This window comes from Neolamprologus brichardi, chromosome 3 (assembly GCF_056152115.1).
Source record: "Neolamprologus brichardi isolate AB-2024 chromosome 3, ASM5615211v1, whole genome shotgun sequence".
In the NCBI taxonomy this organism is placed as follows: domain Eukaryota; kingdom Metazoa; phylum Chordata; class Actinopteri; order Cichliformes; family Cichlidae; genus Neolamprologus; species Neolamprologus brichardi.
Genome location: NC_142106.1, coordinates 22329573 through 22617930, shown reverse-complemented (window position 1 = coordinate 22617930; position 288358 = coordinate 22329573). Strand labels below are relative to the sequence as shown.

At 40.4% G+C, this 288358-nt stretch overlaps 3 protein-coding genes across 4 annotated transcripts in view; 1 reads left to right on the top strand and 2 right to left on the bottom strand.

Annotated features, from left to right (window-relative positions):
• Positions 1 to 29044, top strand: part of LOC102798181 (dachshund homolog 2-like) — a 112654-nt gene extending 83610 nt beyond the window's left edge. The window contains exons 4-12 of one of the 2 annotated variants that reach the window (XM_006803428.3): positions 1405 to 1632; positions 3950 to 4119; positions 4986 to 5091; positions 5558 to 5632; positions 10689 to 10789; positions 11584 to 11731; positions 11883 to 12059; positions 12645 to 12710; positions 27256 to 29044. In XM_006803428.3, the coding sequence (XP_006803491.1) occupies positions 1405 to 1632; positions 3950 to 4119; positions 4986 to 5091; positions 5558 to 5632; positions 10689 to 10789; positions 11584 to 11731; positions 11883 to 12059; positions 12645 to 12710; positions 27256 to 27293 (1109 nt within the window). In that variant the 3' untranslated portion in view covers positions 27294 to 29044. Of the gene's footprint in view, positions 1 to 1404; positions 1633 to 3949; positions 4120 to 4985; positions 5092 to 5557; positions 5633 to 10688; positions 10790 to 11583; positions 11732 to 11882; positions 12060 to 12644; positions 12782 to 27255 lie in introns of those variants that run through there. The other variant, XM_087834907.1, reaches the window with a different exon arrangement.
• Positions 29045 to 55398: 26354 nt separating this feature from the next.
• Positions 55399 to 61466, bottom strand: cnpy3 (canopy FGF signaling regulator 3). Its single transcript, XM_006803429.3, has 6 exons — positions 61228 to 61466; positions 60355 to 60478; positions 59382 to 59478; positions 58414 to 58536; positions 58171 to 58288; positions 55399 to 57814 (listed from the first exon to the last, which is right to left on the bottom strand). The coding sequence occupies exons 1-6, from the start codon at positions 61328 to 61330 to the stop codon at positions 57522 to 57524; spliced, it is 858 nt and encodes a 285-aa protein (XP_006803492.1). The 5' UTR covers positions 61331 to 61466; the 3' UTR covers positions 55399 to 57521.
• Positions 61467 to 84447: 22981 nt separating this feature from the next.
• On the bottom strand, positions 84448 to 280730 carry trpc5a (transient receptor potential cation channel, subfamily C, member 5a). The gene is made up of 18 exons (XM_006803430.2): positions 280320 to 280730; positions 195662 to 195703; positions 193310 to 193412; positions 189875 to 190125; positions 180901 to 181017; positions 180701 to 180763; positions 179481 to 179618; positions 178699 to 178905; positions 135562 to 135699; positions 132756 to 132954; positions 127057 to 127196; positions 117910 to 118110; positions 113480 to 113601; positions 100318 to 100513; positions 99643 to 99852; positions 92197 to 92238; positions 89104 to 89193; positions 84448 to 86296 (listed from the first exon to the last, which is right to left on the bottom strand). The coding sequence occupies exons 2-18, from the start codon at positions 195692 to 195694 to the stop codon at positions 85268 to 85270; spliced, it is 3279 nt and encodes a 1092-aa protein (XP_006803493.1). The 5' UTR covers positions 195695 to 195703; positions 280320 to 280730; the 3' UTR covers positions 84448 to 85267.
• Between the last annotated feature and the right edge of the window lie 7628 nt (positions 280731 to 288358).

Sequence of the window (288358 nt, the reverse complement as noted above, 5' to 3'; positions counted from 1 at the left end):
CATGCAGAGGAGCTACATTATGCTGCAGTCACACCAGCTAAAATCTGAAGGTTTGAGACTGTGGCACAAGCAAAAATATTGCGACTGTGTGCAATTAACTTGCAGTCTTGTTGCCTTTAAAATGATTACTTCAAAGACAGGGACCAGGTCTGCAACCACTTGCAACCAGTGAGCTAAAGTTCGCGATTAAAATTGGGTCAAGTAGGAAAATACATTGCAATCCGTTTGTGATTAACTGTGAAAAATATTTGTAAATTACCTACCTGTTGAAATTTACACTTGCTTTAAAACAGAAATTCAGAAACTCATCAACAAATAGTGACGTAGTTGCTGCAGGATGGTAGTTTATCTGCAAAATTATACAGGTGCTCTGCATTATTCCTTTTATAAAGGAATATAACCAGGATGCAACCAGGATGCAACCAGTCAGCGTCAAGCTGAGTCGAGTCCTGTGCTGTAAAGAAACGTGTCAGAGACTCGTTGCAGTCATCGCCGCAGACTCGCTCAATTTGATTGCAACTTGTTGGCAATCTGTCTAAGAGTGATTACAGTTAGAGGTGGACCACCAGTCGCTTCTGATCTAAAGTGGTTGACCAGTTGGTCACTGCAACTACTTGCAATCAGTCAACAAAAGCAAAACAAATCACTGGGCAACCAAACATTTTTCCTGGTTCCTGTCATATTATACTATAGTGAGCCATTAAGTACAGGGTGCCACTAGCTGGTTGAGCTGGTGATCTATATATTGAAAGAGTACTTGCTGCACAGGCTTCAGATAAAACAACCATACTACCTATTTAATTCATGGCCTTGGTAAACATTTCCTTGAGAGTCCAGGGTCTCAGTAGCTAATTTTAAGTCTAACTAAACAGGAAGTGATGTCCAGTTTGTACATTATTGTCCACCTTAGGGTAAAAAAGGATGATAAAGCAGGGCATGCTTTACAATAGGCAGGTTATTGAGATCTACAGCCTACTTGCTGGTTTCACAACAGTAAGATGGCAACAACAAAAATGCTCAACTCAAGATTTGTAATGCCTTGCTAGCCAGTGGGTGGCTTGATAGTAGCTACATCTTTTATTTACAGTCTATGCTGAACACAGTTTTGTAACAGGTGTCATTATGAAATGTCAGTTTTTCTGTTTAAAGGTTTAAAGGCTGTGGTTACAATTTTGGAGGGCTCTAAAATAGTGGTACCCTGTCCGACGCTGTTGGAGACGGTAACAGAAATTAACTTTTAGCCACAGTACTAGATACTAGGGTCCTTCGTTCCCCAGAAATGTACCCAGAGATGGATGAACCGATGAACTGTTGTTTAAAAATGAGGAAAAAAAGACACACAAACATGTATTTGTTTGTTATTTTTGGACCATTTGGAATAAAAATATCTCCATCTCTACCCAGGAGGAAGTGAGTGTTCCTGGGATAAGGAGCGTCTGACCAGCCCCCCTGCTGGTGCCCACAGCGGAGGGCCGGGAGGAGGAGGTGGTGGTGGAGGAGCACCACCAGTGGGAGGAGGAGGAGGAGGAGTAGCTGGTACTGGTGGTGCAGCGGGAGGTGCCGGGAGGGGGCCCGCCTTAGGAGCTGTCAATCAGCAACAGCAACTCCAGCAGCAACAGCTACTGGCAAACAGTGAGTGCTCACATCCACGCCACGAGAGACAAACCACATGGAAAAAAAGGACAACACACACACACATACACTGAAGGTCTGTGAGTTTGTGTGTGTATGTGTGTTTAAAGGGTGGCAATATTTGTTAATGTACGCCATTTAATCTGTTCCCATCTCCTGTATTAACACTCTGCCGGGATTAATCAGCACACACTCTACTAAATGACTCAATTCATCAACACCACACACACACACAAAAACAGAGACACACTCATACTCGCTCCTTTTCTAACTGCAGAAGTAATATATTTACACACAAACAAACACATACACACACACAAAAAGAACAGCGGCAGCAACAAACACTCACATTGATTATTCTATCACTTCAATCGTCACGACAACAGCAATCAGTGTTATTGTTTCATTGGAATGAAAGCAGCCGCTGCACATTTGTGTGTGTGCGTGTGTGTGTGTGTGTGTGTGTGTGTGTGTGTGTGTGTGTGAGACAGCTGAGGCGTCTGCTCAACGGTGTACATCTAGCTGGGAGCTCGTCTTGGAAAATAAGTGGCCTTTCTGAGGGTCAAGGGGGGTCACTGAGGTTGGAGGTCAGAGGTCAAGGTTGGACTTCTAAGAGGTTTTCGGGGGGGGGGGGGGGGGGGGGGGGGTTAAAGGATGAATCGAAGCTAATGGATAGTCCTAACAAACACGGTGAAATGTGTGGTTGGTGATGTGCATCTGTGCATGAGGTAAAGAGAGGAAGACGAGGGGGAGGGAAAGAGGGCAAACGGAGAGGTGGATAAGAGGAGGATAAAAAGGAGAGCTGGGCAAATAAATGTAAAAGTGTTGCTAGAGATAAAGTACAAAACCTGGAGACAGGACATGCACCAGTACAGGATGTATTCAAAGAGAGCAGGCAGAGAATAAAACAGAAAAAAACCTACAAAACTGACCTTACCTTTTTCCCTTCTTTCACCTCATCACCCTTCAAACCTCTGACCTCCGTGTTTTATTGGTCTTCTTGTCTTTCTTTCTCTCTGTCCTCCTCTGCTTGGTTAACTTTTGTTAGCGAGACATTCGACACTGAAATGACACCTCTCCTTCTCCCTCTCTCCTCAAGGTTAAGGTCAACCTGAGTTCACAGACACAATCTCAGACTGTGTTACTATCTCGTTTTCACCATCAAGCTTCAAGTAACCAAATGTAAAAAAAAAAAAAAAGATAGAGAAAAAGATCTCGTATGTAATATTTTACTTGGGTTAAAAAGAAAACATATTCGCATTTTCTTCATTTCATGTCATATTTCTGCTGTTACACTAGTGGATGCTCCTCTTAAGTTAAGCTGCTTTAAAGCAATGATTTGCAAGCTTTTTCTGGGAGGCCGCACTTGTGTTGTGCCTCACCACCTTTATAATTTTTTTAATTTTCTCATTTGTTTTTATTCGTATTTCATGTTTTTAATCCTGTTTAATTTTAGTTCTTTGCCAGGGTGGATTTCCTTGTTTTAGTTTGCTTTTTATTGCTTGAAAATGTTTCGTTTTGCTTTAGTTTTTATTAGTCTCACTGTTAGTTTTAGTCTTTTTTTAATTATTATTGCATGACGGACAAATGTCAGAGGAACACGCAAATTAAAAAAAAGACTACCCTCAATAAACGTGAAATTAATTTTAAGTGAATATGCAACTGAAATATATAAAACCAAAGGCTTATTTGTGTATTTTAGTTATTAACCATTCAGGAAAATATGTAAAAATGCAAATAAATGTGTTTTTACAGATTTTTGTCTGTATTTTTTAAACAGTTTTTTCAAAGCAGTGATTCACAGTTTTGTAGACTACTAACTTCTCATTAAACATATCCATCAGTGCCTCATCAGACAAGTTGTAATTGAATTTTTACCAGTTTTATTTTCATTTTATTTTATTTTAGTTATGTTTTCCAAGTTCACAAAATCATTTCAGTTAGTTTTTTTGTCTGTTTTTTACCTTCGTTAAAAGTTTTTTTCACATATAGCTTTGTTTTGTGTTTAGTTTTGGTTAACTATAATAATCTTCTGCTCCACAGCCAACAACTCTTACCCATCACTATTTGCAAAAAAAAAATCTCAGTTTCATTTAACTGAAATCAACGTCAGCACAATAGCATCAGCAAGAACTTTTCTCTGAAAATTTAATAAATGAAAATAAATGATATGGATTCATCTTGGTTTCACTTCCTGTCTTTCACCTAGTTATTATCCACGTCCCACCAGTGGGGTCCACCTCACAGTTTGAGACCCCCTGCCTTAATGTCAGGTTGCCTCAGAGTGAGGAGAGTTTATCCTCTTTTTGTGTCTCAGGGTTGGATCTGCCTTTTATGATGATGCCCCACCCTCTGCTGCCCATGGGGCTGCCGCCTGCGTCTGTTGCCATGGCAATGTCACAGATGAACCACCTAAGCACCATTGCCAACATGGCCGCTGCAGCCCAGCAGATACACACTCACGTACACCGTGCACCTGTCATCAAGGTAACACGACACGCAACTGCAGAGGGTCCGACTGGGATCCATGAGGAACTCCTGTGTGAAAAATCTTTTACATCTTTACATAAATCTGTTATTCGAGAGTTTGTCTGCCATTACAGTGCTCTTTAGTCTTATGTGTCTACTGCAGTCCACCAGATGATTACCATATACCCTACTTTTCTAAATATTTAGGCTGCGCAATAATACAGTACACCCAAATATAAAGATTAAAGCCTTTTACAGAAGCAGATTGAGTCCTTAAATTGTTGAGAAAAGCTCATTTGGTTTAAATTACAGTGCAATCAGTATCAGCTTTAATCAGGGGTTATTTTTCTTTTGCTCTAAATGTACTTCACATTACACAGACAATAATAACACGTATGTCATGTTTATATGCATACATGCAGTGGTGCAGAGTGTGAAGATGTTGGAATAGATGTTAAAGTTTCTAAAGATGTGTAATGATGTATTGTTTCATAATATTAAATACATCTTTTAAGTGAAAATATCCGGAGGGAATTTGGATTTGGGAAGCATGGCTGTGTTGTTGCCAGTTTGATATCTTTAAGTTTAGGATTTTTATTTTATTTCATCAAATTTCGGACAAAATATGAATTAGTTGTATTTCTACAACAAATACACATTAATTTAATCATCTCACGTAAACATCTGTGCAGCGGACCATCCAAAGCCATTCTTACTCGACTTTGTAATTATCAATGAAAAATTTAATAAAGTTTATCTTTATGACATGTTGAGAATGATTAGAGAGAGAGAAAGCTGTAATCACTGGCAGCCAGTTATAAGCCAGTGTAACATCATGTTTGAATCTCTCCACTTACTTTCCTTCATTGCCTCTCCTTCTGCAGGAGAGAGTGTGCGACAGCCCCTCGCTCTCCCCGTCTGTTGACGAAACCAATACTCCTCTGCAGTCGCAGCCCAGCAGCTCAGCCTCCAGCTCGCCCGAAAGACTGGGTACACACACACACACACACACACATACTCATCACACACACACAGCAAAGAGGCAGATTAAATGCAAAAATTGGAGAAACCATGCAAAGTACTCACATTTCCGCCTCTTGAATCAGAGGATTTGCTGCTTTCTTTGTCACATCAATGTAAACTGTAACTTTGAGCTTTTTTTTAAGTGATTTGCTGCCTGGTTATCATGAAAGTAAGTTTTTAAACATAAAAATAAATCTTTAATGGTTTTAAGCATCTTAAATATGTCTAATTTGGTTATGCTGTCTTTCATTCTTGAACACAGGCAAAACATAAGTTTTTAGTAATTTTCTTACATTTTTTAAAACAAAGCAGCATGTGTAGTAAAGATCTTACACACTAGACAACACACAAGTAGGAAGATGTACATGTATGCAAACACGTGCGTCCACACTGTAATGCCCACACATAACCAGAGCATGCTTTCTTTCAACAGGACTGGTGTCAGCTGATGCAGATGTTGCGCTGACCAACTCTACTCCACCCATCAAGAAAATAACAAAGGACAAAGGTTGGACCACACACTCGCACGCACACTTAAATATAAGTGAGGATATTCCATTACTCGCCTTAATCTAAGCCCTCTCCCGGTTACTTCTGACATCTGATAAATTTCCTCACTTAGGAGGGCTTTCCTCATCTACTGTATTTACACACACACATGCAGAGACAAACACACACTGAGAAACAGAAGAGTCAGGATGTTCTGCCCCTCATATTGATCACCTGTCTCCAAACCATCAATCAGATGAGCAAGGGAGGGAGAGATGGATAAAAGATGGATAGATGGATGTGGGGTGGGGGTGAGCGAGGAAAGCTAAGTGAAGGAAGCGTGGCTAAAAGGGGTCAGGAGGTCACGCACTAAAAGCAAGCAGGGCCTCTCCTTCCTCCTTCACACTCTTTCTTCTCCACCCCCCGTCCGCTGTATTTTCCATTCTTATAACACATTATTCTTGTAATTCCTCCTTCTCCATCCTCCCTCCCCCTCCCCCCACCTCCACCTTTCATGCTCCTGAAGCTCCACTGCAGACATCAGCAGGAGTGCTACTTCCTTTAAAATCAATAAGAGCTAAAGAAAAATAGATAACTCGGTCTCGAAGATTGTCTTCTTAATCCGATATCTGCGGTGGAGTCAGGCCACGTGATCCCCCCGCGCCAGCCCTCCTTCATAAATGTGATGGTGTGTTGCCTTTTATAGTAGGCTCTGTGAACCAATCAGAACTGAGGCTTTTTAGACTGTGTTGATGGTAGCTAGTGAAAGCATCAGAATTACTTTAAGAGCTTTAAGGTTCACAAACACAATTTGTTTCACATAATTCAGTTGTTGCTTTTTATCTATCAGAGAAACTATCTAACACATAAACACTCTGCCATGTATGGATGAATGTGAAAGTTTTCCCAGATGGAGCTTCCTAATACAGTTAGAAAAGTGTTGATTACAGGTGGCAGATTTCACATAATCTTTAAAATGATTCATTTAAAAAACGCTTTTTACCCCTCAGCCATTAAAGGTTGATGTTGTCGACACCTGCCTTTGTGAATACGATAATTGACTGGTTCTTATATAGAGCTTCTCTACCTGAGTTCTCAAAGCACTTTGTCCAACTTACCTCATTCACCCATATAAGCACTTTTTTTTCCCTGTGCTTAAGTGTTTTCTATCTAACATTCACACTCCGGAGACCAACTTGACTTAATATTTTCTCCAGGGATGTTTAGACTGAATGAGCCAGGGATCAAAGCGCCAGCCTTCCAATTAGTAGATGACCTGCTCTACCCCCTAAGCCAGGGGTGGGCAATTCCAGGCCCTGAGGGCCGGTGTCCCTGCAGGTTTTAGATGTGTCCTCGAACCAACACAGCTGATTTAAATGGCTAAATTAGCTCCTCAACATGTCTTGATGTTCTCCAGAGGCCTGGTAACGAACTAATCATGTGATTCAGGTGTGTTGACCCAAGGTGAGATCTAAAACCTGCAGGGACACCGGCCCTCATGGACTGAGATTGTCCACCCCTGATTTATACCATAGATGAATCTACTAAAAATCACAGATTTCACTAGCTGGGCCTACGTCCTCGTTTTAGGATTGACAGCGTTTTAGTAGGTAAAGGTGAATGCTTGGACATGAATTGAGCTGCGGTTTGGGGAAGGCCTCGAAGGGGACTGGCGACGGCTCCCGGGCCAGGCAGATCCTCATGTAATAAATTGAAGTGAAGAAGTTAAAGAATTGAGAACAAGGAGGGAGGGACGGTGGGGCACGTAAGCGAGAATGAACAGTTGCAGAACTGGGGGAACTTATATAGATGGCAACCGGAAGGAGCGTGTTTAGAGGCGTGGTCCCGCTCCTGAAATTCAGATACAAAATCTCCAAAAGTTTGAATCTTAGGTCAGAGATCAAATTTTTTGAAAATCTTGAACATGAAAATCTTCAAGAACATGATCATTCGAAAGATGTCATGTAGGATTTTCAAACTGATACAACAGGTGTATACAGTAAAAACCTTGGATGAGTTTGAATCTTGGTGAACTTAAACTCTAGTCGAGGTCAGTGATGAAGTTTTATCAAACTCTTAATGAAACGGAAATTAAATGTAATTTATTCAACTTCCGCTGCATTTTGTGTCCGTTTGCAGCATTTTTCTATTTGCTGGTGTTTTCTTAAGTTACAGTCTGTTTAACCTCTCAGGACCACCGTAAGAAAAACCTAACTTTGTGAACGTGATAACTCCAGAATAAGGCGATGTAGGATTTCCAAATTGTTACCATAGGTGCTTGTAGTAGAAGCTAAAAGGGAAGCACTGATGGCCACCTAAAATAATGGGTGGGAATAAACCAGGTGCATTAAGTTCTAGCTACAGTGTCGCTACCAGAGATGACTCAAGACGATGCTTGTGATTCCAGAAAAGTGATTCCAGAAGAGTCTACTCTTTTACGGAGGCCGCATCAAGCTGCTTGCTATGAAGTTTGTCTGTGAAAAAATTTTTTTAAATGATGGAGCAGCTGCACTCCTGCGTGTGAAAGGATGAACCCTAACCTGAGCGTCATTCTGCAGAACGCTTTACAGAACCGGGTCATTTACGCATATTTACTTGACTCTGAAATTCTCAAAGACTGCTTTTGATGTCGGTAAATGAACGGGGTCGTCTCCTTTCCTGTCTGAAGATTATCAGATGTGGGTGAAAGAGGGGTGATGCACTGCAGAGGACGCTGGAAAGCACAAAAACTCCATCAAGCAGACTGTTTTTTGTTTGTTTTTTTAACAGCTTGTTGTGCTGTTGCATTTTGACATTCTAAAAAAGGACATGTTACAAATCAAGTTGTTGAGTTTGATTGGATCTACTAATTGGAAGGATGGTGGTTTGGTTGTGGTTCCTCCAACCTGCATGTCAAAAAGTCTATGGGCAAGATCCCGTGAACGTTAGATTCAAAGTTCTTGGTATGGAAAAAATGTGGCTGAATGAGCCTTTTGTAAGAAGCTGCTTTAAGTACATTTACCATTTAATTGAAGTTTAGAATTATTCTATATACGTTCTTTATACATTAGTTATAAATAATAAACCTACATTTTCCATGTATATAATGAATTCTTTGCCTTCCGGTAAATTTAAGATTGTTAAATGCCACAAAAATCAAATATTATACAAATGATTCACTCTAGAGCAAAATACATATGTTAGGATAATTTGACTCCTAAGTCTTTAGGAGTTTATGTGCTAAAATAATTTTTTAGTCTATTTTATGTTTTATTTTCAGATAGACAGAAAAGTAACCTACAATAGTTACTGTGTCTGTAGTGTAGTTGGTATTGTTGGAGAGTGATTCAATAAGAATTTAAAAAATTATGTATTGAGTAAAAAAACTTTTAAAAGCCACAAAAAGACACAGGAAGTGCTGCCGCTCCTCTCTGGGGTGTTAACAGACCATAATGTTCCCTGTGGCCTCGCTCCATCTGGACGGTATAGTGCAGTAATTACTGTAGCAGAGCAACATAATAAACCAAACTTGTTATCAAAAATGGCCTGACAGCGCTTCAAATCCTTGGTTGTATTTTTATTGTGTCTTTTCTTTAAATGGAAACTTGGAAGTTGACATGAAATTTCATAGTGTTTTTTATTCTTTCTTTAGTAGTATGAGCTGTAGTATGAATGGTATAAACTTCAAATTGTAGCCAGCCAACAATGAATCTCTTTCACCATCTATAGATTTTTCAAAATAAAAGCTCAAATATGTCTAACACTGATCCAACCATTTCCTCCAGCTCCTGTTTTTCTTCCTTTACTATCTCCTTGTTTGTGCTCCTTATTTAATCTACCTTTTTTTCTTAAATCATTCTCTGCTCTTCCACCTCTTCACCGTCTCTACCCTTTATTTATTCATTATTTATTTTTTGGCCAAACATATTTTGGTGAAAGAAATCAGGGCAAATATATGAAAAGCCTGGCCGTTTTCAGTGTTTGATAATGAAAGGGGTGGCAGAGGTCAGAGTGAAAAGCAGAGGAATAAAAAAAAATGGAGGTGATGAATCAGTGAAGATGGAAACATAATAAGGAGATAAAGCAGAAAAAGAAGCATTTTGAGGCTCAAAGCAGCTATAAATGAGAAATAACAAATATTGTAGTTAGTGTAAAAGGGCTTGCTCATAGTGGCAAACTTGCAGAGCATTATGAGTTGATCATTCAGAAGTGACAAAAATGTTCGTAGGGACCAAAAACAGAGCTAAAGGTGTGTCAGTACTGGACTGGCAACTGGAAGATGGTCAGTTTCTACCTTAAAGCTTGTTTGCCAAAAACCACAAACTAGAAGTTTAACATAGAAGGAGGAACAGAAATAAGGAAATTAATTGCAGAGTAATTGCAGAGAAATAAGGAAAGGAGCAGGGAAGAGAAAAAGGGTTGAAACGATAGAAAGAATAACCTGACATGGATTTAAGGAAATGGGGAAAAGAGTAACGGAGGGAAAAAAGAAGCATGAAAAGATGAAGATGAAGAAAAGAGATGAGCTGAGGTGGAGAAATAAATGATGAAGGAAGATCTAGGAACGATGGGAAAGGTAGTCGAGGGATGTGTGGATGAAGTGGCAGATAGGGGATGGAGATTTTTTTTGTGTGTGTGTGTGTGTGTTAGAGTGCATCTTAATCAGCGTTAATTTCACAGCAGAGTTAACCCAGTTGTCAGTGTGTTAGGCATTAAAGGCTGAGCAGACACTGTGACGCACTCACAATGAACACACACGCATACACACACAAATCAAGGATGTCTTTAATCCTTGCCAATTAGTACCCCACATGATTGTCTGAATACTAACGACCTCAGAGTGTGTGTGTGTGTGGGTTTGGTGTAATTGATTTCTGTGACGCTGCTTCGTTGCCTTTTATACCTTAGTAAACATTTCATAAACTTCACTCCGACTTCGTGACAAGTACTGTCGAAGGAACCTTTCTTCTTTTTTTGAATTTGTGGAGCAGGGTCCTCATAAATTAAGACAGCATCTTAAATGAACCAGGCAAATAAACCATTTCATCAGGTCCAAAATATTTAAAGTTGCCTGCTCTGTTCACTGTTTCTCACAGAGGAGTCTCCGCTCGGACAAACCCTGCCGCCCGGGTTTCCTGCTCCGTTCCTGTTCGCTGACGGCCTGTCGTCAGTGGAGACCCTCCTCACCAACATACAGGTGTGATGCTGTTCTCACTGTCACTGTCGCTTTAACAGCCACTGGGAAAAGGCAGCAGATGGACTCCAGGAGTACGAGGGACTTATTGCACTTTTTTAATGCTACTGCAAAGAACACTACAGCAATATTACATTAGGTCATATAATTCTTATGGTTGCATATGTTTGGAATGAGAAGCAAGAAGAAATACGTGTGTGTGAATGAGAGGGAAGCAGGTGGTAGTGAGGGTGGATGAGTTTGAATACCTGGGGTCAACAAAGAGAGGTGACGAACAGAGTGGGTGACGAGGAGTGATCTGAGAGAGAAAGATGAAGAGGATGTAGATGGCGGTGCTGTTAAAAAGACAAGGTGGACACGATTAGAAATGAGGGACAGCTCAGGCTGAGTGGTTTGAAGACAAAGTTTGGACATGTGCAGAGGAGGGACAGTGGGTTAATGAGTTAAACATTCACTTGAACATGATGTAACAGAGCTGATGCTTTTGTAATGAGCACTAACTAAAGTAAGGAAACAAACATGCATGGTCACAGTCGGTAATCGTGATTTCTCTCCTCAGCTCTCTGTTTCACTAAAGAAGTCCTTGAAAAAATTAAAAATGGGTAAAAATAATATAATTTGGCAGATTCACTTTAACTTATACAAAAGAAAAATTCATATATACAAATTGGGATTTAATTTCTTTTCTTTTTTTTCTAAGTACTCCTAATTTAAACACTGACAACACGGCAGGTCTTTGTCTCATCTGCACGTCCTGAACAGTGTTAGAGGTTATAAACGCCAATCTGTGCACTCAGGGCCTGCTGAAGGTGGCTGTGGAGAACGCCCGGGCGCAGGACAAACAGATCCAGGCGGAGAAGAGGGAGCTGAAGATGGAGCTCTACAGGGAACGGGAGATGAGAGAGAGTCTGGAACGACAGCTCACCTCTGAACTACAGAGCAGAGGTTAGAGGAGGAGGAGGAGGGGGGCATTTGACAAGTTCTTTGAAGATGAGCCTCAAAAGCAATGTTAGAACATAAAGGGGCCGTTAGAAAGAATGGAAATTTGCCAGTGAGTTACATGGTAGATACAAAACGAGCTATCTTCTTCCTCCAGCCTCCATCCAGAAGCGGCTGAAGAAGGAGAAGAAGGCCAAGAGGAAGCTGCAGGAGGCGCTGGAGTTCGAGTCGAAGAGGAGGGAGAGAGTGGAGGACGCTCTGAAACACTCGTCCTCGTCCTCCCCTTCTCCTGAGCCGCTGCACGCTGCCAACAACAACAACAACAAAAAGAACGGTTTGTTTTCTCGCCGCCTCCTACTTCTTCTTCTTTTGTCTTTTTAAATTCTTCCCTTTGTCGCTTTAGCTCGAACTGCCTGCGTTTAAAACTGCTTAAATGTTTGCCTGTTAGATGAATGATTTCCCCCCCTTCAGCCTCTTGTTTACCCTAACAAGCAGCTTTAAAAGCAGAGTTACAGGCTGCTGCTGTTTTTCTGTCGTCCTTCCATAAAATTCGGAATAATCACCAGCAGCAGTAAACGTGCAGTTAATCTGTCTGCGTGGCACCGCTGCAGAAAAACAACGCCAGCACAGTTTGCAGCACTACGTCTCGTAGAAGCAGCTCCACGTTTGCTTCAGGTTGGTGTTCCTGTGCAGGCCGATGGCAGTGACTATGTCTGTTTATCATTAATAAGGAGAAAAGAAGCATAGCAACGCCCACCGATGTAATTCTCACGAAAAAAAAAGAAAAAAAAAACACTGTCTGGGGCTGGACCCTCTGTGGATCCGGTTTGTCTTTCACCTGCACGCAGTTACAAGGTGCTGTTTGTTTTTTATTGGCCGACCCACTGAGACTCTGTCTTGTCTTTGTGTTGCAAACCAGACGCTGCTGTAGCCGAGGACAAACCTGAAGTTAATGGGAACCAGCAAGACAACGGCGCTGTACAAGGTATCCACACACACAAGCGCGTGCTCATTCAGACACAGTCACGCCGATACACACACGCGCAAACAACATGACGCAAAGTCCCATACGTTAACAGACACACACATGGCAGGCACATGTGTGCGTTGGGGCCCATTTGAGATCAGTGGAGACGTTAAGCAGGCGCAGTGGCCTCCCTTTGATGTGCACCTCAACAGACACGCATGTGACGACGACTGTAAATATTTCACAGAGTGTACGTTTAAGTGTGTGACAGCTGCGTGTCAATACGCAGGGCTTTAAGCTCTCTGTGCTGGAATTCCAGCGTGTTTTAGATTTGACAGTAAATAATATTCATGGGAACTAATCCTGCTTTTTTTTTAACTGTCCTGTAGAAACACGTTTTTCTATAAAAAGACTAAAAGAACATGTCATTGAGATACCAACAATAACAAGAACAGAGTGACTGAGCTACTTGGCAAAAGCGACTTTGTATCAAGGCTACTTGTTTGGAAAGTTCTTATTGGCCCGTTATTCTGCATAAACACTGTTGGGAAACCAACTGAGCAACAAACACTGAAAATTATACTTGCCAGCCACTTCTACTAGCAGGCTGGAGCTCCTTGTACCTTCAGAACTGCCTTCATTCTTCATGGCGCACATTTGTCAAGGTTCTGGAAACATTCCTCAGAGATTTTGGTCCATTGACATGACAGCATCACACAGCTGCTGCAGATTTGTCAGCCATGATGTGAATCTCCCACTCCATTTAAAAACGTCTTCACTTTAACTTTATTTTAAAGTTCTAAAGCCCACCCTGACCTTAATGGCTGAGAACTTGCAGGCTTTCAGCAGGTCATTTTGACTATGTCTGTATGCGATTGGCTGATTAGAGTTCTGCATTAGCAAGCAACTGACCAACTGTATCCAGAGCCATTAAATGGAAGAGTTACGTCATCTCCGTTCATTCCAGTGGAGTTTTGTTTTTGGTTTTTTTACAGCAATGGCAGATCCTGGAGCCTTCCAGTAGTTCTGAAAGTTATCGAAATACGCTAGGTGCGCGATATATATAGCACAGAAGTTTCAGATGCAGTGTTTCAACTGCCTTCTATGCACCCATACATGACCCACGTGACAACCCTGAATTCTGAACCCCAGCTGACACAACTCTGACTTACTTAAGGGCTCTGGGTGTACCTGACAAAGTAGCTGGTGAGTGTACTAAGTGTATTTGTGTGCACATCTTCTTGTACTTCCATCTTTGTCTGGACCAGTTTAAGGTTTTTAAGAAATGTATAAAGTTTTAGAAAAAGATAAACAATATTTTTTGATTATTTTAAAATCAAACTATAGGTTGAACAATTAAGAAAATAGGGACATGCCTGAGCAAAGACCACAACATCACTGTTTTACCAGCGGATAAGGGAAGATGCACGGTGGTCCTAAACACTACAGATTACCATACAAAGATCACTACTATCCTCAGTGACAACAATACCTACGAAGCCTTAAAGCGAGACCCCACAAGCAGCTACAAAAAGAAAGTTATAGCTTGCCTTCAAGACTTGGAAAAGGACAAAATCATTGACCGCCTTACATATCACCGCCTTTATCCAGGGGATGCCATACCCTGCATTTACGGACTTCCTAAAATCCACAAGGAAGCCGTTCCACTCAGACCCATAGTCAGTAGCATAAACTCAGCCACTTATAACATTGCAAAACACCTTGCTACCATCCTTGCTCCTCTCGTGGGGAACACCCCACACCACATCAAGAACTCCACCGACTTCACTGACAAGGTCCAGAAACTTACCCTGGATCCAGATGAAACCATGGTGTCCTTTGATGTAGTCTCTCTCTTCACTTGCATACCCACCACGGAGGCAGTGGAGACTGTCAGAAAACGACTACAAGAAGACAGCTCCTTGGAGGACAGGACCAACTTCACACCCAATCAGATTTGCACACTGTTAGACCTCTGCCTCACCACTACATATTTCAAATACAACGAAGGCTATTACAGACAAAAACATGGCTGTGCCATGGGCTCCCCCGTGTCACCTATCGTAGCCAACCTTTACATGGAGGAAGTGGAAAGGAAGGCTCTTGGCTCTTTCAAAGGAAGAGTACCCAGCCACTGGTACAGATATGTAGACGACACCTGGGTCAAAATCAAGACACAAGAAGTGGAATCCTTCACTGCGCACATCAACGCTGTGGACAAAAACATCAAGTTCACCAGGGAAGACACAAAGGACGACTGTTTGCCTTTCCTGGACTGCGCTGTGCACATTGAAGAGAATGGCAACCTCAACATCGAAGTTTACTGGAAGCCCACACACACGGACCAGTACCTCCTGTTTGACTCCCTTCACCCTCTGGAACACAAACTTGGAGTAATTAGGACCCTACACCACCGGGCAGAACATGTTCCCTCTAAGCCTGAAGGGAAAAAGAAGGAACACACACATGTAAAGGAAGCACTCAAAACGTGCAGCTATCCTAAATGGGCGTTTTTAAAGTCAGCAAAGCGGCACAGAAAAGAAGATCAGACACCAGTGAGGGAGGTTAAGAAGGACAGACGCAACAACATTGTCATCCCCTATGTAGCCGATGTATCAGAGAAACTCAGGAGGGTTTTCTCCAAGCATGACATCCCGGTGTACTTCAGACCCAGCAACACACTCAGACAGAAACTGGTTCACCCGAAAGACAAAACGCCAAAACACAGACTTAACAATGTGGTGTATGCCGTACAGTGCAGCGAGGAATGCCCAGACCTCTACATTGGAGAGACCAAACAGCCACTTCACAAGCGCATGGCACAACACAGAAGAGCCACCTCCACAGGACAAGATTCAGCTGTCCATCTGCATCTTAAGGATAAAGGACACTCTTTCGAGGATGCCAATGTTCACATTTTGGACAGAGAGGACAGATGGTTTGAAAGAGGAGTGAAAGAAGCCATCTATGTCCACTGTGAGCGACCATCTTTGAACAGAGGCGGTGGTTTACGACACCAACTCTCTGCCATCTATAATCCAGTTTTGAGATCCCTTCCCAGACGCCTTAAGGCCCACTCACACCCTGGGCCATCTGACCTCAGGAATTCGCATGATAAGGTGGGGCCAGGTTTCACAATGAACTCACCCGAAACTCTGGTTGATTGGGACCCACACACAGTTCCACACCTTCGCTCAGGCGATTAGAGGATCATCAGGGGGTCCTTTTGTCCCTCTGTGGGGGGACACTCCCACTAGGTTTATATCTGGGACTCTCCACCATTTGACCTTAGAACTGAAGAAGCTTCTCGGATGAGAGGTGAAACGTCTTCAAGTAACTTAAAGAAGTCCAGACGCTTTTCTTTGCAAGCTCCTTTGACCACATTGCTCTTCCTGTCATTGGGGACTTCTTTCTCCCCACCATCATCGGGAGCTTACTCGGGGAGGTGGGGTAAATACAGAAAGTAAGAGGAAAGAGACCAACAACATTAGAAACATCCTTGACAATCTTTTGGAAATTGTTTCCATTTTCAAAGACAAAGGACATTATTTAACAAAGATTTTGCAAAGTGAAGCAAAGAGAAAGATCAATCTTTAAGTCAAAACTTGCATTTATTTGAGTTTACATTTCTTCAAAAGTAGTGAGCTGTTCAGTTGGAAGACATTTTAATAGAGTGCAGACTTTCTTAAAAGCTTAGACATTTTGAAAATTCTTTGTTATTACTCACAGCAAACACATTTTAAAAGGACTGTAGTAAGGTTAATCAGCATATTTTGAGAGTTGCAGAGTCTAAACATATGCCGGGTTATTTTTAGATGCCAGCAGCACTTGGTTAAAGAAAAGATCCAAGTCTGGTTTAAAGACAAATTCCAGAGTGAGTTTATTTATATTTCACTAAAACCACAGTCGTGTCTAACTCAAGCAAAACTGATTTCGTCACCTGCGTTTAACTACAGCCTGGGCTCAAATGAGAGAGTCGCAAGCTCTGCACTCCTCCTGACAACTTCAGTTCAAGCTGCCTGAAAGTGAGACGACGGTTTAGTCAAATAGAAGGTTAAAGTGGGATTTGGCAGTTAAGGAAATAGTGACATGCCTGTTTTCTGACCAGTGCTACTGCTGTCGCTCTGGGGGTTACTAGACTTTGTGGATTTAGCCAGCTCCGTTCTGTGTTGTATGGTGGGAAAGCTTGTTTGCACAACTGTAAGAAAAAAAATTACCCATCCACAAGTCAAAATTTCAGGTTATTATCTCAAAGTTTCAACTTCCTCACTCTAAATTTCGAGATAATAACCTAAACTTTCAGCTTATCTATGCAAACAAGAAACAAGCCTCCATAACTGTCATACTGTCACTGGACTGTCGTAGCTTCATGGCTGCTTTCCAGCTTAAAATGAATAATCAAATGCCATCATGATCTAACCTAACCAATCCATTACCTCACATTTTACTACAAGAACTTATTAAAAATTATTAATACGCTCCACGAGCCTTTAAATAACAAAAAATTGTTCATTTAAAATATATTTTTCAATGTAAAAGAGCCAAAATGGAACTTTAACAACACATTATATAGCCTGTCTGATTAATGTAACTCATAAATAAATGGCAATACTCGTGTGGGCTTTAAATTTCTCCCACTTTGTTAGATTAAGTTGATGAGCAGACTTTATCCTTAACAGCACCACGACATCCTCTGCTGCCCTGTCCTTCTGGCAGCTCTCTCCATCTTTAAAAGTAAAGTTTACATCCAGTAATGTTGTAAACTCTCTGTAAATACAGCTACAGTGCCGCTGTGTAGCAGAACAGATGGACACGCATTTGTTTGGTGATGTTTGTTGAGTAGATTAGATTTTTTTCCCCATTGAATTAGGGCCTCTGCACATCAGACGCATAACAATTAGGCAAGCTAAAAATGTTTTAGACTCACCTGTTAATCACACGAACCACGTGATGTCACCGGACAAATTCAGAATAAACGGATATGCCCAATCAGACCACTGCATTAGGCAACAGGTGTGCTCGTAGCTCAAAACGTGCAACAGTACTGATTATACCTCTCAAATCGCTCTCTGCCTCCTGAAATGTGGTCCCAACTCTGAGCTCAAAGTGCTCCACTGACATCCTGAAATATGTACGAAAGCTTCAACTGCTGGATCAAGCCATCACTGGATGAACCCAGAATCTCAGTTTCTTAATTTTCTTGTTTAGAACCATCAGGACCATCTCATTAATGCTTGATGTCGATTTCCTTTTTTTATTTGTGTGCATTTTTGAGGATGAATTTTTAACAAAAACTAACACTTTTGGACAACTTCGGATCCGAAAAAACCCCCAGAATTTAATGTTCTTGTTTTCTTCACAATGCGCTTGGTGTGTAACAGCCGTTGATGCTGAGGTGGTGGCAGTAAGACATGCAAGCAGCCACACCCAAAATGTAAAGAAAAATACATAGTACCACCACCTCCACAAAGTCCACCTTCTTGGACTGATGGTGCTCCTGAGTGTCGCTCACTAACGCTGCAAAGCAGAATAAGTACCACCACCATCTCCAGCTGTGGTCCAGGATGAGAGACTATAATGGCGACCTGATCAGATGACCTTAAGGAAAAACACAAGACAGGAAGGCCTGGAGCTAGGTGGTTAAGTCTAGGCTCTTTCAAAATAAGAGCATGGCTACTGTTGGGATTAAATAGGCGATAGTAAATCGGTGATGTCTTTGGCACACATAGATGTAAATGGATAAAATGAGTGCCGACTGTTAAAAGGACGTGTGTTGGTTGCGGGGTGGGACAGTGGGGTGACATTAGTTTCTGATTTGTTGAGCTTCTCCGTGGCCGCGGGTGGAAAGAACGGCAGGCTGTAGCACATGAAAAATGAACTTGCTTTACTTTATTATTTATGAAACTGCCAAACAGACTTATTTACTTATTAATCAAAGGTGCACCTCTGCGGATGGGTCCGGCCCACTTTAACCTCCGGCTGCAGATGAACATAACTTGAAGGAAGCGGCGCTGGAGTCTGACTGTTTTCAGGTGGAGGGGGTTGAAAAGTTGAGCTGAAGTGCAGGAAAGGTCCAAGTCCGAGTTATTGGTTTGGAAGTGCATTATGCCAATGAGGGTCCTCACAAGTACAGCGCCGGTGTGTGCGTCTGTGTTAGTATGCATGTGTTGTCCTCTTTCCACCAGCTGTGCTCAGTCCTCCCTGACATTGAAAACCTTCACTTGAAACTCAGCGTGTGTATAAATGAATATCTACAGGCGCACACCGTGTGTGTGTGTGTGTGTGCTCTGTACCTGTAGTTGTGCATTTCTGTGTGTGTTTGATCCACACTCTTGTGAGACAGGGAACTCTAATTAGCTCTCACTCCTCTTTAGACCCCTTTTAGATCCCCTCTCTTCTGCAAGCCAAGCACTCCGACAAAAACACACACACACACACACACACAGACCCACCTGATTTCATTAATGTTGATTGGCCCAGTAGGACCCCTTTGCACACACACACATAGACAAATACACACTCATCCCTCCTGCCATAAAAGCATTTTGCACCTATGGTGGTTTACTTACACACAAACACACACACACCTCTCCCCTGCCTCTCTCACCTTCCACACTCTTAATTAACGAGTGAGGAAGAAAAGTGCTGAATACAAAGAAAGACATCGCATTACAATCAAAAAGAGAGAGAACGAAGGGAGGGAAAAACGATAAGCAAGGGAGGGAAAGCGAGAGAGGGTTAAAAAGAAAGGAAGTGAGATCCGTTTCATTTGGTTGTTAAAAGCTGACCAGGCTAATTGGCCATGTAAAAAAAAAAAGAATGGAGGGAAATTAAGACAGAGAAAAGGAAGTTAGAAAGGGGGAGAGGGCGAAGAAAGTGGAGAAGATTTAGAGGTTGTGGGGTGGGAGGCTCTGAAGGAGGAAGTTAAATGATTGAGATGGTGAAAAGGGGAAAACTGAAGGAATATAAAATAGAAACATGGCCAAAAGTAGGAAGAGAAATGGGAGAGAAAGGGAGATTTGGGAAAAAGAGAGATGTGGAAAGGGAAGGATTTGAGAGGGAAAAGGCAAATATGGGCTGGAAGAAGGGTGTGGAGTGAAAACAAACAAGAGAAGGGACAAATAACATGGAGGACGGAGAAAAAGGAGAAAGGTTTGACTGAGATGGAGAAAGAGAAGAGGAAAATGATGTCAGAATGAATGAAAAGAAAGGATAAGGAAAGGTAAGTGGAAGAAAGGAAGAGGATGATGAGTTAAAAGCAGTAAAATGAAGCAGGGAGAAAAGGTTGATGGAGCGAGGGGAAGAAAGCAAAGGAAGACAGGATAAGAGTAAATGTATGGAAAAAGAGGAGGGAAAAATCAAAGGATACCACATGTTAGGTGGAAAGAGCAGGATGAGAGGGTGTCCGTGCGTATATGGACATCATTTTTATATGGCGTCCCGGACACGTGAAGGGGGAGCAGAGGAAGGGTTAGAGAAGAAGTGAAACAGTGAGGATTAAAAAAGATGAACAAACCGGAGAGGAAATATGGGGTGCAGTAGAGGAAGAGGTGGGAAAGGAGGGCAGCAGGAGGAGGAGGAGGAGGGGAGAAGGTGGAGGAAGACTAAGCAGGTTCCTTGGGACGGAGTTGAAAAATGTGACCTTGTTCCGAGACCTGGTGACATTTTCTCCACCCTGCTGATAGACTTTTAACAAGGCAGGTCAGCGTCATTTTTAACTACGACAGCAGACACACACACACACACACACACACACACACACACACACACACGCACGTGGGCTGGAGGTGTATTTTATAGTGACAGATAGAGGTGAGAGGGAAATGTACCAAAGCAGTTACAAAAAGGCAAGACTCAGACTCACAAAGACTCAGCTACTTCATGTTTTGTTATTTCTTTTATTTTAGCAGACAGATAATTTGAAGAAAAGAAATCAGTAATAAAATGTCAGAGAAGAAAAAGGAAAAGCGAGTTATTCTTAGTCTGGAAATGAATGTTTGGAGCAGAAACAGCCAGTAATTCACAGCTTCCTGGTTTTCTTTTGTCTTCTTTGACACTGAACTGAATATTTGGGCGTTTCGTGAACAAAACAAGTGATTTGTTGATTTGGGCATTGGGAAAAATGTGATGGACACATTTGGTGCTATTTTGTAAAAATGATTAAATACTAGACAATTCATTAAGGGCTTCAAGTAACAATTACTTTTATTACAGATGTATTTTTGTTGATTATTTGGTTTTTCTTTCCTCGAGGAAAATATTGGAAAGTATTTTTGCCCAGCATGATGTGTTGGCCTAAGGTTTCATTTGGTTCCACCCAACAGTCTAAAACTCAAAATACATACACACAGTGTTGCAACAACATACTGTAATATTGATGTTTTAAATGTTTGCATATTATCAGATTATCAATAAAAGTTTGGCGGTTTGCTTTCTTCTGAGCATCCACATGCTACAGCTGTGTTGACTGCACTTTGGAGGATTCTTTACTTCCACCAAAGGAAAAGTACCAAGACTGTGAGGAAGAGAGTCAATTTAAATTAAAGGTTAAATTTAATCCATACATATGTCTTTATGAATTATGGGCCACAAACTGCATCTATAGATTTATGCTCAGGGACACACAATGTAGTATAATTTGACCCACAAATATCCCTGGAACATGGACTGATTTTCCTGACTGTGGGCCTCTTGTGCTCTTCCTAAACACACACAGTTCAGTCAAACAGTAATACATCACGTATTACTTTGAACTTACATTTGCTATTCTGAATGTACAGTGGGGCAAAAAAGTATTTAGTCAGCCACCGATTGTGCAAGTTCCCCCACTTAAAATGATGACAGAGGTCAGTAATTTGCACCAGAGGTACACTTCAACTGTGAGAGACAGAATGTGAAAAAAAAATCCATGAATTCACATGGTAGGATTTGTAAAGAATTTATTCGTAAATCAGGGTGGAAAATAAATATTTGGTCAATAACAAAAATACAACTCAATACTTTGTAACATAACCTTTGTTGGCAATAACAGAGGTCAAACGTTTACTATAGGTCTTTACCAGGTTTGCACACACAGTAGCTGGTATTTTGGCCCATTCCTCCATGCAGATCTTCTCAAGAGCAGTGATGTTTTGGGGCCTCAACCCCATAGATTTTCTATGGGGTTGAGGTCTGGAGACTGGCTAGGCCACTCCAGGACTTTCAAATGCTTCTTACGGAGCCACTCCTTTGTTGCCCGGGCGGTGTGTTTTGGATCATTGTTATGTTGGAAGACCCAGCCTCGTTTCATCTTCAAAGTTCTCACTGATGGAAGGAGGTTTTGGCTCAAAATCTCACGATACTTGGCCCCATTCATTCTGTCCTTAACACGGATCAGTCGTCCTGTCCCCTTGGCAGAAAAACAGCCCCATAGCATGATGTTTCCACCCCCATGCTTCACAGTAGGTATGGTGTTCTTGGGATGCAACTCAGTATTCTTCTTCCTCCAAACACGACGAGTTGAGTTTATACCAAAAAGTTCTACTTTGGTTTCATCTGACCACATGACATTCTCCCAATCCTCTGCTGTATCATCCATGTGCTCTCTGGCAAACTTCAGACGGGCCTGGACATGCACTGGCTTCAGCAGCGGAACACGTCTGGCACTGCGGGATTTGATTCCCTGCCGTTGTAGTGTGTTACTGATGGTGACCTTTGTTACTTTGGTCCCAGCTCTCTGCAGGTCATTCACCAGGTCCCCCCGTGTGGTTCTGGGATCTTTGCTCACCGTTCTCATGATCATTTTGACCCCACGGGATGAGATCTTGCGTGGAGCCCCAGATCGAGGGAGATTATCAGTGGTCTTGTATGTCTTCCATTTTCTGATGATTGCTCCCACAGTTGATTTTTTCACACCAAGCTGCTTGCCTATTGTAGATTCACTCTTCCCAGTCTGGTGCAGGTCTACAATTCTTTTCCTGGTGTCCTTCAAAAGCTCTTTGGTCTTGGCCATGGCGGAGTTTGGAGTCTGACTGGTTGAGGCTGTGGACAGGTGTCTTTTATACAGATGATGAGGTCAAACAGGTGCCATTCATACAGGTAACGAGTGGGGGACAGAAAAGCTTCTTACAGAAGACGTTACAGGTCTGTGAGAGCCAGGGATTTTCCTTGTTTGAGGTGACCAAATACTTATTTTCCACCCTGATTTACGAATAAATTCTTTACAAATCCTACCATGTGAATTCATGGATTTTTTTTTCACATTCTGTCTCTCACAGTTGAAGTGTACCTCTGGTGCAAATTACTGACCTCTGTCATCATTTTAAGTGGGGGAACTTGCACAATCGGTGGCTGACTAAATACTTTTTTGCCCCACTGTATATACTCTTACATTATTTACATTCTTAAGTGGTCTGTAATCAAAATAAATGAACAGTGAGTAAAGTGCTACCTAAGGTCTCAGTCACGCAGGCCTAGAGACTGGTTGGCAACCACCTGACAACCTCTGAGGAATTTCCATGTTGGCATTTGCTGAGTGTTGATAGATAAAATCGGTCACCAAGGGAGTGCTTACCAAAAGTCTCCTTAAGATTGCTTTGGTTGGAAGCAGATTGTCGCTTCGATAGATTACGTCTGCAAACACTCGCTGAGTGGTAGCAAAACTGGGAAAAGTGGGTAATAGAATGGAGACTGTTGCATCGAATAACGCACAACTTTTAGTTTGAAGCCAAAGTCACAAAGAGGTTGTGCAACACTGTATACTTCTTTGCAACCAATTTCATATAGTGACTACCAGCAACCTCCAAGAATACACATTTTATTCTAGGATAGTTGCCAGTTGGGTGTGTGTGTGTGACCAAAACATAAAGTAGTGTTTCAGTAATGTCCTACTGGGAGGAGACCCCGGGGTAGACCTGTTTCTCAGCTGGTGCAGAGATGCTCGTGTGTTTCCCCACATGAGCAGAAGAAGGTGGCTGGGGCAAGTGTGGTCTGGGCTTCTGGACCCAGACCCAGATAAGTGTCAGAAGCTGGATGGATGGATGGACATTGAATTTACCAAACACTGTTATACTTTCAAAAAAGCCCTTTACTTCAATGATACCGTACATAAAAAACAAATGCCTGCTTTTGCCCTTGTGGGCCACAAATGCAAGGTGAATAAGGGCTCGTTTGGTATGAATTCGCCTGCGGGGCCAATAATTTTGCACTTCCTTATGCAGAATCTTTACACATAAGTTCAATATTCAGGCAAAATCTCAAATTACGCTCTGGGTGCAGCTGCTCAGACGTGAGGCTCTGCTGCTTTGCCTGTTTTATGTCTTTTGGACCGCTAGATGCACAAAACAAGACATTTATAGAGATTTCCTGGAACTGTGGGAACCTGGAATTGACATTTTCAAAATTTCCACCAAACAAAGAATAAATAACAGGTCAAAAATAAAACAGATTAGTTCCAGTGGACAGTGGAAAAATGAGCGCAGCCATAGAAAAGCAAGCTGATGTGAAAGTTTTTGATATTTTAACTGGAAGAAGTTACAGGTTCGAGTTTTAAGGACAGCACTGTCGGAGGGGATGAGCACGGCTCTCCACTCTTTAAGTTGCAGGACAATTTTTAAGCACCAGGCCAAACCTGCTGCCTAAAGGAGAAAAAGAAAGGACAGGAGAGGACAGAGAGAAGAATGGGGCGGGATAAAAATAATATGAGAGTAACAGATAGAGGACAGGAGGGAGCAGAGGGGAGGTGAGGAGGAGGAGGGGATGCATGTAGAATAGAGGGATGAAAGAGGAGGAGAGGAGGGGGTTTGAGTGGATTGTGGAGTGATAAAAATAGGGAAGGGCAGGAGATGAGAGGGATGAAAAGGAGGGAAGGCAGGGAATATGAAGGAGGAAACGAGGGGCGAGCGCGAGATGAAAGAGAAAATTTAAGAAAGTTTCTCTTTTTTTAAGTCCAACACAGAGACCGTGGGTCTGTTTCATATCCAAATAACAAAGAATCATGAGCAGAGGACAAAACGAGAGGGCAGGAAGATGACTAAGAGCTTAAAAAAAAGTAGTAAGGTAGTAGAGGGCAGGAGAAAGAGAAGTGCAGGGTGGAAAGAGGAGGGAGGGCAGGTTTATGGTTGCTGTTATGCAGAAATGTAAACACTTTGCAACGTTCGCAGAAAACAATGACACCGCAGGGAGAGGAAGGTTTGCACACGTGTGTGTGTTCCTGTTGTATGCATGCGTGTGTTCGGGGTTTTAGTGTGCGCACGTGCTCCTGTGTGGGTGGGTGCAGCAACAGCACTACGGGGAGCGGAAGGAGAACGACGGAGGTGAAATGAGAGGGAGAGAAAAAAGAGAGGAGGGAGAGTCGACCCTGGCAAAATTGGAGAGACGAGATTTCTGTCGTAAATGGCATAAAGGGAGAACAAGTGAAGAAAAAATACTTCCTGCTTTAATGATCATAAAGAAAGGGTGAAGTTCCTGTGCAAACGTCTCATTAGACTTTAAACTCTGCATTTTTAATGCGCTTAAAGACACTTTAGCTCAATTTTAGTTGCTACAAGTGGAAATTTTAATTCATATGGCCAATTTTTGGAGGAAAATGTTTACTGAGTTAGTCTTCAGGGAGTATAAATATGAGAGTGGAGGTAGGAAAGAAAGAGGGATAGTGTGTCACCACCTTCTGGATTTCTGTTTTGGGTTAGTGCAGTCGTTCCCAAGCTTAATATTAGCCAATTTCTCAATCTGGAAATAAAAACAACAAAAACAAGTTTTTTGGCCATACCAGCTCCCCATTTTTACCTGCTGATGATTTACATACTGAGGTTGATTCCCAGCTTTATTGTCAGCAGTTCTTAGCCTCTCCTCCCTTTAGTTAATTATAGTGTTCAGTCTTTGTTATTGTCATCACCCCGCTGGCATCACCAAGATTGTGAAAACGCTAACTCAAGAATGAGTATTTTCAAATTAATAGCATAGATGCATCTACTGAAAATCACAGAAGAGTTCAAACCTCATTGACCTTGAGTTCAAGTCAAGCTCAAGTTTTCTCAAAATCTTGTGAAAATGATGACTCGAGAAAGATTTTTAAACTGATACCATGGGTGCATCTACTAGAACCATGTTTGAACCATGATCATAGTGCATCATATACACACTGTACAGCTTACCTGTTGCTCAATAAAGAATTTTCAGCTCCTTGAGCAGTTTTGCAGTAGCTGGACGGGGGTATTTTCAGTATGTAAAATCACTGCATTGGCACATTTGACGGTCAGACAAACTAGCTCAAGGTATTGCATTAAGAAGGTAAAAAAAACATCATTACAATTTAAAACTGGCTAACCTTTTAGCATTCATCTGCTCTGTAGCAATGCATTTAGAGTTAGGAAATGGGTTAAGTCCAAGTCACACAGACCCCTAAGTGATGCCATGACAGCCAAGAATCCTCACAGACTTCAGCAACTGGTGAACAAAAAAAAACTTTCATTCACGTGGGCTGTTGGTGTCAGGGGATACACATCTTCCCCCAATGACTGGTGGTTTCCAGGAGGTCACAGACTGGTCTCGAGGCCTGTGTAACAGGGGCCTTAGCTTCACATCTACCCCTTTATAAGGATTTTTTTCCACATTTGGCAGACTTAAATGGAAATTTCATAGCAGAAGAACTCTAGTCAAGAAGAAGAACTCTAGTTATTTTCCAAAACAAGTTTTGGATAATAACTTTGACCTTAAAGAGCAACTTATCTCCAACCTTATCCCTAAGTGTTTGGCCTGGTAGATGTTAAGGGGTTAATATTTTGCCAGTTGTGTGTGAAGCTGTTTTTTTTCTCATTAAATTATTCCATTAATGTCATTTTAAAGGTCTGGCAAACAAATTATTGTTCTGCCATCTAAATGTATAACCTGGGCTTTTTGCAGTCTGCTGACCTAGGACTGAAACATTACTAAGGAGACAGACACAAGATGCACATAGAGCTTCTTCTTTATGATCTGCATGTTTGATTTTGCATAGGTTTTATGCCAGGTCCCCTTTGTGATGCAGCCCTCCCCATTTATCTGGGTTTGGGATCAGCACCATCACTGGCTTGTGGCTTTCCCACATGGCTGGGTTACAAGATACAAATAGATAATGAAAATAATTAAAAAAATAAAATAGTTGCCTAGTTTCTTACAATCACTTCCATAACTTTATCAATGGTTTGTTTTACCAAAGAAACAAGTTCTTCAGTTATTTTAAGGCAGTATTTAAATTTATTATCACTGGGATATAGGGATTGCTGGAATCACCAGTCAAATATGATAGAAGCTGAGAGTTTTCTGACTTTGTGCCAAAGGATCCCCCCCCCCCCACTCAGTTTTTCTACTTTTACCAAGATATTTGCTGTTCTAGAATTTTCCCAAACATTTTGGTTGTGGCAGGCCTGGAGACTATCCCAGCAGTCAAAGGACGACACATGGGTTACACCCTGGGCAGGTCGCCAGTCCATTGCACCCATGAATTCTGATAATTGTTGATTCAGGAATCTTTGAGTGCTATGCTAGCTGCTTGTATGCTACCTTTTTTTTCTTTTTAAAATGACGTGTTTATGTTTTTGCCTAGAATCGCGGCCGTTTCTGAAGACTCCCATGATGTTCTAGAGGGAGACTTCGCCTCCAGAATCCCGGCCCTGCACAGAAGAACTCCACCAGCCCACTTCCACGGCAGCCTGGATCACCACAGATATGACCTCCCCAGGCGGGACTCTTATCTTTGCTGCAAAGCGACCTTTTTTTGACGTTGCTATGATAAAAATGGGACTACTAAGAGACAAACTCCCTATCTGGACGTACTTTGGGGCCTGTCTCTCTACCTTCTCTTTCTCCTTCTTCTTCTTTTTAGACAAACTTCACTCCATTCATTCCCCTTTATCTGTCCTTGCAGCAGAACTTGTTCCTCATTTGTTTCCGAAACTGAAAACTGAAAGTCATTCCCAAGGATTTGAAAAAAAAAAAAAAGAGGCAGAAAGATGTGAATGGGCTGGATGACTTCAACATACTCTCAAATTCGGACAGATGAGAATCAACATGGTTGGACATAATTTAGAAAAATCAGTTAAAAGAAAAAAATCCAAGGCTGTTGATGATTTGCAGGAGCTAAAAAGTTTCAACTCTCGCTCTCTGAGTGTGTCGCTGGACAAGAGAAACAAAAAACACACAAATAAATAAATAAATGAATAAAAAGGAGGCATGTATAAAATATCAGGAAGGAAAGAAACTGAAGATGAAAAGAGGAAAACAACTTTGGAGGCTATTTCTGTCTTGTGTTTCATTAATTTTTATTTTCCGTACGGGGACTGAAAAGAATGCATGGGAAAACTTTTGTGTTGTTGTTTGGCTTATTTTAACCTCCATACACTCCTTAACTTGAACTCTCCGTTTTCTTCCCCCTCTTATGAACTCCCTACCACCTCTTCATTTCATTTCTACCTCTTATTTTTTTTAAATCCTTTTTATTAAACCCCTCCCATCCTTCTGTATATTCCCACTGCCCGATTCCTCTCTTTCATACTTGTTTTTTTTCCCCTCTACCTCTTCGACGTCTTCTCTCTCCCTCTCTCTGTAAAGGAGGCATTACTCTGAAAATGTTGGATGCAGCTTTTCGATGTATGAAGTATTTTCTATCACCCTTAAAAAAAACCTATGGAATCAGTTTCTGAAACGATGCAAGAGTTGAAAAAAAAAAACAAAAAAAACAAAAAACAAAACAAAATGCAAAAAAACAAAAACTGTTTTTTTATTGCAATGGAGTGATTTTTAGACACATACTATCCTAAAAGTATGTCGAATTCTCTTCCTCTACATTTGACCTTTTCACATTTTGATGCCCGTTCCTGTTACCAGGAAGTGTTAGTACAGTTTCTGTTGTTTGTCAAACTAAAGATGGGGAGTTTATTTTATTATTATTATTGTTGTTATTGTTATTATTATTTTTAACTGCCCTGAAAAAAAAGGTTTATGAACTTTCTATAACTCATTCAGTTTTGCTCCTTTTCTGTTGGATTTGAGAACTTTTCAGTGATCAAACGTACCGCAGGTGAAGACGCTCTCCTGCAACATCAAACACCAGAAAGCGTTCACTTCCTGATTTTCTGACCTACTAAGAGTGCAGACTGTGTTGAAGTTTTGTTTATTCCACTGCGTGTTTTGTTTATTTGTTGAATTACTATTTGAAAAGTGTACGGGAGGAACGAGGGAGGGCTGGGCCAGGGTGGGTGGGCTTAAAGGGATATTAAGTGTAGATAGAAATGACATTCAGCGTTTTCTTGATTTTTGTTTTATTATGTTTTTCTCCTGATGATCTCTCAGTCTGTCACTGTTCTCTGGGTTTGAGCTGACTGCAAATATACAGTATTATAATGACTGCTGTCTCCTGGTGTTTTACACACTTTATGTGAACGGCATCATAAGCTAATACAATCTAAACACTCTGCAGAGTTTTGAACCGTAAAGTCCTACGAACTGTGACACCACACTTTTTTGTATTGAGTTATCCTTGCGTTTACAGAATTTAATGCTCTATCATTATGTTTTTAACAGACATGGGGGAAAAAACTACGCAAAGCAATTGTGCTCAGTGTATTTCTGGTGGCTTGAGTATTTTTAAATTGGATGTAATGAACGAACAGCAAGGCATTGCGTCAAGCATGTCTGATTACTAGGAGTTAAATTCAGATGAAAACAATTACGATTTCATCCTAGGCACCCATGGAGAAAATAGTGGGTGAGGTCACAACGGCTGTGTAGGTCATTATTATGCACTCCAGGACAGAGGTGAGTAATTAATTTCCCCATGAGGGCGCACATGAGAAACTGGGCCGCACTAGTAAGCTCAACTAAATTCTACTTAATATTAATTTGATCTCCTTATGTTGTTTGTGCGGCCCTCCACAACAGTCCACATGGGACTGTTGTGGAGGGCCACACCATGTTTCTAATGTAGGCCCTTGAGAAAATGAACTCTGTCCTAGAGTGTGGATAAATCATGTAGATAGCTACACACCTCACACAATGTTTTCTTTGAAGCTTCAGTTGCAGTTTTTAAGTGACTGCAATGTTAGTTTTTTTAGACAAGAAGTTTCAGTAGTTGAACAGTGTAACAGACTGATCAATCAATCTAATATAATTAAGTTGAGAAACTTTCCAAGCTTTGTTTTATAATTAAAAGTGAATGTCTGAGAACAAGGAGAAAGAAAGAGGTGAGCCAGAAATGCCCAACGACAGATACAATTTTTGATTACAGATTTGATCATTATGATCCAACTTTTTGCTTTTTGTATTCATTTTCATCACAAAATTTTATCTTGTTATAAATCAAGCACACCCGCCCTTTTCAGAGGAGTATTTTTACACTCACTCACTGTTTATGTCAGCTTTAGCCCATTTGAAAATGGAGAAATCTTTGAAGGTTGCCTGTTTGGGTCTGTCTTGAATCTTTCCGTTTGTTTGTGTCACTGATGATTTCACACCACTGATGATTTCACACCACTAGAAACTACTCAGTTAGATTTGGAAAAAAAATCATCACAGATGGTATTAAAGTCAGACATAGGACATGAAGTTTCACTAACAAGTTAATTGACGTGTAATTAACAAGTTGTAACTTACATCTTGTTAATTAAAAGTCATCAGCCAGCGAGCACACCCTGAATAGTCCTCCTCAAATTTAAGATAATCAAAATTTTAAAAATTGACTTCATTTTTTATTGAGATTCTGTGTTTATAGATGTAGGGCAGTGGGCGATTTCTTCCATAGACTTCTACAGGACAAGAAGTCTTTATGCATCCACAGCCATCAGCCCCTGCTCACCATTAAAAAGAAAGCAGGTGTAAACCATTTGTTTGTTTGTCAGTGGTGAAAATACAAGAGTTTCCACAAACCAAGCATGGTTATTGTTATTGCTATGGTGCTGCTTTGCCTCTTAAAAGCCTCCAGACCATACTATGTGCTGCAGATTGTCAGGACTAACAGGAAGAGTTTTGCTCATGAGCAAATAGGTTACTGTTTCATTAGCATTTCATGTTTTGCCATGAGAACAGGCTGGCTTTGGTCTTCAGATGTCTGAGCGTCTCTCATCCGATCTGCTTCTGGGGTCACACGACTGAGTTGTTGGTTAGTTATGCTATGACTCTTTGCCTTGTGGCCTTCTCTTTACCATCTAAAACACCCACTGTTCTGGGCATCCACACATTATTCGGTTTGAAGCCAGACGAGCAGAGACCATAGGACGTCAAAGACATTCAGCTACTAAGAGCGATGACATACATAATAACCACGGGCAACGCGAGGTGGGCAGGTTTTGAGTTAACCTTTTATCAACTTTTAAGTGAATGACTGACATGAATACCAATGACAGTGAAGGATAACATTGATTGACATGTTACAGGGTAGTAAATATAGATTGGCACTTAGGCAACTGGAAACCGGAATGTCCCTAGGGACCAACAAAGGGATAAATGACAAGGAAATCACTTCCTGCGAGGACCATTACTCCTCCTACTACTACTCCTTCCACCTCTTCTATTAATTTGAAGTTTGAACTTTAAATATAAAACAAAGAAATTTGTGTATGATGAAACTCTTCAAACAGTTCAGTAAATCTGTGATTAATAATGATTAAGGTTTTTGCCATAAACATGCAAGGATAAAGCTCTTGGGTGACATCTGATTCCAGAGGACAGAAGAACAACTATCCGGGATAAGAAGGCATTTTCACACAAACACTCTGGTATTTCAGAAGATATTCACATACTCACACACAGATAACCACATAATACAAATACAGATTGGCACTTTGGTATTCTGGTAATGTATTTTGTGGCCATACACACACACACACAAGCGCAGAGGGCTGACAGTAAACACACACACGTCGTCTATGTTCCATTTAGACTGTATATTTACTCTGCATTACGGGGTTAATGAGGTGAAGCTTTCCCCTCTCTCACTCACTCTCTCTTTAATGGATCTCTCTCGCTCTCTTCCTGTGCTTGTCTCTTATTCTCCTCTCATTCCTGCCTCTGTTTTCTTTCCGTCTCTGTTTTCCTTTTCTCTTTTACAATCATTCCCACTGTCACTCTTCTGACCTTTGCTTTCCATTTTGCTGCCCCTTCTGTCCTTTGTTTCATCTTCTGTCTCTTTCTCTCACCCTCCATCTCTCTCCGTTTACCAAATAGCTGATGTCACTTTTTCCATTTCCTCCTAATGGAGGCAGAAACACAGAGCGATGGACGGTGAGGAAAAACAGCCAGAGATGAAGAAGGATGGATGGAAAGCGAAGGAGTCAACAAGGAAGGATGAAAAGGTGACAGCCGGGGGAAACAGAGACTGAAGAACCTGGGAGTTGACGTGGGAGAAAATTAAGGAAGATTGAGAGAATGAGGGGAGGAAGCAGTAAAAGAAAGGCAGATGAAATGATGGACGGAGAGTGTAGGGAGGTGAAAAGATGATGGAAAAGACGATGGAGTAAGAGAGTGGTGGATTATGGGTAAGAAAAAGATAGTGGCCCATCATAAAAAGGTTAATTATTGATTTTCCTGAAGGAGAAATCAACCTGAAAACATCACTGATGCTCAATCTAATGACTCAAGTCTTCTGTTTTATTCCAAACAGGCTAGTATAGCTCCAGCTGGCAGAAATGCTGTCAAAGTGCAAACTGTGTGGTGCATTTAAAAAAACCACATCATGGCTAAACTGTAAATACACACACTAAACGCAATCAAGCATTTTTAACTGAAACCGAGTCTACAGGAACATTTTTGCAACTATTCTAACATATCTGAAATAAATTTCATTACGTTGCATAAAAGCTACAGCAGAGTTTCATAAAAAAAAAAACATTACACACATAATTATTCTGTACATATGCAGCCCAGTCTTACAGAAAAAAATAAAACGGTCACAAAATGATTGCAAACAGTTTTCAGGTGCATTAGCAAGAAAGACAGAAGCACGAAAGTACGCCGAGTCTGAAATACAAAAGGGTGGGGTTAATCACAGACGCAGATAGAGGAGCATGGCAGACACAAGAAGACCACGACAGACGGCGTGTTTCCATCAGATTTGATGAGATCTCCAACAGCATTGACTGAAATGCAGCACAAACCATGACACAGCCTCCACCGTGTTTCACTCATGGCTGTAGACACTCACTCTTGCACCTCTCCTGACCTCCTCTGGACATATTCATGATGATTTCAACCAAGAATTCCAAATTTGTATTAATAACTCTACCAGACCTGTTGTCACTGATCTTTAGGCCAGCTCTTGTGTAATCAGACCTCAGCCGTTTGTCCCTTCCACTGAGAGCATTTCTGATGAGGCTTCAGTGGTCAGTAGATGGATCCACTGAAGGTCCTGATGCATCTCTCAGGTCGTGTGTCAGCTCTTTGCTGGATTTCTTTCTCTCTGTCTTACATACATGATGTTTAGATACCATGTATATGCTGTAGATATTTTTCTTTTAGGCCCGTCACTTCCTCTTTCTCTCCTGTAAGTTTCCAGTTAACAGTTCTTTGGGAATCACTTTGTTGGTGCAAAAATACTATTTTATGTCTGTCAAACTGTGTTGTTTTTGACCTTTTTCATAGATTCAAATACAGAAATGGGAACAAATGATCTGTTTTTTTGCCTAAAGATACAATATAAAATCAGTTCTTTGCCTGTGAGTTAGGTGACTTTTTTAATCTTGAATGAAAGCTTGAAAGTCTACTTTAACAAACAAAAACACATCCCTCTTAAAATGATCACTTACAAGAACTTGGACTGAAAGGGAGTGAAAAAGCTGAAAGGAGCCTCGGGCCTTTTGCACAGTGCTGTATGTGTCTGTATACAGAAAACAATAAGTCAAATCCAGTACTAACGATAATGTTCGGGTTAATCAGTCCTGAATTATATGTTCCAGCCAACCTGAAAAATGTAAAAGGCAGAAGAAAATACATCAAAGGGAAATAAAGGGCGACTCAAATGATGGAGAGATGGAAGGAAAAGAGAGCGAACAGAGACATTCCCAGACAGAGCAGCCAGGCTGTTAAGACACACACACACACAAACACACACACCTTGCTCCATCATTAGTCTTCATTAGGGCCTTTATGAGGAAAATTAGAAAGGGAGTTTCCTCCCAAACTGAACCCTGGGGTCCAACCTGCCTCTGTCTGTGTGTGTGTGTGTGTGTGTGTGTGTGTATGTGTGTGTGTGTGTGTGTGTGTGTGTGTGTAACTGTGGTTAATTTCTACATGAGGTTTAGCAGATGAAAGAAGAAACAAAACGGTAACTCAGTGTGTGTGTGTGTGGAAACTATGTACTAGATATTTGATACAAGCAGACACACACACAGACACACACACAGACACACACACCGACACACACACACGGATCTGAAAATGTTCTGTGTAAAAATGATGTAAATCAAAAACTGTGTGAGGATTCCTAATTTTTAAAAATGTATTACTGAACTAAAAGAGAAGGAGCACATGGGGTATTACCGGCTAAGATAGGAACAAAAAGTCTAAAACCCAAAAACAGCAGACATGTCAAAAAATATTGTAAAATTGCAGTGTTAGTTGTGCTGTACCCACCTGCAGTATCTCACGGTGTGAGTCAAGGTCAGAGAGCTGTTTGGCGTAGGCCCTACAGTAGGTGGAGCTCTGGAGGCTTCACATACACCACTGCCAGTATGACGAGCGAGACAAGACAGCCACATATTTATATCTATATATCTATAGATATATAGATATATAGATATATAAAAATATACACATTAGCTAACATTAATCGTTATATATGTATATATAACATGAACTAGGTGGATGATTGTGGCTTGTGTCTAAAGAAAAACAAAAATCTTAAAAACTCTATCCCATAAACTGTATATAGAAGATGGGCATGTCTACCTTTGTGTTACCCACTGGTTTCTGAAGGCCCGTCTTGAATCCTCGAGATGCACATTTCCATGATTGCCATCATGGTTGGAAAAGAAAAACAGCAAATAAGATACAGCGACTGTGACAAGAATTAGTTTGTGGGCTTAAAAAAATCATGCCTTTGTGCATCAGTGCTGAATGTTACAGTAGCTATGTCTTTCATAAATACAGAGAGCAGTATTCATAGGCCATCCACAGAATGTAACCAATCAGATAATATTATGGGAGGGACATTAAAGTGTTAGCTGTTCAGAAAGAGGCAGCTGTATCACTTAAAAGAAAAAAAAAAGAGTCAAGCCAAGCCATTGGTTGCTGCCTAATTGGCACCACCTGACACCTGGCTTATTCTGTCTTCTCTAAAATGCAGGATGGGATAAAGAAACTGAGGCACACAGACTGTTTTCAGGCCTGTGACTGAGTCACCGTGTGTGTTTATGCGACTGCCTTACAGTGCGTGCGCAAATATAAGGTGTGTTTCTTTGTGTAACTATTAGCGTGTGTGTGTCCTGTCCTCTTGGTGCTGACAGCTTCTCATTAGCCACAGACAGCTGGAGGAGGTCATCATTGCCCCGTCTCTCTGTCACGCAAAAACACACGCACACACACTCTCTGTACTGCTGAGGACCCTCAGTGGCATTGTTCATCCACTAGTCCACAACCCTGACCTAATTAATTCATTACTCTCAAAAACTGTCTCTAGTTTGCTCAATGTGTTTTTAATTTTCCAGGATGAGCTTACTTTCCACAAAATGTCTTCCTTTAAAAAGTCATAAAATGCCTTCAAGTCATGCAGCACTACATTTCTCAAATACAACCTTGAGGAAAATAGAGCAGTATGAAAATAAGAGCAGAGCTTGTGCAACTTCCTAAATCTTACGCGCTGACAGGACTTTGCAAAGTAGGGTTAAGTGTGCTATTTTAACTTGTTTCTAAATGTGGGCTAAAACAGCAAAACCATTACTAATGGATCGACCACAGCCAGTAATTTTAAATAAAATAAGCATTTCTCATCTGACAGCTTTACTTCTGGGGACAAAATGTGGATATTTAAAAAAGCTAGTAAAAAGCAAAGTTGTCACTTTTAGACAGCAGACATTAATTTACAGACTGAATTTCTGTCTATAAAGTCCTTACTTTACACAAACACTGTTACATGCATGAAACCAAAGCATGCTCAAATGGGATTTTTCAATAGCAGTAGGACTAGTCAGCTACATATTCATATCTTTTTTATACAGATTAAAAATACAGTGGTCCCTGTTTATCACAGGAGTTATGTTCTAAAAATAACCTGTGATAGACTAAATCTGCAAAGTAGCCAGCTTTATTTTTTACAGTCACTATAGATGTTTTAAGGCTGTAAACCCCTCACTACACACTTTATACACTTTTCTCAGACAGGCATGAACATTTTCACACTTTTCTCTCTTGTATAAACACTCTCAAAGTTCAAACCTTCATAGAAAAATAAGTCCAGTATTATAGAATGAAACCAAAGGTACATCCAGGTGCCTTGACAGTACGTTGTTGTGTTTGTTGGGGAGAAAACTTACAAACATACAGTACAGCACTTCAGAGTCATGCTGCTACCGATCAAAGATTTATGTAAATTTGACAAGCTGAACGCATTCTGTACTGTACAGGAGACACAGCACGGGACTGATTGACAATGGTCTACAGCCAATCAGGACACAGAACACAATGTGCTGTAAAAAAATAAAATAAAAAAAAAAAGCATGCAAAATTGCACAAAAAAAATCTGCGAAACACCAAGGATGTGAAAGGTGAACCGCATTATAGTGAGGGACCACTGTAAACCAAATCAGAATTACAACTGCAATCCAAATTCCTTCCAAATATTAAATGTGTTGTCATGAGTTCAGAAACTAGTCATACTGTTTTTCATTAAGCAAAAATCAAACTGAATTCAGGTTTTTATACTCAAGTTTGAGAAAGATGTCAGAAATTAATCAAACATAACATTCAACCAGGTTCAAGAATCCGTAAATGAAATCTGGCATCAAAAAAGTATAAAGCACTTTACTATTAAATACTACTAACTGCTGCAAAACAGGAAGTGTGAAAATTCATGGCCAACAACTATAATTAAATTTTAGCTTTAAAACATTTGAAATAAAAAGCTTGGGCACAGTGGTGGATTTACCATTACAGAAACAATTCAGGGCAGTCTATAACTTTTAAATAAACTTGACATAAAGTTATAAGCTCATAAACTTTATGGATTTTTGATGGTGGATTAATACATTTGTTATGCACTCTGTGAGTATATAACATTATTATTGTATATTATACATATATTTCTTTAATTAATTAATTAATTTAAATACATATGAGACATTTTGATAAACAACCTTATTCTTAATGGTCTGTGCCACATTCAAGATTCAAATAGCTCCATATAGATTTGTCTGTGGCTCATTCGATAGTAAAAGTTACCAAAGCTGACCAACACAGTTTCACTGTTCCATCTACCTGTACCTTCAAAATCAAAAAAAAAAAAAAAAAAAATCTCTCTTTTTAAAATTTCAATTGGATTTGTATTTGTGAATATGTGTAATTCTGCTCTGTCTCACAATGGTGAACCCTTCCATCAGCCCCTGGATCCAGATCTGGACAAATTCCAAAAGGTAATCATTTCTAAGTTCGGCCAAGCCCTGATAAAAAAAATTAAAAAATTAAAAATATCATGTAAATGCATCCATAAATTCTGAGTAATAACTGAGCCAATTGCACAACGTCCTTGGCAAAGATAATTAAGGCCACATAAAAATAAGATCGGGAAAAGTGGCTCATGTCTCATCCATCCTGAGAGGAAATTATCATCCTGCGCTCCCTCAGAGTGACTGCTGTGTGCATCCTCAGAAAAAATAAACTCTACACGTTTGCAAGATGTAATTAAACACCTGAAGCGTGGGGGTAGGATGTGAAGTAAAGTCAGCAGCTGACTCTGAACAAACAACAACAAAAGGAGGTGGGGGGAGTTCTCTAATAGCAGCACTCTGATAAATGTTGTAGTGCACTGCTTACAACTTTGATCATCAGGACTAATCTCTAATGTCTTTAATGCGATCAACATTTTCAAGGGAGAGGTTCTTGTGTCACGGATGATTTGGCCCTCCAATTCTAATGCTCTAAATGCCCCAAAGCATGTGAACATTTCCTTTCATTAAAAAAAAAGTAAGTATATCATGAGTCTAACAAGGATTGAGTGGTCGAATCGGTCAGGATGTGTGTGTGTCCGCCTACTGAACTGGTAAAACAAAAAAACCATCCCATTCTCCTTTCTCCATGTCTCTCAACACTCATTTGCTTTGTCCTTCTCTCTTTCAATTTCACCCACACAATCTCACAATCATATACGTACAGCCGAAAATACACACACGCACACATCCCTTCATCTCTCTCTTTCACACGCACACAATAAACACTTGTCATTGGTCGGCATCACTCGTTTATTCTTGCCCGAGCGAGGGATTTGTTTTTGTTCTTCCTGTCATTCGCCCATTTGACTTGATGGATGGTGGGTGGTGACGCAAAACACCTGCCACACGCGCACACACAGATGCACACAACCTAAAATGGGCCACAACGCATGCAATCAATGCGTGCAAATATGCTTGAAAGAAGAACGCAGCAAATAAACACACAAATACTGTCTATACACAACATCTGAGGTCACAAACTGATGTCCACATGAGAGTATAAGCACACAAACAGACACACCACAACACAAAGCTGCCATTTCCCAACACTAGCCAAATCATTAAGTACTTTCTTGTTAACTTCCAAGGGTTTTTTTTATTATCTAGTCTTGCGAGGACCAAATTAAGGACAGCAAGCACACATGCAGTCGACACCAACGGGGCGTACAGACAGATCCCTCTTGCCATGGTTGACTTCCGATGGCCTGCAGTGTAAACAACAGTTTATCTCCATAGAGGACAAATGGACAGCAGAAGCACAGAGAACACGAGAAGCGGGGGAGGATTTGAACCCCGAGGTCATCACTGCAAATCCCACAAAGGAAGAAGAAGAAATGAGTGAAATCTGAGGATTGCACTCCTAAACAATTTCTCACCAAAGAACCCTTGGTTCCAACACAAAGCTAAATGAAGAGCATACTTGAGGATAAGGTAAAGTAAACAGAAATGACTCCAAATGACTGCTGCTCTGGGCCTTACAGATGTATAAAAAGACCATTTAAAAACTAAAAAATTTACACTTAAGCACCTATTTTAGCAAAGATATGGAAATGGTTGTTTTTTCTGGTTACTACTTGGCCAAACATCTCAATTAACTGTATACAAATAACACCACAATATTTATCTGTCAAATATCTGTCAATCATAGATGCATTAACATTTGAATTAAATGTGTAAATGATTATTTTGTTTGCTTTTTTATAATTAACGTCATTAATGTGATGTAACCCTCTCTATTTGTATTTAGAATCCCGTTAATTTGTTAGGACAACACAACAGTAGCAATTTCGCAGGGCAAGCAAGGCAGACTTTGCTTGCCCAGTGAAATCTAAAAACAATTAAAGGACAATTAATAGGCAACAATTAATACACACGTGCCAACACGAAAGCATTCTTTTTCCTTGCATCTGAAACAGTCCTAACATAAAGTTATTGTCAGTTCTACAGATCTTCTGGCCTGTTTGCAGCCACCTTTAAAAATGTGTCTTTGGAAACAAGCTGTGCTCTGCTTGCCTCTAATTTCACTGAAATCTGTAAGTGAGGCCAGTATTTGGATGAGCACACGCATGCCTCGTTAGCAATGTCAGACCCAGAGAACAGCACCCTCTTCTGGTTCTCTGGTCTTTGACAGAAAATTGATGGAAAACTACCATGCCCACAAGCTGCCACTGGCTTTGCTTTCACTGCTCTGGGATCAGTTAGTTACAATCGACGTGTATTAGCATTAGCACATAACCAACTTCTCTGTGATTTATGGGATTTTCTGTGAATTTGTGATTTTTTTGGCAATTTATTTCAGATAATATGCACGATAAAGCTCTAATCTAAGTATTAAAACATGTTCAGCAGCTCAAATAGAAACGAGAATGATGTGTAGCAATAACCTGCATGTGTCTTAAGCTGAATTTAAGGTTTAGGTTAGCACATTTACACTCCACTGATAGTCTGGGGACCGCTATTTGGTGCAACTGGTCTGTGGGACACTATTGCTTGTGCTGCTGTTGGTCCATGAGCCAGCCATGAAGAAGAGTGAAGTTATAATATACAAAGACTTGAAGCGAAACTGAGTGTTAAAAACAAAAAGTTTCAACTTCAGCCACTTTTTTTTAAACGTTTACAAGTGAACTCAGTTGTCAGTAGGGATGGGAACTGACACGAATTTAGCTATTTTGATTCCATTATCAGTAGCAATTATTGATTTGATTCTTTGTCAGTTCCCTCATCAATTCTCATTGGATCCACTTTGAGAGTCCCCACCATCTCCACGTAGGAGACACATTTGCGGGATGATAAATTACACTTTGCGTGGAACAGCCTTAAGGAAATTTGTAGGTCATCAAAAAAATTTGGCAAAGGACATGAATGTAAGCTACAACCTCGGGTAAACACCATATCATGTGCAACCTTTTTCACATGGAAAAATTACTTAAGTTGTATACTCATAAAACTGATGCACAATAACAGTCTTAATTAGGATACATGATTATGCCTAAAACATAAATAAATCAACATATTTTGTTTTTTTAAAACCCTGATGTTTAGGCTTGCAAGTGGTTATCTGAGGTCAGCAGTTAGCTAAAAAAAAAAAAAAAAAAAAAAAAAGTTTGTTTATGTGTTACATCCTCATTTCAACCGATAGTCTGCTTCACATTTCCACTTCTCTCTTCAGGTCAAAATGACAGATCGATAAACAAGGCCATTTTTACATTAAGTTATATTAATATTCAGTTTGATGCTCATAAGAACTGAGATTATGTCAAATGTGTAAAATTCAGATTACCTTTCATGAAAAAAGTATATAAAAAAGTAACGAGCATCATTTATAGTGCCACTCACAAGCTAAATGCTAAGATTGCTAGATAGCCTAAAAAACAAAACATGCACAAACACACACGCACACACACAAAACAAAACTCTCTGTGCACAAATATTGATATAAGATAGCCAAGGACACAGAGGGTAACTTTAAAAAGCAACGTTAAGGGAGTCTGTTGTCCATTTAAAATGTTCCAGTACAACTAAACAGTTTTAGAACTTGATGGATGGAATCATGATAAAATAATCACGAGTCCAAAAACATAATTAAACTGATTATTTCAGATGTAAAACATAAGGGAGATAAAGACAGAGATAAACACAGACACTGATGTAAACACGGACAACAGGATGTGAATGACGTCGGCCAAAATGCTGGAACAACTATTTCTGTCAGTTGCGATTCTGGGGGTGGGAACGTGTGTTTGTATTTGTGTGTGTGTGTGTGTGGCCCATATGGTATCATGGGAATAAAATGAGAAAGCCGCGCACACTCAGACTCTCACACACAGGGCAATGACAAAACTGGACACAAATTGATACCAAATTAGAAACTGTGTTTTTGTTTTTCTCCAAACAGACCAAGAGGAGCTTGGCAGGCAGGACAGACACTTGACGAGAGAAAGAGAGAGAGAGAAAGAGAGAGATGAGGATAGAAAGAACGTGAGAAAGAAAGCAGAAGGGAGAATGGAAGGAGGAATTAAAATAAAAGTGGAATGAGGGCTGGTGAGGTGGAAATTGATCCACAGGGAGTCAGTGTATATGTGTGTTGTTTTAGCTGGATGCTCTTGGATTCTTCACTGACCTTTACAAAGATAGCAGCTGGCCATCTCGTATGGTTTTAGGATTGGTTTGTGTTCTGGTTCTCGAGCGCAAAACGAGCTAAAAAGCAGATGGAGAGCTAAGGAGAGAGCAGCGGCAGAAAAGAAATTCTCCTGTCTCATCGACCTCTCTGGAAGAGAGAGGGGAGCTGAGCAAAAGCGGAACTGCTTCAAGTGAACTGAGAGAAACAAAACTGGCAAATATTTATTTTTTGTTCTTGTGCTCTTTCATCCAAATAAAGCTTTCACTTCAATTGAGAACTGCGAGTCTGGCCGAGCTGCGTCCTTTCAACTTTTATGCCAAGAAAAATCACTTTGAATTTAGTTGAAGGGATGAGTTTTCACAGTAAGTTAAGAGTTGGTCGACTTTGGACAAAAAAAAACTTTTCGCACACACAAACTTTTTTGTCCGTGTCACTGGTCTAATTATTTAGGGATGGTCTCACCAAATGGTTACAGTTAGGCACAAGCTGAAGCCTCTTTGAGCCACTTCACAGGACAGTTTAGCTTCAACAGCTAGCTTCAGATGTGTTTAGAATACAATTCCCCACACTGTCAAAGTGAGTGAAATCCAGAGTGTGGCTGTTCACGAGTGTGGTGTCAGTGTTTCTACAGGTATATAAACAAGATGCAAGACTGGGGCATTTTGATATTTAGTGTGAAGCAGCTTGGATGAGAATGAGCTCCCCAAAGTCTGAGGTCTGAAGAAACAACTTGAGGTGATTCAGACATCTGAACCTCCAAAACAAGGTTCTATGAGGTTCTATTTCAGGCAGGTTCTAAAGGAATGATAGTGTCTGGCCAGCTGATTTGGGTCCTTGGTGTGCCCAAAGAAAAACTGTAGGTGGTGGCTGGGAATCTCTATTTAGACCGCTGCTCTCTCAAACAAGACCTGGATAAGTGGATGCATGGGCTGAGGGGCAGATGGCCAGACCAATTGATGAGCCAATGGATGGACCAAACTTCAAAATGAACAAAAACCTTAAACTTAATTATTTGACCAGTGTCTATTTTTGGCCAGTTATTTTATGCAGAACTTTTGTTTTGATTGGTAATGTTAGAAAATAATGTGATTGCAATTTTTTGCACTTTAATGTAAAACGATACAACATTTGATTGTAATTAGATTATTTCTAAACTCGACGTAGATTCCTTTGTAAAATTTAAAAAAGTAACATACAAGTCTCACAGTCGGAAGTCCAGACAAACAAAAGTCAGAACACTTTTGTATTAAAATATTCTGCTGTTTCATTTTCTCTCTTTCTTTTGTTCTTTTTTACACTCCTTTATTTTTAACCACTGACTCAGCCCTCCTCAGCATCCAGGATATCAGTGTTATGAAGTCCTCCTACAGTATTTGTTTTACTTTTCAGAGTAGAAACAATAACATTATTGAAGCGTGATATAATTGCTGTCAAGCCTGACGCACCAACAGTCACCAAGTTTGTCTATAATTGCTAGCAAAGCACAGAGTTATTTATTTTTATATATAAAATATAGACAGTACTTTTCCATTCTAGTGGGAACATACTGGGAGGGAAGCACCATAAGATGACTGGAAAAAGAAGCACCATACTGGAACTCTAGCAGAAACTGCTAAAGGTCCTGGATGTAGATTCAAAGAGCCCAAAGTTACATTTTTCTCAAACATCTTTGCTTTTCTTATCTGGAGGGGTGATCTAAATATTTGTGGCTTACATCAGATGGAAAACTGTCAGTTCGATGGAGCGTCCGGTATGTTGGAGCAGTTCTTCTGTATGCTGTTTATGACTACAGAAATTAATCACATCCAAACAATACGAGAGCTGGAGTCAGAGAGTGATTGGGTGGTTTTGCTTGATAAATGGAGGAAGTAATTAAATTGTAGTAAAAGTTACTGCGGACTAAATTACTGTCAACAGGCTGGAGCAGCGTAAAGGATGCTGCGTTCTGTATTCCAGGAAAAGACTGAACAATGCAAAACGAAACAAAACAGCCTCTATAATTATAAGGGATATGTGGCAGAAGTGATGGGGAGATGGACGGAGGGATGATCTGATCAGAAAGATGGATGCGAGATGGATGGATGAAAGATGAAGGGAGTGCCGTCCTCAGATCTGTTTTACTATCATTTCACAGCCTAAACGTGCAAAGGTCAGCTGTTATTAATGGCAGGCCCCGAGGAGAGCAGATGAGTGTGTATGCAAATGTGTGTGACAGGCAGCGAGTGTGAAGGCTTGCATGTCACACCTTTCTGCTCTAAATGCCATGCAGGCTGCCATTAGTGTCGTTGCTGAATCGTCCCCACGGGGCTTGAAACTCAGGGTGTGTTTGGAAATGTGACCTGACACTCCCTTCACTGCTTTATTCGACCACAGAAGAAGTTTCATTTTTCTATTATGAGCTAATATCTGCGCAGGAGGAGATGCATGTTGACACATAAATTTCTCCCTGGTGCATTTCTTCAAATTGCATGAGTATAAAACTAACAGAAGAGCTTTGTAGCATCTATTTTTTGTGACAAGTGTCATAAAATCCTTGGAGAGCACATCTTTATGGTTACTTTGTTTACACTATTCCACTTTAAAACACCAGAATATGCATGTCTCTGTTCACAAGCCGTTTCTTTCTTCTTTCAACACACTACTGTGCTCCTATGTCCTGTGTGCACTTCAAGGTTTCGGCCTCATTTTACCACCGGACAAATGCAATGCTTTTGCCACCAAGTTAGCTTTGTTAGCAGTGTTACTCAGGACTGTTTGGTCAGCAGCTTAGCTGTGAGTATTGCAGGGAGAATGGGGAAATGTCCTCTGTGAGATGTGTGATGAGAGCACACAACATGCTATCAGGCTCTTTTTGCAGACCAGCACATCTTCAAAAACATCGCCACAATACCAAACAGATCCTTTACCTTGTCTTGCTGAACTACACAGAATCCATAGAGACTGCATGTGGAAGCGCCTTAAACAGTGCATTCTTTCTAATGGCCAACAGGGGGCGACTCCCATGATTGTTTAAATGGGTCGTATCAGAAAGACAACTATTGTAGTTTCTGACATCATTGCGTTTTCCACCTTATTGGATACGATACAACCACATGTATCGGCTGACCAAAAGATTCTCTGAGTGACTGCTTTGGTTGCTAGGAGATCACCGTTTCCTGCAATTTTTCCATGTTAGTCAACAAATACTCGCTAACTACTAGCCAAGCAGTTGTGAAACTGAAGGGTGCAACACAAATTTCACTTTCAAAGTAAATGTTTTTGACTGCATGCACCGATTGGCGAGTCAATGGCGTCACTCGAGGAGTCATGAGAGTGACTCTACCCACATTTTAATGGAAAGTGACCAAACTTGAGTAGGGTAGAGCTGAGTAAGTGTTACTCTAATCAGAGATGAGGCATAACAGTCATGGGTTGGCCTCCCCCAGAGCACGGACCTCAACATTATCAAAGCAGCGGGTATCATCTTGACAGAGAACAGAACAAAAGGCAGTCAACATCAAAAGAAGAATCTCACTGAATAAAACAGGAAGTTCAAGCTGTACATTAACGTGTTCATTAGCGTCCAGGAAAATATTAAACAGATGAGCCTAGTTTTTAGTGACAAAGTTAAGGTTTTGCCAGTATAATCTCTAAAACATTATCTGCAAAAAAGAAGATTTTTGATAACAGAGGCTTTCTGGTTTCTGTTTGTAGTTCAGTTTTAGTCAGAGTCAGTCTGCTGACGAGTCAAGTTTTGGGAAGAATAGGTTGATTGTAGGAAAAGAGCGCAGCTGTAATAAATTTATACATAAAACCAGGTAGACAATATAGAAATTGTTGGCTTGGATATCTGCTGTCTACAACCAGAAACATCGAAAAATTATTCCAGAGGCCATAATGGGTTGCCAACTTGGTATGCCAGTATTATCTGATTGGGAAGTACTGTTTAATATACTCGCTACCAAAATTCCTAGAATTATTGCAGTTTTTGTCAACAGCTACAATATAACTGTTTGACCCAAACAAACTGATAAATGCCTCCTGCAATTTACCAAAAACACATTGTGAAAAGTTTGCCTTGAAAATATACAGGATGAAGTCATTTAGATTTCCTTAGATCAAGTCTAAGGAAATCTAAATTACTTTTAATCTGCCCTGCTACACAGGTGGACACTGTGTGGACACAGTAATTTAGCACAGTTCTCTAAACTTAAAAGCAACTAAATGTCACCTCGTCCCAGTCTTTGCTTCTTCCAAAAGGACAACAAATGCAGCGTAAATGCAGAACGAATGGGGTGCAAATGCATGCAGAGGTGCTGCTCCACTCCACCTAATGTATTTTTGGCTGAAGCTGTGTCCCAGTTGTGTGCGGCTCCTTGGCGTTGGGAGGCAGGTGAAGGGTGTCTGGTGACAAAATGCCTGGTGTGTAGCCTATTTTCCGGGTTTTGACCTTCCCTGAACACACCGCTGTGAGGAGAACGAAGATGAATTGGAGCGCTGAAGCTGTCCACTCACAGGAAAAATAAAAAAGGGAGGAAGAACCGATTGATAATAAGTGTTTCTTTCAATTTCTGTTTCAGTTTGCAGTTTTCTCTGCAGTTTTCTTTGAATGTCATCTGTTTCTCCTTCCCTCTGTTTCCTGAATAGGGAGTAATGGAGTGTTTGATGTACGTGGAGAGGTTTGGGACAAACAGCAGGCCAGATTGTCTCCTGTTTAACCTGCGTGACATGGAAACACAACAAACCGCCAGCAAACTAAATAGAAGAAAACAGATTAGACTGAATGGGGGAGCCAGCGAAAGATTTCAATTTTAACCTTTAGACATGAAGGTGTTTGTTCTACCAGGCCATCCAGGGTTAGAATATCACTTTTCTTTTCATAAATCTCACCTGACTCCTTCACACACATCATTCTTCTTCATTTTACTCCCTCCTCTCACTGTCAAACATTTCTCCGCTCTCTTGTAATTACTGTCACCTTCTTTGTTTGTACTTCCTTTGTGTCACGTTCAGGTCACATCGCAGCAAGCTGGAGAGAAGGATGACATTTTATTGCTCTGGCTTAAAAGTGTTGATGTGAACAAGTTTGAAATAGCCGCAATGTCAACATCCGAGCTGACAGAGATTATTTTTAAGCTACTTGATTTTTTTTTTTTTTAAAGTAAAGGAAAGGATGATTTTAAAAAAAAAATGCTTCTCTGGAGTTTATTTTGATTTCTTGTTTACAATTTGGAGCACAAATGGATGCAATTTTCAGTCATACAGAAACTAAACATAATATTTTTATACTGCATTTAAGTTTTAGTTTTTTAAAAAAGAAATATCATTAATTATCTAATCAGGGTGTAGGCCAAAAATAATGAATGAGATTTCTTTTGGACTCACAGGTTACTGTCAGCATTTCCTGTTCTTTAAATACCTTTGTTTAATTTTGTTAGTCACTATTTAGTTTTGTTTTATGCGTGGTCAAATAATTTATTCAGATTATTTTTAGACATTTTGCTTTTGATGTCTTTTAAACAAATTTTTTAGCCCGTTGTGTCTGCCATCTCAATTAAAAGAGGAAATTTTAGTCACGTTTTCAATAACTATATCTATTTGATTCTTTTCTTTTTTCCCCTTCTTCTTCTTCTTCATAGTCACATAACAAAATGATCCAGATGTGCTATACCTAAAACATCTCCTGACAAGAGGTGAGCTTAAGTCTTTGTAGACTTGCCAACGGCTAAAAGGCTAATATTACTCTAAATAGTGAGTCTCAATTTTTAAACCTTTGATTTAAGAATTCTATTAATATTTGCAAATTTTACAATTTCTCTCCTCTGTATCAATTTTAAAGACAAACTTAAAACAAACTTTGGTGGTGACGGTGAGGCTAAATAACTGCACAGCTTCCTTTCAGCAGCTAATATTATAGCTATCAGCTAGCTAATGTCTGTGATGTTAGCTAGCCGCTAATATCGCAAACAGCACAAAAGATTGAGGTAGCCATTGTAACGTCATCCATTGGTTTTGGAATTTTGGATGTTAGCGCTTTGAACGCTGCAGAGTTTGGTTTTTAGAAGATGAAATGGTGCAGATCTTAGTGATCAGCTAATCCTAGCTAGCTTGGCTAGCAAACTGCAACACCGGTACTTTTTGTGAGAAGTGACTCTGACCAGGTGTGTTGGAGAAATAGCTGCAGAGACACAAAACTGAACACCTTTAACATTCATCCCTGTACTTTAGTCATCCATAAGAAGCTGTGGATACAGTAAAGTAGATAGTGAAAGAGAAAAGAGCTGTGATAAACTACACAGTTATACTGTAACTCCAGCTGTGATATGCACATTTTTAAGGTGCTCTACAAACACCGCGGGCTGTCACAGAGCTATTAATGCAAACTGGTTTACTTCCTCTCCTCTCCACACAGTTCAGAGACAGAGAGACAAAAAGTCTAGAGCACTTTATAGGTGCATAAATATATAATTTATTAGTAACTGTGCATTTGTTTCAAGGGACAGAAAATCATTTCTGAGGGTTTGTGAGAGATAGCAAGAAAGGTAAGCTTGTATATCACACACACATTTACGCACAGAGTGGGGGACAGATAATACCAGATGAAGATTGAAATTGGAGGAAGAATCAATATTTCCATTCAAACGTCTGTTTCATTTTCTCCAGATTAGAGCAGACCGTTTCTCTCTGTTCCATCACCAAACAACTACCGAGCACACAACAGTGTTGCTGTGTGTGTGTCTTTCAGGGGTGATATTTTTCCACCAGCTGCTCGGTGAAGGACGTTCAGTTCAGTGCAAGACTTCCTTCGTATGCTACATCCTATGATTCAAAGAATAACAGAAATTTATCATTACGTCTGCCTATTCACACTCTCGATGGAATTTTCTAGCTTTTACATGGAGTCACATACAAACACACTATATGGGACCTACTGTGTTTTTCCCTTATTTTCTGTCATACAAACACAGATACAGCGGTGGATGATCACATTGGCCAAAGTTTAAAATAATTAGGTCAGAACACACAAAAGCTCAGGTTCAGACATAGAGCCAAACAAAACAGTTATAAACAAGTGCTAGAGCGCTTGCTCATAGTGGTTCATCTGATTGTTGGAGTTTTCTCTGTATTATTGTAAGCTCTTTACCTTACAATATAAAGCGCCTTGAGGCAACTGTTGTTGTGATTTGGCACTATGTAAAAAACTGAACTGTATTGAGTTTGAAATGTGAATCATGCAAATCTGCTCTGTTTTAATTTAAAAAAAAAAAAACAAAAAAAAAAACATAAAAAGGCCCTCTTAAAAACTAAACCCGGCAAAACAATATTAGGAGAAAAATGAGAGAACGCTGATCAATATTAAAGCTTGATCTTGAATTTATTATTATTAGGAATGCTTCAATACATTGGCCTTGTTGCTGATATTGGCATATAAGCAAATAAAGTGTCATTTAGAGATGACAGTGAGTGAATTTTATCAGTTTAGATTTAGCTCAATTTTCAGTTTAATTTTCAAAGTTACTGTGATGAGAAGCTAAGACACTTAAAAATAGTTGAAACATAGTATTATTATTTTTTGACGATATCTCTGTCTTGAATACATAAATATGATGAACTTGTAATTTGTGCAATGATGAAACTTCACTGGCATGTCTGTTACAGTGACCATTACAACCACTCAGTAACTGACAGTGCTGTGCAATACTGCAAATTTGGTAGCAGTGTAATAATAAGTAAATACAAGGTACCAATATTGATATGGATACTTTTATCTTATAAATATGGTTTATGTAGAGGAGAACATTTTCACATGATTTTTGAGATCATTAATTATTAGTTTGCATATTCTGAACATTCTAATGACCCCTACATCAATGATTTCTACCTTTCACAATCCGGTTGTTAAGTCTGACATCACTAGTCGTGTCTGGGCCTAAACTCCGCTGCAGGTCCATATATCAAACGATCACTATGGCATTACTGAGAGTTGAAAAACTGTCTAAAGTCTTTCATCTTTAATAAAATGATCAGCGTTCTGCTCTACCAGGTGTAACAATTGAGTTTAACATCCAGGCATCCATGAAAACGGAATTTATGACACTTAACGGAGTTAGAAGTTAGCAGGAAGTTAGCTCGCTAGCTTCTATCTAAATACAATATAGCATGTCCTGACTGCGGGGTTTTGGAAACAAATTATAACGCTCTGTTATCACTTCCAACATAAATGAAGACCGAAAACTAAACATCAGTGAAGTTTGTAGGGTTACTGAAGTTTGGCTAGCTGGTTATAGCTGATGTGCTACATGACCGCTAGCGACACAGCTATGTTAGCATAATATAAACAAGCTAACTTTTTTTTCCACTCGATAAAAGTTAACGTGAGTGTTCTCGGTGGTCAGGAACAAATGTAATCGCATGGCAGGATGCTGTAAAAGGACCAAACTTCAGCCAGGAGAACAACTGAGATATGAGGTTAGTCATTCATATACTGCTGCATGGGCTGGGCTGTAGTAACATCCTAAGGTTTTAAAAACTGAGCTTAAATAAATGATTAGTGGTAATAAAAGCCGAGGGAGGTCAACAGTGATCACTGACTGTTTTAGGAGCTTTTTGAGATTAAATAGAAGAAAATACAAAACATTAAACATGTTAACAACACAAAAGCCATATTAAACGCAGACTACTTTAGGCCCGGAAGTAGGATTCATCACGTCATCACTTAATGACCGGATTGTTTAAATGTGCCACAAGCTATAATAAAAATAGACGTGACAGTCAACACAAAAAGGTTCAGATAGTTTATATTTAAGCTATACTTTCTATTAACAAAAAAACATAAATGAACAAAATTCAGTGGGCTACATGCTGAGCATAGAAACAAAGTATCGATCCTGTTGCACTAATATCAGTCTAACACCAATATCAGTCTTGATATCGATACTATCGCTATTTCAATCCATCTGCGTAATTAATCGTTTTTTGCATTTTTCAAATAAATGAGAAAAATGTGTCATTTGTGACTTGATATTGAATATTTTATCTGCCGGAACAAACCACGGTGTTAAATCAGTGAACGCTGAATAAATGAATGTGTGCTCCATATAAGCCGACTTCCTGTACATAGACACAATCACTGGCCTCCACAGGGACTGACAAAGAGGGAGATATGGGACATATGAAGACACTGAGAAGCTTCCGTGGGTACACATACACGTGTGTGTGTGTGTGTGTGTGTGTGTGTGTGTGTGTGTGTGTGTGTGTCTGTACATTCCATTTCCAGCGTCCACAGTGTCCAAATAAACTGTCAACCCTGAAATGGCTGATAAAGTGTGTGTGTGTGTGTCACAATATTTGTCCTGTGTTATTGGAGCTCTGAGGCCGTAGAGTCTTCTATAAACACCCAGCTGTGAATTATTCAACAAATAAACACATCCAGGACCTCACACACACACACACACACACGCGCGCGCGCACACACACACACAGTATTGTTCTCATGCAGGACACATACATAGGCATATTTAGAGCAAACACATATTTGTATGTAAAGATAGATAAATGTTATTTGTTTCAACACACACAAACACACACTCTCTCTTTCACACACACACACACACACAGACCTGCCAACCAAAAGATAAAGATGACTGATACCTTAGTTTGACCATGAAGCACACACTTACTACACACAAAAATATGTGTATGTGGATTTGATTTTTAAAAGGGAGGAAAAGCTGATGGATAGATTGTGCTTCAGAAAGACACACACACACACACACCATTTCATTTTGTCTCAGCTTAAGTGGATTTGGCTGTTGGTCAGTTCAGTGCAAGGTGAGACAAAAATTATTGGCCCATTTAATGATGGGGTGACACCTACAGTTTGAAGGAGGTACTGCATCACACTTTCTGGTTTGTTCAGAAGTCAAGCTGTGGGTAGGTGTGTCAGGTGTGTCAGTATCAGTATCTTCAGTAAGATAACATTATAGGTCATAGATTGTTTGCAGGAAATAAAGCAGGAAACATATAGATACAACATTAAATTAATCAAAACTAACAAAAAAATAGTTTTTCTTGTAAATAAGAAAAAATGATTATTTTCAGTTATGATCAATGTTTTTTTTTTTGTCGGTGTAAAACACAAAAAAGAAACAATGAATGATTCCATTTCACTGCATGTCATTCTGTGTATGATTGTGTATGTGACACATTCAATATGAATTTGATTATATAGTCTGCATCAAATTAACTGATGCAGTGAGTAGTTTCCCATAATCACATGAGAAGACATCCTCTGTGGTCATGTTACTCCATTTCAGAAGACAGAAATTATTGCATCAAGCAAAGAAAACTAAGGAGACAGATGAAAATACTAAACCTGGGAACTGTTCAATGCACGTGGTGGACTATTATCTTGGAAGAACAAATGTGATCTGGAAAATGAAGATTGGATTTTAGAACATCTCACAGCCTCATCTGTTGTAGCAGATGGCCGCCCCACCCTGAGCCTGATTCTTCTGGAGGTTTCTTCCTGTTAAAAGTGAGTTTTTCCTTCCCAACATCGCCAAGTGCTTGGGTGGGTTGTTGGGGTTTTCTCTTTGTTCTTGTTTGTTTGCCTTGAGGCACCTGTTGTTCTGATTTGATGCTACATGAATTGAATTAGCTTAACTGAACTGAATTGAACTGAACTGGAAAAAAAGGTCATATGGTCCTAGGAGCCCAAATTTACCCTGTTCCAGAATGTTGGTTGTATCAAGGTAAGAAGACAGATGCACCATGTTTAGTGACTACTGTATAAGCTTCGTCTACCTAGGAAGCATAGTCAACAGAGATGGCACCGCAGATGAAGACGTTAGGAGCCGGATCAACAAAGCAAGGCTTGCATTCAACTCCCTGCGACCCATCTGGAACTCCAAAGCCTTATCCCAGCGCTGCAAGATCTGCATCTTCAACACCAATGTGAAAGCAGTCCTCCTGTATGGGTCCGAAATGTGGCGGGCGACCAACACCATTACCAGCAAGATACAGATTTTCATCACCAAGTGCTTGCGACACATCCTTAACATCAGATGGCCTGAGAAGATCTCGGACACAGACCTGTGGAAGAGAACCAGCCAGAACCCGGTCGGTCAAGACATCAAGAAGAGAAAATAGGGCTGGATAAGCCACACGCTCCGAAAACTATCCGACAACGTCACAAGGCAAGCACTGGACTGGAACCCACAAGAAAAAAGGAAAGTGGGGAGACCCAAACAGACGTGGAGAAGATCTGTCGAGAGCGAAGTGAAGGTCGCCAGAATGACGTGGACCCAGCTGAAGAGAACGACCCAGAACAGAGTCCGTTGGCGTGGTGTTGTGGCCCTAAGCTCCACCAGGAGTCTACAGGAAAATTGATTGATTAATTGATTGATTGATTGTATAAACTGGGACACTTCAGGTCTAGCTTCTGCAACATTCCCTAAAAATGAGGTCACCCATTGCTTCTTTCATGTCAACATAAATACACCGAATGACCAGGTTTTCCTATGAATTGATTTTGTTCTTCCCTGAAGACTTCGGGCTGAAATTGAGAATATTTTGGAGAAAACCTCATGCAGCAAAAGTTGTGACACTGTACAAGCTTAACTGTTCTACTTAGTTTCATAAGAAATTTTCAAAGATAGATAAATTAAAAATTCAGCCCACTCTTAGTAGTAACTTGTCCCACATCGTCCATATAGCACCATGAAGGGCTGAAACACCTGTACCCAGTTTTCCCAGCACAAAAGCTTGAATTAATAACAAGCAAACACCATCTGTATAGGACAGGACTTGTTAAAAAATAAAAAAATAAATAAACAATAGGAAAATGACAAAAAGGAAGTTCATGTCACGATAGAGGTCAACTAAGGCAAATTACTGCATCCAATGAAGGCTATGACATAAAATAATAACAGCCTGGCACAGAGGCCGGATAACAACCCACTCTCATGGAGGTGACAGATGCAGCAATACATCTGTAGTAGCCACACAAACAGCATCACAAAATTCAGCAACACTCGTTACTTGTAATATATTGATCATTTCCATTTTTACAGTGCTACGTAAAGAGTGGTGAAGCTCATGAAAATAAGAGCAGATCACAAATTAAAAGGACATTTACTGGTGTCCCTTTTTTCATTTTGACCAACTCAGAACTCAAACTTGACTTGCCTGAATGTAAAGCATGTTAAAAACACAAAGCAGTGTCCACGGTTGTGTCCTTTTAGGACTATTTATATCCTTTGTTAAGATTAATTTTATGACAAATATAACTTAGAAAAAGGTACTATTTCTGTATCCAAGCATGAAGACTCTTGTTTGGTTTCATTTTATATGTGACTTAAAGCTCTGCACATTTCCCAAAAGCCCGGGGAATCAAGCTCAGCCTGCATTTTACCCTTAGCCCAAATCAAATACTCGAAAATTTAAAATAGCTGATTTTTAATTTGAGACTAAATTAAAAACAAACAAACAAATGAGACAACTTGTACCTTTTTTGTTGTTTGCTAAACAGGTTTCTATGGAAGATTGTTTCCACCAATGGAAAAGAAAATGTTGTCTGTAAGTCGTTTAGGTATCTTAAAATTTGAATTACTCAGAAATATGTCAAAATTTGGAGACAACTGAAATTTAATTAGTTCTGCCTGGCATTTGTTTTTCAGTAGCTGAAGCAATCTTCCACAGATCTCCAGAGTGTATTTAATTACATTTTTACAATTTTACAAATCTGTCTTCTGCTAATGGAAGAGGTTACCTTTTGGGCCTTCTGAAAAAATATTTTTATTTTATATTATTTTTAGCTGCTTACAGTAATGTTATAGAACAATGCAAACATGATGTATTTTGCAAAAGTAATTACATTATATTGAAACCGGGGTAATGTAGTTGCACTGTATAATGAAATGTAACTTTTTATAATAAGTTACATTACACAGCTAAATGTCCAAAACTGTGACCTTCATTCGATTTGATTATCCTATATAAAATAAGAAGCAAACAGGCCTCGCCTGGTACATCTTGTCGGTTGTGCCACCGTCTTTTGAGCCAATGAAAATGGGGGATTGTGTGGAAAAGGTGTCTGTAGTTCCTAAACAACTAATGTTGCACTTTTGTAAAAGCCTTTAAATTAAAGTCTGCGCTTTGATTACATATTTTCTTGAAATGAAATCCCCTGTGGTGGTGAACAGAAGCAAAAATACAAAAACAGTTTGTTGTTGCTCAAAAACTTATGGACCATCTCATCTGAGTGTGAAGTTGGAAAAACAACTCAACACGTTGGGTTACAGTACATTACCCAGCTCCCCAGAAAACAACCCAAACTGACCCAAATCAAGCAGCAGATGGCTGGGTTACAAAATTAACACAACAAATCATGGTGTGCGTTTATGTTGTTTTGACTTCTTGGTACAGCACCTTGAATCTATACCAGTCTGTTAATGTATGCTTTAGAAAGAAAATAGCCTTTTCCTTTAAATGTTATTCATTTATTTATATCTATATTACAAGAGAAAAAGTATTTGTGGGTGAAAATATGGAACTGTGTACAACTGTTCAGTCAAACAGTAACATTTACTTGAAATGATAACAAATAAATAATGAAATCCAAACTTTAACTGAATAAAAATCTGATGCATGGAAAAATAGTCAGAATGATAAAACTAGTTTAAAAACATGATTTATGTTGCATCTGTTCTTCCTTCCTTAGACTGAAGAAACGACTGCCTGACTGCAGGACCTGGAAAATCATTAACAGAGCAAGTCCTTAACTCTGGCTCCCTCTGGTAGCTGAAAAAGTGGACTACGCCCACACAGCTGACTAAGGAAAAGATAACACTACTTCTCCGAGGTGCACATTTTAAAATAATTGTATGAAACTTTAACTATAACAGACTGAAAGCTTCATTACATGTATTTAAAAAAAATATCTCTAACACATTCAGAGTTCTGAAACTTGTTTATTAATCCACTGATGCGTCTGCTTGTGGTTTCAAAAAGCAACTTCAATACAACACAGCCAGCATTTTTACCTCAGGATAGAAATCTCGTAAAAACACCCACCCACACACGTTCACTCTTAAGAAAATGCATAAAAACAGACGCACAACATCGTCTTCATCAGCTTCATCGTCTTCAGTTCAGGAGCCTGACGATCACGCGGCAGCACGAACACACACAGGCCTTCAATAGCAGCTTTTTGTACAGCAAACAGGAAATCAGTACCACACGTTGTATCTATTGACTAAAGGGGCATTTCAGCTAATACATCAGTTTGTGGAAGGGCTTTAAAAATTAGGACAGTGAGAAATAAAAAAACTTTAACATTGGATTAACAATCATTTGTTTAGAGCACTTTATTAGGAACACTTGGGCAGCCCGCTTGCTCGTTCATACAGGTGAACCAGCTGGACACAACAGTATGAAAACTTCACAATAACACCACTGACATAACAGCAAACAGGCTAATCAGTCAAATTTATCTGTAACCTTCACACGTGGTGTCTTTTTAGTAAGTTAATCCTGAGATACGAGCTCACATAGGTGGAAAGATTATTTACAGAAAGAATTAAAAAGTCATTTCATAATATGTTTGTTATTTACACAATATCATTTAACATTTTCACGCAGCTCTACAATAACTGAACGTGTAGCGGATTGGTCAAGGTTACAAAGATGTCGGTGTTCCTAATAAAATGCTCATTGAGGGTCAAAGATCTACAGCTGTAAAGGGCACAAAAATATTTATAAACATGAGTGAAAAAGAGTCTCAGTTCGAGTCTCGGTCTGACCGAGAGACGGAAAACCAAACACATGGATGCCCTGCGACTCACACAGGTTTATACTCTGTATGTAGTTTGTGTACAGCACTGTAAAGTAGGGCTGTTCGATATAACGATATATATCGGATGACGATATAAAAACGTCTATCGTTTCATTTTACGCTATCGTTTGTTTCATGGTGTCGCAAAATAAACTGCTTGCGGCAATATTTTTTCACCGATTTGATGGTCACTGTAGTGGCTATATTCATTTCTTCTTTCTCTTATATTTTATATAACCACACTACAGATGGACAAGCGCCTGTTTTTATGCGTTGTCGTTAGCAACAACGACGGTAACACCATCGCGTGTCCGCTTGTTTATGTTCCACATAAACCTTTCACAATAAAGCTCAAGATCCTGTTGAGACTTTTCAAAATAAACAAAATCACGTGAAAGAGCAGATTATTTACGGATGAGAAGTAAAAAAGAGCCGCCAGGTGCTAAAAAATAAACCTTAGACTCAAACGTTAGAACAGGCTTTTCCCCGCAGCACGCTGTGTAATAAATACAAAGAAAACGGCGGCCGTTACAACTTATGTCTAAAAATGTATCGTTTCATGCATCGGTTAAAACACTCGACTCCAGGTACATGACGCGCAGCTGGAAACACTTCCCGCAAGTCGAGCTGCCCTTGATTCACAGAATTTACAGAAAATGTTACATTTTTGTGATTTATATCGTTATTGGGATGATAGAATTCTTATATCGGGAGATGAGATTTTGGTCATATCGCACAGCCCTACTGTAAAATCATTCATACAGAGTGCACCTAGAGACTTTCTTTTGATGTATTAGTACAGGATAATTCATGATTTGTCAATAAATACTGAGAAATGGTTCTCACGTATCCCTAAAGTGTTTATGTTTTTGGTCTAAGAATGATGTCGAGCCCGGAAATCACAATTCAAGTCTTTTTCACGTTTGTGGCCTCAAAAGTACAAACATTATGAAAACCAATAGAAAAACTGGTCCCAAGCTATGATAACCACATAATCCTTTAAGTTCCAATGGAGACTCTACTAAAAACCGTTAAATGACTGAAGTGGGGGTAAAAAGGAGCGAAATGTTGTACGTAACTGATTATACATCTGATTTCTCCCTCATGAAACCTGAAAAATGACTTCAAAACATGTAACAGCGCGGGATTTCAATGACTTGAACCTCAGTTTTAACACTTGAAGATGTTTCCAGAGGCTGCTTTGACTCAGCAGGTTTCACTCTGGAGGACTGATCCACATCCAGGACTCACAGCTCCGTCTTCTGCCCAGACAGAGGCACCTGCGGCTGGATCTCCTCGTCGGACGACACCCCTCCGTCCGTCTTCTCCACCGGAGATTTGCTCTTTTTCTTCTTCTTCACCTTCTTCTCCTTCTTCTTCTTGCTCGCCTTCTCTCCCTCCGAGCTGCCGTCTCCTCCTCCCTCGCCTCCTTCCTCACCTTTGCCCTTGCCCTTCTTCCCTCCCTTCTTCTTTTTCTTCTTCTTCTTGTCCTCCGCAATCGCTGCCTGGTCTCCCTTCTTCCAGTTCTCGTTCAGGCAGGCTGGAGAGAGAAATGGAAGGAGAGGCGTGGCGGGAAAATAAGATCGGGAAAACAGAAAGCAAGGCAAAGAGAAATATACAAATCTGAAAGTCCCGACAATTATTTTATTGCACTTATTTTGATTTCAAAATTATTATTATTTTTGTAATTACAATATTTGTTTTGTCATTGAGGATTCTATTGTTTTTATTGAGCTCTTTACTAAACTGATGGTGTAAAGGTCTCAAAATCTCAGGTGAATACAGGGACATGTGAGAAGGGAAAGAAAGGGGTGCAAAATGTAAACAATCAGGAATCATGAATTACAAAAAACAACAACATGGATGTAACGTCAGAGTTGTGTGTACGAGCGTTACCTCTGTCCTGTCCTTTGAGCACGTGTTTCTCGCACAGATACGTGGTCAGGTCCTCCTCCTGGCTTCCTTTATACCAGTCCTCAATCACGTTCTCATACTGCTCTATCATCACATCACACTGACCGCACACACACACACACACACACACACACACACAAATTTCATTTAAAAGATGAAAATTTGACCATGTTTGGAGTTTAATTTGGTTCCTTTGGGAATGTTTAAATAAATATATAAACACACCTGTTTTTTAAGGTCGGCCACTTCAGCTGACGTCTCGTTCCACAGCTCGTAGGGAATGTCCATCACCACGTTCACTCCTTTATTCACCAACCCATGCAGGGTGGAGAAGGTCTCCGACATGCCCTATGCCCAATGACACATTTAAAACTACAAATATGGACGACTGCATAGAAACCAAACTACGTTAAAAAGAAGCTAAACAATCATCGTCATACTATCCCATATGCGCCGTTGTGTTGCTGCTGCAACAGACTGAGCATTAAAATCAAACCACCGACCTGATGATCAGCAGATGACCTGCTCTACCCGTGAGCCACAGCTACTCCAAAAATGAGGAAAAAAGCCATCTGATTGGACCTCTAAAGATTTTCCGAGTGAGTTTAAGGACTCAGTCACTTATTTGGGATCTTACTGAATGAAACTTTAATCCAGTTTTATCACTGTATAATTTTATTGTTCTCCAAGTGTCAGCAAAGAGGGTAATCTGCGGTAAGCTCATTGGCTAACGGCCTGTGATCACAACTAGAGTGTGAAGCTTCACAGTCAGCTCCGCCTCATCACGTACACTTTCAAACACCGAGATGAAGACGTCTATGGTCAGAGTTCAACTTCCAATGAATTCAGTTTTTGTGAACATTTCCTTTTATTTTCAGCAGTTTTCTTGGACAGTAAAGCCGATCAAAAAAGTTTCAGGGTTTTAATGAGAACAGCTCAATATGCAGTCATTACATGTGAAGAAGCAACGGTGACAGCATGACTACATTCAGCTAAAAAAACATTTTATGAAACAAACACGCAGCTTCACGTGTTGTAAACTATGAGCTGAAAAACAAGATGCTTGAAAACCAAACCCTACAAATACTGATTCTTGCAGAAAGTGTCACGCGTCACATCCAGGGTGTTTAAAAATAACCGTTACACTGCAGTTAAACAGTTAAACTGACAGAAAAGGAACCGCGCACACTGACCTTGGCAAAACGGTTGCTGCCACTTCTCTCTTTGTGCAGATTGTACTCCAGCAGCCTTTGACACACATTTTCTACAACCTCGATGAATCTCAGGTCTCTGAGGAGAAACGCACACATTAAACATCCCAGCAGGCGACAGAGTTCTCTCTCAGTTTCTCTCTGTACCTTCTGTTTGGATTTGCCCTTTTGTGTTTTGTTGTGAACCAAAAACCTGATCACACGTCACAGCTGACTTCATTTTATGGACCGTGTCAAAGTAACATTACAGAGCTTTTTCATTTAAGTTTTCTGCTCCTCGATGCTCTTTGTTTTCATGTCAGCGCATCTCCACACTAAAGGCATTTCTCAGCTGGTATCCTGGATGCTATGAAAGTACCCCTATACTTAAAGGAGGTCTATGGTTTTATCCTGAGGTGATAACTAAATGATCCACAGTAAAGTGGCCTTTATAGCAACCCCTCAGCTCAGGGTCTGAGCTGAGGGGTTGAGCAGAAACGTTATATTTCTTGTCCAGACATGAGACGTATGCTGCCTTTCAACTTACCCTAAATCAAAAAAACAAAAAGGGAAACATTGTGAGTTAAGTGTGTCTGACGCATGTCACGCTCTGCAGACTGAACATAAACATGCATGTTCACGACCACATTTAAAATATTGTAACACTTTTTTTTTAAAAGCAGGTCCTAAAACTGTGATGCTTTCAGATTAAAACTCCCATCGAGCTTTGCTCTCGCGCACAGAGCACTTCAGCAGCTTCCCTGTTCTATAATAAGTTTCTGCACAGGAACTGAACCTGACCAAGTTCCTGTCCCTTGTTGCCGTCTGTCTCTGAGGGCGAGAGAAAGATCCAGAATCAGCCAGGCGTACTTCTCCCTCCACACAGAGCAGCTTTCACTTCTACTTTGAAACCGGGCTCTTATTTTTTTAACATTCAACATTTCCCGGTACCAGGCGCGCACACACTCAAACTTACGACTTGACATATTTGATCGGCGACGCCCCCTTTCTGTCTATGGAGTATGTGGTATCGATGACTTCTTTTGTCTTCCCTGTCTCTTCGAACGCCGACTTCATCTCGATGCTGACAAACTTACAGACTGGAAAGGGAAACAGAGACAATGAGAAGAAGTCCTTTAAACCTCAACAATGTCTCAACAAAGCAGTTAAACTCGTCCTATCAGGTCACTGATGTCATCGAGATTCTCTATTTCATTTAAAGTGTGCTTTTCCCCACAGATGGACTCCACCTGCACTGTCATAGACTGCAGGTGGAGGCGGTAGTCCTTGCTTTGCATTTCAGAGTAGGTTCTGGTTGGAGTTGTGCTCCACAGCAAACGGGGGACTACCGCCTCCACCTGCAGTCCAGCATGGTGGAGTTGGGAGTCCACCCCTTGGACAAGAGGCAAAGCAGACCTGGCAGAGGACAGGTGGTACAGCAGCTATGAGAGGGGATGGGTTAGTAGCAGGATTTTCAAAATAAAATACCTACAATGACCACCTTTAATTTAAAAGCAAGGCTACAGGGTAATGTTTGTATTGATGCTAAGAAATGGCCAATGGGGTAGTTTCAAGAGCAAAAACATAAAAGCAAAGCTTACAAATGTGAAATGTTATCTAAGCCCAACAGCACTCCTGTTTTAATGTTTCACACAATCCTGTTTCAGTGCGACTTCCTCCACAAACACAAACAGCCTGCTGTCAGTGTGAACCCACACAGAGTGGAAATTATACTTAGCACATATACTACGTGTATTATATACACAAATACTGCAGTATGACTTCTCTATTTGCTGTAGGACTCTTAGAGGTCCTCGGAGCCCGTTTTGAGCACCACAAGCCGCCTTACCTTCACATTTGTTGGGCAGATGAACCCAGTCATCGTCCCCATCCTTCGCTGCTCCGACCGAGGAAATTAGGAGAAAAAACGACAAATATGCCACTAAAATCATCCCGTCTGCTCTCTCCGAGTCTTTATTTTGTCATAAAGCTTATTTGACTTTCAAACAACTCCGCAAAGCACCGTTATTTCCCCTGTTTTCACGCCTTCCTCTGTATCATCACTCCTGCTGCTTCACTTGCGACCGATCACTTCCGCTAAGGGCGTTACACAACCGGACCAATCAGAGAAGAAGCAGTGGCAGGAGCTGGACCAATGAGAGGCAGAGGAGGGTCGAGGAGCTGCTGGAAGATAAGAGGTATCACTCCGCGCTACGCCTGCGCAAAACTGCAAATTTTGGTATCATCCAATGTTTTCGGCAGTCATTGGTATCATCCAATAACAAGTAAATACGGGACCAATACTGCCGATACATTAAGAAACAGATTAGATTAGATTTATATTTCAAATAGGACAAAATGCAGATTTTACAGCAGCAACATTATTGTATCTCTACAGTTTAAACATTTAATAAGCTTTCTGCCTGCACAGAGTGGATAGTCAAACAAATTGAATCATCATAAATACATTATTATAATACATTTTTTTATATTTATTACTTAATATTTTTTTCATTTTAATTATTTTATTATTATAACACAAGGAACAAACAATAAGGGAAGGATTCCGGATCAGCACCATGATGCAAACTTGTAGCCATAATGCATACAGTATTCTGGAGAAGATATAAAATGTCTGTATGTGCGTGTGTGTGTGTGTTTTATGTATATTGATATTTTTTTAAATCATTACTCATGATATAACATTGTCCAGACATGCCCTGTAAGGACATAAGGAGGAAATGGTGACAAAAGGAGCTGCTAAAGGCAGTGGATCCCTCACCAGCTGAATTAAAAAGAGCACAGGTAACAATAACACATGTACCAGTTGTTGCATTGCCGAGGCATTCAAGTATAAAAACAATAATAAACACACCTGCAATGTTTTGGTTCTATAACATTTTTCTATTATTACTTTATTATGGATTGGGTGTAAGAGTTTTTAAGAGTGGATAATGAAATAATAGATCAACGTAATAGTAAATTGTGCCTTGTTCTCAGATGGACAGCAAGTGGAGAGTGATAGATGAGATGAGGAGATAGAAGGAGGAAGAGAGGCAAAGAGTGATTCATATTCACAGCCTAGTTTATTTCTCACAGTTTTGTTGCCTTATGGTTCCAAGTGTTGTCACCTTTTCATCTTTGCATTTTATTATTATCTCATAACACCTGTTTAATCAGCTCCCATCTCTCCTATGGACTTTTTACAGTCTACAGTCTCAGATCAACACAGCCCTGCCTTTTAGCACTGTCAGCAGCAGGAGCAGCAGCAACACCTCAACAGTAACATTGTACCCATCAGGTAAAACATAGGCTAAGTTTGCTTTGCATGGTCCCCACCTGATGACAGTGATAAAGTATGATGCATTTCCATATTAGATTCTTAAAGAATGTGGGTTGTAGTTCTTCAGCCTGGTTCTATGTGCCCCTTTTTAACTTTGAACACCACCCACGTAGATAAGAAGGCTCTCCAGAGAGTCATAAAGATCACAGAGAGGATTATAAAGACTAATCTTCTATCACTGGACTCAATATCTACATAATACTGCAAGAAAAGCGCACAACACATCATTAGAGGTTGTGCATATATACACACACATATATATATATTGTATGTTTATCTGACTGTACTCTGCACAAGATGTACACTTACCTGGTGTACATCTTAGGTAAGGAACCAAAAATATCTTTAGTCCAAAAACAATTTTTTTCCAAAAAAGTGGCCTATACTTTGTTGTTACTTTGTTTGTTGTCCTGTAACTCATAACTCAATCATAACCTTTAAAATGCTTAAAAATTATTTTAAAACAAGTGATATGAGGGAGGTTTGATCCACAGTTGGCCTTCTGTCACTCACTGACATCTGTATACCTACACTTTTACTCTTTTGGCTTAATTAATTGATTAATTAATGACTCTTTTTGAAACATAATGTCACATTAATAATCTGTGACTGTATCAGGATTTCTTTTCCACGCCTACACTCTGTGGTTGTGGTGAACTAGAGTGAGCAGTCCTGGCAACGAGTGGCACCTCTGATCTACAGACAGTCTTTGGACTCAGTGCTCTGAGGTGCAGTTTTTAGTTTCATCCAACAGAGGGAGACCTGCACCAACCGAAAGTTCTGCCAGGCTTCACCTGTTATGCAACGCTGAACAGATGATGGACATCTATCCCTCCCTCCGTTCTTTCTTCCTTGTGAGACTAGCAGAGCTACTCATTGCCTCACATCTGTATTGATACTGAGCTGCCTGTGTTATGACCTTTGACCTCTGATCTCCATTTCCATGTAAATAATGGATTGCATGCAGTTATGGGAACTATCAGATGTGCTCTTGGCTTATCATCCACCTGTGCCTGTGGATGTGATGCTCGTGGTGCACATGTGCAGACATTTGATTGGCTCGCGGTCACTGGACATTTAGCGATTTAGCCAATAGCTTCATGCCAGCCACACGCAACTTAATGTGTGTACATGTGTGTCAGACCAGATGCTCGTAGGGAGCTAGAGAATAATTAAATTGAGTTGTTAAAAAAGAGCATTTTTCTTCTGCGTATCCATTTCAGTGTTGAGGTCGGGCTGGAAACAGTTATAATATCCATCCATCACTTCAGTTGTAGTTTTTGTTCATTTGGCCCAATTGGCCAACACAGCAAGCACGAAGAGGTATTTAGGAACATGCTTGTTGAGTCTGGGAAGTCTGCATGACTGTGAATGTGTCCCAGATGTATTGTGTTTGTCTTAAAGTACTCTGTTTTGAATGTTTTGCACAATTTGCCCTGACAAATGTGTGTCCACATGAAGTAAAAGTAACAACAAGAAAACTAGAACTGAACATTAAAGGATAAAATTGAACTGAAATCAGCAAATGTGGGGTAAACACTAACCGGAACGATTTTCTGAAAACAAAAAAACTGAAATTAAAATCACAAAAATCTCAAAATTGCAAAAAATTTGTTTGGTAAACAGGGTTCAGATTCCTGTTTGTGATGGGCAGCCAATCAGAAGAGAGCTAAAAAGAGGAAAACAGCTTGTTTCGGACAGAGACTGAAGAGAGAGGCTGAACAAAGGCCCAGTGAAAGACAAATAGGAGCTATTTTGAATGGTTAATTATGTAAAGCCATAGTCCTTGGATAAAAATCCAAAGCTGTTAATGAACAGAATAGCTCTACTTCAAACTCTAATTGCTGCTAATTAAAAACAGTTTTGTTAGGAGAAAAAGCTTGATGCAGATCCTGTTCTGCTCTGTTGTGTTGAAGAGAAAGCTGAGCCTCAAGGAAAAGCTGTTAGCTTACCTCAACTACGCAACAGCTACAGGCTGTGGGTACTGAAGAAAAGAACAAAATTCTCTCTGAAGTTTGTCTAGAGTCTTCTATAGAGATTGGGTGAGGCGTTTGGTCATTTCAGAGGGGCTGAGGGCAGAAGCACTGCATCTCCACAGTGAAAGGAGCAAGATAAGGCGGTTCAGGCATCTGATTAAGATGCTTCCCAGACTTCTCTTACTGGGGTAGTGGTTTCAAGTAACTGGGCACATACTCCGGGGTTGAAGCCAGGACATGCTGAAGAGGTTATGTCTCTCAGGTGAAGAAGGAACACTGCTGTCTCTGTCACCTTAGAAGAGCTAGAAGAGGTTGAGGGAGAGAGGGACCAGATGGACATTGTCTAATTAACCAAATATTTATATAATCCTGTTACACTTTTAACATCCCTTAACTACAATAAAAGTGTGGGCCACAAATTCAAAGAAAAACGTGTCTCATTTGTCTGAATTCACTTATAGGGCCAATAACTTTGCACTTCCTTTTGTAGAATCTTTAATTAAATTTTTTGGCAAAATCTCAAATTGGGCTGCTCAGACGTGATGCTCTGTTGCTTTATGTTCGTTTTGTTTTTGGGTTGTTTTTTTTTTTGTCTTTTGGACCTTTGGTTGCATAAAACAAGATATTTAAAGAGTTTATCTGGAACTGTGAGAACCTGAAATTAGGGCTGAGTGATATGGCCTTAAATCTATATTGCGGTATAATTTGAAGCAAGTGGAGTAACAATATATATCGTGGTATATTATTTTCTTATGTATACCGTATTTTCCGCACTATAAGGTGCACTTAAAATCCTGTAATTAAAAAAAAAACAAAAAATGACAGTGTGCCTTATAATCCGGTGTGCCTTATGTATGAATTCTGGTTGTGCTTACTGACCTCGAAACGATTTTATGTGGTACACGGCACTCAAAAACCTGTTAAAAAATGTTTTAGTACAACTTTGGTAAGCTACGAAGCCACACCACTTGATGGATTGTCAGAGCATTACAGCTACCGTGATCAGGAGCCTTGGAGTAATCTGGGTCAAAAACTCCATCCATTTCAGGTCCCAAAGTCAAACGAACCCTGCAGCATCACTGAGAGTTAAAAATTGTCTAAATTCTTTCATCTTTAATAAAATGATCAGCGTTGCTGCTTTACCAGGTGTAACAATTAAGTTTAACATCCAGGCATCCATGAAAACAGAATTTATTAAATTCAACGGAGTTAGAAGTAATCAGGAAGTTAGCTCGCTAGTTTCTACCTAAACATTTCATACCATGTTCTGACTGAGAGATTTCTGAAAAAATTAAAACGTACAGCTCTGCTACCACTTCCAACATAAATGAAGACAGAAAACTAAACAGCAGTGATGTTTGTAGAGTTACTGAAGTTAGCTGGTATATAATGATGTGCTACATGTTAGCTAGCATCTCAGCTATGTTAGCATAATATAAACACAGTGAAGCTGAAGGATGAACGCAAACTTTTTTCCACTCGATAAAAATTAACAAGGGGGCTCCTAATGGTTAGGGACAAATGCCATTGCATGGCAGGATGCTGTAAACGGACCAAACTTCAGTCAGGAGAACAACTGAGATAATCCATCCACAATAGAAGGTTAGTTATTAATATACTGCAACAGCATGGGAATAGAGCAGCTGCGAGATAATTCAGCACTAATGAATCAATGGTAGGGAAGTGGAGGAAGCGCTGTTTTTGGCTTTCCTCATATTCCAAAAGTGCTTCGTCTCTTTGCTATTACTGTTGCCCGGCATAATTTGCAGATGATATTGCTTGCAGCCGCTGCCATGCTTTCGACTAAAACAGGCGCAGCTTGATGACACCATCAAAATCTCTACCGTTGGCAAAATTCATATCATTTCTACCGTATACCATTTATACTGCCCACCCCCTATTTGGAATTGAAATTTTCAAGATTTCCACCAAACAAAGAACAAACAACAGGCCAAAAATAAAACCAATTACTTTCAGTAGACAGCAGAAAAATTACTGCAGCCACACAAAAGGAACACTTGAGCATTTCGCTGGTGTGAAGTGTTGACAGGAAGAAGTTAGACGCAGATGTTATGGCGCTCTACCGTTTAAGCTGCTGGATGAGGAGAGATGATTGGATGGATGGATGGATACTGGATTTGCACTGCATCCAAATGATAATTGTAAATGTTTCTTAAAGAATAATTTATGATTTTTTTTTGTTTCTGTAACCCCCAGAGGACCTCAGTACGTTCCCTGAGGAACTCCTGTACTTCAAGTTCATAAACTTTCTAAACTCCCCAGCTCCCTTGCAGGACTTTAACAGAATTTATCTGTAGAGGTGTATCTATGTGTGCATATGTTGTCTGTCTGTGTGCCTGAATGTTTCTGACTGCATATCTGAAAGTGTGTGTAAAAGAGAGAGAGAGAGAGAAAGAGCTGCACAGTGAGATGAGAGCGTTTGTCAGTGGTTCAATAATAGTCCAGTTTTTCTGAGAGGTGCTTCAGTGTACTGCTGCCTGCCAAAAGGACAGCCAGTTTCTCATTGCACAATGCGCGCGCGCACTCACACACTCACAGATCACTGTGTGTCTCATAGCAGAACTTGACACTGAGTTGGTGGAGGGGAGGTTGATGTAGAGAGAGGGAGAGAGAGAGAAAAGAAAGAAAAAAGAGAGATGAAAGCTGGTTTTTATTCAGCGGTGCAGCCCACACAGCGGGCAAGCGAGGGCTTTGTTAAAAAAACTCATCTCTCTCTACTGCTCTCCTTTCTGGCTGTTCCTTGAATAAAAATATTAATACATTTAGATTACATGACACATTGCTGAAAAGCTCTCTCGCTCTCAGCATGTACAGAGAAAAAGAGCACAAAAAGAAACAGGTTTTATCAGTTTAGATCCAATTCGCACACATACAAACACTAAAGTGAAACAAGTGACACCAATCTGACCCCTGAAAGCATCTCCGATAAGAGAAACAACAGAGCGAATTGTGAGCAGAGGCTTTGTAACTGAACAAAAAGTGTTTTCATGAAAAGTTGCATTGAAAGTTTTTCTGCTGTTTTACTCTGATCACTGATTTTACATACCGGGGAAAAAAAGCTCACTAAAAGGCAGTATATTGGGTCATTACAGGCAAAAACAACAACAACAAGAACAAAAGAGAAAACGGGTCTAGGAAAGAGGATGGTATTCAGAAGAAAAACTGTCGGCAGAGGAAGATTTAAATAATCAAACCTGTTCAAAGTCAAGCGATGCAAATTTTAGAACCACCCCCCCCCCAAAAAAAAAAAAACAAAAACAAAAAACTAAACAAAGACCTTGTTTTATCAGTTTCTTCCACCTGGTTATTATATTAAATCATGTAATCCTCCTTTTTTCTCATAAATTCTGCTTCTCTTAATTTTTCCCTCTCCCCCTGCTTCCAGAATAGGTTAACCAGAACCCAACAAAGTAAATGTGAGACAAACACAAAGTTTGTGCGGAACAAGGAACAAGGCCACATTACTTGAAAAAAATTAAAGGACCCTTTAGAAAACACATCAGATCTCATTTGAGAAAAGAGAATCACGCTGGACAAGTAGTTATATGGACTGGATCATTTATTAGGATCTTACTGGTGGAAATGAAAATTATCAACCTGAAGAGGGCTGAATTCAAAGGCACCCTGAAAATCAGAGAGAAAAATGATGTGGCAGGCTAGTCCGTTTTCCCAAAATTTCATTGCAGCAACTCAAAATCATACTGAGTAATCCGTCTGTTCGGGCTCTGTGTGCTTGTATGTGTGCTCCTAATTAGATGACGGATGGTGTCCTTGGGGATCTCCTTCTAGATCTGGACCAGGGGATCACCGAGCTCCTGGACAGCCTTAACTGCAATCTGGTAGCGTTGGATGGGCTGGAACATAATGTCCCAGGAGTCGATCTGTTGGGTTTAGGTCACGAGAGTGTTTGGACAGTCAATGGAATCAACTCCTTGCAACATCCTCCACGAACTGCCTGCATACTCTTTCCTCATGAGGCCCGACATTGACATGAATCAAGAGGAACTCAGGACCCACTGCACCAGCATAGGGGCTTACTATGGGTCCAGGATATTATCCTGATACCTAATGTCTGTCCGGGTGCCATGGCCTAGCCTGAAGAGGCTAGTCCATGGATATGACTCCTCAGCCATCAGTAATCCACTAACAAACCTGTCATGGTAAACAATATAACAGGCAGTATATAATGTTCTCTATGACTTCTTTGAGATCTGTTCACATCTGTCACATGTGCTCAGGGTGAACCTGCTCTCATCTGTGAGAAGCACAGGTGGACCTGCCAATTCCGGTATTCTATAGTAAATGCCAATCTGGCTCAACGGTGCCTGTAAGGATGCTGGGAGACCACCTTCATGAAGTCTGTTTGTTTGGTCAGAGGTCATTTTGTAGCTCTGCCTGTCCTCATCCTGTCCTGGTCCTGCTGGTGGGTTAAGGACCTTCTACAGTTCTGGATGGTTCGCCTAAAGTAACTGCCCTTCTCCCAGAAACTCCTTCGCCTTCAAACTTTCTAGCAATTGGAGGAGTTGGAACATCTGTGCAACCTGTGTAGGGTCAAGGTATCACTTCGCGCTACTGCATGAGGTGGTAATCAGTTTCAGTTTGCTACTGTGGCCAAATGCAAACTAAGACTGATTAACAACTGCCTCTGCAACTTAACAGACCAGGTCAATATCCCAGAAGTTTATCCAACTGGATGCTATATTCTACTATACTCTGAAGTGTTCCTTCAATGTTTTTGAGAGGGTAAGTCATATGTATTGTGACTATAAAGGAAATGTGATGTAGGTGATGGAGCTGCTGGGACAGAACCAGGAGGAGGCAGCCCACATGACGTCCACTTGCTAATGTAAAGGAGTTTTATTGCCATCACATGGACCCTGTGAGTTTAAAGACCAGCCATGATGCATCTCCGTGTCGGTGTAAAATCAGCTTTAGATTGTGTTTTTTATACTTCTATTCGGAGGAGGATATTGGTTTATAGTAATAGTCAGTTTAGTGTAGTGGTTAATACATTTGCCAAACACACAAAAGCTCCCTGATTCAAGATTGGGAGGAGACAAACCTCTGGGAGGGCTGCATAAGGAAGGCCGTAGGGTGTAAAAGTCTGTGCTAAATCAAATATATTGGATCCATCCACTACTGTGACGCTGTGTGAATATAAGAGGGGAGCCAAAAAAAAGCTGTTTTCAAATGAGGTGGCGGTTACATTTTAACTGTGTGTATCCATGTTAACAAGCGTCAGTCTGCCATGATGACTCGTACAGAAAAATGAAATTAAAAAGTGTTTCCTTCATCTTGTCTGTATCGACATGAGCTGTGAATGACTGACATTAACAGTAGTTCAGTCTCTCCTTGTTGTGCTCTCAGTAATCTACAAGTAGAATATAATTGGTTGTAAACATAATAGTTTACAACCATTTATATCAAATAATCATTGAAAGTAGCCACTGAGGTCATAAAATCATCAGGAGAGTTTTCCTACTGCAGTCACATCAGCGAAAACAGTGGTTGGAGCCGGCAGCACAAGCAAAAATATTTGTCACTGTGTGCAGCAAACTATCAACAGCTTGCAATCTGTTGCTGTTCAAAAAGCAACTTTGCATTGAGACGGCAATAAAAAAGCAAGTCTGCTATCATTATCACTGTTTGTTTTAACACAGTGATCATCTGCTGTCTGATGAAAATCAAATACACATACACTAAATATTTACTTTAAGAGTTCAGCTTACAGATTTGAAACAGAGATTCAGAAATTGCCCCACAGCTGGTGACGTAGTTGCTGCAGGACGGCAATTAAACTGTAAATTGACAATAGTGCTTAGTAGCCTTGCTGTTACATAGGAATATAATCAGAATAAAACCAGTTGACTAGTAGTGTTGCAAAGTGGTTCAACATGTTTCTTCCTGTTAAAACAGAGTTTTTCCTTGCCACTGTTGCCAAGTGCTTGCTCACAGGGGGTCATTTGGCTATTGGGGTCTTTAGCTTACAGTATAAAGCACATTAAATGTTGTTGTAATTTAGTGCTAAATAAATAAAACTGCACTGCACTCAGTGGAGACAGACTCAGATTAACTGCAATTGTCAGCAATCTCCCAACAACCAGGCAACCTGTGCAACTGACTTAATTGAAACTGGTCACCTGCAGGTGAACTGGTTTTGTTCAGATACCTACAACTAGTGGCTGAATGCGGAAAACTTCAATGTACCGGATGACCATTGATTTTTTTCCTAGTTGCTAGGAGATTGTCATTTTATTTTTACTCTAGTGCAGAGATGTCAAACTAATTTCACATCGTGGGCCACATACAGTCCACTTTGATCTCTAAGATAAAGACATGCAATTTCATCAGAATATCTCAGTTTTCCTACATGATAAAGAAATCCCGCTGGAGTAAATAAAATCTCTCAGCATGGTTCCTTCAGCTTACACTGTAAGAAATAAATGACAGAAAATACACTGGTACTGGTAGCTGGTTGGTCAGACTTTCTAGTCATTATATAACACAAAGTTCCTGAAAATGCCCATTTTTGTGGATCCATCGTAAAAACACAGATATTTCTACAATAGATTGTGAAAAACTTTCATATAAATGTTTATTTATTACTTAATTACTTTGATGTAGTCAGTGGCCATGGGGGAGGTCTTTATCAGCAGCAAAAACTCAAGAAAATATTGTTGTACATGTAAAAGTTAAGCCCACCTTTAAATCTTTAAAACAAACCACCCAGTGGGGTAAATTGGAGTTTTTGCTGGGCTGATTCTGGCCCCCAGGCCTTATGTTTGATACGCCTGGTCTAGTGGGACTGGGCCATTACTTTAGAATTAGAAACTAGATTAGAAATATTGTTTAAATTCTTCACTTTCAAACCTGAAAAGTGGCTAAAATGCCTTTTTTGTAAGGCATTTCAGCTGAAATATTATACATTCTGACAAATTAATTGTAGTTGGTTGAAATCATAACACAATATAGCGTGAAGAATTATAAATGAATAAATACAATTTTTTTTAAAAGCCCCACACGTGGCTTTTAGTGCAATACCACTGAATATGCAAAAATAAATGAAAAGCACTTTGACAGCACTGTGCGCTCCATTAACAACTCCCACCTCTTACATAAGGAAGTCAGCTCCTCTTGATCTAATTTACATGGCTCAGCCAGGTTATATTTGGCATTAGAAACCACACCTGAGTCTTTTATGGTGAGCGGGTTTCTTACGACTCGCTGCACCCGTTCTGTCAGGAGAAAAGTCATGCAGTCAGGCACCTCGAAACACCCGACAGGATGTCAATTAAATCTCAGAGTGAGTCCTCCTCGTCTCCAAGCGCCTCTAAAAATAACCAGAGCCACGGCGCCAGAACAGACAAAACAAGTGTTCCTGTTAAAAGTGCCTTTTGTGAGTGCACATTTAAACTCACAGCTGGCTTTACAGACTCGCGGCAGGTGTTTGGGTCCCAATCGCTGCCGTAGCTTCGGTTCTTTGATCTTCTCAGTCTCTTCTCTGGTTACATCAATTCAATTAAGCCCTCATCATCCTCTGCAGAATCTCTCAGAACTACTCTTCATATTTCTGTTCTTTCGCCATCAAAGATGATGTTTACACTTGTTTTTGCAATTCTGTGAAGATAATTTGGAAGAAAAAAGAATAAGTACCTCTAATTTCTATTTTAGCAGATTTTGAATGGTAACAGGAAGGGGTGACAGAATGAGTGAGAAAGCATGAATCATTCTATAAACTTTGTATAATATTTTTGTTCCCAGTGGTGGAATTACATATCTTTAAGGCTTCTATTTTGGCTGCAAAATAGATAACTTGCAGTTAATCAGAGCTCCAATGCGGATTTAATGATTGAGAATCAAATGTCTCACAATTTCAGGTGGTTTTCAAATTCAAGTTTGACCCTTACGTCCTTTCCTGTGGGATAACTGAAAAGGAAAAAAGTCTCAGACACAGGTTAAAGTCAAAGAAACAGCCCGGCCACAGCCCAGTTTTCTAAGGATGCCTTTATTAAAGAGTCAACAACGTGCGCTAGCCGTCCGGTTCTAGAAAAATAACACAGTCATACATTCATCCAAGTGGAAATCCATAAAAACAAAGAAAAGAAGAAAAAAAACGAAACAAGGACAGGTTTCTTATTCTTAAAGCTCAAAATCCCTTTAGAAGGTGAGAGGGGAACCTGAATGATATACTCATATATTGTATGTGTACTGTGTGTACCTGTTTGTCACTGTGTGTGCATGTGAGAAAGTGCTTGTGTGATGAGTGGCAGCAGCAACCGCTGTGACACGTGCAGGAAACTGATTATTGATTGATGCAGGAAACTGGAGACAGTTTTAGTGTTAATGCTCATTTCTATTTAGCCAGATAGTCCAGTGACTAACTGGTGACCTGCCCCTAGTCCCACTCTGTGACAACCAGGATAGACCCCAATATCACCATCACTCTTAGTTAGATAAGTGGACTGATGTATGGAAGTCCTGATATTAGTGTAAAACAACTCATTGCCTTCAGTCACTGGCTTTTATGTGCATACAGACAGGAAGGGAACAGCAGCAGTGGGGTGACCAGAGACTTCTGGCAATGACAGGGGACAAAAAAACAAAAACTAAGTACCTGCTATCTGGTGACAAGAACAAGGTGAGCACTTTAATTTAACTAATTTTAACTTTGAGGCAATTGAAGTAACTCTAATGAGAGTGAAGGATACTAATGAATGACATATGATTGGTTGAGAAAATGCATGAGAGTTACCCACAAAACTACAGGCTGATATGTTCATAAGCAGCCAAACTCGTGGCTGTTGAGCAGTTTGGCAGAAACTTCCTGTTAACTATGCTTTTTGTCAATCTAAATGAAAACACCTTACTGTGGGAATGCACATCATTCCAGTATGAAGCGCAGAGCACTGACTATCTTCCAAGTGTGGCACTTGTCAAATCTCAAATGTGATCAGTCAACACACTTGAGATTTGTGGAAAACCGAAATCTTGCCCTTTCCTTTTTCCCTTGATTATAGTTAGCCACTCTGTTTTATTTTAAGCTACGTTTATAGTGCCTTTTGGTTAGCTTTACTTTCCAATAGTCTCCACTCTACCCTGATTACCCTTCTGTGTATATTTAGTTCCAGTCTCCCTTTGTCTTTTGTTAGATCTTATGTCAGCATTCTTCTTCTTGTTTCTTGGCCTCGTGCCCTTTTGTAACTTTCTGAATCTGACCTCAATAAGAGGTCAACTTTTATTTGTTAACTCAACCGTTTTTTAGTCATGCTTTTTCTTATAAATCTTGACATTAGAGCTAATTTTAATATGAAAATCTAAATGCCCAACAACTCTAAAATGTGTAATTTTGCCACATATAACTCAGAAACTTGCTATATAGTGACCATAAATTTGACCAATAGCAACTTTTCTTAAAACGGCTCTTTACTGGTCTTTATGTATAGTACCTTTATTTTGAAGCACATTTTTGAATGGTAATAATGGACAAACATGTGCCCTGTGTTAATGTGATTAAAAAATGTCTCTTCCTTTACACAAACACACTATGATGGCCTGTAATAGAAAACAAGGGACAAACTGCATTAAAATATGAATGGAGCCACTGTGACATTACTCACTGGACTTCACATTTTACACCATGCTGGGGGTTTTTGAGCCAGGAGAGGGGCGGTGAACCCTAAAATCTCACGTCCTAAACCTGTAGTGCAAACTTCTTGGAGCAATCTATATTATGTGAGATGCTTCTGTTTCAAGGCACCGACTGCACAGGCACAGAGAGATCCAGTCTACTGATTTCAATTAGTGCGAGTGAGATTTTGCAGGCAGGGAGTGGTCTACAAAATCTCACCTAACTCCTGTGCCCAGATTGATGAGTTACAAAATAACTAACCCTCTATACTCTTGTTAAGAATCATTACAAACCCATTTTTTTCATTCTGGGCTGTAAACCAGCTTTTTAATGCTATAGTATTTTTAACATAGAAGTCTATCTTTGGATTCAGCCTCAAGTGGCTGTCGGAGGAACTGCATTTTTTAGCACTTCGTGTAATTTTATTAGCCTCGGAGGTTGCTGCTTGAGACAAGGCTGATTCACATTCGACCAGGGTTATTAAAGTGGACTGGAGGCTGCGGCTGCCTCAAGCAATTCACAGTCAAACCTGCAGCTGGTCAGTGGTCATGTGAGTGAATAATGCATAAGATGAATCACACCTCTCCTCCCATCCTTACCACTGCTTGATTTCTATTTTTATACCCCACAGTGTATCACTGCATGCCCACTTAGAACATATATCCTCTTCAATAACGCTCTGCTTGTTTCTCTATATCTCAGCCTCTCTATCTCATGGACCGGCACATGTCTGTATCTCTAGCTTTGTGAGGACACTCTTCATGTGATTATGACAACTAAATGCCACTTCAAATTCAAAAACCAACCAGGTTTTACTCTAAACCCTAAAATCAACATTAACCCTCATCAGAGCTGTCAAAATTCCCTCAACTTCAACAAATGTCCCAAAACTCCCAAACTTGGTCCTCACAATGACACAATTTGAGATATAAACACACACCGACTAACCAAGTCAATACCTATTAATCAGGAGCAAAACAGAATCTAATTATGGATTCTGGCTGGATCAATTACACCATGGCCACACACACACACACACACACTCACACTCTGGAGAACAGACAGGCATTACTGATATTGATCTACCACAGTGATTGATTATTAATGCTCTGCCAAATGGTACGTGCGGCCTGTTGAGTCTGGTGTGGTGTGATCTGAAATCTTTTAAGGGCAGCACACACATGACTGCAGTGACTTTATCTAATTATCAATGCTCCTCTGCGAGTGTCTTCACTCAGACATTACATTTCAAAATAAAAGCCTTCGATTGGTGCAACAATGACAGCAATGTTGCAATTTTATTGTGTTGTGGTAAGTAATAGTCAGAATTTCAGTGGACATGGAAGCCTGACTGATTATGAGACCTGAACAGTCCTGATTATGGGGTGGTGTCATGCAGGCTGGTTGCCATGGTAACAGAGGATCCTGTTTTGTTTGTTTTTTTAAATCTTTCCACTTCTCTTTCTGGGTGCTGACCTTTTCAATTTTATTTTTCCTCGCTTTTAATTTTATTAAATTTTTTGTTTTAAATGTAAAATCTTTTCAGAGTTGGCTGGGGATGATATTGGTGAAGCATAGTGACAGATGGAGGGCAGGTTCGTTTTATGAACAAACCGTGTTTAGTGCTTTTGCAAATGTGTTAACTGGTGATCTAGCAATCCATGCACTTGTCTAAATGTGTTCCAAAAAGTATATAAATATATACGGATAGCAATGGCCAGTATTAAATTATATTCTGCTCTGTTTCCTTTTGTCCTCCTGTGTCTTTCCACAGGAGAACACTGCCTGCTTTACTTAAGCTACAGTACGTTTATGTTTCTAGTGCCTTGTGTTTAGTTTTGCTTTTAAGGTGTCTCCACTCTGCCCTGATTACCCTTCTGTGTATCCATCATCACATTTTCCCTTTATATGTTGCACCCTCCACATAACAGCGGGGTGCAAGATGCTAGCAGGTAGGGCATACATGGAACACCAAGTGGCCATCTTGTATACAGAAACATCTGTGGCGAGTATGGGCTGGACATCCCAGGGTCAAAATGGGAGACGCCCCCTAGGATGGTTGAGAATGATCAAGCTAAGATCCTCTGAGAACCAGATAAGAACAGAGAAACTGGTGATGGCTAGCCAACCAGACAGAGTAGTGGGGAACGTGGCAATAACGAATGACAATAACATCAGGAAGAAGCAACATGAGAAGCTGGTGAAGTACCAGGGGCTCAGAGAACAGCTCGGGAAGATGTGGTGGGTGAAGGTAATAGTGATTACGGACTAATCACCTGTAGCAGAACACAGCACTGCAGATGTTTTATGCTCCATGATATTTCACTGATATTTGTTTTTCTTCTGTTATTGTTGCATCTCCTTTCTGTTACACGTTTAGCTACACTTTGAGTTTAATTCTCATCGGAGCACTAGGTGCAGTGACTCCGTGACATCTTTCCAGAACAGCGCAGTCCTAGGGACAGCAAAGATACTGTCCATGACCCTCAAGCTCTCAGGCCTCTGGTAGAGGACCTGAGCTTGAAGGATAAAGACTGCCCGGAGGGGAATTTGTTTTTTTTTTTATATCAAGATGGCAATGGGCAAGAAGCTAAAGTGGAGGCTGTATGGTTGAAATGAAAATCAGCTGTGATATTTCCAGTTCTGAGCATTTGTCAGTTTATCTAAATTCTAAAATTCACCACAGTGTCAAGTTAAAGTCAAGAGTCGCCCCTGAACAGTTTCACCTTGTTCTTGCTTCTCTTTGTGCATTTAAGCCCAGTTCCAGCTCTGCCCCTACAGTTTTGGTAAATGAACTGGTTCTTTTCTACTTTACCTGAGCACTCAAAGCGCTTTATACATCTTGTCTCATTCACTCATTCACACAAGCACTGGATGGCCAGCTTTTTCACACAAATTCATGATCGATGGATGCATCGGAGAACAACTAGGCGTTAGCATCTTGCCCAAGGATATTTGGCATATTTGCAGCCAAGGATTGAACCACCAACTTTCCGATTAGAGTAGATGATCTGCTCGACCTCCTGCGTTACAGCCACCCCATTTCTCCTTTTAACTCATTAGTGGAAGCAGCCTATAAAGCCCCCCCACACAGAGTATACTAATTGGACTCCCTGAAGGTGCTGCACCTATTTTGTGTGGTTGAAACGCCACCCAATTGGATGCAAGTTTGTTGCAGATATAAACAAAATCAATCCGTGTGTGTGTATATATATATATATATATATATATATATATATATATATATATATAAAAGAATGGTCTCCCTTTTTGAATCTTCTCTATGCATTTGACCCAAAACCGGTAACGGCAGATGGCTGCCCTTCCCTGAGTCTGGTTCAGTTGGAGGTCTGTTCCTACTAAAAGTGACTTGGCCCCTTCATAACATTGACAAGTGGTCCAATTAGGGGGTCGTCCAATTTCTGGGGTTTTCTATCTAATACTGTAGGTTCTTTACAGGAAAGAGCGGTTTGAGTTCACTGTTGTTGTCGATTTGTGATATCTAAATCACATTAAACTGAACTGAAGGGAAGCTGGATCTGCAGGAACACCTGAATGAATCTGAAACAGCATAGGCAGGTTATGGACATGACGGCATCCACCCATCAGAGAGGTGTATAAGTTGCTGCAGTTGCTGATTATAAATTGCTGTGACCATCTTTAGAATTGCAGCTGCAATATTTACCCTAACTTTTAATAAGGAGACCCTTGAGCAGCCATAAGTACGACTCCACGTGGAGTGTAGCGGCCTTTGTTTATGTTCTCCTTTCAGTCTTTATCAGATTGTCTACATCACCCCTCAACTCCTCAGCTGAATCTCTCTCACGGCGCCGACCCTGGGTTGTTCCTTAGTTTAGATTTGTCCTTTCTGTTGTGTTTAGTTTGAATGTCAAGATTTGTTTAATAAAATGCACCTCTACTTGTGCCCTCCTTTTCCTCCGGGTTCTCATTTTCACTGCAGATCATCCAGAGCTTTACTTACTCCACTGATGCAATCATTGATGCTAATTATCACTTTAAGGAGCATTTTTAGAAGCTATTACATTTCTTAAACTCCTTCCTGCTCAGCATAAGTCCAGTCTGCGAGCCAGCCGATCAAAACATCGATTTATTAAATGCCTGAAGCCTCACACAAGATCAAAAGATTATTCAAATATTAAGCCACATTTTTCTAATATCCTGATGCATTAGAGCTGGATTAATTGATTTTCTCTGGGCTACTTGAGGTTAGTGCAACAACCTGAAAACACACCACTGATGTATTATCACTTTTTAGCATTTTCACGGGGAGTGTGTGTGCAGTCATTTTCACACCCGCCAGACAAATAGCAACTTTTTCTACCAATAACTACGCAAATCATATTGCACAGTCATTCCTATTGACTGGTGTAGCTTTAAGACTTTGTGAGCATGAGGGCAGACTCAAAGATTTTAGATTTGTCATTTGCACAACTTTACCACCTATAAATCTTTATGCACCTTCGATCTACAAATTTCACAATGCTCATCTCCCCCTCATTTGGTCAGGTAGGACTTCATGAGATGAGTGTTGCAATGATACAGACAAGGTTAAAGATGGAAATTATTTCAAAACAAAGAGCTAAAAGAAGCAAAAATTTGTCTGAAATGTGAAGCAACTATCTTCGCAGTCTTAGATCGGCATTCTTTTTAATCACCAGCAGGGGGCGATACTACAAAAAAAAAATAAATCTTCAACCCTATAGAAGCCAATGGGGTAAACAGTCCTTGGTCTTGACTTCTGCAAACCTTTCCTGATGAATCCTGATGTGCTCACTCACTTCAGGTCATACTAGATAAAACATTAAGTGCATTTTGTAAGTTCTGGGGAACCTAAGTTTCAAAGGGAGGGATTATGCATGGTAGTATATATAAGACATGTCAATCAGCCAATAAGCAGCCAGTTTCAGTGGGATTTCTATATTGCTTGTGACACCTGGTTCCAAAATATATAATGTCATCTGGGATTAATAAAGTATTCTTATTCAAAACAGGACTTCAGACACTGGTGTGTGATGTCAGGTTAGCTATGTCCATCTTTTCCTGCCTCCCATATCATCTGCAATAATAACAGAATTAGTTTTCATGTCATATTGTATCATTTCAACAACGAGACAATTGGCAGTTTTAAGTTATTTTAATTGTTGTTACACTAAAATCTTAAATAGTTATTTTGTACTTTTACTTCAAATTTCCAAGGAAATAATGCTTTTTTACTGATATTTCACTATACTGTGAAGTTTGTCATCAATAACATCAGCTCACTGGAAAGGAAAATGCCCTTCATTAACTTTTATAGATGCCTGCAAGCATAACATAATAGTCAATATTTTTTTCTATGTTGTCGGAAACAACATAGAAAACGTTCCCAAATAAAATATCATGAAATAATTTTGAGGCTATGTCACCTAACTTTCTTTGCCCTGACTGAAGGCCAGGTACTAATTTGCTCTTTATCACCGGCCTTTGAAGTGTGTATTTTAACAAAAAATGACACAACATTTAGCATATTTAACATTTAAATATGCTAAACATCTCGGGTAAACAACAAATTCTAAATTAGAAGTTGTACTTATTTTATCAGTGGTGTTTCTACGATACTCCCCCTTCAGTTCACATCACTGAGGGTCTTTTAAAGTAGTTTAGTCCAGCCTCTCAAGTGACCACAAAGTTAAATCAAGACATTTACTGGTGTATATTTTGCTCAGTCTCACCACCCTGGTGTTTGCTTTGGGCTTTGCTGGTCCCTTGTATATTTTTAACTGGCCTGAGACAAAGCTCAAAGCAGTCTACATCTGCACAAATAATTACGATTAGTAACTAAAGTTTAAAATTAAATTGTGTGGTAAAGTAGAGAAGGCTGCTGTCAGCTTTTAGCAAAGATGAAAGACTTAAAGATCGCTATATCGCTGTTTGTCTGCAGTGCTGGAATCAGTTTTACAAACCACTTTTGGAAGGGAGCAGGAAAAATGTTGCTCTTCTTCATGTTTAAGGTGTCATGAGGATTCATTGAAAAGCTTCTGATTACATGATTACAGTAAGTATCACTGCTGTTGTCAGCCTTATAAAAAATAAAAAATGCTGTCGCTCCCCCTGGGTTCACGGTCTCTGTGCTGCCTCTCTGTTGCTTGCTTTGAGTTTATCAGAGAGGAGAGTTCTGCCATAAATTACAGCCCTGCGTGGCAACTTCACTGTTCTTCTTCACTGACATTCATCTTCACTTGCTGTGTTTACAAGCTTTTCATTGATAAAAATAACGGCGATCTGGGCTGAATCCTAAAATACGAATCCACTAAGAACTATGTCTCTTTCATGGGCTTCATGCACTTTCTTTAATGTGCAGATATAAAGCCTAACGGTTAGTGAGGTGAGGCTGGAACTGACGGGTGGAAACTCATTCACCTGCCCTGCTACTGAATCAGCTTCCAAAAGACTATTTTTTTTAAAGAGGCTTTGTGATATATACATATATCACAAATATACTGTAAAATAGTGTAAAAAACAGCATAGTTGGCAAACAGGAACTACTACAACTCATAGTGGGGCTGCTAACTTGTGCTGCTTTCTGGTGAAGCAGCGGAAACACTGATGTTGGTGGCAATACTCAACATGAATATTACGTTAGTGTGATTAAAAACATGAATGCATCATTTCCATGTATATCACTAGTCTGCATTCAGCCCAGTGTGTGTGAATGTTAGATAGAAAGCACTTGCATAGAAAAACCATAAAAAGCGCTTGTATGAATGGGTGAATGAAGCATGTTATGTAAAGCGCACTGAGTGCAATTACTAAAACTAAATTTCTGCCATGCTTTAAAGTGGCAACAGACAAATCCTCTTTTTTAATTTATCATTACAAGCTGACATTTTCATCTATAGGGCAGTAAAACATGACAGTGAAACACCATGGGTCCATTTTGCAACACTGCAGTCTGGAGATTGTTATTTCCATCTGCAGTCATTTGTATTTGCTGTTCTCAGACCAGCACAGAACAGAGCAGGTATCAGTAATAAACAATATGACATTGATTACATCAGACACATCAATTTAAGGAGGGGTTATGAGTGGACAGGGTTGCAAAGCAGCTTGCAGATGTACAGCAACTGTAGCCAGGCTAAAGCAGCTTAAATAGCACACACTATATAAGATCTGCCAATGGCATGCATAGCAAGGTATCAGCTGAACCACCAGCTGATGTGGCCGGACATTAAGACCAGCTGGTCTGCTGGGGTTGTGGTGGAGCCTGACTTCATGTTGTGCCTGAGTTTACTCTACCAAACAAAAAAATTAGTCTCCTTCAAAAACAACCGAAAAAGGGACAGAGTGAGAGTGATTAAAAAACAAAACTGACAAAACTAAACAAACAAAAATATCCATCAAATAATGGATTTAGCATAATAGAAGGTGCTGCAGCAGTCTGAAAGACAAACAAAGGCAATGCAAAGCAGAGGAGGATTTAGACTTCGTAGGCATGTAGAGCCTACGATGTAACCATGGCTGACGTGCTTGTGTGCTGCTGCATTATGTGTTGATTACAGCGTGGCCGTGTCCAGATGTTTCAGTGCCAGCAGATAGAAAAAAGGAACATTTTTCCCTCCTCGGTGTGCCCTCTTTGTTGCACTTTTTTTTTATTCGTTCGGAGTGAAATCATTTTTGTCCCACTCCTCCCACTGTACATTCCCTCACGTCTATTCTGATTGTTTCAACAATCTACCTCCAGGAATCTGCTGTCATTTGTGAATCCTTATATTGATGCTATGTTCATTGTTCCTTATACTAAGAGGATGATTGCTATTCTCTCACTGATAAATTCAAAAACTGCCGCGAAAAAGTAGCCGGAAATGCACGGGAGGAATCGACGGTACTGAACAGGCCAATCACAATAGGAGCTTCAGAGGTTACTCCTAGCAGACCTTGAAGGGCTAAAGAGTTAATGTGAAACCAAAGACATATCCAAATCCTAAATTGCGAAATGTTTGCTAATTCAAATGAAAAATAAAACATCCTTGTACTTTTAAGATCTGAGTTTATGAACAACCAACTGTGTTAATTTCTCACAAGTACTAAAATCAAACAGTATGAAAGCAGTTGTCACGTCATCCTCTGTTACTGGAATGTAAAGTAAGAAGACATTGATTTTTAAATACTAAATTGATGGGCTGGCACTGCTAAGCACTTAACTGCACACCTGCTGACCGAGCTCTGGCCGTGGCATTATGATTACAGGATGCACAGCGGTTGACGTCGTGACATTTTGGAATGCTGATTTATTGCTGCTCTGAGGCTTTCTACTGCCAGGACAGCTGCCTAACCAGAGGGCCTTTTTATGAAAAAAGAGGACAAGGACGAACAAAATGAATAAAACAGTCAAATAAGAAATAAGAGGAGGTGATGTCATCCTGCTGAGAGACCAACAAAAACAAGACCAATACTTTTAGCTGGCAGCTATTCATCACACAAGCTGATTTTTAAGTGTGTGAATGTGTGTGTGTGCTTGCATGTGTGTGTTGCAGGTAACGGTGTTTTTTCTTTTTTTCTTTTTTGATCAAACATGCATAATTTCTCTACTTCACCGCTGACAGTCGTATATTAACCAGAGTAAAATTCAACAGCCTCTGCTCATGCCAACCCTTTGAAGTCGCCTCACCAAGCGACTTCAAGAGAAAAAAAAAATCATGATGAAATTCTGGTGAAATTTCCCTTTTAAATAGATTTCCCAGATAGATAGAAAGGGAAACTCATCCCCATTTTAGTCCATCTGTTCCTCATTCAAGCATATCTATGTGCCTTCACTTATTTGCCTCATTTCCTCTCCCTCCATTCTCCAATCATTTCTCCTGCCTTTATTTCCCCTCACCTTGTTCTTCCTTCCTTAAAACGTCCCGCGTTTCTTAAGCTCTCTCTCCCACCCCCCATTTATCCATCCCTCCCCCCTCTTCCACACAATAAATATCTTATTATTATTCACCAGGTTAAAGTGTACTTATTAAGGAAGAGCTGAACGAGAAGCCAGGATATCGTAGGCAACTCAAATAGAAGCAAAGACAGTGTATAGAAACCAGAATAGTCCTCATTATTATTAATAGAAGTCTCTTATTATTATTACCGTTATTATTATTACTAGTATAATTGTTATTAGGATAAAATAAAGTTCCTTGGCCCTTGTTGATGCAGAGAGAGAGGGTGCAGGCTATTGACAGCAGAGCAAAGGTTCCATGCTGCTTCTGTTCATCCCAGTGATTCGGTCAAATTTAAATCCATTGTTCCATGGTTAAAGGGGACGTTATTCCGTGTGCGATCTCCTTCCATTCAGCTGAATGTAAAAGCGTAGTTCAATTCAAATTCCACTGGTTTTAAGATGATTTAATTCCATTTTTATTCCGATACAGATTCGAAGTTTGGTTAAAGGGAAAGAAACCATCATGTGAAACTTTCCAAACAGGGATATTTCCTTTTTGAAAAGTCACTTTGAATCCTTGTAATCCCATAATAACGATGTGTGTTTTAATCTTTCGGAAAAAAAAAAGTATGCTCCTTTTTAAATGAACTCCTTTGGTCTCATGGTGGCATTTGTGGAAAATGGCAGATGTATATAAAGACAGTTTGGCTTTGTGAAGGCTGTGAAGATCAGACAAAAAGACGAGGACTGCCATCGAGAGGGAGAAATAACTCCTAACAGACCTTCATCACAAAACAAGAAATCAATGTAATTTGTCCAAGAGCTTACACTTAGTATTTTAGTAGCTCAGGTATACTTTGCTCCATTTGGCAAAGTACTTATTTGGGATGATTGTAACCATCATCTTCCCCGACCCCTTTAATGCAGACCCCAGCATGTCAAAGCACCACAAAATTTTCAATGCAAAACCTGCCTCAAACTTTTCCCGTAATTTACTTTGTCCTCATTTACATCCTCATATTATTAATTAGATACTTTTACCCCAATAGGAAATTTATATTTCCTTCTCTTGTGTTTTATTCATAATTATTCATGAATATATATATATATATATATATATATATATATATATAGCCAATTTTAAATATGACATTGTGATATAATTTGGAAACTGTAATAGCAACAGTAAGAAAATGCTATGATCTTACAGAGTTTATATTTTGGCAGTTAAACATCTGCTGAATTGGATTCTAGCAATGAATGTTTCTTATGTATCCATGGATGAACGGACATGGATTTCTGTGACACTGAAGAAAACTTGATGATAAATGACATTTATCTGTGTTTAGCTAGCTAGCTAGGCTCTCTTGGAAATTCACTCAATGGTGAACTTTCCATCTTAAAAAATCCCAGACAATGTCAAACTGGTGATACTTCAAAATACTGGAATGTTCTCCAAACAGGTTTTATTGAGTTCTTGCAAGTAAGGTAAGTTAGCTCAATTAATAGCGACTTAACTCCAAAACTTTTAAGCAATGAGGTTCATGCGATAGCGAAAGGTGTGTGTGTGAACCCTGAAAAATCCCAGACAACGTCAAACTTGAGATACTTTGATTGTCTGGAATAAGTTTTCCAAATAGACATTTATGGACTTTTAACTGAGTTCTAGCAATTTATCTCCAGAATCTTCCAACAATAAAGTTCACATAATAGTGAAAGTGTCTGTTTAAACCCTGAAATATACCAGACAAACTGTCTCCATGAACATCTGCCACTTTAGGATGCCCTCTGTGGTGTTACCATGACGATCAAGTCAATCCTTAGAACCTGCTCCATTCTCGGGTGTGCTGCATTCTAGAATTCCAGAATCCCAAATCCATCCAGGTAAGTTCTAGAACGGATTCCACCAAATTCTCCGCCCTCTCTCTCTGTCTCTCTCCACCTCTGTATATATTCAGCCATTTTGCAAACAAACAAAAACAGTTTGGTAGTCCCTTTCTCCTATAGCTGTGTAGTGACAGAGTCCTCTATGACCTCGCAGCTGTCCTCGATGACATCATCGCAAGGTCCCACCCAACCGCCCATCATCATCACCCCTCCTCCTCCCCCTCCTCCATCCACGCTGCCATCACCCGATCCTCCCATGCCTCCACCCTGGAAAACGTCCTCACTGGAGTCCAGGAGGCGCGAGCTGGACTCAGACATGTTGGAAGCACAGTGCAGGGATTGGCAGGGGCAGGGGGGCGGGAGGGGCAGTGTCAAAAGCGAGTCTCGCCCATTCGTTCTCCGAGGAGAGAACGACGGGTTACTGATGTCAACAGAACGGCCCATCTCGTTCAGGTGAGTCTCGCTTCTGGTCACGTTGCTGAGTCCGAAGTCGGAGTGGCTGTGGCTCCCCAAGGGGCGGAGCAACCCGTCAGAGATGGTGTAGGAGACTGGGGACTGAACAGGCACAGGCATGGGTGGGGCTTTGCGTTTGGAGCGGGAGAACAGGTAGGAGAGGCGTTTGAAAGAGTCCGTCTTTGCACTCGGACCTGATAGGCGCTGCAGACGGCTCCTTGTACGAGCGAGTGATGATGAGAGCGCTGAAGAGAATGATGAAGATGACGACGGGACAACAGAGGTGGAGGATGGAGAGATGACGGTCGTCTTCAGCCCATTGCTCTTTGGTTTTCCCTCCTCTTCCTCCTCCTCTGTCCCCCATTCAATACCTTCCTCCAGCTCCTCCCCACCTACCCCCCTTTCTACCTGGGTCATTCCAGAAATAGAACGCACCAGTGCAGACACGCCGAGCGTTGGTGTCGGCTTTGTGTCGTCCTCTGCTGGAGTCATGAAGGTCACGCTCTTTGATCTCTGAACTCCCAAGCCTCCTCCGGTGCCTTCACCTGACTCGCTGTCGTCCTCAGAAGCCATGGCACCGTCATCTTTCGTTGTCTCACTGGAGGAGGAGTAGTTACGCCGAGGAGGACGCCGGTTCCCAAGGAGATCTAGGACCTCGTAGCGGAAACTGGAGATGTCTTGCTTCAGCTCCTAGAGATAGACATGAATTCATAATGTAAATCCTAAGGATATAACATTTCTTGCTATGAGAAGCTAAAATTGAGGTTTTAAAAAAGTAGCACTTCTACTTTTCATTCGGAGGGATGTACTGTTAATTCTAAATCCCTATATCAAAAAATATCTAATATCCAAAGGAAAACCAAGAAGGAAAAAACCACAGAAAGGGAAGGTGAGGGTGAGGAGGGTAAGTGGGAGAGATGAGGTTGATGACTGGCTGAGAGAGGGGAGGTGAACCATTAGTTTGTAGAAGCAAAGGGTGAAGAGGAGGGTGATGAAGAGAGGAAGATTAAGGTCAAGAGACATGCAAAAAGAGAGAAAAACAGAGTGGATAAATCCTGAAAGTGAGTGTAAAGAGACTGGGGTCGGTGGAGGGGAAATGACGAGAAGCAAACATTTATTCTCAGTTTAGTCTCAACTGCTTAACATAAAAGAACAGAAAATAAAGGTTTAACATGGACAAAATGAGTAAGTCTGTTAACACAACAGTATTAAAATATCAGAAGCTTCAGGGTTTACTCAAAGTTTCTTAAACTGTATAGCCACACATCTGACACCAAGTACTTCTGTACTGAAGATGACGGTGTAACAAGTGTTTATGTCAATGCTATTAGCTAGATAGCCTGCTAGCATTGGTACTGTACTGTACTAATGATATAGCTTCCTCCTGCTGATGGAAAATTTGTTGGTAAAACTGATGATGATCACAGCCGAGAAGTGACCAGCGTTCCAAACTCAACTTTTTTGACTGTTAATACATCATCTTGGGCAGTAAGATTGCAAGTCAGCAACAACATAGTACAACCCAACTTTGGGAGACACGAGTGGCAAGAAAGGGGTGAGATAAACTCACTGATGTCTCACACCCTGTACCCGGTATCACCTTTGCAAATATCCTATGACCAGAGGTGTGTTATATCTTGCAATACAACTGTAAAGAACAATTCCAGGTGGTAAGTACCACTTAGCACTGAGTTGTATTTGATTTTGGGGAATGATACTAGAGCACTTTCTTGTGGTTTTTGTCTTTAATGTCTGTAATTGCCATTGTGTGGCATTGTCAGCAAAATATAACGCTAGATCAATGGAGCAGCTAACTTTCTCTGAGTAAAGAAAGAAAGAAGAAAGAAGTGGAAACGTTATTCTTCACGGTCTTTAATAGGTCAAACCCTTAAAACCCTGGTTCTTCCACTTCCTACAAGGCACTCAGAAACATGAGACCATGAAATCATGATTTATTCTCCACACTTCCAATTTCCAAAGGACCTTGAGAGCCCTAGGACATACCCTGGTGTTTATTTGAACTGTCATTTCTTTTAAAATTGGTTTACAGTACTATCTAAATCTGTATAGCGACCCAGGCATTATGCGATATCTATATTTCTGTGTATTTTCATGGAACAGAGACAAATTAGATTAGTTTCTTCTGACTGAGAGTTCCATCATGTTGTTTGTTTGTATTTTTTTGCTTCAGGACATCTTTACTTTAAAACAACCGTTAACAGTTTGCATTTGTTTATACTCCAAATCTTTTGCTTATTTGTGTTACAAATTCTAATTGCTTTGAATTTCTCTTCATCATCCGTATGATGTGGTCTGATGATCTTCGTACCCAGTTTTCTTACATAATAGCTAGAGGCTGTGGATGGGAGGGGCCAAGCAATTATTTGTAGCTGTTTATTTAGTGTGTATATTATGTAATGTTGCTTTGTTCTTTTTAAATTGAGAACTTTAGGACATTTTTGGAAAATGGGATTCTACATCACAGATTAAACGAATTATATTCCTTAAATCAGTTGGTTTCTAGAAATGGATAAGCATTGAAGGGAAGGAATTTCCTCTCCCCTTTTCCCCCAAGAAGAAAGTAAAACAACTATTGGAAGATTTTCACTGTGTTGCTTAGCTCTGAAGCATCCACCAGGGAGGAGGGCTGATGTTTATTCCCATTCAGATCACGTGCATCGTGAATTTAGCCTGTAGCTTTAATACAGAAAATTACCATAAATGTCTGCATAAACATGCACTCTGTTTACTGTAACTCGCTGCTTGCTGCATTTTTCTCCTGCAAAACAGAGAGCAACGAGACCCAAATAACTCTGCTAAAAAAAAAAAATCCTTTTTGTCTGTCTCACCATATGGGATCCAAATGCTTCACTGGGGAGAGTAAAAGCTGACTTCAGCATGCACCTGATCTTAGCTACGTGTTTTTAAGCACACAAACGCACACTTTCTGCACAATTACAACTCTCGTATTCTACATTAATGCACACAGAAGTACACGAGCACACTCGGGGTGTGAACATTGATTGAGTATGATGTGCACCTGATGTTGTTTTTGCATTGAAAAACCCAGAGGAACTTTCCACTTCAAAGCCCAGGCTGGGCTCCAAGGGCTTCATGAGAAACAGACTCGGGAGGTAAAAGCAGCTCAGAATAATTTATGGCCCAGAATATTTTGGAAAGGCAAAGAAGCTCTCTTCAAGGGTTATTGACTTAATGGCTGGTATTGATGAGAGCTGTAGATTTGGGGAAGGAGGTGGTTATTAAAAATCTTTTGATAAATCTCAGTAGAGACGAAAAGCAGCTCTGCATCTGGTATCAGTGAAACCTGCACTATTATCACAGCACTAACATTCATAAACAGTTGCTGTGCTCTGTTTCTGCAGATTGGCCTGTGAAGCTTTTAATTATAGATTTGCTGCAAACCTGAAGAAAGATGGATTTTACACTCATTACTTACAGCATGTGAGAGGTGTTTTGTCTTTATTCTGATCACCCACCTTAAAGTTTTCCTCTGTCAGTCCCTCGTCTGTCTTGGCACTGCGTATCATTGCTGCCACGTACCTCTTCACCAGGTTCCGGATCACTTCCTGTTGGAGACAGTTGCCATAATTTCATTGCTAGCATGTGTCTGTGTTTTTGTGATGGACCTGTTCAGTCTATGCTAACACCAGCTGATAGTTTCACACTCCACCCTCTCTGTACTCTCAACTGCTCTTTCATTGGTTACAGCCAGCCATCAAATCAACCAATCACATGAATTTAGGGCATGTAGAGATGGTCAAAAACCTGCTGAATTTCACATTAAACATCAGAATGAAGAAGAAAGGTGATTTAAGTTTTAAATATAAGTCACATTATTGTGGCATGGTTGCTCGTTCCAGATGGGCTCTATTTCAGAAACTGTTGCTCTACCAGGATTTCCCACACAACCATCTCTAGGGTTTACAAAGAATGATCCATAAAAGAGGAACTATCCAATGAGCAGACTTTCTCTGGAATAAAATGCCTTTTTGATGTCCGAGGTTAATGACCAGACTGCTTTGAATTGATAAAAAGTCAAAATCACAGAAGAGCATCTCTGAAAGCACAACACATTGAACGTTGAATCAGCTACAGCAGCAAAAGACTACAGTGAGTATCACTCCTGTGAGCTAAGAACAGAAAACCGAAGAAAAGAAAGAAAAGAAAAGCTCAGAAAAATTGTTGCCAGGTCTGATGAGTCTCAATTTCTGCTGCAACATTCAGATTGTAGGGTCAGTATTTGGTATAAATAACATAAAAGCATCCAACCTTCCTTATACCAAATGTTTTTAGCCTGCCTCGGAACCCTTTGAGCTTTGGTTAAACACCACCTGAGTATTGTTGCTTTATGACCACATTGTACCCACCCTATAAAACTGAAATCATCTCAAACTGGTTTCTTGATCATGGCAACGTGTTCATTGAACTCAAATGGCCTCCACAGTCACCAGTCACCTTTGTGGTGTGGTGGAATGGGAGATTCACTTTATGGATGTGGCGCCAACAAATCTGCAGCAACTGTGTGATGCCATCATGTCAACGTGAACACAAATCTCTGAGGAATGTTTTGTTGAGAATAGATTCCTTAATATAGATCAGAGTTAAAGAGAATATAGTTTGTGATTGCTTGCAACATTATAATATTGCGGTTAATGAGTGTAAGAATACAAAATAGAAAATAGGCCTGGAATGGCAACAAAGAACTTGGTGCAAGGCAGGAGGACAATCAACCCCCACCCCTAGGGGAGGAAGCAAGAGTTACTGAGAGTGAGGGGCAGACAAAGGGCAAACGGACACTACCTTAAAAGGAGATGGGGGTCAGGGTGTCAGCACCCTTGGCCACTGTACTTGTGTATTTCCATTGTGGGAGTGTTTACTGTAGGGGGGAGGAGACCAGAGGTTATAACTGTAACTGTTGTGTGGAGTTCTTTAGATCAGCCTTTAGCATAGGACTGCATAGGAATGCAGGGTGCTGATCTCCAGATGCATCTGTAAGAATAATGGGTAACAAAAGGATTGTGTAAAACATGGAAACATCTCAGCGTGATCTCTACCAGGACCAAAAGAATCGCAGAGACCGGTGTTGTCTCAACAGTTTCCAGCAGCTTGTTGAATCTGTGCCATGAAGAATTAAGTTAAAATGCTAAATTGGGGTTTTTAAAAAAGCCTTGAGAGTGCCTTGTAGTTCTTGGACATTTAAGCTTGTATTTATCTTCTCTGTAAATCCCTCCAAACAAATCGCCTCCAAATCAAGGATGTGCTCCTACTGAAAAAATAATCCCTACAAAGAGAAACTTCACAAACTTACTAAGTACTTACTATACTGGCTAAATCCATCTCCATGACACACCGACTTTTACTGATTTCTAATGTACTGAAAACCCACTGAATCTTTATTCATTCAGATATTACATCGTTGTGCTCTGTGTCTGTCTGAGCTATGTGAACATTGCAATGCAGCACAATTCAACCCTGTGTAGGAATTTAAATGTTATTGTCTCATTAAGTAATCAGCCAATGAGGCGGGTCACCCTCATTGATTTACAGACCAAAGACAAATTTCACAAGCATTTGGTGCTCAGTGGGTGGCAATTCAAACCCTGACACACTGCGACAGTGCGCACACACACTAACACACTGCATCCTCCCACAGTCAACACCTGTGCCTGCCAAACAGGACGGTCTGGCATGCTGTCACTCTCCGCCTCTGCCAAGACACACCACACACTCTTGTTAAAATGCAGGACAGATTCCTGCAGCAAACCTTAAAAAACATGGACAGATATCAAAGTAACAATCAGCACTGCCAAATACAAAGTACTGGCGTTCCTGCGTTTGTAGTCCCTGCCAGTGCTGAGGTGTCAAAATACAAGAGCTCAGTTTTGGTTGATTTGCTCTACTAATACTGAAAAAATCCCCTTAAAGCTGGACATCAAACGGAGGGTTACAGCTGCCAAAAACAATACATGGTTTCGTTTACTGAAAAAGGTGCTCGCTGTCTTTGTAACTCAAAGTAGAGCAAAACTCTCAAAACACAAATTCACTTGGATTCCCAGTAATCAGACCTTTCGCTATTCACAAGATGAAAAGCACATGAGTTTGGTCGCTGCTGGTAAAAAAAAAGGAAAAGAAAAAAAGATTTTCTCTAGTGATTTTTAAGGCCAAGAGGGTTAAAAAATTCTCAGGTGATATCAGTTACCTGACGTACAAGAGAAACAGTGAAGATGTTTCAGAGCATCTGGATTACATTGACTGTATCAGCAAGCCTTTACTGAACCCTACAGCACCCTTGAATTATACACTTTAGAATCACAGATTCGCTGGTTTTCAATGTTGAAGCCTCAACATTTGCATTATGGCAGCCAGATGGAACTACTGGCTTTTTGAAGCCACATGTGGCCATCTTTGGACAAGAGTCAAACAAATGGAAGCGAGACCGAGTAGTAATACAAAGTGGACTTTACATATAACTCAGTGACTATACGAGTTTGCAGGTAAAGCAGTGTGGGGAAAAGTAGTAAGGACACTCCTACTGTATGTCAGTAAAGATGAAGACAGGAACTACACACCTGGTAGTGCTGATTCTGCCTCAGACTGTCGGCATGACGCTCCTGCAAAGAGAAGAAAAGTTGTGTTAATACATGGTTTTCCACATTTAGCAAAAAGTTCTTTTATTCCTGTATTTCCAAAAATGTGCGCTCCCTTACAACTAAACTGTACCCTCACTTATGACTGCAGGGAACGCCCTCTCTCCACCAAAGACCAACAAAGCCTACATAAAGAGGCAACAATGACACTTTCATCTGGTATATTTGGGGTCAACTCCTCTATGGGACCATTTTTATTAAGGTTTAACTCTTCTTCTTCTTGCTGCTGTACCCTTTTAAGGGTTACTGCAGCAGATCACCTGCCTTTATTTTACCCTATTCCCTAGCATCCTCTGTCACTTAACCCTTTGCATGTCCTCCTTCACTGCACCCATGAATCTTCTCTGTGGTTTGGTAGATTTTTTTAAACAGTCTGGTCTAAAAGTCCACTGCCCTTGACTCCATACCTCCACAGGATTGTCATGAAGCATAGAAAGTTGTACAAAATGCTTTGAGTGCCCAGGTAGAGTAGAGAGGCACTGTATAAGACCCAGTCCTTTTACCAACCACTGTTCAACCTCTTCAAAGCTGCCCTCACTTCCTCCTTACTAATCCTCTGCACCTTTTTATTCACCAACTTTCCTCTTTTCTCCCTCTCATTTTCTTATTTTTCCTAAAAAAACACTTTGCAAGGTTTTGTTTAGAGCGTACCGTTTAACTAGATTACCCTTCTTAGAAGTTTCACATCCAATGTTTTGGGTTGTCAAAGCAGTTTGGGGAAGCTCTGGCTACAATATATCGACTTAGCTTCTGACGACAAAACCCAATTTGGAGCGGGTGGGCAAACTTTTCTGCCTGTCACTGTTACAAATAAACAAGTAAACTGAAAGAAAAAAAAACTTTGCTGAATCAAAGGATGACAGCTGGTGAACTGAGCCCGGAAATTTGCTAATGTGTCCCCTCTTTGCTCTCCACATAGACTGTTTACCTTTGAGCTAGTCGAGCCTGTTCAAACGTGATTGTGCCACAGAAACGAGACTACAAACAGAAACCACAAATATACATATTCATATCGGTTTATAGAGATCATCATCAGGATGATAAATCTGACATTTTCATAGAGAGTTTATCTGTCTTCTAGTGCCAAACTGAACCAAAAGCAGCCAGGTAACAAATTGATTTTGGGAATTTCATATGAAAATTAAGCTTTTACAATCCTTCATACTAGAGAGGTGCCGAATAATGAATTCCACTTAATCATTTTTTCTCCACTCAAAACGATTATATATGTAACAGTTTAAAGGGCCAAGTTATGCCCTTCATTCACATTTCAGTGCTGTCATCCAGAATCACAATCATTACAGTGGCAGAAACGAGCAGAAATGTGAATCTCTCCTCTATAAAAGGCTTTTCTCACCTTATCCAATGATAAATTAAATCGAGGCGAGCATGCTGGGAGCATGAAGGTTATTTTTAGTGGGCTACAGCAAACCAAACCTAAGACACAGGACTTGTCACTCTGCTGCAGACTTTGCTGAACTCAAGAGGACAACCAGACATGAATACGTGCAGATTTCGCAATACGATATCACATATAGAATAATAGATAAATCGAGGTGAAACCGTTAAAGGAGTTCAGAAAAAAGTAGAGAAAACATCTGTTTTCACATCAAACCCATACAAGTAACCACTGCACTAAAGTGACAACAGGTTTAAACAAAAGCTCAGAAAACACAAAATATATGATCGAATTTTTCCTTTTTATCATGAGTCATTTTACTTTATGTGTATTCTGTGCTGATGTTCTTGTAGCTAAGGATTTTAAATGCAGGATCTAAACAGTTATCTGATCACAACAAATTAAACAATATTAATAAAAAACAATAAATCTGCAGTTGGCAAAACACCTCCCACCTCCACCACGACAGCTCCTCACTTTCCTGCTGTGTGACTTCATGTAATATCTACTGTCACATATGTCTGCGCTGCTGTTCCTCCTGCCTCTGGCTTTCCACGTTTGCCTGCTCGGTCTCACAGCAAAACATGAAATAGTCATAAAAACAATCTGTGTTTGTGATTCAGATGAGTTTGAAAAGAATGCATTTCAAATGGAAATATATTCGTTATCTGCAGCACGTGCACTCAGTGGCCCTTTTTTGGGTACAGCTGTTCAATGCAAAACAGCATGGGCATCATATTGAGGAGGAAAGGTGATTAATTAATTAATTCTCTGCTTGGCTTTTCCCACACAACCATCTTTAGAGTTTAATGAGAAACTATCCAGTGAGCAGCAGGTCTCTGGGAAAACAGAGCAGAATGGCCAGACTGCTTTGAACCACTCGCTACAACCAAGGTATGCAGACAAGCATCTCTGAATACATAGCATGTCAGACCTTGAACCAGATGAGCTGGACGTCACTCCTGTCAGCTAAAAACAGGAAACTTAGTCTATTACTGTTATTTGCACCACCTCAATAAAACTGGACAGAAGACTGGATAATAGCTTTCTGTCTGGTGAGTCTTGATTTCTGCTGAAACGCTGAGATTGTAGCGTCAGAAGTTGGTTTAAACAACATGAAAGCAGTGGATCCATCACGGTTCAGGCTGCTGATACTGTGATAGCATCAGGAATATTTTCCTGGCACATCCGTTAAAGCTTTGTTTAACCAATTAAAACTGTTGTGAGCACAAACTACTGTGACTCCTGAACCAATTGAAAAATTTCAGCAGTTCCTGAAAGCAGCAAGTCTGTGCTTTTCAGTGATATGAGAGTCACGGTGCCACCTTCCAAATCTCGGCAAATAACACAGGACACAGTAAAAATAATGGTACAAAGAAGCCAAACTCTGTCTCATCTGTCAACAAACCTTTGTCTTCTTGGGGCTGCTGTGACGCCATGACTGGGATTACTGTATTGACCCTAATATCATTGAAAAGTGCAGAGTTGCTGCTTTCAGGAAGCATTGGAATTCTTTTAATTGTGCAAAAAAAAGAATGTTGCAAAAACCTCTCTGACGCCAGCAACAGGTTAGGCTTTAGAGGGTTAAATGCCACAGTTTGCATGAGTATTGTTGCTGATCATTTCCATCCCTTTATGACCACAGTGTACCAGGCCTCTGATGGCAGTTACCAGCAGGATAATGCACCGTGTCCCAAAGCTCAAATCAAATCCACAAATCTGGTTTCTTGAACATGACAATGAGTTCACTGAACTCAAATGGCCTCCGCAGTCACCAGATCTCAATGTGATGCAGTACCAAACAGTTTAACCCAAACTACCACTTTCCAAAACATGTAGTTTTAATGCTTAAATCATTTTAAATAAAACCATTTTTTTAAAGTGGAAAACACTGATTTCACGTAAATGCACACAAATCAGTATCTGACATACGAGACCGTGGTGTTCAGGGACACGACAAAAGCTGAAAAACTGTGTTCAGAAACATAACTCATAGGTTGGGAGGATTTTGAACATGGAGGAGCTGTGGTGAGATCCACAAGTTCATTTTACATGGTGATGTAAAGGCTTTATGGGGCAAAGTATCATTTATCAACTTTATCACAATTCTAGACACATGAGAAACAGAGAGCTCATTCAAACCAATTTGCTCCTTTTAAAATCTCAACAATATCAGAAAACAGACGAATATTTGGCCGGATATTTGTCAGCCGTAGATGCACGTCAGCTGTAACTCGATGTTCCACTGGCGTCGAGACGACTAAAGACTCGTCGTCCTTATCAGCATTCTCTCCCTTCATTTTTCTGCATCTGTCACACAAACATCCATCATCTCTCTCCTGTTTCGTATCTTGCATTTTTTCATTTTGTTTTCATCTCGGCCCAATCACGGCCGTTTCACCTCTCCGTCGCCGCTTCATCTTCGTCATGTTTTACACTCGTCTAACTCGACCCCCCTTTCGAAACTGTCTCCCTCTCTTTCTCTCACTGCTAATGCAAATAACCCCGACACACAAAAAACTTCACTCAACCCCGTCCCTTTCTTCAGAGCAATCATTATTTTTCATATCTCACGCTGTTTTTGTGTTTACTCTTAATACACACACACGCGTGCACAGACACACACACACACACACGCGTGCACAGACACACACACACACACAGGCTCTCTCCCTCGATCAGATCTCTGCAGTGCTGTGTGTGTCTCTGTGAACCTATGTGGGCTGGTTGGCTTATATAACTCAGCTGACTTCAGTTGAGGTGAACATGCCAGCTGCAGAGTGTGTGTGTGTGTGTGTGTGTGAGAATTATCGCTCTGCGCCGCGTGCTCGCCGGCTCTCTCCAGCTGACTGGGCTGTTAAATGTGTTTATCTGCCGATGTTCCTTCTGTGATTATAGAAACGCAGCTGATGTTCGTCCACGTGCGGTGCGATTGTATTTGTTAGGCTTTTTCTGTGTTCAGCTCTTTCTTTGCCTCTGTAATCCACTCTCACTGCGAGCAGACCGAGTCCTTCTGCTTTGATCAGGTGGGCGACTGCTCAGAGGTCATAAAAGCCACATTCACTGCAGATCATTTGGATCTGCATGATTTTATTAATCACAAAAAGAACATCAGCTGACAAGTCCTTCCTCCGCCTCCCCACTCACTTATTGTACTAACTCTGCTGCTTTATGCTGCTTCTATTTCAGTCGGTACTTCACTGCAAACCAAACCATCAACCCGAAATGTTCAGTAATAAGAAGAAAAAGCCTGGATTTCTGTCAGGTTTCACAAATCTCCGTTACTCTAGTGTATGTAGGCTGATCACAGTTTCCTGTGTAATAAACCCCCAAAATTCAGAGTCAGCACAAGACAAATACAGTATGTCAAAGTTTAAAAAAGAAATACTGTTGTAAATATTGTGGCTTTTATATTGGGGCTACTGTCAAATCAATTTTGGCTAAAAAAACAAAACCAAACCCAAATACATCATTTGAATGAGAGCTTTTTAAATACATGAGGTATAAACTCCTCACAAGCAGCTGTTCAGCTTTTCTCAGCTAATGGAAATGGACTGTTATCATTATTATTATTATTTAAATTAGTTTTGTTTCTTCTGTGATTCAGTCACACTCGAGCTGGGATGTCAAACTAATTTTACACCGTGGGCCGGATCAGTGAAGCTAATTAATCCCTGACATATCCTAATATAAGAAAAACAAGTGCAAGTCCCTGATTTCTAAATGGCAAATGTGCAAAATAAAAATTTCTGGTAGCTTACTGCCCAGACTGTCCTGTATTTATAGTAGAAAATTCCTATGTTTGACACCCCACTAGAGTAAAATAGGCTAGTGACCTGATCGCTACTAGGAAAAATTGGTTGTTATGCAGTGACTGCACTGAATTTCTTTTTATTTTTTTGCTTTTAGAGCCCGATTAGTTGATTAAGTAGTTGATTGATCAAGCATTTTCAATTATAAGGCGATTATACATGAAGACACGGTGCTGTCCGACTCGGGCTGACTGCATTTACTCTCAGACAGACTGGCAAAGTCAGTCTGGAGCAGACAGATTGTCAACACATAGCAATCAATGGGAGTCAGTCTGTGCAGGTTAGCAAAACGTACACACACTGTGCCTTTTTGCAATAGTGAAGATGACTCAGCTGGTTTCAATCTGGTTATATTCCTATATAAATCAAGCACCAGTGTCATTTTGCAGGTAAATAACTGTCCTGCAGCAACTATGTCACTATTTGTGGACAAATTTCTGTCTCGGACGTAAGAGGCAGATGTAAGATGTAAGGCCTGGCGACAGATCTGCAAGTTCCCATTTCAACTCTAACAGACAGAGTTGAAGTCAGTCTCATTTTGCTCCTGCACACAAGTAATTTCAAAGGGAAGTGGGAAGTTTATTGGACAAGGTTGCAATAATTTCTCAAACCTCTGTCTTCCTTAGTGTGACAGCAGGATAAAAGTCCCCTAAGGAGCCTTTCTGAAGATTTTAGTTGCATCAAAGACCTTTGTAGTACAGTTTGGCTTTTAAGCTTTTCATTCTGATTTACAAGCTAAAGAAGATCCATCTTTTCATTTTCAGAGTCACGGGGGTGTATTTCACCCATCACAGGGCAAGAGATGGGGTCCACCAGTCATTCAGCCATCCACTCTCACATTCACACATATGGCCAATTTAGAGTCATCGGTCAACCTATCAGACACGTCTCTGGGTGTCAGAAAGAAGGGAATACACACACGGACAGGTAGAACGTGCAAACTCCACATAGAAAAGCCCAAGATTCACTTCATAGCAGTCTGTTGACGTTTACCACAGTCATTCTTCAGGTCTTTGCCCCTGAAACTGTTGTTTCTCTTTTCTGAACTCAGTGGTTTCTGTCATATTTCAGACAGATTTCCAGTGAGAGTGGTCTCTGCCTCTACAGCTACCTGTAGAAAAACCCAGGAATGATTCATCAAACCACGACTTTACTGACATACACTGAGGTGTCAAAACTTGTCATTAAGGGTACAGAGAAGATCATCGAATGTAGTCTTTATGAGGGAAGAGTTCAAACCTCCAGCTAAGACAAGTTTCCATTCATAGCCTGTAAATTCTTCAGTCTTCAGCCCAGGACGGTTTGTAGGCTTTGCGCACACATAGCATATTAGTTCACACATTAGCAGTGACTCCAGTTTATTCTCAACGTTGTGAACTTTAAAAGTTTCGTCTGCAGCTGCTGTTCTGAGTGTCCTGGCAGCTGCATCTCGTTCTGTCACCATCAGTCAGTTTCAAAATCCATCTTCATCTTTCCAAATACAAACAGACTAAACCACATTCCTGTCTGGGACTGGAGTGCAGAAGGCAACAAGGATGACACAAAGAATACAGGAAATAAAACAATACACGCGCCTCAGTACAAACATCCCATCCTTCCCATCAAATACTTTGTACTTCACTTTTGCAAGAAAACAGGGAAATAGTTATAATTTCCATCTTCCCGAGAGAGCGACCTGTCCAGGGTGGATGTCTCTCACCCAGTGTCAGAGTTATAATCTATAACTACCGCTTGTCCTCGACATCGTCACCAAGATTATGAAACAACTTCTAGGTTGAATTTAATTAAACAATGTGTACTATTTCTATCTCTATATTTCTATAAATACATCAAATTTTTGGTTTTGAAATTGCGTCTAGAGAGCAGATTGTGTAGGTTTTTTGGGCTCTTGTTTTATCTGTCTTTTATAGTGTCCTTTTCAATTTAAAATTGAAAGCTTGCACCACTACAAGGTTGTGAAACCCTGCCCAAGAGTTGAACTCAGAAGAAGCAAATTAGAAAGATGCTGCGCAAACATCTGAACAGACTGTTGATGCTTTCAGTGATAAAATAATAATTTAAGAAGGAACCATTACGGTTAAGCTCAACAAGAATGTTGCAAACAGAATCCAGATGTGTGTATGCTGTGAGCCTCTACCTTGTTCTGCCTCCACTTACCGTGAACTCCCGCAGGTTTTCACATTTGTGCGTCTCCTCCCCGGGCGGCTGCCCTGTCCTGCACAGCTTGTTGTGGAGCCACATGAGCAGGTACCAGAAGGACTTGGGGCTTGGAATGATGTTGAACGGAGGCGGCAGCGTGCCGCCCTCGTCAAAGTAACTCATCCACAGCTTGGTGCGTGCAAACTTCCACTCAATGTCAGCATGGTCCTGCAGCAGGAGAAGGAGGCACCTGAATTTACAAGCTCAAGAGACAAGGACAGACATCTGAAATCTCTGAATTCCTCTTCATTAATGGTTGATAACGTCCACTGAAGCCAGACAACTTAAATATTTGACTTCAATATTTAACATATCAAATTCTCTTTGCAGGGAGCAGTTCACACCATAGCATGAAATTAGCATGAAACCTTAACTTCTTATGAAAATAATTTGATGAATTTCATAATTATCATTGATCATTCAGATTATGGAGAAAAATTGCGGCCATTTTTATAGTGTTTTGTAATTTAACAAGCAGTGACGGTCACATCCTGATTAAAACAGAAAGCACACTAAAAGAACAAACTTCTCACGGTATAGAAACTGAGATCCAGAGTGTTCACTGGACAAATGACATCAAACAAGCTTCCCCTGACTCACTAATCCTTTCAGCACACTCGCGCTTTCACTCACCGCAATGAGTTGGTAGGAGTTGTTCATCATGGCGATCAGCATGTTGAGCAGAACCACCAGTGAGATAACGTTGTACGTCCCGAACATGGTTGCCCCGACAAACTCCGTAAACTCGTGGCGAGCCTTCACGTTGGTGACGTACAGATTTAACAGCCCAAATATGGACCAGAAGAGAGACTGGAGAGTCTCAAATAACCTGAGGACAGAGAGAGAGGAAACTTCATAAGGTTCTTCAAAAGATCACAACAACAACAAACTGCTTTTAAACAAAAAGAATAATGCAACAAACCAGAGAGACAACGCATAAATAGCTTTTATCTATATAAACCTGTCTCTAACTCCAAGCTTTAATTTGCACATTATTTAGACACTCGCTCAGCTTAAACCACTCGTCTCCAGTTTTGTGTGTTTTCAAATGACGCTGACAAGCAAAACAAATTTAGACTGATTTGCAATTTAATAGAAATTCAAATCCAAACTGAACACTCAGCTAATGTTATCAGCATGATTGATATGAGATTTAAACCACCCACAGGAAATGTCTTTTTGGGTAGAAGCAAATGTTATAAGCTGACAGATGTAAGTTCATTATGACTGGGCTAAGCAAAACTGCTCTCAGATGCTCCTGTTCACTCCCCACATCGCTAAAGCTGCAGTGAGTGGAGACTAAAACTTTACCTGCATATGAGTTTATCGTTTAAATACACAAATCTGCAATTGTTATCAGAAAATGGCCACAGATCAGAGTTAGTAATATCAGTGCTGAGTTAAACCGAGTCGGCATTTGTTGGCACAGAACCTGCATCCAGATGGCAACGCATTACATGCTGCAGCAGGAGAAAGATGAGCATCAAATACACAGTGATGCAGTTTTTTCCTGCACTGAGACAATACAGCGATGTGTCCTTCCTAAGGGTAGATTACTGACCCGCCGTCACTCCAATGACCCTGAAAATGATGTCTTCACACATTTCATTTTTGGGTGATTAGACATTTGTTTGAAATCTGTTTGCTTAATTACAAAATACACAACCACATTTCCATCTTGGCTCTGAATAAAGACATGAACAGAGAAAGATATCACTTCAATCCTAGAGAACTGGTTCAATGAACATTTACAGGTCAATCCTTTTCTTGGATAATTGACTGACGTTGTACCTTCCTGATGCAACCTTCCCATTAATCTAGGCTTGTGACAGCCTGAGGCTTGTTCTGTTTACCCTCAAGCTACTACCTAAAATGTTTTAGCATTCAATGAATGGAGTGAATTTCTAAAATGATGAAATTGCTGTATAAAATCGAGGTTAGCAGGTGCACAACAGCCGTTCCCTGCCTCGGGCTCCCTGGGAGGTTTGTCCAGCTACATTTCACCCATCTACACCTTCACAAGCTGTGTTATGACGTGCCGGTGATGTGGTTAAAGCTTGGCTTTCAAAAATTATTCTCATTTTACAAAGTTCATTCACCTCAGGTTGCGTCCGTGCAGCTCACGCCCGCAAACTGAGCTCTTGCATTTGTCTTGTGACCTTTTAAGCACAAATGTCACTGTAGTAAAAAAGCCCCCGAGGGTCTGCCTGCAATGGCGTGTGCGTTCAATAAATGCTCAGTTTGTCCATGATTAAAGCGGACCACCTGTGTTTCTGCTGAACACTCGTCATAAAGGCAGAAAGAGACCTGCAAAAAATATGGTTCAAAAAACAAAAAAAAAAAGCCTCTGTACCTCACCTCGCTTCTCTGCTTTCTCCTCAAATATGACCCACAACTGTTAATCTTGAACCCGGAAGCAGCGCCTGGATGTAGGTGTGATGTGTGCACGTCACTGCAGATAAACAGCGAACCAAACCTGCTTCACTTGGGTTTGGTTCCAAACTTTGGGTTCAGACCTAAAAACAACTCCAGAAGTTTCACTTCTGTAATCTTCACTTATTAACACCCCAGGTTTCCTCTCCATTTCCATCTGCATTGATTTTTTCCCCACCCTCCCTCTTTTCTCCCCTCCTTCCACCGACTCTTATCATCTCCTTGTTTACCTCCTTATTTTATTTCCCTTCCCTGCTCGGTCTGTCTCGGTCTCTCAGTCTTTTTTTCCCCCCTCTGTTTGTGTGACAGTCCCAGTTACAGGGGAGGTTATTGAATTTTTGATGAAATTGGTAGCGGCCGACACTACATCATGAGAATGAAAGAGCGAAAAAGAGCGAGAGAGAGAGGTTTTGTCTGCGGGGTGTTATATTTGTGCTGCATAAAATATTTAAGACTCCAGCATTTATTCTCATCGCAGCAGGACTGTGTGTTGTCTCCGGTGTGTGTGAGTGATTGCTGTATCAATCAGCGTACAGGCTGCGTGTGAGCGATGGTTTTAATGTTTGCGTGCGCGCTCGCTCGGCGCAGGGAGAGACAGAGAGGGCGAGAAACTTCGGAGATTGTGTAAATGAAGAGAGGCGGGGTGAGGGAGGTTGGAGGGTGGGATTGAATCCACGATGAATGAAGCAACCAAGCGTGATATTGCGCCGCAGTTATGAAACGAGGGGGGGAGGAACGTGTTTCAGAGGGGAATGAACAATGAGTGGGAGGAGGGAGAAACAAGAGGAGGTGAACTTTTAACCGAAGCGAGGAGGAACAAACCTCCTCATCTTCTCCCTCGAAATTCTCGCCAAGCAACATTTGATGCAATCTCTAGCATCCAGTAATTAGTCCTCCCCTTCTCCACCTTTCTGCTGTTTCCTGTTATCCAAGCTTGGTTTTTCATATCTCTGCTTTGGCTTCACCCACTTGTCCTCGTCCCCTTCGTCTTGCACGCTTGTACCTTTTATTTGATCTTCTTTCTTTTCTTTGCTCATTTCTTCTCCTCTCCTCATTTGCATCCTCTCCCGTCTCATTGACTGTGTCCTCGTCTTTCACCTCACCTTATCTATTCTTTGCTCCTTGTTCTCGCTCATCTATTTTTGTTTCCTTCTCTCCGATATCCTTCTGTTTTTCTCCATTCCTCATTTATTCTCATGTTCAGTTCTTGTTTTCTTCCCTCTTTACTTTAACTTTTCCATTTCCTTTGTTTACCTTTCCCATTCCCTGCTTTTCTCATTTCCTTCCCTAATTTTTCCTTTCCAATTACTCTGCCTCACTCTCACCATTTCCACTCCTATCCTCACTACCATCAGTCCTTGTTTATTCTCTATTTTTTCTCAACCCCCTTTCTCCCCATCTTGCCTCCTTTATGCTTCTGTTCTTTGACCCTTGTCTCATTATTTGTCTCATTTCTTTTACTCTCTCATTTCTTCTTCTTTCCACTTTTTGTTTCAACTCCTTGCTTTCTCTCTCTGTCCTCCTGCTCTCCTCACCTCACCTTCAGTCCTTTCTCTTCTTTCCATTCTCGCTCCAAATCTCTCCTCTCCACGCCATATTTCTTCCTCTTTCCACCTGCTCCTTCTCTCACCCATAACTTCAGCGCTATCAGCCCACTGAATGCCCGTTATCAGTTGTTATCACTCCCATAGGTACCACCAGCAGGCGGCCTGCTCCGGCAGCTAGGTTAGTAAACAGGGACGAGGCCTTTGCCATTCCAGCTCCAAATCTGTGGGACAGTCAGCCAACTGGGATCAGTGCTAACATCACCAGTGCCCTTTGAATCTTTTCTGTTATTCAAAGGATTTCATGAATGCTTTATTCTCTTCTTGTCATTGGTATATTTTTTTTAGCTTTCATCTATGTTTTGTTTTAATGATTTCCATTTTCAGTTTGTTTTTTTTATTGAATCTTTTAATCTTTTTCTAAAACACATTTTATGGAAAAAACATGTTATATAAATGTAGTTTATTTTCATTCTATTGCTCAAAAACAATCTTGTGTCTTTCTGCTGAAAGGGCATAAGAAAGGTGAGTGTTTCCTCCGTGACAGATCAAAAGTAGTCACACGGACATTGAAAAGAATCCACTGCAGAGTACTGTGCATAAATCTTGTGCCACTCCTTATTTCTCAATTGTTTGCTATCAAAAAGGGAAATAGTTGGAGTTTATTCAAACATATGTAAACACAGAATTACAGTATATGAGGCAAAAACAGAGTTTATACAATTCTAATAAGCTTAATAGTCAATATTTGGTGAGCCCACCTTTGTTCTTCAACACACGCTCTCTTAGGCAGATTTCTTATCATTTCTTTAAGTAGTCTTCAGGAATAGTTCTCTAGGTTTCGTTAAGGACATTGAAAGCTGTCGAGATGATCCCCACACTCCTTCAATAACGTTGAGGTCCGGGGTCTGGGGAGGCCATGACTGAAAGTGTTCCACTGTGTGCGTTTCTATCCAGGTGTGCTTTACTGAACTACCAGTGTTTGGCGTCATTGTCATGCTGAAAAGTGAAACTGTCCACCAATCAGATTCTTTCCAGACTGCACGGTGGATCAAAGTCTGATGGTACTTTTATGGCCTCACAATTTAATCAGTTTTAGGATCTCCAACGCACCTCCCTCCTGACCTCTTCAGTCATCCTCGATCTACACAATTGTACAGCAAACAACCGAGGACTCGCTTGATTTATGACCTCAGGAAACACTTTTCCACTTAGTTTATGGCCTGAATTGCTGGTTTGATTCTTAATGTATACAAGAGGATGTTTATGGCGTTATTTTTGTGCCACTGTTCTGAGCGCATGAAAAAAAAATTGAGCGCACGTAAAAAGAATTTGCAGGTGCAAGTGTTGCATTTTGAGGACAAATTGATTTTGAACGAAGAAAAGCTGAATTTGAGTGAACAAAATTCATTGCTGTGTGCAAAAAATGTATTTCAGTGTTTGCTATTATCCACACACCCAACAGCAGTCCCTCTCACTCAGGTTTTGCATTTGCACTTGCTCGCAATGTGTTGCTCGCGCTCTCAACATTTCTGCCTGTGCACGTTCAACTCTTTCTCTACACCGTTGTATTTGTGCCACAAAACCAGCCAATCACAGACTTGAATGCAAAAAAATCTGATTGGCTTTTTTGGTCGAAATGACGAAATGCAATATCCCAGAATCCATTTCGTCCAAAACTCAAACGAGGCAGTGGTGGAGTTTGAAATATTACTCTTTCTGGGTCACAAAATAAACTTTTAAGATATTTTCATGCGAGAATGGTGCTGTGTAAACTTCAAATACCTGCTCGATTTATTAAGACATCACATATTTGCATGACTGCTCTAACGATTTTGGAGAGTTAGATGTTCAGTTTTGAAAAATTTGGTCAATCCAGAATAAAACAGGTTGGCAAATTGAGTATGTCTGCAGTTTTCACCCTTTTAAATCTGCCCTAGAAAAGAAAAAAAAAAAAGAAAACGAAGATCTGACTGCTACACCTGATGATTAAAAGCAGTAATTCACAAAGTACTGTTGTCATATCATGGTGCTTACAGAGCCTAGAGTTAAATACACTCTGTACATCAAAACAATCACGTGTTGGAAAGCTCCATTTTCAGTGGGAGATTTTATTATTCAAGATAATCCTCGATAATCTGGCTGACTTTATGTTTATCAATGATGACAATAAATGATAACACACCTTTTAGCTACAGGAGGGTGTCTGCATGTCAGATGTATGAGAGTGATATCAACTGATAACCACTATTTACTGGGCACGTGCATCTGACCCTCTCACACACGTCTAATTTTGTATCCCAATATCATCTGCCTTTCTCCTCCCTGCTCTTCATCCTCTCTCATCTTTCTGTCCACTAAGCCGAGCGGTAAACTGCTACAGCTGAGTCTCGCAGCCACGCAGTCATTTGACTGTTATAGTTCTGCAGCTGTGTGGGAGGCGAGCCGAGAAAGCGGCTGCGTGCGAATGTGTTGTGCATTGTGACACAGAAACGCTGTATGAAGCGAATCTGTGAGAGAAAACAAAGTGTGTTTAGATTCAGCAGCCAGACAGCGTGCAATTAATCAGCACAGCCTATAGCGCCGCTCTTTCTAGTAAATATGAACCATTTTTAGGGTGCGAGAAATCAAGCAGCCTGCTGGGATTATGAGCTGCCTGATGCTGTGGCACAGGTTATGTGTTCTTTGTTACATGTAGCGCTGTTAGACATGCACTCCTGTTCACTGATCTGATATGTTTGCACAATCAAGTTTGGTCAGCAGATTAGACCTGATCCTTCCATCTGATAAACAGTTTGATTACAGAGTTTATTCGTTAAATATCCGATTCTAATAATGCTAGATTCCATTTTCACTAATGCTACCTAACAACAGCTAACAGGAGGTAACTGGAGCTGAAAGCGCCTAACAGTAGCAGTGTTTAATGGCAGAAAAGTTCAAGACATCCTAAACAAATCAACTCAGTGTCGTTGTCATCACTGATTCATCGACTTGTACCAGATTCCTTTCACAAAGTTTTACAGCCTCCTCCAGAGTAAACAGACGTGGACACGCATTGATTTTACACATTGTAACTTTAACTCTTCTCAAATTAAAGAAAAGTGACTGAAGTGACAACAAATGAGATCAAAAGACACCGGTGACAGACTGTTACTTAGGCAACCGAAGCTGGAATATGGGCTAGTGACCAAAGGCCTACAAAGAAACCACTTCCTGTGCAGACGCCACCTTAGGTCCACAAATTACAGTCAGCTAAACCATTCGCCACTCCCTCGTTCTCTCTCCCCTCACACAGACAGCGGTGCGTCTGAGGTCTGGAACAGTGAGAGCCTCACCTAAGCCTTCACCACATAGATGTCCTGACTTTGACAGTCACAGCATGTGGTATTGAACAGCGCTCTAATAAACCCTCAGCCTGCTGTGCCTAAGGACTGTTCTGTCGGAAATCCAGTTTCTCATTCTGTGCACTTGGAAGATAAAGGGTGGCGGCAGCGCTGATTTTTTAATACATTACCATAAAAGTGACTCTAAATTTAGGAAATTCACATGCTCAATGTGGCAATCTGTCTGAAGAAAAACTATTGTGTTTGTTTGGTTTGTCCTGGATAGATCTCGGCACAAGTCACCGACTTTTGGTCTGACTGTGCTCGACCCAGAAACGCAGATATGAATATGGGTGATTGTGGCTCAAAGAGTTGGCAGTTCGAGCCCCACCTGGGACAGTCTCGGTCGTTGTGTCCGTGGGCAAGACACTTTACCCTACCGCCTACTGGTGATAGTGTTGGCCAGAGGGGCCGATGGCGCGATATGGCAGCCTCGCTTCTGTCAGTCTGCCCCAGGGCAGCTGTGGCTACAACTGTAGCTGCCTTCACCAGTGTGTGAATGTGAGAGTGAATGAATAGTGGAATTGTACAGCGCTTTGAGGGCCCCAAAAAGCGCTATATAAAATGCGATCCATTATTATATATTTTATATATCTTTTTACCTGCACACAAAAGCATTTTTTCACTCACACAAAACAGTCATTAGATCCTCCATAACCTGTTTTTTCCACAACATCAGTTTGCAGAATCATCGGTTTTGTCACATCATTGCCGCTTCTTATTCCGCCACTCTCATAGCTGGGGAACTTTCTTTCATCTAGCGTCGCCATAAAGGTGTCAGCGACATTCACAACGTCGTCAAATTTGCGCGATTGCGCACGAGTAATAGCACAAACAGGAAACACACTGGATATAGGGGTGGCAGCATCAGTAACAGAAGCAACAGGCGTTTCCACCACTTCAGGCGGGGGAAAAACTGTCCCACCAGCCAAGTCATTTCCCAGAATAAATGAAACCCCTTTGATAGGCGACTGGGAACTCACGGCAACTTTAACATGCCCCGTTATTACGGGCGAATGCAAATGCACCTGGTGTAGCGGCGCCCGAAGAACGCTCATCTTAATTCCCCAAACTAACACATCTGGACCACAAGTAGTTTTATCTGACAATGGCAGTACACTGTCCAACATGAATGACTGTTGCGCACCTGTGTCCCGAAGATTAGTAACAGGCACTTTATCCCTCTCTTCTCCCGTCACAGACACAACGCCTTTGGTGATAAATGGTTTAAAACGTGGCTCTATTTCAGCATCCACATGGTGCAAATCACGGGTGGAATGCATTTTAGGCGAAGGGACAACTTTAATAAGACCTACGCCGGCTGGAGTTTTAGAGCCTTTGCGCTGCTCCTTCCTCCGGAGCGCAGGACAGACAGCGATCAGATGTCCGGGTTCGCGACAATAAAAACAGTCGCGATTACCACCATCCTCCTGTCTATCCTTCAGCCCTACCTTTGGTGACCTTATCTTCCTCTCCTGTCCCACCCTGATGTTTTGTGCGACAGCGGCTGAAAATATAGTTTTGTGAGTGAGAGTAAACTCATCAGCCATCACTGCCGCTTTAGCAAGTGACGTCACCTTTTGCTCGTTCAGATAAATGACTACTTGGTCCGGCAAACATTTTTTGAATTCCTCTAACAAAAGAAGCTCTTTCAGCCCCTCGAGATCCTTTACTTTACTGGCCTGCAACCATCGTTCAAACAAACGACTCTTTTCACGGGCAAACTCCACAAATGTCTGATTGGCAGTTTTTTCACACTTCCTAAACTTCTGACGGTAGGCTTCTGGGACAAGCTCATATGCCTGCAACACAGTCTTCTTCATAATGTCATAATCCAGGCTATCTTCAATTGATAAACTGGTACACACTTCCTGGGCTTTGCCGACCAGTTTGCATTGCAATAGCAGTGGCCAAAACTCCTTCGGCCAGCTTAATGCGGCCGCTATACGCTCAAAAGCGTTAAAATCATTTAAAATCCAACATTTTTTAATCAATTACTGAACCAAGTGGAAAACAATCTGAAAGTACTCAGAGTTCCTCATTTGAATCAGGTGAATCAGAAACCCCGCAGCTTCCCATGCTGCTGCCGCTGCTGCTGTGGAAAAGAGAGAGACGCAAAGAAAGTGTGTAAATCCGAGAGAGCGCCAGAGTTGTGTGTGAAAGAAAATAGATGAGGGTGTGCAGACTGTGAAAGGAAATTAGGGATTATTTACAACATTTGTGTGAAGGCAAAGAAAAGAGAGGGAGAGGCAGAGACAAACACGGTGAGAGACGCACACACAGTGCACAGTGTAAATCACGCTGACACATTAAAGGTGATAAGTGTGTGTGAAGTACAGATGAGCGAGAACAGGAGGAGTGGGGGGGACACCTGAGCAGAAACAGGAAGTGATCGTGTGAAATAACTCAGAAATGCTGATAAGTGTGTGTGAATTGCAGAGCAAGGGAGCAGAACACACACGCAGGAATGCACACAGACACACACACACACACACACACACACACACGCTCTTGAATGTTGATGTAGGCTGCGTTGCCCGCAGGGCTGCGATCGCTGTTTGCATAATGCGTCACTGTCAGCCGTCATCGCTGTGATCTGCTCGCTAGTTTAGCTCCAGTGTGAGGCTGATTTCTTTCCCCCCAGACTCTGGATCCACCACGTCAGCGCTGATGTACAGATGAGAAGCTTTGATCAGCGTGACATGTTTATCACTTTGACTCAAGGTTTGCTGAGCGCGTTTATTCTGTTTAGCGACACAGAGAAGAAGAGTTACCGGTATAAAAACCCTCGTGACTTTTGCACTTTGACCATCAAATAGCCACATTAAAAAAAAACAAAGCAAAAAAAACAACTTTGCATACTGGTTTCAAATGTTTGCAAATCAATAAAATTATGTTCATTTATATGCACAAAGATAAAATAATATATTTTAAGCCACCTGAAAAAGGTGTAAAGATTGAGCCAAACACCGTAATTAATTATGACTTCAACTCCTACAGAAAGGTGTTTTGTGTTTGTGTTTATTGTTCCTGGACTATGATGGGATTTACTCCCCCAGAAGAAAATGCACTCCTAATGAGCAGGAAACATTTTCCAGTGATTCCAAAGCAGGGATAGACCAGTGAAAGTAATTCTGACGGCCTGCGATTCATAGACTGCATAGAAAAGATGGATGCAGCCACCATAACATCGTGCCACTGGCTGCTACATCCCTCCTTTGAAGCCACAAATTTGCCATTTGGGCTGACGTCTTACATTATTAAAACTACATGTGCGAGATGATGGCTTTAATCTGATTGAGAGACACTACACGCTCTTATAATAGCGGTTTGTCAAGCATAAGCTAGGCCTGCCCTAAAGCATACCTTGCTTTATCCTCGTTTTGGACTAATGAAAGTCATAAAGTACATGTTGAACTTCATGTTGTATCATGATAAAGTCTAAAACTTGTGACTGAGACCATCAACTCACCAGGAAAGTAATCACTGAGCTCATAAATCAAGTGAGACTTTATGCACCTGATATGATTTAAGAAACAATTGTAGTTTAGGTTAAAAAACAAAACAAACACCTTTTATAATAATAACCCCATGACGGCAACCTCTTCACTGCTTTATCAAAGCTGCCTCCTCCCTTACTTGGGTGAATGATGAAAGAGGCCACACAAAGCACATCCAGTAGTAAGAAAGTGTCAGAGAGAAGTTGTGTGCTACAGGAGAGAAAATAAAAAAGTGACTCCTGACTTTCAAACATGTGAGCCTGCTCTGCTGTCTATGAGTGTCCTGTGTTAAAGGTTTCGGTTAATAATTTGCTCTGCTGACAATTTAAACCAGATACAAAAAGAAGAATTCTAAAAATCCCTGAAGATTATACTAGAAATGGCCACCTGCTGTGGTCTTCTACAGTTTTTAGCTGTGAGGAGTTAATATTACAACCAAGGCTGAGTTGAGCACATCTTCAAATAAACACTGGAAAGTAAGAAGCCATCTATGTCCCCCTGTGAACGAACATCTTTGAGCTGAGGCGGTGGTTTACAACACCAACTGTCTGCTGTCTATTATCCAGTTTTGAGATACCCACTCACATCCTGGGATATTTGACCTCAGGAAATTACATGATAGTGTGGGGCTTGGTCTTACAATGGGTTCACCAGAAACTGGTTGCTTGTGACCCACACCCATTTTCACACCTTGGCTCATATGATTAGGTAAAGGATCCATAGTGGGTCCATGACCCTCTTGGGGGGACACTACCATAGGGCTCAAAATCTGGGACTCTCCATTAATTGCGCTTAGAACCGAAGAAGCTTCTCAGATCAGAATGAACATCTTCAAGGAAACTAAAAGAAATGCACATGTTTTTTTCTCCAAGCTCCTTAGACTGGAAATAACATGTTCAGATTTATTTGACTTGAAAGTCTTGGTTAAAATGTAATCTGTCAAAAAATGTTTTTGTTAATTCAGGAATTCCGAGCAACTCCAGTCAGTTTCATTTCAGGCCATTGCAATATTCCTTTAAAAGACCCACTCTCTTTGCCCAACACGACAGACACCCTAAAAACTAACTTAGCTAAGGTCACAGTTTGACTTTTCAGCAGAAATAAAATCATTAGCAGCGTCCTGGGTCAAACTTTACTTGCATGATAATCTGTGGTTGAATACATGGATATCAAACAGACCTCTCTTTTTACCTTTAATAAAAGCAGACAAAGTTTAGAGTGGGAGCTGTTGTTTTAGCATGGTCCTCACGGCCCTATCATTGTACCGAGGACTTTACTGTAATGGAATTGATCGCGAATCAATAAAGCTATTATCTAAAACAAACCACTGCCTTGATCAATATTCAGACCACTGACTCATCTTGGCTTTCACTCTGTCTCACTCAGCACTGAGACTCTGGATCTCTGCTGAGCCTGTGAAAAGCTGCTGTATGAACAGTAACTCAAACTTGGCCTCTCCGTGAGCGAAACCTCGACTTGCCTCCACATTTACCGACCTCACATGCAAAGAGAACACCGTATTAATATTCCCCAAGTTCACTGAACAAGCCTGAGCTTCTACTCGACACCAAAAAATCATTTCCATATCATTATCTGGTGCAACGATGCATAAGACGAAGGTCTGCGCGAATAAGACTTTGAATTGAGATCAATGTAGTACTTATACACATTTGATGTGTGCAATAACATATTCACACATACATCTAGTGCAACTTAAATGGATGTGTACATCACTGTAACCTGATAGTTTCACAGTTCATTTTTATCAAACACTGAAGAGCAGGTTTAAATAAAGGTTTGTTTACAGAAAAATGACAAAAGAAATATATCATTTATATTCAACTAAACACAGACAGGCAGGGCAATGGGTTTGTTTCTTTGCTTTAATTAAAAATAAAAGTAAACCGGGTCTAGAAATGTACGACCATCGATGGAATTACAGAACGCTACAAAATACAGTAGGTACTTATGTTTTAATCTAAATTTCAAATAAGTTAAATTTTATTTATAAAACAATGCATTTGTTTTCGATTCTAACAGAGAAAATATCAGCTGGAATCAGATTTTTAACTCCCTGGGGTCAATCACATGACCGATTTAAGACGACACAGCAACAAGATGCAGCGACCCATTTCAACTTGGGTCGAAAGTGCGGACTTCAAACTATATACCGGTTTTTAAATTGTGTTGATAGGCCACGTAAAAACAGAGTCATGATAAAAATACACGCAATATTATTTTCCGCATAAAACAGTGGTGTTTACAGCGGGAAGAAACTGTAAAAACTATATACCAGTTTAGGCCTGTGGTGTACTTTGTTGTTTGCAAAACTTGTGTATAATTTTTAAAAATGTACCATTTCTATTTGCATTTCAAGCTATGAAGATGATTTGTTAAACATGTTTGTTGTTTTTACAGTAAAAAAATTACTTTTTCTACTCAGATTTTATGTTTTTTGTCTGAATTTAGATCAATTGTGCTAATACAGTATATCAAAGGGTTAAAACACTGGAAACTGGTCTTAAAAATCCCATACTGGTCAGACTCTAGTAAATACCATCAGCTTTCTGACATGCCATGTTCACCATCTTAGTTTGCAGTACAATCATACTAACATTTGATAATTAGCATTAAAGACAATGACAAGTGTACCTAAGGGGGTATAAATAGATCACCAAATTTAATTCAGAACATCAAACTTTAAATTCCTGGTATTGCTAGCATGACTAAAACAATAAAATGTAACAAGAAAATTATGGAAAGGCAGGAAAATTTAAAGTGCACTTAAAAGGAAAAAACAAAAAACAAAACAGTTTTGCAAAACCAAAAACCAGTATTTATACCAAACTGGTGCAGTTTCAACCTTTTTTTCACTTCCTAACAGATCTCTACACGTACTCAAGTACATGCAGATATAGTTGGAAATGGTACTCACGTTGAGAAGGCGTTGTTCTGCCTCTCACAGCGGATGCCCTTGCAGTTGTTGGGTTCCTCTGATGCCTTTGTTTCATAGTAGAAATACAGCTGGTTCAAACCATTAGCAAATGCTAACAGGACCTACACATAACGAAAAACACAAGACAAAACACATCAGCGCTGCACTTAAACACCTGATCTAACACATGCTCTTAGCAATCACGACACTCCACCCAATGATTTTGCGCTGTCACCTCGAGACTCCACACATTAACCACCAACATATAATACTGATTTCTCAATATCTGAAAGAAAAAACCCTCAATACTTTTTCATTTTGAAGTGAAGCTCTGCACATATAACGTTTCATTTTTATTACAGGGATTGACCTTTAGTGCCTCTAGGCCATTTTAAAACGCAGCTTTCATCTCAAACAGGAGAGAGCTAACATGAGTAGTGTTACATAAAGCTGCTACTGTGTGAACATGAAGTATTATGGCGTAGGTGCCTGGGGGTTGCTGGGATTGGTTTTAAGACTGTCAGGAGCAAAGCAATTCACACGTGGATGGTGTTGTAGGTTAGGAGTTCCTTTGGGGAGGAATTAATGAGTTTCAGATGTAATGAAATGGGCTTGTAATGTCCTTCTACCGCCAATCAAGGATGCAGCATGCTGAGAAATTTGCTTGCTTTCATGATCATCAAAGATGCAGACAGTACTGGATAAAATGGAAACTTCAAAGCTGCTTAACAAGAAACAAAAGAGGGGTAGCCTGAATTCAATTCCTACTGACAACCCAATTGTTGGACGTCTTCCTATCTTTAGGAACGTGTAAGAGGCAAACCTGGATGTTTAGCACATGTAAAAAGCGAGTAAGACATCATACTGCCTGTGTAGAAAGCCGGATTGACTGAAATGTTGCATGTCTGTTTCATCAGATGTGTGTGTGTCTGTGTAGACACAGAACCACTTAAACATTCAGACCACACACGCGAGTATCATATTTATATCACGGGAGAAGGGGGAGCAATACAAGCACCACACCAAGAGATCCACCAAGGTTATTTCCCTCCACCCGAGACTGAAGAGCATTGATCTTGGCAGGAAGCTACAGTAGTGAGGTCAGCAACACATAGTGATGTGGTGGTGCAGAGACTGTTCTGCTAATCAAGCTAACCGTGCCATGAAAGAAAAAGAAATTAAATCTGCCTTTGAGAGAAGAAGGATGAAGGGTTCAAAATTCACTGATGAATTCAAAGAGCCTGGTTCAAGAATTTTCAGCTACCTGCAGCTTTGTCCTTACTTCTACTCTGCATGGTAGTAAGGGTGGGAAGAAGTGCTGTGGAACTGATAGATGGGTTCAAGGTGGGGGTAAGATTATATCAGACATCAACTCTGAGCCATTCTTGTTTGCAGTGGTGATGGAGAGGCTGACAGATGAGGTCGAGTAAGAGATTCTGTGGACTCTGGTTTTTGCACACGACACTCTGATCTGTAGTGAAAGTAAGGAGCAGATGGAAAAGAGGCTGGAGAGGTGGAGGTATGTGTTGGAGACACGAGGAATGAAAGGCAGTAAGCAAGACAGAAATCATGTGTGTGAATTAGAAGAAAACAGATGGAAAAGTTGACGTGTAGAGTGAGTGAAGGTAGAGGAGTTTAAATGCAAAGCAGCAGCCTTTTAGATAAAATTGAAGTGAATGCTAATGTGGGTTCTTAACTTCAAAATGAACTCACTAATACAATTAGAATTCAAAAGACAAAGGCTGTGCATCCATCTATCCATATTCTGTTTATGCAGTTCAGGGTAAGTGGGGGACTGGAGCCCATCTCAGAGGTCAGGACAGGGGGTCCACCCTGCACAGAATGGTGGGCGATCGTGGCTCAAAGAGTTGGCAGTTTGATCTTCTTTCCTCCTTTCTTTATGTTGACTTACTTCTGATTGGCTGCCACTCATAAACCAAACATTTGAACAGAAGGTAGGTGGGGCTAATATGCTCACAGTCAGGGATGTGTGCCTGAGGGTGCATATTAGGGCGATCCCCTTTCAATACATAGCATTTACAGCAGCCTGAATCCTGACCTTTGGCTTACAAAGACTTTTGAATGCATTTAATATGAGCATCCACCACTCAAACAGTGCATGTAATAGAAACTCAGTACTGTTGCTGCTGCAGTAACTTTAATATTCAATATTTTGTCCTTCATTGTGTGGAGCTGGAAAAAAGAGCATGATGTGTCCTTGTAGCAGGGAGTGTCCTGCTACAGAGTGAGTCAGATGTTTTCTAAGTGAACATATTTACATTCTTCTCTTCTAGAAAATAGAAAAAAATATTATATTGCTATGAATTATATAAGCTGCAACCAGTACTAAAATATAAGATGATTAAGTGATGGTACAGTTTATTAGATCACTGGCTCTCTCAGTCTGCATGTCACACTGTCCTTGGAAAAGATGCTCGAGCCCATGGTACTTGGAATGTATCAGCATGCAAATGTATGACATAGATAAAATGCTGTTTTGTTGTACTATAGGTTTCTGTGTGCTCACAAGAATCAACACTTCACTGCTCTCTGGTCAAGGCCCTGCTTATTTAAAATGATAAAAGCCCACTTCAAAAAAAACCCAAGCTTGAGCCTTCTTTTCTTAGCAGACACAGACCGAACTTGTCATGTATTGCTAAGATCTTAGCAAAGGCTGTGGATAAGGAGCTTATAGCGGTTTTAGATAAAAACTGTATTCTTGATAAATTTAAATCTGACTTTCGTAACGCTCATTCTTCTGAAACAGCTCTTTATACAGTGTCCATGCACAGTGATGCAGGAGGATGTTCTGTTTTGCTGATGTTGGACTTTACCTCTGCTTTTGATACTGTTGAACATCACATTTTGTACAATAGGGTAACAATAATAGGGTAATAACCCACTGGGTGGGTGCATCGGGATCTGTGTTGAAGTGGTTTGCATCATAGCTGCCTGAACAACGCTTTTCTGTGGCAGTTTCTCATACAGATCCTTGTTCTCTTCTCTTAGCAACGGTGTGCCACAAGGTTCTGTTTTTGAGCCCTTATTGTTTGTATTACACCTGCTCCCTCTTCAGCACATTTTGAGCATCTTTAAATGCATTTGTTACCACTGCTATGCAGATCACATTCAGTTATGTTTCTTTTTTACGCCTCAAGATGTCTCTAAGCTGTAGATCCTCAATAGGATCTATTAAAAGTTAGGTGGCTGACAACTATCTCCAACCTAATGAAGGAAAAACTCATTTCTTTGTGTGTCCCTGATGTATTTGTGATTAAGATAACAGAAGCTCTTGGACCCCTTGTGACATTTGCTAAATCCTCAATGGGGATCCATGGTTCAACTTTATACTTGTTTTTAACACTTAAGTGTCACATTGTGTTCCATTTGTGTGGAGATTATTATAAATGCATTTATTTGGTGTACTGTAATTCAATGTCTGCTCATCTAAGCAAAAAATAGTTGAAATCTCTGCAGGTTGACGTTGAACTTTCACCTCTATATGCCCCAAATAGGTCCCTGAGGTCATGTGATCAGGGCCTCGTAGGAGTACATCATTTGAGGCTAAAAACTAAAGGAGAGAGCTTTTCTAAAAGTGGCCCCCAGACTCTCCACCTCTGAGCTTGACATCTCTGGATTCAGATCAATTAAAAAACAAACACCCCCCCACCCCCCCCCCCCCCATTTAAATTTGCATTTAATTAAAGTTTTTTTTTATGCATAACAACAATTTTGCATAAATGTGCTACAGAGGACAGCTATTATTGTCAGGTTTATATTGTTGATTGTCATTTATGCTTAGACATATATAATCATTTGTTGATTGAAATAGTGTCTCATCCTAGGAGGTCTGTAACAACTCTGTGTAGCATGAAGAGGGGGGTGCGTTCACTCCTCTCCAGAGTGTTCTGGCATAGATCACAAACCTCTTGGGATCATGAGCAAGGTTTTATCTTTTCTTGCTGATATATGGTATAGCAAACACATCTATATCTGTTTCACTCTAAGTGCCATTTGTTTAGATGGACTGCTGGACTTCCAGACCAGCAGGTTTAGGGAAGTCGTTTATGGGGTCACATTCTGACCCCCCACCCCCCCACCCCCACCCCACACACACTTACACACACACACACACACACACACACACACTTACACAACACACAGGCAAGGTACTCTTTGTGTGTATGTAGACGTGATATGTTAATGAACCTATGTATATTCATGTAACCTCAATAACAGAGCAGTGTTACGGGGGAGCGGACGAGAGCAACTGGGGTCAAGCGAAGGAATGGCGTTTGTCCAGTTGTCTCCCGTGCACGAGAAACATAAAGAAGTTTGCCTACTCGTGTCTTGCTTTTGCTGTGTAGTAGAACTGTCTTGAACGTTCCAGCGAATAGGTTTAAGCTACAAACACATCAATTATGTCTTACCAGACAGTAAATGAAGAGAAACTTGAGGATGTCCAGAAGCATCCTTCCTAAGGAGATCTGCAGTGGCCCGAGGTGGGAGTTGGCGGTGAAGAGGGAGATGAGTCTGAGAGAGCTGAAGATGTTGGCAATGGCAAACAGAGCCTCGGCTATCAGCGTCGGGTGCCACATCTCCCACTCCTCCCTAGGCCGAGAGGAGTTATACTGAAAGAATAAAAGATAGGAAGGAGAGTGAGTCAGGAGGTGAGAGGAACAGCAGAGGAAAAGATTAATTATATATATATATATATATATATATATATATATAAATAAAACATTTTTTTCCATAGTAGCTGGAAGAACATTAGATGGGAACAATGATGTAAGTTTTTTCTATCCATCATCTACAAAAGTTAGGGCATGGCAGGTTTAACCTCACTGAGCTGAATGCTTAAGAGGCTTTTCATTGGCCTCTACCCCACATCTCAACTAAGTTTTATCTAAAATGACTTTGTAGTTTTGTGTGTGTATGTCTAATCTCACAAACATCACAGAAAATGTACCTCCGCCTCCACTCTCCTTTTGGCAGAGGAATAAGACCTTTAATGGTGTCCAGTCTCTGTGCTATATTATGCTAAATATCTCCAGACTGAGTCAACCTTGTGTAAAATTGTTATTATTATTATTTTTTCCGCAAAACTGGAGCACAAACGCAGGACAGAAGAGGCAGGTAAACTGAACAAAAGACAAATGATTTTCTTCTGCATCTTTTAAAGTAAGAAATTAAAAAGAGTAAAAACAACACAAGGGAGACGCAGGACTTTTTATACACACGGTGACCTGATAGGAAACTTTTCACAACTTCCAGGGAAGCAACTGAAGCGACAACCAATGACAGCACAGGATACCATCGATTGGCATAAGATGTGGTCGTAAGTAGCCTACATTACATGGTTACCTAGGCAACCAGAGCCTGTAATGTCTGCAAGCCTGACCTGCAGTCAGCTTCAAAGCGATACTCGACAAGCAGATCATTGCCAGTGTGGACGCAGATTAAAAAACATCAGGAGAGTGATCATGAAGCACAAAGCCTTCAGTGTTTCCCCACACACAGACCTGATATGATTTTCTTGTTTAATCTACCAAGAAAACATTCACATTCACAGCTGCTTCACTAGTGGAAAATCCACTTGCTCTTATTTTGAAAGTTAATTTGCTGCTAACTATTTATCACCATTATTCCTGAGATTTTTATTTTTTATTTTTGGGAACTGATGATTGTTTTTGGCTGTTTTATGTTTAATTTTTGTTTGTTGTTTATATGGTGAATGGAGTTTTCAGCTTAAAAAAAAAAATTACTCATTTCCAGTTGGTCCTGCATATATTTAGTCCTTTGGATTTAGAAATGTAAAAACCTTGATTATTTTCTAACATTTCTTTTTCTACCCTTGTTAGTCAAGTCTGAGCTTTATTTGTATGTGCCACTGTATATGTTCAGTTATTGTTAGTTTTAGCTACTGGGGATGAACAGTAATTGTATTCCCCTCTGTCATTCTATCGTGTCACACTTCCTGTTTTATTTGGCTAACAGGTGTATTCCCTTGTTCCGTTTCCTGTGTTATCCTAGATTTTTGGACTAATCAGCATTAAACACTCATGTTAAGTTTGATGCCGGCCTTCTGTGGTTTACATCTATGTCCACAAAAAACTGCTCACGCATCCGACACACAACTCAGGTGCTGTTGTTGATATCCTTCAGCCTCTTCCTGAAAGAATAAAGGTTGGGACTGTTGCGGACTACGATCCTTTTTGTTTGGCTCTAACAAGTCTAACTAAAGCTGGACGAGAGGTCAGCGTCCTGTGATGCGGTGCTCTTCGATATTATTCAGCTGTCTCTCCAGTGAGCTTCACGTTCAGTCATTTCATACCCCAACTCCACTTTCTCACTAAGGCTGCACATTGGAAGAGTTGCTAACCTCACTGGTGTATTGCTTTGGACACTTTGTATACAAAGTCATTCTATCTGGGTTTAATGAAGAACACTTTTTATAAGGTTCTACCAAGTAAAATATATTTGCATCTCCACTTCACTTGCAGTGGTCTCTCTTCCACAGCATGTCTTTTGTCCCAACTGGTTGTGGCAGATGGTTGCCCCTCCTTGAAACTGGTTCTGCTGGAGGTTTCTTCCTGCAAAGGGAGATTTTCCCTTCCCACTGTTACCAAGCTCAGGGGGTCGACTATTGATTGTTGGTGTTTTCTCAGTATTATTGTAGGGTCCTTACCTTATAATATAAAGTGCCTTGAGGTGGCTGTTGTTGTGATTTGGCACTATATAAATAAAACTGTATCGAATTGAATCTCCTCACTCTTATTTTGAAATGTCAGTCACTGCCAACCAGCTAGCCTACAGCTATTCCCTGTCTCATGTTTCTCTACTGGTGGTTTGCTGGCCTGGGTTGATGATGTGCTGGTTCCAATGATTTGCTGCACTTTGGGCTTCAATTTCATGCTCTTGCCAAGTCCTCCAAAGCAGAACAAGGAGTGCAGTTGCTAACCACTCTTCAAGAAGCTGGAATTAGAGAGACTCACAGCACAGGCCTCCACTGTCTATTTGTTACAAAGCGGACTTGTTGTATTTACCAACGGCACATTTTCATGACGAAGTTTTTATCGATTTCTTCAGATTTTAGGTGCAACTCCTTTCACAAGAACACACTACTGCCACAAACAGAATCCAAATTTCTGATAAACACCCCGTCTTTCAGAAGACAGTCCCATGAATCATTTTGTGAAGACCACACGCATGTTATGCAGACAAAACAGACTAGAGTGACTCTGATATCACACAGCAGTGTAGGTATCCAAAATGTGGGAGCATTCCTTGAAAGATAAACACGCTTTAATCCCCAGGAGCTCCCTCAAGCTCTCAGCTGATCCTTTAAATCTCAACACAGTTCACAGTCGAGGTCCTGTGTTTCTCTTTTTGCTGTTCCTAAGTCCACATTTTCCTCTGCCCCCAGCTTTCCGCTCAATCCTTCTTCGTGCCACGTGCTTGCACATCTTCCCCGTCTCCTGCCATTTCTCTTCTACTTTCACTGTTAATCCCTCTCTATCCTAAGCTCTCTTCAAGCCTTTATTCCCTAAAACCGTGATAAATAACCATTCATTACCCTCTTTCTCCCCCACCCCTCCATTCTCTGTTAGTGTTACCATTTCTTGCTTCACTCATTTCTGTGACTACTTCCATCCCATTTGCACAAACCTTCTGCACATCTCTCCCTCTCTCCCGGTTGTCTCATGCTTGGCTTCCACCTCATTATAAATTCAGCCATTAGAGTTCCACAGGACTTGTGTCTCGTTAACTCTGCCTCGATTAGCATTCACCGTCCTCTCAAACACACACACACGTACATGAAAAACACGGGCCAACCAGAAACAGAAGCATGCACACAGTTGCACTCTCATTAATTTATGGACTCTCTCACACCATCTCTCAGATGTGCTTGCTCTGTGTGTCTGTGTGTGTGTGTGTGTGTGTGTGTGTGTGTGTGTGTGTGTGTGTGTCAAATCTTGTGACTCAGGAGGATTTTAAATGTTGATGAATATTTAAAGGAAAAATGAAAAAAAAAAAAGACAGAAAACTAAAATATAATGTGCCTGCAGCTGCTCTCTCTTTGTGTGGGCATTCATTGTGTATGACAGTGTGGATGTTTATCCTTGCATGAATGCAAGGTTACATGCAGATGCAATGTGCACAACTGTATGTGCGTGTGTGTGTGTGTAGGACCTGTGTAGGAGGGCCACCCGCCGCCATCAGTGACTCACAGCTGCTGCAGATGGCCCAGCCGTCTGGCATGTGTGTGTGTGTGTGTGTGATTACACTATTTGCTCTTAATAAAAGATAAATTGTATATGCATGCAGAGTGCGCAGCTAAACAAGGTATCATTAAAGCTAAAAGCTGAGCTGTGAAAGAAAATCACTGAGGCCATTAAAGTGAAACTGTGAAATATGTAATATGTGCGACCCTCGAAAATGAACAGCGACAAAGGCAGGATCATGTTTTTAGGTCAAAGGAGTTGCACTTCACAAAGGGCGTGGTTCAAATTCTTTTTATGGTGACGAATAAAAGAAAAGAAAAACAGTGGCTGGCTGGATGCTACGTTTTGTCTCAATTTGACATCCGTGTCTATATATTGGTAATACTGTATATACATCCATATCTATCTATATATATATATATATATATATATATCAGGGGTGCAACGATACACAAAATTCACGGTTCGGTTCGGTTCGATACTTTGGTGTCACGGTTCGATATTTTTTCGATACACAAAAAAATGTTCATGCCTTTTTAATTTGTCATTTATTAAATTTTCACGGCACATTCTGCACCACCTCTCTGTGCGTTCATCATTTGTTTGAAGCCAGCTCACCTCCTGCAACCACTTTTCTGAGAATACGCGCTTCTTTTGTGGTTCGGACTCCTGACATTTCTTTGGAGGTGGAGGAACACCAAAGTAACTGCTTAAAGGAGCTTCTTCGACATCTTTAAGAGTTCTAAACAAATGTCTGTCCTCCTCCTGAAAATCTTATGTACGCAAACACGCGTTGCAACTTCTTATCTTGTGCGCGTTTTTTATTTTGACAGCGAATGCGCACCTGCGGACCACTTATGTGCAGCCCTGGTTATTTAGCTTGTCATATTGCAGCCACAGAAATTCTTTTGTCCATGAAACCATAAAGCTGCACTTTCTTTTTGCCTTATAGTCTGATTTGTCATAACTTTTCCGTTTTGTCACTTCTTCACCCTGACCTGTCTTATTTGGCTCAGCAGAACTAAAATATATATCCTGCTGCTTTTACACACGCACTCACATAACCCTCAGCGATTCTCTGCGCGATCAACCTCTCACATGTTTAAGCTGCGGGAGATTTCACTTGTCATGTTCGCATAGTAAGCTAACGATTGATAAGATGATGTCAGAGGAATTGGTGCGCAAATTATCATCACTCACCAATCAGTGCTGTCGCTCTCTATACACAGTTCGCGCGATTGCAAAGTGAAAGCAAAAAACAAGCGCAAATTCAAACGCGATTTCAATATGTCACATATTGACAGTGGCTCACCGATGCCAATGACATAATTACCCAGCTACATTTCCGAAAGAATGCAAAAGCATTGACATATATTTTTCCTTCCTACGATAGGCCGACGAGCAGAGCAGGGCAGCCCGACTGGAAAAATCGCTAGCGATTTTGCGAGCCCTGTATCTGATTGAGGAATCACTCATCTTTGGAAAAGAGAGTTTATTACAGAGAAATGTCTCTTTCCAAAATAAAAGCTATACTATACGCTTCTTCTGGGCTATATTCTCAGCAGCATATTAAACATATCAGGTCCCCATAAGGAGAATCATGTGCTAACAGCTGTCTAAATGACTCGGTAAAGTTTGTATGCGTGCTTGTTGTTTTTGTCTGCTTCCACTTGTCTTTGCACTAGGATGCTATCGGGTAAATGTGCAGTCATATTCGTTGTGTTCCCACTAGTGCTGTCAGCCTTAATCTGAAATGAGGTTAACGCCACAACACGGCAAATCTCCGTTAACGAGCTACCGCGGATTGCCCCGTGTGTGGGGCTGGACAGCGTCAACACATTAACGAGCTAACTGCGCTAACACACTAGTTCCCACTCATGTAATTGAGCATTGCGTGGCACATCTGACATACTGTTTTACTTTAGTCCATGACACCCTTACCTTCAGGGTCATACCTCACATGAAGACCAAAATAGTTCCAGACGCCAGATCTGAATGAGGGTGGGGGAGGTTCAATTTGCCATGTTGCAACGAGCTTAACTTCTGTCTAGCTAGCTTGCCCTGCGCTCAGTGAATCTGTGTTCGACTACTCCGCCTAGGCTGCACTGTCGAGCGCAGATCCACTGAGCGCTCAACACAGACAGCACCGTCAGAAGGAAAGTTGATAAAATAAATTAAAAATGTTGTATTGTTCGATACATATGCGTACCGAACCGAAAGCACTGTATCGAACGGTTCAATATCGATATGAGTATCGTTGCACCCCGAATATATATATATATATATATATATATCTCATGTATCTTTGCTCTCAGCAGTAAAATTGAAATATTTTTAAACAGCAGTTTTGCCAATACATTTTTCCAGAGAAGTTTTTTATTTTCATTTTTATATTTTATTATTTTCTCATGACACATTTGCACAGCCGATTTGTCTTTTAAATGCCTCTGTTGGCACATTCATGCTTTCCTTGATAAGTTGCCTCAGCCAGCCATTGGTGGAAGCATCAGCAGGACCCATGTACATGTTCACGAGACACAAACATGTAACCCACTCTTGAAATTGCTCCCCTATAGTGCTGCTCCACCTCTAATTAATATGTTTGTCTTTAGAAGTTTAGAAGGTACACAGCAGGGTTCTTTTTCCATAAAGGAACAAAGTGTTTGCATTATTTTACTGTGTCCACCAAAATGTGACACAAACGGCCTTGACTGCTAGGCTGAGCAAAAGGCCCCATATTTGTGTTGGGCTGGGCAATGCTCTCGGCATGGTCTCTCTCTTATGGTCAGTTAATGCTAACATGTCCTATTGTGCATCTGCAAACTGTCACTTCTACTATTTGAGTGAATGTATGGGACACTGCAGCGGGAAATGGTTATTGCATGACCAAAGCCATAAAAAATAAATTATTTTATGCAAAGGGGTTTTAATAGAATAAATCCGTTTCCATTTCTTTGTCTTCAAACTCTTCCTACACCATCAAGAGTTGAGCAACCAAGCTTTACAAATAGGTAGATTTTAAGCTCCTGAAACTTCTTTCCATTATCAGACATTATGATGTCATCATATAGCTTAGCCACATTTATGTACCTACACCGTTATATAAAAGCATTATAGGCATAACATGACCGCAACTTCTACAATTTATCCACAAAACTTAAATTATAAATGATATACACCATCTAGCTGTCTGGCAAAGACCTAGCTAAAAATGACCTTTTTTAAGTCTTTACGCACCTACAACGCCCTCTGAAAGCATTCTACCATTTTAATTTCATGACAACGACATCTCATTTATTGAATTATACATGCTTAGTAACCACCTAGCAATGGGCGAAAAATTTTAGCATGTAAACAATATCTAAATAACGATGCAGCACTGCGTACCTCTCTGGCAACCAGCTTCCAGAAACCCTGAGCAACTACTTTTCAGACGGTTGGGGAATATGACTTTCACTAGCAACTAAAGGTTGCCAGAAGGCTCTAAGCATGCATGACTGAGGCTAGCTTGAATAGCCTCAGTCATGCCAGCCTCAGTAATGCTAGCTGAAAGCTATTCAAGCTAGCATGGATTTGCAGTGCAAATATGAGCAATTCTGACGCTCCAAAAACAATATGGTTACACCTGGTAACACCTAGAAAGTAAAACAGAAACTTTAAAACAGGTGACCAAAGGGTGATGTGAAGTTGGCCATTCTTGTCCATACACTCTTTAGTGTGAGGGTGGGGCCACATGGACCGGACTTATTTTGGTGCAGCTCAAAAATTGTCGATGGGATGGACTATGTGCACGTTAGCATATGCTACTTCCGGTGCGGAAACTCCTGTGGGGACGTTTGTTTCCGGTATCCTATTCGCGCCCTGTTTACGGTCCAAAACAAGTTAAGCAAATAAATAAATAAAGCGGCGATTCACATTTCTATAGATGTCTTGGGCATTTACCCAATATATCTGTAAATGTTGTTCATCGACTTGTCGATATTTTCCCCCCACGCCTCAGGGGAAAAGAGAAAATGGATTCAAACGTTATATTTCTCAGCTGTCCGTCGTTTATCGCGGGTGTTATGTTCTAAAAATAACCAGCAATATGTGAAATCAAGTAGCCAATTTTATTTTTTGACGGTGCAAAACGTTTCGTGTACATCGTGGACATACAGCACTGCACTTCAGAGTCACACTGCTAGCGATAGATGCAGCGATTCTGTACTGTACAGGAGAGACGGAGGAGATCGTCTGCAGCAATCAGGACGCAGGACGTAAATAAGCATGCAAACTTGCACTAAAAATCTGCGAAACAGCGAGGTGAAAGGTGAACCGCGTTATAGCGAGGGACCGCTGTAATTTTGAAGGTAAGTCACAACATACCCTTCGTAAATACTAATGTATAGAAACCGTTACCAGCAATCATTAATTTTTTGTGTGGCTTTTTTTCACGGTTTGTTAACATGCTGTGTAGGTGTGTACTTGACTAGCTGATATCGACATAACGGGGAAAACACCTGGTTTGACTATTGTTCACCTGTAGTTTGAATGCTGAACATTTGCCTGTTTAAATCATAAGACCAGTCACTATACAGAGATGTGCTTCTGAATGTGGACGATGTGTCTTCTGCTGCAGTTCTGCTTGTGTTTAGTGATGTAAACAACCGATCGATCTAAACTCTTTAAACGTCAAAATTGATCATTAGATTTTTATGACACAACAGTGGTGAGTGTTCCCACCTTCTGCTCTTTGTAACTTAACGCGATCGTTCCGTTTTCGAGTTTTGGACATCAATTTTGGAGTATATCTTCGCAGTAGCGATTGACCGCAAAGTAAAGCTACCGGAAATGTACAACCCCACATCCGGTCTCAAACCAGGAAGTTAGCATTTTCTCGTGCACAGGGTCCATTGGACTGTGGGGAGTTAGGAGGGTACGTTAAAGCCTTGGCGTCTTTTCTGCTGGTGGAGATCATGGCTAGCATTTCAATGCAAGGATTTCCCATCACCACATTACTTACTCTCGCCTTCTATGAGTGTATTTAATGCTATGGCTGAGCACTGTAGTGCTGCGACACTGCTAGCAGTAAAATCTCCACATTCGGATTGTTTAACAGTCATCTTTCTTCTTCCACACAATGCAAACAAAAGCGTTTAACAGACATTTGAGCTTTGCCTGTTTCCTGCTGTTCAATGAATGCATCATTACACAATCAGCATGTTACTCAGTATCATTTTAGTTTCATCTCCCAGCAAGAACATTAAGCACTGATTACCTCATAAACTGACTGATGCTTTATATCTTTCACTGTGCCCATCATCCTCCTTTCCCTCATCCTCCCCTCTTTCTAATACACACATTCAACTTTACCTTCACATAGGCCACTATCTTCAGAGATATGGTGGCCAGATAGAGGGAGTTCATGGCGAAGTCCATCAGATTCCACCAGTCATGGATGTACTCTGTGAATCCCCCGTCCCACATCTCCTTAATCTCTGCCCAGATGAAGCCTAAAACACACATGCACAGTGTACACAGAGCTGGTTATTTACATGCACACACACAGTTGTGTCTATATGATCGTTTGATGTCATCCATCAGCGGTTTTTGTTTGCCTCATTTCTGCAGTATGACAAAAGTTCTGCTGAATATTCCCCTTTGTCAGCGGCCTTGGAGCAGTAAGCAGAGAGCCAGCATATTTGTTCTGTATGACTGGCTTTAGATAAAGTAAATAATGCACAAGTCATTTTCTATTTAATACGCTCTCCCTGGAATATCTGGCTCTTGGTTAACCTGGATCCCAAGTTTTCACGTATCAGTTTGCCTCTGCGGCACGGTGGGTCAGTGGTTTGGTGTGTTCCAGGAAATATGACGCCAGAGGAGCTTCCAGTTGGTTCTTCCCAATTAGACTGGCCGTTACTACCGCCTGGTAATGTTTAAAAGACAGAGCTGGTGTGTGGTTCATTATCACTGCGGCCGTTTAGAGAGATGCTGCAGAACTGCAAATGGAGAATGAAAACTAAGCAACGGTTATTTCCTCAGTCAATCTTCTGGGAGTTTCAGGGGTTATAAAAAACATCTACGACTCTCTTCCTCTTTCATTGCTCACTGCGTTCTTCTTATCTGTGAACAAACTCTGTCCTAGCAACAAATCCAAACATAGTTATTATTCTCAGAAACAACAAACAATATTTCCAGAGTGGTCATAGAATTTTATTGGTGTGAAACAGATCCAAAACAATGGATTCTTGGCTCTTGGTTTTGTCATAAAGCAAAGTGAGGATGATGTTCAAGTATTATGTTATATGTCAAGTGTAGGGTAGAATGACCACAGATCCCATGATAAGATTTACATTTGCTGGAGCAGAGCGAGTATCCTGATTACCAATATTGTGTTGCTATGAACTGCAATCAGGGTTTGTGACTATTCTGTAAAATAAACAAATAAAAAAAGCTGACTTTACAGTATTGTTGTATCTTAATTATCATTTAGTCACATCTGGACACTCCAAATGTCATTATTATACAAAATAAAGCAATGAGCATAAAAAGCAGAAGGGTTATATTTTTATGCAATTCAAATACAAGATGTTACTATTATTATTATATTATAAACAGGAAACATCTACAAAATTACTCTATTAAGCCCCAAATTAAGAACTGACATTTGCAATTCAATTTTCATCATTTCTAATGGAAGAAGTTTAATTATTCTGAAGGTAATAAAAAAATGTTTTATATAACCTCATAAATGCAGCCCTGTAAAGGCAGAATCATTTTAATCACCCCCCCCCCCCCCCGCCAATTTTGCTGTACACGTACAATGACAATAATTGTCATTCTATTGTAATTCTATTCTATTCTATTCTATTCTGTTCTTACAGCATTAAATAGGTGAAATAAATTAGAGCAAAATGAACAAATGAACTCTCTGTGAATACTGACAGCTGATCAGTCATATTTTGGAGACTTTTCAAGCGTTCGCTCTTAAAAGTAACATTTAAATATAAATCAACTCCAACACATTTTAATTTCTGAAATACTTCTCCAGTTTTTTGCAATTCCATGCAAACAGTTTTAAAGAGAATGCAGTGATCGATCCAGAGATATCCAATAACACAAGAACTGTTATATAAATGTATACAGACCACCTTTAATATAGCTTTTGTCTCTGCCATAAATAACATTCTGGTAGAGCGTACCTTACCATACTTTGGTTTTTGACAGCAAGAAAATGTTATTGCTGCTTATATTTCATTTAATCTAAAGTTTATTTGAGACGAAGGAGGTTTTGAAAATAATTTTTGAGCTACTTGTTGCTCATCTTTCAGTCGCAAGTCTTCCAAATCTTTTTATTTAATTTTACTTAAAAAAAAATATTGTGTTACTTTAGCTTCATTTATTTTGTAATTTAAAAATTAACATTGTAATGGAGTCATAATGTTCCAGAAAAACAAATATATTAGAAATCACCTAAAATAATGAAAATTAAAAACCATACAGATCACTGTGCTACAGAAAAACATGGAAGTAGTATTGTGTTGTACTAAATCTGAACTTAAATAAATGCATACACATGTATTTTAACATTAGACGGATACATAGACGAGTATTGCCACAGACTGTAAGAATGACAGACATGCTGAACTTTATTTTAAACTCTGGGGGGAAAACATTTAAGCTCTTTTGCAACGATGCCACAGTGATTCTTTGGTATTTAGTGCAGCTCTCATCTGAAATAACTACAAAAGGAAGCAACAGAAGGAAATGTTCCAGTTTTTACCATCAACATGACAACCAGTTAATGGTAAATCATGTTTCTCTTTGTCAAACATGTTTTGTAGCCGAGACTTTAAAAAATGAGAAGAAAACAAGCGGAAGAGACGATGGAAGAGAGCAGATGGTTTTGTATTTTTCCAAGTGATTATGGACTGCATTTGGAAATGATTGGTGTCAGCTCTGAGAGAGAAGATGGAGATGTAATCACTCATTTCACACCCACCCACCTACCCACTCTCTCTCTCTCACACACACACACACAGACACACACACACACAAAACCAACTCCTCCACAGGCTTGAAAGCAGCCGACCACGCACCCCCACATCCACACACTTTTACAGACACACTCCGGGGCCTCTTGATGATTAGCAATCAAACAGAAAAAAATGAAGCAGATAAGTTTTTCTTTATTAATTTAAATCTGGTTGTTTTTTTACTGTCTGGAGGAGAAAGTCCGGCTTCTTGCCGGGCAGTGACTCATTCAAGACTTTAAATGTGAAGTTCGTCGTTAGAGCTCGGCTTAGAATAGTTGATATGAGTCACTTATTAAAGACATATGAAGGAATAAAGTGTGACATATTTTGTTTGTCTGTGTAAAATGTTTGTAAGCGCTGTTTAAATTTAGAGAAAATATACTTTCAATAACAGCTGAAAAACGCTCACAAAACTAGTAGTTTCCTGTTGACGTCGGTTGTTTTGAACAGTCAAATGTTACTCCACTGACCCTCTCCATGCACCATTTCCTGAGCCAAGTCCCAAAGTCCCCTAACTGTCAGTCTGTAGTTGGCAACTTTTGAAACAGATTCCCATAAATCTTCCTCCAGCCATGTTGTTCCCTCTATACTGATGTTTTAAAAGGTTACCCAGCCCATTTCTGTAACACCGTCAAACTCATGACAGCTGGAAAAAAAACGATTCAAACTGAAGAAGCAGAGCCTGGAATCTTTTTTTATATAACTTCCAGTTCAGCTTCATCAGAGCCCACTTTCCACATTACAGACAATAGCAGTGCAGGCATGAGCGTTTTTGGACATCGCCTAACAGAGTTGTTGAATCCGATGCAGTTGGACCGGACACTGAATGGTCTTTAATCTTAGCATCATAGCTGGCAGTTCCAAAAAATGTTTAGTGTTTTATGCATGTTTGTTAGAATCATTATACTCTTTGCTTTGTGACTGTCAAGACTTGGGAGAACAATTTTGTAAAAAAACCCCCAAACAAAAACAAACAAATAAACACAGGGTTAATTTTAGGGTAAAGATCAGTGAAATGAGACTCTTTGGAGGAGGTGGTCTTAGTACAGCTTCAAATGAACTCCAGGGTGGTTTAATCTATGGTGTGAATGTAGACTTGTAGTCAAGACCGCCTAAACCAGGACCAAGACAATACCAAGACTAGAGGGTATCGAGACATCCAACTCTATATGAATGCGATCTGACCTTGATTTGAACCAGCTACTAGCAGTACGTTATAAGTTCAAGCTAAACAAAAATTTCTCATAGCCATGTTTGCTTAGTATTCTGGGGTGCGGCAAGATACTATTGATGTGCAAAGGTATGTACAAGGCTAGCAAATAGCTGTGAAATGGATGTAAATTCTCCAATAGTCCAGAACACAGCAATTTCTTCATGTTTTTACTTTTGATGGTCCCAGTAAGTAGACTGGACATTCTCATGTGGTTTGAAGTGACACATTTTGTTTCACTTGGATTGTTCTCAGTGTGGAAAGAACCCAAATCTAAGGAAGAACCTAAAAGTTTGAAAACTCAACAATTGATTTGGACCTTCGAACTGCAAGTGTGAAAACGGGCTTAGACCTCACTGGGTTTCTTTGCCAGATCCCTGGTGAAACGTGTGTCGACATGAGAGCATAATCTCTGAGGAATTCATAACAAGCAGGTATTTGCCTTGTGTCCTCCCCCCTGCATGCCTTGCCCAGTCAACACCCTTGGCTAAACCCAGCTGAGCACTTTTAATAGTGTCAACACACCTATCATTGTGAGAAAGTCCAAGTGGAACTGAATTCATGTGTGAAAATGACTAATTTACCGTGACGCTTTTGCCTGAGATGCTGCTAGTTTTGCTGAGAGCAGAGCCTGCAGCAGTGGTGGAGGGGGCTCCACTGGTGTGGTGAGCCTGCGTCACAACACCACGCTGTCAAACTGATTTCAAATTTCAAAACTGTCAGACACTTGAGGACATTTATCAGGTCTCTCATTTCCCTGTGGTGGCGCAAGTCTTTCTTCACAGTCTAATTCATAAATTTTCTACCTCTAGATTTTACAGATTTTATGAAAATTCTTGGAACTGAAAAATAAAAACAAAAAACATGTACACATGTATTCATAGCCTTTTTAGTATAATGATGCTACGAGGTTAACACCTATTTTCTGTTTCTCCCATAATTCTTTGCAGAACCTTTTACGCTCCATCAGGTTAATAGGGACACATTGCCCAAGGAACAGCCAAGTAACAAACAGGAAGCTAAAAAAAGTCTTTATGTAAATAACGCAGGGCTGGCCAACTCCAAGCCTTGATGGATGGTGTCCTGCAGGTTTTAGACGTGTCCTTGATCCAACACAGCTGAATCAAATGACTAAATGACCTCCTCAACACGTCCTGAAGTTCTCCAGATTCAGGTGTGTTGACCCAGGGGGATATCTAAAACCTGCAGGACACTGGCCCTCGAGGCCTGGAGTTGCCCACCCCTGAAATAAAGCTGAGCTGAGGTGAAAACATCACCATTTACCAAGATAAATGCAAAGTTGCTTTTTGAAGAAACCCCCCTTTACCGTGCTGAAACTGTAACCATCAAACACGACTCTTAACTTTCATTGACTGTGTCACACAACTATTTTATTACATGAAAAACATGTCTTCAAAGTGTGATTTGAAGTGGCTGATGGCACACATTTCTCACAACACACAAAAAAAGCAGAATAAACAAAAAAAGAGAGTTACTGTCCCCGTCTGTAAAGTCTTTAAGTCCAGTAGAGAAGAACAACAAAGGCTCTAAAAGCTGGATTTAAACTTTGTTCTTGCCTTCGGCAGAACTTGGTGTTGTAGGCAGACAGAAGACATCTGTCGGATCATGAAAATCTTTGTAAAGATGCAAACCCCTGTTGGATACCAGCCAGTGTAAGGGATGCTATGTGACTGAATTACAGAGAAACTTCCAACAGATCTGAGGTCAGAGCTGCAGAAAGGCCAGCCACAAACCGAGCAGATCATTTCAGCAGGTACAGAGTTTTTAAGCACAATCCTCCGAGGAATACTCTGAAAACTTACCCAGCACCCACGGCAGAATCATCCACTCCACAATGGTGGGTGGGGGTCCCTGCATGTGCAGGTTGGTGCGGGCGATGTGCTGCGAGGCCAGCAGCAGTAGGAAGAGAAAGGTCAGGTAGGATGCCGTGTGACAGATGAACTTGATGAAAGGCTTCTTGATAAAACTTCCCAGAGCACTCTTTGGAGCCAACAGGTAGATCTGAGGTGGAGGGAGATGGACCGGGGGGGGGGGATGAAATAAGAAAGGATTTGAGTAAGAGCACAAAAGAAGAAGGAGAGACAAGATAAGAGGGAGTCTGCTTTGTTATTAAATGATCTTTAATGACCAAAAAAATTAATTAAAATAAAATCAGCCGATGGAAGTGGCTTGAAGGCATAAAAACACAGGACTGAATGTCTTCAGAGACGTGACTCTCAAAGCAGAGCAACACAAACAAGAAATTTGACATTATGTAACGATTAATGAGTACAAAAAACATCATCTCAGATGCTTGTTGATGCCTTAAACTGATTTTGTCCTCTCAAATATTGTTCTTTTCCCCCTCAATTTCAGCTCAACAGGAAAAAAAAGAAGAAGATGTATGTAAGTCGATAAATGTCCATGCTCAGCCACCGTCACCTCGTGTTTCATCTGTCAGCGCTGTTATTGTTATTGCCGGCGTTATTGCCGTCATGATGCTTGTTTACTTGTTCTGCTCGTCTACTTGCTGCTGGCAACCTCGGCACACTGAGTCACGCCAGAGATGCTTTTTAACTCGAGCTGAGTCGCACGTCGATAGACTCAGAAACAATAAGGCCGAAAGAGAGCGAGAGGGAGAGAGACATGTGCTTAAATACACAATTAAAACATTAATAACTAACCCCACTGCGGCACCACTTTGATTATTGATATGTAAGCACTTTATGTTAATTATCTCACTCACATCAGCAAAAACATGCAGTGTAAATAACCTCAATTAAGACCAAATTACATGTCGGAGTCTTTGAAGACACCACAAAGGTCACAGTAATAAACGAGAGGAAAGAGGTGCAAATATTTTCCCCTCTTCTAATTATTCTTCCTTCTTAAGCTTTATAGAAAGACAGAAAAGTAAACTAACATTAAAAATTAGCTAACAGCATTCATCTAAAAAGGAGGAAAATTTTTATGGCTCCGAACTTCCAGACCAATTATTGGGTTTAACAGAGTTATGTTGAAAATGTATCCCTGAAATGTGCTGCAAACAAATGTTTTCCTTTTCTTTGGCTTTATGTGGGGAATCAGGAAACAAGAGCCAGTATGTAAGTTGACTCGTTGTCATCACTGTCATGTGACTCTTCATTTTAGAACCGCCCATCATTCCTGCCAGGCTGTGAAAAGCAGCAGCACATGGCAGTGAAGGCAAGCACCAATTTTCTTTACAAAACTGTCTTTGGCTCATCAAAGTACAAATATCTAAAGCAATTAATTCTCCTGAAGATATCAAGTTTGTTTTTCCCTGGCTGACTTGTGGTTTTGTCCCTTTGCCTCAGATCTCCTCCTTGTTTGCAGATCTATTGAGTTTCCTGCTGCTTCTTGAATGTGTCAATAAATCATTTAAAGTATTCCTGGAGTTCAGAGCAGTAACCCGGACCACCAAAGAGATATAATCTCTCCAGCGTATCCTGGTTCTATCTAGGGGCCTCCCAGAACATCTTCCCCAGGCGGCTTCCTAATCAGATGCCTGAACCACCTCAACTGGCTCCCTTAACGTGGAGGAGTAGCAGCCCTACTCTGAGTTCTCCCAAATAAAAATAAACTCTTCCCCCCTCCAGGAGGCATCAAAACCTGGAGAAAGCTCATATCTGCTGCTGATCTTGTACTTCTTCCACCTTCGATTGCTGTATGGTTGACAAACACCTGCTGCAGTCAGATAGACCCATGCAGCATGTTGGAGATTCGCCCACCTGGACCCTACAGAGTCATCAGGTGCTCATCAATTAAAGGCTCGCCCAGACCTGGATCCAACATGGAACACCATGATCCATGACCCAGGAATCGAAATGACTGTGCAGTTTTGTACAGAATTGTGTTTATTTATTTTAAATGTTTCTCAATGTCTCTAAACTCAAAGGTTTTAAAGATGAACAAAAGCAGATCTTTATCTGCATCCCAGCATTAATGACTCAGCAAGTTAACACATTGGCTCATAAGTTGGCTGAAGTTCATCTGTGTGTATTTAGTTGGCTCATATTACTGCAGTACCAACAGCATAAATAGACATTTTTCTGAAACGAAATCCTTTAAAACATAAAATGACCAGATTAAATATAGAACACAGTCCGTATGTCTGTGACATCTGTTAACTTCCAGGTCCGCTTCAAAACCTTATTTCTTATTTTCCATCGTCCTTCAGTCAGTAAACCGTAACTTTGGTCTAATTACTACCTGAAAACAGTCTGAAAAAGCAGCAGTTTGGTTGCATCAGCTCTTTGACTTTATTACCCTATATTTCTTCTTTTCCCCATGTCATTGATTTCTTGTCTTTCTCCTTTCTAGGGAAATGATCATTTTGTCAGCTCCTCTTCTCATCTGTCTTTCCACTCCTCCTGCCATTTATCTCTCGCCTTCTTCATTTATTTTCTCTAATTCCCTCTTCCTCCTTTGAACTTTACTGAATCTCAATATTTCCATTCCTAAATTCCTTTCCAATCTAGATTTTCATCTTCTCTTCCTGCCTTGCTTCTTGAAATCTCGATTCCCCATCTATTGTCATCTTTTTACCCACTTTCTTCAAATCTATATTCTCCATCCTCCTGCATCCTCCCATTATTCCTTTTTCCTTACCAATGAGAAGACCGGGAACAAGAGTCCGATGATAAAGCAGGTGACCAGTTTAACCACCCAGTGTCGTCTCCTCCAACCCGGGAAGCCATCATACCACAGTGTGGCCAGCAGCTGCTGGCAGTTTGGCTGTGCCACAAACTGGAAAGAGAATAACAGGGAGAGGAAATGCAGTTTAGTATATGTGAAAAAGCCCTGAACAGCCCTTTTAACCCTTTAAGACCTACCATAGAACCAAGTCCGCCAGAGCTTATATTATATTTTTACATGTTGTAGTGCCATTTATGGGAACATTTCAAGTTGATATACATCAATACAACCATTATAGCCCAAATTTTAATAATATGTATGCATTAAGTGCATAGTAATTACATAAATTTCTTTAACATATATTGCTAGAAATTTAAGAGGCTTATCCCTCAAAACTGTAAATACAAAAAAGTTGCACAAAATAGTTTCTCACCACAGGAAATTTATTTTGAGTGCCTTCATAGTTTTATTTTTGAAATACACAGATTTTTATATACTGCAGGAAAAACAAAAATAAATATTATAGTGCAAATTTGCAAAAAAGCAGCATATGCATCAAAATAAACTATTTCCAGCAGTGCAATATGAGTCCTAAGCATCCCAGAAACGACACAGAAAGTCATAAAGTCAAACATAACTTTTAAAAACACCAGTACAGGCTTATGAGGCCCTGATGGTAAAAAAACTACATTTCCGCGAAAATGATGTCACTTCCGGTCTTGGGCAGGTAATGGCGGACATGCGATAGTTCGCGCTGACATCTATTCCAACCTAGGAAGTGTTATGAATAGCTGATCGGATCGGCAAAGCATGTTTCTGGAATATTATGTTTTTGTTGCTGCAAGTGCTTTTTATGCAGTTTTTGCAAAGCTATATGTGGAAGGAAACTGTGACCTAGGACAAGCTGATGGCATAAGATGTAAGTACAACTCCTCAGGTTTCATATGCAAAAAAAATTATTGCGCTAGCTTATGCGGTCGCAGTTCTACAGGCTTTTAAAAGTAGTTGCGCAAAACGGAGCGTGCCCGCTCTGACCGGTTTTAATGGGTTAAACATAGTTCATTAATCATACAGAGACACCGCTTGTATAAAAACAGCTTTCACATTACTACACAGAGTTCACATTACTACTTCCCAAGTCTCATCAGGTTACACTTTAAAAAAATGTGATCACCCTGACTGCTTGATAAGTTCATGGAAACATTTTCCTCTGACTGCTCAGTGGTGTTTATTTGATGCTGATGCCATTACCAAATATTATCTCCTCCTTCTTCACTTTATTCATTTTTTCTTAACTCAAGGAGGCTGCGGCCCTTTCATCTTTTCTCCCTCTTCTATCATTCCATCTATATGTAATTAAATCATTTTGTTATTCACAGTCACACATTCCCGATAGAGTAAAACATGAGTGGCTCTTCGCGTGTCCTTTATTAGTAGTAGTCGGATATCAGAGTGAACTGTCATCTTGTTAAAGTCCATTTCCATCTCGACTGTGACATTGACTCCTCTGACTGATTTCTACTGGGGTTGGGATTTGATTTCCCCTAACCAATCACAAAAGAACAAGGTATCCACCTGAAGCTAATGTGATTAAACTCGACACTGCTGCACAGCAATGCAAACATACTGTTTTCCCCCAGGGATTTAAAAGTAAAGAGCAAAGTACAGTAAAAAGAAAAATAGGTCTTCTGGTAAACACGTAGGAGATAACATTTGCAGATAATTTTCCAGGGTTTTTCTTATCTTGTTGTATCCACTGGTGTATCAGTGGATTAAGCCAGGCACAGGAATTAATTAATAACTGAAACCTTTTAAGACTGAATACCGGACAGTTAAAGACACTCAAACAGACCAGACTCACGTCGTTGACAGCCAGAGAGCAGAAAAAAAAATCTGAACAACTGAGTCATTCAGCTACACAACATACATTCATACAGACGTGGCAGAAGCTCAAACTTAGGCATACAGACATAGCCAAGAAGTTTAAACTGAGAATCAGAATGAATAAGAAAAGTCATTCTGAATGCACAACATGTCAAACCTTGAGGCAAATGTACTGCAGCAGGAGAAGACCACACGGGGCGTCACAGCTAAAATAGGAAACGGAGGGCACAGTTCATCCAGGCTCAACAAAAATGGACAATAAGAGTTTGGTCTGGTCTGATGAGTCTCGATTTCTGCTGTGACATTCAGGTAGTAGGATCACAATTTTGTGTAAACAACATGATAGCATGGATCAATCCTGCTTTGTCTGAACACCATTATACCACCAGGGTGCTGCAGGTGGTGTCGTGGTGTTGGGGATGTTTTCTTGGCACAACTGGATTTTTTGTAACTACCACACCCTACCCCAGTTGTTGCTGCCCATGTCCATCCCTTTGCTACCACAGTGTATGCATCCACTGATGGTTTCTTCCAGCAGGATAGCACACCATGTCACAAAGCTCAAATAATCTCAAACCGGTTTCTTGAACAGTAGAAGCCTTCTTCAAAAAAGTCCTGTTACATTCAAAAATAAAAGCCCCAGCTACTTTTTAAGGAATACACACACACACACACACACACACACACACACACACACACACACACAAACTAGTCCTAATGGCTGTTTAGCAGTAGGAATCCCAGCAAGGATTGTTCTTTCCTGTCTAACTACAGTGCATCACAAGATCAGCACCATGGACAGCTCTTTCCACACTCTATACTACACGATGCTGAAATGTTTGAAGCAAAGCTGGTAAAAATTCAGACAGTCTCATAAAAAGAGCCTATGTTTAGTTATGGACAGTGCAGATAGAATGTGCCAGGATCAATTATCTCCAAGCCCACACTCACAGAAAAAGACACAAGCAAGTGAAGAAATCTGCAGTTATCACCAAATGTTCAGCCGTCAAAAGTAGAAGAGGCTAATTTTTGACTGACAGTTTCAGGTGTCATCCTGGTTTTTTTTTTTGGGTGGGGGCAGTTTTCCTCTTCAATCTATTAGCTAAATGTTTGGTTCATAACAGTTTCCCGTCCTTGTGTGAAGGTGGATGTGCCAAATTGAGCTGGATGTTTATTTAGCTCATTTATCTAAAAGGATGTTTGTTTAAAGGAGAAACACATTATTAACATTCTCTTATACACATACAAAGACACACAGACACGACTCGGGGTGATTGATAACCTTCAGTCTCTGAAGCCTTTTCAGAGTATGAGAGTAATTTACAGTCCTGGGATTTTTACCAAGATTAAAACTAATCACTGAAAAGCAGAAATGAGAAGGGAGGAAGTAAATAAATTGAAAGATGGGCCTGGCAAGAACAAGGAAGCAGGGGAAGGGAGAAGAAAAGAAAAAGGGGGACACAATGGGAGAAAGAAAATAAGAGGAAAAGTCAAACAGGAAGGAAAGAGGAATGGTTCTTGGTGACTCAGAGGGCACCTGAAGGTCTGATGGGGACAAACAGCCTTTGGCGTAATGCCAACAGTATTAGCGGTTGAACTGTAATGAGATGTAAATGGAAACAACAGAGGAGCTACAAACCTGTCAGGGCTGAAAGTAACCTTTGGTTTGTCATAAAAGCTCACAGAGGAAGATAAAGCCTCCCCAGATTTACCCGTATGATGCTTGCTGTGGAGCATTTATAAGTGTAAAGATTACACATGATTCCCTTGATCAGGACTCATGTCACCATTTTTAATGGAAGCAAAAAGGTTCACATTGTTTGCAGGGTCAGTGTATGTCGACAAGCAGCAGCAGTTCCTACATGTTTTTTTACATTGTTGAATTATTGTTTAAATCGCCAATATAAATACTACATATTAATGCTATGGAGCATAACAGTATGCAAAGCTCTGACTCTAACTGTATGGATTTCAGCTTATTGACTGTTGCTGTGATTTGGACCTATTTAGATAAAGCTTTAAATGGGATGTATAACACAAATAAGAATAGGAAGATTTTCTGATTTTTCCTTTTTCCACCAACTTAGCATTTTTTGTTTTCTCAGTTTCTTTCACCTCTTTGTTAAATCGGCTGTCTTTGCTACATCCCATTCTCAGTGTTTTTCTTTTTCTTCTTTGTTCTACATCACTGATCTTCTTTTCATTGTCATCTTGTGTATTTTCTTTTTCATTATATGACCCCAATCCTCTTTACTTCTCCCCTTCTATACATTGCATCTCTTCTCAACTGATTCTCCACCTCCTCTGAGTTTGGTCTCCACTCCCGTCCTTCTCACTTTGTATTTGCTCGCTTGTCTTTCTTTCCTGCTCAGTCGCATTTCTTCTCCTCACCCCTTCTTCCTTACCCTTCTTCTTTTCTTCCATCCATCTTCCTATCCTCCCCTCAGCTACAGCATGGTGTCCTGTTTCCATGGCAGCAGTATGCTAATGAGGTAGTTGATCTTTTGGCTTCACTAAACTACAGCAGTCTGCTCCTTTCTCTCCTTTCCTGTTTTGCTGTTGATAAATATGCTTGTCATTGTTTACTGTTGACACAAAAACACTTGCTGACGTAACAGCACCATTTGAGATGGCCTCTAGACCAATCAGAAAGTCAGAGCAGATCAGGAAGGAGAAACCTAAGAAGCAAACAGATCTCAGACATAAATCTGTTTTTGGGATATATAGAACAACGTGAGACATCACTGAAATAACTTATAAACTCACAATGAATCAGAATAAATTACACAACACTCTGGAAAAGCTGGGGTGGTGGGTGGTGTAATTTCATCATCAGCGGTCAGTCAGCCAGTAGCATGAAGATGATAGAAATACATTGTCTGGATCCAGGCAGTGAATGGTAAATGAGTGTGGTGGGTGATGACTCGGGTCAGCTGAACCGGGGACACAAATGACATCATTTTCCTGTCTGAACCTACATTAGGTTAAGAGATCTACATTTTACTTGCATCAACATTGAGACATGGATGAGTGACAAATTCCAGACAGTCAAACTCCTACTGAAGTGGAACAAATGAGAGAAGTGGCAATTTATGCCCTGATGATCAGTTTAGCAATATTCTCACAAATATTATCTTTTGATATATTATTCTTTTTTATCTTTAGAAAAAAAAGGTGGCTAGGTTGATTTTAAAAAAATGCAGCAGCATCATTCATCATTTTCAATATATCTTTAACATGTTGTCATGATTGGAATTTTTTTTACTTCCTAACGATCTCTTTTGGCTTCAGCTCTAGTTCTAGTTCCAGCTCTAACAACAGGACATATACCTGTCTACCTAAAAATATTATTATCATTATTAATTACAAGAAAATGAAGAAGAAAATGGTTAAAATACATGGTTACCTAAAATTGATTTTAATTTGGCCAAATTGCACTATAGCAGAAGGGTGTTAATAAAGTAAGAATCAAATGGTGGTACCACTATAAAGCTTAGCTGTCGTGTGCTCTGGAATATATTGTTAACTTGTCAGACGCAGCAGCTGAGACACCAGTTCTGTATTAATATCAGGCCTCCAGCTTGATACATTTGCTCGAAATACTGACAAGAAAGGAAGCAGGCATCATCAATTTTTTTAGTAATTTAGTATTGCCCCAAAAACCAGACTGTTAATGTGGCCCAAATGTAACTGCCAGCTCTTTATTCCACTGTACAAGGTAATAATTTTCTAAATTTAACTGATCCAGAATCCAATTTGCAAAATAAACTATCACATATAACAAAATACGAGCAATGGACAACACAAACAGCTGATATATTCACCCGACTGCCAAACCCTATAGTATACATTTAAAATGAGCTCATGTTTAATGGCAAACAGCAACCACACATGGATACTTATCAGGTTTTGCTGTCTTGTACTGAAATTCATTTTGTCTCACACTCTCCGTCTTTCATGCTAGCACTGGAAAAGTGTCTCTGCGCCACCATGACGAATTTCCAGTCCAACTTAAATCGATTACCACGGTCTCTCTCCGGCAGCGCTTTGCCTCCTTCTCCCAGCAGGCTGGGTCAGTGGTGTGAAAACTGCAGAGGATAAAGTCTTAAACGTAATCTCAGTGTGCCTGCAGCAAAGAAACCACACTCTTTCATGCTAATCCAATAGCAGCTTTACATAACACACAGTACTATTACTGGTAGGGGCAAGAGAGAGTTGTCTGAAAATGACTTTAAGGGATGTGAACAAGGGGGGTTTCCTGTAGAAAAAATTTAGCGACCAATCCAGGGGAAAAAAAAACAACAAAAAAACCAAAGCAAATCTAGCCAATGTAAAATTTCTAATTTTAAAACGTCACATCTTCAGTGTTTTGAGAAATATACAGATGTTTCCATGGTGAAATGTGGGGGGAAAAATTGAGAGGTGGGAAATTTTTGGACTTGGATATAGTAAAATCTAATGGGCAACAGGGGGCAGCATTTCTCGATTAAAAAAATAAGTCTAAATGTATGCCGTGCCAAGCCGCTACCGATATGAGTGCGCAGCTGGGTGTCTGTAAAAATGTCAAATCTAAATGTGAAAAAACAACCACAACTTCCCCACTGTCTTCCTGACTACAGGCCAGATCTTTCTGGAAGATCATCATAAGATCAAGTTACATCGCTCAAAACATTTAAGAGAACTAAGGAGACCGTTGATCTCAGTATAACACAAAGTCAGTAAAACATCAGGTATATTAGTCTGTCTACTTAGAAACCATAAATCATTGTGAATCCAGTTCAGCTGCTTTTGTGCAAATGAAAGTGGAAACAAGTGCACTGAAGAAGCAACACTAAAACACACACAAATCACAAATGGGATGATTTCTGGAGGTGGTGGCCATGGACCCTGGCTCTCCTGGATAATTTTTTATTACATCCTAAATCTGATCAGTTTAGTCTTTGTGTCTAATGCGAAGAACAGAAGGTACTCCTGAGAATTCACAGGAGAGGAATGGACAACCTGACAAGACAATGGCTCAGGCCACAAAATAAGATATTAAAAAATATATTTTATGTGCTTCCTGTGGGCCCAGATCTGCAGCATTAACTAAGTTTTTATTTTATTTCAGGGGGGCAGAAACCAAAGCTTCTAGGAAACTTTACTTAAGCACAAGAACAACATGCAAACTCCAAACAGAAGGTGTCTCGTGCTAAGAGACAACACTCTCAGTACTGAATCATTGAGCTGCTTAACTAAACTATAAGAGTGTATTTTAAAAAAAGTTACACTGAAGGCTTATTTTACTTAGTATCATAAAATATCACTTTAAACCTCAAAGTTACTGCTGCAAAACAAAATGCTTCAAAGGCACTTTAATCTGTAAACTGAACGACTGTTTTCTTAGATCATTTCTTGTATGATGACCACACAATATCTTCTAATCTCTCAAAGCATCAACACAATGTAACAACAAAGATTCAAATTTCCCCCCAAAAAAGAAGTAAAGTCAGCGCTGATCAGGTCTCAGGCCTTTTCGTCACTGGAAAATATGTATTTTATGCCAGGTTTCTATCAGGACAGCTTGTTTATCAGGATTTCACTGCCTCTATTCTTTCATAAAACATTCAAAGACATGAACAGAGATTAAAAACAAAAAAACAACTCACACCCACACAGCAACACATGCACCCACAACCGCACACAATAACAACAGCAAGAAAAATATACCATGAAATCTGCACTGCTGGCAGCCCACTGAGTTTCAAATGACATTAGCAAAGTGAATGGAGAAAAATGCAGGAATGAATCACAGAGACGAGCATTAAAAGTGAATTACAGGGAAGCGCAGTGGCCAGTTAAGACTCATGTTAGATAAGCATTCCTTATTAAAAGTCTTCATTCCTGTTAGTTGTGATGATAAGGACACAGACTATGAAAAGAAAAAAAAAAGCTAAAAGTATTTTCATCACTAATAAATGCACCGAGTCATCCAGCAGATACTCCAGGGAGCTGGCACAGACAAGGAAATTAGCAGAGTGTGAAACCAGGCTCTCCAAAAAGGACCCAAACTCCTTTTTATTAAACTCCTCGCAGAGAGAGAGACTCGGTCGAGTTGTGATGACTCATGTTAACCTGCTGAAAGGAGCAGCAGCCTGGAGTGCTGCAAGATGAATAGGCTTTTACATTATTTGCATTTCCGCTTGTTCAGGAAGCCTCTGTGGGTTACGTGATGGGCACGGCAACCGTTATACAAGAATTCAAACTTGACTTCTGTGTCCTACTTTAGCCCACAGACGCAAGATCTGGCAAATGTGCCGAAGCATTATCTAGAAACGCTATGAATCTTTTAGTCATGTACATTACTTGTCCTCACTTTCCTTTAAAGCTCCTTTGATGGCTGGCAGCACGTTCTTCTACTTTGTTCATCTATTTTGTTCTTTCCCTGAGTGGGTCTGTGTTCATTGATTGGTTAATTTGTTGGCACACCTGCGCTGATGCAAACAGGACCAGCTTGCAAGAGATCAGCACCTCTTATGTGACCTGAGGAAAGGAACACGATCTTCCTAACAAAGAAGTGGTTCTCAAACTTTTTCCTGACATGGACAACTTATGACTTCAGCCTCAGTCACATAGACCTAGAGACCGATTAGAGACCCACTACAGGCCCATCAGTTACTAGGGAAAATTGTGTATTTCCAAATTGGTTGGTGTGTGATTAGGCACAAACTGGCTACCAAAGCTTTACATTAAATGTAATTCCACAAGCACTGTGTTAGTGAAATGCGGTGAACTGGTCACGCTCCAAAGACTCCTATGGGATCCTTTAAAATCCAAATGTAAGAAAAAAATGCAAAAGCCAATGCAAAAGAAGCTGAGCTAAATGGCCTGTATTTATATAGCGCTTTACTAGTCCCTAAGGACCCCAAAGCGCTTTACACATCCAGTCATCCACCCATTCACACACACATTCACACACTGGTGATGGTAAGCTACATTGTAGCCACAGCCACCCTGGGGCGCACTGACAGAGGCGAGGCTGCCGAACACTGGTGCCACCGGGCCCTCTGACCACCACCAGTAGGCAACGGGTGAAGTGTCTTGCCCAAGGACACAATGATCGAGACTGTCCAAGCCGGGGCTCGAACCATCAACCTTCCGATTACAAGGCGAACTCCCAACTCTTGAGCCACGATCGCTAACCAGTTCGTTGTTATCACACCCTCAACATCTTTGGGTTACTGCTTTTACACACACTACCATCCAGCTAATACAATTTCAGTTGTCAGTTTAGTCACACAGGTCTACAGACTAGTCGGCAAAGCCATGGTAACCTCTTGTTGCTAAGGAGGAATGTGTTTTCATAACGTGTTGATGAGTGGTTCCCAGAAATTGCTGGGAGTTGCTAAGTGAAATTAGTCTCAAAGAAGTATGTATGTATACAACTTGTCTGCAAACACTCACCAACTACTTGCCAAGTGGTAGTAAAACTGAAAAGTGTGTTTTCAGACAAGTCTTTGTCTTCCATGTGAACCGCAGGCAGTCAATCCCTTTTTTTCTTTTCTAATATCAACCAAAGAAATCTTAAGATGTTTTTCCAGTGCAGCACTGCACTGAAAAAAAAAACATCTTTGCAACTAATTTCTCTTAGCAACTTCCAGCAACCAGTTGCCAAGGGACCAGGGTTGCACATTTAGTTTGAGTGGTCTGCTGAGCAGTCTGTAGGTCAGTGTGACTAAACTGAGAGGGCACAGAGACTAAGACTAAATATAAACCAGCCACAAAGTAAAAAAGTAAAAAAAACACAGCTGAACTAAATAATGACAGTGGGAAATGACCCACTGGTAACCACATAACAAAGTAATCTGTGGAAAAATTATATATGTGTAGATAGGGAACACAAACAAATGGCGGACTCACATAGAGAATAGAGAGAATAGAGAGATAACTATTCAAGGGACAGAAGAAAAACTGAAAACATGGCAATGTTTACTTCTGATGTCATTATTTTTTGTTGATCCTTTAGTTCTGTTACTTATTGCTGGAGTCCCACTTATGCTGATGCTGGGAAATAAGAACTCCTGGCTACTTGAATCACAGCTAAGTTATATAACCAGACAAAGCAAAATAGGCCTCCCAAAAAATTCAGCCCGCATTAAGGAAACGCAATGTATGACTGGCTGCTTGTGTTTTTTAGTGCAGGTTGCTGATGCTTGTGGAAATGTTTGGTAATAAACACAACTAGAAGAACATTTATAAATGATTCAGCACTCATCTTCCTTTCAGTAACATACCTAGGAAAGTAATTTCCACTGAGAATCCTCTGCTCACTGCAGCTCAGACTCTTTCATACTGAATAAAGCAACGTCTTATTTATGACCAATGCAGGGAAGAATCGCACAGTCATTAATGAAGCAAGATGTTTCTTCTCATCTTTCCACAATTGTTTTTTCCGCATTTCTAACCCATAGTTGATAAAAGAATGTAAATATGGGCTGATTATGCCCAATTTCATAGTGTTTGATCACTTAATCATTATTAGGAAATACAGATAATACACTCAAACTGCAGATATATTGAAGACATAATGCAGATTTTGAAGCTGTTAAACAACACCCATAAATAAATAAATCCATAACGTTAATAGTCGCTAAACAAAAACTATTCTCCTACACTGTAGTATCATTTTTGATCCACTCTGCAATACCAACTATCTCACTGATAAGAGCTTCATTTAGCATCATGTCAAACATGCTACTAATGCAGAAAAAGCATATCTGGACAGAAAAACACATAGTTGACCTCAGCATTACTGAAACACAGTGAGATCATCTCGACAGAGAACAGAACAGAACAAAAACACAGCCAACATCCAATGAAGAGCTTTGAATGTCCTTCAAGAAGCCTGGAGCAGTATTCCTGAAGACTGAAGTTCAGGCTAAGAATAAAGGTTTTCATATTAAACACTGATTTTAAAGCTTTTTAAAAATCCACAAACTCTGTTTTGTCCTCTATACTGTATTTTCTTGTATATTTGCACATTTCAAGAAATTACTTAAACTATTTCCCATTTTCCCAGCAAAATATAACAAATATCTCTGTGAAACCATCTTCTATCTGACTGCTTCTCCCCACAAACACTGCTGGCACTTCAAATGATAGTAAACATTCTCTAATAAACACAGGAGTTCATTTATCAATACCACCTGTGTAATATAGAACTAGACACAAGAAAACCATCTCTTTTCTTGCTGCTGGTGACATCATTGCCTACCTGCATGTAGCCAGGCTGCCGTACACAAGTTACCAAATCTTTATATCAAACTTTGTTCTCCAAGCACTGCGACTACAGGGAAATGTAGTCAGCGGTCCAAAGAGTCCTGCCGTGTCGTCAATATCAAAGTGCGATAACGATTTTCAGCCAGTGCAAAAGATGCTGACCTAATCAGTTCAGCCCCACCCCACCCCCCCACACACACACGCTTGGGTCACTGCACTTCCTCTTGCTTCTGACACTAAATGGCAATCTGCTACACAAACTACTTTCCAGCTAATACAATTTCTGGGCATTTTGCCTCAACCGCTAAACCACTAAGAAATATGCTAACCGCTGCTACACAGCCCCAGTTAATTCAATTTCTCTACAGCCTGATGTAATCTAAACAAAGCAATACACTAACTCAAAGCCATGCTAACACTAATTCATTTTGGCTGTCCACATGCTTGTGATCCATATGCAAATACCCTAAAGCCCTTGTGTGCGTCTGTGTGCTCCGTGAAGCTGATTCATGTATTCATATTTGATCTGACATGCTAGGCCTGTTAATCCTCTCTGATTTCTTTTTTTATTTTGTCTTTTAGAAAAAAAAAATCTCTCTCTGTCACACTTTCTTCCTTTCCATCGATCTCTCTGGCTCTCCTTTCTCTCCACCCACTCAAACTGCCCTCTTTTCTTACACTGCTTTCAAATTATTCTGTTCAGTTCAGCAATGGAGCAACGTGCAGTCATTTTTGGATCACAGAAACTGGGCACTGTAAGCTGCTTTCTCAAAAACTTCAAGAAATGTATTCATTAATAACTACTACAGTTAAAATGATTTGTTTTATTTCTTATATTCTTTAGATTTATCTATAATAAATCTATCTATAATTAACTTTAATATCCAACAGGTTGTAGGCAAACAGCATGGGACAGGTTTAGGGTCAGATTGCACTTCAGTCAAATGTTAAACAAGCTCAGATTCATTCACCTCTCAGCTTCAACTTTTTTTATATAGCACATCTAGAAACACAATAGTTAACCAGGGTTCTTTACAGCTTCGGGTAGCAATAAACCAATGACAATAAAGATAAGAGAAAACACTAGAATAAGATAATATAAAATACAATAAAACAAGAGAAAGTTTTGAGAAGGACTTGAAAGTCTCTAAATGACTGAACACATCTGATGTTCTGACGTAGGCTTTTCCATCGGACCGAGCCTACAGCCAAAAAGGTCCCATCCCCCCATTTCTTTAGCCTGGGAACATTGAGTCATTTGATTATATGACCTTTGTGGGGTCTTGTAGCTGGGGTGTGGATAATTAAAAGCTCAGATAAATAAGGAGGGGCGAGCCCATTCAAAACCTTAAAAACAAGCCATACAATCTTAAAATTCATTCTAAAAAGGGGCAAGAAGCCAGCGAAGAGGGGACAAAACTGGAGTAACGTGCTCTCACTTTTGTCCCTGCAAGAAGCTGAGCAGTCGCATGTTGTACAAAATTCATATGGTTACTGTAGTTCGACGTTAGCCAACTGTCCGAGTTGATAAAAACCTGTTTGAGGACACAGCTAATCAGTTGATCAAATTTAAAACCACTGTTAAAAATGAAACCAAAATGCTTTTTAAAATGTCAAAATCAAGTCTGAGGTTTCAAAGTTTCAAATAAAAGTTCTTGTACCGTAAGTGTTTTGGCCTCACAGGATGCTTCTTGTATTCATGCCAAATATGTTCACATCTGTTAGATTAGACGGATTTTCAACCAACTCTACCCTCAACAGGTGACTTGTTAAGACTATACAAACTAACATGTGGGTAAAACGGGTTGTTTTAAGGATAATTCACATTATGATGGACAAATTTCGTTCTTGTACATTTAATCTAACCTGGGCTGCATTTATGGCTCAGTTAACGAGTGCCAAATGCTTTGTGGGCCAAAACCAGGTCAAAAGTCTCAAGTCGAACAAAAATTTTAGACCAGAAATTTGTAAAAAACAATTTATTTTGTTTGTTTGAATCGATGGTAATGAGAAATGGGACCCGAGCAGTCTGGAGCAGTGCTGGCTAAAAAGTTTTCAAACCCAACGGCAGAGCATCAGGGGAGAAGAGGTCAAGGGAAGAAGTCTGTCCTGTTTTTGCTCTTCTAACTTTCATCAGGTGTCATCCCGAGGGATGACACCTGATGACAGGTGAGGGGGAACAGTCACAGGAAATGATCCGAGCTGTGGTGTGTGCCAGCGTTCAGAGTCAACACAATCTTCGCTCACCACCTGGACCACTCACCAGATGTGCCTCTCTGCAACTTTGCTAACTTCCCAAAATTAAATCCAAGTAATTTCTTTCTCATCACATAAAAAGAAAAAAGAAAACAAAAATATTCAGGAATTGGAAAAAAACATCAAATCACTAGAAGAAGCCTACGCGTCCCACCAAGATCAGGAAACATTGAACAAAATACGCAAAACAAAACTAGAATTAAATGAGATAATTGATAGAAAAACAAAATTCTTAGTACAAAGACTACGCTTACAAAATTATGAACATAGTAATAAATCCGGTCAATTTCTAGCAAACCAGCTAAAAATAAATAAAGAAAAAACAACTATATGTGCTGTTCAAGATTCATCTGGGAACACAATATATGAACCGAAACAAATAAACAACATTTTCAGGGATTTCTATAAAACGTTGTATTCACCACAAATAAACCCATCTAAAAAGGAAATTGATCAATTTTTAGACAACATAACTCTCCCAAAATTATTAGAAGCTCAAGCAATGGCACTGGATTCGCCACTGACATCAGGTGAACTCCAGGAAGCCCTGATAAGTATGTCCAATAATAAGGCTCCAGGTCCAGACGGCTTTCCTGCAGAATTCTACAAAGAATTCTGGACGATTCTAGCACCAGTTTTTTACAGAACGTTGTTAGAAATCAAAGAAAAGGGCAGACTTCCATCAAATATGAATTCTGCAAACATTAATCTCCTGCTAAAACCAGGCAAAGACCCTGTATATCCCTCAAGCTATCGTCCAATATCCCTTATTAATGTAGACCTCAAAATAATCTGCAAAGCTCTCTCGAAGAGACTAGAGAAAATAACCCCCCTCTTAATTCATCCTGACCAAACTGGTTTCATAAAAGGTAGGCACTCATCAACAAATACACGTAGATTACTTAATTTGATAGACTACTCATACAGTAAAAACCTTGAAACTACAATATTTTCCTTAGATGCAGAAAAAGCATTTGACAGAGTTAACTGGAAATTTCTATTTGCAACTTTACACAAATTTGGTTTTGGATCTTCTTTCATCAACTGGTTAAAAATATTATATAATTCCCCAACAGCTTGTGTCAGAACAAATGACCAGACATCCTCCAGCTTATGTCTCCTGAGGGGCACCAGGCAGGGATGCCCACTCTCCCCTTCACTGTTTGCAATTTTTATCGAACCACTAGCAGCAGCAATTAGACAGAATTCAGCAATTAAGGGCATAAAATGCAAGAACGTGGAACATAAAATCAGCCTTTATGCTGATGATGTGTTACTCTTTCTCCAAAATTCACAAACCAATATCTCTGGGGTGATTGAATTGATAAACTCTTTTGCAAGAATATCAGATTACTCAATTAACTGGTCAAAATCTACAGTCCTTCCTATTAATTGCTGCTTCCATAATTCCTCTTCTACTCCACTGCAATCGGGAAATATAAAATATTTAGGTATTAATATTTCTCCCAAGCTTGCAGATCTAACTAAATTAAACCATACCCCACTTTTAAAGAAAGTAGAAGGTGATCTGGCTAGATGGAAATGTCTACCCATATCACTCATGGGAAGGGTTGCTGCTATAAAAATGATGGTATTACCAAAAATAAATTATTTATTCTCAATGATCCCAACTAAACCGCCGCAAGATTGGTTCAGATCTCTAGATTCATATATGTCCAAATTCCTTTGGAAAAATAAGCCCCCACGTATAAGCTTAAAAACACTACAAAAGACCAAGGATAAAGGAGGATTAGAACTACCTAACTTTCAGCACTACTTCTTAGCCAACAGGCTTCAGTTTATCTCAGGATGGCTAAAACATACCCTTTTAGATGAACCTTGGCTAGATGTAGAACAAGCACTTTGCAATAATCTAGAGATTTCAGATCTACCATTTATCAGCTCAAACATCCAACGACATGAATGCTTCAAAAGCATCAACATCAGCTCTTCTCTGACAGCATGGTGGGAGTTTCTGAAGTTGACAGAGTCTTCATTAATCCCATGCAAACGTACACCTATCTGGAACAACCCTGACATATTACAAAACAATAATATGATAAACTTTTCAGATTGGAATGGTAAAGGAATCAAATATGTAGAACATATACTAGAAGGAACAGAATTTATTTCATTTGACAGACTAGTACACAATATGGGATCAACAAGAAAAGATTTTTAGAATATCAACAAATTAAATCCATAATAAAAAAGAAATTTAAACCGGGTCAAGTTGAACTACAAACACCACCAAGTGTGGTTCAATTTTATACTCTTAAAACCCCCAAATTACTATCCAAAATATACAGAATGCTTTCTAAAATAGATGAATCAATATCACTTCCTATTGCAAAATGGGAAGCGGATTTATCAGTTAACTTAGACCAAAACTTCTGGTCTCAGATTTGCTTAAAAACCTTTCATCTAATCAAAAATCCCAGTCTTCAATTAATTCAATACAAAATACTACATAGAGTGCACTATACAGGTCATCGGATGTTCAAGATGGGCTTTGCATCTACCAACAACTGCTCACACTGCCAAACCAATTCACCGGACAATTATATCCATGCTCTTTGGTTCTGTCCACCAGTTCAGAAGTTTTGGCGCGAGATATGTGAAGACTTATCAAAGTGTCTGAAATGTAACATTCCAACTTCCCCCTTAGTGTGTTTGTTGGGCAGCTTAGATAATGTCACTTCAGAAAAGAATATAGCCCATATGGTTTTCACTGCCCTATGCATAGCCAAGAAAACAGTCCTCATGAACTGGAAAAATAAAAACAATCTTAATTCTAACCAATATAGAAATTATCTATTAGATTACATTAGTCTTGATACAGCCTCTGCCACCACATCAGATCAATCGCTCTGGGCTCCTCTGATCAGCTCCATCACCTAGTGGGGGTGGGGGGTCATATTTTGGTCTCGCCTTCACTGTTGTGATTGGTGTGGGGGTAGGGTCAGGCTTAGGGCGTCGGGGGGTTCCTCGGGAGCATCTTCCTTGGGGGGCTCAACCCGGGGTAGCGGTCATGGCCAATTAGGGGCTCTGTTGGCTCTTGGGTGACGGTTTCCTCGTAGCTACGTGCAGCGGGGCTAGGGGAGGGTCTGTGCTGACGGACGGGGGTTACTGACCTGGTAGCCTGGCTGCCCCTGGGTGGGTCCGGGACGGGCGTGAGGTTCTGGGGGCGCTCCGGCTCTGGCCTGGGGCCCTGGCCGGGCCTCGGGGGCCTGGGTCCTGGTTGGTGTGTTGCCGGGGTTGTGGGCCGGTGGGTATATGGGGGCCCGCCACTGGCGCGGGGTGCCGCCGGTGCGCCGAGCCACCTGGGGGGCTCTTCAACTGGTGTGTGGGGGGGGGGGGGGGGGGGGGGGGGTTGTCACATCTTGCAGGAGCTTTCCTCTCTCAGGAACTCTCTCTGCAAGAGGGGGAGATACAGGAGAGGTGGAGGAAGATCTCAGCCTGGGCGTCTATTGTCTTATGTAGTCTGGAAGATGAGTGGATGATGGGGTGGGTGCAGTTTTCTCTGTGGTGGGGTTGGGTGGACTGCCCCGGGCTCTGTGGGGCCGGGCGGCGCCGCTGCACTGGGCCCCGGTTCGGATGGGCCTGGGCCCCCCTTCCCTGGCGGGTCGTGGAGTATGGGGGTGCCTACTGGGGTCAGCGGGGGAGCTGGCCCCAGGGAGGGGTCAATTGCCCCTCCCTTCCTTCCCTCCCCATCTCCAGCTGCCTCCCTCTTCCCGCTCCACCACAACCACCCACACATGCAGGGCCTTGGAGTGGGGGTGTGTCACCAGGGTGCAGAGGGGGTAACCCCCCCCTCTGTCCCCTTCTGGCTGCCTCTGCCTCAATTTTATCCCGCAACTTAGACATTCACATTACTCACACTCTCATTACACATACATATAGGATCTTGGGGGTGGGCACGCTACACGGAATCTCAATTACCATCAGGGTGTACACCTCACCCCTGGCGTCGTTGCCCACCTCTCAATTTTAAATACACGTAGACATTGAGGGCTAGCAGGAGGGACTATGCGCTTACCTGCTGCTCTCTGGCAGGTAGCTCCATGCCCTCCTGGGTTTTAAATGCACCTTAGAACACACATACATCAACACTACAATGAGCGGGTGGAGGGAGGTTAGGAGTCTTCTCTCACCCTCGTTCTCTGCGGTCTGCTGGAGCAGGGGGGCTAGGAGGAGGAGTTGGCCGTCCGACTGGGGTCCGGAATGTGGGGCCTCCCTGCTGCTGCGGAGTCGGGGCGGTCTGCTTCTCCCCACCGCAGGGAAAAAGGGTAACACAACCTGGGTCTGGGTGCAGTTCCCCCCTCCAGGGGCAAGGGTACCTAGACCCGGTTTGTAGAGTACGCTTGGGGAGTGTGATTGTGTGTACAGCGTCTCTTTATGTCTGTCTCCACGTTGGTTAAGTGTGGAGTAAGTGCATATGAGAGCATGAGGGTGGGAATGGATGTTTGTATCTGTGTGTGCCTGTATGTCTGTGTCCATATGTCAGGTTGGGTATCAGACGCCACCTCTCTGAGGACAGCTCAGGCCCTCCAAGGTTTGGAGGCCTATCTCCCCCCACCACTTCCCCTGCCGGGGGCGGACTCCCTCAGACATCGGTGCGTTGGTGGTTCTTTGTGTCCGGGGGTGGGCGTCCGGGTGCACACCGGCTCACTCCTTGGCAGCTGCTTATCGGGGCCTGGAGCCTGGGGCTCGCTTGGGCCACTTCGGAGGTGGGGTGCCCCCGGCCTCTCGGCCTGGGGCTCGGTCACTCAGGCACAGCTGGCTGCCGGCGGAGCTCACGGGCACGTCGCTGCAACCCCCCCTGGCTTCTGCTCCGTGGCTGCTGGGTGACCCCTCATCTGGGACTCTCCTCAGCTCTTTCTGGGACAGTGGCACGGCTGCCCCTCTGTTGGTCTTCCTTGGTCTCTTGTGTTCTGGGGGCCTCTGGATGTCTGGAGTTTTGATCTCCTCCATACTTGCTTCATGCCCTGGAGGACGGGGCAGTGGCCCCCCACACCCTCTAGCAGATCATTACATGAGGGAACCTTTTAAGAAAACAAGCGCGTCCATGCTCACAGGTGTACACACGGGTGATCACACACACAAACTACACCCTTTTTGGCTCCTACCTCAATGCACACTGTGCTGTCGATCTTACGTGCTGCACAATAATGTTTAATATTTAGTATTTACTGTCATATTCCCATATATCATTGTGATGTTGTTTATTGTATTACTCTCGTTTTCTTCTGCTTGTTTTCTTTTTTCTTTCTCAACAGGTGATCCAGGTGATCGATACATGTATTTTTTTTCTTTTTTTTTTTTTTTTTTTTTTTGCTTATTCTGTTTTTTGCCCTTTTCCCCCGTCCCTCTTCTCAACTGTTTTTCTTTCCCTCTTTCTTTCTCCCTTTTCTTTCCCCCAGTCAAGTCTGTCCCGTATTCAGCAAGTGAAAATAAAATAAAGAATAAAAGGTGAATCAAATGGACCATTACGGCAAAGCTGGGATGGTCAATTTGGTAAAGAAAATCCGTTGGGCATCTTTCTTCGCCTTTAGACAATAATTCTGATGGCAAAAGAGCCAAACGGGACAGGCAAAAAAAAAAAAAAAAAAAAAAAAAATTAAATCCAAGTTAAAGGATTATCATTATATGGCACTGAAAGAAACCCAGGGCTTGTTGCGTAGGCACAAGTGGAAAGAGAAATAATGGGTCTACTGAGAGATTTAAAACAAGAAAAAGTAGCTGCAGTTAAAAGTTTAGAAACTCATAAGAAGCTGATTGGGAAAATTAGATCGGCCAAATGTAAAAAAAAGATGATGCTTTAGATTTTTGTGAATCTATCTTCTAAACTTTCTGATCACATCTTGTAGATTAGGGCCAGATTTGGTTAAAACTTGACTAGTAATTTGATATCTGGCCTATAAAAGGTGAAACTATGGCTGAGCTGAGTTGAGGGAGCCTGACTCGACACCATCAATCAAGGCCAAAAGTGAACAATAGAAAGTTTCCACTTTGTGGTCAAAAATATATTGGCATTCAGGGAAGAGGTTGCCTTTGGTTCGTTTCCAGATGGCTCTCATTCCCAAACAGGATTTATAGGGCTCTGTTCAGGCTTAAGATGGTTTTAAAGAATGTGGCAGGTGGCTTAATTCCCCAAATTGCACCAAAGTTGAACACAATGTTATGTGTTATAATTTAGAGTAAAAGATTCAATCCAAACCTTAAAAAAAGAAACACAAATTGAGAAAAAAAGGTAATGAAAATCATGTGTTAGTTATCTTTGCTGCTGATGCTACACTGCATTTTTGCCCACTAAGCCCTGCTGTGTTCTGTCGAGAGTTGTATGAAAAGGCTTTATGTGTGTGTGTGACAATAGTCTGGTCATAAACACAAATGATTTAGTACAACGCAGGATGCCGCAGTTACAAAAGACTGCAGATGTTGTGTGCTTGTGTGTGTACGTTTGTAATTGAGGACGTGTTGATAGATTAATTAAAGCAATAATTAATTTGGATGTGGTGAATAAAGATGAATGAAGGTCAGCATATTATTCAGCTCCTGCAGTGGATTATTGAACCTCACACACAGAGGAAAACAAATATAGTAACACAACTGAACAGACACACAGACAAACACTCACTCACACCCACACTCACACACACCCACACACACACTCCATTTATTATTGAGACTGCAGTTAATGTATAATTTAAAAAGAGAACAGGTATCACAGGCTCAAAGAGAGAAAAAAGGATTTAAATGATTCAAATGCACACAAACAAAAATACGCATGATCACACACACACACACACACACACACACACACTTTACAAGCTTTACTGTGGGTTAAATGGTCATGATTGAAGGCTCTTTCATAAAACCTTCCTTTAATCAACAGGTCAACACTGGAGAGCAAAAAGAAGAAGAAAACAGTAGAAGGGAGAATGCCAAAAATGGCAGCGTGATTTTCTTTCAGTTTGCATAAAATTTAAGAAAATAATAAAAGGAAAGAAAAATAGAAAAAGGAAACTGGGAAAAGTGTAGCAAAGCACAAACCCTGCCACCCTCTCCTTCAGTGCTTCCATCATTTCTAATAAAAGGTATTTACCAGCCATTAAGGTTTAAATGACCATCTTCAGTGGAACATTGTATATACCAGTACCAAGAACCACCAGAACCAGTAAAGGCTTAATCTGTATGGCCACTGTTGTGGATTTGTGTCTCAATAGACAGGCGATTAGACTATCCGTGAACGTGATGCAGCAGTTTTTACCATAAGTCTTCATATCTAACATTCACACTGTGATGGACCATCGGAGACCTACTTGTGGTTGTGCATCTTACTCTGGCACACACACCAGAGCAGCCAGGGATTGAACCACCAAACCTCTGATTAGTAGAGGGCCTACTCTACATGCTGAGCTACAGCCACACTACATACTACCAGAATGTACTCAACTTGGGAATAACGTCATTCCTGAAATCCAGTATCCAACTTCTGATTTCCAATATCCAATTTCTGCAACATGGCTATTTTGAGTTTCCTATTTTTTGTTATGATATTGGATTAGGTTCTGATTATTTTGGTATCCTGTGTTTTGGTTTCTGTTTGTATTTTGAGCCCCATCTGTTCTGTGCTTACCGCGGTCCCACATCGCTGTGTTCCCTCTGTTGTTTTGTCCACAATGTCATAGTTGCCTGCTCATGAGTCTGTGTCTGTAAAGTTCAGTGTACTTCCTGTTTTACTTTAGCAGTCTTCGGTCTGTGTGCATAATGCTATGTTTGCTCTCCCCTGTCTTGTCTGTGTAATCAGTGTCACCTTGGTCCTGTTCACCTCTTGTATTTAGTGTCTGTGTCGTCCCCTGCTCATTGTCATGTCGTCCATCATACTATGCTGTGTGTTCTGCCTGTTTGTGCTTCGTTTAAATTTCCAGTCTTGCTAGGTTTCTGTTCTTTTGCCATCCAGCAATAAAAGCTGAGCTTTGAGTTACTTTTCCCTCCTTGAGTCTGCATATTGGGTCCTACTTTCCTGCCTGCCGGACACAGTTCATGACAAAAACAAAGTAACATGAAGAAGAGAAGTAACCCTCCCCCAAAAAGTGCTGACAGGTGAAAGTTACAACTTCCTATCTTACATACTTCTGTCACTTCCCTCCCTCAATCCTTGCCTGCTGCTCCTCAAAATAACGCCTTCCATTCCCACTTTCGTAATTACTTTTGGTCTCCCTCATCATCCTGCCTCGATTGCTATCATTTATCAAAATGTCACACAATCTTTACCCCATTTGTCTTTTTTCCCCTCTGCTCTCTCCTTTTCCTCCTTCTGTTTTCCCCAACTCATCTTTTTCTCACTTTAAAACAAAAACATTTTCTTTCTTCATTTCTTTTCTTCCAAACTTCAAGCCCCAAAAGAAAAACAAGAAAGAGAAGATAAATATATGTTTTGACCGCCCTGCTGTAATGTGACTCACTCGCTCTTCTGCTGACTCTATTTCTGTGCCGGTTCCCTCTGTTCCACCTCACTCAGGTTTTGTTTCGTCTCTCGCTGTTCACGTCTTCCCTCCACCTTCCGTGTCAGCTCATAACCACCGCTCTGTCTATCACAGCATCCCTCCTTCATCATCACCCTCTGCTCTCTCTCCTACAGGCTCTCCACTTCCTGTTGCGACCCATCAAAACAAACCGTGTAAACACTGAATATCACAAAGTCATTTAGCTGTATTTCTGTCAGCTCAGCTGTTGGGAAGTAAAAGCACTTCCAGAATGTCTGAAACAAATACGCAGAGAAATGTGAATGTAGATCAGCTTCTTCATTTTCAGTTTAGGTTTGGCAACTGCTGCTCACATTTGACACTTTATAAGTTAAAACATAAAAACAAAAAAATGGTACATTTGTCTATATCTATTTGCTCTATATCTAACGTTCAAGAGAGTGTTAGAGATCTAAGCATCTTGAATAAAAGTTAAAAAAAGGTTTTACATTTTTAAATCCCATACTTGTAATAAAACTATTTTTTATTATTTAAGTGTAAAACTAATTTTAGATGTGAAACAGTGTTTCTTTCATTCAACATCTACTCATCAAACAGCAAGGGATCTCCAATGTAGAGGTCTGAGCATTCCTCCTTACACTATACCACATACACTACGTTCTTGAGAAGTTTTTAGCTTAACGTCACTCTTTTGAGGATGCCAATGTTCACATTTTGGTAAGAGAGGACAGATGGTTTGAAAGAGGAGTGAAAGAAGCCATCTATGTCCACTGTGAGCGACCATCTTTGAACAGAGGCGGTGGTTTACGACACCAACTGTCGGCCATCTATAATCCAGTTCTGAGATCCCTTTCCAGACACCTTAACGCCCACTCACATCCTGGGCCATCTGACCTCAGGAAATCACATGATAGGGTGGGGCCAGGTTTCACAATGAGCTCACTTGGAACCCTGGCTGATTGTGACCCACACCCATTTTCACACCTTGACTCGTGTGATTAGGTAGAGGATCAATAGGGGGTCCATCATCCCCTGGGGAAACTTCCAGAAGGCTTAAAATCTGGGACTTGCCACCATTTGTTCATCTTCAAGGAACTTAAAGAAGTCCAGACGACAAGTCCTGAGTAGTTTACCATCTCTATCTCGTTATGGAAAATGCTTGCGTTCCCAGTAGTGTGACGTCAAACCATAAAGTAGAATTTGTGCTTGAATGACACACAGAAGTGACTTGTGTTTTTCATCAAGATATTTGTTTTATTTTCTAGGGTTTTAATGCATGGTTGGAATGACAGATCAAAAGATCCTTGACTACATCTTTGTTTTGTTTTGTCTTTATTTTGAGATCCAGGGATGCCAGATCTAACAATGTCTAGTCCAGAGGCTTCAACACACAATACATATGCATTTGAAAGGATTTCGATATCACTTTCAACTAAAACATGGACAGTACCTGGAACATTTTTTTTTGCCACACATTGTTTTTGTTGCTTTTTTTGTCTCATTTTGTGAAGGAGGACACGAAGAGATTTGATGTGACAGAGAAGGATGCTAGAGGCAGGGTGAGATGGAGGCAGGCGATGCAATGTGGCAACCTCTAAAGAGGAAAGTCGTACGAGGTATTAGTGACTGATGAATAAAATCAATTCAAAAGAAATTTGAAGACTTTTGTTCTTGTGAAATTCTTTTTGGCTGTGATATTGCTGCATACAGTTGCTGCTGCTTCTGCAAGCCACTCTGCAACCCATCTCCATTTCATGCCATTCCATACTCCGTGTGATCTCTGTTATGTCTCTTCTGTTCTGTGAGGCATCAGGGTGGTGTTCTGCCCTGTGTTCAGTAATTGTTTTGAACACTGACCTATGAATCATTCAAGCATAAAAAAGAGACCTAAACTCCAGGGATGAAGCAGTGTTGTGTCTAAACATAGCAGACAACAGATTTTAAATGGTGTGATACTTTATTACTAGCAGCCTGTCACAAAAACACACCATTTGTTCAAACTGGTTTAGCTGAACCCATTCAAAAAGACAAAGACAACAAAATCTGACAGGATCACCATCAGCACAATTCCCCAAAAGCCAGAAATGTGGCATATTTGAGCACGGTGTGGATAAACAAGAGGAGAAAAGACACACTGTCTACAGCAGATGAAAAATATCTCGGTGTTTTTGTGCTGCACATAACTGTCATTAGCAATGAAACTATTTTAAATTGTATCTTTAGGCACTTTGTTACCAGCAGCCCGCCACACAAACAGACAATTTGTTACTTTCTCTTTTGTTGAATGTACGGTTAATGGTAAAGATAACACTGTTTGACAGGCTTGAAATTGTATTTTTGTACCAACAAAGTGATGTAGGTTTACACAATTCAATAATTTGCTGCACCTATTTCCTATTTACCAAAGCAAATGTATTAAAATCAGGGGTAACTTTTGCACAGTACTTTAGTGCTGTAATACTAATACATTTTATCAGGTGCAAATAATCTTAAAAAGCTAAAAGAAATTAAAACTGAAATAACAGGTCTCAGGGGTCTCGACACAGTTGAACTTTCAGTTATTCAAATATTAATTCACTGGGTAAGTATTCTTTTTTTGAATGAAATGTCAACTTGACTTCCTTAGTTCGAATCACTGTTGAGAACTGTGTGTGCCGTCAACTGAAGCGTCAAACTATTTACTAATGACTCCCACAAAAATTATTACCCCTCCACAAAAACAGTTCTCAACAACGAACCGTCAGTCTGATGATAACGACTATATTTTCTAAAAAACTGCATCCATCTGCATTTAGCTACACTGCGTCTTTACTGCCCAGTTATTTATGCTCGAACACAATGCTCAAAGTTACTGCAGCGTTGCAGATGTTTTTGTCGGCTGCATCTTGTTTTGTACTTCTCTACACTAATGATAGCTCCATCACCATCCCGCTCTCCTCCCGTTCTCTCTTGCTCTTATTTCTCTGCAGCAGCAAAAGAAGAAAGTGAATAATTTGGGCTGTTTTGGAAAGCCTCCGAGCTTTCCCTCTCTCCCTCACTGTGTCAGCAGTGTTGGATGGATTAAAGCACGCACGCACACACAGAAAGATGCCAAGAACCACGGTGTAGAAAAACTGATGTAAGGTGCATCATTCACAGCAGCCACTTCACTTTTTCCTCTGGCTCCATCCCATCTTCCCATCATCTCCATCAATCTTTTCTTTTCTTCTCTTTTGTTTTTGTTCTTCCTGTAATTGATCTTTCCTCTCCAGGTTATGCCTTTCTGCCATTCCTCTGCTCTTGTAACTGCAAACTATACAAGCAATTATCAAAGCTATATAAATGAACAAATAAGTGAAGTTCATCTGATGAACGAACCAAAGAGCTATCAATTACAGTTATAATTATTCGACACCAGCAGCAGCAGCAGCAATTTGTCTCAATTTAAACTACTGCGACAGGTTTTGATTCATCATAATTCTTCGATTATTCTCATTATTCATTCTCAATCACAGCTGATTCAATTTTTCTACTTATTAAATTAGCACAAACGCTCAGCAGCAATGTTCACTACCTCTAAACAAATGACATAAAAGTTCACAAAAACAAAGTTTAGTTCATCCAGTCAAAGTTGAACACGGCTGAAAATGTACCCCCATAAAATCACCATTAATTCATAATTCATCAATAATGCCAGTAACTAACTCAGATCACTCACGTGCTGGCCGTGTGTGGCAAAGGGGAGGGAGGGTTAACCAAGATGGGTTTGTGGTCAAACTTCGCCTTAGGGTGACCCTCACTCCTGACCTAAGCAATGTAAGGTCTCTCAGGCTTCTTCAATGTAGCTAAGCAGCTATTTATTCTCAGGGATATGGTCTTAATATTCATACTACTTCATCAATAAATCAACAATTAATAGTTGCTATATATTAACAATAATGTTACAAAGACAATACTGAGCGTGAGCCAAGACTGGGACCTTCTCAGATTAGGATCAAACAACTATGGGATAAAAATCAGGTTAGTATCTGACAGGAAGTGGAAGGTACTACACCATCAGAGCCTGCAGTATGTATGTGTTTGTGTGTAGACTTAAAAGGAGGGCAGTGGTTTAACCAGGGAGGTCCAATCAATACAAGCACGTTTCTTTATGTGCGTTTCTATACGTGGTTGAGTGTAAACATGCGTCTGTTGGTCTTGTCCCTACTGCCAGCGATCCATGTACACAGACTTCCCCTTTAAATGGCAGCCTTAATTATTAAAGGTGTTTGAAGTGGATGCTTTTAAAGGTTTAGTACGTATAATCTCAGCATGAATAATACAGTGTAGCGTAAACACAGAGATGTGCTCAAATTTTCACCGACTTTCACCATTTTTTTTTTGTTATAAAAAAGACAAAAAGAAAGTCTGCACAAAGCTGGATGAGACTCTACTGGATTAAAAACAATGACAACTGAAATCATTAACTTAAGTATAAACAAACTAATATTTACCCAGTCATTACACAACACACAATTGAAATATCTACTCTCCCCATTACATTAAATATATGTCCAGCAAAACCTGGTTAGTGACAGTTTATGAACTCACTGTAATGTAAACAGGGAGTCTCTTTTACGTGAATAACGCTGCGTATTTCTCATGGAGTTGTATCGTGAAAATGTGTTGTGAATCAGTGGCTCTCACCCACCATCAAGGGAGATCGTAGCCACCATCAGAGTGAGTAAGGTCAGGTTAGCCAAGCAGCTTCTAGGCATTCAGGCACAAACTGTACAAAGATCTGAAAGAGGAGGCCTGAAGAGTAAAGCCAGCATAGAAGTGGATTCCAGCTATTAACCCTTAGCTATTGCTGATATAGACTCTTTTTGGACCAGGAGTCTATGTGAAGATGGCAAAAGGTAGAATAAACACTTTCCTGCTGAGTTTATGGTCATAAACACTCATTTTGGGTCGTACCTGATAAAACATTGTAAACTATTTATTGCACTTTTTGGTCATTCTAAGCACCAGCCTTTGAATGTTCTCAATAATCCTCCTTCCTAAAGACACCTGATTGACAAGTCATTGGCCAATTAGCATGTGACTTCACAGTCAGAGCCCCCTCTCGATGTCACATTCAAAACACTAATCTGGAGACTTCAAAGTAGGAATTCAGAAATCAGTGGGTGATGTCATGGTAGTTATATCCATGTTGTGTACTTGTATATTATGGCATCAGTCAATTTGTAAGCTAAGATTAGTTAACCCGCAGAGTTAAAAGTAGCTGGCAGGTAATGGTGACTTTTTTCTGGCTAATCACACTAGTTTCTTTGGCTTACTTAATTTTTTTCAACCAAGTTATCACACTACACTGTATTCGAAACGAGAAACTCAAATATGGGTGATATATTATTTTACATACATTGCATTGGCCCTATCTTTGGAGTTAGGCCTAACAAATGGGATCAATACATTTGTTCTGGCCTAACAAATGGGCCAGAACATCTGTGCTTTTCTAAGCAAGCAAGCAAGTATGAATGGTTAGTTCTCACTGACTTGATCATTTTTTTTTTATCAGTCTTCTTTTTGAGTCTTCACCTTTTACAAGCCTATTCTTATGATTTTTTGTGATTTTCTGATTTCTTTATTTTGAGCTGGGAGATAAAATAAAAACCTAATTTCCAAACCGCACACCTATTGCTGTTTGTTCTTTCACTGCTGGCTCCCTCAATAACGAAACAATCGTACAAGGAGCTTGGCAACAACCAACACTATCATCTGTTAATAAAACGAATTTGCTGTTGTGGTCGATTTTGTATTTTCCTTATTTTATTATTGGACATGTGGTAGTACTCAAAGCTCCTTCTGCAAGTAAACTGTTTTCTCTCTTTAAATCCCAGCGACTGGGATTATCACTACTATAGCCGGTACCACACATGCACTGCAGACTGGAACTTTTGTAGACATTACTCAATGGAGGTGCATGTGACAAAGCACATGTCCGATGCAGTCTAGGCAAATATTAGCCGTTATTAAGTTCCTGTGTCCCCAGTACAAAGTCCGCTTGATGTCCGATTGAGCAGATTTGCACACATTTGAGAACACCAGTAACAGTAATAGATGAATTTAAACTCCTTATGTGTTCTGCCTCCCACACAGCCTCTTGATCTGCATTTCCTAAATATCGGAGGGTGGGGGGTGGGGTGCACACCCCCAGAATCCCACCTGTAATCTACGCCTATGCCCATCTGCCTTTCTAGTTTGTTAAACTTTTAATCCTACTTTTTTTTCCCTCTCTTTGCACCTCTACATTCATTCCATCTCCTCACACCCTCTTTACTCGACCCTCCTCTGTTTTGCCTCTCTTCTTCCAGCCGTTCACACTTTTTTTCCCTCATTTATCAGCAGCTACCCACCATGCTTTGCAAAGGTGTTGTGAAGGGTATCCGCCACTTTCCTACACCTCTCTGCCAGCCAGCTGGACACAGTTCATTAAGTCCAATGTGTCAAACAGCCAATCTGAGAATTTATTTGGCGTTTAAATGCCCTCAGCATGAGGTAGCCTGTGGCAAGCCTGTGTGTGTGTCTGTGCGTGTGTGTGTGCACAATTTACCCATTAAGTTGGAACCAGTGAGTTGAAACCCAGAGTTACATTGCTGTTACGCAACTCCTCACACTTCAAAACTTAATGCACTCCTGTCTCCCCCACCCACCCCCATCTCCTTGTCTCCTTCTGTTCGCTTTATCAGAAGAAAGGTTGGAAGTTCGATCAATAACCACGACCATGTCTACAGGGAGAAGACAGGACAGAAGTCAAAGGAGGAGGAAAAGGCATGATGCGCAGAAGACAAGGAATGGAGAGGTGTGGGAAGAGGCGATGAGTACAGGAGCTGAGAGATAAGCAACAGAGAAGCAAAGATGATAAAGAGAATGAAAGGAAATAAGAGAAAAATGATAGATAACAAGAAAAGAGGAGAAAGTGGAGAAAAATTCAAGGGTAGGACCGAAACAAGACAAAAAAGAAAAGGGAGAAAAAGTAAAGAAAGGAGGAGAAGCAGGATAAGCGGGAGAGACAAGAACAATAAACCGGAAAGGAGATAAAAGGAGGCAAAGAAGAAGGGGTGAAAATGAGAGCGGAAACAAACAGAAGAGAAGAGAGCATAAGGAAAAGAAATGAGGAGTAAACCACTAAAAAGAGAGGTGATGAGAGAGGTGGGAGAAGTGGAAAATAGAAGAAAAGGGTGCAGAAACAAAGATGAGAAGAAAGAGAAAGGGGAAAAACAAAGGGAAAAGGGAGAAGGAAACGAGATGGGGAAACGATAAGTAAATAAGAAAGAAGTCAAAAGGAAGGGGAAAATGTGAAGGAAGAGGGGGGAGAAAATGAGAGAGAGTGGAGACAGAACAGAGGGAATAACAGAGGTGATAAAGTCAAGAGAAGACAAAATAGCAAAGAAATGAACATAAAGAAAGCAAAAAAGAAGAAGAGGAGATATGTGCAAGGCACAAAAAATGGAGGGAAAGAAGAGGGTACAAACAGAAGGAGGAGGAGGAGTGATGAAGAGATTGGGGAGTGCAAGGAATGGAGGACAAGTTGAATTTAGAGATGCAAGGTTAAAAAAGGCAAAACGGAGAGAGACGCAAAGAATGAGGAGTGTGTGTGTGAGAGAGAGAGAGAGAGAGAGAGAGAGAGAGAGAGAGAGAGAGAGAGAGAGAGAGAGAGAGAGAGAGAGAGAGAGAGAGAGAGTGTATTGATCCCAGAGAAACATGGGGAGTATATTGGAGATGTAATTTGCATTGATCTCGCTGGAGAATGCTGACGAGGGTGTGCTCGTGCTCTCACGCTCTGGGACAAACGTGCACACACTTGCCATAGACCTCAACCCCGTTACACAGTCAGGCTGTCGTGGTCGCTAGACTGCTGTCAGGTGTTAAAAGCCCCTCCCACCAAACAACACTGCAGCTGATTGTTATTTCAGAGTGTGCATCGTGAAGCTCGGTTTAGACTCAACAGGTTAATGAGAGGTTGTGCTTTATGCACAGTGGAGCGGTGGATTCGACGCCGCCTCTGCGATGTTCTACACGAGCTGTTTGTGATTAGGCCGTGTTTGTGCTTCCGTTGTCTTTGTGGTGCAGACGCGTTTATGCGATTGGAGATGTGACCCTTCTAACCGAACCGGCAAGCACATTACCCAATCGGGAGAGCCGATGAATGTCCGCAGTTAACGTACACAACATACATGGGCATGTAATGACTCTTCCCTTTCATTTACACAGAGGCGTCAAAGTAACTGCCTAAACACATCACCATGATGGCTGGTGAATGGACATACCTGCTCCTAGAAAGACTTTAGTTCAGCTGCCTGAGAAGAGCAGACTGTTAGCTGTGCTATTTGCACATCAACACAATCCAACATCACCCTCACTTTGTGCTGAGAGTTTAAGCAGGAGGCGGGTTAAAGAGCATCAAGTGTCCTGGCGTTCGCGTTGGTTCACCTCTGTCAGTAAGTCCTAGAACAGACCAGGGCTGCAGTGCATGTTTGAAAGCGGCTATATATTAACAGCACTGGAGCAATGTCTATGGTAGCTGCCATCTTCATACTGCTGCTGAATAACAGATGACCACTGTGCAGTGACTGTGTGCAAAACACAACCACACAGTTTTTGAAATCCTTGTACTGAAGCTTCCTTATTTAAACACTTTGTCATGTTTTGACAAATGTGAATGACTTTTTGGCTGTTTTCGGATTACACACTGAGTGACCTCTGAAATACTTCTAGCCTGCATTAAGGTGGCCCTAATTTGCTACCTCCAAATATCTCATAACTATACTAAAGTAGATTTACTTGATTGACAACCAATTTGAAATGTGAGGAAGACCATAAACTTTGGACTTTTAACTATTTTCTAGCTTTGCTAGATTCATACCACACCAAAATAACTGAGTAATAGAAAAACAACAAAATGACAGAAAAGTTCAGTTTTTACACTTTTTTTTATCAGTAAGAAATTAAATGGTTGTGAATGAATAAAATCTTCTGTTTCATTATTATAAGACAGTTTGTGCACTGAGCTGCCAGGACCTTTTCTTTTCTTTCTTAAAACATAAGTCCAAAGAGTTGCGCTGACAGATTTCCAACATTTACCACAGCAGCATTTCTTCATTGTGTAGAAAAACCGAGACATGCACTTCACTTTCTCATATTACCATTTCTCAGGGATTAAATGTGAAGTCAAACTTCTTTACCCTGACATAAAGGTGAATTTCACTTTTCACACCTTGAGGCGACAGTTGTAATTTGGAGCTTCATGAATTAAATTGAACAGACTTGGTCCAACCCACTTAAGATCAGAGCTGGCTATATGTAAACACTATAAAAGGAGTCTGACATCCCTGCTTTAAGGCCTTTAAGGTGATATTGCTCATTGCAAATAAGAAGTATTGAACAGCAGGGTTGTGATATCTATTTTTAGTGACATCATAGAGATCCAAGAGTAGAAAAAAAAAGACTGTCCAAAGTGGAGTGTTGAGAGTCATTTACAACCTGAACTGTTGGCTCACAGCAATTATCTGTACATATGTTGAGCAGGTTTAGTAAGAGTATCCACCACTGTAAAATGTTTAAATTTGCCAGTAAATAACAGATTATGTCCACATTAAAGTGTTTTTTTTTATTTTTATGTCATTTTCTGAACCAAATGTCACACATTTGGTTCCACCTCCATTGTGAACCACGGCACTGTGGCTTAATTTCACAGCCTTACTACAAAAAAATGAAGAAAAAAAATACAGATGTACATGTGATTCACATTTATTTTTCCAATTAAAATGAATTTTTCCAACATCAAATGCAGCTTCATTCTTAATAAGCTTTCTTAAAACACATTCCTACAGACCTAATTTGTGATCGATGTCATGACCACTTTATTATTTCTACAGTCATTTTGCAATTTTCTGTCTTTTTTCTCATTATTGCGCTGATTTCTCAACTTTACCTTCATTTTAACTCCTTTCTCTGCCTTACTGGGCGTTCCATATGTTCTCCTACTTTATCTATCAAACTATTTCATAAATACTGTTTTAAAAACTGCTGTATAAACAATATGATTACTTAATGAATACAAACATGAGTATGCGCTTGCAGATGTGTGTGAGTCTTTGCAAACACAGTATAATACAGGGACAATAAAAGGGTGTGCAGGGCTATGTTTTGTATCACAAACACGCACACAGAGTCACAGCATTATATAATTTGCTCTAAAAGCCTGATGTTGGTGGAACAGTGCGGCAGCTTTTAGTGTGCGACACCGCGACCTCTGTCATGCAGAACGTACACACCGACACATGCATAAGCAACATAAACACACACACAAACCATAGATGGTGAATACAGGAAGAAGGCTGGGAGCTAAGAGGTGGTTAGCCACAGAGAGAAACGGACTAAGAGAAAGAGATGAAAAGAATAAAACGCAATGAGAGATGGAGCGACTGAGGGAGGTCTGGAGCAAACCGATGTGGCAAGAATAAAAGTGATGAAAGGAAAGATGCAAGAGATGAAAGTAAAGGAAGATGAAGATTGTAAGATCAGGTAAGACAGAAAGAAAGAGGATGTCACCTCCTTTACTCTTGCTGTCAGAGAGAGGGGAGGAGAGCGAGAAGGCGGGAACGAGGTTGCAGTATGTGGCAAGCTTATGTAAGTGTACTGACGGCGTTCATCACCCGTCTCCTGAGAGTGCCACAGATGCATGTGTGCACGAAAGAAGAGAGAGGAAAAAACCAAACCCACACCCGTGCGCTCGCGTGCACTCAAATAAACACCTGCGTGCTCTCGCTCGCCAGCGCACCCACAGGCAAGCGCACACATGCACAAAGGGCGCCTGGAGAGGCTAATGTGGCATCTGTTTGTTTGTCAACATCTGTTGTTGTCATGGTGTCCAGGGGCCACTGTTCCTGTCTGCAGCCTTTCTAACCACATGTCCCTGCCGTCTTTCATAACGTGCTCAAAGCTAGGGGCAAATTTAAATTGATAAACTTTCCAAGATTCTTAAGAAAAAAAGCACTAAAGAACTTTTGTGTTATAAAGCCGGAAATGACCCAAATTCAGACATTAGGTGGTTTTCCCCTGAAGGACTTCCTTCATAGCTGTTCTGATGGAGAAAGCAGTATCTGCTCTGGGTTTCATACTTCTAAGCGCACCAGCATTGACACACTTACATTCAGAGGTGATGATAACAAGAAGCACCATTTTTAAATAACTCAGCCGCTTACAGCAGGAGCCAGATGAAGAACAGCATGACAAAAGTGAAAGTCACCAATGGATAAATGAGGCGCTGCCAGAGATTTTATATCAGAAAAAGATGGAGAACGAGGGAGATGGAGAGAGAGTAGAAGGTGGAAGACGAATGAAGAGAGCGGGAGTAGTGGGAGATGAAACAAGGGAGTGAATTAGATAAATTAGGCAGTGTAAACAGGTGTTGCTTGTGACTCAGTCTGCTGTAATGCATGTTTGTCATGGCTGTCACACATTCAGATAGAAAGAAGGGATGGAGACAGCTTAGAGGTAACCTGGTAAGTACTGGTCTGCAAAGGCCCGCATGTAAAAACATCATGACTTAGCTTAACTTTTGAAGACTTCCATCATGTTGTCTGAAGGAATCCATTAGCGTCATGAAAAAATGTCCAATTATGAAAAAAACAGCTGTTAGCACAGTTAATAACACTGACTATGATTTAAATCATATTCATCCAGTTTTTCAAGTGGCATCATCCAGGATTCTATGGTTGCCCCGATTATTTTTACTGCTTACAGGTTAGGTGAAATGATTGAAAACATCCATCCTCTTCCACTTATCCAATTTAGGGTTGCAGAGGGACAAGTTCACTGTACTTAAATGGTCTCCACAGTCACCAGATCGTCATCCATTAGAGCACCTTTGGGATGTGGTGGGACAGCAGAGTCATATCAGCCAACAAATCTGTAACTGTGTGATGCTTTTGGGTGAATATGGACCAAAATCTCTGAGGAGTGTTTCCAGCAACTTGTTGAATTTCTGCCATGAAGAATTAAGGCAGTTCTGAAGGCAAAAAGTAGGTCAAACCTGCCACTAGCAAAGTAACTAATGAAATGACTGGTGAGTATACTTATGAAGTATTATGGAAACAATCAACACTGACACTAACTATGTATTTACTAATATAGAAACTGTACTCTTTCTTCCCATTTCATTTAGTCTTGCCTTAAGTCCTCATTTTATTAACCAATCACAACATTCTGCCCTGGCTTTCAGACCTAGACATTTCCCCACTTTCTTAACGTGTCTCAGACAAAAATTCAAAAACACATTTTTGTTAATATCGTTTTCTCTTTCTCCTAAATTCTGTTAACTTCCTCACTCCATTTTTCTCTTTCCTTCGCTTCCAATTTTCCTCCCGCCTTCTTCTGTCTCTCACTTTACACCAAATTCGAGAAAAGCCTGATCTTTGCTAGCAACTGTCTCTTCTCACTTGCGTGCCGTCCTCCTCCTCCTCCGTCCATCTTCCACTTTCTTTCTTCTTCTATCTTTTTTCTGTCAGATCACTCACTTTTATTGGTACGAACACTTATGTGTGACAATACTGACGGGATTCCCATTTGTCAGGGCATCTGTAGTCTGCAGACTTTCAGAGTTTCTCATACTGCCACATTCTTGTTGTGTCAACATACACAAACACAAAAACACACGTGCTTGGATTTTGGTGAGTTGAAGAAAGAAAGAAAAAAAAGAGTGCCTATGACTACACTACAAGAGGAACTCCAAGAACTTTAGTATAATATAAACAGTAAAAGGGAAACATTTTGTATGTGGTTTAAATTTCTTACAGCTGATCTGTAGCTAGCAGATCACGTGAAAATTTAAGTTCTTATCAGTCCTAAATCTGCCCTATAACAGACTCAATACACTGTCCTAATTAATAAAGGTCTAAAAGCCAAATCCTATGCTCGGTGATGGACGGCAAACTGTCCAGGCTGTACCCTGTCTCCCACCCTAAGACAGCTCGGTCAGTTTCCAGCTCTACTTTGCTCCAAATCAAATATTAGACATGCCAGGATTCCTAGTGAAGCCAGAACCTGCTAACACTCGCTTTTAATGGACACAGACTGCTAAAACATTGCCATTCACACCAGTTACTATGGTGTGCCCCCAAGGGCTTCAGATGACCGCTCGTGTTCTGCTTGTTGCTGCTACTGTGACTTGTGCTAAAAGCTTTAACATCCCAGTACACCAGACATGTTTTCATACATTAGCTAAGAAACTAAAAGTGTTTCAAGGGTATATATGTACAGAGTAGTTAAGCACTAATGATGTAATTCCCTATATTTAAGACTGTCCACTTGTGATCTGATCAACCGTACGTCAATGCAATAAATGGACTCAAATCCATCAAAGTTTCAGCCTTACTGTAGAGAAACGTGGAAGCAGCCTACTTTTCCACCAATACCAATACAACAACAGCAGCTGCAGGAATGGAAACAAACTGTTGTAGTGTCTGACTCCAAATATTTCCAATTCAAACTCCCTCCAGAGATGGAAATCTTTCTATCCTGTTCTTCATTCTCTTACTGAGGGCGCACGAGCTGGGTCTTCAGCTGAGCATTCAACTTAGTGCAGACTCCAGGGAGAGAGGATCAACCTGGGGCAGTGTTACTGGATTTTCTTCCTGTACAGCACTTAACACACCAAGAGTAGATAACAGGTGGTTGTTGTTCTCCACCACCTGAGAAACAGAGTGACCCTGATTTTGGCACAGCTGTCACACCACCAGCTGTCAGATACAGAGATTTTAACATGAAACGTGTGATGTTAAGGAAACAGTAGTTTGTTGCAATATAGTCAACGAATATTCAGTCAGTATTATATTACGTGATATCTATGCTATGTTTGTGTTTACCAAAATACATAAATAAGACATAACTAATAAAGATTTAAAATGTAATTTACTGTAGTAAGATCAAAATCAAAAGAGTTGTGTTTAACCCTTACATCCATTCATCATGCAGCATTCAATTAAATATCGTGGTAATTTTGGACTTTCAATTTCTTTGAACTGTTTCGTTTTTGGATTTTCTCTAATCCGTGCATGGTCAGAAGTATTGGTTAAATGTTTGCTTGAGCCTGATGCTACCACCATGATGCTTAACAATTAGTGCAGTGGTTTACGATGGATGGATGGTTCACCTTTACTTCTCCAAATATACCTCCTCTTGCTATAGATAGCTCAATCTTTGGCCATGTCTCAAATCAGGGGCTGCATCCTTCGGAGGCCGCATTTGAAGGCGGATTACGTCACAGTGACGCGATAAAGGCTGTCCCAATTCGAAGGCTGCTCCAAATGCGGCCAAAAAATGAGTTTTTCATTTCCCCGGATTTAAAGGATGGGTCAGGTGTATCCTTTGTGGTCCAACCTATCCCAGAATTCATAGCACGGCCCAGCCAATTCCAGTTTCCAACAATGGCGACAGCTACTTAGTTTTAATATCACAAAATAAACTTTTAACATATTTTTAGGTGAGAAAGTTGGTGTGTAAACTTCAAATATCTGCTCGGTTCATCAAGATATCACATATTTGCAAAAGTGCTCCGATGTTTTCGGAGACGCATGTTACCCACCAGCTTGATAGCTAGCCGGGGTTCAAGGCTCACTAGAGCCGGCAAGAACAGCGAACTCCCAGCACATAGTTTTCAGACCCCCGTGGTCTTTCGCTACTCAGGTTAAACATAATATATAAGTCACTTAGATAACTTAAAAATGTTATTGTTTGGCTTTTTTCAGTGTTTTATTTGTTTGTGAGTAAATCGGTTTGACTTGGATTAAAGTTATAGTTTTCACACAGCTGAATAAACGTCAAACAGAAAACTGATTAAACAGAATTGTGAGATGGTCAAGAATTTACGCCAGTGTCCTGTTATATTTTAGATAGCAAGGAGCAGACAGCTGAGTTTATTAAACTCCACCGAGATAGCGGTGAGGCAAATCTGAAGGCTAGACCGTCCCATTTCACAGCCGCTCACTTCCGGCCTTCTCTGTCTTCAGAGGACCCGGTCCACGTAGGCCGAGTAGGCTGGGTCCTCCGAAGGATGCAGCCCCTGAATTGAGACACAGCCTTTGTCTGACCATAAAACATCAGTGAGAAGGGATTTTGCTTGGCCATACAGTCAGCTGAAAATTTCAGTCAAGTGTGAAGGTGTCAGTTTTGGGCCTTGTTTCTTGGTCGGTACTCTCATAGTTCATAGAAATGGACAGTGACACTGGTGTTGATTGGCTTGAGTTTTGGTGGTTCCACGATTGTTTCTGAACATCCTAACCTCTCATCTTAGGGCGAAACCTTGGGTTCTCTTCCAGACTTTGGTAAAGTCTGGTGACACATCAAGGTAACAGTTGTCTGAACGTTTGTTTGATAAACTTGGAATCTGTAGTTGTTTAAAAATGGGCTTTAATTTCAGAGTAACAGAAGCTTAACCCTACAATGTGTACAAGTACAATCATAAAATCCTGGAAAAAGAACGACTCAAAGAAATCATTAAAGGCCCAAAGCTACCATGACAGTCATGCCCATGATGAGAAAGTGTAAACTTTTGACCACAAGTGTATTATTCCCCACTTAAAGGACATGCATATCTTAGCTGGCATCACTTTCGACCCACCCATGAACTGTCTGCCTCAGTCGCAGCTTTTTGAAGACATCCATATTTTCTGCAGCAGCTCCACTTCATCTTTATTTTCTCAGCGAACCCTTCTCGTCCTGTTCATCTCCTTTTGCTTCTCATCCATTTCAGAATGTCTTATTAAGCACTGACAATTCTCTCTCTTCCTCCTTCCCTCTCAGTTGCTTTACTTCTTCTCACTCGCACTCTTCCATTCCTCCCTCTCTCCCCTCAGTCTACATCTGAAGATGTCTTATTTTAAGAGCTGAGAGTCACTCGCGCAGTCTCCAGAATGCCATGGGATGTTTTGAAAAATATGACTTTCTGCTTTCTGTAAGAGTCTCGCTCAAAGGACTACTCTGCCAGCGCTGCAGCCAATTATACCTCCCAGCAAGGTGTAGTAGGTGTCAGCCCACTCCAGCACCAGCAAACAGCAGGAAAGCAGACCGTTAGTCAGTTTCCTCTGATCTAATGTGAGTTGCACTGCATGGAAGCATGACAGATTTTTTTTAAAATTAGTGTATTATTGTCACAAGTGGAAACTGATGAACAGTGAACATGTTTCAATTGTGCAAACTGCCCATAAAGCTAGCTCCCATAATGTATTTACTTAGCTAAATCCCCACTGTGTATCCAAAGCTGTATTAAGTAGCGACATTTCTATTTCTTCTTAATGAGGCTTCCACTGCCTCATTAAACAAAAAACAGTCATTTTGGGTTTTCCTTGATTCATCGACAAAGTATAAAAATTAAAATAGTTATGATGCTTTTTTTCTCCACGGTTTTTTTTTTCCAGTTTAATTTCAATTGGTTTCCTGAGTGAGCTTTTAGGTTTTATTATTTAAACTCTTGAAATTGCTGTCGTTCAGTATTTAAACTAGTACAATTACTATATAGATCGACTATGGCTGCAAGACCATTAGATTGTGATTACTACACCAGGCTTTACTTGTACTAAGCGAGTGAAATAATGTTATAAAGCTAGATGCAAATGATTCACATGCTTGTCTGATTTGTTTGATAAGTATTCAGTCCCATTGATCCAACTATGTTTGTTTGCAACAAACAGACTCAGACAGTTTCTCCACACAGCCATCAAATACATTCATGTCCCCTGTCAGACAAACAGAAAAGCCCTTAGAAATTACTGCCATGATCACAGCACTTATTGTCTGCGTTTGAAAAGATGTTAAAAACAAACTTAAGACACATTCAGTATTGGCTGATAGAGTCATACCAAAAAGAAAGTAGTCACAGAGCTCTATGCAGAGTCGAAGCATATACTCTGCTGTTTGTCTGAGGTGACTGAATTGATATACTGCATTTGATTTTCACTGAACAGGGTGCTCTACATCATGGCCTTTGTCTCACTTGTCCACAGGACACTACTCCAGTCATCAACTTTAACGCTCTGACTTTGGGGTAAACTTGCTGGGACGTCCACTCTTAATCCTGTGGAACCCTAACCCTTTTTTTTACATGACTATATACTAATCTATTTTTTTAAAAAAAACTAAAAGAACTGGATATGTGTGCATAAAAGGCCAACAGAAGTGAATTAAAATGTTCTTAAACCAATTTGAAATTTGTTTTCACCAGCTGTAAGCAGTAATACAAAGTCATGGTAAATATGAAGTTGATGTTTTAGCTGCACAATGGATTCTCTAAAGCTTTTTTTATGGCTGCATCAATTTATATGATAATTTCTTAGCAGACTTGCATTATGCATTATATCATGAGATAAGAGATGATGAGATAGCCTTTATTTGTCAGTTGCAGGTCTTTTGCCCACAACCGAGATGACAGACCTTGCCGACTGTACATACAATACACAAACATCACATTGGGGAGACAGGTCAGGCTAGGTAGCGAGGAAAAAAACATCGAAATGTGCAACACAAAAGGATAATACAGGAATGCACAGGTATCAACACACCATAACACAATAAACACAGACAAGCAACATGGGAAAGTGTTCCAGTGTGTACATCTGATCTGGGACCGCTGCAATCTTTCGACTGCGCCTCCAACTGACCCGATGTCCACATCAGAGGGGAGGTAAGTGTTGGAGGTGGCGTTGGATCCGGGGTAGGGAGAGTGATGGAGGGTGATGCGTCGGTGAGTGCTTATCAGTATCAGTATATGTATGTGTGTGCGTGTCTATAGTTCAGCTGTCCTTCGCCCTGCCAGGCTAAGTCATCTTAGTCTCTTAGAGTCATCTCCTCTAATACACTAATACACAAGGACAACTAAGCAGTTTTCATCTCTTCCCTATGTCCCATTCACATCAGTGTTTTTCCACTATAACTACTCAGGAAAGACACCCTCCATAACTCCAACTACCCTTCACGTTCTCTCTTTACTTCACTTCTTCCCGCCATACCAGAGACATAAAGTGCCCTCCTAAATCTCCATGTCACCACGCCTGCCAAGGCAAAATAGCTCCTGCCTTCTCAGTCTACTCTCTCCATCCTCTTAAATCCTTTGCCCTGGAAAAGGACTTCAAGCCCCCGACTCATCTTCTCTTTTTTAATATCCCCCATTCCCGTTAATCTTTTGCAGCACCAACACACCTTCAAAGGTGAAAAAGTCATTCACTTTTCCTGCTCTCCATGTCTATTTATACCTCCAACTACTGCTACAACACTTGAAAAGCCTACACACATCTGTCATCCAAAAGTGGGCACACCAACTTTGTTTTCTGTCTGGGGATTGAACCCCAGTCTTTTTTTTTGGTGTGGTTTTGAGTGGTACTAAGTACCAAAAGCAGCATAAATAAACATATAATGCTCAAACATTTCCTCAACACCTTTCTTTACAGATTTGAATCACAAGTTTGCCTGTTTTGGCAAGTTTATTTGTAGTGGGTTATCATTAGCATAGTCTGCATAATGACTGATACAAAGGTAGCATTCAAATTTTAAATATGCATATAACAAGTACAAGATCATTAGTAAGCAATCACAAAGTTTAAAAAAAATCTTATTCAGCTAATGTTTAATGTATTATTCAGCATGCTTTATTAGCATGTCACCTGCAGGGTAGCATACACCATTGTTAGGCATGTTAGCCTATTAGCATATAGCATGTAGAAATGATTCTGACATGATATCACATAAAACTATTAAACAGTATAATGGTTACCATGTTTAGCATGAAAACTGTCACTTTATTGTGGATATTGCAAACTACACTAGATGTTCAGATATTCAGCTCTGCTTGCAGGAATGTCTGTAACCTTTAACTTTAAGACAGTTGTGAACATTTTGAAGATTACTTTAGGGTATGATTTTTTTCTGTGCTTTCAAATTTTCTCTACATTAAACAACACAAAAACGTTTAATGTTTAATAAGTAGGGCTTGTGCTAAAAATTAAAGCAGAACATTCTGATTTGGTGCATACTCCTTAAAGCTTCTCACCTTAACCTGTTTGATCTTCCGTCCCCAGGGAGGGAGAAATGCCAGCCCTCTGTCTGGCACTCAGCGTGTCTATAGCCTCTCTTCAGATCTTTACCTTTGTCACCTCTTGCACTCAAGAAAGATAAAGCATTTCATTTTCCTGCTCTTACGTCTCCCCCAGTCCATCTACGTATCTTTTCTGACACCCCTCCCCTCCTCCCCTTGCTCTGTCCTTTCACTTCTGCTTTCATCTGTCTGGCAGTATCCCTCTGTTCCAGAAAGTTAGAAAGTGTAGGAAACAGACATGTGGATGGACGGGAAGAGACACAGACTGCCTTGGGGTTTTCCAAAACTCTGTTTTGTTCTCTAACTCTATCCCATCAAATCTCCATCTCTTTCTCGTTCATGCACTCGTTTGATCCCTCTAGCTCTCCATTTTTTCCCCTCACTTTCTGTCCCATTAAATCTCTCATTCGTTTGCTGGCTTTGTATCTGCTCACTCTTGTTCCAGCTCATTATCTCACTTTCCCTCCCTGTCCCTTTCATCCTCCCTCTTTTATTTAACCCTGCACCTCAACCGCTCACCAGCCTTCACCCTCCTTTCCTCCCTAGATTTTTGCTCCTACCGTCTACATCAACTAGCATCCTCATCTCCTTTGACAAACCCCAATATAGTGAACTATTAGGTCCATCAATTCCTCAACAACATTACAGGAGGTGTTCTATTTTGTTAGTTTTTTTAAAAACAGAGCAGGAGTCGCAAGTTCGATTCCCACTCGGTATCCAGTAATGGTCCTGGCTAGACCCCCTGCGCCATGCTAAAACTAAGCCCTGGAACAGCGCAGCTACATCTGCAGCTTGTCTGCAGCTTAGACACAAACATTTCACTACATGTTGTACTGTGTATGTGACAAACAAAATTTTAATTTAATATACTTATTATATAAAACCTACTGATCTCATTAAATTCATTAGAATGGGCACCATATGCATTGAAATACACTAATAGTTTAACCTAGAAACCTGCAAACTATGAATGTACCATGCTGGCATATCACCAAGATTGGAGAGTTTTCATTTGGCAAAGATCGATATAAATGTAGCATGTTTTGTGCTGGTGTGTGGGTTTATAAAGCATAGTATATGTGGTCAAACCCCGCTGCATGTTAAAGGTGCTACAATCATTGAGAATAACTGAATATGACACTAGACCACCAGCATCTTAGACCAAAACAGGCTGATTGGACACAGCTCCCAGCCAACAACAACAAAAGGAACCCGTGAACAACCACCGAACCACTGCAGGTTTGTAAAATGACTACGACACTGCGGTATATGCAGGCAGTTTTTTTCCCCGTCAGCTTCTCTTCTTTGCTTTTAATGGAGACAGATTTTTTTTGCCAGGCCTTCTGACATCTAAGATAGATTAAAGTTATCTTAATCCCTCTCTCCTCTGCTCTGCTTTCTTATTGTCACTTGTCTTACTCCACTCACACACACACACAAAGTGAAATAGAAAGCAGAGCAAAGCTTGCACTGTTTGTAATCACTCCTTTTTGTCTCACTGTAAAAGCCGAAATAGCCAACAGCTTCCAAGGCAGGAACTCACATACATCAACATGAATGTGTGGCCGGACAGGGTAAACTTTAACCCTGGAGAACACATGGGGTCAGAGCCGACCCCATTGGTTTTCTAGGGAAACCATGGGGTTAAATTTGACCCCATGGTTTCTCCAGGGTTAAAAGGGAGTTGGACTTCATTTGTGGCTCCGGCCACCTTTACTTCATTATTCACAAAGCAAATCTTTGACTGCAGTTAAGTTAGTATTCATCGTGAATATGATGAATTTGAAGATGAACTTTACCGTTGGGTTGTAATGTTATGTTTAACCGTAGGACCAAAGTGCTTATTCAGCCAACTGATGGTCACTCTGCTCACAGTGGGTAAAAGTATAGCAAATATGCAAAAGACATGCTACCTTGACCGTGATGGGTCATATATAAAGCATCTTGGACATTCACACAGACTGATTATTATTCTGCGGAAATTTTCAGCAGCGCATTCAGACAAACCCAAAACAATCAGGTGAACCAGTTTTATCCATAAGAAACAGAGTGATTTGATGAGGAGTGGTCTGAAAGATTCTTTAATAGGAGTTCCTATCCAAGCCGAGTCCCTACCTCTTTTTGGTGGTACTTGATGGCGAGTTTGAGCTTGGCCAGATCATGGCACTGTCTAGGGTCTAGTTCCTCACTCTGGTCGTTGTCTCTGTGGTTCAGGATGGTCTCAAGTTCTCTAGAACTCCTGGCCTGATCCAGGAGGTCCTTGGCGAAACGCTTGCACTGCTGAGACAGTTCCTCATACTCCTGACGAAACTCATTCTCCACCTGAAATAAGGGTGGAGTAAGATTAATGCTGAAAGATTAATGGGAAACATATGATGGCTCTTTGATGTCCTCAGTTTTAGATTTCCATCTGCTGCTGGAATAGCTTAAAAGCATCACAATCTCCTTGTGGATCCCAAAAATGAAAGTATTATTTGACATAAACCGTTCTGAAGTCTGCATCATAGAGACTCAGTATTGGAGAAGAAGTGTGTCTGTTCTTGTTACCCGAGAAAAGACTGCAGGGATTATAGTAAGGTATGGTGAGAGTCTTTTTGCTGTTACTTTTGAGACGATAAATACCAGAAAAAAATGTGAGGCAGGGGTAGACAGTCACTCTTGACAGCATAAGTGAAAGAAATACTTGAGGCAAATGAGTAAGAGGAAGATGATGCTGAATGCTACTCCTTCCACAGTTAATTTAACATCCCATCAAGTTTTAGGAGGTTGCTTTCCTCCAGTACATCTGTACCTTGGCTGTTTAGAAACGTAATGGGCTATGTACGAAGAGAAGGAGTTTTGTTAAGTTTCTTCTTTTGGTCAACAAACATGACATCAACAGGCATCAACATCCATACCTTGCTGAGTTCTTTGAGTTCCCAGCCCAGTCTGAAGGCAGTGAGGATGGGATCTTCACTGGACAACGCAATGAGAGATGGCGAGGCCAAAGCCTTGTAGATGTTGAGTCTAGACCGTGAATGTCGAAGGCTGTCGACCTACAAAGAATCAGGAAAGGTTTTTACCCTAAGATTTACATTAACTACGAGACTTGCAGAAGGCACCGTTAACATCGAGAAACTGTTTCAATCGGTATGACAAAAACTAACACACTAGCTATCTTTCACATGTAACATAACTGTTCCCAGAGTGGATGTTCAACATGCATGGTTCAAGTGTTTTAACTGCAGGCCAACTATGTCATAGGGTAGCATCTATCACAGACAAAACAAGATGGTGAACTTTAGTTTTTCAGTTTTGTCTTCAGATTTTGCACCAGCAGTGTGATAACACTCGTTTAACCAGTTTGTATGAGTGACCCTGGTGTGGTATGTCTAGACTATGAACAGTCTGTTAAAGTTAAGTGTTCATTGTAAATATAGATTAATAGAGAAATATTTCCTAATGCTTTAATGACTTATTGTCTGTTTGAACAAAATTCTTTTCATTTCACTCCCTGGGCAAGATTTAAAAAAAAGAAGAGCAGCAAAGCAGCTTAACGGACATTATTTTTATCATTATCATCATCATCATCATCATTATGGTGGAGCTGGGGTAAATTCGGTTTAAAGTTGCAGACTGCACATTTTCAATTTATATAACAAAGCTGAGATCTGTAATAGAGTTGGTGGTGCCTTGTATGGAAAGCATAAAGCTATTTTTACATTGGATCTGAGGGAAATTTACTAAAGCTATGTGCTGTTCACATGCCTGAAATGATTAAACAAGATTTCAAGAATTTACTGTAAAGCAGTTTTGTAGTTTCAAATAAAAAAAAGATTATTCACTCCAAACCATGACCTTCATAAAAATGTTTTAAGTCTTCAAATTTAAGGCTCAGAGCCTGGTTATACCACTAAAGCATGCTCATTCATCTTTCATATTGTTGCAAAGTATAAGAACATTAAATGTAGGCGAGTTCAAAAAGTTGGAAATGATGTTGGAAATTGTTGATGTCTAATCTAGAGTCCATGCTGGAAGTTAAAGTTTGTAAAAGCAATTTAAATATATTCAAATATAAATGTTTAGCAAACCAAACACAATGCAAGCAATGCAAAAGAAAAGAAAGAAAATCCCTTACCTCTGAGCTGGATACACACTCAACACAGTCGCATCGTATCTGATGTGGTCTGGGTATGGTGACCTACACAGAGCAAAAACATCGAACAACAAATCACTGATAAAATAAAGATCTCGCTTTATTCCTTGACCATCAAGACAGACAAAAAAAAGAGCTTACTGCTCATTATGTTGATAACTTATGCGTAAAACAACCATTACCTTCCGCTGGACAAGCAGCTTGATAATCTCATAGTTGTTTGTATGAGCAGCAAGCATGATGGGAGTTATATCGGGGGTGAACTCTGAAAACTGGCTGTCCATCATCAGAGAAGGAACCTGTAGGAGAACAAAGTACAAACCTCTTAAACTGGCTGTTATCTACCTTTTAATATTTGGGTAAAAAGCCTGCTGACAACCGCCAGTTAAACAGAAAAAAAATGACTAAGAAACACATTTATTGTCCAATTAAAAAGCTTTGATTCAGCTCCACATGTGACATTGTTACATAGGGGAAAACTGAAAGTGAAAGACAAATTAAGCAAATGATGAATCCAATCAAACACTCTTGAATCAGATTAAAACAAATTAAATTAGTGTAATGTATTCGATAAAAAGACATTTCCTGCTTGACTCTCTGCAGAGGTAGATTATTTAAAGCCACATCCTCTCCAAAACTCATTTTATCCCTCACGGATGCAGCTCTGAACACCAGCTGTACCTGGGAGAGAAGAGGGGAGTGGAAGATTGTTTGTTTGCCAAGGAATACCAGGAGGTCTGTCATTACAGGAAGACAAAGGAGAGATGGAGAGAGGAAAACCAAGAATGTAATGGCTGCATATAAATAAAGAAAAAGAAATGCAGACGCATGTTAACAAGACGCCTGAACCAAGAGGATACAGTTTTCTAGACTAATGCCACGTCTTGAGTCTATGATGCTATCGATCACTAGGTTAGTCCAGCCCATAACGGATACGTTACATCTGCTTCATATAATCTGTACAAAATGTAAACACGACCACTTGTAGCTTTACAGTCAGTTATATCAGGGGGCTGAGTGCCAGACTGTTTCTTGGCCCAGAGCAGGAACTTTCTGGAATCTCTGCCTGGCAACCTCACAAAGACAACAACAAGAGTGCCAGCCATATGTAGCAGAGCTTGGAAGATTGTTTTTGAGGCGGAGATCACATCGTCTTCAAACAAAATGCTGGGATCTTCAAAACACCCAAAACAGCTGGGAGTGCATCGCCATCAAGTTTGTAATCTACAGCTTTAAACGTCAATATGGAGTTGAGTGGTCACAAATCATTTGTAAGACGCAACCCAAATGTGTAGTATTTGCCATCAATTTACAGTACAACACAAACCACATCTGACCAATGTAGAAAGACAAGGTACAGGCCCTGCTGCTGAGTGAAAAAGAGGGTACGTACATCAGAGTGTCTGGTTTGAGAAACAGAGACCTCTCAGGTATCTGTGTACTGCTATATTATTGGGTCCTTGTCATCCAGGTCATAATTGACCGGAGTTAAAGGCAACTCAAACTCACACAGAAGGCTTCTTCATTTTCCTTCAGATCAGGAGTCCCAGGTATTTAACCACAAGTGTGGTTTCCATAGGCTGCTGGTGGTTTGTAAAGGGAGTAAAGTGTAGTTTAAGGTCCCAAGCATGTGCACACTTGAGCCAGTTGAGGGGTGTTTACCCACTGCAGTCGTGCTCTAGTCCAGACTTCCAAAATCCCAACTGTGTGTCTCTGGAAGTGGATGACATCTGCCAAGTGCAATATTCCGGGAACAGGAGACGTGTGAAAAAAAGAAAACCCTTCAAAGATCAAGACCACATTCTTTGTACACCGTCTCCATCAACAACAGAGCTCTCTGCACATAGATGGCATGCAGTGCTACCCCAGTCTAGCAGGGGAAGCACTGCAAACAAGCTACCTCTGCTGGACTGAATCATGTGCACTGTTGTGTGGACACTTTAGTCTTTTGGTAATTTCCAATAGTAAATGGCATAGAATAGCATTAATGGTTTAGAAAACAAATACTGCTCCAGACACTCAACTAGCCAAATGTCAACAGCCTTGAGCTTTGCTGAAACGACCAGCAGAACGTGGAACATAAGAGCGATCAATGTTGAAAATGAGTGTATCTGATCTCATTAAAAATAAAAGCTAAACATTATTTAAAAGGGTCTCTTAATCCACTACTAACAGTGACAGAGACATTCCTGATCAATTGATGGTATATTATATAAAGTTGAAGGCTGTCTTATGCTGAAACCAGGACCCTAAAGTAAAAGTTAAGAATGAGGCTGACAGGGTGCTGGTATGTCAAAGAAAAGCACACACACGTGTACTCCCAGACATCTGAAGAAGAGAGAGGAGGAGGGGCTGAGGAAGGAGGGTACATGTGTCTCAGAGGGAGAATGACGGCGAGTGCTTCTCCTCACCCTTCCCATCTTTCTGTCTCCATCTTTTCTGCTGCCTCATCTTCTCCTCGTCTCCCCTTCCCACATTCTTCTATTTTCTCCCCCCCTCCATCTTCTTGCATCTCTCTCATTTCCTTGTTTTCCCTTCATCTAAACCCCTCCTTTCCACCAGTTTACTCTCCTCATCTCTCTCTACCTTTGTCTCTTACTCCTCTCACCTGCCACAACCCTATTTTCTTCATCCAATCTCTCTCTCTTTTTTTAATCCCTCTTTTTTTCCTGCTGTGATAAGGAGTGTGAGAACAGCTGCCACGGGCTGGGCCCCAAATAAAAATTAAAGAGACAGACCGAGAATACACAAACAAGTAAATATAAGCAAGCACACATGCAAATACAGAAACGGCAAATAACAGAATGAACATAACTTGAGTACAATTGATTTTTCACGCATTGAAACTGGCTGCACCATCTGCAGCTGCGAACGAGCACCACTTAGGAACCTCGAGCCTTATATAACTCAGGATTTAAACTTTTTCAATTAGGTGAAACTACACCGATGGCATATTTAGGCTCCAGATGTACACTGTTGGTTCCCCCAAAATGGAGCAACACAGTGAGATAGCAGGAGGTGTGATTGTTATGGGCTTGTTGCTCTTACGTGTTTCTGAAGATGGGTCAGATCGCTGAGAGTTACATGATGACGACATGATGAAATATGAGAGAAAGGTTTAGTTAAACTCAATCTACATTTTTTCCCCGATTTATTGCTGGCTGGATTATGTTCAGAGGAAATGTTTATCTTTATCTGCTACAACGGTGCAAAGGCTGGGTTTCATAGCTTGAGTCAACAAACTTATACCACTATATTAATCACCTGGCAGCACTTCAGTGCACTGGGTATCGGTCAAAATGATGTACTGAGAATTAGAACGAAAAAAAAAGGTGATTTAAGTGAGTCTGAATATGGCAGGTTGTCTCAGACAAGCTGATCTGAGTATTTCAGAAAGTGCTGGGATTTTCCCACACAACCGTCTGTAGGGTTTAGGAAGCCAAAGAAAATCTGCAGCAACTGTGTGATGCTATCATGTCAATATGGACCAAAATCTGTGAGGAATGTTTCCAGCACTTTGTTGATATCACAAAGAATTAAGGCAGTTCTGAAGTCTAAAATGAGGTCCAACCCAGTACTTGATGTGCGCGGTGAATGAATGTTTAGATTTAGCCAAGAAAAGCACTTTAAACTTTTGAGAAAACCTATGGTTTCAGTTATAAGTTGGTTATCAGGTTCATTCACTCATTTGTGGAGTCTTGAGTATTGAGCCAGTTTTTGCACAGAACTGCGAGTGCATAAAGTTTTAAAACACTGGAGTCACTAGAACAGGTATTCTGATACAAGATTTTTGAGTCATTAAAAAATACTTTAAGGGATACTTAAATTACTGGAAAGAAATGATAAGTTACCATTGTGTGTGTCTCATAACTCAATTTTGGATGGACCAAAAGACAAGTTTAATTCAAAGCACTGAAAGTCCCTGAGAAGGCAACTCCAGGAAAATAACCCGAAGAGTAAAGGTAACTTTGAAAATAACTGAGGGCAAATAAACTCACAACAGACGCAGGAGAGATGAACAGGAGAAGATCTGATAAAAGCTTCAGGGTGGGTAGGACTATTTATACACAAGTAACTGATAACTGAAGGGAAACAGGTGAAAACAATCTAGACTTGGAGAATACAGACAGGAAGCAAACCTGAGGCAGGAAGTCAAACCGGAAACCACCGAAGGAAAGAAAACAAGAACACACAAAGGGACTGAGGCATGACCAAAGAATTGGGCGGGACACTGAGGGAATTAAAAACAAATTCAAATTAAAATGGGAACCCACACCATCAGTACACATGTACCAAAACTCCACAGAACTCCGATAATATGACAGAAACTGATAAAGATCAAAGCAGAAGTGAGAAACTCAAATATCAAAAGCCTCCAAGACCAAGAACACAAACTACAGAACCAACACAAGACAGAATAATCAAGACACCATGTAGCATGTGATCCCACTGCGACAACACCAGTGATCCTGGGACGGCATTTGTCTCCACAGTCTGTCTTCACTTAAGTGTTGTCTGCAACCCTCAAGTCTCTTGACTGTGTCATGCTGGACTGTGACTATAGTCTAGACAAAATCCACAGACAGACACATAAACACAAGCCAAAGTACTCAAAACTACCTGGTAGTGGTAGTAACAAGTGTCTCCAGGACCATATGTTGCCATGATAACACCACACGCACACACACACACACACACACACACACACACACACACAAGGTGAAAACAATTTCAGCCACGACAGAGTGGCACCTGTTAGAGCAGGTGTCTCTCAGACCACATTTTGCCATGATTACACACAAACACGCACCCACACAGACTTACACAGTGGAAAGAAAACCAGCTATGTCATTAGGAGGTACTAATACATTAAAAATGGCAATAAACAAAAGGGCTTTTAGTAAAACAAAGCCAATGTATTTAATGGCAGGCTGATAACCAAGCAGTCTGATATTTAGAACATTTTATTAATCCCAGGGGGAAAGCTGAAGCTAACAAAACAGTTTTGTGTTTTGTCTCACTCCCAGGACTTAATCGGCACTGAATATCAAATATTAGTATCAAGACAAGTCCTATATCAGTCTGCTCTATCCTTTTGCTCCTGATACCTGGTGACCTTATTCAGTAATCTGAGGTCACACCACATAAAACTTTATACCCCAAACATTCATATTAAATTCAACAACTCAAAATGTCTAAGTAAAAAGAAGTAAAAATAAAAAAACAAACTTCCTTAAAATCTGTCCACAAACATATTAACACCTCCCAAAGCAGTACAACACCTTTAGTAGTAGCTCCAGGTCCTATAAGCATCTCCAGGACCATGTGTTGCCATGATAACCACACTCAGATGCACATTCACAATCCAAAACATTTTTCAGCCACAACAGTGTCGCTGTCAGTCAGAAAATCCAATAAATCTAGGGCACGACTGCTGTTGACCCCTTGAAAGGAGAACGATTGAAAGCAAAATTTATATCAAAGGTCGTTTTTGACTCCAAACTGTGTCAGAATTTGGACCCCTTTTTATTCTGGACTCCATTTATTCGTGGCTATTATCTGAAGCACATTATGATTTGGCTCTCAAATTACCCATTCATACGCTGATGGCTGCAAGCTCGCGTGAAAGTCACTGCATGAAATTCTGGGAACAGTGTGGTGGTACTTTGGGATGGGGGCACACAGAGCCAACCATCAAACTGGAAATTTTCCAAAGAGCAGTCAAATGGTTTCTGTAGTTTATCACAGCGGGTCACACTTGCTTTGTTACACTGTAATGTGAAGAAGAAAAAAGTCCACAAAGGAGCTGCTGGTTTACTGAAAGTGGATCTCAGCTAGAGTCCTGTGAAGTTATAACAAGAAATTAGGAGTAAAATTGCAGAAAGTTTGTGCAAGAAATCCTGTTTTTCTGGCTAAATCATAAAAAGACGTTTTGTGTTATGGATTTACTTTAAATTAGATTTCACTTTAAAAACAAAACCAGACAATGCATGATAATAAAAAAATCCACTGTATTGTCTCCTCGCATCCATCAGTGCAGACACACGTGCATCCAATCCAGATGAATACGCTCAGATCAAAACCCAAATTCACACTGACTCCAGTTACACACATGCAATTCTAATTGTTTGCTTCACACATCAAAGGGCACAGAACCTTCCCTCATTTGCATCTCTCTCCGCAACTATTTCTCACTTTGTCTACCTCCTAATGTGTCTTGTTTCCTATGTTTTTCCTCTATGCCCATCTGATTTCCTACATGCTGCATTTGCTGTTTTTCTTCTTTATTTGACTCCAGTCCATCTCTGTTTTCGCTCTTCAGGGCAAAGAGCTCCAGATCTAATCCTTTTGTTCATGCTTAAAAAATAAAAATCATTCTCTTCTTCCTCCTTCCCTCCCTTTTGTTCTTTGGGCTGTTGCCTCAGTCCTTCTATTTCGAGTATGCTGGTAATGAAGAGTGAGGAGTGGATGTGAACAGGGGAGTGAGGGAGGATGGACACAGAGATATAGAGAGGTAATCAAAGAAAGAGGGGGAGTCAGACTGAGTCAGATGGAGAGGGATGGCAGAAAGATCAACAGTTTAGCTTTGCAGGAGCAGATAAAAGGCCCTGATTCTACCTGTCAGTAGAAAAGTGCAGTTTAGAAACATACGTAAACTCACAAAGCACACATCCAGCTCTTAATATAAGTATCGAGCACTGATGTGTGAGTGTGCATATGTTTGTGTGTGCAAAACTCAATACTGTGCCCTGAATATTGGTGAAATAGATAGTTTCAGGGGTGTAATTTCCAGGGGGGTTACGGGGGGTTATGACCCCCCAAATAATCAGACCAAACCAAAAGAACCCACCCAATAAAATTATAAATTATCTTGCATAAATAGGCTGTTGATTTTCTTTACTCATTACCAGCAAAATAGTTGCATGTTTAATCATATGGGAATTTACCCAGATTTATTTATTTAGACAGAGATCTCGACCCCCCCAGTGTTCAGCACAAAGTTGCGCCGATGGATAGTTTAAATATAAAACTTGAGATCACTCTTTCCACAAACAGGCACTTTTTCATTTTCCCCACACATGCAGAGGTAACGCCTTTGTGAAGCATTCCTCTTCGAGTTTCTCTCTTTTTTCCTCTCATCAAACTTGATTCTCTCCGATGCCTTTTGCCGGAATTATGCTTCTCTCAGCTGAACCCAAGCAAACTAACAAAAGTGAACTGACACATTTCTGTGCATCTTTTATTGCTAATATAACCTGTTTCACACTCTCTCTGTTTGCCACACTGCCACTCGTCTCTTCCTGTGCGTATCCATCTTTAGACTTCGGTAACTGTGCAGCAGCAGAAAAAAAAATGTTAATATTGTAGTAGAAAAGCGTTTGGGTTTTTAAAGCCACCCCCGATGATAACTGTGCAGGGGTTGAATTTTTTTCTATAACTCTAGTTGGGGTTCATTTTTTCCTACAGAAACTCCCACAAGCACATTTTTAAGCCTGTTATTCACTTAGCAAACTTCGTATTCATGTAATTTCACCCTGAATTACACCCCTCGCTTACCAAGCTAGCCAGCACCAGCAGCTACACCCTCCAAATTTAATCCTGATGCTGTAGCCTACACACACATATTGTTTTAGCACGCTACAAGACTGAGATCTTATTGAACGTATTGGACAATTGAAATAAACTGTATATAAAAGATAGACAAAAAAATAACATTAATATGGGAGTAAGTTCAATTTGAATTCTTTCTAACGGTCAGCAGGGGGACATGTAATTGCAAAAGTCTTTGGGAAAAGACAATTCCCATACTCCACAACCTCAGTACTAACTTTTCTGAGGATTTTATGGTAACAAATGTTAGTTTCAAGTCTTACTGGTTAAAGTCTGATGTTTGTTTTAGTCAAAAAGGATAAAGTAACATTTTCTTGGGCAGCTCTAACTCCATATGGTGTGATTGACAACTACCTTATGAGCATCCAGTGACCCTCGGAATGGCGGTCACATCCATCTCGCTTATGTCCTTGACAAAATATGACAATGACCAAAATACTCAATGCTTCAACAAACCAACATCATGGTGGTTATGTGCATCTTTCATATACAGTCTGTGCAATTTTGAAGCAACAACACGGTGCCGCATGTCTCTTGCTTTCTAAATCTCACACATAGGCCAATATTTTATATAAGACAGTAAAACAGATTAACATGTATGCGTTGCTGCCCACTGCTTTATTATCATTATTACAGAAATCTGCAATGCGCTGACATCACTGTGTATTACGCATGTGTGATGTGTAAGGTAACTGAAGAGAGACAAAAAGTATGAGAAGACAAACAGAAACACTGGAAGAACAGATTTGTTCTCATCCACATCCAACTGAGAGGCAACCAAAACCTTCCCACAATCCTCTGCTTCGGCCAAGGGTTGGTTGCCATGGTGACATCGAACCTCACAGCCTCAACAGTCCAGGAATATTTTTCAAGAAGACGTCTTTGTTTCACTTATTTATTTTTTACATTTTGCAATTTACTTCCCGTCCGTTTCGTCTTCACATTTACTCCCCTGTTAGTTTGAATCGCTGTGAATCAGTTTTTTAACTACCCGTCTCTGAATCTCTCCATCTTAACCCCCCCAACACCTACTCTTTAAACTAAACTGTAGTGTGTTTTTCCTTCCTCTGCTCCTCTTTCTCTCTCTGACACACAAACAGAAATGCAGCAAGCAGACAAAAATGCTGTCTGTCTCCAAATCCTATTTCACAGTTTGTCTATGAAACGGGCTGTTTAATTTCCCTCCTCTCAGCAGAATGTGGCATGGAGCATTACAATGAATGGATGTGCAGCTCATTATCTCACACACACACACACACACACACACACACACACACACACACACATTAAAATGGAAAAATACTCACACAGGCGCACATTCACGGATGACTAAATGCAAACACGTGCATGCATGGATGCGTCTGGATGCAACACGCTAACATATACCCACAGAGGGCTCGCTCTCCCTCTGTTTGGTCTGAACCAGTGGTGCCGCCAGAAACATTTTCAGAGTCCAGATGGGGCCACTGAAAATGTGAAGTCGGTTCACCACAAACCAAAAGACGTAAACTTTAGGCGTAGTTAAAAAGAAACATCCGCACGCACCTGTTTCTCTCCGCTGGGCCTTTTGTGTGACAGCAGCAGTTCCACGGCACCCACCACCTCCTTCCTGATGGCGTACAGCAGGGCGTCGCCCGTGTGGATGCCGTGGTCGAGCAGGAGCTCCATGATCTCCAGGTTCTCGTTCTCGATGGCGATGAGGAGAGCACTGCGGCCCAGCGGGTCCAGACAGTTCACATCCATGTTGTAGTACACCTCTGCTTCGCGAAGGGCATGTTTCACTCCCGCATAGTCACCTAGAGGAAGAGGAGAGTTGAAGTGTGCAGGTGGCTAAAAAAATTTCACTTTCTCACCCAAATTATTGTTTATGTGTCTACTGATGTGAAAGTCTGTAAAATACAAATCTGTCAGGGAGCTAATGCCAATACAGATATGTGTATGATATACAGTGGGGCAAAAAAGTATTTAGTCAGCCACCGATTGTGCAAGTTCCCCCACTTAAAATGATGACAGAGGTCAGTAATTTGCACCAGAGGTACACTTCAACTGTGAGAGACAGAATGTGAAAAAAAAATCCATGAATTCACATGGTAGGATTTGTAAAGAATTTATTCGTAAATCAGGGTGGAAAATAAGTATTTGGTCACCTCAAACAAGGAAAATCCCTGGCTCTCACAGACCTGTAACGTCTTCTGTAAGAAGCTTTTCTGTCCCCCACTCGTTACCTGTATGAATGGCACCTGTTTGACCTCATCATCTGTATAAAAGACACCTGTCCACAGCCTCAACCAGTCAGACTCCAAACTCCGCCATGGCCAAGACCAAAGAGCTTTCGAAGGACACCAGGAAAAGAATTGTAGACCTGCACCAGACTGGGAAGAGTGAATCTACAATAGGCAAGCAGCTTGGTGTGAAAAAATCAGCTGTGGGAGCAATCATCAGAAAATGGAAGACATACAAGACCACTGATAATCTCCCTCGATCTGGGGCTCCACGCAAGATCTCATCCCGTGGGGTCAAAATGATCATGAGAACGGTGAGCAAAGATCCCAGAACCACACGGGGGGACCTGGTGAATGACCTGCAGAGAGCTGGGACCAAAGTAACAAAGGTCACCATCAGTAACACACTACAACGGCAGGGAATCAAATCCCACAGTGCCAGACGTGTTCCGCTGCTGAAGCCAGTGCATGTCCAGGCCCGTCTGAAGTTTGCCAGAGAGCACATGGATGATATAGCAGAGGATTGGGAGAATGTCATGTGGTCAGATGAAACCAAAGTAGAACTTTTTGGTATAAACTCAACTCGTCGTGTTTGGAGGAAGAAGAATACTGAGTTGCATCCCAAGAACACCATACCTACTGTGAAGCATGGGGGTGGAAACATCATGCTATGGGGCTGTTTTTCTGCCAAGGGGACAGGACGACTGATCCGTGTTAAGGACAGAATGAATGGGGCCAAGTATCGTGAGATTTTGAGCCAAAACCTCCTTCCATCAGTGAGAACTTTGAAGATGAAACGAGGCTGGGTCTTCCAACATGACAATGATCCAAAACACACCGCCCAGGCAACAAAGGAGTGGCTCCGTAAGAAGCATTTGAAAGTCCTGGAGTGGCCTAGCCAGTCTCCAGACCTCAACCCCATAGAAAATCTGTGGCGGGAGTTGAAAGTCCGTGTTGCTCGGCGACAGCCCCAAAACATCACTGCTCTTGAGAAGATCTGCATGGAGGAATGGGCCAAAATACCAGCTACTGTGTGTGCAAACCTGGTAAAGACCTATAGTAAACGTTTGACCTCTGTTATTGCCAACAAAGGTTATGTTACAAAGTATTGAGTTGTATTTTTGTTATTGACCAAATACTTATTTTCCACCCTGATTTACGAATAAATTCTTTACAAATCCTACCATGTGAATTCATGGATTTTTTTTTCACATTCTGTCTCTCACAGTTGAAGTGTACCTCTGGTGCAAATTACTGACCTCTGTCATCATTTTAAGTGGGGGAACTTGCACAATCGGTGGCTGACTAAATACTTTTTTGCCCCACTGTATATGCTTATTCATTTATACTTTTTCAGGATTTATTCTCACCTCCTGTGCACAAGAATCAAATCATTATCAATCAAAATTAAGTCTTTCAAAGTCTACAAAAAAGACATTAAACACTCATTTGCATATATGAGTTTTAACATGTATCGTGTTTGCTACATCGAGTCCTTCTATTGCTTAAAAAGTATTGTTTGGGGGGAGGGTCATGCTGATTATGTAAAGCACTCAAAAACTCACTTCACATTACAGGGATAGCTTTTTATCACAAGACCTTTTAACAGTAATCAGAGAAAATCCATGGAAACACGGGGAGAACACACAAACTCCTCACAGAAGGGCCTACCCAGGTTTGTGATGCCATCAAACAACATTTAAAATGTGGAGATGAACAAAATATGTATAACAAAATAATTAAAAAAAAACAAAAAACAGGGTAAGGTATCCTGAGAAAGGGCTAGTTACTGTGCAACTTACTATTGTTGTTTATTGAAAAGCACTGTACATGTGTGTATGACTAGTATCTAATGTATACTGATCTTTTTAAAAGCAGGGGTGTCAAACATAAGGCCTGGGAGCCAGAATTGGCCTTGCAAAGACACTTTGGAAAATGTGAAGGAGTGTAAAGATTATGAACTTTTAACTGTGTTTTCAGGAGTTGAAGAACAAAACAAAAACAAAAATCAATATAAATACAGAATAGTCTGGATGATGGAGCTACATGAACTACTGTAATATTACACATTTATTATGTATCCTGTACTACTTTTTCTTACATTAAGGCATCTCAGGGATTAAATATTTAGCTAAATATCTTTACGCTAGAAAGTGGAGTTTCATTTGGCCCACGATGTAAACTTATTTAAGGTTGTCTTACCTAACCCTTTCCTGCGATGTCCAAGTGTTTCTTACAACTGGTTGCAGGAAAGTGACATATTTAGAAAGCATAGTCAGGTCGGCAAGTGTTTGGAAAATGACACTTTTTGCTCTGCATGAGCATCACCCAGTGCTGTGTTTACTTCCTTAAGGTGCTCTGCTAGGCCTTTACTCCAGCTGCTTTCAGTTGGTACTTTTCTGTGGGTCTCTCTGTTGTCAGGTTTGACTTTAGAGTAAAACGCTCTGTAAGGTTGTGATCAGGTGACTGAACTCGTTTCTTTGCTTTGAGAAACTCTTGGGTTGCTTTTGCAGTAGACTTCACGCTATGAAGCTGTGTCCAATTAGTCAATGAATTTCTGGTTGCAGCATCTTGTTCAAGGACGTTTGCTGCAGCACACCTGTGTACTGACACACTCTGACTGACCAGCTGCTCAGCTATCAGAAAGTATAAACTCAGCATCATTTAACGGGTGAGTGGATCAGTAGAATGCATTTGTGGAGGCAACTATGCGGCTTAAAATAAGCAGATGGCTGTGCAAGGCTGTGTGTACATTTACCTTTCTCTACAGCTGTGAGGTAGGCCCGCTCCTCAGCAGACAGCTCCACCTCAGCACGGACAATCTGAAGTGGGATGCGGTCGCGGTACGGCGAATATGTCGCCTAAACCACAAAAACAGAGGACGACAACATGAGGCAAACTGCATGTAAGTAGAGACATAAAAAAAAACAAAAAAAACAAAAAAAAACATATGAGCCAGTTGTGTTATTGAACTATTGCACATGCAAAATAAATGTTCACCAAAGTTTTACCCGTGTAGTGGTGGATACACAATTGTTTTGCCAAAATACACCCATCATGGGCATAAATTTAGGTTTTTAATAATTTATTTAAAACTGTTCTTTTTCCCAGAGTGGTCTAATTGTACAGCTTTAATGACTTTAAACAAAAACAAGACCTGGGTGTACAACTTATAACTTATTTTGAATTTAGAGTCAACAGTATACACACAGGCTCAAATATATACATACCATTATAGACCGTTTATATCTGGCATCACTTGCATAATTTTGGCTGGATATTTGACAGCTCTCGGTGGTCAAATGTAAGACTTGGTGGAGGTTGAAGCATAGTTAATTCGTTTTTAACTGGGTTAAAATCAAATGGCCTTTGGCTTGACTATGTGGGCAGCTGCAAATTTCAGTCGAGCCTTGAGCAAAGGATTTAAAGCTGGCTTCACTGTGGACAGTGACCCTGGTGTTCCAGCAGTTTCCAGTTCATGCCAGGCTTACGCTCTGGTATTTCCTGGGTTGTTTCTTAGCATCTTAGCCAATTTGCTCTCAACTGAGAGTGACAGTTCGGGTCTAAGCAAAGTGGTGAAACATCCAAATTGTTTTATTCAACTGTTTGAACTGATGATCTTGGAATCAGCAGTCGTTTTAAGCTCCTAGTTTTTTGGACATTCCCAGTGTTCTGATGTTTACTCAATCCAATGACCACTGTCAAACAAACATTTTATATGTGTAACGAGAAACTACCAGCTGTAGTCAAATGTATACTTTCCACCCTTTGTTGACAAAAACAGCATTCATAAAAATTTCAAATGTGTGTACCTAATTCTGTGTTTTTAAAGTCATTAAAGATTTTTGCTGTACAATTATTATTATTATTATTATTATTATTATTAAGAATAGTTCACAGACATCAGTAAAGGCATCAAACTAATATGAAATTCATTCTTACGATGAGCAGATTTAAAATGACAACAACTTTAATTTTATTGTTAAGTAATTTATTTTTTGTTTATGTTATTCGGAAACTATATGAAAAACATTAACATTGAAATTTGTGTTAATAATGTATATCTAGAAAGGGTTAATACCATAAAATGTCTTGCTGTGATCATTGATCATAAGGCTTGTTGGAAATCACACATCACTTATGTGAGGAGAAAGTTAGCTCGGGGCATTGCCGTCTTGGGGAAAGCAAAACAATTTCTGGATAGGAAAACATTGTATGTGTTATATTGTGCTTTACTATTACCATACGTGAGTTATTGTGTAGAGGTTTGGGGAAATACATATAAAAGTGATATTCAGACTATAATCATAATGCAGAAAAGGGCTATTAGACTAATAAATCAGGAGGGGTATAGGGCTCACACAAACACACTTTTTATTAAGACAGTGACGTTTAAAACAGTGCAAATAATATATAAGGAAAGGAAAGAGATGGTACAAATCCAAATAAGTAAATGGTTCTTAGAAAGAGAAAGGAGGTATAATTTTAGAGGGAAGTGGAAATTAAAATTACAAAGAGTAAGAACAACATTGAAAAGGATGTCTATTTCAATAGCAGGAGTTAAATTCTGGAATGAGTTAAAAGAAGAAATAAAAGGTCAGTAATGATACTAACCAGTTTAAAATAAAACTCAAAAGATAAATTTTAAATAAGTATAAGAATGAAGAAAAAGCAATTAATGAAATGAAAGCAATATTAGGAAATCTTCTGTCTCTCTTGGCCACTTAAAGGGATCAGAAGCAGTTATCAGGATGACTGGAAAATGAAACTACTTTTTTTTTAATGCTTCAGTGTATTTTAATGTGTTTTTCTTAGAGCAATATGCTAAAAATTATTTCTGTCTTTAAGATACAGTTCATTTACCATCATCAATCAACAAGATGCAAGCACACTGAAACTCTCCAAGTGAAGCCTTTTCACTCAGGTATCTTCTCCACACCACACTGTAAACCCAGCAGAGTGATGGAGAGGCTGAAACACCAACATGTCTGCTTTGTGCAATTCAGAACTTCTAACTTTGTGGAGATGAACAAGTTCCCATTACAAGAGTGAGGTTAATTTGACAAATTTTTCAATTTCAGGATCAAGAACGAGACTGTGTTTGACTCACCTTTTTGTAGTACAACTGCGTCATGGGATTCATCTGGCCAGTCTGGAAAAAGGAAAAGAGAGAGCTGTGTTACTACCACGAGTGGAGCAAAAATAGTGTGAGGTGAAAGAGACAGGCGTGTGGACGGCTGCACAGGTTTGGTCCAGTTATCATTATGGTCAACAGCTGAAGCCACAAGAGCGGTTGCGAAAGAAAGTTCACAGAGGTTAATCGAATAACGTGCAACCCCGAGCTCAGGACTGCGGACACCTGAAGTCCACAGTCTTGAGATCAGGGTGGACTTTTGCTTCTGGCCACGGAGAGAGCTTAAGCATTATAGAGGAAGAGCTTTTACTACTGCTGCAATCGTAGCGCACAATGCTCCATGAGTCATAGTGTTCACACTGACACAGCACATATGCTTTTTATGAGGATCATTTTATTTCTGTGCCATTTTCACTCAGTGGTGTTATCATTAAAGGAGAACCATCCCCTCATAACTTCAGGTTTTATGTAAAAATATTCAGGCTTTATATTTTCTGCAGGGAAGTAATCTAGTGAACAGCTGTTTCTAAATCTCAGGTACAATCCACACAAGAAATGCTAAAGATAATTCTGCCACTCCACCAACGAAAAACTGAAAAAGGATTTACTCCATGCTCATTTACTCATTACACGTTTAAGATCGTCAAACAAATTTAGCATAAGGCAAAGATAACCCAAGAAAAAAAACAGCATTTTTTAAATGCCCCCACCATTTCAGGCTGAGAAAAGTTCGCAAACAGTTGCCGTCTAATTTCTAAATAAAGAATGTCAAAATGCTGCAATCAATAAGTAAGTCTGCACCAATGAGTGCAACTCACCTCTGACATGACTCTTTGCAATAAGGGACTCGACCCAATCAACTGCAGACTAGTTATATTTTTATATAAAAAGCAAGCATGCCAAATGCCAATGTAAGTTTATTATTATTTGTATGGGAATTTTTTGAATTTCTGTTTTAAATCTATGAGGTTTGCAGCACTACACTGAATTTGCACTTCTGTGTATTTAGATGGACAGACAGCGAATTTTGTCTATTTATAACCGTTGACTGCTTTATTCTCACAGACTTAATATAATTGCCAGCTTGACCCCATTTGAATCGTAACATAACAGCATGCTGACTAGTCTCTCTTTACCACGAGCTTGTTGCGCTAAAGCTACTTTGAAGAAGGCAAAAGTGTGACTGGTTGCAGACTTGGTTCCGGTCTTAGAAGGAGCCACTTCAAAAGGTAATGAGATCACAAGTTCATTGCACACAGTTACAGCAATAACTCTGCTCTTTCTGTGGTCTCCAACCACAAAATGCTATAATTGTAGCATTGAGCAGGTTCACTCTCAGTGACATCATGTGGAGCAAAGAGTAGAAAAAAAAAGAGCCTGAGAACTTTTCGCTCATAGGGACTCCTTCCATATACAAATACAATATGAAGATTCATTGTAGTAACAACACATGTATGACAGAAAATAAGGAAAAACATAACAGGTAACCAACACCGATGTCTTTACAGAAAGCAGTAAGTACTTCTACTGGATTTACAGTCACTGTGGAAGACTTTAAAAGCAGCAATGAAGACCTAATATCTCCAAATCTACTTAAGGCTTCAGCTAATTCTACCTGATACTTAAAGAGAAGCTGACACAATGAGCGACTGATGGACGAGTGGACAGCTGGAGCAGTGCAGAGTAGCGAATCCACATACATTCAGCACAATACACAGCGTGCAGGATAAGCCTCCAGTATTAGTGTCTCCAGACTCATTAATACATGTAATCCCCATGAACCACTGACTCCTAGAAAATGTTTAGAAGCTCTTCATGTTTGCACATCTGTGCATGTGATTGTGTATGTTACAAATCACATAGACACTGCACAGTAATTACCCCACAGTTGTTTACTTTAACAGTAAGCATTCAGGACGTTTTCCTACACTGTGTGGTATTAATAATCCAGCGGTAGGAAGCCATCAGAATGAGAGGGGGAAAAATGCAGATAACAATCTTCACATGTCTTTGAGTAAGAAAGAGCAAATTAATGAAGCTGCTGGTTTGAATACAGATGTAAGCAAAGTAGTTAAGATCTTACTCGCTAATTGCTGCTGTGGTGCTCCTGTGTGAAAGAAAAAAACACAACTCTTCAGTCAAAAAAAGAGCAGTTCTGTAAATCAGGAGAGACAACAGAATGAAAACGGTGGAAATCAGCACTGTGTTACATCTGAATATCATTAGTCACACAAGTTAAACACAGAGGCCAGGGGCAAACTGCAGTCAGCACAGGTGCTCATTTCCAGCTGTTCTCTCAACGGTATAAACACCCGAGGAGGTAAATTAAAGCACAGACTGCAGAGTTATGCAGAGCTGACTGCAGTAAACAGGGAAGGCTTTTGAGAGCTGGTTCTTAAAGCTCTGATGCCAACAAACTTAATAAGGAACCTTTAATCACTCTTTGCTCGCCCTCGTTTTTAGCTGAAGGTTGCTCTTTAGAAAAGCTGCTATTGTAAGTGGTGGATTAGATCAGCTGTGGCAAACCCAGATCACATTAGTTCAACACTTTAATCTGTCGATGTTCAGTTAGACATGTTTGTTTCGGGCTGGAACTTATCCCAACAGTTAGTCCAACCAGGACAAGTAAACAAATGGTCACATCCATGCCTACACCTAATATAGAATCGACAATTAACCTAACAGACAATCAACATTTAAAATGGCCTGCATCATGTAAGACTAATGTTACGTGTCTGCTTAGGATAATTCGAAGCTTATTAAGTTACTGGTGGCCTAGAGACCAATTAGCAACCCCTTGAAACATTTGGTCACTAAGGGACAACTAGTCCTAAGTGGTTGGCGAGTGCAGTCAGGTTGCTGCCAAGTGAAAACCGGTTCACAGAGAACTGCAGCAAAAAAACATTTGTGATTACTTTGGTTGTTACCACAATCCCCTGCTTACCCATAGTTTGCATGGAAGATACCAACTTGTCTCCAATCACTTGCCAACCAACCATTAAGAAGTCCTAAAAATTGGAAAAATCTAAACCAGAAACGGAAGATCTTTGCCTTCAAAGTAAAAGTTGTGGCACATCATGAAACCACCATTTTTCAAAGGGTGTGACTCTTACTTTTAAGGCAAATGGTTATACTTTCTGGTTTGTGTCACACTTTTCACAATTTCCCTTCCATAGCAACTTCCACAAGACTTCTATACAAAATATATGCGACTTCAATTTTTTTCTTCCCACTCTCACCAAGTGCTTGGTCATTTCGGAATTTGCATAGTTTGGTTTTTCTGAATTGCTGAAGGGTTTTTAACTTATAATATTTTATACATTTTATATTGTAACTGGCTTAGACATAATTGTTGATGACGGCATTGTTATGATTGAACCAAAACAGAATGAAACACCGCATTTCTTTTTGAGTTTTGTCTTTAAAAACAACTAAAAATAAAAAATGCTGATAATGAGCTTAATTGTCACATTAAGATAAGAAAAACATTAGTAAGCAACAGAGTTCTTCAAGCTCTAAAGGCTTTAAATGTAGACTCCAGTGATGCTCCAATCTGTGACCATCACACAGACTTATGGACATAATCTTGCAGATGATGACAGATATGCTAATGTCACAGATGCCTGTTAGGACTCAGTCTGACACTGTAAAATGAACCTATTATTGCTGCACCGATATAGATCTGCATTTCAACAAGGCTGTAATTGGTTTGGCGACGCAGCAGAGAGGGAAGAAGATGCTGATGGAGCACAGCGAGATATTTTTAGAGGCTCTGCCATTTGAACACGAAGAATGGAAAAAAACACTGGGCTTTGGTTGGTGAGGGGTATGAGCAGACCTGATTTTACAACAGTGACTGAGGCGAAAAAAGAACAAGTGCCTGCTGGTCACAAACAATGATATAGTTCTTGTACTTTGTTCAGGTGTAGCTAATTTCACAGTTCATTATCTTCGGTGTGTAAACATTAAATGGCACATCTCAGAAGAGGATAAAGAGTCAGAACTTGATTGCTGGAGAAAACGGCAACAACAACTCAGTCTGCCATCAGTCTGAGTCTGAATGGGGTCAAGTTGGCAATGTGTTTGTGATAATTCAGTGATTAACTGTGATAAATCAGCAATAATCACCAATCTGTTGCCATGTGCTGTGATCTACATACACATACATTTACATTATCTACTTAAATTCAGAGTCCAGCCAGAATGTCACAGATTTGAAAGAGAAACTCTTTCAATTCTTCCATAAACAGTGATGTAGTTGCTGCAGGACAGCAATTTAATCATAATTTAACATTCGATTTGGCTGTGAATAAAAAAATAAAAAAAATCAGTCTGTGCAGAATGAACTTTCCGTTCAGGATAAACATGCAACATGATCTAGAAACAAACTAGAGATAGAAATTACAGAACTGATTGAACTACAGTAAACTGAACTTAAACTCTCACACATGCACCTCGATAAACACACTACAACACTTTTTTTAAATTTGAATCAGTAGTAGAGTACCTTCTAGGTAAAAGTACCGACAGAAACAGTTCCAACACAGAAGAAGTGGTTGAAAGCTCAACAATACAAAATAAAACCCAATAAACATAGGACTTTAAGACCAATACTGATATTTGGTGATTTACGATAGGCATCCCAGTGTAGCTCACCAGTTGAGCCACATGGCTGAAATGCATCAACCTGGGTTTGAGTCTGGCTCTTTTTTACTTGCTACATGTGGTCCCTCTCTCCCCAGTTCCTGTCAAATCAAATCTACCATGTAATGAAGGTAAAAATGCACAGCGCCCTCTGGTGGACAGTAGACACATAACATGCCTGAAGGGTGTTTCTCCCATCCCGTTTATACTGGTCACCGATATGTAAAAAGTAAAAAAAAAAAAAAAGCTAATATTGGCTAACAATATTGGTTTGGGTGATAATAAACTCCAACAAATATAACATGTTAAAAAAAGGATGACTTTACAAATGAATAAAGTTTATAAGCTCTCTGGGTCAAACTCAGACAGCTGCTTAATAAAAACAAGACCAAAAGGTATGCTTGTGTGAATATAGCCATTTATTAAAATTTATCTGAAATGGATAAAAAGCAGCCTAAAGAACAATTGAAACACAGGAACACTGTCAGTGATGGATGCATCACACAGGGATAGAGTTTCTTTTTTGCGTCTCATCCTTAAATACCTTTAATGGAGCTTAAAAGAAGTCTTCAGTGCTGACTCACTGCCCTCATCAGGACACCAAAGATTTCAAATACTCAAAGGCCACACACACACACACACACACACACACACACAGCTCCCCCTGTCAAGTTCAAGCAGAGTTTGCTTCTTTGGAGAAGAGCAACAAATCACTGGCACAAAGCTACAAGTCCCGAATTCTAAATGTGACCACAGAGTCCACTGTGAATGACCAGCTGTCAGGTTATCTGCGCGCGCGGATAGTCGTGGTTACAAATCAGAGATTTCTTCACCTGAGAGTGACGCAACCGGCTGTCTCTGCTGACACTGTTGCACTTTCACAGTATTAAGTTTGTCATGGGGAAAAAGAAGAAGACGTCGCCGCTGTCAGTGGCCCCTTTATCAACAGTTGACAGACAAATTAATACCTTCAGTTACCACCATTGTCAAGTCAACTGAAAATGACAGAGTTGCTGACTGGCAGAGGCCGTTTCCATGGTGCTTTGAAGCGCTACCGAGGGTTTTTACACTGAGTGCAAGGTCGACCGTCATCCCCAAATCCTGAAAACATTTTGGTCGTTGCACCTCAGATAATTTATTTCTGTGTTAATGAGACTGATTAGGCTCTATTAGCCACACAGGAAGGAGGGAAGAGGAAAACACCGTGACCTCGGCGTCATGTATGTGTCTGCCCTTTGTGTAATGAGCTCTAGTTTGCTGTTTTGATGCAGCCGATTTATTATGCAATGAATTCATTCACGGCCAGGGTGACCTTCACACCAGTAGAGGACTGGACTGGATCAGGATGTAGAGCGGTGAACCAGTCTGAGCTGAGCTGGACTGCAGCAGAGAAAAAGTGACTTGACTTGCATTAAGTGCAGTTTCATTTACTGTGAGTGGGCACTGCCAGGAAAGTTTCAGTATGAAGGGTGGGTGAGAAGATGAACAGAGTGTGGTGTCCAGCCAGCAGCTCTTTTTAAACTATTAATTTTGTTTGGGACACCTAATACACATCAGCAAGTTGCTCCTCAAGGGAAAGAGAGCTAAAAAGTGCTGCCCCAAGGCCTTTTATTCAAAACTGAAAAGCTATTGTAGTAAAGTAGCTCATGTCTTTCATCCTGTCTCTTCATGTCTGTCATCCTGTCTTCCTTCTCTCACCCCAACCAGTCACAGCAGATGGCCCCGCCCCTCCCTGAGCCTGGTTCTGCCGGAGGTTTCTTCCTGTTAAAATGGAGTTTTTCCTTCCCACTGTCGCCAAAGTGCTTGCTCGTAGGGGGTCATTTGATTGTTGGGTTTTTCTCTGTATATATTATTGCAGGGTCTACCTTACAACATAAAGTCCCTTGAGGCGACAGTTGTTGTGATTTGGCGCTATATAAATAAAATTGAATTGAAAAGTCCAGGAACACAAGTGTGGAAGTGGAAGTGGGCATAATAGAAAGAGATATGAGGCAGCTGAGCTCCTAACAAAGCTAAAGAGTAAACAGGGATGGAAACATTAATGGCTTTACCCAGGCACAATTCCGGTTTCTCATGCAAGTTAGCAACAGACTCTCGGACTAAAGCAAGTAGGCAAAACATTTTTAAAAAAGGCAGCGGATTTGTTAACCAGCCTAGAAGTCTGCAGTGTTGATGTCTGTGAATGTGCTGAGGGTGTTAAAGTCTGTAGTGGTACTGATGGGTGAATGCAGCTCAGTGTGGATTATGGAGAACCAGGAGAAGGAAAAACATCATAGTTCGTCTCCCTTTTATGTAAATACCTCATCAATAATGTAGCTTTCATCATTACAGTCTCTAAACAAACTCAAAAAACAAAACATGTCTGCTACCGTGCTTTTCTTTGGTTTGCAGCAAGGTTACTAAATCTTAACTAACGACTAAAAAGTAAGTGTGGAAAAAAGTTTAAATATTCATAAAATAAGGAAACGTACAAACAATATTACAAAAAGTATTACACTAGAGGTGTCTGAGAGGTAACAAGTAAATGAAACTAAAGTGAATGGAGACTAAAAATAAAATAAAAATAATTAATCACAATGGCTCTGGACTGAACATCCAATGTGTGGGCAATGATGCAGAACTTTATTTAGTCACTCAAAGGTTTATTAAAGACCGACAGTCAGTGAGTTGGTTGTAATGGAGCTACAACAGGACAAACACTGCAGGATCCTCCCCACTGGGAAGTTTGCTGTTAAATGGACTGAATCCAGGTTGTTTGTGGTTTAACACTTATCCTACGACTGAAACAATGACATCGCCATCTTACCCAAAAGTGGTCCCAAACCAAAACAACAAAAACAGAACCAGGGATGGAAAAACAATGATGTTGATTCCACGTTTACTAGCAGGTCAGTCGGACTCAGAACAAAAGAAATACTGTTCATATCGCTGCATTAGAGATCGATCCATTAACTGAATCAATCAATCAATCAATAAATATATACAAAAATTAATTAATAAAAAAAATAAAACGTGTATATTTTAGCTCCACGTTTCACAGGCATTCATTTTCTCGTGTCACATATATCACACTGTACACGACTGGGAACATTTTTTATCCGTACGCCTCATTTTTCTTGTTTTTCTTGCGGGCTGTTTTGGGGAATAATCTGTTATATCCTCCTTCACGGTTGTTTTGACAGCCAACCGGTGCAACAAATTATGCTTTTCATGCATCCCAGTATAGATGTTTTCCTCTGGCAGGTCGCTGTGTGACAGAGAGAAGCCAGAAGCTTTTAAATCTCACCAAAAAACCCAACAAAAATACCCACAGCAATTTCACCATTCCCTGCCTCGGACTACTGAGTGAAGCCTTGTGTTTACTGCTGCAGAGCTCTTGCTGCCCCTTTGCTAATTAACTTGTCTCCCCCCCCCAGTAAGAACACAGGCAGAAACAAACACACAGACATGCTGACTCTGCTGCAGAGAAACAGCAGTTTGCTGATTTAGCTCATTTCTGCAGTTGCGTCTGACTTTCTGGCTCATCGCTTACATTTTAGGACCCTTCTAAACCTTTAGGGGGAAGTTCTGAAAAAAATAAAATTCAAAATTTACTGGAGATTCAGTTATTTAACTTTTATGAAAACAGGAGTTACACAAATCATGTCTTACTCATGCTTAGCTGAGTGGCTAAACAAGAATATTGTGCATTCACAGTAGTGGAAGTGATGGGATCTGCTCGTGCCTGCAGGTTATTGTTGATGGCTGAATTATGTGGCTGGGTTTAACTCTGCAGTCGCGGGCGGGCAGTTGCTGGAATGCAGATGCGTTTAAGATCTGCATAGCGAGGAGGAATTTATGCTGACGGCTTTACAACGCTCTACTGACTTGTGGTACAGCACTGCAGATAAACCCTCTAACTCACCTCCTATCTTGCTCCTTCGCTCCCTCTTTCTCTCCTCTTGTATTTTATTTTTTACAAAAGTTTTCCACCACCCACGGCACACATCTATCATTACCTCCCTGCCCGTGCTGCTTTCCTCTCTACCCTGAACTGTGTTCCCTCTTCCGATCTACCCTCATCTCTTCTCTCCTGCCAGCTTTCCCACCTGCGTTTTGTGCGTGCAGCTATTTGTAACCACTCTTTATTTCCTCTCTTTCTTATCTGCCTCCCTCAGACGTCTCTCCAGCCTGAACATCCTCATTTTTCACTTCCTGCATCTTTAAATTTTCTTCTTCCGTCATTTATTTTTTCCTTCTTTCTTTGGCTCTTGTTTCCATCTCAAACTCACTTCTCCTTACACTTCTAATCTTTCCTCTGTTTCTGTCTCATTGCTTTTGGGTTGCTGTTCCCATCTCGCTCTTCTCTTGGCTACAGCAGAAACAATCCTCCACAGCTCTGCACGCTTGGCCCACTCTCTTCTTCTCTTGCATTTCTTAAATCGTTGATACCACACCATCATCCCAAGCTCTTGTACAATTTACTTTATTAAGACGAATAAACAACAAATGAATTGATGCAGGAAGTTACAACAGTCATACTGGGTGTGTGTTAAAACAGCCTGTTTTGTTTACCATTAGATCCTCATCGTGCACACTAAGTGGACTACAGACAGGGGCGGAGAGCTCGGGTCTGCTGATAACAATATGTCACCAGTTACTGCTGCTCTGAAGCGCCGATGGGAGTTGGTCCTGGCAAGCGCCTGATGCAGCACAGCCCCAAACTGCAGAGATGCTGCTCACTGCCAGCAGCACGTCAGATGAACAATAGTAGCACTGCAGGCTGCCTCTCACTGTAAACGGAGCCTCCAAACAGCAGCATGACCTCAAGCCCCGAGCTGCAACCACAGAGGCTGACAAGAGGCCGGCGTGGTGTAAAATGTCCTCTGATGCAGACGTCCTGTCGTGTTTGTTTGATTCACCAATAAGCTGAAGCTTTGCGGCTTTTTCAGGAGTCAAACAAACACAACAGGGGGAACTAAAAATAATTCAACTGTACACAGAACACTCAGACTGTATGGGGAACAATGATGGAGAATTAAGGCCACATTAAGAAAACATATATTGATAATTTTGAGAATAAAGTTGAAATATGGAGATTACAGTTCTTGTTTAAAGGGGAAATGGCACGGCTGCTATACTCTCTACAAAAGTTCTTAGTTTGACTTTGTTTCACTAATACTAATGAGTTAGCACATAAACACAGTTTGGTGATAAGAAAAAGGATGCTGAAGGTGCAGGAAGTTGCATCTGGTCAGAAGTTTAAAAAACAAACTTGGAAGAGTTAGACAGATGTGCAAAAAATGAAATGTCCGGCAATGGACACATGCAAGGTTATCCATGGTTACAGCCTCGTACAATAAAGAGGATATATGATGTATCACACACAATAAGGCACCTGATCTACAGGGCATTTTGTAGAGGGTACAGCAGCAGTTTGTCTTAAAACAACTGTAATCATAGTTTATGTTGCTTTACAAATCTGTGCTTTTGCTCTCGCTTAAAAGCCCAAACTTCACTCACTAATTATTTCAGCTCCAGGCAAGATGATGTGAGGCTTTGGTCAACAAGGTATATCCAGAGGAGTGTAGGATGAACTTTTAACAAGGTTCCTGTCTGTGGTCAGGCAAAATCCCTCCACTGTCGCTTTGGTGCAGGTCTCAGGAGGCGTACCATTCTGCTGTTCACAGACCTCCCGTGGTGGAGGCTGCAGCTAGCTTGGAGCAACGGTTCCTCTTGTGAGAAAGGCATCATGGGTAAAAAGATCCCCAGTATTTTGCCTTGTCCAAGCACTAGACCCCCAGCACACCAACCCAAACCCATTTCCCCACCACTGATTTATTTTGCTCTCAGTTTAGTCATGTTTAAAGTTCGAGGAAATCACTGGTTTCACACCAAATCACTCAAAGCACAGCTAAGTGCTTAATATTCGTATGGTTTGTACTCTCAAGGGAGGGAGTACGCACTCCATCTGTTTGTCTGTTCGCTTGAAGTCTAGCATCCACAGTTTTCAAGATATCATTCTGAAATTTTGCATGATGGTAGAAACCAACACCAAATGTGAAAAATCTGTAAAACTTTTATATTACCAGCAATTTTTAGACTTAACAATATACTAGGCCTTGAGGGACACAAGTACCTAGGTTGGCTAAGCATTTTACCTTTATTGTTAGGAAGCAAGGTCAAAGGTCATCTTTAAAACAAATTTCAAGAAACCAACTGAGTCATACAGTGGGGCAAAAAAGTATTTAGTCAGCCACCGATTGTGCAAGTTCCCCCACTTAAAATGATGACAGAGGTCAGTAATTTGCACCAGAGGTACACTTCAACTGTGAGAGACAGAATGTGAAAAAAAAATCCATGAATTCACATGGTAGGATTTGTAAAAAATTTATTCGTAAATCAGGGTGGAAAATAAGTATTTGGTCACCTCAAACAAGGAAAATCCCTGGCTCTCACAGACCTGTAACGTCTTCTGTAAGAAGCTTTTCTGTCCCCCACTTGTTACCTGTATGAATGGCACCTGTTTGACCTCATCATCTGTATAAAAGACACCTGTCCACAGCCTCAACCAGTCAGACTCCAAACTCCGCCATGGCCAAGACCAAAGAGCTTTCGAAGGACACCAGGAAAAGAATTGTAGACCTGCACCAGACTGGGAAGAGTGAATCTACAATAGGCAAGCAGCTTGGTGTGAAAAAATCAACTGTGGGAGCAATCATCAGAAAATGGAAGACATACAAGACCACTGATAATCTCCCTCGATCTGGGGCTCCACGCAAGATCTCATCCCGTGGGGTCAAAATGATCATGAGAACGGTGAGCAAAGATCCCAGAACCACACGGGGGGACCTGGTGAATGACCTGCAGAGAGCTGGGACCAAAGTAACAAAGGTCACCATCAGTAACACACTACAACGGCAGGGAATCAAATCCCGCAGTGCCAGACGTGTTCCGCTGCTGAAGCCAGTGCATGTCCAGGCCCGTCTGAAGTTTGCCAGAGAGCACATGGATGATACAGCAGAGGATTGGGAGAATGTCATGTGGTCAGATGAAACCAAAGTAGAACTTTTTGGTATAAACTCAACTCGTCGTGTTTGGAGGAAGAAGAATACTGAGTTGCATCCCAAGAACACCATACCTACTGTGAAGCATGGGGGTGGAAACATCATGCTATGGGGCTATTTTTCTGCCAAGGGGACAGGACGACTGATCCGTGTTAAGGACAGAATGAATGGGGCCAAGTATCGTGAGATTTTGAGCCAAAACCTCCTTCCGTCAGTGAGAACTTTGAAGATGAAACGAGGCTGGGTCTTCCAACATGACAATGATCCAAAACACACCGCCCGGGCAACAAAGGACTGGCTCCGTAAGAAGCATTTGAAAGTCCTGGAGTGGCCTAGCCAGTCTCCAGACCTCAACCCCATAGAAAATCTGTGGCGGGAGTTGAAAGTCCGTGTTGCTCGGCGACAGCCCCAAAACATCACTGCTCTTGAGAAGATCTGCATGGAGGAATGGGCCAAAATACCAGCTACTGTGTGTGCAAACCTGGTAAAGACCTATAGTAAACGTTTGACCTCTGTTATTGCCAACAAAGGTTATGTTACAAAGTATTGAGTTGTATTTTTGTTATTGACCAAATACTTATTTTCCACCCTGATTTACGAATAAATTCTTTACAAATCCTACCATGTAAATTCATGGATTTTTTTTTTTCACATTCTGTCTCTCACAGTTGAAGTGTACCTCTGGTGCAAATTACTGACCTCTGTCATCATTTTAAGTGGGGGAACTTGCACAATCGGTGGCTGACTAAATACTTTTTTGCCCCACTGTATGTCATATGAAAGTAATGGAGAGAGCGTTACAAAACTATTTATTTTTTCAGTATAAAGTCCAGCGACTTCATAATGATGCCATGATGTTTCACAAAATCAAATAACGAATAAATGAATAAGATGTACATTTTCAAGTTTTTACAGCTTGAAGAAGCAAAAGATTTCAGATTTCTTCTCCAACTATATGGGTCAAGATAATAAAAGACACTGTTTTAGTACATAATGTTTCAAGATCAGGGGTCAAAGGCCAACATGTTGCTACAAAAGCAGGCTGATGTTTTAATTAAAAACATCAGAACATCAACATTTTATTACAGCCTTTGCCCTTCAGAGGGAGTTGCACTCTCTCACTGCTCCTGTTTAGTTTGTTATTTTAATTGTATGAAGGGAATTTTTTAGATTTTTGATCGTCTGTTTCCAAAGTCACACAGCTTTAGTTTACGTACACTGTGAGCTACACTGCTGGAAATCAAAACAGAAGACTGAACCTGCCCAGACGTGTTCAGCTAAACAGATCTAAAATCCTGCCTTTGACACAGATCTTCTACTTTTCTTTGACGTTAAAATAACAGGGGTTGTATCAGTCAGTTCACCCCTCTCACATATTAAGGTATATGGGTTATGCAAATATGTCTTAGCAATAAATGAATTTCAAACATCTAATCTTCAAGTCCATATGCAATATAAATGAGTGAGAAGGTTTTAAAATAGCGGCTCAACGACTTGAGTCCATTAAATTGCTGCAAAGCTGTCAAACTGTATATTTATTAAAGCAAGTCAATTAGAAAAGCTAATTTAAACATTTGGACTGGTGCAAATCAGGCCCAGAGCAGCCAGAGCCTGCAGGTAGAGAAAACAAATGGTTCCTGTTTTAAAGTCGCTGCACTGGTTGGCAGTAAATCACCAAAGAGGTTTTATGATACTTGTAGCAGCTGCTAAAGACTTTTGATGGACTCGGCCCTGAGTGTATTAATGACCTGCCCGATGCTCTGACTTCCTGCCAAGCTCCCCTCACATTCTCAGGCTCTGTTCTTTCCAAAGTCCAACCCAAAACCAAGACATCAGGCCCTCACTGCACATCAGTCAGCAGCAGAAAACTCATCTTTATTAGCCTCAGCTTACTTTAAAAGATCACTGTTAGAATAGTGTTACCCAGAGACACCTGCACCTGAACAAACGGAAATAAATGCTTTAATCTCTGACACTCGTAACTGACACTTTTTTGCATCGCCCTCCTGCCTTTACTGATATTTTTGTGATTTTGAGTTTAAGTGATATTTGAAAAGGAAAAACAATCCCACTATGTTAAAGTCTTCTAAAACTTAATGTTCAGCACTTTGACCATCTTGGACTTGTGCACATACAGTCCCGATCAGAGGTTTTTTGCATGGTTGGATCTTAACAAGGTTCCCAGTAGAGCTTCAACATGCCATGTCAAGAAGAAATGGGAGTGAGAATTTACTGAAAACAAAGCTTAAATTGAAACAGGCTTCTACAGCTGACCTGAAGTTTAGGACCACATGCCTTTAAAAGGCCACATCTGTGCAAAAATGTTGATTCATTGTCATTTTCTGTCAGGTAGTCACACTGTCATGACATTCTGATGGCAAAGGTAAACAAAGTTTCCCCTTTTGGACGTGGTTGGGTTGTTGAACTGCATATAACAGGGTCTCTCGCACTGCGTCATCGATGCTGCGGTGGGACACAGTAAAACACTCATTTGGAATTTCTTAAATGATACTGAGGGTTATGGAACAAAAAAGTCAAGGGGAAGACCCCAGAAATGTCTCCAGCACCAAGCCAGAGGACCCAATTGGCTGACACTGGACAATCGTCAACTCAAATTAATGCTGTTACTGGTGCCGACTGCAGCCCCATAACCAAAGGGACAAAAAAACCACAAATATGTTAAGACGTCCAACTGAATGATTTGAATTGACTGAGGCAGTGATGAACTGACAGCTACTCTCCTTATCAGCCCCTTTACCTGTTGCTCTCACACCAATAATGCAGAACACATTTTGTTTGCAGGCTGTAAACATGTTTATAGCCTCTTTAAAACTGGCCATTTTAACACAGACTCTATGGTGACCGACCTGCTTTTGGAGCCAGCCTCTAGTGGTCTTTAGAGGAAGTGCAGTTTTGGACATTTCTGCATTGGCTTTGTTTTTCAGGACCAGGAGAAGCTGTTTGGTAATCATCACATAATCAGTACCAACACTGAATTTTATATGTATATATTAATATGTACCTTAAAGGAGAAAATCTACAATTCCCATTGATTGCCTGGTTTTTTAATTAAGCACATGTATCAGCAGCTGAGATTATATTAAAATTTAAAGGTCAGACAACAGCAGAAAACAGCAGAATAAGCAGCAAGTGTCCTGTTGTCTTCAGCCACTCAGCAATAAAGGCTGCAGTCTAATGAGAAAGTGCAGTGAGGAGAACTTGAGAGCCAAGCGCTCACTGCTTTTTATTGTATGTGGGTGGTTCTCTGTTGGTTCTCTCTCATCACTCATCCTTTACCATTTTTTCTTCCTCCTCTCCACTCCCCATCTCTCCAGCTAAGTATGACCACTCTGTGTTTTCCAAATGCTTCTCTCCAGCCTCAGCACTCTCCCTCCTTCACACGCCTCCCCCACACTGTCACTCCCATCTCTCTCTTCTCTTCACTCTCTACTCCCCCCTTTCACTCATTTTTCAACTCATGTGAAGACTTCCTCTTTTACTTCCCTTTTGATTTTCTCTCTGCAATTTGTTACTCATCATTTAACTGATATATCCTGTTTAAGATTGTTAGATTATCTCTCCAGCTCCTGCTGTCTGTAACCATTTCTAATGGTAATATGTCCTTGTATTTCTTATGTACAGGAAACGACAAGTTCTCAAAATTAAACAGCAGATTTTTTTTTTATTCTTTTCCATAACTGGCATAAAAGCGTTTTCTTATCTCATGTTCAGATTTTATATTTCTATCACTCTTGTAACAGTTTTCTGTGGTACTCCACCAGACTTCTGTTTGCTGATTTCTCATCAGCGTTCAACACTCTGCTGCCTCATATCCTGGCCACTAAACTTTCCTACCAATTTCACCTGGATGATCAGTTAATCCTGTGGATATTGGACGTTTTGACCAACAGGACTCAGAAAGTTCGGGTCAACAACTCTCTTTCCAGTCTCCATTCCACCTCCACTGGCTCCCCCCAGGGCTGTGTGCTCTCCCCCCTGCTCTTCATCCTACATCCCAACTGTCACCTGGTGAAATATGCTGACGACACAGTTCTCCTGTCACTGCTGTCAGGCCCCTCACAACACCACAGGCCTACTCTGCAGGAGTTTGTAGAGTGGTGTGACAGCTCCAAACGTGGATTGAACATGAGCAAAACCAAAGAGATGGTAGTGACCTTCTCCAGTAGGCAGAGGGATCTGGCTGCTTCAGTCACCACCACCATCCACGGGAAGCCAGTGGAGGTAGTTGAGTACAAATACCTGGGAACCATCTTTGACAACCTCCTGAAATTCTCTGCCAACACAGAGGAGATTCTCAGGAGGTGCCACCAACGACTATACCTCTTTAGGAAACTCAACTCCTTTGGAGTCAGCACACCCATCATGATGACTTTTTATTATGCCTTCCTGGAAAGCATCATGACCTTCTCTGGCACAGGTTTTCAGCCAACAGGCCCTTAGACAGGCAGCCAAAATCATCAACGACCCCTCTCACATTCTTCACCCTGCATTTCAATAGCTCCCCTCTGGGAGACGCCTCGGCTGCATTTCCTGCAGGACTGAGAGGAGGAGAGCCACCTTTGTCCCCAAAGCCACTCTGCTTTTTAACTCCAGCCGATAAGAGCATTTCCCACACCAAAAATATAAACTACTCTATAATCTTTTTATACTACCGACACTTTACTCACTTACAGTTATTTATTCACCTATTCAGTCACTTTAATTTTAAAACTGTTTATATACTGTATATTCTGTGTATTTATTATCTCACTCTTATTGCCTGTTTATGCCCTGTCCCTATCTTCAATGTCATGCTGCTCTGTTTTATCTTAATTGCCCCTTAAGGATAAATAAAGTCTCTTTGATTCTGATTCTGATTACTGCCTTAGTTGATGTTTGGCTACAAAAACTACATTATTTGATTTTTGATATTTATGATTTGTTCCTAGCTTTGGTTAAATGAAATATTTGTTTCACCAGAAGGTTTCAGCAGTCCTCAGCTAAAGGTCGCAATGTGCTCTGGATCGCTTGGCAGATATCCAGGGAGTCTGAGCAGCTGCAGTGCTTGAAATATATCTGGAGATGCAGGAGAAGGTGATCTTGAAGGAAAGATGGGTCTGTTATTGTAAAATGGGCCATCAATAAAAATGTGTGCTACATGGTATAAATATAAATGTCCAATGTAGCACCGGTCCAAGCTCTAACTACTATAAAATCAATGCTGTAAAAATAAATAAATCAAAGTTCAGCAAATAGCTGCAATATTCTATGAGCTGGGATGTCAAAAAATAAATAAAATAAAACAAAACAAAAAACAAACCCTATGAGTATTTTGTGAGCTATGTTACATATGAGGTATTTGAATGCGTCTAAATAATTAAATTACATACAAATACAGCCACTGACGTAATACAAATAACCAGCCTTAAAATTACAGAAGAGAGCTGTCACAGTCTGGTTATGGTTATATTATTGTTACACTAGTTATATAATGTACTGTGTTAAAAAAAAGTGAAGATGTAATTCACAGTTAATGTAATAAAACGATATATAAAAAAACAACTCAAAATACTACAACTATTAAGTGGGTTTATAATTCTAACAATGTACTGCAAGTTATTGATTATATCAACTGTAACATGGGTTTTATGTGTAACTTTACAAAATACTATTAGATGTTTCATAGATCTGGAAAATTTTAATATATAATTATAGTGGATTTAGTCAATTTAAAAGACGTCTAGAACATTTTCTTGCAATAAAAATGCATCCTGCTAATTAAACAGATATTTGTTCTTCCTCTTCTTTGTGTCTCTCATCCACTACCTCCTCTTCTCATGCTGCACATTTTATAATCCCTTTAAATGTTCCAGCATGACTTTAGACATTTATCTCACTCTCACTACCTCCACTTCATCACTCACTGTGCCCCTCGGGTAGCTTTTCCTCCGGGTGTCTTAGTCCATCTTTTCTGTACTTAATCAAACTCCCTCTGTCTGTCTTTTACTCCCACTTTCTGTCTCGGTCTTGTCCTCTCGCTTACTACAGTCTAATGTGATCTCATCTTAGACGCTGACGTTTTTGCTACTGAAAATTTCTTTTTAGAAAACCATTCTCTCTTTTTTTCCCCCTATTCACCTCTCTGTGTCATTATCCACTGTACCCCCATATATTTTACCCCAAAACTCACATTCTTTTCAGTCTCTCTGCTACCACTTATCTTTTGCTTTCTGCTTCTCCATTTCAGCCGCTTGCTCTTGAGTTTTCCTCGCATCCTTAACCACCATCTTTGCTGTTTCTGCTCCCTGGGACACCATATCTCCATCAGGGCCTTTTCCTTTAAAAGTGTTTGCACTGCTTGTGTCATGTGATGAGTTTCAATAGACATTTATTTGACTCTTTTTAGGAAAATAACATGACTTTTTTTCAAAATTTTGAGATGCGTTTGGTTGATTTACTCTTTAGACAAAGCTACATTTTAGGACACCATGCAGATAATCCCTAAAAATCTCCCAAATATGGGCACACCAAAGAGGTTTAAAGAGAGAAAAAAAACCCTAATCTCTGTGTCCGCAGGACACCACAAACACAACATAATCAGCCTAAAAGGAAGAAAATGCTAATGTTCACGACCGCATGCCAAACTGCAATCAGATAAACATTACCTGAAATTTTAGAGCCTGCTGGGAGATCAGAGTGCAAAACCACTGAAATTAGCAGCTTTGTGAATTAGGGGGTTTTCACAAAAACAGATGGCCTGTAGCAAGACATACAACCCTCCTTAATCATGTCAGTGTTGGCACAGCAAGAGGTCTTCTCACAGAGGGCCAGAGCAATAAACAAAATGGAACAAAAACAAGAAAACTTCTGATTCGAGTTCCTGTTTACACCCTGTGAAAATTATTACACTCTCTACTAAGTAAAACAGAAACGGATGCATCAATATTATACACAAATGTGGGCAGTACTGTCAGTACTTATTACTCAGTCACTGCAAACTAAAATCATTCTGACTGAAGAGTCTGGGTTGACTATTTACACTGGATGAATTTTACATATAATTTATTGTACTGTGCAAAACTGTTCAGCCACTGATTTTATAAAGTGCTCTTGAAGAATAGTTCTCCAGCCTCCATGGAGACCTTTCTCTGGACATTGGCTGCTTTTTCACTCATTGCCAGTAAAGTTATACCAGGTTATATTTACAGAGAACAAATTGAACCATTGAATACCCAACTATGAATCATTCAAGCATAAAAAAGGCATCTGACTCAAGGGATGAAACTGTTTTTGGTACACAACAGTCAACTTAAAAGTAACACAAATAAACAAAGAGTATCTTTTAATACTTGCTGTTGCTAGCAGCCTGTCACGTTTCTTTAGCTGAACCCATGAAAGCTGAGACATGCCAATATTACTACAGTTTGACAGATTATAAAATAGCACTTCTGCTTTTAGCTGAAAACTTGGCATATTTCAGCATGATGTGCAGTGTTTCCTCCTTAATTTTGAAGAGGACAAAAGAAGAAATGGCAGGGATAAAAAAATATATATCTTCAGCAGTAACATTGGTGTAAAAGCCCAAGTATCCACAAGTGTTGGAAATTAGTAATAGCCACAAACTCTAAATATTACTAATAATCTCTAATATTACTAATATTAAAAGTTCAAAGTACATGGTTCTGATAATATGGTATTTCTGAAATTAACTCTGAAGTATAACTTGCTACAGTTATCCCAACCCAACCAAAACTGTGACCGGCACTGATACCACTGCCTGTAGTGGTAGAATGACTTTTCTTATTAGACTGAATGTGTAATTGGTGTGGACGGATGCTCAGAGCTGAGCCCCATGTATCCATAGTCCCCAAAATGCTGTTAATGAGGAGTTAATGCACTGCAATGAGTGTTGGATGAAGGAAAAGAATCATTCATCTGAGAATAGATTTCTGCATTCAGACTGCGCTCCACAGCCGCACACTACCTGCTCATCTCAGTACAAAAGCTGCTCTGTTGATATTTTAAGCTGTTTTTGGTTTCATCTTCTTTACTTGTAGCAGCACCTCAACACACTAATATTTATATGCACTACTTTTAACTAAAGTCGCTCATTGATGACAAATTCAGCCATGAGGTGAAATGCATTTCCTTTTTTAATGAGAGCAGTTTAAAAAAGGAGGATCATACATTATCGGATGGCAGACTAAAGGAGAGGAAGCACCAAAAAGATAGTTGGAAGAGCCATTTATTCTATTTTGAAAAAATGCATTCATGTTTTTCTGCACGCACACACATTCCTAATATTTAGTGTGGCCATGCGAAGTGAACTAAAATAGTATAAAGCGAGCCAGAGGAAAAATATGGGAGTTGATGGATAGAGGACGAGCAGGGAGGAGAATCAGAAGAAGAAATCCACGGCAACAGAAGATAAAAAAGGAAAACATGACAAAATGGGGTAAACTAGAGGACAGAAAGGGGTATTGCGTGGAGAAGGAAGGAGGACTAACACAGGAGGAAGAAAAGATGTGAATTTCAGTACCCTCACGTCATGTTCAGAAGAGATAACCAGAAAAAAACCCACATCAAGCTCTGTTGTGTTTTGTTTAAGGACTACAGTGCTGCCTCTTTGATGAAAAAGGGCAAGAGGGGTGAAATACAGGGTAAAAGGGGATCCCCCCGCCCATCCAACAATGACCCCAAAATTCAACCTAGAGGAGCCTTCATCTGCTGTGAGCGAGGTTTAGGAGGATTTAAACCAAGACCTGCAGGGTTTTCCTCCTGCTGTTGGAAGGGTTTAAGGTGCCGGGCCGGGCCCTGCCAGAAAAAGGGTTTGCCATCAACAGGGACTGGATTCAACTGGCAAGCTGCAAAACAGATTGTTAACAGTCCACTGAGAGCACATGCCCAATGCGAAGATCAAATTCATACGCTCAGCCAAGCATGTTAGAGCCAGAAGAGACCCAAAGTTTTGCATCGCAATGATCATCGTGTCAGGAGATTTAAAACTTTGTTTGGTGTATCAGAGACGACATTTCATTTTCACGTTTACTCTTCTGCAAGAGAATCTCATTCAAACTGACGTGCTGTGCAATCGCACCCACGCACAAGCATCTTTGATTCAAATCTTACTCACTTAACAGACTTTATTGCATTTTAGTGAGAACCACTACAGTCAAAAGGAGAACATTTCCGGCTGCAGTCATTTCTATTTGACTGTGTAGCTCTGTCCTCCTCGGACCTCCTCACCCTGAGCGACAGGGGTGGCTGTAGCTCAGGCATTAGAGCAGGTCATCTACTGATTGGAAGGTTGGTGGTTCAATTCCTGGCTTCCCCTAGTCTGCATGCCAAATATCGTTGGGCAAGATACTAACCCCAAATTGCTCTCCAATGCATCCATCGGAGTATGAATGTGTGTGTAAGCACTAATAAAATGTGCTTGTGCAAATGGGTGAATGCACAAGTTGTGTGAAGCAGTGCTCAGAAGAGTAGAAAAGCACTATATAAGAACCAGTCCATTTACCTTTTTACAGTGGACTGCTGTGGCTCAAGTGGTAGAGCAGACTGTGTATTAGTTGAAAAGTCACCAACACCTCCAGTCTGCACCCTGAAGTGTCTTTGGGCAAACTACAGAACTTTGTGTTGCATCCATTGGAGTGTGCATGTTAGAAAGTGCTTCAGCTGTGTCGTGGGTGTGGTCTTTGGCCAGCTGCAGAGGAGGGGTGACGCAGTGAGCTCCCGGGGCGGAGCAGGGGCGGGGTGAACAGGTGTTCTGGGATCTGACAGTGATTGTGTCTCTTTATATGTTGGCAGTGACAGTCGGAGGGGGAGCGGCCGTGACAGCAGAGAGAGAGCGGGAGTGTCTGTGTCCCAGTCAAGAAACCAAAAAAGTTAAATAAAAGTTCTGCTGTCAACATATTCGCCCCAGCGTATGTTTCTTGGGTCCAACACTACAAGCATCATATGACTATCTGATTGGGTGAATGAAACTTGCAAAGCAAAGTGCTTTGAGTGCTCAAGTAGAAAGGCTCTATAAGGACCATTCCATTCATGCAACAGCAGTGGCAAAACCCCCAATCACGAATGGCCACTGATACGACTTTAAGACAGTCCAAAGACATGCAGCTGGTGGGGTTAAGTTAATTAGTGATTCTAAATTGCCCATAGGTGTGAATGTGTGTCTCTCTCTCTGTGTTAGCCCTGCAACAGATCAGTGGCCTGTCCAGGTTCTACTCTGCTGTTCGCCCTATGGTAGCTGGGATTGGCTCCAACCCTAACCAAAATCCTGCAGTGGTAAAGTGGAAGAGAATTGATTGATGGATGACAATCTGACAGACACAGAATGATGTGAGGAGCTTGTCCAGAGGTGGGTTGCAAAGGTGCTTGCAGATATGCTGCAGCAATGGGCACCAAAAACACTTCCAGAAATTTTACTCTCAAGTGGTAGGTGGGGGTTTAATTTCAGCAGTCACATCAGACAGAAGTATTAGTGAAAAATTATACATGTTACAAAGGAAATCATTGGATATTTTTATGTTTAGCGCATCAACGGCACTCCAAAGAGGACAAAAAGAGTAAATTGCCCCAAATTTCACCTGGAATTTCTTCTATTGCAGGCTATGCTGCATCACAGAATTCTCCCAAAGATCTCTCTATTAATATCACAGATACCTAAAATTAGATTTCAGTACATGTGATAGTAGTGGACCAGCTGAAACACTGGCTGACGTGAGCTGGCACTGAGTTTGCTGTATTAATGCCACAGTTAAACCCGAGCTGAATATGAGCTTTTGTCCCAAATGCAGTTTCATTTGTGCAGCCCAGTACAACAATTTGGTGAACTGGGGATTTGTAAGACAAAGCTAAACATGATTTCAGTGTAAATTTGTAGGTTACGTAAAACTGTGTGGAAGATGAAACCCTGCTCTGTGGGTCTCCTCCACCTGTTTTCTCCATCCACACCCAGATGGCTTTTTTTAAAGGCAGTTTTACTTCAAACTGTGGCTGTGCAAAGTGTTGAGCCCCATGTGGCAAATTTGATTTCAGGCTATTTAAATAAAACTAACTCAGTTTGACTTTAGAACCTGAAGCAGCTTGGGCAGGTTGAATAAAATCCCCGGTAGGCTACTTACGGCACAAAATAACAAATCAAATTGACGGCAGAACAAAAACAACACAATGAGAAAACTCTTCAAAAGGCTTCAGAGAACTTGTAAACAGCTTTTCTGCTTCTTATTTAACCTCAGTTTAACATAGAGATGTTAATTACAAACAAACCTCAACCTCAACCTCAGTCTAGCGCAAGGCAGAAGGAGCCACTGAAGAAGAGAAAAAAAAAAAGACAACAGAGAAAATTCTGGCAACCAAAACTCCGTTGGCAGATGATGCAATCCTTTGTTGTATAACACTCTAAATATAGACCCAAAAGGCATTCTGCATTTGGGAAGATGAGACCGCAAGCTGAACTGAATATATCCCAACCCCAGTGCGACCTAAAATCCTGGGGGAGCCGCTGCTTCTGTATCCTTCCACCTCTAATCCCTCTATTTCCCTTCTTTCCTTCTTCATCCGTCCCTCAGTTTTATTTCACCGTGACTAATTTCACCCTCCTTCAGCCTTTTCTCTTCTAATCCCACTTCTCCTTTTTCGACAATCCTCTTCCCTCTCTTCCTCCCCTGTGCCATTTTCCTAATCTCGCACCTCTTTCGGAGGCTCTTCATCGCTCCTCCAGGTTCATTCATCCTTCCTCCATCCAATAATCCTCCATTACCAATCCTACCTCGATTTTTGCCCTTTTTAATTCACTTGTCTCTCTTTTCTCCATCCATCATCTCCTGTCATCCTTCACCTCTCCCACTTTAATCCATCGTGCCATCTGCTAGCATTCCTCACCTCTTTGTCATTTTGACTGTCACCTCTTCCCTCCATCTTTGATCCCACCTCCCTACCCGCCTCTCTGTGCCCTTTCTTTTCCTCTTCTCCCGTTCATTAATCCATCATTTTATTCCTCTTTCTCCTCCCATTTCTGTCACGTTCGATATTTCTCCTCATTTTTCATCTGTCTTTTCTATTTTCCCTTTCAGCTGAGTTTGATTTAATTACCATTGTCATCCTCTCCCCCCATCTCTGTTCTCCAACCTCCTTTTTCCTTTTTCTGTTTTCCTGCTTTGATGCTTGCAGCCGACTCTTGCCCGGAGGTCATGGCACCTAAACGAGACACAGCTTGCGGCGATGTCAGTGTGTTTTTATAAAGCACCTAAACAACAAACAGCCATGAACAACAAAAAGCTTTCCTCTGACAAAACGCCGATTAGAGCAACAGCTGTGCTAATCATGAAATCTCTCTGCTCTCAATTAAATTAGGTTGCACTTGAAGAAACTTTGAGCGAGATTCAATTAAAACTCCACTCATGCATTCATTCAGCACTTTACCCCTCGTTGCTGATGTGACTTATTTGGTTGATATGGCAGAAAGAGCAAAATAATAAATAAATAACTTGGCAGTTGGTTTTAGTTGAGTTGGCATGAGAGCAAAAAAAAAAGAAAAAAAAAAGAAGTGTGTGTGTGTGTGTGTGTGTGTGTGTGTGTGTGTGTGTGTGTGTGTGTGTGTGCACGTGCGAGAGAGAGTGTCGTTGTCATGAAATATACTGCCAGAGGCAGACAGAGATGGATCTGGGAGAACCGGGCCATCCACAGCCCCCCAAGAGTACAGAAGACCTAAGGCCACACATCTCGGTGATATCTGCGCACCCGTCACAGGAGGAGTAGCAGGGAGCACCTATATGGGGCGCCCACGACCAGGATGTGGGAGTCCCAGTGGACCAGAGGTGATGGGCCAAGGAGACCCCGGTGAGAGCTGAGATCAGGGTCTCAGAGCTCCCAGCACTCAAGGAACACCCAGCCCCCACCAAACACTAAAGGGGGTCTGAGCTACCATGGACTATACCCACTGAGGGAATGGGTGAACTAATGTTGGGTGGGTGTGTTGTGGTGTGTTTGAGTGTGATCGTATAAAGGATGAAAACTAGAGTGCTGCTAAAATTGGGGGAGGGAGGGGGCATAGCTTTTAGGGGCACTTATGCATTTTAAGCTGACAGGAAGCAGCAGACACTTTAGTGAGAAAAAAAATGCTGCCAAGAGTGTCCAGCCTCTAATTAACTTTTAGATCAACTTCTTCATCCCTGGATGAAGAAGTTGATCTTACAACTTACAAGCTACATTTTACATGAACAGATCAGTTTAACTTAAGTCAAGAAGTGGAGCGACGTCAAATCAGTTTATCACGAGACACCTGCAGCACCATTTGACCTAGCAGGTAGTGTATGGGACAGTTTATCTAAAGAACTTCTATTTTTCAATTTTTTTAAGACGTTACAATCTAAGCAACAAAGCAGATTTTCAACCTGCTGTACCGCATCATCTGTGTTACGACTGCTTTATTTTAAAGCTGTGAAACTGTGCAGTGAAATCAGTGCGTTTAGGTGCAATTTCTGCCATTAACTGGATTCGCTTGCGAGCCTGATGCAAGTCAGAGCAACTCTTTCAGTAACAAGTTAAACTTTGAGGAGCTTTGGCACACAAATAACCTATCAGTCTTAGCTACCTTCCTGATAAAACTTAACCAAGAGCAGAATTAAACCCCCACACCCTATGACCATGTTGGATGATCATCAATTTTCTACTATTTCTGAATAAAATCAACACCTAATAAGACTTCAGGAACAAAAACTAGGATATGTGTCAACTGCAAAGGGTGCCTCTGCCTTACGCCTCAGGGCACAAGTTCCTAGACTGACTAAGCATTTTACCTTGACCTTCAGTTTTATCATGTAAGGTCAAAGTTGTTCTTGGGGGAAAAACAAAACAAAACAAAAAAACCAAATAAACAAGTCCTCTCAAACACTCCCGTTAGCGTTCATCTACAGTTCTGATCAATGATGGAGATACTGAGGTGAACTGGGACATGGCTGTAGCTCAGGAGGTAGAGGGAATCATTGAAATTGAATTGAAACGTTGATGCTTTTTGTTTGTGTTCCCTGGCTGCTCCAGTCTGCATGCCAAAGTGTCCTTGGGCAAGATCCTGAACTCCATGTTGGTCTCCAGTGTGTTCATCTGAGTGTCACTGCTAGTGAGAAAGCACTTGGATGTAGATAAAATTACTTGTACGAATGGGTGCGAATTGGTGAATGAGGCATGTTACATAAAGCGCTTTGAGTGCTATATAAGAAACAGTTCATTTGTCCAGGATATCCTGAATTTTTCTGTCACAAGTGTTGCTTTTTTGTCAGTGTTAGCTGCTGTTAGCCCCTTTTAGGTGTTGTTAGCTGCTGTTATTGAAAGCTTCTTTGAAATGGATCTGATGTTTTCACACTCTGACCTTCAGTGAATTAACTCTAATTACATTCTCATATCATATCAAAGTGTTTATCAGAAGGAAAGTGAGATTTTTACGACACACACTAGCATTAGCTGGCACACCATTAGCTTATAACCAGCCATCTGGAGATGGGATGTTCCCATGTCTATTTAGGTGACAAAAACGAACTGTGACAATATCAGCTTTATTGACCAGGTATGTTTACACAATTGTACTCTGGCTCTCAATTCATGTATCAGAACTGCCGACAGACAGTAGTGAAACGCAGCACATATAGCATATTTATATCATGAATAAATAACCATGTTTATGCATGTATTCTCATGTTAGAGTCCTGACTTCAGCTCAGCAGATGAGGCTTCAGCTGACGAGTGAATGAGGTGGAAATGAGGCAGAAGAGAGCAGTGGAGGGGGAAGCAGACGCACAAAAGGAAGAGAAAGAGATAATGAAAAAAACCATTAAGTATTAAACATATTAAATGATCATACATAGTTCAAACAAGTTTTTTGTGATCTTTAAATTCAAACAAACGTATGACTGACACTTCACAGCAGCTATTTTCACTTCTCAGGAATCTTCAGCACCAAAAAGTCTCCTGGGGTACAGAGGTTTACTCCTTTCAATTCCATAACAAACATAAAAAGATGGTCTTTAGACAGATATGAGATTGAAGTTGAATACATGTTTTAAAAGTAGTGAAAACTTTTGACTGGATCAGTCTAGATGTTGGTGTTTCAACCCACCAGTACTCATTACTGCATTATGGGTCAGCACATACCCATCTTCAAATTTTGACTACAGTGTATAGCTACAGCACGCCCTCATGCTGACAGTCAAGTGATGACCATGCTCCTGCCCCAAGCCCCTGATTGACACTTGGACACTGTGCACTTCTACTGAAAACTGATGGCTCGGTTTGACACTGAAGTTGTATTTTTCGCTATGCAACACTGCCTTCCAATCTCAGATCGCCAATGCCCTCCTGCAAGTGACCAGAATAAGATGTCAAGGAAGAAATCCAAAAATAGCAGGAGCTCCGAAAGCAGTGCAGCATTTCACAAGGAGGCAAGCTCGAAGGAGATGGTGGCCAAACTTAAATCTCTTCTGGTTTCTGCTTTTTATATTCTGCAGTTGTACAAACTCCTGATCCAACTGTAATACCAAGCTAGGTAAAAGGGGGACAATACAGTATACCAAAAAAAATAACCCAAAAGCAAATTTTCTAGATTTAAAGAAAAAAAAACTTGCTTGTTACCTTCTCTGCCTCCTTTCTGCCTTTAATTTAGTCATATGTAATTACACAATGAGCTATAATTGAATTTGTTGCGCTACATCGGTCTTCTTAATTGGGCTAATCTGCATGTGTATGCATGTGTGTTTGTGGGGACATCCATGTGGCTCTGCATGCAAATATTATGGTGATGGAGTACTGTGCAAGTATTTTCAAATCTGTGTATATGTGTTAGACTTTCACTGTTAATCAGTAAATCATTGTCCTGATATGCATCGTTGGACCCCATATTAAAGGAGTGAAGTATCCAAACACACACACACACACACACACAGAATTTTCTAAAACGGTGATAAACTGAGGTATTATCATATCTATGTGCAGCCACAGTGTGCTGTTTTTATATTTGTTTAAGTTTGTGTTAGAACTGTTTAAGAGTGAAATAACACATTAAGAATCTCACCACATTCAAGTGTGTGTTTGTGTGCGTGAGTACGATGCAAAAACAAAAACAAAAAATAAAAATGACGCCACAGTGCATATACAAATTCTGTTTTTTCTGGCATTCACAAGCTTGCTCTCTCTCTCTCTCAAACACACACATGCACACACGTCTCTTGTGGTGCTTAGTCATGACAGCAGAAGGGAAAAGGATCGCCATGGAAACAATACTTGGAGTCGACCAGTCAGAAAGCAGCTCTTATTTCTCACAACATCAGGTTAGAGGTTAAAGCAGCAGGTCCGTTCGTGTGTCTGAGTGCCGTCATCTGAGATTAATATTAAAGACTTCTGGCAGACTTCTGTCCCTTTCCAAAAAAGCGACACCATCTGTCATTTTTAAAGCAGCTTAAAAAGAAATTCCACGGGCAATTTAAGAAGTCTAGATCTTTATTCAGCATGTAATACTATCAGGGAGAACGCTGATGGTTCCAAATTTACTCAGCAACAAGGCAACCAGCCCAATTGTAGGGTCAGTTGGGAATAATGGGACGAGACATCAGAGCTGTGGCAGTTCTGCAAGATTCCAGAAAAGGATGAAAAAGAACTAGATCTGTTAACGCATCTGATTTTTTATAATCTATACCAGATTCACTTCATAAAGTATAAAGCGTTGACAAGTGAAAACTATTCACATTATTTTAGTAAACACTTACTTTCTGCAATATCTTTAGTGCAAAGTAGAAATGGATGAAGTTTCAGCTAAAAGACTTCAGTTCAGCACCACGGACAGCTCAGTGACAGATGGGCATACACTGTGCAATCTTGGGCCATCCCAGAGGAAAGATGACCAGTGTGAATTATAGTGTCAGCTTTGATCACAACATTGAAACTGTGCTTCCGCATCACACAGTGAGGGTGGTTCAAAGTTGATTGTAGTAACCACAGTAACCAAAGGTAACCCAAATCTATTAATCTACAAATCTAACCAGCCAGTAGGAATCCAGAACAAAATGATGCCTTGATCATACTGACAGAGGTGCTTATGGTTGGGATTCCAACAAACGTTCAGCAGGTATCATCATAGTCTAAATCCATTAAACTTGATGCCGTACCAATAACTATAAGAGCCACGTGGTACACTGTAGCAGTCCAGCTTTGTCAGACAGACCCTTCTAAAGGCACTAAAAGCAGGGATCTTAAGTGTGGTGTAACAGCAATGCTTGGTAACAACTTGTTTGTCCCAGAAAGGCAACAAAGAAAGAATTTCCCACTTTTAACTGTACATTCCACTCATAGTATGACATAATAGAGCAGAGCAACACCAGCATTTCTCCACTAAATGTTCGACAGAGTTCATTGAAGTACGGTGGCCTGTTGGAAAATATGATTTTAATGTTTGCAGCCAAGTGACAGACAGACACACAGATATTGCCCACACACAAATGACCGTTCCTGCTGTAAACTGGAGCCCTGAGCAGGGAAACAAACAGTGAAGGTGTTTGATGTCTGCATTTGTACTTGCATTTGCTCTCAATCTTATACTGGCTCTAGAAATTGGCACTCAGTCACAGAAACTTTTAAAATCCCGTCTAGTTGCCAACTAAACATTTGCTGTATACACACATATACTTTGATACCTATAGGGCAGGTTGGCTCGGAGCCTGATTTTGGCACTGCTATATTTTCATCTCCTTGATGCCTGTGTTTTCGTACCTAATAAGGACTTACAGGTGCAGCTGGTGGCACCGCACTAAGACACATACAACCGCTAATACAGATAATGAAATTAGTGAGCTAGACTGGAGGCACAAGTTCACTTTGTGCTAAACAAAGCCTGAACATTTGCCCAATGCTGTACTTTCAGCTGAAGCAGTGATCCAAAACAACATACAAGAGTTGGGTGATTGGACAAATATGGCAGCTGTTGGTGACTGTTGCTAGTGATTCCAGGAGCAATGGTTTTAACATTGCCTCGGACTTTCAGCAGCTCCATAAAGACAACTGCAAAACCATCTTGCTGCCATTTTGAAAATATAGCAGAAATTAAAGGATGTCCATCTAAAGCAGTTCAACAGAAACTTTTAGATAAATAAAACTGTTGTATCTCCTCCAATATTATATTCCATTATATATTATGCCATTTTATAGAAATACCATGACCCACAGCTAGCAGATGTAGCTATGGTATGAATGTGAAAATACTAGAGTTTTTGTTTTTTTTTTGTTTAAAAGGAAAGTTGACCTCTGATCTTCAGGTCAGTTGCTGGGATTCAAACTCGTCTGAGATTTTTAGTAGATGCATCTATGGTTTTAATTTGAAAATCCTACATATCCTCATTCTCGAGTTCTCACATTCACACACTCAGGTGTCCATACTGCCCACCTGATGACAATACCCCATCAGCCTTTCACCCCCAAGGAGTGGAAAGGCTAAATATTTAAGCGATCATCACTTGTTGCTTGAGTGATCATGTGTTGTGTTGTCCTCTAGTATATTATTTACTGGACTACCAAACAAACAAACAAACAGGGGATTTGATTTTGAAACAGCATTTTTGGTGACTGGCGACCTGTCCAGGGTGTACCCTGCCTCTCGCCTAGTGGTGCAACGGATCACGGTTGATCCGTAATTCGAACCGATCCCACTCCACAGTTCGGAGCGCACGTGATCCGAAGATTCGAAAAAGAAGGAAAAAAAAAGTATGTGTATGGTGCTTGTGGTCAGTCTGTCAAGCGATAGTTATGGCCAGCACTAGCGGTCCAAGTGGAGGAGCAGAGGAGTTTGCGGCATTTAAGCAGCCCTTTGCTGCCCATTCGACCGGGCTAAAGCTATTACAAAAGCTACTGGGGTGTTTAGCTGCAGACGGGAGGCCGTATTCCCTTGTTCAAAACAAGGGGTTTAAACTATGATGAACGTGCTTGAGCCACGCTATGATATCCTGTTGCGCGTCCACATCAGTGACAAGATCGTACCCAGGCATGTATGAGCAGGAAAAGTTTAAAGTTATGGCTGAACTGTCCCACGCATCTTTTGTTGCCCAACTACAAATGGGTTTACCTCCAGGTCAACGGAAAGCTACGTGACCGCTCATTATATCACAGCGGAGTGGTAGATACAAAGCCCTGTACTGCCCTATATTGAACCTTAATTTGTTTTTATATAATTGTGTGGAATGAGTCTTGAGTTGAATGTTTTTAATAGGCAAAATATACTTAAAAAGTTAATAAGTAAATGTCAAAATTTTGTCTTTTTTTTCTTTTTTGCTGATCCAATCCGTGACTTAAAACCGTGATCTGATCCGATCCGTTAGATTTTCGATCCGTTGCACCACTACTCTTGCCCTAAGACAGCTTGGACTCCAGAAAGGATAAGCGGAAGTGAATGGATGGATGGATGGACAGTGTTTTTGGTCATGTCTGAGATCTCTCCTTTGTTCAGTCAGTGTTCCTTACATAATGGACATAATGGTGAAAAGTTGCCTGAGATTTTGCTTTTAATCATTAATGTTTTTGCTTCATCACTGACAAATGGCAAAGGTCACTCTGGCTTCTTCATCTATACACTGAGAACACTTTGGGCTCTAAGAACAGCCTTAGAACACTTCCAGTGGATCCTGCTTACCTTTAACAATTAACATGTTCCTTTAACCTCCCGAACTCTTCCACAACATGCATTTTTAATTTCTCTTTATATTTGGGCATATTGGGGCCCGATGAATGTAAAAACAAAGAATTACCAGATTTTTTTTTACCTTATCTTTGTTTCTAAGAAAAGTACAAGCCACATATGAGGACATTCATTTTAAATTTTGATACAACAGTAGCAGTATAATCAGGCCCATGTAGAGCAAAATTTAGTATTTTAGTCTAAATAACCCAAAATGTGATGTCCACATATGTGGACGCCAGGTCCTAGGAGGTTAAAGTGCTTTAATATGGACACATCCGTCACCTTGTTCACATGCTTCAAGTTATGATGACTTCTACTAAAGTCACACACGTAAGCGAGCATGCCAGTCCGTATTAAAAAAAATAAAAAATAAAACAGGCCACAAGCTAATTAGCTTCCTCTGTATGTAATCTCCGTGTTAGTCTGTGTATGTGTGTGTGTGTGTGTGTGTGTGTGTGTGTGTGTGTGCGTGTGTGTGTGTGCGTGTGTGTGTGTGTGTGTGTGTATCTGTGCACGCATGCGTCTGTGCGTGTGTGTTGGGTTAATTAGCCAGGAAGACGACAGGCAGACGTTAGATGGCTTCCTTTGATCTGACGCTGCTAAGTACTTCCTGGAGACACACACACACAAACACACACACACACACCTTCGCAACAGAGATGACAATAACAGGCTTTGCCGTGACATCTGCACTTTTTCTAATTATAGATCATTGAGCTACACTCCTGAGGGTTACACTAACACCGTGTCCAGAGTTACCTAACCTGTGAGCGAGGGCGTGTGTTGATAGAAAGTTAGAGAACAGCAGGTCAAAGTGAAGGGCACTAAAGCACTTTGCACTTAAGAGTTAAAGCAAGATAAATGAGAAGAGAAGGGCTGAGAAATTGTGCTCAGAGAGGGAGCAGTAAGCGAGGAGGAGGATAAGAGGACAAGGGAATAAGAGATTTTTGAAAACAGCAGAACAACGTCAGGAGAGACGGCGGCTACGTTTACACAGCGCTCAATATTTCTGTTCTAACTGGTCTAAAAACCCAGACAGAATAAAAATACTCTTTATCAACGCTGCAGTGAGAATACAACAAGCCCGGTCTAAAAACTGTACCGTAGAAAACAATTTAACATGATTACTTTCAGGCAGTTTACTTCCCTCGCTCCATTTTAATTATGCTCCTCATCCCAAAATAGCATCAGAGCCAAATTGGCCTTCTGTGAAGAGTTTGCTCAAGCTCTTAAAGAAATAAGAGCAACACAGTAACTACAAATCCCCCAACAGAGGAAGGACATCCATCATCAGGGAGCTGAAACACGTGCCAGAGGAGACAATCAATGAGGAAGATGAATACAAGACTTTCATCACCTTTGTCACACTTCCCTGATTTACTATGACATGTAAACAGCTTGGGATTGAGGACACACAGCGGTAAAGTAAACATTTTAATTGTACTTAATTATTTTAATACAGAGTGCATTTGATTGCAGACTGCCGTCGTCGCCTATAGTTTGCATGGAAGACACTGATTTCTCTGCAAACACTCTCCACCAACTTGCAAAGCAACTTGGAAGCTCAATAGTGTAATGCAAACTGGAAATGAAGACTACCAACCTTTACAACAAAGTGCTGCCTTTAAAAACATGTTTATTTCAAAAGTAGGAAACACCTTTTCTGTTGCACTTTTCACAATTTCCCCTACGACTGCTTGTGCGAGTGTTTTTTATGAAAACTAAAGTGAACTGCAGCAATCTCGTAGTGACCAAAAAAACCACAAGGTCGTCTTTGTTGTAGCAACTACTTTGCCACCAATTTCACCCAGCGACAGCGGCAGCCTCCAGCAACCACTTGTAAAACAGTCAGGGAGCGGTCAGCAACCTTCAGTTGTTTCAAGAGGGTTGGCAACTGGTCTCCAGGCCTGAGACCAAGGTCTAATGTGGGAATGTAGGAGAACAAGGAGAGGCTCTCAGAGCTGTCACATGATCAGAACTGACCAACTGGATGTGGCTGTCTATTCCGCTGAGCCCAAGTATACAAGTGTTATTGTCTTTGAAGACATTTTGCAAGCGGTAATGTGTTACCCAAGTTTATTTTATTTATTTATTTATTTTTTTTAAAAAATGAGGAATGCTTAATTTGCCAATTAAAGGTATGATATGTCAACTCTTAGCCTTCCTAATTCAATTGCAAACTCCTAGGTACGGTGGGCACTGTAGGACAAACACTCAACAACATAATAGGCTGCAGACGGTTGCTCTGCTTTTACCCAAAATATGCCAGCTAGCATTTTTCTTTTACTGTTTGTGTATCAAAACATTCTTATATGGATTATATTTGAAAGTATTTGTATAATACAAGTACTTTTTAATAGGAATGAGAATAAATAGATATAAAATGGATTTGTGTCAATTCTATGACAAATATTTTGCTATAGTTTTTTGTTTTTACCGTCAAGTCACCTCAAAACTCTGTTCGCTGTTCATCTGTAGTGAGCCTAGGCTTATAATTGACTGTTGATGTCGGCTGTTAATGTGCCAGGTGTCTACGTCCATTTACTCTGGAGGAGGCTGTAAAACTTTGTAAAAGGAGTCTGATACGGGTCGAAGAGTCGGTGATCCTCACTTCTGTCTAATGACAGCAATACTGAGGTGAGTTGTTCAGGATATCCTGAATTTTTCCGTCAGTAAGACCTGCTGTGTTTTTGCAGTTATTAGCTGCTGTTAGCCTGTGTTACCGGAACTTTCTTTGAAGTGGATCTAGCATTGTGGCTCCAAGACACAGAAATATGTATAAACAAGTTTGACTTTGGTTCAGGAGATGACGCTTGAGGTGAGGCGGGAGAGGATGGCATTTTATCTTTTGCGGTTTTTGTGTCTCTGGTGAACAGCACCCGTTCTCAGTTGTTTAAACACAGGTATGATCCTTCATATCTTTCAGTCTGAAGGTACAGACACAAATTAAAAATCACCTCCACGGCACACAAACGCCTACAAGTTTTCCTCTCCTCCACCTTTGGCATACTGCATATGGGGCTCGAGCCTCATGCATAAAATATGATTAGGCAGAGAGGCGATGTTCATCTCAGTCACTGTATTCAAGAAGGCAACATGGCGACTCCCATGAAACTGTGCCTATGTAATTTTAAAGAATTAATTCCAAGTTGATGAGAACACATCAATTTGTTGGAAGACATTTTTATGAGCAATGTAATATTTATGAGCACGTTCTTTTCTTTTAGATATTAAATAACTTCAAAACCTTGACTGACTATACCTTCAGAGAAGCTGTTGTTGGAGATTACAGCTATAAAACAGCAGGTTAATGCTGGCAGGTGTAGCAGCTAGTACTGAGGACATTTTCTGTAGTGTAGCGGCAGCTGATGGCAGGTAGAGAGCTGAAATCACTGAGTTCATATGAATATTTATCTCCATACATCGTCAGCTTGAATGTGTCATGCCAGTGTGAACAGTCTGTTCCTGTTACAGCAGACAGGATACATGATGGATTTTCTAGACCGTGTCAGTAGTTGTTTTTTTTTTCCTCTCTCTGCACTATGATCCATATCAGCTTAAGAACTTTTAATGAATTGAGCAAGTTTGAAATTAAATCCCATCTCCTCCTCTTTTCTTCCTTCTCTCTCTCTGTCTGTCCTATAAAATATTAAAGTGATGTGGTCTTTCCTCCCATTAAATAGCTATTAGCCATTACAGACCGGGCTGGCAGAGAAATTAGAAAAACATAAAATTCTGATCATTAAAAACAAACCAAAAAAAAAAAAAAAAGTGAGTGAGAGCGGGGCAGAAAGAGTTATCAAGGAAAAAGAGGGACACAAGACAGAAGCACTGAGTCAGCTGCTCTTGTACAGTCTGTGAGATCGTGTCAGCTAGAAGTTGTCATAATGTCAAAATAAAATTGCAATGTCAAGGCAGAAAAAAAGCTGATCGGGAAATGAAGAATATCAAAGTGGAAGAATAATGATTGGCAGCTGGAAATACCAGGACAGAAAAAAAACACAGTTGAAAGACGAGGATTATTTCATCAAAAAGTGAGTTAAATTAAGACTTTTGAAGCTTCTATGCTGCAAATTATACCAAAAAAATAAATAAACAATAAATGATGCATGGCTCCTAAATGGTGCGGCGGTTTGCCAATGAGCTTTTGTGCTGCAAAGAAAAACAAGCAGACAGAGGAAAAAGTGGAAGAGAAATGAAAGAAAGAAGAAAAATAGACAGATGGAGGAGAATCACTTCCTCCTTAAATGTGAAAACAGTACTTAATAAGAGCTATTCCAGGATAAAACTGTGAATATATCAACATGTCTTTGCTTCAGTGACATGAAGGGGAGGGGTCTAAATATTCATCGGTGAGGAAGAAACTGCCAGATAACTGTCTGACTGCCACCAGAAGAAGAGACACTGAGTCAGTAAGTCATCTAACTGTTCACTCGCTGAATTAATTTTCTTCTTAGTAATGGACATTTACACAGACAGACACAATGGGAGAGGAGCCACGGCTTGTGTGCGAGTGTAATCAAAGCTTTGAAGCAGCAGAGTGAAGTGAGGGACAAACACAAAGGCAAAGGCAAAAGAAAATAAGTGAAATTGAGGAGAAAAAGGGGCGAGAGCAGTGTTGATTAAAGCTGTTGTATTATGCATATACATACTTTACAATGGTGTAAGATCATACTGAACACGGTCAAAGATTTACACAACAGGAGGTCAAAGTCTGTGCAAATGATCCCCGTGGGACAAACACTCAGACTGGTCTTTTTTCCTACTCTTGTGTCTGAATGATGTCAGTAAGAGCTGAGATGCCATAGATGGTCATATGAGCTGACTGTGAGGATGAAGAGAGGGTGCCCTTAAACAGAATGCAGTTAAAGCAGCTCGTTTCAGACAGCGAGTGAAGTACTGGTCTGCACAAAGACGCCACATAAGATGAATAAAGATTATTTAATACTATGAGTGAGTAGAGCTGGAAGAGAGTGAAATAGACTGTTACTTTTCTATTCTAACTGATCACTCAAAGCAATCTTTACTTGAGCGAATCCACACTCATCATTTCTTTCGGCTGCTCCATTTGAGCTCATTCTTATATAGCATTTTTCTACTCGGAGTTCTTTATACAACATGTTATTTACCCAATCATACAAGCACTTTTTCCCATAGAAGCTTTCATCCAACATTCACACACATTCATACGTCGATGAACGCATCAGAGGTGTCTTATATCTTTAGCATCTTACCCAATGACACTCTAGAGAGCAGACTGGGATCTAACCACCAACCTTCTGATTAGTAGATGACCTGCTCAAACTCCTGAACTACACCCACCCAGTTAAGGTGGGAGTTGTCAAAGCAGATAATCTGTCCCCTGTCACCTGTTCTCCAACAGCCTCCTCTGTCACACCAACCTTCTGCTTGTCCTCCATCTTCAGTATCCTTTGTCCAATATATCCACTATCCCTCCTCTGCACATGTCCAAACCTTCTCAACTGTGTCTCTCTGATATACTCACATCGAATCCAATCCATCCTAGTCACTCCCAATGAAAATCTTAACAGTCCAACCCAGTCTTCAAACCAGAAATCAGTGCAGTGCTCACTAGTAATCCTTTATGCTTTCTAACAGTGCTACTCAATAGATATTCTCATGCTGATAGTTTCATTAAAAAACAAAGCTGTGAAAAGGAAAAGATGCACAAAAACTGGGCGAGTTTTTTTTTTTTCTAAACGGTACTGAAACCTTGTGAGACCATAATTTCCTCACGCAGAATTTTTTTCCCCTTCTTTTGCTCCACAGAAATGCAGAGTTACAATTGGTATATTTATGATGGAAACACTTGAAGTAGCCATCCACTTTATATCCTCACAGGGAACGTACAAGTCAGCAGTTTATGTTTCCCCTTACTTCTGTACGAGGCGATTTCTACTGGTTTGCCTTCAGACTCATTTCATCACATTACAAAGTCCCTGAGATCCAAACCATAGCCTTCCAGATGGTGGCCCGACATCCACTGCATCTTCCTTCGTATGCAAATGTTTCATAGGCTGTGCTGAAAACAGAGGCCTGAGATGATGCAGGACTGATTAAGTTACTCTGAAGTTTGATAGCATGCTTCTTAACCCACATAAATATGTGTAGATAAAGCTGTTGGAGCAGTTCTATGCATTTCATCCATCCATCCATTTTCTTCAGCTGGTCCAATTTGTGGGGCTTTGGGGTCTATCCCAGCTGCCTGAAGCAAAAGGTGGGGTACAGCCACCAGGCTGTTGCACAGCTCTATATATTCCAATATAAAAGAGAAAATTACAACTATTCCAGGTAAATAGAAACAGAATCTCAGAAAATTTAGAGCAAAGTATCTACATTTGTGAGGAAAATTTACTCAAACTTAACTAAAAATCAAACATAGATGTTCAGAAAAAGAAAAAAAAAAGGAAGCGAATCAGACAGCTCCCTGATTTAAGGGACTGTGGAAATGAGTTTGGCCAACTTGAGAGCAGTGAGGCAAAGCTCAGCTAACTGCAGAGGTGCTTTTAATATTTAGAGTACCCCCATCAATGCATAAATAAGAGAAAGAGCTCTCAGTATAGCACTGTGCAGTTTAATAGCATCATACACTGTAGCCTCCAAAAGTTTCAGAGAAACCCAAGATCATGAGCCCGCCGATGGCAGAGATTGTTCTCATTATGTGGACACCATCAGCTGTGAAATGTGTACATTCATCATTGCATCATGAGTAGAGATTTATACAAAGTCATTACCTCGGCTGTTCCTAAGCTTATTTATTCTGACTGTATTGAAAACGCGTAAACTCAGAACCTGTAAATCAGATCTTTTCTATAGCAGGGAGTGTGAGTAACAAGTGAGTGGAAAGAAAAGAAATGTGTGAATGAAAACGAAGGTGCAAAACACAAAGGTAACAAAACAGGACAAACTGTGGTCTCCTGGCTTAAAAAACTGTGATTGCCTCCATCCAAACTCTAAATGTAGACCATGGACCGTGCTGAGAGGGCTGCTTTCTCTGTGTATTTTATTTCTACAGCCAGTGAATCAAGGCACTAACACCAAATGAAACAAAAAAAACATCAAAATATTACTGGTGTTGTGTCCCAAGGACTCCAAAGTGCTCAGCTACATTCAGATCTCAATGTTAAGTCGAAAAAAAAATCCAATGTATATAAAAGTGGCACAAATCAGTCCTTTACAAGCATTAGCAGGCAATTAGCTGGTACTGAGGAAGCCTCCATAGGGTTTAACATCAAAGGACACATTTTTTGCATTTATGAGACACAGGACATCCGTCTTTTAGGCCAAGGGAATGAGAACAACCTAGCTTCTTTGATAAACATACTAATGAAAAATAGGAGATCTAGTAAGCGCCCTGTACCAGTTGTCTATAGCTGGTGCATTAAAAAAAACATTTTGGAAAGTGTTGAGGTTTGAAACCTCTGAGTGCTTCTTGTTAAAATCTGCTACATATATACTGCTGCACACGTTGGCACATGATCCATGCTGAGCTGCAGTTGCTTTCTTTGTAATTTCACCATCATGCATGGTTTTAGGAATAAAAGTTGACTACCACCATGGCGGCAACAGATTGTACAAGAAAAGAGACAGATAATGTTCCAAGAAACAGGAGTCGCTGCAGGCTTCCTCGGACCCGTTTGGTGCCAGTGGAGTCATACAGATGAAACCACCATGGTGCTTTAAACCGGACCTCAGTGCTGGTGTAAAATGTGAAGTGTGACCTGTTCTATACCGACGACAAGACCAGAGGAAATAATGTGAAGTAATAAGAGGGAGAAAGAATTCTAGATTCAGCAAGAGGAAGACGTGAAATGTAGCAGCGTTTCCTGTCCCGACGGTCATCAGTTGTTGCAGAGGCTCCCTAACGACCACGGCTGTCATGGTAACCAGCATGGCTGTCCTAACAACAAGCGTGGCATGTCATACAGCACAGCGCCGTCTGGGAACAATCTGTCTGGATGTGACACATCTCACACACACACACACACACACACACACACACACACACACACTGACATATATGCCAGGACAGACACATAAGCCCACATTTGTACTCGCTGCACACTGAAATATACCAAGAGACAAAATGTACACACAGAAATTAATACTAAACACATACTTGATGATTAAAATGCTTAAATATAACAGGATTTATTCACTCTGTGGATCGGGCTTTAAATCTGCCCTCTATCAGAAGTGGAACCGTTAAATAGAGACCCTTAAGTATACAAATACCAACACACCATTTCATGAAAACACATAGCTTAACCTCATGATTTGCAGCCAGCGGGACATCAGGGAAAAAGATCTGCACGCTTGTGATCTCACTCATACTCTATGTATGCATACACACTTTTGTTTATCCATTGAGCTGCATGCCAAATATGTGCACAGAAACACAAACACACACACACACACTGCTGTGCAGGTCCAGCACTGACAAATGTCACTTCCTCTGTGTGTTTCTCTTCGATCTCTCTCTCTCTCTCACACACAGCTGCAGTGGTGCATGGCTACTCTGCAGTACTTGAGCGTGTCTGCATTCAGATATAAATACACAAAAGCATGAATATTAAAACGCGCAGTAGGAATGACAAATTCTGGCTCTCTCGTGAAGGGCACTCTTGCACCATCTCCCCCTTTCTCAGGTCATGTGATCTCCTTATCAAAGCAAATGTGTTGCTCTAAGTGTCTTCAGAGGGCCATCCATCAATCAGACAGACCCCCTACAGAGAACACAGATTCCTCCCAGGGTGGGTTCGGTGGGATTAACAAGCACACTCAAGACTGCAGGAAGAAATGTTTCAACATTTTGCAACAAAAAAAGAAAAGAAAAAAAGGCACATCTAAAAAACTAAATATTGCACAACCGTACATGTACTCGCACTCCTATTTCGCTACGCTGCAGGGGGAGCCTGTGCAGGAACCTGTGCAAGGATTATTGATCTAGTGTCTGCTCTTAACATCTTTATTTTTGTTTCTCCTGCAAAGCTGCAGAATTTACATTTCACATGTTGTGTTTAGGGTCTCGCCTTCACTGTTGGATATACAGACGCTTAAAGGATCAACCATACGACATTTAAATCTTCACAGATGCAAATAGTTGTAGCAAAAAGTTTACAGTCAGTGGTACAGTCAACTCCTTCTGTAAGACTGAGAGGTTCAAATTCTCTGTACACAGTCTTCGTGTTTTTATTATATGAACATTTTAGGTTATCAGTAAACTTTCTCTTTATTATTGGTTTAATACTGGCCTGGGAAACAAATTTGGTTCTTTCATCATTTTAATGATGTTTGGTTGTTCCTAATTTTCACTGCATCGTTTCCCAGGAGTTAAGGAAATCTGAAAGCTGTGGGAGTAGTTTGCATAGAGGGTGAGAGTGTAACCCTACTTATTTATCTAAAGCTACAGTTTACACATGTAAATGTCAAACACCTGCTACTGACAGCGTCTACTGTAAATACACGTGTGTACTATGATTTAATGATGTTACTTAAATGCCTGATGTGCAGTAGTTTGCTAGACAGTATAGCAAACTGGCCAAAATTATGGGTACAGCTCATTCAAACATCTTCAAAATAGACACTGCACTTTCTTAAATGTGCCAAATACAAAAGACCATTGAATATCATTGCTTTATAAATACAACTGAAAATACTGAAAATGAGTTGAGTAAACACATATATATACCTGCCTCTGTCTTCTATGTTTCATAGTAGGGCTGGGCGATATGACCCAAAATTCATATCTCGATATTTTTTAGCTGGGTGGCGATATAAGATATATATCTCGATATTTTTTTAAAGCCATAAGTTAAGAACAAAAAGAGAGTTCTTAGTCACACTGTGTCCCAGATGTCACACAGGCATTTTTATTTACATACAGCATAGATTTACATGAAGAAATTACTCAAAAATAAATTATCAGCATTTATTAAATAATAATGCTCCATAAATAAAAGAAAACAATGTTGTTTTTGTGCATAACAAAAAGCTCATAATTGTGCAGTCAAAATGTAAACTAACAGACTGAGCATAATAACAAAGACAGATTTCCCAGCTGCTCTGTTCCCAACTTCTACTGCGTGACTGACAGCCTTGAGTTTGAAATCCTCTTTATGGCCCTTATACACACAAAATACGGTAATATTACGTTGAAGCACAGTACGTATCACTCCGCGAGGCTCCAGACTACAGTAGCCGTAATGCTCCGACAATCCATCTAGCGCTGCAGCTCCGTAGCTTACCAAAGTTGTACTAAAACATTTTTTTTGACAGATTGCTGAGCGCCGTGTACCACCTAAAATCGGTTCGCGGTCAGTAAGCACAACCAGAATTCATACATAAGGCGCGCTGTCAACTTTTGAGAAAATGAAAGGATTTTAGGCCGTGCAGCCCCTGTGGGCTGCATGTCGTTAGCGTGGTTAGCTCGCTAGCGCGGTTAGCTCGCTAACACGTTGACGCCGTCCAGCCCCACAACTCGCTAATGGAGATTTGCCGTGTCCATCTTGTCGCTGCCTGCAGGTGAAGCTATGGGGGAGGAGGGGGAGTTGTGTTCAGTGAAGGAGAGGCGAGGCCGAGTAACGTTGCGCAGAGACAAAAGTGGACGAAAGAGAGGCAAACTTGTGGCTGGCTCCACAAGTGTAATTATAACGTAACATAGACTATATAGATATAAAGGATATTGTCACATCTTATATCTAGTATGAAAATATATCGATATTTTTTAAAAACTCGATATATCGCCCAGCCCTATTTCATAGTAATGTCCACATATTCTAACTTGTGGCTACTTTTCTTTCAATCAGCTGATAACAGAAAAAAACCCCACTGAACATTGTCTACTTGAAAAGAATAATATATAAAAAATAACTGAATGCTTGATCCCTTTCTCCACCTGAACATTGCCCTGTACTAAATATGATCCAGCGCAGACAGATAATTTATCTCCCCCTTTTGACTCGCACACAGCCTCCAGCCAAAAGGCCATGTGTTGTCGTTTACAAAGAGGCATGGGAGCTGAAATTTAATTTTACCACTGTGATATCAGCTGAGGTTAAGAAAAAGGAAAGCTCACCATAACATGAAACAGATATTGCTAAATGCCGAGTTAGAGCAGTGACAGAATCAGTTCTCTTCAAGTAGCTTTGGAGAACTAGCTCACGTTTGGGTAGCTTTGAGGAGAGATTATTAATTAGTGTCATTAGAAGCTGAGCTAATTTAGATTGGACAGAATCTGAAGGTCAGATCTGCCAATGATTGTTGGAGCCCCAAAGCATCTAACAGAGGTTTAGTTGGGCCTCACTAATCTTAACCATTCTCCAGTCAAGCCTCATTTCATCACGTTTTCCTCCTTGCAATTCTTAAAGTAGTCTTGACCAATGGTTATCCATGCTTTCTGAACTTTTCAAAGTTCTTAATTGAACATTGGCTGCTTTTCCACTCATTTTCAGTCCAATCCTTGAATCTGACCATTTTCAGATAAATTAGTTTATTTAGCCACATAAGACTGCCCTATGAATCATTCAAGGCACCGAACTCAGGAGATGAGCAAGTGTTCAGTCTACACATAGCAGACAAATTGGCCAAGAACCAATTTTGTCTTGTATCTTTAGGCACTTTGTTCCTAGAAGCACATTTAGTTATTAAAATTTCTTCAGCTTCATTTTAGAAAAATTCTAAAGAGAACAGTTTGACAGGCATAAAGAGTACTTGCACCAATGAGATGCTTCCCAAAGTGCTCTTACCCAAAAACTTGGCAGTCCTCAAGACCAACTACAAAAGAATCGGAAAACAAAGTTCTTAAAAAATTGCAAAAAAATAAAAAATAAAAAAATCTAGGAAAGACCTGACAAGACTCGAGAGATGCATCCGGGCCTTTCGTCAACATGAATGGAAGTGGTCAGAGAAGAGGTACAAGAGAGAGTGGCTACAGCCAAATGAATGAAACTCATGGTTTGGTGCTGCCAGTATTATTGGAGATCAGAGAAGCATGATGAGATTGCGACCCAACATGCTAATCAGGCCCATCTGGAAAGGCAACAGCTTCATAGCAGCATGACAATGACACCAAACACACTGTAAGTTCAGTAAAAGCAAATCCAGATTGAAAAGCACACAATGCAACACTATCAGTCATGGTCTTGATGCATTCTCAATCATCCAGGAAAGTAAGTCTCCAAAAAGTGGATTCTGTTCATCGGGACGTGGCGTTTTGTGGGAGAAACGTTTCGTCACTCATCCAAGTGACTGAAGAAGAATCAACTTTTTGGAGACTCTCAGTTATGGTTTGGCCTCTCCACAGCCCAGATCTGAACAATACTGAAGCAGTGTAGGATCATGTTGACAGAGAACAGAACAAAAGGAAGCTAACATACAAAGAAGAGCTTTGGATGTCCTTCAAGAAGTCTGAAGAACTATTCCTGAAGAATACTCAAACCAACAGTTTAGACCTTCTAACTACAGGTAGCAGAGAATCCGAAAAAGTTGCTTTAAAAAGAGGTGGAGGGGAGCTAAAAACTCCCTGTCAATTCAATTCACAACTTTTAGTATACTGAAAGAGATGTATTTATGTTCACAGTAAGACCCATTGCTTCTACACAGACATGAAACCCAAACTTTTACACACTCCTGGTTGGAATTATACATTAGATGTTGGTGAAGATCAGATCAGATTTGTCTTGGTTGGATTTGTTGAAGCTTAAAGCTCACAAGAACATCCAGGGTAACGGTGCAAAGCAGATCAGGGACAGAGGACACATGAAGACGTGACAATGGCAGGAAAAAAAATAAAAAGATCAGAACCAGAATAAGTGAAATCTAGAAGGGAGTTGTTCTGGTTTGCTGCATTAGGAAGACTGTCTCCTTCTGCTTTTTTTCTCGTATGTATGTGTGTGGTCTTGAACCGAGATCAATGTATTGATTGTTTCTCAGCATTTAGCTGAACCTCTACATCAGTTTGGAGCTGTTTCCACTATCGACACCAGCTGACCAGCAATAAACCAACACGGGGACATGTTTACGGGCTAAGAAGAGTAGTGATGTAAGAGGTGAAATATCAATACAGTGCCATCACAGAGGGAAATGAGCAGCAGACTCCAGATAGGAGCTGCAATATTATTACATTTCACTGCAGGTGGTGAGAATCTCTGCCTGACCAGCTCTGTAGCAGGAGGAAATGAAGCTTAGAAAATGTTTTTGTTTTGCTCTGAAATATGAAAATGGTGCAAAAAGATGATTTCAAGAGGCAAACCACCAAATAGTGGGCGCATTTAATGGTTTTGTTTTAAATACCGGATTGAGTTGCATTGCAAAAACAAAGCTTTCTTATTGAAATAAATAATTCAATTACAGAATTAGAACTTTTCTAAACAGACTAACATTCAAAGTGCACACTGTAAGAAGTCCATGAGAAGCCCATTTGCGCCTGCGTTAGTGACCTAGGTAAACATTTCATTACTTCATACTTTGAGTGTTCCTCATCATAGCACGATGTGTTCATGTTATAACTTTTGTTGTAATTTTAAGTAAAAATAGACAATGTTTTTTGTTGTTGTCATGGTATATAACCAACAGGCACAGTTTATTCCAGAATTGGCGGCCTGTAAATGTCAATTTTAGATGCACCTTGTTAATCAAAGTAGCAACACTAGTGCTATGGCTGATTATTTTGCCATGCTACAATTATGGATTCCGAGTGAAATTTATACCTTGCATTTTATATGTAGTTCCAACGTCCAAACATAATGTCCACTTCTTTAAAGCTGGCTGAACTTAAACAGGAAAAACTTCATTATTCTTTTGTTAATTATCGTTCTAAGCTGAGTGAATGTTTGTTCAATCTATCAGATGTAATTCAGACAGCTAAAGAAAAGATACGTTTGATGTCATATTAACACTGAGCGTTAACTGCTAGACTGTAACTGATCACATTCGGAGAGCATCTCTACCACAAAGTATGTTGTCTGGATTTTGTTTTGGTTTTTTTGAAAGATGATGCAGTTACTTAATTTGGATTTTAATTAAAGGTCGCCTTTTTGAATCCTAACAAATGGCGTCCTTGGAAATTGAAAACCTTGTGATTGAGAGCGTGCTCAACACTCAGAGGGCTCATTAAGCAGAGTATCTCATCCGTGGCTTTTTAATCACAGCATTGATGCGAACATTTTATCATCGAAAGGTTTCATATTGCAGCTTTTTTTATTCTTGACAAATGATGGAACAAGACTTCATATTATTGATGACAATCACTGAAGGAGTTAAGACACTGGTCTAAGGACAGTTTGTCACTGACAGCATTTATTGTCAGGCTAGATTTTGCAGTGACAGTGTACACGACTCCCTTATTTACCCAGCCTGGCTATACCATTGAAACTATTGTTTCAAACTTGGCTATTCTTGTTAATCATCTACATGAGAAAAAAATGTCTTACTTTTGAAAATAACCCATTTTCTGACGGGATTACATGAAAAAAGCTGATTTCTTTTTAAAAAGGAAAGAAAAGAAAAAGATTTCCTGGATCTGTTTAAAAGGCAGCAAAATATTCTATCATCTTCTCAAAAAGCTCACTCATTAATTCTGATTTAATCAGATTAGAGAAAATATTTTGTTTTGGCACCAGTTTCTCCTGAAGGAGTGCTACAATAGCAATATAGACTGATGTTTTGTATACATACAGAATTATAAAAAAATTGAGGTCAATGTTTATTAAAGTTTCTGTGATATGCATTAAAAGACAGCTTGACTTCTTATCACAGCTAAGTATCTGCTTAGGGGTGATGCTACTCTGCAACATGCGCTGAGTGTATTAACAATCAGGTCAGTAATGCCAACCAACTTTTTCTGCATTTTATTTTGAAAGGAAAAGGTTTTAACTGGAAAATACAGGAAATACTGATCTTTGCGATCGGTTACAATCAGCCAATAATATCCGTCAGGCTGTACTTGACACATTTGCATTGGTGTGTGTTTCCTTTAGGCAGGGTCTGGTTATTCATTTCCATTTGTTTCCTGCCTTCATGATAGGCTAAGTCACTGTAGCTTCACGTGTCACAGGTACTGTATGATTAACACGTCTTTCCCACATGGTTAAATTGCACAGCCCCAAAGGAGAAGTCTGTCTTGTTTTAGAATATCTCTTCACATAATGACAATTTGTATTGTTTCACAGTAAATTCAAATTATTTTGGCTTGCTGTGGTACTGGGAGACAAAGAGTTTTGATCATGGGGTTGAAAACATTCAATTGTCAAGGAGTTGAAGAGGTCTTTTATGTGCTATTGATTTTTCTGACTGTTAAATCAAATGTCAAAGCACTCTGTAGCTTGCAATGATAGACCGCAATAAGCAGCCCTCAAAGACTGAGATGTCATAAAATTTAAACTGAGTGTGTGATCAAAACTGTTTGCAACTTCAAAGACACTGGGTGTGTTTGGTTTCCACATTAGCACACCGTTCCCCCCTTGATGTCGTCCATTAAGTGATGAAAACTGTTTCAAGTGCACACAAGTGTTAGCCTCACTACAATTCAGAATGAGAACAAGCAAAACTAATCAACTTAAGTTCAAAGTCCCATGGCCCTTGAAACCAATAAAACCAAAAACTGCATTAGATCCTAAAAAAGAAATAAACACAAAGTGCTTTGAAAGGAACCGAGAGTAGAGCAGTGCCAAATACAAGTTATAACAAAATTTATGCCCAACATTTCTGCAAGCTATTGTTTTTCCATAGAGCACTTATTTATTTTACAATAAGAGAGCATTTAAAGGGTTTATTAAGCTCATTTCTACATTTAGCTACCCATCCTCCAAGCCAGCTTTACTTTGGTTTGCTTCCCCTCCTAAACAGAAGGTTTGAACCCCAGACAGCAAAAATGCACATACATAGCCATATCACCCATTCATTTCTGCCTTGTGTGACTTGTGACTGTTTGTCTGCCACCATGTTTTTATTTTTTCATTACCTTGAATCATATGAAGCTCGTATGGTTGAAAGAGTAGAGGACTAAGCCCTCAGATAGCACTAGCATGCTTGGTTATCAAACTGTACCCATATGTTTTATGGCTCTGACCCTCAGGCACATATATGAAATAATTATTGCCAAGCAACAGATTCATAAAAAACAAGAATGTAAACAACAAACAAAAAAGCAAAAACATCTTGAATAAACTGTACCACATAACAAGCCATTTTTATATTTAGATAATATATTAAAATGCTTCAAAATATTAAAAACTGCACAGTCTGTGGCAGTGTTTCCCAACCACTGTGCCGTGGAACATAGGTGTGCTGTGAGAAATGATCAGGTGTACCGTGGACGATTATCTGGTTCCACCTGACTTTAAGCGATCAGTGTGAGTAACGGGCAGAACAATTACATTTCCTTGCACTAGAGGGCAGTACATATACCAACTCTAATTAAATGGATTGCCAACTACCAGAACAACAGAAGAAGACAAAGAAGAAATTACATAATAGTCATGCTGTGAGACGATGCAGCACAAATAGCAATAGATGAATATTTGAAATATGTGCTCCAAAAGGTTGGGAAACTCTTGTCTATGGGAACTGACTCGATTTTGAGACACCCCCAAGTGGCACTTAGCGGAACTGCTTTGCTGTTTTTGTTACTTCCACACTGGCTTAATTTTTCAGATCCTGAGTTTGCTCCGTGGTTTGAACAGCAGGTGGTTAGGGTACCTGCGCTCACAACAGAGCAGTGTGGCTCAAATGACCCTATTTAGATGACCTCACACTGACATCATAAAGGTTTTTGCTCAGAGAGATTACTTGCACACATGTTGACTTCATTCAACACGTTGCAGTCAAAAACGTTACTGTTTTTGACTGCAACCTTTCCACAGTCATATTTTAAAATTTACTGCAGTTCACTTGGGAGTCAGATATGACATGTGTAATATTGCTGGTAACAAAGGTAAAAACAAGGTGTTATTACAGCTTCTATACATATACACTCAAACTAAAGTTCACTTTCTCTGGCAGCCTATTTCATCATTTTGGTGATTTCTTCCTTGATTTAAGGCAGCACGACATCTTAATAAAAATAAATAAATAACTTGAAACGAAAGCTCCCACCATCTTTTCTCCTGGTGAAGTGGTTAAATGAGACATTGCTGTAGCTGAAGAATCTCTTTTCTTTTCAAAAACCAGACTGTCAAGTAACTGCCAAGCGTCCTTGAATAACAACCTGTGCCTCCGTCTGCTTATTCACTGTGAAGCACACTGGATAAGAGCATCAGCTCAACACAATGAGACACATCAGTGTATCTCAAAAGCACACGCATCAGGAATTTGACACCAATTCTCAGGTTAAGCTGTAAATATCCCTTTGAGCTGGTAAACTATTTCTAGTTTTTTTGCTGAAACCTTGAAAGAATGTACGATGACATGGATATTATAAAAAAACAAAACAAAAACAAAACATTAACCTTGAGCCATCTATAAAAAGGACGCATACACAACATAAATCAGTATTAGATGACCAATGGATGACAAAATTAAACAAAAGTACAGAAATTCTTTATGCCAATTTTGTTTATGACTGAAAACTACTTAATTAACCAAAGTAATAAAAACACACAAAACGAAGGATTAAAAAGCCTGAATAAAGAATACATTACATTTTGTTTTCAGTTTTTCTGGCTGTTGATGGATTTGCATCAGTTGCTAAGTAGCACAAACTGTGAGCTTCCAGTTATGCAACAGTCCTGTCAAAAGCTCATCGGTTAAAGGGTCCTCAAGTAGGAAGAAAATAGCTGAAGACAAAACCTACAGAATGACATATTGTCTTATCTGGGCAGTTTTAAAGAGCTGAAATTGGTGGATTTGATCTTTTTCTAAATGATTCCAAAAGACTGCGAACGCTTCACATTTCATCATCTTATTGCACCACATGTTTTTGCTGAAGTGCTCCGATCTTGAAAAATCGAACTGTACTCAGAAAAAACACAAAAAAAACAAACTACTTTAATTATTTTCTCTGTTGGAAGGAGACCACCCATGGACCATTTGTGCAAGCTTTGACCCGTAGTTATGTTTAGCAGCCTTACGAAGTTTAAATAGAACGTTACAGTAAAAACAGTCATTTTTTATTTTGCTAAGCATAACTCAGTAGTTTGGGTTCTAAACATATCTCAAAAAGTACAAATGTAAACATGAGACCATATGAGACTGTTTTCCTGATTCAGTGTCATGTGTGTTTGTCCATTTGGTTCCATTTAAGCAGACTTTGTCTTTTAAACTGCAAACATTCCTATGATTGACATCAGGAATGGGTCTTTTCAGACAGCAGGAGGAAATGGTAAATAGACAGCATTGCTCTGCTCTTACTGAACACTCAAGGGACTTTTGATATAATTTGTAGTTTGTAGTTGTTGGCTGTGCTAAGATGAGCTTAACTTGTTGGACATAAGAGTTTTTGAAACAGAACAGTATGTTACAACAGAATGACGGTCAAAGTTTCTTATCTGAGAGTCATAACTGTTACAGAGTGACAGTGTGGAAGGGAAAATGTGCCAGATGTCTGTGCATTCATGAACCTGAAGAACTAGAAAATATACTTTCTTGACACCAAAGAGCTGTGTCACATTAAGATTATTATTATATCCACATTCAATACGCAGTTTTGAACCTTTTTAGATAAACATCTGGCGTTCTCCTCAGCTGCTGAGTGGTGAAACTTGGCATCCTAAACAGAGCAGCATCTCTTCTAATTAGATCACATGGAACCTTATTGATCCCTGAAGAATAACTGGGTAGTTGTGGGAGCAACAGTAATAGGGTTCAGGAAAAAGGAGTAGAGTACAAAGTACTCAAATAAAATACAAAACAATCAATAAAGAGGAGAGTCATTTCAGCTCAATCTAGGGCCAAAAACTAGAAGTTTTAGAAAATTAGAATTAAGAAAATTACTGAATTAACATTTAAAATGTTTTAAGTCTACATGATTGGCTGAAAGTGGCAATGAAAGACAAAATAAGATTTCACCACAAGATGATCGGTAGAGTGTATGTCACATGTGTCAAAGTCAAGGCCCGCGGGCCACATCCGGCCCGGCGTACATTTATATCCGGCCCGCGAGATCATTTTATATAGATGTTCTATTATTGTTATGCACGGCCCGGCGATAGACGCTAATAATATACAAACTACAGATCCCATAATGCAGCACTGCAGCCTCCTTGCTGAACGCTAGGCTAAACTACAGATCCCATAATGCAGCACTGCAGCCTCCTTGCTGAACGCTAGGCTAACTGGGAACATTCCCGCGTCATTCAAGTCAAACTTCTGTTATTGTGAAGCTAGCCGCTCACAATGGTGGAGAGAAAAGTTGATTCTGAAAGCAGAGCCTTTCAGCGCCAGTGGGTGACTGAATATATGTTTACAGACATTGCTGGTAAACCCGTGTGTCTTATTAGTGGAGCTAACGTGGCTGTAATTAAGGAATTTAATTTAAGATGGCACTACGAGTCAAAACGTCAGGATAAGCTGAAAAACCTAAATGCAGAGAAGAAACTAAAGAAAGTAGAAGAGCTAAAGAAGAATCTGACATTTCAGCAGACTTTTTTCATCAGAGCAAAATCACAAAGTGAAGCTGTTGTGAAAGCAAGTTTTATTGTAGCAGAGGAGACAGCCAAATCAGCCCGGTACTCTGAAGAGCTGCAGGATGAAGCTGTGCTATGTCTTGTCCAGACAAAACGCAGATTTTGGCAAATGTGAGCCTGAGCAGAAATACGATTGCTGATCGGGTTTGTGAGATGGTCACTGATTTAAGAACACAGTTGTGTGAAAGAAGCAAAAACTTCATTGCATACTCTCTTGCTGTGGATGAAAGTATAGACATGATGGACATTGCACAGCTGGCCATCTTCATCCGTGGAGAGGAGATATTGAACATTAAATCGATGCACGGGACAACGACAGGAAAAGACATTTTTTAAAACGTATGTCAAAGTGTAACCGACGTGAAACTGCCCTGGGACAAACTTGTTGGACTTACAACAGATGGAGTGCCGGTGTTGTGTGGTGAAAAAAGCGGACTAGTCAGCAGGATGCGAGTAAAGATGCAGGAGGAGAACTGTACCGGTGAGTTAACAGCATATCACTGCATCATATACCAGGAAAGGCTGTGTGGTAAAGTCCTAAAAATGGAGCATGTAATGATCACTGTAACGCAAACCTCCAACAGCAGAGACGTTGCATGTGAAACAGCTTCTATGGTCCAACGTTTTGTCAAATTTAATCTACTGATCCATGTCCTGTAAGTACTCATTCCTTATAATAAAAAGCTGGTTATGAAAGGTGGTCTTCAGGCCATGAAGTTCATTTTAATAAAAACCAAAATTGCTGGTGAATGTCCTTAATCAGGTCTCGCTCACTGTATGTCTGTGCAAATTAGACTGTTAGCTAAATGACTCAAATGTAAAGCGGAGGCTCTCTGGTACAGCGGCTGTGTTATCACCCTGTTTGCCTGCCAGGATCCCTGCTGTGCTGATGTTCCCTCTGAAGCTGTGGAAAAACCCTCAGACAGCAAGAATCTGGTCCTCTTTCACACTCCATCTAGCCAACAGGGCCTGATGCTAAGCACTTCAATCACAAATTCTTTTGTCTGAGTGAGACATGTAAGGGGATGGCTGGTGAACGCAGCAAGGTGAAAGTGAGGTTGTTGCCTGTCAGAGACCATAAAGATATAGGGTGTAGGTGGAGCAGAGAAAGAATAAAGTTGACTGACAGCTACACAACTAAAGTCACCTCCGGTTTGTGGCAACCATGGCTAAACAGTCTGCGTGTAGCTGTGCGGACAGGATTTCTTTCTTTCATTGGTGGATGTGATTAAATATGTAACACATCGTTTCATTCCATTATGAATGTATACAATTTTAGAACACAGGCTAGTTTTATGTAGCTCTGTATTCAACTGATAACACACACAAAGTTATAGCTTCAAAAAATTCTGTGCATGTTATATGATGAACTTGACAGAAATAGTCAAACCTCTAAAATCTGTTTAATAATAACATTTATTAATTATTGAACAAATATATTATTTAGGTGTCCTATTATGATAACAAATTATATCAAAACATATATTAGCCTTTTAGGACTTTTTGCCATTTCATCTTTCCTGTCTTTTGTTTCTTGATTTCATAAAGTTTTTGCATGACCAAAAAATACAGAAAATTGTGCCATGTATATATGCACACACATGTGAGTCAAATGAACATGTAAGTCAAGTGAATTTATAATGCTCTACAACTAACAGGAACAACAAATCAAGAAACAAAACAAAGTGTCAACAACAATTAAATGCAAAGGAGTAAAAGATGTATCTTTAAGCGGGTTTTAAACCCGTAATGTGTTGGCAAGGTCCTAAATATAAGTCTATCGAGAAGGTACATATAAAATATGGATGTTTTCACCTTCATGTCAACCAATGCTTAAGCTAGTTACGTTTTTGGTACATTGAGCTGAGGCTTGTTGTTGCCATGTTTCAAAACTGGAATTAATACATGCGGTGACAACCCCAGACAAGAAACTTGTCAGTCACAAATATTTTCCACATTTTTTGATTTTAACAAGATCATAGTTAAAAAAAATAATCATGATACAGAATTTGGCACTTTAAAATAGACTTCTATACAAGCAAATGTCTCTTAAACTCCCTGCTGGCTATTATAAAGAATGCAGACTTAAGGCACTTTTCTTTCTTTTCTTTTTTTTTATTACTGGCTCAACTCCAATAAACGATTACTCCTCATTATGATACAGCTACAGTACTACTGACAGTACTGCACTAAACGAGTTTTAGCAGATGTTTCTTCAGATAGTGTTCAGGAACACTGAACTGAATTCTGTTTACAACCACTGCAGCAAAAACGTTGTTTTAAAAGTGCCTCACATATCCTGCGAAAGCTGATACAGGGAAATGGTTTCCACCTGGTTTCTGACAATACACTGTCCAATCAGTTGAATCCTCTAACCAGTATAATTACATCTATTTCCCCTGATCAGTTTACAGATAATCTTATTACTTCTTATAGTCGAGCTTTCAAGCTATTTCTCAGGCTTGCCTTGTTTTCCTAGTTTCCAGAAAAAAAAGATTTCTAAAATCTAAAATTTCTAAAAAAGTAAAGAATTAAGAGAGCTTGACGCATCAATCGCCTTTATTGAAAGCAAGGAGGATAGTTGTAAGGGAGAAAATGGATCACTTTTACATGCAAACAAATCACAACCACCCCCAAGTGCAAAGATACACCGGTTAAAGTAAAGAGAAAAAATGACTCTTGACATTATTGCAAAAGCCAATGGCTTTTACAGCTTCAGCTGGACCAGGGATGTCAACAGCCCTCAGCCCAAGCGAGCTGTATGTCAGGAGAAGCTGGCTAATGCTAGCATGGTGTCAAGCAAGCTAAAGAGGCACCTTGAAACCAAACATCCCTTTAGAAAGAGAAACTACTACTTAGAAAAGCATTGGATTTGAACCAAGAATATTTTACTGTGAAAAGGTGTCTGATCAAGGCAACGGAGCTGTTTGGAGCTGTATGCTAGCAAAGCGACGGAACACTAGGTCCAAATGGCATAAACATGCCATCAACAATGCCTTTGTCTGACAATGCAATCAAAAGAATTGATGAGATGTCAGATTACACAGACGGATAGATGCTATTTGCTCTGGTTTAATGGTTTACTGTTATATAACATCACAAATCGTCCCAATAGAAAAATAAGGAACTAATTGACTAGTTAGTTTAAAATGGCTAGAACAACAAATCAGTTATCAAGAGAGCTGATAAATTATCCATTTCTGCTGCTCAATAATGCATTAAATGTCTCGTGTCAGCTTCAGAGTGCAAAGAAAATGTGTAAAAATATATTTAAATAGGTCACTGAGAAGAAGACAGAAATATTAAGAGCTTGAAACTCTGCTCTTTAAACATGAGTGACCTATCAGTGTTTACACATTTATTAGAAGTGACATTTCCACAGTGGAAAGTCACGAAATCTCCAGAGATGCCAAACTTGCTGGATGCGAGTTCGTGAACCCATGAGGAGGCGTGTTCATAATGGGAGGTGAAATAAACAGCAAAAAGGAAAAGGTGAACATGCAGTGCCACCGAAATGAGGTGGCAAATACTGCAAACCATAAATGTGGTCTATGACAATGATTTCAGCAACCCATCCCTTAGCTGTTCTCCCATTTTCATTCTCGGTCTCAAACACACATATGTACACACACAGAGGGTGTTAATTTTTAATCCTATCTGCAGCCTGCGGATGGCCGGGATAAGAGCGAGCGAGTGAGCGAGTGAGTGAGCGAGCAGAGAAGGCAGCAGGAGGAGGAAAGGAGGGGGATGACAGATATATACAGCCAGAGAGATGGGAAATGATGAGACAGGCCATGTTGGCACACACACACACACGCACAGAGCAGAGGTGAGAAGATGGGCGAGAAGTAGAAGAGACAATGTGACAGCCAAGCGGATGAAAGTGGTGAGACAGAGTGGCACGGAGACCTTCTGCATGAAAGACGGCTTTCGCTGCTGCAGCTGTAGACTCCCAATGTTTCAGTAACCCTGCACCCACAAGCTAGTGCACACTCTTACATGTTTCTCTGTAGCTTCATAGCTGTGCGTCTTCCCCAGTAACATATTCACACTTATTCTCCTTAAGGTGATCTTTAAGATGCACTTCTCTCCTAGGCTGACTGCACTTTTGGAAGGTGGTTGGATGGGTGGTTTGGGGTTTTCAGAAATGGGAAACTATGAGAGAAACAGTGTGAAACAAACCAAGTAAAAAAAAAAAAAAAAAAGGTAAATAACAACATAACAAACAAACAAAAACCATTATTTTTCTCTCCTCTGTCTTCTTTAGATCTAGGCTATGCAAGTCATTTCCTGGAAATGTGTATATTGCAGTCAATAGCATATTGACTGCAATATACACACAGGATATGTATGCATGAGGAAATTTGTTTTACACCTTCTTGCTTAAGGACACTTCAGCATGCGGAGGAGCCAGGAATTGAGCCACCAGCCTTGTGATCAGCAGACGACCCACTCCGCTTCCTGAGCCACAGGTGCACCTGTGAGCTGAAATCATTAGTCAATCTACACAAAACAAATTATCACAATTATAATAATTGATTGATAGCTGCAGTCATTTATCAAGCTGTAATGCTGAAAACACACCAGCTCCATCCTCCTTAAAACGGGATGACTTGCTGCTGTTTTTCAGCCCAGTATACACATAATACTTTTAACTGCATGAGAAGGAAAAAAAAAAAGCAGATTCTTTCAACCGATCAATTTCAATCTTGAAAACGAATCGATAGATGATTTGATCATCATGATGTGGGAATAATGCAGCTTCTTCTTCATACTTCATCATAGGCTGAATCTGTGTGTGTTGAGTTTACACTCAAATTAAAACATGCCTAATTTGCATAAATTCAAATAATTACAAAGAAAAACTCTGAAACGTAAAAGTTTTCTGGACCCAACAGGAAGTTCTCGGGTGTTGGGGAAGATCAGGCAATTAAGACTTTGACAAAATTTCTATATGAAAATATATTGTATTATTTCCTCTTACAATAAAATATTAAGGATCCCCCCCAAATAGACTTAGCTGAATCAAGGCACTTTATTTTGGTTTTACAATTCATTCATTCAGATGTAAAAATATCAAATATCCTCACATTTCTACAATTCAAACACAAGGATTTGACACCTTTTTAAAATCATGATATTACTGTTGCAGCTGTTCTTAAGACAAAAACAAGCAACTGGAAGGCAGCAAGTCTGGAGATGTTATAAAAAACTGTTAAGTTTCATATTTTACAGACAAGCATGACTAACAAAGTAAGTGCAGAAAATGATGGGAAGACTAACAAATGAAAAGAAACCTTAATTTTTCTTCAAATTGTGACGTTTTAGTAAATTTAAAAAAAAAACAAACAAAAAACCCAAAACACTATTTGATGAGTCAGGTGGTTCATTCATGATCATTCATGCAATACAGTAATTAGCTGATCCACCTCCTGTAATAGTTGTGAAACCCTCAGGTGACCAGTTTCCACTGAGAACCCCTGAAGCTGTAAATTGTCTATAAAAAAAACAAATGTCTGTAGAGTAGAAAACAAAAGTACAACATCATGGTGAGGATGTAATCTAATCAGTGTAATTTCTAGACATTGATTTGATAATGACATTATTAGATTTACATAATTTACCCAGGGTGAGACCTAAAACCTGCAGGACACCGACCCTTGAGGCCTGGACTTCCCCCACTCCTGCTTTCTTTAGAACCTTAAAGATTGTGGTCTGGTTTAAAAAGGAGTCTTTGGACCTTAGAGATAGCAGAAAAAAATATTTGAGATGATGTTTATTTACATATTACTTGTAGCCCAAACCTATAATCTTGCATGTGACTGTGGACCTTGGTTTTTGGTGGAAAACTGTATATTTTCTAACAGCTCACAAATATCTCTCTTCATTCATTTGTAACAGTCTGAATGTAGTCTAGTCAGGGTTTATGTTGCACCAAGAAAACTAATTTGTTGTATAAAAATCCAATTTCCAGGAGACACTGTTGGATAATTAACAATGGAAGAGAACTGATGAACCAATATAATAAAGAGTACAAGTAATCAAATAACAATTTTATATACTTTAATGGCACAGTGACAAATAACTGGATGACATTACCAAATCATGTCCAGAGGCCTGCAGTTACCGCCATTAAAAATTCAGTACAGTCATCAGTGAAATGGCAGAGCTGCACATCAGTGCTGCCGGTGACAGATTGGTCGATGTGGCACAAATCTGTCACTGTTCTGGGGACAATTTCCTGTAAAAGCACTGAATATCAGTGTATTGGGGCATGGGGAATTTGGTGTTAAAGGAACATTCATTGTAGGTTGTAAAAACCTGTTTGTCAGTTTGAATCCCAAGTAAGACGAGGACACCAGAGGAGAATATTGAGGGAACACCTGTCAAGTCGCTCCCTGGTTCTGAATATGAAGCGAAGCAGAGGCCGAGCTCACGGGAGAAGCTCTGAATTGGACAAATAAAGATTTAAGATAAATGCGTACTCCTCGGGGGCTGTTGTGTGGTAGCACTGCTTTCTTTAAATCTCCGGCCCCGTTGAGAACCCGCCTCTGTTGACTGATTTTCATCATAAGCCTCAGCGGAAGACGTTGGTCCACGAGCACAGAGATTTAGATCGTTTCTGCGATAAATCCCTCCACAGAGCTGAAGACCAAGGTTAATTTGACACAGTTTTCCACTCACTCTGGGTTACTGATCTGCAGCAAAGCCTTTTAACAAAGCTACTACATCTGGAATATTGCAATTAGATACTACTGCCATACCATAATGAGTGTCATCCGTCATGTCGATTTCTGAATCTTCATTATTTGTGAGAATCATTTAGGGACTAATGCTTTTCATAAACAGGGTTGGGCAGTATGTCAAGTTATTAGGGTAGATTCAGAAGATATGGGATGAGAAGGGCATTACTTTAGCAGCTTTTTCCATGAACTCCTGCCAGTATGTGCATTTGCTTTGACACTCTCAAATTTACATTCCCTCAAACCCACTGTCCTTTTGCATTTCTGCCACAATTCAATAAACAGCACCATACCAACCAAAAATAAATTGAAAGGTGTGCATGAACTTGAACATGAACACAGGAAAATAGATGGACGGTGTCCGTTATAGGTGGATAAAAGACATTTTTGCTACCGACCCCTTCAACAGCAGTGCATTGTTTAGCATGGGTACTGGTACCTTTGTTTGTTTCTCTAAACTGCATCTCCTGTGGAAATACTCTAAGCATAGATTAAAAAGAAATCCATGGTCAGAGCAGTCAGAAAATCATAAAACAGTCTTCAAGGAAACAAAGGTATTCTTAACTGAGAGAAAACAAATGTAATCAACCATGATCCATCCTATAGTTAATTGTGATGTACTGCCTTTCAATTAAACATATGTGTACTCTATATATTGCTAACAAATATGTATTACATTAAACACACAGTTAAAGTGTGAAGAAAAACATTAAAAATACAGCAAGAAGTTTAGAGGGGGATAAAAAACTCCTATTAGCTCATGGTTAAAAAGAAAAATGAAACAGAAATACCATTGGACTCGTTTTGATTCCCTTCCTTTAGCTGACTTTATGAATCCATTTGTTTTTCTTAGGTTCAAGTATATTACAGATAAAATGCTTTCATTGTTATCTTTATATGTAGTCCTGAAGAAATCAATGGAAAACTAATCGTTCCAGTTCTCTGCTCCTATTGTAGCAACACAGTATCATGTATATTAATGTATTTAGACTCGACTACTTGTGATGATTCATGATTATAAACGATAATTGTCAATTTTATAATCAAAACAGTCGTTAAGGTTATTTTATAAATAAAATACTACATTTAAAACAAGTACAGTGTTAAAAGGCTCAATTTTCCATGTAAAAGTGACGTTAAGCAGGTGACACTACCACACATCAAACATTTGAGCCTCATCAGTGAGACATCGGTAGCAACCATTTATCCATTCATTTCAGCAGAGAGCTCTCCCTGTAAGACTTTGAACAATATTATCTAGGATCATTCAAGATCACTCAAAGGCAGTTTGACAGCAATGAAAACAGTATCCTTCTGCTTCTATAAAAATATTACCCACCAACAGGATGAATGAGGTATTCTGGATGCTGTAGCTGGAGGTTAAACACTTCACTTAAAGGGGCCTGGGTCAAAGAGGTAGTGCTGCTCTCGCACATCACATTTGGCCTGATTTGTATTTCTGACCTGTTCTCACTGCCTCTCACAGCCTAAATCCCCACTAGCTGTATCCTTTCTTTTTAATTTTCAACCTGCTTACATTTTGATATGGCCCTGCTCAGAGCAGTGCTCTCTCTCCCCCTCTTAACGCTGTAGGCAAAGTGACTCGCTTTGTTTAAAGTTTGATCAGATCAAACACATCTCTATCCATTTGGCTTGGCCACTCACATACATAAGGTGAATATTTCACTAACAGAAACAACAACAAAAAAGGCATGAAGAGCAAAGGGTTTCTGGCCTGTTACAGTGTCAAATATTTCAGGGTCTGTGATTATTGTAGACCTAATGTCAGTGCTCTCTGTACTACGTGTTAAAATCCACATACCTCACTGAGTGGAATTCATTGAGTTTTAAAGAAATGTAACAGATTAAATCTAACACACTTAGATCTTGTTTGTGGCAGGGAAGATATAAACACACGCATGCAAGTACACACATGCGTGACCAAACAGAAGTTATTTTATTTGCCAAACACTAAATTTGCTGCTCTCCAGTCAGTCTATCATCCAACTCCACCATCTTGGACTGCATCTGCTTCATGTGAGCTCTGCGGAGCAGCACATGAAGCAGTTCTCAACATGCTGCAGGTTCTGGCTGCAGCGGATTGGAGAGATATCTGAACAAGAAAAATTATTATTGTTAGAGGCTGCAGTCTAACACAGGGTGATGGGTGAAAACATCTGGATAGCATCCAGCAATTGGAAGGTCAGTGGCTTGATCCCCAGCTCCTCCAGTCTGTGTGTCAAAGTATCCATAATAAAAGCAGGAGGAACCCCTGTGACTGCCCAACTCGAGTAGAAAGGCACTTTACAATTACCAGTCCACCAGACTTTTAAACTAAGAGCGAGTTAAAGCTAGTAAAGCAACTGTGGATGACGTTATTTAGCATAAAAATATCCTTAAATGACTAAATGCATTTACATCTGGGTGCTGTGTCCAATCAAAGCATACATGTAGGAAACGCATGATTACTGACAATCAGTGTTGGGTAAGTTACTTTAAAATAGAAACTTAGTTACATTACTAGTTACTGCTATTAAAAGTAACTCAGTTACTTCAAGTTACTCGTTACTTTCAAAGTAACTAGTTACTAGAGAAAGTAACTTTGGTTTTACTCAGAATTCTCTTGTTAATGTGTTGCTTCCATAACTTTTACAGTCTTCTAGCTTCCTTACTTGCCACAAGTGCACTGTGCCACCTACCAATAGAAAGGAAAAGATAATGTGCATATTTCCACGAGAGAAATCCCACGCCTGGACTGTCATTGACTGCTGCCATGATTCTAGCCTACGTCACAGCGTCATGTGTTCCTTTTACATCCAACACAAAAACTGCAGTCGTGGTGCTTTGATTGTACTCAACTTACTGTACTGTAACTCGGAAATTCTGCCTTCTGAATAGGAAGATGTAGGTAACACCAGACTGCAGATGAGCTGCATACAGAGCTGGACGAGGACAAAAAATTGGCCTGGGCATTTTGACTAGAGACTGGCCCACCATTATAGGAAAAATCATAAAGCCTTTGAATGAAAACAAACGCTGTTGTGACAGTGATGTACACTGTCTTGATGGTATATATGTATCAATCTATCAATCCTTTGTTGCAAGATTGAGATAATTATTTTTTAAAAGCTAGACATTTTAAATGAGAATAAGAAAGAAAAGTATTTCTTTGTGCCCCCCTCTCCCTGTTAATGCTCTACCTGCCCCCCCTGGCAAAACTTTGCTAGACCCGCCCCTGCACAGTTACCAGCTGTCAGCTACCTAAAAAGGATCCTGGTGTTATTTGTCTCTCAGAAACAGATCATAACTTCCCTTCAACTCATTTATGTCACCTAAAAGGTAAACCTGTTTCTCCATCACCGGTTCAGCTCTGATGATTCAGTAAGGACATCTCCAGGTTTCATCTTCATGTTTCCCTCTCACCAGATAAACAAACCGACATCATGACCAGCAGCTTTTTTGCAGCTGTGGCTCCAGCAAACATCAGCTGATACTAGGAATTAATATTAAATAAATTCTAACAACAGCTGATCAAGCTTAAACGTGCTGCTGTTGTTTAATGCGAAATAGGCTGGTTTCTTTCTGGCGCGTGGGCGATAAACAAACAAGAGAGCTGTTTAGCTGATCATTGATCAGTTTTCATGATTGAAGTAGAAACAGGAGAGGGAGGGGGGAGAATGAGAGAAGAAGAGGCAGCTGTGCAGCGTAAAGACAGAATAACTCCAGTTTTGTGTCTTTTTCAATGTAGCCGAATTACGGGACAAACTGTTCCTTTTCACCTCAATAAGAAACGCGTAATATTTTCTCTCTCAACTCTAATAACTTAACAAAATAAAGTTCAACATCATTAACTTCATAGCACCCACCCAGCTGTATAGAAACTCCGTCATGCTAGCTAGTACGCAGTACGGAAAAAGTCAGAATATCGAAAATAAACTCCACCTAAACTTGGTTTATATCTGACCCAGATAGACTGCAGGTCATAACTTCTTACCTGAAGTTCAGTTCACACTTGGACCGGCGGCCGTCTCGGGTCTCTTTTCCTTCTCCTCCACCTGCTGCCTCCAACACTTGCTAATGTTACCGAATCTGTGGAAGCTCCGCGATAGCCACCACACGAAGTAACGAGTAACGACCCTATCTAAATCCCAGTAATGACTAACGCGTTCCTGATTTTGGCATAATAACTAGTTACCGTGCTCGTTACCACAATAATAACGTAGTTACTGTAACACGTTACTTAATAACGCGTTAGTCCCAACACTGCTGACAATTAAGTTGGATGAACAGTCATGACAGAACAAATGTAACAGATGTTGGCTCTGGCCGTTTTCACTGCAAGCTTTTTAGTTGAAGTATTTTGATGCTTCCTTACTCAACTATCTTTAATGAAGGTCTCCCTTCTGTACATTAAAATGAGAGGATCACAATTTTTATGCTATTTGACTTAAGACCAAACCAACCCTTCACACACAGGCAGATGTTTCTATTATCCCTGATTTAGGATCTTTAGGAACCTTTTCAAACTTTAAGTATTCCAAAATACTTTTTCTACCATTACTCCTTTTTCCACAACTAACATGGGTTTGATCTAATTTAGAATCAAATCAGTAACTCAGATCAAATAAAGGTTTCACGCATCACGTAGAAACATGATGCCTAAAAAAAAAAAAAAAAAAAAACTACATTCAAGTGGTTTGAATTTTGAATTAAAAAATTAAAAGTAAAAAAATATATATTCATGAAACAAGTCTGAATGGACAAAACAGACAACTGTAGCTAGCTCAGTGCAGTTCCAGTTAATGCTGTTTATTTGTAAAAACAAAAAAGAAATCCACTCCATGCTTTGTTAATCCTCCATCCACTCCACATTCATTGAACGCAAAAGACTGTACTTCAGGTGCGTCAATCACGAAGTAAAATAAAGAAAAATCACAAAACAAAACCAAGGCCAGCGGTCTACCAGATCGGCTGACATAAAGGCCTTAGGGCAACGAAGTAAGGTCGCTAGTTCATGGCTCGTTCCCAGACGTAGATCTGGCTGGAAGATTTGCTTCCCTGGCTGAAGGGTTTGATTATTACTGATTGAGAAAGAAATTTTGCCGGAGAGGCTTTTCTCACACTGACTACTAGACTGCAGAAAAAAAGGAAAAATAGCCTGAAGATCTCCAGCACGCCAAATCAGACTGATCTAACGAGTTGACAGCCAGGAGGGTGTGGACGTAAGTTCAAAGGTAACCGTCGAGCAATCGCCACACAGTTACACAATAGATAGATATTTTTACTTTCTGTAGATGTTCTGCTGATATGCATCCATTTATGTTCAGCAGTTACAGGAGACTAAATAATTTATTGACGTATGTAAACAACATTAACCATGAGTTTGTATGATCCTGCTCCTCATGCTGAAAGATGGAAACGATCTCCCTGGTGGCTCTCTCTCCTGTTACTGTCGTTCTACTGATACTGTTACTTTAAAAGATCTGTGCTGTGTCCCCAGTGTACCTAAAAACATGGCTGATGAGTACGTCAAGACCTAAATGCATTGCTGTCACGTCCAATACACATCGTTGTCTTCCCTGAAAAGAGTCTTGTATAATTACAAGCGTGCTGTGTGTGTTCAGGCACCATTTTTCCTCCCCTCCTCCCACTACCATGAGGCCTGAGGACTCTTGTGGCGGGAACCCTGATCGTCCCAAACCAGAAAGTCCAACAGATACTGACCTACACGTGTACACATGTAGAGAAAGAAAAAAAAAAGCCAGAGCTGCTCTCCGACACACAGAAAACACAAAATTCAGCCCATTATCTAAAAGTAATTGCTGTGTTTTGGTAATGGCTCTCTGCTCATTATTTGTCAAATTATGGATGACTGCTTTTTCCGCACATTAAAGGCCAAAATAAATTGCTTCATTTCAACAATGAGACACTCATTGTGCTGCTGCTGGTTTTTCTTTGTCAGCTAATGGACTGGAGTTGTGTATTTAAACATGTCAAGCTGGATTCATATGAGGTCACTCTCTGCAATTTAGAGGATCATATGGGGCAATATGGTGACTATTATGTTACTTCACTGAGTGCACGCCGTTTCTGGGGCTGATAATACAAAAAGCTCACTTTTTTTCCTCCTCAGTTGAGAAAAAAGGTCTTATCTGTTCATGTGGGTTGGTCTGGTTACCTACAGCTCCTTGCAGAGACCCTGAGAGGATACAATTCTCATTACAAAACCAAAAATCAATAACATGCCATAAAACTACATAAATATAGGAGGATGGCACAAAAGTGCTGCATGGTAAAAATTTAAAGACCTTTCAGAATAAGGTCTGCATCACTTAACCTTTATGAATCAAAGCTGTGAGCCACCAGTCTCAGATCCACCGTTGCGGTTTTAGCATTATGCTAAGATTTGTATGTTTTTTGGTTAGGATAAGTGCTGTTTCAGTCTTTTGGGGACAAGATCAATTAGGCAACCTCAAACAAGCTGCTTTATCTCACACACAGTATCCAATAGCAACAACACTTCTCAGCAACATTGGCCTAGTGAAATACAAGAAGAAATACCAACGCCTTCAAAAAGTCGGGGGAAGCATCTGAGAGACGCACTAAAATACACCTGGTGCATCGAGGCTCTACCCACAAACCATGTAAGCCAAAGGGTCCAGACTCCAGAGGTCACTTGTCAATACGCTAAAAGGTCAGAACTGTTTTAACTAATATATTCGATGTGGTTTTACTGTGTGGCTGCTTGGTGTATAACTAGCTCAACATACACACAGATGCATGAATGTTTACATCCAGTGAACAAACACACAGGCTGCATTAAACATACAAACTGATGCAGAGAACAGACACAGGTGCTCACATACTTACAGCAGAAAGCCACCATGCTAAGAAGACATGAGGAGAATGACTATTGGCAGGGGCAAAGGTCAGCAGAGGACGAGGTTACAAAGAAGTCTGCATGTCAGCTGGTGTTAAGGTTTCGACAGTGTCACCTGCCCTTTGAACCGAATGACTGTGAAATCAATGCCTTTAGATATGGAAGCAGGCTGCGTGTGTTTATGTTTGTGTGGTTTACTGTGCAACTTTATCAAAGAAAGATCTCAGGTCCGCTTAGCTCAGTTCTTTCCCCCCCTTTTCCTTGTATGGTCCAGTACTTGGGATTTCTGCTTCTCTTGCATTTGCTTCCAAAACTGAAGTGATCACTGTAATTTTACTTAAGTCAAATAAAAGCTGTGTGAAGTTGGCTGAAGGTATTCTGTGAGAAACTTAACACAGAAACAAACATTTGGGCTCAAAAAGGAAATATTAAACTTGAGGCTCAACTAATACGTAGTCTTGTCTTTGTTTGATATAATAGTTTTGCATTTTGGATTGTTAACACAACATTTATACATGGAAGACAAACGACACCCAAACCTTTCCCGTATTATTTATATAAGTTATATAATCATTTGTCATTTTGTAATCAAGTCTGAATAAAGAAGTATAAGGCTGAAATGAAATTCATCCACCAAACTGTGGTTTTTATTGTTAGAACAGAACGTCATGAAGACACCAACAAATACCTCTGAAAACACGTGGCTTTTTTTTTTTTACCGAGTAACTGAAATTGCTTAACTCCAGGGATAATGGGACAAAATGAAAACCTTAAATCTAATTAACGCCAAACATGCAAAGAATAAATATTTACAAATATACACATGTCAAGAAAAAAAATATATCCAAAAACAGACTAGAAATACCTTGACAAAACTCCCCTCACCGTTTCCCCATGTGCCCTTATGCACAGGGGCTCCAAACAAAGTTTAACACAGTAACTCTTCTTTGCGTGGGCTGGGCCAATCCCACTCCAAAACCTCAGTTGCAGATAATAGGTATCATGATGCTCATTTCATGGCTGTTTCATCCTGTATGCAACTTCTTCACCAGATGATCCCTACGAGTGCCACACATTCCAATTCCTGGAGTACCAATTACTATGGCGATTAAAAATGTATAAAGAACATTAAAAAAAAAATAATAGTAACATGCAACATTGCAAATAAGTCAAAAAATCTTTAATCTTGAGATTTAGTCCCCTGAAATCTCCATTACACTTTTATGTACCTGGAAAATATCAATCAATCCAGAATTATTTTGTTTTTGATGCATTTAATGGTATAGTCACTTTATTACTTTCCCACTTACTTTAGCAGTTTGAAGGCTGCATGCTGAGGAGACTAAAATCTAAAATTTTACCTGTAGCATGCGTCATTACTCCCCTGGCTTCAGTTTCTCATCATTTTAAAGAAAAACACGTCATGCTTAGTTTTCCCTTTGTGAATAATTTAATGTTAAATCGTGGAGATCTGCAGACTGTCACAGGAGAGATGCAGTGACCTGCTGAAGGGAACACACAATAACTCTCTCATTGACCTCAGAGTCTCTCTGAACAGCTAGACTCTTCCAGCTTACACTTCTTCCATTACATTAAATCTAGTCTGGATCAATGCTTTTAATACCACAGACCTCTTTTGTACTTGGTTATATAACCAAAGTGGGGAGAAAAACTTAAATTTACTCAGAATGTCACAAACAACTTTGTCTCTTTTCCTCTCTTTCTTTGCAGCCATTTTCTGTTTGATTGAATTTTAATGACTCGTTTTTAGATTCTGCTTCCTCTTTTTCCCCAAATAATGATAGCGTATGTCACAGGGTGTGACATACCTGTGGTGATGGGAAAATAAAATTTTAGCCATTTAAATTAATAGCCAACATCTACTTGAATATTTCACACTATGATTTGTCTCGATTTTGCAAATGAACAGTAATATTACAGTGTCTGTAAAGCCCTGTATCTGATGCATCTTACTCATAAATCTGTATTTTTGACTTTGACTGTCTTCAGTCTCACTCACACAGAAACACCTTCCTCTGAAGCCTACATGACTAAGCTGTGGAGGTCAAAGGCTGCACATCAAGATGTCTAGACAGCATTCTCCAGACAATTTGACATTACACCCCTTCATGACGTCACTACAGGGGTGCGTTTCTGTTTGTTTGCGCGCATGTGTGTGCGTCATTGTGGTGAGTGGTGAGGACGATGTGTGTTATGACTGAGGGTCAGACTTACAGAGTGTCTGTGACACTGTGTCTCAAACAAGCCACCCCACACCCTGAAAAAAATATTAAAAATTCTCTAAAAATCCTTCTGGAAGTGTTTAACAAGCAAGCATACAGACTTATTTCATCTCCCCCCCTCTTTTGTTACTCGATGTCACTTCCCAATCTGCTCTGCCCCATCAAAAATAGATCTCACTATTTTGAGCAACAGAAAGTGTGGAGCTACTTCTGGGATGCTTCCACAACTGATGGAACTGCAGTTGGAGCACAAACAATGCAGCCCCACCCGGCGTATTTCCAAAATTACTCACAATATGTCCCCCGCAATTGTCAGAAATGATACGTTTCTTCTTTCACTTCACACTCATTTATGGCAAGTCACAGAACAAAGAGGTCAAATCAGTAGAGGATTATGTTCAGTATAATCTGAGAATACAATGAATGTATCAAAACCATTTTATCCACATGAGATGCAATTATTGTTTTTGACTTCGTACAAGTACAAAAACTGCAGGGGAAGGGCGAGATCCTCTAAACTCCTTTAACAGAAGATGTCATGCTATATTTTTCTGGTTAAAAAAAAGAAATTTACCAAGACTTATGAATGTTGTAGGTCACTGATCAACCACAGCATTGCCATTTATTTTAGCATTGGCAGAAGAAATGGTAACTACATGCCAGAAACAATTCTTGCATGTTCAGTTTAATACATATGACTATGACACTGACAGCTGTGTTTTAAAGCCTGAATTATTTGTTCCCGTGTTAAAGTGTTGTTAAGTGTTAAATCTAGATCAGTGTCTTAACACTAAGCAATTTACTTTACAACCTCTTTTTTTAGAAACTATAATAAAAATGCGCAGGGTGTTCTCGTCTGGGAATGAGTGTGTACTTACCCAATGAATAAGATTCATTTGATTCGTCTGTTTGTGCTCCACATCCAACAATCCATCTTGCTTTAGCTTTGTTTAATCTCTAAATATTTACAGAAGAGTAAAACTAGTATGCGGTAACACAAACACAACGTCTGGCCGCTTAAACTAGAGTGAGAGGTTTGCCAAGCTCCTCCTGCATGGAGCCCAGGTTGAGACACTGAAAAGCATTTTTTTTCTCTCTGATGGTTACATCACCAATAAATAGACAGAAGCACTGACTAATCAATGCAGTCCATTAACTCCATTTACAGAAATGAAATTGTCTCTGGTATCCACAAAACCATAAAGAACTTCTACAAAACCATCCATAAAAACATAATTGTTCCTAATCAGTATTAGCCAAAATTCAACTTATTGTGTTAGATTATGCTGAAATATTACCCCATTAATTATCTGCACAGGAAGTACTTGGATCATTGTCATGCTGTAGTGCTTTCCTGAATAATGAACGCAGTTGGCTGCTGGACGCTGTAGCTTGATTTACGTCTTTATTGACAGCCATTCGAGACAAAGAACTGCAAGAGTTGAGGGAGCACTTTGTGCATGTCAAATTAACATTTCATTTCAGGAACAGAACAAAAGAAAACAGAAAGAAGCCAGAATAATCATGACAGGCGTATTGCAATAATGGAGAAATCTGTCAGCAATATAAGAGGTACAACGTCTAGCTCAGAAAAACAATATCACATCCAATGAAATTATATTTTACATCATGCTTTAGTTTTCTGTAAACCTTTGCTTTTATGGTGACTTCTTATTTCTTGCCTTGCTAACTGGATATAGATCCTTGGAACAGCATAAAGCGGTCCCTCGCTATAACGCGACGCGGTTCACCTTTCGCGCCTTGCTGTTTTAGCGCATGGTGTTCTCCGTCCTGATTGGCTGTAGACCATTGTACAGAATGCATTCAGCTTGTCAAATTTACATAAATCTTTGATGGCTAGCAGTGTGACTCTGAAGTGCTGTACTGTGAGTTTGCAAGTTTTCTCCCCGACAAACACAACAATGTCGACAAAGCGTTTTGCACCGTAAAAGGCAACCGCGGTTCATTCCATAATATCATCATTCTATAATACAGACTTTTTTTTCTTGCGGGTTATTTTTGGAACGTAACTCCCGCGATAAGCGAGGGACCACTGTACACCAAAATCCAGAATGGTTTGGTTACTACACTACATGGAAAAATGCCGGTGTTTTACATATGTACAAAATAGTCTGTGTCACTTTGTTTTTTAAAAGCTGGAAAACAAAAGTGATCTGACTTGACATTTAGTGAAGGTTTGCCTATTTTATATCTTATATATTTTATATATATACATTATTTCTCCTCCTATAATACTAATTATTTTACTATTTTAAGTATTTCTGGAATTTTCCCATTTTTTGAGCTGATCAAACTAATTATTTTTGACTATAGTGAATTACTGTGAATTTTAAGTAGTCCCTACCTAAAAGTATGAAACCACATGAACACTGGAGCAGCTACAGTGGGGCAAAAAAGTATTTAGTCAGCCACCGATTGTGCAAGTTCCCCCACTTAAAATGATGACAGAGGTCAGTAATTTGCACCAGAGGTACACTTCAACTGTGAGAGACAGAATGTGAAAAAAAAATCCATGAATTCACATGGTAGGATTTGTAAAGAATTTATTCGTAAATCAGGGTGGAAAATAAGTATTTGGTCACCTCAAACAAGGAAAATCCCTGGCTCTCACAGACCTGTAACGTCTTCTGTAAGAAGCTTTTCTGTCCCCCACTCGTTACCTGTATGAATGGCACCTGTTTGACCTCATCATCTGTATAAAAGACACCTGTCCACAGCCTCAACCAGTCAGACTCCAAACTCCGCCATGGCCAAGACCAAAGAGCTTTCGAAGGACACCAGGAAAAGAATTGTAGACCTGCACCAGAGTGGGAAGAGTGAATCTACAATAGGCAAGCAGCTTGGTGTGAAAAAATCAACTGTGGGAGCAATCATCAGAAAATGGAAGACATACAAGACCACTGATAATCTCCCTCGATCTGGGGCTCCACGCAAGATCTCATCCCGTGGGGTCAAAATGATCATGAGAACGGTGAGCAAAGATCCCAGAACCACACGGGGGGACCTGGTGAATGACCTGCAGAGAGCTGGGACCAAAGTAACAAAGGTCACCATCAGTAACACACTACAACGGCAGGGAATCAAATCCCGCAGTGCCAGACGTGTTCCGCTGCTGAAGCCAGTGCATGTCCAGGCCCGTCTGAAGTTTGCCAGAGAGCACATGGATGATACAGCAGAGGATTGGGAGAATGTCATGTGGTCAGATGAAACCAAAGTAGAACTTTTTGGTATAAACTTAACTCGTCGTGTTTGGAGGAAGAAGAATACTGAGTTGCATCCCAAGAACACCATACCTACTGTGAAGCATGGGGGTGGAAACATCATGCTATGGGGCTGTTTTTCTGCCAAGGGGACAGGACGACTGATCCGTGTTAAGGACAGAATGAATGGGGCCAAGTATCGTGAGATTTTGAGCCAAAACCTCCTTCCATCAGTGAGAACTTTGAAGATGAAACGAGGCTGGGTCTTCCAACATGACAATGATCCAAAACACACCGCCCGGGCAACAAAGGAGTGGCTCCGTAAGAAGCATTTGAAAGTCCTGGAGTGGCCTAGCCAGTCTCCAGACCTCAACCCCATAGAAAATCTGTGGCGGGAGTTGAAAGTCCGTGTTGCTCGGCGACAGCCCCAAAACATCACTGCTCTTGAGAAGATCTGCATGGAGGAATGGGCCAAAATACCAGCTACTGTGTGTGCAAACCTGGTAAAGACCTATAGTAAACGTTTGACCTCTGTTATTGCCAACAAAGGTTATGTTACAAAGTATTGAGTTGTATTTTTGTTATTGACCAAATACTTATTTTCCACCCTGATTTACGAATAAATTCTTTACAAATCCTACCATGTGAATTCATGGATTTTTTTTTCACATTCTGTCTCTCACAGTTGAAGTGTACCTCTGGTGCAAATTACTGACCTCTGTCATCATTTTAAGTGGGGGAACTTGCACAATCGGTGGCTGACTAAATACTTTTTTGCCCCACTGTACAGTGAACAAGTTGAGGATTTTTGCTTGGGAAAATTATGAATAGAACCTAAACAAAAATCACACTTTCAGTTCAGTTTTCCAGTTTAAATTTTAATTACTTTTGTGTTAGCATAGAAAACCTGTAACACAACAATTAAAGTCGGTATCTGAACTATGAACTATTACTGATGTAAGCGGACGCTGTGTATAATGTGAAGGAAAGGAGTCTTTTCAAAATAGATTTTAAGGATTTTTTTTTTTATATCGAAAAAGTGGATAATAAAATTAAGACAAAAGTAAGTAATTTGAGAATGTATAAATGGCCTGTATTTGTATAGCGCTTTACTAGTCCCTAAGGACCCCAAAGTGCTTTACACATCCAGTCATCCACCCATTCACACACTGGTGATGGCAAGCTACATTGTAGCCACAGCCACCCTGGGGCGCACTGACAGAGGCGAGGCTGCTGAACACTGGCGCCACCGGGCCCTCTGACCATCACCAGTAGGCAACGGGTGAAGTGTCTTGCCCAGGGACACAACGACCGAGACTGTCCAAGCCGGGGCTCAAACCGGCAACCTTCCGATTACAAGGCGAACTCCCAACTCTTGAGCCACGATCGCAATACCTGTATAGTTGAGACTCTACAAACGCTGGCAAACACTTGTGAATTGATCAGGGAATCTGAAGTGACCAGTGGTTACCAACTGGTCTCTTAACCAGTTATGGAGAGGTTCACTGTCCAGATCTTTAGGGTTATGGATAAATGATGTACAGTTCATTCACAGTCAGAAGGACTCATGTATTAAAAAAAGATAACTCCTTCTCGCAAACTACTAAAGAATCTGTAGTTAAGTGGCACCCTGAGGCAGGTGTAGGTGATAATTATACTGTACATTAGCTGTGTTTGAAGAGCTAATCTGATAATAGTGTGTATAACGCAAAAAAAAAAAAAGAAGAAAAAAAAAAAAAAAAAGAGGTGACCATGTTTTCCAAACTCCGTGGAAATGTCCAGTGTATTCCTATAAACAGTCTAACACATAAAGATATTTGGAAAAAGCCAAAGATAATTTGTTTCTCTTTATTGTATTTTGTTAGAACGAAGTCCTCACCTTCCAGGACACAGACAAACAATTTTGTGGTATTGTAGTTAAAAATGACACACATTTTAAACTAGGGTTGTCAAAAAATGAAAATAAACTAGAAAAAGTTGCATTTCCTGCAAAAATGCAGTGTGAATGCTGTGTAGTGGAATCTGGTGAAAACAGCTGAATAAGGAAAACTATGTGCTGAAAGAAGGTGAAGAAAATGAAAATTGTTTTGACAACACTAAACAACGCTTCAGGAGGAATTTTGAGAGGTCAGCCTAACCCCCAAGAATATTCAAGTACTAAACAATTGTCATAAATGTTAACCTGACAGAGCACATGTTAACGTTAGCTCCTTAACTATTAGCAATTACCCTTTAGTCACAAATCCAGCCTCAGGGGGTCACAAGCTAATGCACTCCCAATAACTGGCACTAGGATAATTAGAATGGGTGCATCGGGACGCAGAACTGGAATAAAATCTGTAAAAGAAAAAAAAAAGAAGAAAAAAAGCAGATTCATCTGCACTCAAACATACCTTTATCCAATGGCAACATTATCCATCTTTAACTTTAAAAACATATTTATAACTCCATTACCTTTATTAGACTGCCAAGTTACCATTAAGGTGACAGCTAGCCGCTTTGGTTAATAACAAAATGGTAACATTAATGTGGGAGTTAAGCAGTAAATGTTATCGGTCCTGCTCATCTCTACCATTACATTTATATTATGTAATTTTACAGGATGACACAATAATCTGTCTGTAGAAACTACGGTTTCTCTTAGCCTTCAATCACCCAAGTATCATACATTCTGTAATTTACACATCCACAAGTATGTGAGGGTCCACATAAATTCAACTGAGGGTGAATGCAAGGACGTCCCCATATCTCTAATTTGTTGTAACCGGGCTCAAATACAAATGCACGTCTCCTCCAAGTGAAGTACAAAGTCATGTAGTAAGCACCACTGCTTTTTGTAGTGTCAGCGTTAGAAATCTCAGCTTTAATCCGTCTGATTTTTCAAACCTGACAACAAAGTTCAGTTTAAAATCAAGATACTTAGATGAGAATTAAGCCATTCAGTTGATAAATCGTCCAATAAAATTTTCTGTCAGAAAGCCTGTAATGATTGGGTGACTGTGTTTGACGGCCTGTGTGTGTGTGTCCATCCGTCCTTTGGCTCATTAGCTCAAGGTCCCGAGGGATTGTTTTGAGGCTGCTGTTTTAAAGGACTGGTGATGATGTTCCACTCACTGACAATATGACTCTACTACCAGCTGTATGTGTGACGTGTGTGTTCTCAGCTAATAAAGCATATATGACACTGATTAGTGTGCAGCTACAGTTGTGTAAATGTAAGTGTGTGTTTCCATGCGTTTGTGTACAGAGTGATAAGTGATCACTCTGCTGATTAACAGCACCACCACTTCCTGCCCCATCAAAACAACTGCATTAAATGTGTGTGTGTGTCTGTGTGTGTAATGTGACTGGATCAGCCACTTCTGGTGCTATCACACTGAATGAATAGCTGTGATCAGTGGTTATCGCTGATAACACGTTATATAAGAGATATAACCTGTAGGTGCAATGACATCCACCATCATTATCATCCATTGTAATCTGTGATAAACAGAAAGCTACCCACATTATGTAATAACTGTCTAGCAGTTGCATAAAATACATGTAAAAATCTCTGTTTAAAACTCGAGCTTTTTCTCTGGTTGATAACAACGTGAGAGCTTTTATTTTGGGTGCCTAAACCTAACCAGCCTCGCAAACTCACCTCCAGTTGTTTAACATGCAAAAATATATTTATTTGCAACACTTAGCATTAAGCCATTTTATTTAAGAAGTGGCTGAAAAACTGAAAACAGCCAGCATGTAACAATGACTGCAGTTATCATTTTTTCCATACGAATTAAGATCTGAAAGAATGATTAGATTGAGGTAGAGACGTATAGTACCTGTGTTACATTAAAGCCCAATGGTCTGCAACATCATCACAGTCCCTTTTATATATGCTTGCTCTTAAGGCAAAACAAAACAAAACAAAACAGAAGGTTCAATGACTTATTTACACTAAGGTTGGGCGATAAAATCTTTCCAACTGACAATCGTTAGTCCAATAATCGACCATAGGGGATATACTCGAGTATGTAATCATGCACAGACTGATTTGCATGTTTACAATTTCTAAGTTTTGTTAAGAGGGAATATTTGACCTTTACTTGTTTGTTTCAGTATTAATGAAGCTACTTTTTGGATTATTCATTTATTTATTTATTTGAGATGCAACAGATCGCACAAAAGATTTTTTTTAATGTTTGCTGGAAGAGAGATTTAGATTTTTGACTTACAAAATTAAACAAAAAGTATTTGTTGTTTGGTTGAGTGTATGAGACAGATAACTGCTGGAACAGCCTGTAAACACGGTTATCCAGTCTTTAAGCCTGACATAATTAGCCGTGCCTGGGTCCAAACTCTGCTGCAGATCCCCAAGTCACACAATCACTGCAGCATCACTGAGAGTTAAAAACTTTCCAAATCCTTTCATCTTTAATAAAATGATTAGTGTTGCTGATCTAAAAGGTGTAACAATTAAGTTTAACGTCCAGGCATCCATGAAAACTGAATTTATGAAATTTAATGGAGTTATAAGTTACAGCTCTGCTATCATTTCCGACATAAATGAAGACAAGAAAGTAAACAGCAGTGACTTTTATAGGGTCACTGAAGTTTGGCTAGCTGGTATATAATGATGTGCTATGTGATCGCTAGCGACACAGCTATGTTAGCATAATATAAACAGTGAAGCTGGAGGATGAACGGCAACTTTTTTCCCCACTTGATAAAAGTTAATGTGAGGGTTCCCAAAGGTTCGGGACAAATGCAATCGAATGGCAGGATGCTGTAAACAGACCAAGGTTCAGTCAGGAGAACAACTGAGATAATCCATCCACAATACGAGGTTAGTCATTAATATACTGCTGCATAGACTGGGCTGCAGTTACATAAGGTTTTAGAAACTGAGCTTTAAAATGATTAGCGGTAATAAAAACGAAGAGAGGCCGACACTGATCACTGGCTGTTTTTAGGGGCTTGTTGAGATTAAATAGAACAAGATACAAAGGATTAAAACATGTAAAAAAAAAAACAAAAACACAAAAGCCTTATTGAATGCGGAGCAGTTTGGGATTACTCATTACCAGTGTTGGTCAAGTTACTTGAAAAAAGTAATCAGTAACTAATTACTGATTACTTCCCCCAAAAAGTAATCCCGTTACTTTACTGATTACTTATTTTCAAAAGTAATTAATTACTTAGTTACTTTTTAAAAACACGATTTACAACCTGAATAGGTGATAAAGCGATATATCTTTCAGCCCAATTCTACTTTTTCTACATAATCCATCATACAAAATGTAATCAAATGGAAAAGTCCCTTTTTAAAACTTGTTTTATTAGTTTTAATCTTTTAACTTTATCCATCAAGCAAAAATTTAATTATATGCAACATTCTCTGACTGGAAGAAATTTGTTTAATATTTAAACCTATTTTCTGCACATTCCAGCACATAAAATAAAATATTTTTTGTGTTTACACTCACTCTTTCAAATAGATGCAAGTAAAACACAGCAGAAAATAAATAAAGTCAAAGACTCAGCGGTCCTTTTGCTCTATTTTCACCTGTAAAGCAGGTGGGCGGAGGTTTACCTTGGTGCAGGTGTGCCGCAGCGGTCAGTGGAAGAATCTGCGAGTTTCTCTGTGACTTTCCCATTGCGTCATAGCGCACTCGGCGTTTGCACGGAAGTTTAGGGGTTTTTTTCGCTGTAAAAAGAAGTTTTCTTCCCACGCACAACGGACACTAATTTTTATGTCACTTTTTATGGAATCAAACTCAAAGTAAGGTCAGTACTTCCACGCTTTAAACGCTGCACGCTCATACTCTCTCCCGCACTCGATATATGATCCATTGTTGATCTGCGCACAGCTGTTTTCACAAACGTCGCACTTGCTTACGTCACTGTCATGAGACATTCTCACAAAAAATCATGGTTTTAGTAACGCAGTAACGCAGCGTTCCTACGGGAAAGTAACGGTAATCCAATTACCGTTTTTGCAATAGTAATCCCTTACTTTACTCGTTACTTCAAAAAAGTAATCGGATTACAGTAACGCGTTACAAGTACCGCGTTACTACCCATCTCTGCTCGTTACTGAAAAAAGTAACGCCGTTAGTAACGCCGTTATTCCCATCACTGGTTTCAACCTACATTAGCAGCAAACTTACTCATGGGCAAATAAATAAATCCGTTCTTGTAAAAATTATAAGCAAAAGGCTCAGCCTACCGTTGATAGTCAATAAATTTGTCCAATTGCCCAACCTTAATTTAACTGGACAGATCTTCTGACAAGTGTAATTAAAAAACTACAGATCTGTATACATTGTCCTTGATGCACATGGTACAAGAAGTGGTTCTTATACAGCTTTTCTACTCTGAGCACTCAAAACGCTTTACCCATTCACACAAGCACTTTTTTTCTAAGCTGTTAGTGCCTATCTAACATTCACACACATTCACACTCCTATGAATGCATCAGAGAGCAACGCAGGGTTAGTATCGTGCCCGGGGATATTGGCATGCAGATCGAACCACCAGCCTTCCAGTTAGTAGCTGACCTGCTCTACCACCTGAGCTACAGCCACCACATCAAAGCTGTAATGTACCACAGATTGTGTTGTCTGCATTTCTGCACACTCCTGCAAATTAAAGGGCTACTGTGGCTTTAAAAGACAGGATAAAACAAAAGCATCCATGTAAAACAGGAAGTGCAGTAGTTAATTTGTACTTAATTATTTTTGTCTTAAAATTGCTGGGAGCCAAAATCCCAACTGAAAATATATTTTTATGTACTGCACGGCCCCGATGCAGATCATAAATATCGAATAATGCAATTAAAAGAAAGGACTGCCTCTAAAGACAATTCATTTAGCAATTACATTTTCCACCCCAACTCTGAAGGCAATTTAATAATACATGATGATGATGAAATTTCTAGGAGGCTGTGCTGCTGTATGTGTGAGTATGCACTGCAACACGTGCAGGTCCTGTCATGTATCAATGCATGCTCAGTCGAGTGTATAGGCATCTCAAGCGTGCTCACATGCATCACAGTGTGTGTGTGTGTGTGTGTGTGTGTGAGATGAGGTATCATGGCAGTCATTTGCCTTCCAAGTGTCTACTGAAAGGTCATTGTGACTGTTATTACAGAGAAAAGAAGAAGAGTGGACATGAGGAGGAAGACATATTGGTTTCACAATACTGGCGCTAAAATTGTGACATTTTGACCCACTGTTTTGTAATTACCGTCACATGACTCTGTTTTTGCAGAGAGAAAGGCCTCAAAAGAGTGTGCATTAGGAGGCAGGAGTCACAGTGCTGTGGGAGACCAGGAAACAAGATCACATGAACATCAATCACATGAAGTACCTTGATTTCTTTTTCCCCCTGGACTTTTCACACTTCATTTCATTTTCAGTCGCTGTGAAGTCCATACTCCACAACCATGTTCACCCAGCCATTACTGTAAAAACAACAATCTACACTGTGGACCAATGTACCGTTACACACTTTGTTGGGAGAATAAAGTGGAAGGGATAGAGGAAGACAAGAATGGGGAGGATGGTGAAAGGGGTGAGGTAAGAAGAGAGGGAAAAAGGAAGGGGACTAAACAAAGACTGAGCTATCATTTTAAAGAAGAAGAAGTAGTACTGCAAGATGACGGAGAGAAAAGCAGCAAGGCGAGGGGAGAGAAACGAAAAGAAGACCCAAAATAGAAAACCAAGCAGAGAGAGAGAGAAGCAAGGAAAGAAAAAGAGGTTGCGTGAGATAGACAAGACACTCGACGTCACAGCTTTGCCTTTGAGTGAAGTGATGAGAGGAGAACGGGGATCGGGGGGAGAAGAATGGAAGATGAAGGGGGAGAAAAATAAGACAGGAGGACGACGAGTGGAGCGAAAGAGAATAACAAAATGAAGGCAAATGATCTAAGTGAAGGAGGCGGAGTTAGAGAAGGAAGGAGAAGTGATGGAGGAAGATCAAAGAGGGAGCAGCATGGACAAGGGATCATCAGTGAGTGATGAGAAGGAGAAGGGGGGAGTGAAGAGTCCAGGCAGGATAAAGTGCACTGCCTGTGTTTCACTCTGCTGCACAAAACAATCACAAGCCAAGCACCTCTCTCTCTCTCAAAAATAAAAGAGTGGAGGAGGAACAAAAAAGTGATGGAAAGAAAGAGAGAGAGGACTGTGGTGGTTTAAAAAACAAAAAGTCCTCACCCACACAGGTCAGAGCTGTGCAAAAAAACCCAAAACACTTCCTGTCAGCTGAAACCCAGCTTCATATCGCACATGTGAAAACTCAAAGACCATCGCAACACCAGCAACAGCTGCACATTTACTTATTTACTTATTGCTCGTTTAATGACATCACAAGCCCACAAAATGGAAACGAAATGAAAGAAAATAAAAATATTCATGCTCAAGCTTTAGGCTAAAAGTCTCTACAAACTCACAGTGAAAAGCCAAATCTGCAGTAATGTCAGCAGGCAGAAAGGAGCAAATCCTCATTCACAGAGGATGAATCTTTTTTTTAATAAATGCCCAAACCTCTTTCTGCAATAGCAAATTCTCCAAACCTGATTTTATCCACTATTTAATACTTTTTCAATATATTTTCTGTTAGTCGTCCTACATTATCCCTTTAAAAGTCAGGGGCAGTGATATACTAGTGAGAAGCTTAGGGTAACATCACATTGAAACCTGTATGTGATCAAGTTCCCCTTTTCCCTGCACAGACTGCTATTTTGTGTTAAAAAAATGTTTTTAATTCTCTTAGCCACTTTTTCCTCCTTTACAAAGGAGTCCCACAGAGTAGGACTTAGCAAAAATGATTCTGCACTGTGCATGATACTCCTACTCCCAGCTCATCATTTTTCAAAATGCACAGTGACTGTCGAGATGATGCATACTTTAGTCCAAACCAGGATCAACCTTTTCTTCTTTCAGCTGCTCCCTTCAGAAGTTGTAGTCGATCATTTTCATGATCATCTCCATCTCACCCTACCATCCTCCTCTGTCACACCAGCCTTATGCACGTCCTCTTTCACCACATCCATTAATCTTCTCTGTGGTCTTCCCGTTTTCTACTTACTTGGCAGCTCCATCTTCAACATTCTCCATCACATTCACTATCCCTCAGTTTTACATTTCCAAACCATCTCATCCTTGCCTCTCTAACCTCATCTCCAAACTGCTAAACCACATCTGTCCCTGTGATGCACTCATTTCCAATCTTCTCCCTTCTGGTCAAGCCAATGAAAACATGAACATCTTCAGCTCAGCCTCCTGTCTTTTTGTCAGAGCCACCGACTCCAAACATAAGTCACAGCAGGTTATACCACCATCTTCTAAACCTTCTTCTTCATCCTTCTGGCACAAACTACCCCAACACTCATCTCCTCCCACTCCAACCTGTCTGCACTCTCTTTGTCACCTCTCTTGGGCACCGTCTGCTTTGAATGGTCGATCCCGGGTATTTGAACTCATGCACACATGTACTTCCATCCCTCTTTTCTCCGGCGCTTACCTCCACCTCTCCAGGATCTCTTCCACCTGCTCCCTAGTTTCACTACAGGTGTCTGAACCTAACAAGCACCTGAAAATCAAACACATCTGGAATTGGAAAACAAACAAACAAAAAAGAAAAAGAAAAGGAGGAAGAAAGAACCCAAAACAAAGGTCTAATTAGGACGTGAAGCACAGCCTTCTGTCTCCTGAGGTTAATGTGGTTACTGCTGGTTAACATGGTCTCATTGATGCACGTTTCAGGCACAACAACAGTAACAGAGTAAAAAAAAAAAAACATTTTAAGGACAAAAACCTTTCCTGGGAATTTCCCTGTAAAACACATGATATGTGAACAGCGAAAGTAGGACAGGAGAAAATAGGTGTAAAGTGCTGACAACAGCTTACACAAGGTGAGAAGCAAATACAACACACTGAATTCGCACATGATGTTATCCAGTGACTTGTTACCCCCCCTTCCTGTCTTCCTCACGATTTGCAGACACACACAAGCCAAATCCGTGTGACTTTTGTCAATTACAGCTCAGGTGGAACATAAACATGTTTAAAGCAGTCACGCTACTCCCGACTAAGCCCATGTTTTGTGGGCCTACAGACAAGGCCAATCAAACAGTTAAGACCAAATGTGACCCATAAAAGAGCTAATAAAGGAATGCTCATTGCTATCTGGATACAGCCATAAATACAACCTAATTCACTGTAAAACCTTTCTTCTCCACAAAATAAGGCAATTTGGGGGTGAATCTGCATGCGTTCACAAATCTAAATATAGCCAAGCCTCTTCAAGCAAACAAACAAAAAAAACAAAACAAAAAACAAAACAAAACACGCAATTCAGTCAATAACGGTGGAGCACGCATCATGTTAACAAACCTGGTGGATGATCATAAACCTTCAGCTGCTCCTTTTTCACATGTTCAGATTTTAGATTAACAGACAAGCTGCAGCCACCTGATGGTAATGTTCAACAATGCAAACACCAACTCCACTGGTTCTCTTATGCATATTAAAGCCCTCTAACAAAGCACTTTTACTCCCATGCTTTGAGTTCTCCACTTTTATCTCGTTTTTTCATCTCTCACCTCTGTATCCCAGCACCCTCGTTGATGCTTGTGCTTAAGAAATGCTAGATGCTGGTTAGAAGCCACACGTCAACTTTCCATCGTTTATAGTGCAATTTAAGAGAAAGAAAGCACACAAATCTGACTCCAGTATAAGTCTTTAGAGCTCTATCTGCACACCTTAAATGCATCCCTCTCTGCAGCTGCTGAGGTAACATTTGGACGAAGCACAAAAAAAGATTGGGGGGGGGCTCACTGAAGTGTGAAGTGTTGCATAATCAACACCATTGGAACAAACAGCAGAAAAACATGAAAAATACTGTCATTTTGTGTCTTGGGAGACGTTCTGTGTCAGAATACAGATTGACAGGCCACATGACTTTCGCGCATTGCTTTGTGGGTACCCGTGGCAACAAAATCAAAACACTGCATCGAGTGCTAGTATTTCCAGGACCGGTAATTATTAATTCTGCGTTTTTAATCCCTACTTGCATTTTATTTCCCCCAAAAACAGTTATGTACAAAACTACGGAGAACACGGCAGGTCCGTACAAAGACAGACTTGACGAAAAGGCCGATGGGTAAAGAGATCGGTGCCGGTCGCATGTCAGTTAATAACACAACAGCTTCGTGCTATTTTTTGTGTTTCTTTTTATCTCCGTGTGACTGTTTTCATGTGAAAGCCTGCGTGCGCTAGTACCGCTTGCCACTCGTACCCAGAATCCTTTGCGGTTTTACCCCTGAATGACGTCACATTTTCAATCTCTATATATAAAGGTGGATGAGACTGACTTTCCATCTGCTTCGATCAGAACCAAACTGGATGTTGTGATATTAGTCAGTGCTTTAGCTGAATCTTCTTTAGACATTTAATGTATTATGTTGATTTCATTTGATAGATGTTTTCCCCCCTAAATACTTACTCACTGTTAATTATTAGATTTGCCAGGGTGATAGATCACCCAGTATTAGATATTTGCTATATTATCTGATATATTCACATTTAAAATGATGAACGAAAATGTAAAAGATAATAAAGAGACAGGGAACTTTGCAACGTCTCTGTCGGAAACACCACAAACACAATCAGTGTCTGATCCAAGCAGAGCCAAAGAGAGCTTAAAGGGGTAATCCATCACTCGTTCTCACATTGACACTACATAACTATTGGCCGACATATCAGAAGATCTCATTGTTTGAATCTAGCTAAACAGTAGTTTGTTTAGTTTGACATTTAACGTACATGAAAAAAATATACAGTGACTGGATACATCCACCAAGCACCTCGATTCTGAAGGATACCTGCAGTCCATTCTCATTCCCGCGGCACAATATACTGACGATTTGTCAAGTCCCGCAGCGTTCCTGAGGAATGCGAAAGGGGACCTTCCGGATTCTTATGCTACGCGCCGGGTTATGGATAAAATCCAGTACAATAACGCTCACAAGGTAGTACTCATTCCAGCCCTAACGCTAACCAGAACCTTATCCCAAACCTTAACCAGCACTTTAATCATTTTAGATAGTGTTTTCCAAAACTTAAGATTTAAGTAAAATGAAAGTACATATGTAGATTCATTCCAAATGGTTCTCATATTTCCTTTTTTTTTATCTTGTAATCTAGGGACGTCTTGGGTGCCTGGAAGTGTAATATATCGATGATTTGTCACCTAGCATAAAATACTATGCTTTGGGAGTAAGAACGTGTTAATACCTGCACACAGATCTGCTTCTGATATTTTGATGTGAATACCAACAAGAAGTCTACTAATATTCCTTATTTCAGTTTCATATGTTTGTGAAACATATTACCCCAAATGGTAGAGAATTTAAAAAATAAAATAAAATCGGGATCTAGATCAACTCCAGGGGTTAATCACTTCTGCAGAAAGGTTTTAGTCACCGTAGACTGTAAGATGTTGCAAAGACTGGCGATCTTGCAGAGGCACAATTTCAGAAACTATAGTTATATTAACACTAAGACTTTTCCCATCATGCTCCAGATTAAAATTTACCACAAAAAACATTGATCAATGGATCACATACAGAAGCAGGTTTTTGTGTTTCTACTGAAAAAACAAAAACAAAAAACAATACAAAAGTGTTGATTTAACTCGAGCATCAAGACCCTAACCCAAGACAGTATGAGCATTTATGTACATTAAAAATATAACTGTGACACTGAAACTGTTGGAAAACTACTTCAGAGTAAGATTGACATAAGATGTCCATAACTAATGATCTACTATACAGTCAAACAAACAAAAACTGAACGCATAAATTGAACCAACCACAAAGCTCTTTGTCAGAGGTAATTAACAGAGACACAAAACAGACAAACAAATGACTAAGACAACGGATTAATCATCAAAACTGATTTGTGTCAAATGACTAATCACTTTAATTGTTAAAAAGGAAAAAAAGGTCTCCTCGAATCTGTTCCGGCAACAAATATTCAGCTGCTGCTGTTATAATTACTCGTGATAATTAGGAGGATCTAAATTATTTTGTTGTCCTTTTGTCCCGACTCACACAAACATGTCGGTTTTCCCTCACAGAGGCGTGGAGCTCGGGCTGAAATGAACGTTTCACAATTGCTGACAAGCTGATGTTTCGCAATTAATTAAAATCTCAAGCTACAACTGGGCGCAATAATTGTTCCTTTGCTGCTGGATGTTCGTGTTGTGGAGCCACTGCTGTGTGTGTGTGTAAACTTAATGTTTAGTCTGACATTTCAAACAAAGCTTCCCGTCAGGAGGAAAAGGGAAACGCTTAAATAAAAGTGTGTGTTGGGGGGGGACGCAGCTTAATATGCAGGAAAAGCCGTTGGGTCCGCGGTGGCGTGCTAACGTGTGTGCGCACTCATAAAAACAACACACGCGCACGTTCTGCAGCTCCATCCGTCTCTTCTCACTTTTTTAATTTGTTTTTTTATTTCTTCTGTTATGTGCTCTCATATACACGCGCGCACGTGTCTGCATGAACACAGAAAAGCACAGTCTAGCCACACGTGCACGCCCGCCCCCCTAAACCCCCGCCCCCAAAAAACACTGCACAACATCCATCTCGCACAGGCAAAACGCACGAACGCGCAAGAACCGAGCCTTCGGAGACCAACACAAACTCTGCAGCCCTCCTCTCTCACACACGCGCGCGCGCACTCCCTCTACACCCCCTCTCTTTCCAGCATTAGTCAATAGAGTCAGGATACATAAACCACCCACCAGTCACCCAAAGCATCTCCCAGCCAAACCCTACCTCTCTCTCTCTCCCTGCAACAACACACATACAACCCGCAACAGCCTGAGCAAGAACAGGACAAGAACATTCAAATTCTTAAATTAAATCAGACCAAGTGCCCAGAATTCATAAAGACGCCACAGCACGAATTCAGGTAAGCAGCACATCCAGGTTGGCTTATCAGCACGTATAAAAGCAGCTCCAGCTCAAGTGTGAAGGTGTAATATAGTCAGAACATGTGGGAGGGATGGACGAGAACTGTGGCACAAATTCAGTCTTTCTTTGGGTTTAAAGCACATCTGACACACTCCAGTCTTTTTTTATTTTTACTTGTTGTTGTTGTTAAGACCAGGCGTGTGGAGGAAGATCTTAGTTGAGGACAAGCCGTATATAAAAGCTGTAAAAGTACCAGCTTTATTGGCCCTTCATTGCTGCTCTTGCTTATGTTAAAACTGACGCTCCAACACCATGGCCGACGTTTAATTTTGGGGAAACATGATAACAGGTACAGCCGAGCGCTGGCGCCGTTTCCAGGCAGCCCTTCAGTTATCTTGTTTATTTTTTAAAAACCGGCCACAGCTTCAGTCAATTAATCAATTACGGACGCTTACAGGTGTTAATTCGCGCTGTTTGCCGGTTTAAGCCGGATTTAGAAGAAGAAGAAAACAGTCAATGTTTGGTGGCTCTTACCTTTTTGTCCGGAGACCTTGTTTCTCCGTTGTTGTGGGGAAAATAATAAATAATAATAAAAAACGGCCGCTGCGCTCCTCCAAAATGAACGTTAACTCCCTTCTCCCTGAAGGTCTCGCGCACTTCACGTGCGGAGCTTTCTCACTCTCTGCGTTCTCTGCGCTTGTCTGTCCGTCTTTCTGTCTTTTCTTTTCTCGCGGGATTTCCTCCTCCACCTTCCAGCCGTCTTCTTGTGCTTCTTCTCCTTTTCTTCTTCTTCTCTGCTTCTTCTTCTTCCACCACTTTCTTCTTCAGCTCGTCCTCCTCGCGCCATCCGGACGAAGACGGAGCGGCTCGCGACGCTTGTGCTCGTGCTGCTGATGCTGCGCCTCCATCCTGACGCCGGCGGCTGCTTCAGCGGAAGATAGCAGAGATGCTCTCTCTCTCTCTGTGTGTGTCTGAAATCTAAATCCTGTAGCTACAGGTGATGATTTTTTTTTTAAATCCGAGATAGAGTTTTAGTGCAGCCCACGCGGTTGCTTGCAGGGTGTCTTGTTTCCACAGAGAGGCGTCGGTAACCGGTGACACGGACGAGATACCACTTCACGTCCTCTCGCTCTCTCTCGCTGTTGACCCCCATCAAATGAAATGGTATAGATCCACTCCATTTCCACTCCACTGCATTTGGAATAGGAACGCTCCTCTCTGTTTCTTTTTGATTTATATAGTTGTATTTTTCTTTTTTGTGACAGGCGTGTTTAATAAAGACTTTGCACGTTGATGTTTTCTACTCAGCTCAACAAATATTTGATATCCAGCACTTTAATCGTTATATTATGGAGTTGTTAAAACAGTGGTGCTTCAGCATTTCATTACACAGTTAAGGATCTTTATGCTTCTTTCGTTGCAAGGAATACTGAATTATCTTTACCCTGCATTTATTTGTGACGTTTCTGACAAATAAATGCAAACTAAAGGATGGATAGATAGATCAATAGACAGTTGCAATAATTTTTAAGCATGATAACTTCATAAAAGCACAACACAAGGGGAAAGCATGACATTTAAGTAAATCTGTCTGCCAATGAAATCGCTCTTTCTGCTTCTGAGAAAAGTGCATTTTCAACAGTATGTCTCAGTTTTTTCACATGATAAAGAAACATTGCTGAAGTAAATGAAAGAAATCTGTCAGCATGGCTGTTCGGGGTTAAATTATAAGCAATAAATGTGTAAAACTATAGAAAAAGTTCTGGTAGCTCGATGACTTGATTGTGTGGAATCTCTATAAAAAACACACATTTGGAGAGTCAACGGTGACAAAAAACAAATGAGTAGACTTCAGTTATTTGGTTGTTTTTTTTTGTCCGTGTAGTATGAAGGACTAGTATTAAAACACATTTTTAAAGTCCAAAATTTATGGCTTCGTTAGCATTTTCCAAAGCCCCCCAGTGGGCTGTATTGCCGGACTGATTCTGGTCCCCCGGGACTTATGTTTGACATCCTTGCTGTAGACTGATAAAAATCTGTGATGGTCTAAAATGTTACACAGAGGTGAAACTGAAATATGAGTATTACAGTCTTAATCCATGACATGTAATCTGCTACCCTGCACCATCTCTGTCAACAGGATGGATTTAATGTCGTGGATTTGTTTAGCAGTTGCACAGTTTAATCAGCTGCATTACTTTTGCTGTTCCTCCCCCTATAGTTTAAACATTAGTAGGCAACTAATAGGTGCCGGGAATCTGATCATTACTGACCCTTTTGAAGGTTGTTTTTTAATTTCTCTTCCATTTTAAATTTCTCTTCCATCCTTAGGACTAGCTGAAGTTTTCTATCTGATGCTGGACAGTGTTTAGAGACTTTCGTCCATGCTCTTCTTGCTAATTAGAGCTGTCAGTCATTGCCAGGGGGCGGGTCTCAAGTGCAGAGGCCAGCTAGAAATTTGAGGGTGCAGCTTGAATGCTAAGGAGGCTTTGAAGCAAAGGTCCAGTTAGACGTGCACTGAAATTAAACGGTGACCTCTTGTAGTTAATTAAGGGCACAGCAGCAGTCCCTTTTATGAACTACAGAAAATAGAGACTGATAAGTTTGAGAAGATAACTATTTTCATTTTATTTTATTTGAAACAAAACTGGTGCCTTGTTCATTTTCTGATGCCTAATGATCAACAGGTAAAGATTTACTGTGACGGACTGGCGACTTGTCCAGGATGTACCCCACCTCTTACCCTATGGCACCAGCTGATGGATGGTAAAGATTCACAACAAGAGGTTACAGGTGTGTGTAAAGTGTTATACTGCAGCTGGTTGTAATTTTCATGGTGACTGCTGTCCTGTCAGAGGTACACTAATGCCATAAAGCGGCTTGTAGTGCAAGAAGTTGTTAATACTTAAAGAGAATATATATTTTCTAATTACAAACCATTGAAACTGTAAAAAAAAATCCAGCAATATCTTTTAAAAAAATGTAAAGCACTAGTTAAAGACTTCAGGCTGAACCAAATCTGGTTCACTGGAGTTAGACAGGCGTCAGACAGGTGTACACACAGATTGCAGTTACACAAGACTGAGACAATCATATGTTCTCCCACCTTGATGTAAAATTGAAGCTAACCTTTATTGATTCCCTTAAAGGGATCCATTGTATTTAATAATATTTAATTTTAATTATTAGGAGCATTGAGCAAGCATTGTGCAGTTACCTTAGGATGTTTGGATGACTGTAAAGGTCAAATCTCAGACAGGAAACCAAAAAAGAACGGGAAGAACATGCAGACTTGGTATACACTTGCTGCGAAGTGATATTGTTTGCCACCTGGCCATGAGTTCTTATTGTTTTCAACAAGACTTGGTGTCCCATCAAGACTTAATATATTGATTGAAAACAACCCCAATTAACCAAAAAAGTTTGGATATTGTATGAAATATACATTAAAAAATGCAAGAAGACGTTCTCTCTCTTTTCTTTTTTAAAATCTTTAAATACAGCAGCACAGACCAGACTGATGTGAGACTACATTCTGTGGTGGTCTTGCAGAAGCACCTTGTTTGGCCTTGGGGTTTACCCAGAGTAAAGCTGACCTTACTCTAGCAGGTCTTAGCCACCACATTCTCTTTTGTCTCTACCATGAGGGGGGACAGAGAGACAAGCACCATAAAGTTAGAAATGCAACATGATTTCAGTGTCTTTTTATTCTGGGGAAACATTTGTCCTGTGCACACACAAAATGTGGACTTGAACTCTAAAAAGAAAACTGCTTCTTTAGAATTGACGTCATTGCCTTTGAAGACCAAAATGTAACAGTTCAGCTACTCCAAATACACTGATGTCGTACCAAATTCACTCCCTGTGCTCATCTCATCTGATGCTAAATGTTCCAAAAGGAAAGAATGAATACATTTGTGTGTGTGTGTGTGTGTGTGTGTGTGTGTGTGTGCATGGTAGCAAGTATAATCCATCATAATGCAGACACCTGGTGCCTCTGCCATTGCCCCTGCTTTTCCTGGACAGTGTGTGTGTGTGTTTGTTCTGCCCAGTGTGTGGGAGTCGGTATCCATGGGACGCCTGATTCAATTACTGGATCATCATGAAGAGATGAATGGAAAGATAGAGAGGGAAGGAAAGAGAGACAGGGAGGGAACAATTGTAGGAGGATAAGATGAAAAGAAGAAGAAGAGTTAGAAATAAGGCCTAGAAAGGAGAAAGGGGACAAAAAGGAGATGAGTGGAATTGAGTCTATCTGTGTGTGTGTGTGTGTGTGTGTGTGTGTGTTTGGGGGGGGCGTCACAGCGTGCGAGAAAATTGCTAGATGAAGGAATTGAAAATACATTAAAAGATGACGAAAGAACAAATTGAGGGGAAAGGACTGGAAGGAGGCCTAGACTAGTAGCAGAAAAGCTGGATGTATAACAGAGCCAGGTTGGGGGTTGGGGGGTTGGGGGTTGGGTGGGGGGGGGGGGGGGGTTTAAAAGTGAGAGATGGATAAAACAGTGGAAAGATATAAGAGCGGAGGGAGGAGAGAGACGGTTGTTCATCTCTACAAGTGTGTGACATTTTCCAGAATAGCGGCTCGTTTAAACCAAATCGTTGCGACGAGCAAGCAAGTAGAATCTGGCTCCGATAGATTACTCTGAGCTTAACCAGCACACACACACACACACACACACACACACACACACACACACACACACACACACACACACACACACACACACACACACACACACACACACACACACACACACTTTTAGGTATGCTACCATAAAAGCAGAAGGGCAGAAGGCAACCTGCATCTTTATAATAAATGGAGTAAGAAATATGTGTGTTTATAATTTTTCACTAATCCATCTCGGCTGTGTGACTTTATGACTCTTACTTTTTCTCAAACATGAAAAGACCAGCTTGCTGTTTAGAGGCCATATGGGGCAAACAATCTTATCACAAAAGCAATTTGTTCCCAAGAGACCCGGTTAACCTCGCTGTAATGGATAATCATTGGTGAACAAACTTACAGTATACACAGAAATTAACAGCTGATTCATCTGATAGTGATTCAGTCACCACATCTTTCCAGTCAGAGTGGTTTAGAGCCCATTACAATCATATGTTTTCCTGGACACTATGATATCATGTTATCATCATGATATCCAAACATATTTCCTGGGGTTGTTCAAGGAACGCACGTCATTGCTCCTGAAGTGTGTTACACAACGTAAAATCTGGGTAACAATTTGTGGTCAAATTGAGTAGCTGAGGCTATGGGGCACACCACAGAACCTTGCTTGATCTGATAAGGGTGATTTTTGCTGCAAAAGTTAGATGCGAGAGTCAGAGTTTGACATAAACGTGAAAACTCTGATCCATCCCCCCTTTACTAGTGGTTCAAGACAATCCAGGCTGCGTGATAAAGTTATCTGGGGGATATTTTATTGGCACACTTTGCTTCTGTGACCATGTGGTCACAAGCTTTAGGTGGTGACTGAAGAATGCAATCTTTCTCCACATGGTGGCTGGCCTTCCCCTCAGAGATAGGGTGACGAGTTCGGCCATCTGGGAGGGACTTAAAGTAGAGCCACTACTCTCTACACTGAAAGGAACCAGTTGAGGTTGTTTGGGCATCTGACAAGGACGCTTGGCGCCTCCTGGTTGACATGTTTCAGGTATGTCCCACCAAAAGAAGGCCACGGGGCAGACCCAGGACATGCTAGAGAGATTATATCTCTCAGCTGGCCTGAGGACACCCCTTACAGTAGCCTAAGCTAAGATCATCTAATGAAAATGGACGGAACGGATGGATACTTTGGTCGCCCTTATCACCTTTTAAATGCCACAGCTCTCTGGGTACTGTGTACATTATTGTGTCCATCCCTTACAAACCACAGTTTGCCATCTTCTGATGGCTGTTTGCAGCATGATGACACACTGCTAAGTTCAGATCATCTCAAACGGGTGTCTTGAATGGACTCTAAAGTCAATATGTGGTGGGTCAGGACATTCACATCATGGATTTGCAGCTGACAAATCTACAACAACTGTGTGATGCTGTCATGTTGAAATGGACTGCACCATGAGGAATTAACTTCCTAGGACCTGGTGTCCACATATGGGGACATCAGATTTTGGGTTGTCTAGACCACAATACTAAATTTTGCTCTTTCAAATGAGCCCTGTTGCTCAAAGGGGCAATTTGTTTTTTCTCATTTTGTTTTTGTACTTGGGAAAAATGCTGCTGTGTTCAGACACCAAATAAAGAGTTTTGCACATCATTACTGAATTGTGGCTTTATAGTTTTCTATTGAACACTATATAAAATCCCTAAATACACTCAGTCATTTCCTGTCTCTCTGTATGTCATGTGATCTCTTGGGCAAACTGTGCGGGGTTGTTCAATAATTACCGGGGGTTGCTGACATACTGGCCTCCTCTCCAGTCTCGGTGGCTCCAACTTCTGAACTTTGCCAACTATTGTAGTTCCTTCTCTACTCATCTCCCCCCCGGTTTGTCAAGGACAACACTGCCAACTCACTGTCATCAGACTGGGCCACCGCTGCCTGCAGCTTCCACTCTTAGCTCCCCCCGTTCCTTCTGTCTGACTCTCACCCTAAGACTAAACAGCTCTCCTCTAACTGCCTCCCAACCGTGGCTTCAGTGTTCCAGCTTTCACTGCGATCCATCTCTCTTCTCTTCTGTTCCTTCTCTGGCTCATCTCTCTTAAAGGGCTGCACTGACTTGGGGCAGCTCATTAAATTTAAAGTGAATTAACTACAATAACAAAAAAAGAGGAATTTTCACAATAAAAGCATACAAACAATTCCAATCCATTTACTAAAAGCACAGTAAATGAAATCACACAAAGCCATAAAAAACAACTTCATTTTGTGGAATATGAATCATTGTATGCATAAAAAAAGCACACAAAGAAATGCTGCTGTTTTGGCTGTTATATAATCTCAGTTTATTATACTTGATAAATAAATAAATAACAGACACTTCAAAGGGCTGTCAGTGTTGAGGCAGTTGAGTTGATCTCGAGGCAAGAATGAAGTATTTTGCTTGCATTAGTGCATCTTGGATAATTGGTTCCCCACATTGTTTTGATGTGCCAACTTCCCCTTGTTCATACACGCAGGTGTCAAACTGAATGTAACGTCAGCTCAGAGAAACTTCTGCCTTCAGCAGATAAAGGAGAAAACAACCTTTTAGTGTCAAATCACGTTGTCTTTGCTTTTTTTCCCCCCAAACTTTACTTGGAGAAGATTCTTTCCTTATCTCATTTGTAAAGCAGAGCCATAAGGGTGGATGCTGTACGGTATATATTTGCAAGCACACTGCACAATAACTGCGATATTAGTCCCTCTGTTTTCCCTTTAACCATCACTTTTTCTGACCCAATACAATTCATAGACTAGATAAATATCGGAGAAGAAACTCTTTCTTTTGCCCAAGTTGAGCCTGCACATTTGACGGGGATCATTAAAAAAGTATATCAATCTTTTTTCATCATAAAATCTGTTTTATCATTCTTTGAAGCTTCTACTTTGCAAACGTAGTGTCCGGTTACAGGTAAAAGTAATTAAAATTATGATTAACAGCTGATCTGGAGCATTGAATTACTGTTAAATCTCCTTCAGTTCTCATTGAATTTAAAAGATTCATGTGCAAAGAGTCAAGCACTTGATGCTTGGTAGATATAACGTTCAAGGTGTTCTTTAATCTTTCAAGGACTTGGTCCTGGGAACCCAGAGCCTAAAACATCCTTAATATAAGAGAATTAATTTAATTAATTAAGTTAATTAGTTCCTGTCAAAATTACTTTACAGGGTGAAAGGAGGAAGATTGCCTAAACTGAAACGTTTGCTCTCTTTCTAGTTGAGTTACCTTTAGCTTCACCTGCTGGTGAATCTCTTTATTGCACTACAGAAACAAAAGTACCAGTTAAACAGAACCTTGTTTTTATTTTATATCTTCCTTTTCTCCTTTTTCTGCATTAATTTTTTGTATTCACCTTAGATACATTTAGATTTTACTCGACACCCAGAAAACAAATGTGTCATCACATTCTGAGGGAAGTGAATTTAAAGGGATCTGTTTAGTGAAACTTCTGAAATTTGATTAAATAAAATAATTTATCTCACTTCAAAAAACGTCATGCAGGAAGATAAATCTAGAAGGACATCCTCCTTCACGCCTTTCTTAATCCCATTAATTTATGGCTTCTCCTCTTCTGTCTTTCCTACATCTCCTTGTCTCTTCCTTGTCCTCGTTTCGCTCTTTGTTTCATATTTCATTTCCTCAATAACATCTCCTCCTCCTGCCATCTCTTTCTTATTTTTCTCCATTGGTGGGAGGGTGAGGGTGGGGGGGGCATTAACCGTGACATTCTGGTTAAACTGGGAGATTTACCTCACTGTTTTGCTTTGCTCTAACAAGCAGCTAATTAGGCCTGCAAGTGCACGTGGCATGTACATGCACAAGTGTTTTGTTTATTCATTTGTGTGTGTGTGTGTCAAAAGGGTAGCTTTTATTGCTCTTGTCATGAAAACACCCAATTAAAGAGT

Bases quoted from the DNA above. Each gene is read 5' to 3' on its own strand.
- cnpy3 (XM_006803429.3), bottom strand. From the start codon at position 61,330: ATGATTTTAGTGGCATATTTGTCGTTTTTTCTCCTAATTTCCTCGGTC. The intron at 60,479-61,227 runs GTAAGGCGGCTT...TTCCCTTTCCAG, and splicing joins TCTGCCCAACAAATGTGAAG to TCTGTAAGTTTGTCAGCATC. The intron at 58,289-58,413 runs GTGTGTTTATAT...GTGTGCGGTCAG, and splicing joins TGGCCGACCTTAAAAAACAG to TGTGATGTGATGATAGAGCA.
- trpc5a (XM_006803430.2), bottom strand. From the start codon at position 195,694: ATGAATCCCATGACGCAGTTGTACTACAAAAAG. The intron at 181,018-189,874 runs GTGCGTGCGGAT...GTTCTCCTACAG, and splicing joins GGCCCAGCGGAGAGAAACAG to GTTCCTTCTCTGATGATGGA. The intron at 99,853-100,317 runs GTGAGTGAAAGC...CTCCTGCTGCAG, and splicing joins ACTCCTACCAACTCATTGCG to GACCATGCTGACATTGAGTG.